The 288,358-nt window shown below is 41.1% G+C and overlaps 2 protein-coding genes across 3 annotated transcripts in view; one reads left to right on the forward strand and one right to left on the reverse strand.

The window, feature by feature from the left end:
* Positions 1-3,980, forward strand: part of TOMM7 (translocase of outer mitochondrial membrane 7) — a 9,958-nt gene extending 5,978 nt beyond the window's left edge. Inside the window, exon 3 of the mRNA XM_055272469.2 lies at positions 3,766-3,980. Within this exon, the coding sequence (XP_055128444.1) occupies positions 3,766-3,781 (16 nt within the window). The 3' untranslated portion in view covers positions 3,782-3,980. The remainder of the gene's footprint in view (positions 1-3,765) is intronic.
* Positions 3,981-95,499: 91,519 nt separating this feature from the next.
* On the reverse strand, positions 95,500-101,705 carry IL6 (interleukin 6). 2 transcript variants are annotated; one of them, XM_055272471.2, is made up of 6 exons: positions 101,251-101,670; positions 100,225-100,284; positions 99,872-100,062; positions 98,700-98,813; positions 97,841-97,987; positions 95,500-96,092 (listed from the first exon to the last, which is right to left on the reverse strand). In XM_055272471.2, exons 2-6 carry the CDS (start codon positions 100,241-100,243, stop codon positions 95,925-95,927), a joined length of 639 nt encoding a protein of 212 aa, XP_055128446.1. In that variant the 5' UTR covers positions 100,244-100,284; positions 101,251-101,670; the 3' UTR covers positions 95,500-95,924. The 2 variants fall into 2 exon arrangements, with proteins under 2 accessions (XP_055128446.1, XP_055128445.1); XM_055272470.2 differs by lacking the exon at positions 95,500-96,092 and having other exon boundaries at positions 96,102-97,987; positions 99,872-100,284; positions 101,251-101,705.
* Between the last annotated feature and the right edge of the window lie 186,653 nt (positions 101,706-288,358).

Consider the following 288,358-nt stretch of genomic DNA (forward strand, 5'->3'; position numbering starts at 1 on the left):
TCACTATCACCTACACTGCTTTAGGTACTTTTTACACAATGTGTCTAGTTGTCACTTCAGTCCTTCAGAGCAGGTTATACAGTCAGTAGGTGGTGGAATATGTTCTATTTCCAAAGCTCACATTCTTTCCACTGGGTCATGTGGCCTTCCCCAAGTAATTTTACCTCTTCCTTTACTTAGCACAATGCCATCTGATATGAATTTCCTCCACCACATCTGCCTTGCTGCTCTCTTCATTTTCAGAGGAAGGTCTTCTTTATTCTCAAAGAGTACTACAATATGTGCCTTCAAATTGTTCACTTCTGCAGTTATTCTGTTTTCCCTGATAAATTTTTTCAACAAATGATCTTCACACACTACCTTTTTCACCTCTTTCTCTTCCTTTAACTGTTTATGGCATGACTTTTAGAAACTGTTTTCAGATTCCCCACTAAGTCCATTTTTCTTAGCCCTTACTCTTTGATCTATGAATTTCCTTTTCTGTAAAATAGGGATTGAGGTAATATATCTGCTGCCTACTAGTTGAGTGGCCTTGGCCTTAGACCAGTTATTTGCTTAGAGAAACATTACCTTGGGAAACATAAGAGAGGACTACTGAGTCAAGCTGTGTGGACATTTTCCAAGTATTGGAAATTATCATCAAATACCTTCCTCCAAGAAGCCACTAACCTTTCTAAGCTGTCATCTCCCTTTTTTATCAGTTGGGGATAATAATACCTACCTAATAAGGTAGCCATGAGCATTGAATAAGAATATTATATATAAAGTATTAGCAGTACTTGTCAAGTAATATGTGATCAGTAAACTATTAATAGTAATTTTTAATCTTTCAGTGTCATCTTTTTTATCCCCATTTCCTTATGAAAACAGTGCTCTAGCTATATGATACTGCATGCTAAGTCCCAGAATAAACTATGTATATTTTTATGCCTTTGCCCCTATGCTTGTGCTCCCTCAGCCTGGAATGCTTTTTCCCCTTAGTATCCACTGGATGGAAATCTGCTTCTAGAAAAGCCCGATCTCAAATGTCGCCACTTCGTAAATCTCTTTCTTCTTTTCTCCTAGCTAAAACTACTCTGTTTTTTGTGTTTCCATAGGTTCTTTTTTTCTTTTTAATGTTTATAGAGGCAGGATCTCTCCCTGTTGCCTAGTCTGGTCTCAAACTCCTGGGATCAAGTGATCCTGCCTCAACCTCCCGAAGTGCTGGGATTATAGGCATGGGCCACTGCGCCCAGCCCCATAGTATCCTTTTGTATCTGTCATTCTCTGCCTTGTATTATGCTTGCAGCTATAATATATTTTGTCTCATAAGCACCTAAAGTAGTTGCGCAACAAGCATTGAATTAACTAATGACCCTCATCTCTTGATGGTCTTCTGTGGGTTTTTTTTATTTTACTTTAGTTTTTTTTGTAGAGACAAGGTCTCACTGTGTTGCCCAGTCTGGTCTCGAACTTCTGGGCTCAAGCAGTCCTCCCACCTGGGCCTCCCAATGTGCTAGGATTACAAGCATGAGCCACAGCACCTGGCCGTCTTGGTGGTCCTTTGGACAGGAATTGAGAAAGCATTGCATCTTGTACAAATTTTAGGCTGGACCTGCATGCTAGGAAATAACATTTTTTTGTGCCTTGGGTGATTTAGGATACAGAAGTGGGGAGAGAATGTGTCTTTCTGTTGTCCCTTTTTGGGGCTGCATTTATCCCAGCAAGATTTGAACCTTCAACAACTAGATGAAGCATCCCTGTCCTGTGGCTTTTCATTTCTTCATCTTACTGTCTTCTCAGTGCTTCTCTCCTTCCTGGTGCTAACCCTCTTGTTCTTTTCTGTCATTAAGAGCATCTTCTGGTTTCCTTCCAGAGGCATTTGTGTTTTAGGAAAGAATCGAGTGAGTGCCTGCAAAGGGTTACTCAGTTAAGGAATTTCATGTACTGTGCTCCCTGCACTGGGAAGAGTGACTAGAGAGATCTGAGCTGCCTAATCTGTACTCTGAAAGGAACAGAATTATACCTGCTATGGTTTTTATTAACATAAAATGTATTGTTTATTGATATAAAGTCTATTGTTTCTACATATATTTATTGTTTATATCATACTTATGTAAACAATACAGTTAATGATCTACTAGTTTGTTTCCCTTGCCAAGTTGTTGGGTTGTTTGCGATTAGGACCACATTCATCGTAGTGTATCCTCTTTCACCCAGGATGACTCATTGTATGTGGTCAGCAAATGTTGGTTGGCATGAATGCCTTATTCAAAAGTACTTTAATATATAAGGGGCAGTGTCTTAGTAAAACATTTAGGCAAAATGTTTTACAATTAGGCAAAATATGTGAATATCAAGGTTAAGAGAATCATTTCCATTATCTGCATAAGGCTGAGCAAGATTTCCTTTTTATGTTTTTGCTGCCCATTACCAATGAAGAAGAGACCTTCATAGATCTTTTTTTGTGTGTTTTTTTCTGTCACCCAGGCTGGAGTGCAGTGGCACAGTCACGGCTCACTGCAGCCTTGACCTCCTGAGCTCAGGTGGTCCTCCCACCTCAGCCTCCCGAGTAGCCAGGACCGCAGGCATGTGTCACCACGCCTGGCTAATTTTTTTTTTTCTTTTTTTTTTTGAGTTGGAGTCTTGCTCTGTTGCCCAGGCTGGAGTGCAATGGTGCAATCTCGGTTCACTGCAACCTCCGCCTCCCAGGTTCAAGTGATTCTCCTGCCTCAGCCTCCTGAGTAGCTGGGATTACAGGTGTGCACCACCAAGCCTGGCTAATTTTTGTGTTTTTTTTTTTTTTTTTTAAGAGACAGGGTTTCACCATGTTTCGCAGGCTGGTTTTGAACTCGTGGGCTCAGGAGATCCATCCACCTCAGCCTCCAAAGTGCTGGGATTACAGGCATGAACTATCATGCCTGGCCAATAATTTATTTTCGTATCTTAACTGTGTGCAAAAATACTTAGGGTTTAAGAGGAGATTTGAATACACATTTGAAAATTGGAAATAGATGTGTGTTTTCTTCTTAGGCACAGGGAAAATATTTTTTAAAAATAAACTTTACAAAACTGTCATTGTCATTTAATAATGCAGTTTTATTCAACTGGGCTACATTTTTAAGCAGCAGAATTTAGAAATGAAACATCTATTTTCTCCTTCTTAGACTCTATTGGAGTCAGCAAATGATTTGGGAGTTTGGGCTTCTTAGCGGCTGGAATGTTTGGGGTAAGAGTTAGTTGAGGTGGAAGTAGAGGCTAATTGCTCCCTAGGAACTTAATGGTTGTAAGAGCACTTAGGCCACATCCCACTGTACCCACTTAAATCATATATAACTATCTCAGAGCCTCAATTTGCACATTAAGATAGGCATCGTCGTTGGGAGTTGTGAACTTTCCTCAGTGTCTAATGCACAGAAACCATTCAATAAATGTGATTTTAGTATTACTGATATTATATCTAATAATGAGATAGCTTTGTTTTCTGGGTTTATCAGGCCTACCTGTTAATGGAAATCAGTAATCGTTTTCCTTTTGATTGACTTCATTTTATGTCTGCTCTCATTTTTGTTTGTGTTTCTGATAGGTAACTGTGCTCAGAAGTGTATTTTAATACAGTTCTGTATGTTTAATTTGTTTGTTCAGTGGGATTGATCCTTGTCTTTTCATAACTGAATTCTGATGAGGAAACAAACATAAATGTATAAAATTTTCAGGTCTTAGGTTATGTCTAGAAGATTTTTATTTTAGAATTTAATTTCTTTCTCCTCTTCACAAACATTTTAGCCTACTTTGGGGATAAAGGATTATTTGGTCTTCTGGATTTGGAGGCAATCAGCGGACAGCATGGAAGATGTGTGCTCTGGCTCGGATAAGAGATGGGACGTCATTCAGTCACTAGTTGGATGGCACAAGGCTCTTCACAGATGCATCTGTAGCAGAGTGGAACTTGTACTAACTTATGATAGAATGTATCAGAATAAATGTTTTTAACAATGTTATGCTTGAGTCTTTTTTGAATTGAACATGCTAGGATTATCAGGTAAAAATTAAGCCTTTTGGTATTTTTTCAAAACGGAATTTATGTATGTACCTAGGTGCTATTTACGCCTGTAAATCCCAACTTTGGGAGGCCGAGGCGGGCGGATCATGATATAAAAAAATTTTCCAAGTTAATTCCTGCCCATTGACCTAACATATGGATTACAGTTTCCCTTTGCAGTGAATTAATAACTCCTTCTAGGATATTCCGAGGTAGTAAGAATACAGATAGTTCTCAGTTTGTGACAAACCAAGCTGTTACTTCCTCCTCTGCATTAAAGTTCTGATTGCAAGAAATAAAGGTCCTGGCGGCTCTGTTGCTAGGGGATGGGAATGGCACTGGAGAGTTGTGTGATTTATTTGTAGGTTAAATGTGAGTCTAAAGTTTCCCTCAGTTATATTAGGAAACTAGAGCTGGCTGGGCAAGAGCCCGTGGAGAGCTACATGGAATAGTAGCACTATTTTCTGGTAGAAGGAAAGGCAGCTAATTAATGGAAACTAGTTTTCAGTTCTAGATACTGGTTTCCTGGGACCTTCACCTGTATTTGAATCCTACTTTTATTATTTAGTTTTTTCCATTCTTCTAACAAAATAGCGTTATTTACTATGTTTGGCCATTGTTACTAATGTAAGTAAGTAGAACCTGAAACGGACAGTTTGGAAAGAGCCTATTGGGTTGAATATTTTAAGCATGCAGTGTTCAGGCATGATCGTGACTATAATCCCTCTCAGGTGCTGGGAGCTGCCATCACCAGAAAGTTCTTATTTCTAATGTAAAACCCTCTTAGCTATTTAAGCCTATTTCCTCAAGGCTTGTTACCTTTGCCATGGAGACATAGAAGACTATTGTGGTGTCTTGTTGCATAAAGGGATTTTAAAGTGGAATTCTTGAGAGCTAACTGCAGAAAATCAGTTTTGGTAAGTAATGTAATTGCTTCAGCATCTCTGTGAATCTAGGCATGTGTAATTTTGCTGAAAACTGAGCACAGTATTAAAATTCCATAGAATTGCTTAAGTTTGTAGTTCCCCCCAGTCCTTTTTGCCAAGTGCATTGTCAGGGAATTTTTGTTTAGTAAGTATTTTGTTGATATGTTTTTCTTCTGTTTCTCACTTGGGATTTTCAGAAATTGAGAAAGCTGTGTCAGGTATCTGTTTTGATTAAGTAGTAATGTGAATGGTAAACATAACTGGTTGTGGTTTTTTTATTTTTATTTTTTTGTTTTTTTGAGATGGAGTCTCGCTCTGTCACCAGGCTGGAGTGCAATGGTGCGATTTCGGTTCACTGCAACCTCTGCCTCCCGGGTTCAAGCGATTCCCCTGCCTCAGTCTCTTGAGTAGCTGGGAGTACAGGCGCATGCCACTACACCCGGCCAATATTTTGTTTTTTTTTTTTTTTTTTTTTTTTTTTGAGACGGAGTCTCGCTCTGTCGCCCAGGCTGGAGTGCAGTGGCGCGATCTCGGCTCACTGCAAGCTCCTCCTCCCGGGTTCACGCCATTCTCTTGCCTCAGCCTCTCCGAGTAGCTGGGACTACAGGCGCCCGCCACCACGCCCGGCTAATTTTTTTGTATTTTTTTAGTAGAGATGGGGTTTCACTGTGGTCTCGATCTCCTGACCTTGTGATCCGCCCGCCTCGGCCTCCCCAAAGTGCTGGGATTACAAGCGTGAGCCACCGCGCCCGGCCCAATATTTTGTATTTTGGTAGAGATGGGGTTTCACCGTGTTGGGCAGGATGGTCTCGATCTCCTGACTTCGTGATCCGCCCGCCTCGGCCTCCCAAAGTGCTGGGATTACAGATGTGAGGCACTGCGCCTGATCTGGTTGTGTTCTTTTAAGGATGACCTTTGTGAACCCCAAATGTCTGAGACAGGTTTCAGTCAATTTAGAAAGTTTATTTTGCCAAGGTTAAGGACGTGCCTATGACACAGCCTCAGGAAGTCCTGAGGAGGTGTGCCCAAGGTGGTCGGGGTACGGAGTTTGCTTTTATACATTTTAGGGAGACATGAGACATAAATCAGTATGTCTAAGATGTACATTGGTTTGGTCTGCTAAGGCGGGACAACTCTAAGTGGGGGCTTCCAGGTTATAAGTAGGTAAGAGACAAAAGGTTGCCTTCTTTTGAGTCCTTGATCAGCCTGAATACACAATTTAGTCTGGCTCAGTGAGTCTGCATTTTTACATAAATAGTGCAGAGGAAGCAATCATATGCATTTGTGTCAGGTGAGTCTCAGAGGGATGACTTTGAGTTCTGTCTGTTCTTCGTCCACAAGAAATTTCCTGTGGGCAAATTGTGAGGGAGCTATGTAGCTTCTTTTCTTTGTGGCTGTCTTATTTACGAATAAAATGGGAGGCAGTTTGGCCTGACAGTTCCCAGCTTGACTTTTCTCTTGGCTTAGTGATTTGGGGGGTCCTGAGATTTATTTTCGTTTCACACCTTGTAGCTATCTATAAAACCTCAGAAGAGTTTAAAATAAGGCATCCAGAATTAAGTAGGAAGGAACCAGCTCCCTGATCTCAGGTCTACGGAAGCTAGGAACAGAGTTTAAGCACTTCTTCAGGGCACAACCTAAGAGCTGAGACTAGTACACAGTTTAATGTGTATGTATATATTATAAAGTTTGTGAAATGTTTAAGCTGCCACATTTTATGAGTTTTAGTTTTTAGGATAGTACAATTCAAGCATTTATTGATTTCTGTTCTGTGCTGGACTCTAGAGAGTCCTTATGACTGAGATTATTCCTGACCTTGATTAGCTTATGGAAAAACACTGAGCTGGTAGGACCTGATTTGAGTCCTGTCCCTGTAAGTTCTAGAACCTTTGGTGAAGTCACTTTTTTGTTCTTGTTGTTGTGGGGAGAACAAGGCCTCTGTGTTGCCCAGGGAGGTCTCAAACTCCTGGGCTCAAGCTATCCTCCTGCCTCTGCCTCCCAAAGTGCTGGGATTATAGGCGTCAGCCACCGTGCCTGGCTGAAGTCACTTAATCTTTAGGTTTCTTCCACAAAATAGGAACAACAATACCTGCCCCAGGATATTATTTTCTAAACTAGTGGTTTTCATAGCTGGTCCCAGACTAGCTTCACCTGGAAACTTGTTAAAATGCACATTTTCAAGTCTTACTCCAGACCTGAATCAGAAACTGGTGATGAGGCCCAGCAATGTGGGTATGTCTGTGTGTGTTTCATTTCCTCAAACATTATTTTAAGCATATTTTGAGAAAATTGTAGAGTTGTGCACAGTGTAAGAAATGATACAGAAAGATCCCTGTATTCTTTACAGTTTCCCTCAATGGTAATATCTTGTGTGAACCCCAATTATCGGAGACAGAGCTCAGTTAATTAGGAAGCTTATTTTGCCAAAGTTAAGGATGTGCACCTGTGACACAGCCTCAGGAGGTCCTGATGGCATGTGCCCAGCTTGTTGGTTGGGGCACAGCTTGTTTTCATAAATTTTAGGGAGACACAAAACTTCAATCAATATATGTAAGATAATAGTGGTTTGGTCCAGGAAGGTGGGACAACTTGGAAGTGAGGTAGGAGGCTTCCAGGTCACAGGTAGATAAGAGACAAATGATTGCATTGTTTTGAGTTTCTGATTAGCCTTTCCAAATGAGTCAATCAGATATATGTTTATCTCAGTGGACAGAAGCATGACTTTGAATAGAATGGAAGGCAGATATGTCCCAAGCAGTTCCCAGCTTGACTTTTCCCTTTAGCTTAGTGATTTTGGTGTCCCAAGATTTATTTTCCTTTCACACTTGCAAAACTGTGGTCAGCATCAGGATATTGACATCGATGAAGTCAAGAAAGAACATCTATCACCACAAGGATCCCTTGTATGGTGGGATATAGTCAACCTTTCTCCTACCCTGCCCCTACCCCTACCCCTAACCCCTGGCAACCAGGAAATCTGTTGACTACTTTTATAATTTTGTCATGTCAAGCAAGTTCTATAAATGGAATCAGACAGCTTTTGGGTTTGGCTTTTTTCAGTCAGCATAATTCTCTGTAGATTTATCAAAATAGTTTTTTCCTTTTTATTGCTGAGTAGCATTCCACGGAATGGATGTACAAGGATGACATCTGGGCTCCCAGTTTTTAGCTGTTACAAGCAAAGCTGCGATGAGCATGCGTGTACACGTTTTTGTATGATTAATCTTTGATTTAACAAATCACAGATGCTTCTGATGCAAGTCAAGTTTGAGAACTTCCCCAGACTTGCAGTAGCCTTCTTGCTCTCACCTGTGCATTACAGTGTACTCTCAATAGAACATCCAGAGTGATCCTTTTAAAAATAAGATCACATCACATCCTGATCAAAGTTTTCCAGTGATTTCCCATCTCACTGGGAATGAAATCCCAAGTACTTACTTTTTGTGACCTACAAGACCCAATGTCATCTGGCCTTCTGCACCTTTGGTCTCTTTGTTGCCTATGATTCATCACCCACATTTGCTTGCACTCTTGCTGTTTCGTTCCTATCCAGAGAAAGGCCAAGTATAGTCTCACCTTGTAGTCTGTACTACCTATTCTCTGCTGGAACTCTCTCCTCTCAGATATCTATATGGTTGGCTTCCTCTATTCTAGTCTGCCTAAATGTCATCTTGTTAGAGGGCTTCCCTAATCCTTTAAAAATCCCTAAACCTGTGTTGCGGATGCAGAATTTTTGCTCCTTAGTTAGCTAAATCCAGGTTCTTGTGTCATGACCAGGAGAAATTAGGCACGCAGACACATTGAAGGGTGAGGAGGGCTGAATTTATTGGGTGAGAAGGAAAAAAGGAAAAAAAAACTCTCAGCAAAGTGAGAGGGGGTCCTGCTAACAGAGGGAACACCCCCACCCACCTCCCAAATTGAATAGCAGGCCACCACATACATTGGCTGAAGAGACTAGGCTCCTCCCCACTGCACAGGGTGAGAACTTCCCATGGCTCCACCCCGTTCCCCCAGTGTGCATGTGGGCATTATTCAGAAAGAGTCAGTTGGGAAAGGGTGGGCAAACGGGCAGTTCTCCCTGAGGGTCAAGGGTTTCATCTGGGACCAGCAGTCCAGTCCCTCAGCCTTCGAGCTGTTTTAGGCTTGAAGGTGAGGTTTGCCAGCGACTGTTGACTGTCTCCTGTCTCTATCATGCTCTTCTCTAAAGAAGTACATCTAATTGCTGTTACATAAGGATAACGATGAGGATAAAGATCAATCTTAACTGCTTCCTTCTGGCAGGGGGTGCTGTTTTGGGAAGACAGCAGTCAGAACTCCCACAGAGGCCTATCTAAGGGTCTCTGGCAGAAGGGGTCATTGTCTGAGGCTCTGGTTGTATGACCGTTTCGAGTTTGATGTCCTGAAGGCAAGAAGAGACAAACCAGGTTATTAGAAAACATGTATCAAAACAAAACAAGGGGAGGGTAAGGCCATTTCAAAAATCCTGAGGCCTTTTATCAGTTTGCATAGGGATAGGGAAGCCAAAAGCCTGGCTGATTAAAAAAAAAAAAAATTTTACCCTTTTGCTGGCATGTGAGGCTTCTGGGTTCCCTTCCCCAAGCCCAATCCTAAGCCAACCAGTTTAAGGTTTGGGAAATTAACTTTTCCCAGTTTAGAGGTTGTATCCAAGGGAAGTGTCCCGTAGTACAGAGACACGATTAACGTATCTGTGAAGAAATAACAGACGAGGAAAAAGGAAAAAAAAGGACTCAAAGAAGTCCCAGGGGTTCAGGATGCTTTTGAAAGGGGTACAGACTGAAGATGAATGGCTACTCATTTAGAAAGGAGGGAGTGAGGCATCCCAGGTTCCCTTCTCTTCCTAGCAAATACCCACAGTACGTGAGGGAGAGAAAGTGAGGTGTTCCTCTCCTCTTCCTTTCCTCCATCCTTGTATCCCTGAGTCCCAGTGACTGTGACAGTGTGTTGCCCATGGGTGCTAAAGTGGCTTTCACCCATGTTAACAGGGGAGACTAGGGGCTGGGAATATTCACTCTTACCCATGTATGCCCTATCTCCTGTGCTGTCAGTAGCCTTTGAATTCCCTAGACGTCATTTATGCCATGGATACTAGCATGAACTTTATCCGTGAAATGGGAAGCTTGGCTTAGTTGGCAGGAATCAGTCACACTTACCTGCACTGTGTCTTTTAACTTTTGTTATTGTCTGCCTCTGGATCCCTCAGATCCAGTTTTCTTTCCTAGGACATTGACCCGAAGCTTGGAATTGAGTTTGGGACAAAAATGTGTCTTAGGGGCATTGCACGGACTCCTTATCATAAGCTGAATACTAAGGTGAAGCTGTGGAATTGGGTCCTCCTCTAACAAGGGAGAGAAAAGGATGTATTGTGATACACTCAGATAACTGGTGGCTGTAGTTATGCTTGCTAAGATTTGGGTGCATGTGGCTTGGCTTTGGTTAGCTACCTTGGTCTTTCCCCAAAAGGAAACCTCCAGGTGATGGGCAGCCTATTTATTCCCATCACCTGGCAGGGTCTGCAGGATAATTGCTCAGTGTTAAAATATTGATCCCGATTATCCATCCTATTTTGTTGCTTCTGAGCTGTAGTTGGAGATACCGGATGGTTCACAGGAATTAGCAGTGTCAGTCTAAAATGTAGGCAAAAACTTAGAAACAACTAATGAATCTAGAACTTAATGACAAATGTATGATAAGTTTTGAAACATAATTTCCCTCTTTCCTGTCCTCATTTTTGTTAAAAACAAACCATGATAGGACTGAGTTGTTTGCAGAATAGACTTTAGTCTTATACTTGGCTTGATTGTTTGCATAAAGTACAGCAAGAATAATTATTTTTACATAGGTCTTATAGATTGGCTGTGATGGAACTCTGATCCACAAGAAATCTCAGGACTTTATAAAACCGAGCCTAGCCATGAGTTTGTACCATCAAATACCTGTGAGTTGGGTGATCTTCTCCTTTTAAGGTCCTGAGATAAAGTTGGAGCTCTTGGGCCTGTCAGAAAGTGACATTCTTTACTTATCACAGGTCAGGAACCCTGTACAGGGACTGTGTAGACAAGGTGTGAGGCCAGTTTTCCCATGGGGCTTTTATTGGCTCTACAAGTTGAGCTTGACTCCTTAAAGGGAAAAGCCTTGGTAAGACAACCAGTTTCTACAATTGGGTCATGTTGCAAAAGAAAATGGATTCTTATTGTACTGATGCAAATAACTATATTGCCATAAGTTAAGAATACTCACAACTAGTTTCTAAATTCTGGAGAAGCCAGGCAGAGAGAGAGAGAGAGAGAGAGAGATACTCCAAATTTTGTTCACAGGAGTTTACCTTACTCAATTATTAAAGGCCGTAAGTAGTTCAAAATAAGCTTCCTGAGTCTGAAAAACAAAACAAGAATCAGCAGTGTTCCAAGCAAAAGTAAAAAAGATTATTTCAGTTTTCTATTAGTTCAGTCCATTCCATTAACTCTTGTTTTGCTTGATATTCATGAATATATCAGCTCTTCATGAGTCCTGTATGTTTTCCTTTATTCCAGTGTCACAGTCTTCAAAGGTACCAGAAACCTGCATTTGAGAGCACCTGTTAAAGTTCTATAGCTGATTATACACCATCTTCTGAAGAAGATAAAAACAAGACAACAATTGTCTATAAATAACAAAATGTCCAGGGTAGTTACAGTCAGAAACATGATTGACAAAGAAATTTGATTTCTGTGGTTTACAATAATTTAACCACCTTAATTGTGATTGATAGCATATACTCAGGCATTAGAATTTTAGAAATCCCATACAATTTTGGAACATATTAATATTCACTAAACCTATATTAATATAGGCTATTAATATTAATAATAATATTGATAATATTAATATTAATGTTATTGATAATATTATCGATAATATTAATATTAATATTATTGATATTATTAAGATATTAATATCAATATTGTTGACAATATTAATATCAATAATATTAATATCAATAACAATATTCACTAACCTATATCACCTATATTAATAATATAGGTTATTAATATTATAATATATAGGTTATGTATTTTATATTATATAATATTAATAACCTATAATTAATATAGGTGATCTAGGTTAGTGAATATTAATATATTAAGATTAAACAACATTTGGCAATCCCATGTACCTAGACATGTCCGGTAATTCTGTTTACCTCTCTTCTGGATGTTCCAGGGGCCCTCTATAGCATCCAAAAGCCAGGTGTCAGGAAAGACAATTTTGAAATAGAAGTTTGATTTTGGGAAGCTTGTTAAATGTTAGAAGTTTAAAACACTTGATGTTATGGAATAGAATTCCAGATTACCATAACTTATTTATTTTGCCAAAATGATGACTCAGAAATGTAAAAGCAGGCAGGTCACGGTGGCTCAAGCCTGTAATCTCAGCACTTTGGGAGGCCAAGGCAGGTGGATCCCTTGAGGTCAGGAGTTCAAGACCAGCCTGGCCAACATGATGAGACCACGTCTCTACTAAAAATACAAAAATTAGCCAGGCGTGGTGGTGGGTGCCTATAATCCCAGCTACTCAGGAGGCTGAGGCAGGAGAATCGTTTGAATGCAGGAGGCAGAGGTTGCAGTGAGCCGAGATTGTGGCACTGCACTCCAGCCTGGGTGACAGTGAGACTTCATCTCAAAAAAAAAAAAAAAGAAAGAAATTTAAAAGCAGAAACCTTTTATAACTCTTTACAAATTTTACTAAAGAGCAGATTGGTGCTGAGTACCTTGTGCTTTTATTTCAATGTTTAATTTACAGAAAAGCCTTATTTGAATTTAGCCAATAAGTTCACACACAGAATTTCTTTTGCAAGATTAATTTTTACATTCCTTTTACAACTTGTTTGAACTTTTAGCTTTATTTTATCTAATTCAAAACAATCCTTTAACCTTAGGCAAGAATTTTACATTTCCACACCTTCCTATAATCTTTTATTAAAAACACATTTTACTGTTCCTATACACCTCACATGTATTTCTCACAAATCTATTTCCAGTAGTCTTAATTACATGTTACAGTGGTAACTCCTAGCATTTTTTAACTTTAAAACCTGGTAAGTTTTTTTTTTTTTTTTTTTTTGGGACAGTCTCACTCTGTCGCCCAGGCTGGAGTGCAGTGGCAGGATCTCGGCTCACTGCAAACTCTGCCTCCTGGGTTCACGCCATTCTCCTGCCTCAGCCTCCCGAGTAGCTGGGACTACAGGTGCCTGCCACCACACCTGGCTAATTTTTTGTGTTTTTAGTAGAGACGGGGTCTCACCGTGTTAGCCAGGATGGTCTCGATCTCCTGACCTTGTGATCCGCCCGCCTCGGCCTCCCAAAGTGCTGGGATTACAGGCATGAGCCACTGTGCCCAGCAAGTTGTTTTAATTATGTACTAGGTACAGCCAAGTTTTGACTTCTAGCATAATTAAGGATGTGGTTAATTCCATATGTCCTCAGACCTTACTGGTTTTGAAGCAGGCAAGTCGAACAGTTCTCAAACACCACAAAGCAGTTTGTAGCCTTAAAGCATTTTGCAAACCTAGTATCTGATCTGCAAAATTTAGTCCACCTATTTACATTTTGATGGCATTTTATCAATAATCTTTAAGGCTGTTTTTATTTCTCAAACACTAAAGTCATGTGAACTAAAAGTTACCACAGCTTTTATCTTCCCTTTAAAAAATATTTGATCCAAGCACTTATGCTTCTTTAAGTAAATTAATTAGATCTCTTTTTAATAGACATCACACACAACATATATATAACTACACAGACAGGCAAAGAAAACCCAGTAACCATAAGACTTTTCCTTTTGCCAACCTCCTAATTGGATTATTTGCCTCTGGGTGGAGCCCTTCAAGAGCAAGGCTAGGAAAACACGCACGTTTTAGGGTCTAATAAACAGGTACAGCTGGAAGGCAAAAACAGATTTTTGAGAGGGATCCATGAGGAAAACAGAGGTCTCTCTCTTCGTGTGTATTAAGAGTGGCAAGGCAAAATGGAAAGAAATAATTCAGTCAACTGAGATAAAACCCTAAAACCCCTTTCCAGCAAAACAAGAACAAGAAGAGAAAAATATAAAGGCCTTTTGAATATACCTATAACTTGGATATCCACTTTTAATTAAGCTGAGTGCTGTTTAAGAAAATCCTTTTAAATCCCTTGTTACCCAATTTTAGCTGTGCCAGGTGGCCAATATTTCTGGCTTTCAAACTTTACTAAAGGGTTTCATGTGCATCCGTGTGACCACCAAACAGGCTTTGTGTGAGCAACATGGCTGTTTATTTCACCTGGGTGCAGGCGGGCTGAGTCCGAAAGAGAGTCAGCAAAGGGTGGTGGATTATCATTAGTTCTTACAGGTTTTGGGATAGGCGGTGAAGTTAAGAGCAATGTTTTGCGGGCAGGGGTGAATCTCACAAAGTACATTCTCAAGGGTGGGGAGAATTACAAAGAACCTTCTTAAGGGTGGGGGAGATTACAAAGTACATTGATCAGTTAGGGTGGGGCAGAAACAAATCACAATGGTGGAATGTCATCAGTTAAGGCTGTTTTTACTTCTTTTGTGGATCTTCAGTTACTTCAGGCCATCTGGATGTATACGTGCAAGTCACAGGGGATGCAATGGCTTGGCTTAGGCTCAGAGGCCTGACAAAGGTGACCCTCCCAGGTGCTCAGAGAAAGGAAAATCCAAGGTGGTTCATGGAGGGAAAGAGAATCAACAAATGATAAAGATAATGCAGATAAAGATAATGCAGAAAAGACTCATTCCCTCAGCCAGGGTTGAACCTGGGCCACCGTTGTAAAACGGCAAAACAGGTCACACTTCCAAGGATGTAAAACAAGATGGAAGCCTGCAGCAGTTTGCCACTGACCATACAGAAAGACATGCAAAGCACACCAGATTGGCTACAGCTTAAGATCAACCTCACAAATCCTTTTTCATAATTAAAACTTTACAGAGAATATAAACTGTTAGTTATGGGCTTGGCCTCGTAAAATGTCTTCTAAAAAGAAAAAAGCCTCTTGCATTAAAGTTAACTCCTGACCTGGTGGAGAAAAGAAAAAAAATAGCTTAAATGCAGGGCTCTGTTAACTGCTGACAGGGTAGAGAAAAGAAAAAAGATGTATGTAGAAGAACCTCTTATTCTTATGCAAATAGTTTCCTCCAACAGGGAGACTAACTTAATTGCTGTCTGACAGAGCTGGGCCCCCTGGCCAAGGGAGGGGAAGACACTGTGGATGTGTGGTGGCAAACGCTGGCCAGTCTGCCTCCTGACAACCTTGGGCCATGCGCCTCAGCCCCAGCGGGGAGAAGGGGGCTGGGGAGCTGCCATTTGCCCATCCATCTCATGCATGCCTGCAGCTACTGGGGGGTGGGTGGTGTGCAGTTTCCTCTACCCTCAGAAGTCCAAGGACGAAAATGCTTAGAAACGAAAGGGAAAAATATTTTTTTGTTCACATCTTACTCACCCTTCCTTGATCCCCAGATGGGCCACCAAACTGATGTAGAAGTTTTGCTCCTTAGTTTAGCTAAATCCAGGTTTTTGTGTCACGACCAGGAGATATTAGGCACGTGGACACATTGAAGGCTGAGGAGGGCTGGATTCATTGGCAAAAAGAAAAAAAAAAAAAACAAAAACTCAGCAAAGTGACAAGGCATCCTGCTAATGGGCCCCTACCTCCCAGGTTGAATACCAGGCCACCACACACAGAAGCTGAAAAGACCAGCCTCCTCCCCTGGCATAAGGCGTGAACTTCCTATGGCTCCGCCCCATTTTCTCAGTGTGCATATAGGCATTATTCAGAAAGAACCAGTCAGGAAAGGGCAGGCAAACAGGGGCAGTTCTCCCTCAGGGTTGTGGGTTTCATCTGGGACCAGCCGTCCTGTCCCTCAGCCTTCAGGCTGTTTTAGGCTTGAAGGTGGGGTTTTGCCGGCGACCCTTGGCTGTCTCCTGTCTCTATCATTGCTTCCCCATCATTCTCACTTTAATCTCACTTTTTCTTCAAAGAAGTTTTACCCACCTGATATATACATGTAAAGTTATAATTTAACATACTTATATGTGTGTATATGTATATATACATATATATATTTCTTGTCTCCTGCCTGTAGAATGTAAGCACCATAAATACGGACACTGTCTTCTGCTGTAATTTTAGAGCCTAGCACAGGTCCTGGCACATGGTAGGTGTTCAATGAAAATGAATGAATGGATTATAGAATTATACATATTAAGTATAAAATGCATTGTGAACTGGATATTGGCATAATATGAATCATAAAGGGCCAATATTTTTCACTATGTTAGTCATAATGGGTAATTGCAGTCCTGGCCAAGGACTTGACATCAAAGGATGCTGGGAGGAGGTGACATGGGAGAGAGAATGTTTACTGTGACTTGGCAGTTTATTCATTTAGTCCCCACAACAACCCTCGGCATTATTGCTATTTTGCAAATGAAACAGCCATGGGTAATTTTCCCCCAAAGCACAGGAAAAACGGATTTGGACCCAGGTCTGCTAACCAGATGCTTATGATCCTATTACTGGTATGTGCTACTTTTCAAAATAATTTATACAATGGATGAAGGCTGGGCGCAGTGGCTTGGGCCTGTAATCCCAGTGCTTTAGGAGGTCGAGGTGGGTGGATCACTTGAGCCCAGGAGTTTGAGACCAGCCTGGCCAACATGGTGAAACCCTATCTCTAAAAAAATACAAAAATTAGCCGTGTGTGGTGGCAGGTGCCTTTAATTCCAGCTACTCAGGAGGCTGAGGCAGAAGAACTGCTTGAACCTGGTAGGCGGAGGTTGCAGTGAGCCGCGATTACCTGCCCTCCAGCCTGGGTGACAGCAAGACTCTGGCTAAAAAAAAAAAATTTATACAGTGGATGAAATGGTGTACAGATGATTACAAAAACGAAATTTCAAGTTCCATAGAAAGGGCCCATGTACTTTACCCAATATTCAGTGCCTTATATTATACACATAGAATAGTCAAATTCATATCAGAAATTTAACTTCGTTCTCTCTCTCTCTCTTTTTTGGAGACAGGGTCTTATTCTGTCACCCAGGCTGGATTGCGGTGGCATGAACATGGCTCAGTGCAGCCTCGACCTCCTGGGCTCAGGTGATCTGTCCACCTAAGCATCCTGGGTATGCTACCATGTCTAGCTAATTTTTTGTATTTTTTGTAGAGACTGAGTTTCACCATGTTGCCCAGGCTGGTCTTGAACTCCTGAACTAAGTGATCTACCCGTCTTAGCCTCCCAACGTTTTGGGATTACAGGTGTGAGCCACTGTGCCTGGCCGTAAATTTAACTTCTTTGAAATTAATGTGTTAACAATAGTAAACACTAAACATTTATTTTGCTGGTCTTTCCTTAAATAGCCTACACTTTTATTGTGTCTATTACATGCAAAACAATGAACAGATCTGTTTTTGTTTTTTGAGATGGAGTCTCACTCTGTCGCCCAGGCGGGAGTGTAATGGAGTGATCTTGGCTTACTGCAACCTCTGCCTCCCAGGTTCAAGCGATTCTCCTGCCTCAGCCTCCTGAGTAGCTGGGATTACAGGTGTCCAAGACCACACCCAGCTAATTTTGTATTTTTAGTAGAGACAGGGTTTCACCATGTTGGTCAGGCTGGTCTGAAACTCCTGACCTCAGGTGATCCACCCACGTTAGCCTCCCAAAGTGCTGAGGTTACAGGCATGAGCCACTGTACCCAGCCACAATGAATAGATCTTAAATGCACATGCAATTTGTTGAATGTTGCCAATTGAGTATACCCTGTAACCACCACACCAAGATGGGGACTAGGATATTCTTGAACCTGGTATCCTTAGTGTACCATACATGGTAGATGCTCAATACATGTGTGATTTTGGTTTTTCTCTGCTGAACAGTCCAGGGGGATTTTTAAATTAAGTATTAAAAACTTTGATGTTGACATAGATAAACTAATATGGGAAATTTTAGCTGATGCTCTCCTTTCCTATCAGAAGCAAAGTTACAAGAATATCAAAAGGTGAATAATAATCTTGGAGTTTTACTCAAAACTGAAAAAAACAAAGTGCACAGCAGCATTTTCTCTTCTTTTTCCTCCTGCCTCAAGGATAGCCCAGATGAGAAAATAAAGAAAGGGGCATGGAAACAGGATGAGGAAAAACACTTTTTTTCTCAAGAAAACTTAGACTTGCACCATTAATATGGTTTGTCTGTGTCCCCACCCAAATCCCATCTTGAATTGTAACTCCCACAATTCCCATGTGTCATGGGAGGAACTTGGAGGGAGGTGGTTGAATTATGGGGGTGGCTCTTTTATGCACTCTTCTCATGATAGTGAATGAGTCTCATGAGATCTGATGGTTTTAAAAATGGGAGTTTCTCTACACAAGTTCTCTCTCTCTTTTTTTTTTTTTTTTTTTGAGACGGAGTCTCACTCTGTTGCCTAGGCTGGAGTGGCTAGGCACTCCATCTTGCATCTTGGCTCACTGCAACCTCTACCTCCCGAGGTCACGTGATTCTCCTGCTTCAGCCTCCAAGCAGCTGGTATTACGGGCATACACCACCATGCCCAGCTAATTTTTTTGTGTTTTTAGTAGAGACAGGGTTTCACCATGTTGGCCAGGCTGATTTCAAACTCCTAACCACTTCAGCCTCCCAAAGTGTTGGGATTACAGGCGTGAGCCACTGCGACGGCCCACAAGCTCTCTTTTTGCCTGCTGCAATCTATGTAAGATGTGACTTGCTGCCCTTTGCCTTCCACCATGATTGTGAGGCTTCCCCAGCCATGTGGAACTGTAAGTCCAATTAAACTTCTATCTTTTGTAAATTGCCCAGTCTCAGGTATGTCTTCATCAGTAGCATGAAAACGGACATAGGCCAGGTGTGGTGGCTCACGCCTGTAATCCCAGCACTTTGGGAGGCCGAGGCGGGCGGATCACGAGGTCAGGAGATCGAGACCATCCTGGCTAACACAGTGAAACCCTGTCTCTACTAAAAATACAAAAAATTAGCCAGGCCAGGTGGCAGGCACCTGTAGTCCCAGCTACAAGGGAGGCTGAGGCAGGAGAATGGCGTGAACCCTGGGGGGCGGAGCCTGCAGTGAGCCGAGATCGCGCCACTACACTCCAGCCTGGGTGAAAGAGTGAGACTCCGTCTCGAAAAAAAAAAAGAAAACGGACATATACAGTAAATTGGTACCAGGAGAGTGGGGCACTGCTGAAAAAATACCCAAAATGTGGAAGCGACTCTGGAACTGGGTAACAGGCAGAGGATGGAACAATTTGGAGGATTCAGAAGAAGATAGGAAGATGTGGGAAAGTTTGGAAGTTCCTAGAGACTTGTTGAATAGCTTTGGCCAAAACTCTGATAATGATATGGACAATAACGTCCAGGCTGAGGTGGTCTCAAAGGGAAATGCGAAACTTGTTGGGAACTGGAGCAAAGGTGACTCTTGTTATGTTTTAGCAAAGAGACAGGCAGTATTTTGCCCCTGCCCTAGAGATTTGTGGAACTTTGAACTTGAGAGAGATGATTTAGGGTATCTGGCAGAAGAAATCTCTAAGCAGCAAAGCATTCAAGAAGTGACTTGGGTGCTGTTAAAGGCATTCAGTTTTAAAAGGGAAACAGCATGAAACTTCAAAAAATTTGTAACCTGACAAGGCAATAGAAAAGAAAATCCCATTTTCTGGGAAGAAATTCAAGCTGGCTGCAGAAATTTGCATAAGTAACGAGGAACCAAATATTAATCACCAAGACAATGGGGAAAATGTCTCCAGGGCTTATCAGAGACCTTTCTGCAGCCCCTCCCATCACAGGCCTGGAGGCCTAGGAGAAAAAAGTGGTTTCGCGGGCTGGGCCCAGCATCCCGTGCTGTGTGTGGAGCCTAGGAACTTGGTGCCCTGTGTCCCATCTGCTCCAGCCATGGCTGAAAGGGGCCAACATAGAGCTCAGGCCATGCCTTCAGAGGGTGGAAGCCTCATGAGTTGGCAGCTTTCATGTGGTGTTGAGCCTGTGAGTGCACTTAAGTTAAGAATTGAGGTTTAAGGCTGGGCATGGTGGCTCACGCCTGTAACCTCAGCACTTTGGGAGGCTGAGGGGGGAGGATCACAAGGTCAGGAGATCGAGACTATACTGGCTAACACGATGAAACCCCATCTCTACTAAAAAATACAAAAAAATTAGCCTAGCGTGGTGGCGGGTGCCTGTAGTCCCAGCTACTCGGGAAGCTGAGGCAGGAGAATGGCATGAACCCAGGAGGCGGAGCTTGCAGTGAGCAGAGATTATGCCACTGCACTCCAGCCTGGGTGACAGAGCGAAGACACCATCTCAAAAACAAAACAAATACAAACCAAACAAACAAAAAAGAATGGAGGTTTAAGAACCTCTGCCTAGATTTCAGAAGATCTATGGAAATGCCTGGATGCCCAGGCAGAAGTTTGTTGTAGGGGTGGGGTCCTCATGGAGAACCTCTGCTAGGGCAGTGCAGAAGGGAAATGTGGGGTGGGATCCCCCGCACAGAGTCCCTACTGGGGCACCACCTAGTGGGGCTGTGAGAAGAAGGCCACCATCCTCCAGACCCCAGAATGATAGATCCACTGGCAGCTTGTACCACGTGCCTGGAAAAGCCACAGACACTCAATGCCAGTCCGTGAAAGCAACTGGGAGGGAGGTGGTATCCTGCAAAGCCACAGAGGCAGAGCTACCCAAGACCATGGGAACCTACCTCTTGCATCAGCGCGACCCAGATGTGAGACATGGAATCAAAGGAGATCATTTTGGACCTTTAAGATTTGACTGTCCCGCTGGATTTCGGACTTGTGTGGGGCCTGTAGCCCCTTTGTTTTGGCCAATGTCTCCCACTTGGAATGGCTACATTTACCCAGTGCCTGTACCCCTATATATCTCGGAAGTAACTAACTTGCTTTTGATTTTATAGGCTTATAGGCGAAAGGGACTTGCCTTGTCTCAGATGAGACTTTGGACTGTGGGCTTTTGAGTTAATGCTGAAATGAGTTAAGACTTTGGGGGACTATTGGGAAGGTGTGATTGGTTTTCAAATGTGAGTACATGAGATTTATGATGGGCCAGGGGTGGAATGACATGGTTTGGCTGTGTCTCCACCCAAATCTCATCTTGATTTGTAACTCCTACAATTCCCATGTGTTGTGGGAGGAACCTGGTGAGAGGTGATTGAACTATGGGGTCAGGTCTATCATGTACTGTTCTCATAATAGTGAATGAGTCTCATGAGATCTGATGGTTTTAAAAATGGGAGTTTCCCTATACTAGCTCTCTTTCTGCCTTCTGCCATTCATGTAAGACATGATTTGCTCCTCCTTGCCTTCCACCATGATTATGAGGCCTCCCCAGCCACGTGGTATTGTAAGTCCAATTAAACCTCTTTCTTTTGTAAATTGCCCAGTCTCGGTATGTCTTTATCAGCGGTGTGAAAACCAACTAGTACAACCACTAATAAAGAGTGAGCTATGGAAGATCTGCAGCTCGCTGATGCTCCCTAATGCCTATTTAAGATGAGGCCACAGAAGATAGTGGACAAGAAACAACCTCAGAGAGCAAAACTAGAAGCCTCAAAAGGAGTTTCCCAGAGAGCACAACTGAAGGTCCCAGGTGTACTGCCTGGGAATGAAGTCACTCTTCCTGCCCCATAAGATTTAATATTGCTGTAGATCAGTGACTATAGCAGGCTTTCCTTTCTCCCCTTTCCTGGAGGGCAGTTTCAATGTTTTAATCTTTTTTTTTTTTTTTTTTTTTTTTTCTGAGACGGAGTTTCGCTCTTGTTGCCCAGGCTGGAGTGCAATGGCGCGATCTCGGCTCACCGCAGCCTCTGCCTCCCGGGTTCAAGTGATTCTCCTGCCTCAGCCTCCTGAGTAGGTGGGATTACAGGCATGCGCCACCGCACCCAGCTCATTTTGCATTTTCAGTAGAGATGGGGTTTCTCCATGTTGGTCAGGCTGGTCTCAAACTCCTGACCTCAGGTGATTTGTCTGCCTCGGCCTCCCAAAATGCTGGAATTACAGGCATGAGCCACCACGCCTGGCCTCAATGTTTAATTTTGCTCCTACTCCACCTTTGTATGTTGGGTAAGCTGGAGGCAGTTAACTCGTTTTTAAGTTTTTTGATTGCTGGACCATGAGGTGCCGTCTGTACCAGATGGATGGTACATATTTCCCAGAGTTCCTGAACTTTGACCTGGATGCAGTATCTGGATGAAATATGAGAAATGTATCCCTGGGAGAGATTCATTGTGTTCTGTATATGAGAAGGTGTATATCAATATTTGGCAATCAAAGAAGTAGACATGGCAGAGAATGTTAATTGCCTAACAAAAATCCATGTCCATTGCTCTCTTGCAAAGTGTCACTTTTAGCTGGTTATGTGGCAACCAAGCTACAAGGTTCCCAGGCTTGCTGTTAGATATAGCTCTATGACTACTATCTGATAATTGAGATGTAAGCAGAAGTGTTGTGTGGTACTTTGAGTAAGTCTTCCTGAAAGGGAAGTATGTTTCTTGAAATGGATGTGAAATGACTGGGTGATAGCTATCTTGGATCAGGAGAGAAAGGCCAGACTCTAGGAACGGCAGAATGATGTATGTTTGGGAGTGTAGATATCTGAAAACTCTAGTGAGAACCCCTTTTGTCCATACCTTTGCTGACTCATGTGTTATCAAACTTAATCGTCTTTCCAAACTGATGAAATATGGTGTTTTATAGATTTAGTTACTATTTTTCTTTGAGTGAGATGGAGAATCTTTTCATATATTTAAGAACCATCGTGTTTCCTTTAGTGCATTTTCTGTTGGCATGTTGGCCTTTTTCTTTTTTTTTTTTTTTTTTTTTTTTTTTTTTTTTTTTTTTTTTTGAGACGGAGTCTCGCTCTGTCGTCCAGGCTGGAGTGCAGTGGCGCAGTCTTGGCTCACTGCAAGCTCCGCCTCCTGGGTTCACGCCATTCTCCCGCCTCAGCCTCTCCGAGTAGCTGGGACTACAGGCGCCCGCCACCACGCCCGGCTAATTTTTTTGTATTTTTAGTAGAGACGGGGTTTCACCGTGGTCTTGATCTCCTGACCTCGTGATCCGCCCGCCTCGGCCTCCCAAAGTGCTGGGATTACAAGCGTGAGCCACCGCGCCCGGCCTGGCCTTTTTCATATTGATTTGTAGGTCCTTTTATTTATTTACTTTTTAAATGATAGAGATGGGGTCTCGCCATGTTGCCGAGGCTGATCTTGAACTGCTGGACTCAGGCAATCCTCCCACCTCAGCCTCCCACAGTTCTGGGATTACAGGTGTGAGCCACCACACCCAGCCTGTAGATCCTTTTATATTTTACAGAAATTGTATCTGTGATATGAGTGGTAGGTATTTTTCTAATTTGTCATTTGACTTTGATTAGAGCAAATTTTTTTCCAAGCTTCTCTTGGTATATTTTGTTTTAAATTTTTATTTTATTTTATTTTTGAGACAGAGTCTTGCTCTATTGCCCAGGCTAGAATGCCCAGGCTCAAGGGATCCTCTCATTTCAGCCTCTTGAGTAACTAGGATTACAGGCACGTGCCACTTCACACAGCTAAATTTTTGTGTTTTTTGTAGAGATGGAGTTTTCCCATGTTGCCCAGGCTGGTCTTGTATTCCTGGGCTCAAGGGATCCTCCCACCTCAGCCTTCCAAAGTGTTAGGATTACAGGCGTGAGCCACTGTGCCCAACCAAGTTTTTTTTTTTTTTTTTGAGACAGAGTTTTGGTCCGGATGGGGTGCAATGGCGTGATCTTGGCTCACCACAACCTCCGCCTCCCAAGTTCAAGCGATTCTCCTGCCTCAGCCTCCCAAGTAGCTGGGATTACAGGCATGTGCCACCACGCCCAGCTAATTTTTTTGTATTTTTAGTAGAGATGGGGTTTCTCCATGTTGGTCAGGCTGGTCTCAAACTCTTGACCTCAGGTGATCCACCCACCTTGGCCTCCCAAAGTGCTGGGATTACAGGCATGAGCCACCGTGCCTGGCCATAGCCAGTATTATTTTACATCCCACTCCCACCTACTTTTTCTTATTAGAAAAAATAAGTTACCTGGGAGAAAGGAGAATAAAAAGAGGAGTGAATGAGGGGAGTATCTCCCAAATAATATATTTAAGGTGACTGTTATTTTTTCTCTCTGTGTTTCAGTTTGGATAGATTCCTTTGACCTGTCTTCAAATTAATTAATCTTGTTTTCTTTTGCACTGCGAATCCAGCTGATAAATTCTTAATTTCTGATATTGTATTTTACAAGTATTGAACGTCTACTTAATTCTCTTTAAAAAAGATTCTAATTCTCTGATTTTATACTTCATCTTTTAATTCTCATTGTCAATCTTTACCCCTCTTTTCTTTAACATAATAATTATAGTTATTTTGAAGTTTTTCTAGCTAACTTCAATATCTGGATCATCTCTACCTGCTTCCATCTCTTGGCTACTAGTCACTTAAAAAAATAAAATAAAATACATTTTTTTGTTTTTAGAGATAGGGTCTTGCTCTGTCATCCAGGCTGGAGTGCAGTGGCACAATCGTAGCTTACTGCAGCCTTGAACTCCCAGCTCAAGTGATCCTCCTGCCTCAGCCTCCTGGGTAGCTGAGACTACAGCTGTGTGCCACCATGCCTGGCTACTTTTTTTATTTTTGTTGTTTTGTAAAGGTAGGGACTTGCTTTGTTGCCCAGGCTGGTCTCAAACTCTTGTCTCCAAGCAATGCTCCCATCTCAGCCTCCCAAAGCACTGGGATTACATGTATGAGCCTCTGTGCCTGGCTGGCTATTAGTAACTTTAACCAATTTCTTGCCTGGTAAACTTTTCATGCTAGATATTATGAATTATATTTTATAGAAACTCTGGATCATATTAACTTCCTCCAAAGAATGTTGAATTTTGTTCTGGCTGGCAATTAAATTATTGATGGATAATTTTAATTCTGATGAAAATTGGATTTAGGCTTTGTTATGGTGCGTTTACATCAGTTTTGACCTTACTCCTCAGGTATAATCCTTACTCCTAGAGGGTAATTTATAGTCTTAGGACATGACCTTTTTTTCTTTGTGACTCATCTGGAAGTCTGGGAGTTCACCAATATCTCTTTACCCTGGCTGGGTTAGAACTCCACCACATTCCCAGCACTGTGTGGCCTCTGAGAGTTCCATTTAGCTCTCCAGCCTCCCAGCGGCTATTCTCTGATAGACCCTGGGTGTCTTACCCTACGGTCAGGTCATATGGCCTGGGGTCAAGGACCTGAGAAGAGTGTCTATAAACTTTCAGAATTCGATCTCCGAAGTCCTCTTCTGTGTGGTTCCCTGCTCTGCAGCATCTGGCTTCCAAATCCCAGCCACTGTGGCAGGCACAAATCCTAGTTTCTCTTTCCTCTGCCCTATACAAATGCAACTTTCCACTTGGACTCAACTTCTCAAGCAGGGGGGAACATGAAGCTCACTTTGTTTGATTTCTTTCAAACATCGTAACTGTTTTAACTGGTGTCCAATCCCTGAAAATTGTTTTATCTATTTTGGCCAGTTTATGGTAGGAAAGCTAAGTTTAAGACTTACTCTGTTGTGGCTGGAATTAGAAGTCAGAGACAACTTTCTTTTTTCTTTCTTTTTTTTTTTTTTTGAGGCAGAGTCTCGCACTGTTGTCCAGGCTGGAGGGCAGTGGTGCAATCTCGACTCATTGCAACCTCCGCTTTCTGGGTTCAAGCAATTCTCCTGCCTCAGCCTCCTGAGTAGCTGGGATTATAGGCGTGTGCCATCACACCCGGCTAATTTTTGTATTTTTAGTACAGACAGAGATTCACTGTGTTGGCTGGGCTGGTCTCCAACTCCTGACCTCGTGATCCACCCGCCTCAGCCTCCCAAAGTGTTGGGATTACAGGCGTGAGCCACCGCACCCCGCCCATTTTTTCAAATGACACAGTTGTCAATGAGAGATGGAGGTGACGTATATGCTTGGCTTGATCTTATTTTTCTTTCAATATCTTTTTTGGTTATACTTCCTTTTAAGTAAACAGAGGCTCTAATTAAAAGTGTTGATGTGGATGAGTAGATTATTAGAATTTTTAAGTGCTTTGAACTCCTATGAGTTATTTTTCATTGAAAAGCTCTCTGTAGAGCTGTTAGTTTAATTTCTATTTTTTAAAGTATAAGATTCCTCTCTGAAAGCCTGTAGCTGTAGGAAACTCAGCGTATGTCAATCCTTTTTCAGTTTTTTTTTTAAGCTCAGTTGGAAGAAAATGTGTGACTGTCGTTTTGCTTTCTGATTATATCAGAGAATGCATAGATCTAAAAATGATGGCAAACAAAATAGGCCTAATCTCAAATAAAACAACATTTTGAAATACAACATATTAGGACATATAGGGGTGAACCTAAAATTCTTTTTCATGTTCTGCACGCTACAACTACTTAAGTTTTGGATGGATGCAGTGGCTCACGCTTGTAATCCCAGTGCTTTAGGAGGCCGAGGTGGGCAGATCACTTGAGGTCAGGAGTTCAAGACCAGCCTGGCCAACATGACGAAACTCCATCTCTACTAAAAATACAAAAATTAGCTGGGTGTGGTGGTGAGTACCTGTAGTGTGAGCTACTTGGGAGGCTAAGACACAAGAATTGTTTGAACCTAGGAGTCAGAGGTTGCAGTGAGCCGAGATCACGCCATTGCACTCCAGCCTAGGCAACAGAGCAAGACTCTGTCTCAAAAAAGAAAAAAGACTACTTAAGTTTTAAATTTTTAAATAATAATAGAGGTAGGAGGCAGAGAAATTCTGGGCAGACAGGGTCGGGTTCCTGGTGAAACCCCACCTTCACCATCAAAAACAAACAAACAAACAAACAAACAAAAAAGCAGCCTGAAACTGGCAGCCCAAAGTGAGAACTTCTATTGCTGTTTGCCTGTTCTCTCCTGATTGGTTCTTTCTGAATAATGCCTTTTTTTTTTTTTTTACCAACTGAATGTTGCCTTTTTCAAAACTATCTATGGCCCAACCAACCTGCCCCCATCATGTGCCTATAAAGACCCTAGACTTGGTAGAGGGGAAATGGTCTGACTTCAGAGAAGAGACAACCTGACTTCGGGGAAGACGACCTTCCCTTCCCGTCCCCTCTCCAACTTTCCTCTTCGCTGAGAGCTGTTTTCATGGCTCAATAAAATTCTCTGCCTTCAGCATCCTGCAATCATCTGTGTGACCTCACTCTTTTTTTTTTTTTTTTTTTTTTTTGAGACGGAGTCTCGCTCTGTTGCCCAGGCTGGAGTGCAGTGGTGCGATCTCGGCTCACTGCAAGCTCCGGCTCCCGGGTTCACGCCATTCTCCTGCCTCAGCCTCCCGAGTAGCTGGGACTACAGGCGCCCGCCAACACACCCGGCTAATTTTTTGTATTTTTAGTAGAGACGGGGTTTCACCGTGTTAGCCAGGATGGTCTCGATCTCCTGACCTCGTGATCCGCCCGCCTCGGCCTCCCAAAGTGCTGGGATTACAGGCTTGAGCCACCGCGCCCGGCCTTTTTTTTTTTTTTTTTTGAGATGGAGCCCTTGCTCTCTGCCCGGGCCAGAGTGCAGTGGCACGATCTTAACTCACTGCAACCTCTGCCTCCCAGGTTCAAGTGATTCTCCTGCCTCAGCCTCCCGAGTAGCTGAGATTACAGGTGCCTGCCACCACACCTGGCTAATTTTTGTATTTTTAGTAGAGACAGGTTTCACCATGTTGGTCAGGCTGGTCTTGAACTCCTGTCCTTGTGATCTGCCTACCTTGGCCTCCCAAAGTGCTGGGATTACAGGCGTGAGCCACTGCACCTGGCCCAAACCAATGTATTTCTTAAATATATTTGATTGCTGTTTTGTGCCTCCCTAAAATATATAAAACCAAGCTGAACCCGGACCGCCTTAGGCACATGTTCTCAGGACCTCCTGAGGGCTGCGTCACGGGCTATGGTCACTCATATTTGGCTCAGAATAAATGTCTTACAATATTTTACAGAGTTTGACTCTTTTCATCAGCACTGCTATAACAAAATACTACAGACTGGGTGGCTTAAATGAGAAATGTATTTTCTCACCGTTCTGGAGGCTAGAAGTCTAAGATCAAAGCAGTCCAACCAGATCTGTTGACAGTTTTAGTTTCTCTTGAAGTGTCTTTCCTTGACTTGTAGGTGGCCATCTTCTCACTGTGTCCTTACCTGGCCTCTCCACTGGCACATGCATCCTTGGTATTCTTTTCTATTTTTTTTTTTTTTTTTTTGAGACAGCGTCTTGCTCTGTTACGTAGGCTGGAGTGCAGTGGCGTGATCCTGGCTCACTGCAGCCTCAATCTCCCAGGCTCAAGCTATCATCCCACCTCCGCCTCCCAAAGTGGGATTACAGGTATGAGCCACTGCACCCAGCCCCTTCCCCTTCTTATAAGGACACCAGTCATATTGGAGTTAGGCACACCTATACACCTTCGTTAGCCGCATTACCCTTTTTAAGACCTTATCTTCAAATACAGTCACATTCTAAGGTACTGGGGGTTAGAACTTCAACATGTAAGTTTTAGGATGATTCTGTTCAGTTTGTAACAATGATCTTGTGTAATCCCCTCCCCTTGAGTGTGGGATAGATCTAGTCACTTGCTTTTAATGAATCAAATATGGCAAAAGTGATGCTTTGAGGCTGCTTTTGATACAAAAGACTGTGACTTCTGTCTGATTCAATCTCTCTCCCTGGCTCTTTTTGCTTGTTCTGATGCCAGCAAGCTGCCACGTTGTGAATTGTCCTAAGGAGAGGGCCACATAGCAAGGAACAGAGGGTGTCCTTCAGCCAACTGCCGGCAAGGAACTGAGGCCCTCATTCTGACAGCCTACTAGGAATCCTGCCAACAGCCACGTGCATGAGCTTGGCATCAGATTCTTCTGCAGTTCAACCTTAAGATGACTGTGGCCTTGGCTGACACCTTGACTGCAGTCTGGTGACAGGCTTTGAGCCAGAGGATCCAGTTAAACTGCACTGGCATTTCTGACCCACAGAAGCCATAAGATAATAAATGTTGTTTTAAGCCACTGAGTTTTGGGGTAATTTGTTACACAGCAATAGATAGTTATTATTATTGTTTATTGCTATTATTTATATTTATTATTTTATTGTTATTTATTGTTGAGAACAAATAATAGTTACCACTTATGACTAAAGTTGGTCCTTTGTATCCATGGATTCCACATCCATGGATTCAACCAACCATGCATTGAAAACTACAACAAAAACCACCCCCAATAATAAAAAAAATACAACAATGAAAAATAATACAAAATTTTCTAGGCTCTCAGGCCTCCCTGGTAAAATTAAAAAAAAAAACCCAACAAATTAAAAAATACAGTATAACAAGTATTACATAGCATTTACATTGTATTTGGTATTACAAGTAATCTAGAGATGATTTCAAGTACATGGGAGGATAGTACATAGGTTATGTGTAAATATTTTATATAAGGGACTTCAGTGTCCATGGATTTTGGCACCTGAGGGGGTCCTAGGACTAATCCCCCATGGATACTGAGGAATGACTGTATTTATGTATAGTACAATGCTATATTTTTCCATATATTATTTCCTTAATCTTCACAACAATCTTTTAAAATCCTGTTTATAGACAAGGAAACAAGTGTAAAAGGTATTAGATGTTATGCCCTAGTTCATACATCTAAAAATGATAGATCAGGGATTTGAACCCATAGGCTGACTCCAGACCTGGCACCAGGAGAGTCTACATAATTTATGGGGCCCTGTGAAAAACAAAAATATGGGGCTCCTTGTTTGAACGTTGTTCAAGATGGTGACAGCAGAGCATTAGACTGTGGTTAGGATTATTTTGAGTACAGGGCTCTCTGTGCCTGCACAAGTTGCTTTGCCACTGAACTTGCCCTGCCAGCACTCTTGCTTGCTATGCAATATTGCCTCCCATCTATAAATAGGAAAATATTTCAGATGAGGATCCTAAAGCCAGTTGGAAAAAATGACAGGATCAGATGTCCTCATTCTAAGCCTACGATTTATTTCTGTGCATCACACTGCCACTCTAGGGCAGTAAACTCACACTCCACCTAACACCTTACCTGGGCTTGAACCTCCTGCAAGATCTTCTCACTGATGGACTATTCAGCCATGTTGCTAGGAACACCGATGCCCTTCCTGCTTGAATGGCCATATTCTAGCACATGTTCTACTGAGGGCATATTGCCTGCATAAGGAAGGGGCACACAGCACCAGGGAGCACTGCACCCAATTCCAATACCATCTGGTGAGCTCTTTGCTATCTAGGCAACTATGTCCTTGATGGCTTCCTGTCAGTAAAGGCAGGCAGGATGGCAGACGGCAGTAAAGAGTTAACGCAGCAGGCCTGGGTTGTCCAAACCCCACACATTCCAAATGTCTTTAGGACTGTACCTTGACCACCTGCTGATAAGCTCTAAGCCCTTGTAAAATCCCACCATAAGAGTTTATTTGTATACCTGAGGCCTTGGGCCATTCTGGATATTATATATTAACAATGTAATTTAAGATGAACACCTGTTTTTGTTGTTGTTTTTTGCCTGAGGGCCTAGGCCACTGCCTTATCAATTTGACCTCTGAGGGCAACTAGAGACTTAAATTGTTAAGGTTAGTCATGTGGTTGCTCCATAAAAGCCCTGGATACAAACCTTTGGGTGAGCTTTTCTAGTAGGCAACACTTCACATCTATTGTCACACATCATTGCTGGGAGAATTTAGCACTGTCTGTGCAACTCCATTGGGAGAGGACAACTGGAATCTTATACCTGGTCTGTGTCCTTTGTTAATAATGACTGAGATTTTTTTTCAGGATTAATGAAAACATCAAACCTTAGATTTAGGGAATTCCCTTGCTGATTTTAAACTCTATCCTTGCCATGTGGGCCTCTCCATAGGATAATTCACAGCATGGCAGCTTGGTTGCATCAGAACAAGGCAGCGAAAAAAACCAGAGAGAGAGAGAGGGAGAGATTTAGCAAGACAGAAGTCAGTTACAGTCTTTTGTAACCTAATATCAAAAGTGGTATATCACTTTTGCCATATTTGATTCATTAGCAGCAAGTGACTAGATCCATTCCACACTCAAGAGGGAATTACACAAGGTCATTTTCTTGTGAAGATGAGAACAATGACTTCTAAGCTCCTTAAATGTTGGACTGGAAACTGGAAGTCCCCATTACACTACTAAATTAATACACATTAACTTCTTTGTCTTGTTAAAGAAATATGGATTCTGAGTGGACTCTTCCAGCTTTCAACAATGGGAGAAATATTTGTTATGATGAGCAAAACAAAACACAAGAATGCAACATATTTGTAGTCTAATTTTTTTTTAGCCCTGAATTCAGAGCTTCAAATGTAATGTAATCTTAACATGTTTCTTTTCTTTTCTTTTTTTTTTTTTTTTATTATACTTTAGGGTTTTAGGGTACATGTGCACAATGTGCAGGTTTGTTACATATGTATCCATGTGCCATGTTGATTTCCTGCACCCATTAACTCGTCATTTAGCATTAGGTGTATCTCCTAATGCTGTCCCTCCCCCTCCCCCCACCCCACAACAGTCCCCGGAGTGTGATGTTCCCCTTCCTGTGTCCATGAGTTCTCATTGTTCAATTCCCACCTATGAGTGAGAACATGCGGTGTTTGGTTTTTTGTCCTTGCGATAGTTTACTGAGAATGATGTTTTCCAGTTTCATCCATGTCCCTACAAAGGACATGAACTCATCATTTTTTATGGCTGCATAGTATTCCATGGTGTATATGTGCCACATTTTCTTAATCCAGTCTATCGTTGTTGGACATTTGGGTTGGTTCCAACTCTTTGCTATTGTGAATAGTGCCGCAATAAACATACGTGTGCATGTGTCTTTATTGCAGCATGATTTATAGTCCTTTGGGTATATACCCAGTAATGGGATGGCTGGGTCAAATGGTATTTCTAGTTCGAGATCCCTGAGGAATCGCCACACTGACTTCCACAATGGTTGAACTAGTTTACAGTCCCACCAACAGTGTAAAAGTGCTCCTATTTCTCCACATCCTCTCCAGCACCTGTTGTTTCCTGATTTTTTAATGATGGCCATTCTAACTGGTGTGAGATGGTATCTCACTGTGGTTTTGATTTGCATTTCTCTGATGGCCTCTTTTCTTTTCTTTTTTTTTTTTTTGAGACGGAGTCTCACTCTGTCGCCCAGGCTGGAGTGCAGTGGCACGATCTTGGCTCACTGCAACCTCCACCTCCGGTTCAAGGGATTCTCCTGCCTCAGCCTCCCGAGTAGCTGGGACTACAGGTGCTTGCCACCGCGCCGGGCTAATTTTTTTTGTATTTTTAGTAGAGGCTGGGTTTCACCGTGTTAGCCAGGATGGTCTCGATCTCCTGATCTTGTGATCTGACCTCATGATCCACCCGCCTCAGCCTCCCAAAGTACTAGGATTATGGGCGTGAGCTACCGCGCCCAGCCAACATGTTTCTTTAAAAAGCACAGAAATAAAACTAGAAGGAAGTATTCCCAAAGATTAACAATGAGTAAATATTGATCTTAATCATGGTATATTGGAGGATATTAGCTCTTCTTTCTTTATTTTTTTACAAGCTTATCATACACCAGAGGATGCTCTTATTTTTGGTTTTATTTTCTACATTGAGCATATATGTCTTAAAACTTCCAAAAAATGGAAAAATATGTTTTCCCCTGAAGTTGTCATGGAATAAGGAACAAGGCATCTTAATTTGGGAGCATATGCTCAATGAAATGGCTTATTTTGTTTATTTGTTTTTAGAGACAGGATCTCACTCTGTCATCCAGGCTGGAGTGCAGTTCTGTAATCATAGCTCACAGGGCCCTTGAACTCCTGGCCTCCCGTGATCCTCTGGCCTCAGCCTCCAGAGTAGCTGGGACTATGGATACATGCCACCACACCCAGCTATTTGTTTTTATTTATTTGTTTATTTATTTAGTAGACATGGAGTCTTGCTATGTTGCCAAGGCTAGTCTTGGACACCTGGTCTCAAGTGATCCTCCTGCCTTGGCTTCCCAAAGTGTTGGAATTACAGGCATGAGCCACTGTGCCCAGCCTGGCTTATTTTAATATGTGGTAATTTTTGCTAACATGTTAGGAAGTATGCTGAAGAAACATGAGCCTTGTCCTTGTTGTTATAAATTGACCATTCCCCATTGTGTTTGTCTTTGTTATCTCTAATCAGTAGAGTGAATAGTGTGATGACGTGAAAAGGTTTGATCTGTACTGGCTGTTTTCCAATCTCCCTGGAAATACCAGCAAGATAAATTCCCCATTGTGCTGGATGATTGTGAGTGAGCTACAAGCATTGTGTTATGCTGAAACATAACACAATTTGTAAGACATTATTGAACTTCTTAGTCAAAAGCAGATATCAAAGTATATGTTGATTAAACGCATATTGCTGAGATTTTTTTCCCCTGAAATTCACCTACCCAGACGATAAGTAATTGCACCACATCTCCTACTAGTGCCTTGTTAATTCTAGAAGTCTGTAAGAGACATGCTTTGTGTTACTTCATCTTACTGCTTCTATCCTTTTGTAAATTACTAAAGATCACTATTAATTTGAGCTAATGACATCTTTCTGATATTTTCCTTTGATACATGTGGAACTGAGTGATAAATGTGGTTCTTTGTCACGCGCACTATGGTCGTAATACCTTCCATTTATATTTGTCCCTTCCTTTGATCTCTTCTTTCCCCTGTGCATGCTGAATCACTTCAGGCCCCCATCTCTCTTTGGCAATCATGATTCCTTCCTGTATTTGCCCCTGTTCTCCCCATCTTATGCCAGCCTTCACATTGTCTTTGGTAAACTTCCTCAGACATGCTGTTCACAAAGCTTAGATGGCTCCGCACTGCCTGGCTGTCACGTTCAATCTCACAGAACGCTATGGTGTCCCAACCTGTCCTCATAACCCCATTCTCCACTGTGGCACCTCATCGCAGGCTGCAGTCAAGCTGGAGTTCTTCATATCCCCAGAACCATCATTCCTCTGCATCATGGCCCTCACTCTTTCTCTGCTCATCTCTGCTGACTGAAATCTTACTTGTCTTTATGACCTGCTGCAGCGTGACACACTCATGAGGTCATCTGTGATTCTTGCTCGACCCTCTGCCTCAGTCAAATCAAATTTTCTTTTCTTTTCATTCCTATTATTCTTTTTCTTTATTACTAATATGCCAGTCAGTCTCCTATTTGAAGTACAGTTATTCTCATGCATGCTTATTTCATCCACAAATTTCCAAATCTCCACAAAGATCAAAACTACCATTGTCATCTCTGTCTCTTCAAAGTGCCAGACAGATGTTGTTGTCATTGATGAATTTAATTAGCATAGCACTTAATGATTTACAGAGTGCTTTGACAAACATCTATTCTCTCATCTGCCCCAGCCAACTCTCACAGGTAGGCTGAGCAGGTATTATTGGAATTACATAGATGAAGCCACTGGGGTGCCAAGAGCTTGGGTGCCAAGAGCTTAGTTGCCAATCGGTGTGGACAGTAACAATTGGATGCCTGCAATTTATCTCATTTAATCTTCATATCAACCATATGGGGAGGGTATTGTCATCTGTGCTTTACAGTTGGGAAAACTAAGGCCCAGGGACACTTGGAACAACTTTCCTACTACCCTAACTAGAATGTGACAGAATGGGGGCTCAGAGTCAGTCTGCCTAACAAATGGCACCTACCTTTTTCCACTGACGGGTACTCCATTTCTCTAATTTGGCATTGAAGATAATTAAATATGATTAGCAAGTGTGGCTTCTCTTTAACGTTTAGTCTACACCTCTTGGGCAAACATGGGTGTCTGATCATTTGGGGACTGTGGACTTTGGAAGCATCTCCCCAGGACCTCGGTGTCCAGCAGGGGGAGCGGGAGAGCAGCATCTGTCTGGTAAGAGGTCTGAGCTCCTGTCCTGGTGCTGGTGGCTTTGCCGTCTTAATATCTCACTTGGCTTCTGGCTGGTAGTTCAACATCAGTGGTTTGCCATTGTTTTCCCTTTGCTACGAGGATGGCCTCTGCCATTACTGTTGACCTGTCTTAGATGGCGCAGGAATTGATGTCACAGAGAAACTCTGTCTTTTGTTCCCTGTGCTTCATAGGGCAAATAGAATGAGAAGCCACATGGGTTAAGAAGCCCACCCGAGAAAACATGGTAGGACTATAGTATGTGTTGTCTTTTCTGGAACAAGGGCAAGCATAAATAAAAATAGAACATGGGAGATGGTATAAACTAGTGAGGAGACTGGGCCCCTGACAGGCAGAGTGTAGAAGGCAGATGGTGGAGGTGGGCCAGGGGAGGAGCACGGAAGGCTCAGGAGGCAAGTGGTGAGGCCACGAGGGTCCAGGCGGGTAGCGATGGGCTGAATGACTGAGCAAGTGGTATTGCATGCCTTGGCAGCTAGTGGGTTATGTTTGGCCCGCAGAGATGACATTGAAGCAGAGATGGTAGCGATACAGTTGTGGTTGAAAGCTAAGTAAGGATGCAGCAATGTACAAAGCTCAGAACTGTGGCTAGAATTGGGCTTTGAGGCAGAGAGCTGGAAGTCTGGAAAGATGAACTGGGGCCTGGCATTGAGCTTGTCAGCATGGGGTTAGGGGAATGCTTATGGCATGGAGGAGGGGATGTACTCATAACTGAGAAGGCAGGCTGATGCTGGCAAGCAGATAGCGGTGAACGCCTAAGGAGGATGGCACCAGAGGGGACCATGGCTTGGCAGAACTTGCTGCAGGAGTCCTGCACCTCTCTTTTCAAGGTGCCCATCTGCACTGCTTTCTGAATCCAGCTCCCCACATTGTCCTCTGGTGGGCCTGCAACCAGTTCTGTTCTGGAATTACTTGCTTAGTGAAATGTTGGTAGATGACACGTTGTACTTTGATGGTGGGGGTGGGGGCAATAAATTTTGGAATTAAAAATTCTTCCAGAGCCAAGGAAATACAGCTTTTTTGGCCAGTGACTGGATGGAAGGAACAGACACAAGTGCACAACAGTGTCATGTACATTACCTCACAGAGGAGGTATTTTGAGATAGTAGCCATGCTTTACGCCCCCTCAAGTATGCCTTGCTAAACATCCTGATTACTCAGAAGATTGTCATCTGAAGCCGAGGGGTCTAAGATTCCTGGTGGCCACCTTGACTTGTCTCCCAGCAAAATCTGCTTTCTTTTTAATTTCCCGGTCTTCAGCACAAATGCATTCTTCTCTTGATTTGTGACAGGCTGAGGAGAAATTATTAGGTTCCTGTTCCTTCTGTTGTTGACTGGGATTCAGATGGGCATAGGTTTGAGCTTCTCTGATGACCCAGGGAATAGTTCCAATTATTTAGTGGAAATGAAGCAACTGTTTCAACATGAGATCCACAGAACTTAAGAAGACATAGTGCCAAGAATTCATTTCCAAGTAGTTAGGGAAACCATTAAGCACTTTTGGTTACTGATGCCAAATTAAGAAACTCACTTAAGCTAAGGCTCAATGTTGGCTTATCAAAATCATAGTTTTGAAAACTCAAAGTATTGAAAAAATGTTCTTTATTAAAACCAACGAGAAGAAATATGTCTAAATGAATTTTTGTGATGCAAAATCATGATGTGTGTTTAAAAATAACATCCTCCCCCAATTTTAAAAGTGGTGAATGCTCATGGTAGAAAAAATTGGGAAATATGAAACTAAAAAATTAATTAAGAACATAGCATCTGTAATCTTCTACTTAGAAATGTCCTCTCAAGATTTTAGTGGATTCATTCTGGGCTTTAGTTTTCAGTTGTGTGAACTGGCTTTTGTCTTTTTCTCCCAATAATGCTATGTAGTGAGCATTTTCCAATGTCATTCAGAATAATTACAAACCTTTTAAATGGCTGCATAATCACTGTGTGAACGTGCCATTATTTAATTTTTTAATTTTAGAAATTTTCATCTTGAAATACTTTGTCTTACCCAAAGTTGCAAAAACAGCACAAAGATTTTTAGTATACTTTTCAGTCAGCTTTTGCAAATGTTAACATCTTGCATAATCGTGTATAATGATCAAAACCAGAAAATTAACTATGATACAATATTTTAATCTTCAGACCTTACCCACATTTCATGAATTGTTCCATTGATATCTAGGATCATGTCATGCATTCAGTTGTAGTGTCCCCTTAATTTTCTCCATTTGGGGATAGTTCCTTCATTTTTTTTTTTTTGTTTTTGAGACGGATTCTCGCTCTGTCGCCCAGGCTGGAGTGCAGTGGCGCGATCTCGGCTCACTGCAAGCTCCGCCTCCCGGGTTCACGCCATTCTCCTGTCTCAGCCTCCGGAGTAGCTGGGACTACAGGCGCCTGCCACTGCGCCCGGCTAATTTTTTGTATTTTTAGTAGAGACGGGGTTTCACCGTGGTCTCGATCTCCTGACCTCGTGATCCACCGCCTCGGCCTCCCAAAGTGCTAGGATTACAGGCGTGAGCCACCGCGCCCGGCCAGTTCCTTCATTTTTATTTGTCTTTTATTACCTCAATTTATTTTGTAGAATGTTCTTCAATTTGAGTTTGTTTGACATTTTCTTGTGATTAAATTCAGGTTATGCATTTTTGGTAAGGATATCACAGAGATGACATGCCCTTCTCTGAATCTCAGTGCATCTGTTCAGAAGGTGATGTACCATAATTTTTAAGCCATTTTTCTGGACTTAAACATTTAGATAATTTCTGATTTTTATATGTAATTCTGCATCTTTATATCTGACTCTTTTCTTTTCTTTCTTTTTTTTTTTTAATTTTTTTGATATAGAGTCTTACTCTGTCACCCAGGCTGGAGTGTGGTGGTGCAATCTCAGCCCACTGCAACCTCCGCCTCCTGGATTCAAGTGATTCTTGTGCCTCAGCCTCCTGAATAACTGGGATTACAAATGCACACCATCACACCTGGCTAATTTTTATATTTTTAGTAGAGATGGGTTTCGCCATTTTCCCCAGGCTGGTCTTGAACTCCTGACCTCAAGTGATCCGACTGCCTTGGTCTCCCAAAGTGCTGGGATTACAGAAGTGAGTCACCACACATGGCCTATATCTGATTATTTTCTAAGAAGTGATTCTTAAAAATGGAATGAGTCAAAGAATGTAACTTTTATTTTATTTTATTTTATTTTATTTTATTTTATTTTATTTTATTTTTAAAGAGACAAGATCTGGCTCTGTCACCCAGATAGGAGTGCATGTAACCTCAACCTCCTGGGCTCAAGCAATCCTCCTGCCTCAGCCTCCTGAGTAGCTGAGATTATAGGTACAAGCCACTGCATAAAAATGGTATAAACATTTTTAAGGCTTTCGCCAGCGTATTTCAAAATTTTTTTCCTGAAAAGTTTTATCCATTTACTCTTATGAATAGATGCCTCTCTCTCTGACCCTGCCATCACTGAATGTTATTAGCAACAAAATAAAATAAAAACTCTGTTAATTTGATTACTATGGAGGCCAATCAGCTTTACATGTATTTCTTTTTTCTTTTTTTTTTTTTTTTTTTTTTTTGAGACAGAGTCTCGCTCTGTTGCCCAGGCTGGAGTGCAGTGGCACAATCTCCGCTCACTGCAAGCTCCGCCTCCCAGGTTCACGCCATTCTCCTGCCTCAGCCTCTCCGAGTAGCTGGGACTACAGGTGCCCGCCACCACGCCCGGCTAATTTTTTGTATTTTTAGTAGAGACGGGGTTTCACCGTGGTCTCGATCTCCTGACCTCGTGATCCGCCCACCTCGGCCTCCCAAAGTGCTGGGATTACAAGCGTGAGCCACCGCGCCCGGCTGACATGTATTTCTTAACCATTTAATTACTCTCAAACTCTTTTGCACAGTGCTAAATGCTTTGAATATACTGTCTCATTTAATCCTTCTAACCACTCCCTGAGGATAATACAATTATTATTTATATTTCACAGATTAGAAAAACCTGGGGGGTCAGAATATTTAAATAATGTTTAATTTTAATGTTTAAATTCAGATAGCTATTAACTGATGGAGACAGAATTAGAACTCAAAACATCTGATTTAAAAGCATATGCACATAACATTTATGCTATCATCTCTTTTTTTGTTACAAAGTATTTTCTTTAACAATGACAGCTTTTATGTTTAATACTTCCAACATCTTCAAAATGGTAACAGAAAAATCTGTGCTGAGTGGTTTAATTCTTAAAATGTGAAAAGCTTTCAGAAAATGAGAACTCAGGAGGGTTTATTCTTTTCATTAAAAACCTGTGAGTTGCTGAATTTCTTAAAATTGATACTGAGCTCTTTAAAAATAATTGCAGTAAAATTGCTCCTTTAAAACTTTTTTGGTGTGTGTAAAACTCTGTTTTAAAAGTGCAAAACTCTTCTAATCTTGCCTCCTTCTGTTTTAGGAATGATATCCTCATGAAAGCAAAGAAAATATATAGCTTAGTTTTTTTTTTTAATTTAAAAGAGACAATAGTAACTCCAGACATTGGTTTCCCTCTTTCATTGTCAAAATGCTCATAGTTGAACCACCTACCCTGTGAGTAAGTGAGGGCAAATTTTTCTATCTCCTTATGGAAACAGAAGCTGAGAAAGTTTCAGTGATCTCTCTAGTCATACAGCTAGTTTGTAGCAGATTTGGTACCAAAATATAGGCTATGTATATATCAGCTCTTTCCACCATATAAAAATAACTTAGGAATGAGGTGTGAAACACTGAAATTCTAAATACTCAAACTTTTATGTCTTTTCTGAGTAAGAAAACAATATCCATTCTGGATATCTTAATTTTGGTATCTCACAAATTATCTTAAGAAACAGGGCCGGGCATGGTGGCTCACGCCTATAATCCCAGCACTTTGGGAGGCTGAGGCAGGCGGATCACAAAGTCAGGAGATCAAGGCCATCCTGGCTAACACAGTGAAACCCCGTCTCTACTAAAAATACAAAAAATCAGTCCGGCGTGGTGGCGGGCGCCTGTAGTCCCAGCTGCTCAGGAGGCTGAGGCAGGAGAATGGCGTGAACCCGGGAGGTGGAGCTTGCAGTGAGTCGAGATTGAGCCACTGCACGCCAGCCTGGGCAATAGAGTGAAGCTTCGTCTCAAAAAAAAAAAAAAAAAAAAAAAAAAAAAAAAAAAAAAAAGTCAAAATTGAAACTTACCTTCTCCCTAAATCTATTTTCTCAGAACGTCAGTGAATGCCTCCCCCATCTTTCCATGTGCTTAAGCCGGAAACTTGGGATTCATCATTAGCTCCTTTTCTCTTTCATTCAATCCTCAAGCTCTGTGGTTTTATCTCCTGAGAACACTCTTATTCCCTTCCTTAGTTTAGACTATTACAGTATGGAGTTGACCCTTCAACAAAGTGAGGGCTAGGAGTGCCATCACCCCACACAGTCTAAAAACCCTCATAAAACTTTTTACTTCCCCCAAACTTAACTACTAATAGTCTACTATTAACCGGAAGCCCTAATAATAACATAAACAGTAGATTAACACATCTTTTGTATGTTATATATATATTATATACTGTATTCTTATAATAAAGTAAGCTAGAGAAGAGATAATATTATTAAGAAAATCATAAGGAAGAGAAAGTATATTTACTATTTATTAAGTGGAAGTGGATCATCCTAAAGGCCTTCATCCTTATTGTCTTCATGCTGAGTAGGCTGAGGAGGAAATGGAGGGGTTGGTCTTGCTGTCTTGGGGGTGGCAGAGGCGGAAGAGGTAGAGGGAGCAGGAGAGGCAGGCACCCTCGGGGTGACTTTATGGAAATACATCATAATTTGTGTTCGACTTTTGTGCTTTTACATTTATTTTAAAATGTTTCTATGTGGTACCGATCCTTCTTCCACTGTTTGCTTCTGTTTTAGTGCCTGTAACGTAGCAGAATCCATGTCTTAAAAGTAGTCCAAAGCAGTCTTGAATAATCAGAACCCTTCTGCCAGATTGTCTAATGTCAATTTGTTTCCTGGCACTGCTTCTACATCTTCCTCATTCTCTGGCACTGGTTCAGAAGCACTCGTCTCCATCAAACCGTCTTCTGTTAATTTCTCTAGTGTGGTGTCTATTTGCTCTTAAATATTTCCATGATCGCTATCTTGAAGCTCTTCATCACCCACCCCCTCCACCCCACTGTTTTTGCCATATCCAGTTTCTTTCATGATTTCCTTGATTGGCTCTGTTGTTAATCCTGTGACGTCATGTACAACCTCTGGACGGTTTTCTCCAGCAGGGATGTATTGTTTTAGGCTTGATGGCTTTCATGACTATAACAATGATGGCATCTTCAATGGTGTAGTCCTTCCAGGCTTTCATAATGTTCTATCAGGGTTCGCTTTCATAATGTTGACAATTCTTTTTAGAGAGCACACCGTGTAATGAGCTTCGAGGTCTTTATGACCCCCGGTCTAGAGGCTGAATTAGAGACCTTGTGTTTGGAGGCAAGTAAACCATCTCAAGGCCTTCAATGTTGAACTCCTGGGGTTCTGGGTGGCCAGGGGCATTGTCCAATATCAAAAGAACTTTAAAAGGCAACCCCTTATTGGCAAGGTACTTCCGGACTTCAGAGACAAAGCATCAATAGAATGAATCCAGAAAAAGTGTTCTTGTTCAGGCCTTTTTGTTGTATAACCAAAACACTTATGGTTGGTATTTATATTTTCTCATCAAGTCTCGGGGTTAGCAGCTTTTCAGTTAAGAGCAATCCTGGTCACAAACCTGACTGCATTTGCACAAAATGGTAGAGTTAGCCTCTCTCTTTCTGCCTTAAATCCTGGAGCTCACTTCTCTTCTTTACTAATAAATATCCTTTGTGGCATTTCTTTTTTTTTTTTTTCGGAACAGGGCACTTTCATCTACATTAAAAATCTGTTCAGGCAGATAACCTTCCTCCTCCATGATTTTCTTAATGGCATAAGGGAACTCACCTCTTGGTCAGTAGAAGTTGCTTCTCCTGTTATCTTGACATTTTTAAAGAAAAACCTCTTTCTAAAATCATCAAACCATCCTTCGCTGACATTAAATTCTCCAGTTTTATATCCTTCATTTTCCTTTTAAGTTGTTATTTAATGACTTTACTTTTTCTCTGATTATATTCGAGCCCATAGATATGCCTTTCTTATAGCAATCCTGCCCCGCATAAAAGCTGCATTTTCTTTATTTTATTTTATTTTATTAATAAAATAAAATATCATAGCTCACTGCAGCCTTGAACTCCCCAGCTCAAGCAATCCTCCTGCCTCAGACTCTGGAGTAAGTAGGACTACAGGCGTGTACCACCAAGCCTGATACCTTTTAAATTTTTTTGTAGAGGTGGGGTCTCACTATGTTGCCCAGGCTGGTCTTATAGTAGGGACCTGAAGGAGACAAAGGAGTGAGCCTTGTAGATATGAGAGAAGAGCATTCCCAAGAGAGGAAACTGCAAATGCAAAAGCCTAGGAGAGTTGCATGTTTAAAGCGTTGCTCAGAGAGGCTCTTTCACCCAGGCTAGAGTGCAGTGGCGCGATCTCGGCTCACTGCAGGCTCCGCCCCCCAGGGTTCACGCCATTCTCCTGCCTCAGCCTCCCGCGTAGCTGGGACTACAGGCACCCGCCACCTCGCCCGGCTAATTTTTTGTATTTTTAGTAGAGACGGGGTTTCACCGTGTTAGCCAGGATGGTCTCGATCTCCTGACTTCGTGATCCGCCCACCTCGGCCTCCCAAAGTGCTGGGATTACAGGCGTGAGCCACCGCGCCCGGCCGCATTTTCTTTATTTTAAAGACAGAGTCTCGCTCTGTTGCCAGGCTGGAGTGCAGTGGTGTGATCTAGGCTTGCTGCAACTGCTGCCTCCCGGGTTCAAGCAATTCTTCTGCCTCAGCCTCCTGAGTAGGTGGGACTACAGGTGCACACCACCACACCCAGCTAATTTTTTGTATTTTTAGTAGAGACGGGGTTTCACCATATTGGCCAGGATGGTCTCGCCTGCCTTGGCCTCCTAAAGTGCTGGGATTACAGGTGTGAGCCACCATGGCTGGTAAAAGGTGCATTTTCAATATGAGACAGAAAGGTGTTTTGGAAAAAGTGCAAAATTTTTGCACCTACTGGCATAGCTGCATTGACAGCTTCACGAATTTCCTTTTCTTGTTTTACAATTGTCCTTACACTGGATTTATTTATCTTGAATTGGCAGACAACTGGAGTTGCAGATCTCAATCTGTGGTGCATATCAAGCAACTCAACTTCTTCTTGTAATGTTATGACTTTTTTTCTACTTTTTGGGAGCATTTCCAGCATTACTTATTAGTGGCACTTTGTATGGGTCCCCTGGTGTTATTTAAGGTTAATGGTGTTACACTTAAGCATGATGAACCAGAAGAGGTCACTTTTTACTGTGACACACAATTTACTGGAAAGATGAAATGTTCACTTGGAGATAATTAGTGTTACATGGTGTTAAGCACATACTTGTGACACTTGAGCTCACTGCAGTAGCAGCAGGAGGTGGCTACAAAATTATTACAATAGTATTACTACAGTTAATTTTATGTAGTTATGATTTAATACTACATCTTTATATTTGATTACATTTGTCTTGACTATGAATAAGTGTTTGCATGTGTTTTGATGAATTTTAACTTTTTATGGTAGATTTGTGTATATTTTATTGTAGTAAATGGTAAAACAGACTAATAACTACATATTCTATGCCTTCATGACATACCTTTTTCTTAATTTTTAAAATATTTCTCAACTGTGGGTTTGTGAGTTTTTTTCAAATTATTGTAAATCTCCAAAATCTTTTCTAATGCATTTGTTGAAAAAATCCACATGTAAGCAGAACTTTGCAGTTCAAACCTGTGTTATTTGAGTCAACTATGGTCTCTTTCCTGAGTTTATAGCAGTTACCTAACTGCAGTCTATCCCTCCAATCTTGTCCCCTGACCTATCCCATTCTTCCTTATGTGGCATCCAGAATGGCCTGGCTCCAGGCCAATAGCATCTGTCCACCTAGCTGGGACATGGGTAGAGGAGCTGCTCTTAATTGGCCATCCAAGGAAGATATTGTATGGATGGTTACAGGGGGCTTGGGTGTAATTGATATCCCCAACCCATTGTAATATTCTTTTAAATTATATCAAACTACACCATCATGTCTTCTCCGATCAAGGACATACTAAGGGGGTTACAAATGGATGGACACGTGACAGCTAAGGTCTGACTGTCTCAATCAGGTTTCACTAGGTCCTAGCAAGGCAATTATTCAGAGCCTTGTTAGTTTAACAGCTTTGATCTTCCTGGAAGCTGAATTTGAACAGAAGGAAAACTGCTGATTGTGATTAATGTTATACCCAAGGATTTTTTGTGGGAAAGTATATGTGCGTGCACGTGTGTGTGTGTGTGTGTGTGTGTGTGTGTGTCTTAATGCTTAGTCTGTCTAATGATAATATCTGAATCCTATCAATTTTGTGTTCTGCTGTCATGTAGAAATGATTCACTTGGGACTAAAATTGTATGGGTCCCCTGGTGTTATTTAAGGTTAATGGTGTTACACTTAAGCATGATGAACCAGAAGAGGTCACTTTTTACTGTGACACACAATTTACTGAAAAGATGAAATGTTCACTTGGAGATAATTAGTGTTACATGGTGTTAAGCACATACTTGTGACACTTGAGCTCACTGCAGTAGCAGCAGGAGGTGGCTACAAAATTATTACAATAGTATAGTATTACTACAGTTAATTTTATGTAGTTATGATTTAATACTACATCTTTATATTTGGTTACATTTGTCTTGACTATGAATAAGTGGATGGATGAATTCTTTGGAGAACTGAGGATTTACTTCTTTAAACTGGAAAACTGTGTATTCAGCATTTTGAATCAGAAATGTGTTATATACTCCCCCATCAATGTAACCAGTGTAAATTGTTGTTTTATTGATTACTCAGGACTTTAAATATAAGTGGGTACAGTGATGTTTCTAGGGTCTGTTGAGAAATAGCAAGGTATTTGCCCCATCATTAAATAGTCACAGATAGCTATTTTCAACTTTCTATAGTTTTTCTGTCTCTCCTCTAGTTGATATTTCATGTTGTTGCCAGTGAGTTTACCTGTAGCAACTCTTGTTCCTATTTCCAATTTTGTTGAATACTGGAGAAACCAAACCAAGCCTCGGAGAGTTGTATGTAACACAAGAGTAAATAGGTCCAGAATAAGAGTGTAGGGGCTTATCTAAGATCAAAGTGTATACATGTCAGAACAGAGGCTTTGTTACATCCGCTATTTGAAATTGGTCTTTAAAGACTAATAGTAAAATAAGCATCCATATATTATATCTGCCATTTGAAAGTCAAAATGGTAGATTATTGGCAGTTTCATGTGGTTAAACCTAATATATATATACCATGCTGGAGTGAGCTAGATCAGGGTTTCTCAAATTACTGTGGTTAGCTTTATTTTATTTTATTTTTTTTTGTAATTTCCACTCCATCACAGACTAATTCTTTTGCAAAAGACAATAAAAATAAATTGCTAGAAAAATTAAATGAAAAGAAAACATACAAAATAAAAGCCCATTTATTTTATTAGATTATAGGCATAAAATTATATTTTAATAAAAATAATCAGAACAACCTCATACAGGAAAAAAGAGATATAAAACTGCACATACTCAATATGTATACATATATTTGATTAATATGGAAATTGCTGTACATGCAAATTTTGTCCTTTTCCATCATAACTAAACACAGTTATAAGGAAAATAATGATTTGTGGTTTTGAACTTATGTTTTTTTTAATTCAAACACCACTTAGGTTTCAGTGTTTAGGTGGTTCCATTACTTACTTAGCTTCTACAAATAACACCTGGGGGTTTAGCACTTGACCATAACTTACAGCTACAAAATCAAACAAACCCTGCATTTGAGGGATCATATTTTGAGAAAAACAGGTACAAACTCTTTTAACCTTTTTCTCTTTGGAATCATTCCCATTGTCATCATTTAGTCAACTACTATCACTACATTCAGAAAAAGTGTGTCTTCTTTGAACAAAAACGTCCAGTGAAGCTTATTTTGCCATCTGTTTTTTAAAAGGGCTTGACCAATATTTAAATTGGTGTGAGGGGGTAGAGTGGGGGTTTTAATGGACATAAATCTCTTAATCCCTGGTCAGCGAAGACTGGAGACTCCAGAGCTTGGAGAATGTGTTTCTTAGATCAAGACATCTAAACTGCTCAAATGCTGAATTACTAAGGATCACTCTGCCAACTGTTGACTTGCGACTTATTATTTAGTTATGGTTAATTAGTGAGTCATGTGAATATATCAATATATCTTAACATCCGAAAACTGATTATTCACCTAGCTAATACTGTACACTATTGTAAATTATAAAGTGGAATTAATCTATTCCACTCATATAATGAAAACAAAATATTCATTGTAGAGATAAAATATATAAAAACAAGCAAGTTGGATTGAGTGGTTCACCAAGTCTCGGAATATTTTCATTGTGCAACTAAGGACGCTTGTCTAGAGGGTGTGATTTCCTCTTAGATTGGGGCCCCACAATCTGTGTTTAAACAAGCCCTCCAGTGATTTTGATGCATGCTAATTACTGAGAAATATTGCATGAAAGCGCACATTCTACTTATCTTCAGTTTTTCTAGGTTGTAGGGCATGAAGAGGAAGGCAGGAGTGCTGTTAACCAGCCTATGGTCAAGTTAGGCTGAATACAGATAACAATATAAGCTGGCTTATCTGGGCATTCTGTCCTCTGTTTCAAAGGCAGTAGGTGTCCAAAGGATAAACAGCTCCCCAGCACAGCTGCCTTTTGGTCACACTGCTGCAGTCTGGACTGTTGTCCTCTAAACCTGATACACTGGTATTACCCAGAAACCCCTCTCATTGTTCCACCCTGAGGTTACCTTCAATTCTCTCCTCTTTCCTCTACTCCATGTCTTCCTTTTCCTTGGCTTATTTTCTTGTTTTGGTGAAGCCCATATGCAGTACTTACTTCCAAAAGAATGCATAAGATGTACATTTTTGGAGTCCTGGAATATCTAAAAATGTGTTCATTCTATCTTCACACTTGATTAATTGTTTGGATGAATTGAGAACTGTTGACACGCCATTGCTCTATTCCTTCAAAATTTTTCCCCAATTTTCTTATTGTGATAAAATACATATCACATACATTTAGTATCTTAATGATTTTAAGCATATAGTTCAGTGTGGTATTACCTACATTCATAATGTGCAACTATCACCACTGTCCTTCTCCATAACTCTTTTAATCTTGTAAAACTGAAACTCTGTACGCATTAAACAACAACCCCTCATTCCCTTTTCTCCCCATCCCCTGGCAATCATCATTTTACTTTTCCTTTCCTTTTTCCTCTCAGTTTTCCTTTCCTTTCCTCTCCTTTCCTTTCTTTTTCTTCTTCCTGATGGGATCTTGCTCTGTCACCCAGGCAGGAGTACAGTGGTGTGATCATGGCTCACTGTAGCCTCAACCTCTCAGGCTCAAGCAATTCTCTCACCTCAGCCTCTCAAGTAGCTAGGAATAGAGGTGCATGCCACTACGCCTGTCTAATTTATTTTTATTTTTATTTTTTATAGAGATGGGATCTCTATGTTGCCCAGGCTGGTCTCAAACTCCTGGACTCAAGCAATGCTGCTGCTGCCTTGGCCTCCCAAAGTGCCAGGGTTACAGGTGTGAGCCACTGCTCCCACCCCCACCATTCTACTTTCTGTTGCTATCATTTTCCCTACTCTACCTCACAGAATTGCAATCATAGGCTGGGCACGGTAGTTCACGCCTGTAATCCCAGCACTTTGGGAGGCCGAGGCGGGCGGATCATGAGGTCAGGAGTTCGAGACCAGCCTGGCCAATACAGTGAAACCCCATCTCTACTAAAAATAGAAAAAATTAGCAGGGTGTGGTGGTGCATGCCTGTAATCCCAGCTACTTGGGAGGCTGAGGCAGGAGAAATGCTTGAACTCAGGAGGTGGAGGTTGCAGTGAGCCAAGATCACACCACTGCACTCCAGCCTGGGCAAGAGAGAGAGACTACATCTCAAAAAAAAAAAAAAATTGCAATCATATAATATTTGCCTTTTTTTTTTGCTTAATCGTCAACATTTGGCTTATTTCACTTAGCATAATGTCATCAAGTTTCATCCATGGTATAGCATAGGTCAGAATTTCCTTCCTTTTAAGGGTGAATAATTCCATTGTATGTATATGCTGCATTTTGCTTATTCGTCCCTCAGTGGACACTTGGGTTGCTTCCATGTTTTAGCTATTGTGAATAATGCTACTATGAACATGTGTGTACAAATATTCAAGACTCTGTTTTCATCCTTAAAAAACTAAAAACAGAACTGCCATATGATCTAACAATCCCAGTTCTGGGTTATATTCAAAGGAATTGAAATCAATATGTTGGAGAGATATCTCCACACACAGAAAGACAAATACCACATGATCTCACTTATATGTGAAATCTAAAAAAGTTGAATTCATAGATGTAGAGAGTAGAAACGATGATTACCAGAGGCTTGGGAGAGCATTGGGGAGCAATGGAATGGTGAGTTTTGTCAAAAAGTACAAAGTTTTGGCTGCAGAGGAAGAATAAGTTTTGAGATCTATTGCACAGCAAGGTGACTGTAGTCAATAATAACGTACATTTCAAAATAACTAAAAGAGTAAGTTTCAATTGTATCATCACAAAAAATGTTAAGTAAATGAGGTGATGGATGTGTTAATTAGCTTACTGTAATCATTCCCCATTGTATATATATGTCAAAACATCACATTATACTCCATAAATATAATACAATTATGATTTGTCAATTAAAATAATATTACTTAAACAATTTAAAAAATAAAATTGCAACCACTTCTCCACCTCCTCAAAGACCCTGTTTCAATTCTTTTTTTGGTAATGAAGTTTTCTTTCTTTTTTTTTTTTTTAACAAGTATTTATTGATTACTTTATGTTAAAAACAATTTCAGATTCTTGAGATGTACCAGTAAACAAAACCTGTGTAAAACTGAATGAAAAACATAATGCCTAATACAATTCCATTCTATTTTCCAAGACAAAAGCAAAACCTATATTGGTTCATCAGCATTGTTTATAGAAAATGTACTGATTGATGCTGTACACCTAGTGTCTTTTTTATTAACTTGGTATCTACTTTCAGCCTGGTCATGCAGCCCATTTTTCTTTCCACCTAGAATTGTATGAAAGATTCCTCTTGGGACAAGATCGGTAGTTTTCTTTGATTTATGTATCTTGCACAGCCTGCACTATTGAGAATATGAGACTGCTTCTACTGGTCCTCTCTGATGTTTGCCTGAACATTCTCCTGCTCTACTATACCCTTTACCTTTTTTAAAGCCTTATGTGAGAGTATTCTGTGAAATTTTATGAATGATTTCAGTTATCTGACCCAGTGTAATTATTACACTTTCTTAATTGTATTTGTCAATGTGGCCACCTTTGTACTAGTATATATGATCTCAATTTTCTGAAAATTATTAAAAACCTTAATATATGACAGGAAATAATGTTACAATCTGATAGAACATAATAATGTTCTATTCTTGGTAATTCGCCCATGTATACACAGTTTAAAATAAGCTTGCTAAATATTCATGTTCCAAATCTACTAGAACTTTTTTTTGTGTGTGTATGTGACTGAGTTTCTCTCTTGTTGCCCAGGCTGGAGTGCAATAGTGTGATCTTGGCTCACTGCAACCTCCACCTCCTGGGTTCAAGCGATTCTCCTGCTTCAGCCTCCTGAGTAGCTGGGATTAGAGGCACCCATCACCACACCCAGCTAATTTTTTGTATTTTTAGTAGAGACAGGGTTTCACTATGTTGTCCAGGCGGATCTCAAGCTCCTGACCTCGGGTGATCCACCTGCATCAGACTCCCAAAGTGCTGAGATTACAGGCGTGAGCCACCGTGCCTAGTAAACTCTACATTTTCAATGTGAGTATTTTAAATCTATAGGTCACTTTATTGGGATTTTGATTGTGATTGTTTTGAATTTTTAGATCACTTTGGAAAGATTTACTAGGTTTATAAATTTTTTCCTAATCCATAAATATGTCATATTTTTCTCTTTCGTTAGTCTCTTTAAGTTCTCATTAAACTTCTATTATTCTCTCCAGAAAGGTTTTAGGCAAGCTACTTTATATTTAGATCTAGTTACTACAAAATTTTGCTTTTAAAAATATTTTGATTTAAATTTTATTTTTGATTATTTCCTTTTATTCTTTTCTTTTTATTATTATTATTATACTTTAAGTTTTAGGGTACATGTGCACAATGTGCAGGTTTGTTACATATGTATCCATGTGCTATGTTGGTGTGCTGCACCCATTAACTTGTCATTCAGCATTAGGTATATCTCCTAATGCTGTCCCTCCCCCCTCCCCCCACCCCACAACAGTCCCTGGAGTGTGATGTTCCCCTTCCTGTGTCCATGAGTTCTCATTGTTCAATTCCCACCTATGAGTGAGAACATACGGTGTTTGGTTTTTTTGTCCTTGCGATAGTTTACTGAGAATGATGGTTTCCAGTTTCATCCATGTCCCTACAAAGGACATGAACTCATCATTTTTTATGGCTGCATTGTATTCCATGGTGTATATGTGCCACATTTTCTTAATCCAGTCTATCGTTGTTGGACATTTGGGTTGGTTCCAAGTCTTTGCTATTGTGAATAGTGCCACTATAAACATACGTGTGCATGTGTCTTTATAGCAGCATGATTTATAGTCCTTTGGGTATATACCCAGTAATGGGATGGCTGGGTCAAATGGTATTTCTAGTTCTAGATCCCTGAGGAATCCCCACACTGACTTCCACAATGGTTGAACTAGTTTACAGTCCCACCAACAGTGTAAAAGTGTTCCTATTTCTCCACATCCTCTCCAGCACCTGCTGTTTCCTGACTTTTTAATGATTGCCATTCTAACTGGTGTGAGATGGTATCTCATTGTGGTTTTGATTTGCATTTCTCTGATGGCCAGTGATGATGAGCATTTTTTCATGTGTTTTTTGGCTGCATAAATGTCTTCTTTTGAGAAGTGTCTGTTCATGTCCTTTGCCCACTTTTTGGTGGGGTTGTTTGTTTTTTTCTTGTAAATTTGTTTGAGTTCATTGTAGATTCTGGATATTAGCCCTTTGTCAGATGAGTAGGTTGCAAAAATTTTCTCCCATTCTGTAGGTTGCCTGTTCACTCTGATGGTAGTTTCTTTTGTTGTGCAGAAGCTCTTTAGTTTAATTAGATCCCATTTGTCAATGTTGGCTTTTGTTGCCATTGCTTTTGGTGTTTTAGACATGAAGTCCTTGCCCACGCCTATGTCCTGAATGGTATTGCCTAGGTTTTCTTCTAGGGTTTTTATGGTTTTAGGTCTAACATGTAAGTCTTTAATCCATCTTGAATTAATTTTTGTATAAGGTGTAAGGAAGGGATCCAGTTTCAGCTTTCTACATATGGCTAGCCAGTTTTCCCAGCACCATTTATTAAATTAGGGAATCCTTTCCCCATTGCTTGTTTTTGTCAGGTTTGTCAAAGATCAGATAGTTGTAGATATGCGGCATTATTTCTGAAGGCTCTGTTCTGTTCCATTGATGTATGTCTCTGTTGTGGTACCAGTACCATGCTGTTTTGGTTACTGTAGCCTTGTAGTATAGTTTGAAGTCAGGTAGTGTGATGCCTCCAGCTTTGTTCTTTTGGCTTAGGATTGACTTGGTGACGCGGGCTCTTTTTTGGTTCCATATGAACTTTAAAGTAGTTTTTTCCAATTCTGTGAAGAAAGTCATTGGTAGCTTGATGGGGATGGCATTGAATGTATAAATTACCTTGGGCAGTATGGCCATTTTCACGATATTGATTCTTCCTACCCATGAGCATGGAATGTTCTTCCATTTGTTTGTATCCTCTTTGATTTCATTGAGCAGTGGTTTGTAGTTCTCCTTGAAGAGGTCCTTCACATCCCTTGTAAGTTGGATTCCTAGGTATTTTATTCTCTTTGAAGCAATTGTGAATGGGAGTTCACTCATGATCTGGCTGTTTGTCTATGATTGGTGTACAAGAATGCTTGTGATTTTTGTACATTGATTTTGTATCCTGAGACTTTGCTGAAGTTGCTAATCAGCTTAAGGAGATTTTGGGCTGAGACAATGGGGTTTTCTAGATATACAATCATGTCATCTGTAAACAGGGACAATTTGACTTCCTCTTTTCCTAATTGAATACCCTTTATTTCCTTCTCCTGCCTGATTGCCCTGGCCAGTACTTCCAACACTATGTGGAATAGGAGTGGTGAGAGAGGGCATCCCTGTCTTGTGCCAGTTTTCAAAGGGAATGCTTCCAGTTTTTGCCCATTCAGTATGATATTGGCTGTGGGTTTGTCATAGATAGCTCTTATTATTTTGATAAACATCCCATCAATACCTAATTTATTGAGAGTTTTTATCATGAAGGGTTGTTGAATTTTGTCAAAGGCCTTTTCTGCATCTATTGAGATAATCATGTGTTTTTTGTCTTTGGTTCTGTTTATATGCTGGATTACATTTATTGATTTGCATATGTTGAATCAGGCTTGCATCCCAGGGATGAAGCCCACTTGATCATGGTGTATAAGCTTTTTGATGTGCTACTGGATTCGGTTTGCCAGTATTTTCTTGAGGATTTTTGCATCAATGTTCATCAAGGATATTGGTCTGAAATTCTCTTTTTTGGTTGTGTCTCTGCCAGGCTTTGGTATCAGGATGATGCTGGCCTCATAAAATGTGTTAGGGAGGATTCCCTCTTTTTCTATCGATTGGAATAGTTTCAGAAGGAATGGTACCAGTTCCTCCTTGTACCTCTGGTAGAATTTGGCTGTGAATCCATCAGGTCCTGGACTCTTTTTTGGTTGGTAAGCTATTGATTATTGCCAGAATTTCAGAACCTGTTATTGGTCTATTCAGAGATTCAACTTCTTCCTGGTTTAGTCTTGGGAGGCTGTATTTGTCGAGGAATTTATCCATTTCTTCTAGATTTTCTAGTTTATTTGCATAGAGGTGTTTGTAGTATTCTCTGATGGTAGATTGTATTTCTGTGGGATCAGTGGTGATATCCCCTTTATCATTTTTTATTGCGTCTATTTGATTCTTCTCTCTTTTCTTCTTTATTAGTCTTGCTAGTGGTCTATCAATTTTGTTGATCTTTTCAAAAAACCAGCTCCTGGATTCATTAATTTTTTGAAGGGTTTTTGTGTCTCTATTTCCTTCAGTTCTGCTCTGATTTTAGTTATTTCTTGCCTTCTGCTAGCTTTTGAATGTGTTTGCTCTTGCTTTTCTAGTTCTTTTAATTGTGATTTAGGGTGTCAATTTTTGATCTTTCCTGCTTTCTCTTGTGGACATTTAGTGCTATAAATTTCCCTCTACACACTGCTTTGAATGTATCCCAGAGATTCTGGTATGTTGTATCTTTGTTCTCGTTGGTTTCAAAGAACATCTTTATTTCTGCCTTCATTTCGTTATGTACCCCGTAGTCATTCAGGAGCAGGTTGTTCAGTTTCCATGTAGTTGAGCAGTTTTAGGTGAGTTTCTTAATCCTGAGTTCTAGTTTGATTGCACTGTGGTCTGAGAGACAGTTTGTTATAATTTCTGTTCTTTTACATTTGCTGAGGAGAGCTTTACTTCCAACTATGTGGTCAATTTTGGAATAGGTATGGTGTGGTGCTGAAAAAAATGTATATTCTGTTGATTTGGGATGGAGAGTTCTGTAGATGTCTATTAGGTCCGCTTGGTGCAGAGCTGGGTTCAATTTCTGGATATCCTTGTTATCTTTCTGTCTCGTTGATCTGTCTAATGTTGACAATGCAGTGTTAAAATCTCCCATTATTATTGTATGGGAGTCTAAGTCTCTTTGTAGGTCATTCAGGACTTGCTTTATGAATCTGGGTGCTCCTGTATTGGGTGCATATATATTTAGGATAGTTAGCTCTTCTTGTTGAATTGATCCCTTTACCATTATGTAATGGCCTTCTTTGTATCCTTTGATCTTTGTTGGTTTAAAGTCTATTTTATCAGAGACTAGGATTGCAACCCCTGCCTTTTTTTGTTTTCCATTTGCTTGGTAGATCTTCCTCCATCCCTTTATTTTGAGTCTATGTGTGTCTCTGCACGTAAGATGGGTTTCCTGAATACAGCACACTGATGGGTCTTGACTCCTTATCCAGTTTGCCAGTCTGTGTCTTTTCATTGGAACATTTAGCCCGTTTACATTTAAAGTTAATATTGTTATGTGTGAATTTGATCCTGTCATTATGATGTTAGCTGGTTATTTTGCTCATTAGTTGATGCAGTTTCTTCCTAGCCTCGATGGTCTTTATAATTTGGCATGTTTTTGCAGTGGCTGGTACCGGTTGTTCCTTTCCATGTTTAGTGCTTCCTTCAGGAGCTTTTTTAGGGCAGGCCTGTTGGTGACAAAATCACTCAGCGTTTGCTTGTCTGTAAAGTATTTTATTTCTCCTTCACTTATGAAGCTTAGTTTGGCTGGATATGAAATTCTGGGTTGAAAATTCTTTTCTTTAAGAATGTTGAATATTGGCCCCCATTCTCTTCTGGCTTGTAGAGTTTCTGCCAAGAGATCAGCTGTTAGTCTGATGGGCTTCCCTTTGTGGGTAACCCGACCTTTCTCTCTGGCCACACTTCACATTTTTTCCTTCATTTCAACTTTGGTGAATCTGACAATTATGTGTCTTGGGGTTGCTCTTCTCGAGGAGTATCTTTGTGGCGTTCTCTGTATTTCCTGAATCTGAATGTTGGCCTGCCTTGCTAGATTGGGGAAGTTCTCCTGGATAATACCTTGCAGAGTGTTTTCCAACTTGGTTCCATTCTCCCGGTCACTTTCAGGTACACGAATCAGACGTAGGTTTGGTCTTTTCACATAGTCCCATATTTCTTGGAGGCTTTGTTCATTTCTTTTTATTCTCTTTTCTCTAAACTTCCCTTCTCGCTTCATTTCATTCATTTCATCTTTCATCACTGATACCCTTTCTTCCAGTTTATTGCATCGGCTACTGAGGCTTCTGTGTTCTTCACGTAGTTCTCGAAACTTGGCTTTCAGCTCCATCAGATCCTTTAAGCACTTCTGTGCATTGGTCATTTTAGTTACACATTCATCTAATTTTTTTTCAAAATTTTTAACTTCTTTGCCATTGGTTTGAATTTCCTCCTGTAGCTCAGAGTAGTTTGATCGTCTGAAGCCTTCTTCTCTCAACTCGTCAAAGTCATTCTCCGTCCAGCTTTGTTCTGTTGCTGGTGAGGAGCTGCGTTCCTTTGGAGGAGGAGAGGTGCTCTGCTTTTTAGAGTTTCCAGTTTTTCTGCTCTGTTTTCTCCCCGTCTTTGTAGTTTTTTCTACTTTTGGTCTTTGATGATGGTGATGTACAGATGGGTTTTTGGTGTGGGTGTCCTTTCTGTTTGTTAGTTTTCCTTCTACCAGACAGGACCCTCAGCTGCAGGTCTGTTGGAGTTTGCTACAGGTCCACTCCAGACCCTGTTTGCCTGGGTGTTAGCAGCGGTGGCTGTAGAACAGCAGATTTTCGTGAATTGCAAATTCAGCTGTCTGATCGTTCCTCTGGAAGTTTTGTCTCAGAGGAGTACCAGGCCGAGTGAGGTGTCAGTCTGTCCCTATTGGGGGGTGCCTCCCAGTTAGGCTGCTCGGGGGTCAGGGACCCACTTGAGGAGGCAATCCGCCCTTTCTCAGATCTCCAGCTGTGTGCTGGGAGAACCACTGCTCTCTTCAAAGCTGTCAGACAGGGACATTTAAGTCTGCAGAGGTTACTGCTGACTTTTTGTTTGTCTGTGCCCTGCCCCCAGAAGTGGAGCCTACAGAGGCAGGCAGGCCTCCTTGAGCTGTGGTGGGCTCCACCCAGTTCGAGCTTCCTGGCTGCTTTGTTTACCTAAGTAAGCCTGGGCAATGGCGAACGCCCCTCCCTCAGCCTCACTGCTGCCTTGCAGTTTGATCTCAGACTGCTGTGCTAGCAATCAGTGAGACTCCGTGGGCATAGGATCCTCCGAGCCAGGTGCGGGACACAATCTCCCGGTGTGCTGTTTTCCAAGCCCGTTGGAAAAGCGCAGTATTAGGGTGGGAGTGACCCGATTTTCCAGGTGCCATCTGTCACCGCTTTCTTTGACTAGGAAAGGGAACTCCCCAACCCCTTGCGCTTCCCGAGTGAGACAATGCCTCGCCCTGCTTCGGCTCAGCTTGCACACAGTGCACTAAACCGACTGTCCTGCACCCACTGTTTGGCACTCCCTAGTGAGATGAACCTGGTATCTCAGATGGAAATGCAGAAATCACCCGTCTTCTCTGTCGCTCACGCTGGCAGCTGTAGACTGGAGCTGTTCGTATTTGGCCATCTTGGATCCACCTCCAGTTTTCTTTCTTTCAAGTAAATTTTATTGTGTATATTTGAGGTTGACAACTTGATGTTATGGGATACATATAGATAATAAAATGGTTATTATAGAGAGGCAAATTAACACACAGTTACTTTTCTGGAGCAAGAGCAGCTAAAGTCTACTTATTTAACAAAAATTCCTAATATGATTTTATTAGAGTCCTCATGTTGTACATTAGATCTCTACACTTCTTCATCTGTGATTGCCACTTTGTAGCCTTTGACTTACAGCTCCCCATTCCCCACACACCCCCTGCTCTGGTAGCTACTATTTTCTGTTTTATTCTCTTTCTCTATATGTTTGACTGTTTTTTTAAAAAAATTAGGATTCTACACATAAGTGAGATGAAGCAATATTTTTCTTTCTGTGTCTGGCTTATTTTGCTTAGCATATTGTCCTCTAGGTCCACCTCCTACTGTGGCAGATGACAGGATCTCATGTTTTAAGGCTGAATAATATCCCATTGTAAATATATCTATATAACTCTCACATTTTCTTTACTCATTCATTCACTGATGAACACTAAGTTTGATTCCATGTCTTGGCTATTATGAACAGTGCTGCAATGAACGTGGGAGTGCAGATATCTTCAGGAGGTGGTGACTTCACCTCCTTTGGGTATATACCCAGAAGAGGGATTGCTGGGCTATATGGTAGCTCTATTTTTAATTTTTAAGGACTCTCCATACTGTTTTCCATAATGGCTACACCAGTCTACATTTCCACCAGAATACTAGGGTTTCCTTTTCTACACACCCTTGCTAGCATTTATTATTTCTTGTCTTTTTTATAATCTTGTTTTTCATCCTGTATTGTTTTGTTTTCACACTGCTGTAAATATACTACCTAAGACCAGGTAATTTATAAATAAAAGAGGTTTAGTTGACTCACAGTTCAACATGGCTGGGAAAGGCCTCAGGAAACTTAAAGTTATGGCAGAAGGTGAAGGGGAGGCAAAGTATGTCTTCAATGGCAGCAATAGAGAGACAGAGAGCTCAGGAAAAACTGTCACTTTTAAAACCAACAGATCTCGTGAGAACTCACTATCATGAGAAAGGCGTGATCATGGGAAGTTGCCCCCATGATCCAATCACTTCCCACCAAGTCCCTCCCTCGATTACAATTCCAGATGAGATTTGGGTGGGGACACAGGGCCAAACCATATCACATATTTTTGACTATATACTGTGAAGTGAAATTGCTGGATCGAGGTAATTCTACTTTTAATTTTTGAGGAACTACCACACTGTCTTCCACAGCAGCTGTACCATTTTACAGTCTTGCCAATAGCACACAGGGGTTCCAGTTTCTCTACATCTTCACCAACACTTGTTTTTTGTTTGTTTGTTTGTTTGTTTTGTTTGTTTTTGAGATGAAGTCTCTCTCTCTTGCCCAGGCTGGAGTGCAGTGGCACCATCTTAGCTCACTGCAACCTCCGCCTCCTGGGTTCAAGTGATTCTCATGCCTCAGCCTCTGCAGTAGCTGGCACTACAGGCATATGCCACCATGCCCAGCTAATTTTTGTATTTTTAGTAGAGACAGGGTTTCACCGTGTTGGCCAGGCTGATCTCGAACTCCTGACCTCAAGTGATCTGCCTGCCTTGGCCTCCCAAAGTGGTGGGATTTCAGGCATGCGCCACCATGCCTGGCCTGTTTTTATTTTTTATTTAATAGTAGCCATTCTAATGGGCGTGAGGTGGAATCTCATTGTAATTTTGATTTGCATTTCCCTAGTGATTGGTGACGTTGAGCACCTTTTCATGTACTTACTAGCCATTTGTGTATCTTCTTTGGAGAAATGTCTGTTCAAATCCTTTGCCCATTTTTGAATCAGCTTGTTTTTTGTTAATGAGTTTCAGGGGTTCTCTACGTATTCTGGATATGAATACTTTATCAGATATATAATTTGCAAATATTTCCTCATATTCCATAGATTGCCATTTTTCTTTCTTGGTAGTATCTTTTTATGTGCAAAATCTTTAAATTTTCCTGAAGTTCACTTTTTCTGTTTTTTTCTTTTGCTGCCTATGTCTTTGGTATTATATTAAGGAATCACTGTCTGCTTCATTGTTTCTCATTCTTCCAGTATTCTTGCTTCTAATGCTGTTTTGAGAAGTCTAAGGCCATTTGATTCCTGTTTTTTTCTTTCCTATGTGACCTGTTTGTTTTTTCCTCTTTGAAGCATGCAGAATCATCTATTTGTCCCCAGAGTTCTGAGATTTTACAAGAATATGCTTGGTGTGGGGAGTCTTTTCATTAATTGTGCTGTGCATTCAATAGTCATTTCACTCTGGAAACTCGTATATTTCTATCCTGGAAAATTTTCTTGAATTGTTTTGTTGATTTCCATCCTTCCATTTTCTCTGTTCTATCTTTCTTTAATTCTGGTTTGTTGTTACTTTTAGATGTTGCACCATCTGGACCTGTCACCTTTAAAATTTTTTAATGTTTAACTTGCTTTTTGTTCTTGAAATATTCCCTTTTTAATAGGCTTCTGTTCTTGTTTTATGGCTACAATGTCTTCTCTTATCTCTCTAAGAATATGATAATATTTCTGAATCTAAATGACTTTGGGTTTGGTGATGACATTTTAGATAAAACATCAAAGGTGATGACATTTTAGATAAAACATCCATGAAAGAAAGAATTGATAGGCCAGATTTCATCAAAATTAAAAATTTCTGCTCTGTTAAGGACAATGTCAAGAGAATGAAAAGACAAACCACAGACTGGGAGAAAATATTTGCAAAAGACATATTAGATAAAGGACTTTATCCAAAATATACAAAGAACTCTCAAAACTTAACAATAAGAAAACAAACAACCGAGTTTAAAAATGGGCCAAAGACCTTAACAAACACCTCACCAAAGAAGATACACAGATGGCAAAAAAACATGAAAAGGTGTTTCACAGCATATGTCATCAGGGAAATGCAAATTAAAACAACAATAAGATACCACTACACTGTTAGAATGGGCAAAACCCAAAACACTGACAACACCAAATGCTGACAAGGATGTGAAGCAACAAGAACTCTCCTTCATTGTTGGTGGAAATGCAAAATGGTACAGTCACTTTGGAGGACAGTTGGTGATTTCTTACAAAACTAAACAGACTTTTACCATATGATTCAGCAATTGTGCTCCTTGGTGTTTACTCAAAGGAGCTGAAAACTTATATCCACACCAAAACCTGCACATGAATGTTTATATCGACTTTATTAATAATTGCCAAAACTTGAAATTGACCTTCAGTAGATGAATGGATAAACTGCAGTACATCCAGACAATGGAATATTATTCAGTGCTAAAAAGAAATGAGCTATCAAGTTGTGAAAAGACATGGAAAAAACTCAAATGCATATTATTAAGTGAAAGAAGCCAACCTGAAAAGGCTACATGCTCTATGGTTCCAACTAAGTGACATTCTGGAGAAGGCAAAACTATAGGGCAGTAAAAGATTATTGGTTGTCAGGAGTTAGGGGGAGGGAAGGATCAATAGGCAGACCACAGGATTTCTAGGGCAGCGAAACTACTGTTTATGATATTATAAGGGTGGAGACATGTCATTATACATTTGTCCAAACCCATAGATTGTACACCACCAAGAGTGAACCCTAATGTAAACTATAGACTATAGGTGATAATGACATATCAATGTAGGTTCATCAGCTGTAACAAATGTACCACCGTGGTGGGGGACATTGATAATAGAGGAGGTTGTGCATATGTGGGGCCACAGGATGTACATTCTGCTCAATTTTGCTGTGAACCTAAGTTTCTCGAAAAAATAAGTCTATTTAAAACAAACCCCAATAGCACAGTTAAATCTCCACATGTATTTGTGTCCAGCATCATTCAGTAGGTCTTCTGCAGCCTTAAACTGAGGTGTAGGTCCTTGAGGGCATTTGCTTTTAACAAAGATTGGTATAAAAATGAAAGAGTGACCTGATCCAGGTGTTAAGTGTTTCTTCGTTGAGTTTTTTCAATATGGGGGAAATGCCTTTGCAGTTTTTCATCTGTACTTTCACTTCCCTGAAATGGTTACGGTTGTAGAAAATGTAGGGCTTCTTGAAGTCACTAAACCAGCCAATACTTGTAGTAAAGGATTTTCAGCTTCTTTTTGCCCCCTTCAGGATTTCATATATCGTTAAGATTTTCTTTTTAATTGTGAGAAGTTTTGCCCCTGGTAGCATCAAAATGACGAGAAAAGGTCACCTAGGAGCCTACACAATTTCCCCATTATACTGGTATCATCTAATGACCAACTGTATTTGAATCTGTTTTCATTAAAGGAACATGTGTTATGTCTGAACAGACCATGCACCTCACTTCTGTGGCCCATTCCTGCCCTCAGGACTAGATGCTCTAAAGATTCCCAGGTAGCCCTCAGAACACGGACAATTCCTGCATTGTGCGGGAGCTTTGTTCCTCCCACACTTCTGACCAGACTCCCCAGGTTCTGGGCTGTGTACTTGTGGACTGGTGCTGTGGTTGGTTCCCATTTCACTGATGATGTTGTTGTGTTGCTTTTTTCCCTCAAATTTTCATCCTTATTGTTTTCAGAAAAATTTGAGGAGGGCAGGGGAGTAAAATATCATTACCCACCATCTTTATCCGGAAGCCCCCAGGAACAGTAGTCCTTGAGGAAGCTGAACTCCAGGTTAGCTCGCATTTTACAGGTTTGCTTTGGCCCCAGAGAGGAGTCAACACTGGATACCTGGAGGAAAGAGAGGCTATGAGGAGCTGGAGGGAGGGAGAGCATGGAAGAAGCCTTTCTGGAAACAACAGAGGCTATGGTTATTGATCTAATTTAATTGAGCTTGATTTTGGGTTTTGTAGTACTCCCTTTATTTCTACCTTTGGGATCATCAGAATCTCCAGCTGCATCTATGTTGCTGCAAAGGACATGATCTCAGCGTTTTTTTTTTTTTTTGTGGCTGCATAGTATTCCATGGTGTATATGTACCATATTTTCTTTAATCCAGTCTGCCATTGATGGGTATCTGGGTTGACTCCATGTCTTTGCTATTGGGAATGCTGCTGCAATAAACATACATGTGCACGTGTCTTTATGGTAGAATGATATATCCTTTGGGTATATATCCAATAATGAGATTGCTGAGTCAAATGGCAATTTTGTCTTAAGTTCTTTGACAAATTGCCACACAGCTTTCCACAATGGCTGAACTAATTTACACTCCCACCAGTACATAAGCATTCTCTTTTCTCTGTGACTTCACCAGCATCTGTTATTTTTTTGGTTTTTTAATAATAGCTATTCTGACTGGTGTGAGATGGTATCTCATTGTGGTGTTGACTTGCATTTCTCTGGTAATTAGTGATGTTAAGCATTTTTTCGTTTGCTTGCTGGCTGCATATATGTCTTGTTTTGAAAAGTGTCTGTTCATGTCCTTTGCCCGCTTTTTAAATGGAGTTGTTTGTGTTTTGCTTGTAAGTTTGTTTAAGTTACTTAATATGCTGGATATTAGACCTTTGATGGATTCATACTTTAAAAATATTTTATCCCATTATGTAGGTTGTTTACTCTGCTGATAGTTTCTTTTACTGTGTAGAAGCTCTTTAGTTTAATTAGATCTAATTTGTAAATTTTTGTTTTTGTTGCAGTTGCTTTTGGTGTCTTCATCATGAAATCTTTGCCACGTCCTAAGTCCCAACAGTATTTTCTAGGTTACCTTCCAGAGTTTTTATAGTTTTAAGTTTTACATTCAAGTCTTCAATCTATCTTGAGTTGATTTTTGTATATGGCATAAGGTAGAGGTCCAGTTTCAATCTGCAGCATAAGGCTAGCCAGTTATCCTACCTCCATTTATTGAATAGGGAGTCCTTTCCCTATTGCTTGTTTTTGTCAGCTTTGTTGAAGATCAGATAGTTGTGGGTGGTGCAGCATTATTTCTGGACTGTCCATTCTGTTGCATTGGTCTATGTGTACCAGTACCATGTTGTTTTGGTTACTGTAGCCCTGTAGTGTGGTTTGAAGTTCAGTATGTGATGCCTCCAGCTTTGTTCTTTCTGCTTAGGATTGCTTTGGCTCTTTTTTGGTTCTATGGGAATTTTAAAACAGATTTTTCTAATTCTGTGAAGAATGTCATTGGTAGTTTGATAGGAGTAATTCTGAATCTATAAATTGCTTTGGGCAGTATGGCCATTTTACTGATAATGATTCTTCCTGTCCATATACTGCTTTTGTTTTTCCAAACAATATTTGACTCTATGAATCACTCAATTTTCATTTTCCTTGTGGCTCTTTTTCAAAGGGTAGAGACCCCTAAAGGCTGAATTATCTACTGTGTATAGAACTACCTATTATAGCCCTTAGTCATTATGGCATTTCATAGTTAATTATTATGGCACTGGAATAGAACCTCACTAAGAATTTAAATGTTTGTGGATATGTTAAACAAAAGTTCAATGAATTTATTTCTCAATATATACTTAGTCTACCAAGTCTACTGAAACACCAAGACCCCTTATTTGAATAATTCTCGTCACTTGCCAACATTTACTTCATTATTTCTGTAGTGGGCATGAATCTTACACTTTCAACACAGGTATGTAAGACATATATTTTTAAAATGGAATATAATTTGTATATTAAGCCCCTGTTTCATAGAAGCTAAATGGGATTTCCCATGTCAATTCACACTCTAGCTTCCGGCATGGCCCTCACATCTTCAGGAATGAGCATCAGTCCCAGGAATGCTGAAATTTCCCAGGGTGGGGGTGAGAACATGCCCACTTGGGATCTGTCCTTACATGGTTGTCATTTGTTCCCAAGCAACGGAATGCAAATCAGGCTTCCACTCATCAGACACAACGTGACTGGCTGTTGTGTCTGCCTTGTCCTGTTCTAAGACCTCTCCAGGCTGTTCTTACTTGGATCCTCAGACACACACAAAACATGTGGCTGCCATTCTGAGAGATATTTATCAACAAGTAACACTCCTGTTTTTCTATCTTATGACTCCGTATCTCCCACAGCTAAGATAATCTGTATTTCCTCTAGGATAGCAAAATTTGAATTTTATATAATTATGCATTCTCTCCAGTCGTTTGATAATATATATGTTTTGCCATATACTCACAATATTAGGCTGTTATAACTGGAAAACAATCTGCTGTTCTGCAGAAGCATCTCTCCCTGTAGGCAGTAGATGACTCAGAGTATGGTTTGAATGGAGGAAGAATCATAGGGCAAAAAAGAAATGACTAGAAATGAAAAGAATATCTGTTTAACTATTTGCCCTGAGAATACTCGCCAGTGGCGTTTGAGGCTGCAGCATTTACCCTGAAATATCTTTGTCACTAAATATCTCGCTTTTATTATTATTTTTGCATCACTCTAGTATATTGACTTTGGAAACAAAAGACATCATTCTATTTATAGCTCTCTCTTTTTAGTAGTGGTATTTCCACTTACTAAATATAGTAATTCTCGATTGCTGTAAATGTCAAATACTAGAAAACGTAGCATTCCTATGTATGATATTAACATCGTTCTCGAACAGTTGTTGGCCAGAGATTCATTCGATGAATCCAATGTTTTGGAAATAGATGATTCTCATGATTCAGATGATTCTGATGTTAGTTCTGTTTAGAAATAAATCCAAGAACAGTTTTTATGCTTCATTTTCACATTGAAAATCAGTCAGATTTGCTTCAGCCTCAAAGAATGTGTTTATGTAAAATTAAGTGAGAGCTGGCAGTAAACTGCACTTCGTTTTTTCTAAATGAGAGAAAGGTTAATGTATGAAAATATTACCCACAGAAAATTATAATGGAACTTGAAATATATGATAGGTATCTATTGTGACTTGTGGATTCTTTTTTTTTTTTTGAGGCAGAGTCTCACTCTATCACCCAGGCTGGAGTACAGTGGCGCAGTGGTGCAATCTCGGCTCACTGCAACCTCCGCCTCCTGGGTTCAAGCAACTCCCCTGCCTCAGCCTCCCAAGTAGCTGGGATTACAAGCGCCCGCCACCACACCCAGCTAATTTTTTGTATTTTTAGTAGAGACAGGGTTTCACTGTATTAGTCAGGATGGTCTTGATCTTCTGACCTCGTGATCCACCCGCCTCAGCCTCCCAAAGTGCTGGGATTACAGGCGTGAGCCACGGTGCCCGGCCATGGATTCTTAATTTTAGTTTGATGTTTTGTTTTTCCTTTATGAATATTATTTCCATCTGTCCCTATGGGGAAATGGAAAGCCAGTGGTGGTGAGAGATGGATCATTGGCAGGGACTCCCTGTGATGAGGATGTGGCCTTGCAAATCTGATCTAGGGTTAAAAATTGGGAGTACCTGATTTAGTACACATTGCCTTAAAAGGAAGCATGTCTTCTTCCAAGAAGATGGAATATTCACATATCCCCCTATTTTTCCCACTGAGAACAACTACAATCCTGGACATAATAAATAAAACAAACCTAAAAAGGCTGAAAAGTGAAGAGGCATACCAACTGGGGACCTCAGAACCTGTGGAGTGACACAGTGGTGAGTTCCCAGGCTTTTCTTTTTGTTTCATGTATTTCAGACTTGATACTAGAGGTGACAGTATCCAAATAGTTTCTGCAGAATCCAGAAACATCAATGGATAAACAAATAAAATGTCCTAAGGAAAGCTTGATTTCTTTAGCCAAAGGACCAGAGAAGGGATGGCCTAGAAAAATAGAAAACTTGGAGATAATAACCACCAGACTCCAGCCAAATATACAGAAAAAACTATGGCCCCACTCCTTCCCCCACATGGGAGGCCAAGTGAGAAGCCCAGCCTTCCACCCCCGTGAGGCTATAAGGAGGCACCCAACACCCCACTGGGGTAGTGTCAGGGAATGCTTAGTGAAGAGCTGGGACTTTTATCTCTGCCGGGAAGCAATGAGTCCTCTTCCTTCTTTGCCACTGTGGTGCTAGGAGAGACCATGTGGAGAGCCTGGGCTTCCACTCCCTCCATCCTTAAGGAGGTGGTCGTTCCCCTCCCTAACAGGATGTCAGTTAAGGCCTAGTGGAGAGTCAGTACCTTCACCAACACTCAGCAGCAACAAGGCCACCACCCACCACCTCCCCAGCTGTGTCAGATGCATCCAGATGGGGAGCAGGCACTGCTCTCCAGGCAAGGTGGTATCAGTGGAGGCCCGGTGGGGAATCTGAATTCCCACCGCTGCCTAGTAGTGACTAGAGGCCCCTCTCACCCTGGGTGTCAACAGGGCAAGCAGAGAATCTAGACTTTCTTTTGTACCTGAAGACTAAAGACAAAGAAAAATTCTTATAAGCAGCTAAAGAAAAATAATACATTACCCATTACCCATAGAAAAAAAAAGTTTGAATGACAAGCAGATTTCTCATCAGAAACCATGGAGGCCAGAGGGAATGACACAATACTCTTCAAGTGCTGAGAGAAAAGAACTGTCAACCCAGAATTCTACATCCAGTGAAAATATCCTTCAAGAATGAAAGGGAAATAAAGACATTCTCAGATGATGGAAAACTAAAAAAAAATTGTTGCCAGCAGACATATTCTAAAAGAATGGCTAAAGGAAGTTCTCTAGACAAAAAAGAAATAGTAAAATAAGAAGTCTTGAAACAGTAGGAAGGAAGAAAGAACATGGGATGAGTAAAACAATCAGTAAAAACAAGACTTTCCTTTTCTTGAGTTTTTAAATTATGTTTGATTATTGAAGCAAAAAGTGTAACTGTCTAATGTGGCTCTCAGTTCATAGAAAGGAAATAAGACAATTATATTCCAAAAAAGAGGGAATAAAGTGATATAAAGAAACATAAGGTCTCTATACTTCATTCTAACTGGTAAAATGTTGACACCAGTGGACTCAGATAAATTAAATGTTTGTAATGTAATACTTAGAGAAACCACTAAAAGAGATCTACAAAGAAAATCACTCAAAAGCACTATAGGCATATCAAAATGGCATTTAAAAAATGTTTGAGTAATCTACTAGAAGGCAGAAAAATAAAAGCAGAGAAACAGAAATACAAAGATCAAAGGTAAAGTAAAAAATAAAATGGCATATTTAAGCCTTAACAGATCAGCAATTACATTAAACGTAAATAGTTTAAACATACTAATTAAAAGACAAATTAGCATAGTGGACTTAAAAATGACTCAACTATATGTTGTATAAGAAATTCACTTCAAATAGTTCAAATTATATATGTAGGTTAAAAATAAAGGATGGAAAATATACACCATGCAAACTTTAATCAAAAGAAAGCAGATGTGGCTCTGTTATTATCAGATAAAGTAGAGTTTAGATAAAAGAAACATATCAAAAACAGAGAAGGACGTTACACAATGATAAAAGGGTCAATTCACCAAGAAAACATAGCAATCCCTAGTGTGTGTTCACCAAGCAACAGAACTGCAAAATATATGAAGCAAAAACTGATAGAACGAAAAAGAGTTATGGATAAATCCACAGTTCTAGTTGGTGACTTCAACACTCCTCTCTCAACTAGACTAGTTATTGATAGAACAACTAGAGAGAAACAGCATCAAGGATGTAGAGAACTCAACATGACCATCAACCAACAGGATCTAATGACAATAAAACACTTCATTTAACAATAGTAGAATACATGTTTTTTTTCAAGTACCCTTGGAATACACACCAATATCGACCATATCCTGGGTCATAAAACAAATGTCAACAAAGTTAAAAATATTGAAATCATATATAGATTATGCTGTCTGACCACAATGGAATCAAACTAGAAATGAATATCAGAAAGAAAATTTAAAAATCTTCAAACACTGAGAAACTATAAGCAGCACATGTCTAATACATGTGTCAAAGGGGAAGTCTCAAAAGAATAACAAAAATGCATCAAACTAAATGAAAATGCAGCATACAAAATTTGCGGGACAAAGCTAAAGCAGTAATGAAAGGGTTATTTGTGGCATTAAATACCTCAATCAAAAGGAAGCATATAGATTGTTTAAAGTTCTTCCTGAATAATGATGCAAGCTCTTAGTATAAAAGGGGCAGTGTTGGAGCAAGAATTGAGCTTTTCAGATTCTGGGAGGCCTTATGTCATATGGATATTGTTACCATTTTAATAGGCTTGTGCCCTGATTAAAAAGACCTAGGCATAAAGGGAAGCTGTGCTCAGACATGCTGTCTGCTCCTGTCCTACATGATTATTGTACTTTCTGCATGTTTCTTATTAAGAATAAATTATAAGCTGTGTTAGTTAAAATATAGGCTAAGGTGCTGTAACAAAGATATCCTCAAATACAGTTGTTTAAATAAGATATAAATATATTTATCATCTAACAGTCCAGTGATTGTTAGTGTTCTAGGCTGGTAAGTCTATTCAGTTCCATGAGATCATTTAGTGACCAAGGTTCCATTCATCTTTTTGCTCCACTAGCCTCTAGGGCAGGGCCATCCAATAGATATTTCTGCAGTGATGGAAGTGTATTGTATCTTCACGGTTCAATATGATAGCCGCTAGCCACATGTGAAATTGGGGTTCTTAATTTTAAACTTTATTTAATTTTAACTAATTTAAATTTTAAATTAAATAATACACGAAGCTACTGTGTGCCATGTGGACATTGCAACTATGGGTATTGCTTTCTTCCGCGTGATTGTATCTGGTTTGCTGCTTCAATCATGTTCTAATCTACAGGAACGTAAAAGACTCATAATGGAGGGCAAGCAATTTCTGTTTAGGCCAGTGAAAGTAAATTTGCATCACTTCCACTCACATTTCATTGGTGAAAACTTAGGCACTGTGTAAGGGGTTCCCAAGACCCTCAGAATTGGGGATTTACTGGGAGGGCTCACATGACTCAGCATAGAGTTATACTCATGGCTATGATTTATTGCAGCAAAAGGATAAAACAGAAACTCAGCAAAAACACACGTGGGTGAATTCAGGAGGAAACCAGGCACAGGCATCCAAAAGTCCTCTTCCAGTGCAGTGACACAGGATGCACTTAAATCCTCCAGCAATGGGTTGTGAAAACATGTGTCCACCAGGGAAGTTATTAGCAACTCAGTGCCCAAGACTTTTATTGGGACACCCTCTACTTTGCATGTTTTAAAATTTCAGATTCCCAGGAGCAATGCAGATGGTTAGTATAGACCATATTGTTTGTACAAATCATTTAGGTGCTTTTATCATTTGGGGAATGTTTTATTTTGACATAGGGAACCGTTTATTATTCAAGTTCCCAGACTCAAGGCAAGGGCCAAGCTTATAAGCAGGTCTTCCTAAGGATTGCAATGTTAAGCCTTCTATGTTCTCTTTTTAGCATAGCCACACCTAATTGCAAAGGAGGATGAGAAATGTAGCCTCTAGATGGGCAGCCACATGTCTATTATTACCATAGAGGTGGTGAAGAATAAAGCTGAAAGGATAACTAGCAGTCTGCTATGGAATTTTCAAACTTTGTGACTTTGCACAAGTTGCTTAGCCTCTCTGCTCCTTTCATTAATACATGTGCCTCTGAAATAACATACATTGAACTGTGCCTGGCACACAGTCAGTGCTCAGTAACAGCTATATCATCGTTATCATTATTATTAATCTTGTTACAGCATATGGACATATTTGGACTTTGATTTATCTCTTTCTTCCCATCCTTAACCCACCAGAAACTCTGCAGTTGTTATCATAAATGGAGTCTGTACTGCTGCCTCCCTACTGGCTTTCTCAAATGCAAATTTTTGGGTCGTATTCATAGTATAACTTAAGTGTTCTCAAGGCTCTAGCATCCAAATAGAGCATTCAGCGTCTCCATCTGAAGCTGACTACAAGAATTTCACACTTTCTGGTTGTTGCCTGTCCCTTCTCACCTTGAACTCTTACCTTTGGCTTATCCTTAACCACTTTTTGAGGTCTTTGAATCTTTCTGTGATTTTAACCATCCCTCATCAATTTTACCTCCAAACATTGACATAAGCATCCCTTTATTTTTCAGAGTTGGGTTAGCACCTGGCTAACAGATATTTGCTTTGCGCTGGTGAACAAAGCGTATGGAAGTTCTGTGAGTAAGGGGGAAGATAAATTAAAATTGGCTACTAGACATCACAGTATCTGGAGTTACTAGGGAACATCTGCTACAAGGAGCTCCTTATTGTCATCTGTGTGTGTGTGTGTGTGTGTGTGTGTGTGTCTCGCCTTCTTGGTGCTGTGTGCCCTGTTGCTGGAACATGCTGCAGAAAGCTGGACCTCTTCTAGATCTTCTCCTCCCTACCTCTGGATCCCAGTCTCCTGACCCTATTCTACCAGAAGAAACTGAAAAATCCCTTAACATTAAAAATGAAAGCAGGACTGGGTGCAGTGACTCAAGACTGCAATCCTAGCACTTTCGAAGGCCAAGGCAGCGTGTACCCCTGTAGTCCTAGCTATGGAAGACTGAGTCAGAAGGATCGCTTGAGCCCAATAGTTGGAGGCTGTAGTGAGCTACTGTCATGCCACTATACTCCAGCATGGGTGACAGAGGAAGAAAGATCCTGTCTTAAATAAATAAAATATAAAATAAAATTTAAAAATAATAAAAGCAATGGCCAGGCACAGTGGCTCATGCCTGTAATCCCAGTAGTTTGGGAGACCAAAGTGGGTAGATCATTTGAGCTCAGGAGTTGAGACTAACCTGGGCAACATGATGAAACCCCCTCTCTACAAAACAAACAGAAACCCCAAAGTTGGCAGGGCTTGAAGTAGGTCCCAGCTACCTGGGAGGCTGAGATGGGAGAATCGCTTGAGCCCAAGAAGTCAAGGCTGCAGTGATCGGAGATGGCACCATTGCACTGCAGCCTGGGTGACAGAGTGAGACCCAGTCTCAAAAAAATAAAATAAAAAGAAATAAAAGTGAAAGCAAGTGAATAATTTTTTTTAAAATATCCCAATTAAAAGCTCTTTCCAAGAAAGTTGCTCTTTGTCTTTCTGTTATACGAACAATTTTATTTAATCTGTTCACTGTGCTCTTTCATGGCTACTTCAGTGTCATTTATAATACTTCCATTTTTGTAATTTAGCCATTTAGGATTTCTTCAATTCCTCCAATGTGTTCTCTCTTGCCTCGAGCCTTCGGACCTGCAGAGCTCCCCAAGTGGAGCACCTCTCCTGCCTCCAATGGCTACATCCTACACATTCTTTTGCTATAAATTTAAATGTCATTTCTGCTGGGAATCCTTTGTCAACCCTCTGCTTTACATTCGACTCTCCTCCTGTGCACTGCCTTAGTAGCTGTATTAGTTTCCTAGGGCTGCTGTGACTAATAGACGACAAGCAGGATGGCTTAAAACAGCAGGAATTTAATCTTGCACAGTTCTGGAGGCTGGAAGTTTGGAATCAAGGTGTCAGCAAGGCCATGCTCCCTCTGAAACCTATAAGGGGGGATCCTTCTTTGCCTCTCCCTACCTTCTAGTAGTTGTTGGCAACCCTTGGTATTCCTTGGCTTATAGATCCTTCTCTCCAGTATCTGCCAGTCTTCATGGGAAAATCTCTCCTGTGTCTTTCTGAGCCTCCTGTCTTCTCGTAAAGCCCACCCTAATGACCTCATCTTATCTTGATTACATTGGCAAAGATACTATTTCCAAATAAGGTCACATTCACTGAGGATTAGGATTTCAACAAAGCTTTTTGGGAGACACAATTCAACTCATAACAGTAGCATGCATACTTGCACATGGCATAGAAGTCATTTCTTTACATTTTTTTTCCTAGACTGTGAGTTCCTTGAGAGTAGGAATCTTGTCTGTCTTATTCACTATTGTATCCTCGGGGCCGAGTAGAGAAGATAGCGCATGGTAGAGACCTACAAAGAGACTTAGACTCCCACACAATAATAGTGGGAGACTTTAACACCCCACTGTCAATATTAGACAGATCAATGAGACAGAAAATTAAAAGGATATTCAGGACTTGAACTTAGCTCTGGACCAAGTGGATCTAATAGACATCTACAGAACTCTCCACCACAAATCAACAGAATATACATTTTTTTCAGCACCACATCACACTTATTCTAAAAATGACCACATAATTGGAAGTAGAACACTCTTCAGCAAATGCAAAAGAATGAAAATCATAACAAACAGTCTCTCAGACCACAGTGCAATCAAATTAGAATTCAGGATTAATAAACTCACTCAAAACCACACAACTACATGGAAACTGAACAACTTGCTCCTGAATGACTACTGGGTAATTAACAAAATTAAGGCAGAAATAAATAAGTTCTTTGAAACCAATGAGAACAAAGACACAACATACCAGAATCTCTAGGACACAGCTAAAGCAGTGTTTAGAGGGAAATTTATAGCACTAAATGCCCACAAGAGAAAGCAGGAAAGATCTAAAATTGACACCCTAATGTAACAATTAAAAAAACTAGAGAAGCAAGAGGAAACAAATTCAAAAGCTAGTAGAAGACAAGAAATAACTAAGATCAGAGCAGAATTGAAGGAGTTAGAGACACGAAAAACCCTTCAAAAAATCAATGAATCCAGGAGCTGGTTTTTTGAAAAGATTAACAGAATAGATAGACCACTAGCCAGATAATAAAGAAGAAAAGAGAGAAGAATCAAATAGACACAATAAAAAATGATAAAGGGGATATCACCACTGATCCCACAGAAATACAAACTACCATCAGAGAATACTATGCACACTTCTATGCAAATCAACTAGAAAATCTAGAAGAAATGGACAAATTCCTGAACACATACACCCACCCAAGACTAAACCAGGAAGAATTCGAATCCCTGAATAGACCAATAACAAGTTCTGAAATTGAGGCAGTAATTAATAACCTACCAACCAAAACAAGCCCAGGACAAGACGGATTCACAGCTGAATTCTACCAGAGGTACAAAGAGGAGCTAGTACCATTCCTTCTGAAACTATTCCAACCAGTAGAAAAAGAGGGACTCCTTCCTAACTTGTTTTATGAGGCCAGCATCATCCTGATACCAAAACCTGGCAGAGACACACACACAAAAAGAGAAAATTTCAGGCCAATATCCCTGATGAACATAAATGCAAACATCCTCTATAAAATACTGGCAAACCGAATCCAGCAGCACATCAAAAACTTATCCACCATGATCAAGTCAGCTTCATCCCTGGGATGCAAGGCTGGTTCAACATATGCAAATCAATAAACGTAATCCATAAACATATCCATAACGTAATCCATAAAAGTAAAACATAAACAGAACCAATGACAAAACCACATGATTATCTCAATAGATGCAGAAAAGGCCTTTGATAAAATTCAACACCCCTTCATGTTAAAAACTCTCCATAAACTAGGTGTTGATGGAACGTATCTCAAAATAATAAGACCTATTTATGAAAAACCCACAGCCCATATCATACTGAATGGGCAAAAGCTGGAAGCATTCCCTTTGAAAACTAGCACAAGACGAAGATGCCCTCTCTCACCACTCCTATTCGACATAATATTGGAAGTTCTGGCCAGGGCAATCAGGGAAGAGAAAGAAATGAAGAGTATTCAAATAGGAAGACAGGAAGTCCAATTGTCTCTGTTTGCAGATGACATGATTGTATTTTTAGAAAACCCCATCGTCTCAGCCCCAGAGCTCCTTAAGCTGATAAGCAACTTCAGCCAAGTCTCAGGATACAAAATCAATGTGCAAAAATCACAAGCATTCCTATATACGAATAATAGATAAACAGAGAGCCAAATCATGAGTGAACTCCCATTCACAATTGCTACAAAGAGAATAAAATACCTAGGAATAGAACTTACAAGGGATGTGAAGGACCTCTTCAAGGAGAACTACAAATGACTGCTCAAGGAAATAAGACAGGACACAAACAAATGGAAACACATTCCATGCTCATGAATAGGAAGAATCAATGTTGTGTAAATGGCTGTACTACCCAAAGTAATTTATAGACTGAGTGCTATCCCCATCAAGCTACCATTGACTTTCTTTACAGAATTAGAAAAAACTACTTTAAATTTCATATGGAACCAAAAAAGAGCCTGAATAGCCAACACAATCCTAAGCAAAAAGAACAAACCTGGAGGCATCATACTACCTGACTTCAAGCTATACTACAAGGCTACAATAACCAAAACAGCATGATACTGCTACCAAAACAGATATATAGACCAATGGAACAGAACAGAGGCCTCAGAAATAACACCACACATCTACAACCATCTGATCTTTGATAAACCTGACAAAAACAAGCAATGAGGAAAACATTCCCTATTTAATAAATGGTATTGGGAAAAATGGCTAGCCATATGCAGAAAACCGAAACTGGATTCCTTCCTTACACCTTATAAAAAAATAATTCTAGATGGATTAAAGACTTACACATGAGACCTAAAACCATAAAAACCCTAGAAGAAAACCTTGGCAATATCATTCAGGACATAGGCATGGGCAAAGACTTTATGACTAAAACACCAAAGCAATGGCAACAAAAGCCAAAATTGACAAATGGGGTCTAATTAAACTAAGGAGCATCTGCACAGGAAAAGAAACTATCATCAGAGTGAACAGGCAACCTACAGAATGGGAGAAAATTTTTGCAATCTATCCCTCTGACAAAGGGCTAATATACAGAATCTACAAAGAACTTAAACAAATTCACAAGGAAAACAAACAACCCCATCAAAAAGTGAGTGAAGGATATGAACACTTCTCAAAAGAAGACATTTATGCAGCCAACAAACATGAAAAAAGCTCATCATCACTAGTCATTAGAGAATGCAAATCAAAACCACAATGAGATACCATCCTATTCCAGTTAGAATGGCGATCATTAAAAAAGTCAGGAAACAACAGATGCTATTGCCCCAAATTTTGGTCCACAGCCTTCATTGGGTTACCTGGGGCAAATGAAATTTAGCCATGTAGACAGGCCCCAATTTTGTCAGAAATAATTTAGATCCAGCTACCTTTTATAGGCTAATGAGTTTTTGATGCTGTCTCATGGCTAAAGTTCTGAGGTAAAGCGAATAGATCTTTACTTGTGTGTGTGTGTGTGTGTGTATACTTGTTTAAATGTGTTTCTATATATGTGTATATACACATTATATATTGTGTGTAGCATGCTACCAAATTTGCTTATATGTAAATGAATACTCATAGATTAAGCAAGTCCAAAAGCTTTCAATTTCACATGACAAATATTTAACAAATAAGCTAGCCTTAAAATTATTGTTTAGCCAGGCATGGTGGTACATGCCTGTGGTCCCAGCTACTCAAGTGGCTGAGGCAAGAGGATCACTTGAACCCACAAGGTCAAGGCTGCGGTCAGCTGTGTTCATCATACTGTACTTCAGCCTGGGTGACGATTTTGAAGACATTGTTTTTGTCTTCAAAATTGTCAGTATACATTTTTATCTAGATTTATTAGTCAAGTGACTTCACATTTATCTCTGCTATCAATTATAAGGTGTCAAGGTTTGGCACAAAGGTTATAAAACTACAAACCCAGCCCCAATCTTTGTTCATGTAATTTTTGATAAATAAAACATTTAATATTGTTGACTTAATAAGAACAGCTAAATCCTAAATTATTGGCAAAAAAAAAAAAAGAAAAATACGCATTTATTTAACCTTAAGATTCTGACTTGGGTAAATATATGATATTCATAGGCTATTAAAATGGTTAACAGGGGAATAACTTTAAATAATGACTAGCTTTTTCTAATATCCCAGTTTTCATAAATAACCTAGGTAAACTATGAAAAATAAAATGAATAGAATAAAATGCATATAAATAAACTTGTCATATAATTTAACATCTTAAAGTTATATTAAATTACATAATACATATTCATTAAATATCTTGGACATTTCCAATTAAAATTATAGAAAAACTTTTCTATAAAAATTAATTATCAAATGATTCTTATCTATAAAATGCTAATGTAACAGACAATTCAATATTTCTTACTTCCTAGGTAGTCACAAAAATTTAACATTACTAAAAATAAAAATTCTAGTTAATACATAATTCTGCATATAAATGTGCCAAAATGAAATGTATTTTAAATAAAAAAGTTATAAGAAAGACAAAAAGTGTGTTTTTATTAAAAGGAAAATAATTTTTGTCTAATTCAAAAGTTAAAGATTTTTCATGAAACCAGTAAGTAAAGGAACCAGTAAGTGAGAGAGATGTGAAGAAAGTTATAAAGATATATTTTTAATAAAGAAAATTAAAAGGAAAATAATTTTATATGAGAAAAAATCTTAGGCTGGGTGTGGTGGCTCGCACCTATAATCCCAGCACTTTGAGAGTCCGAGTTGGGGGATCACTTGAGCTCAGGAGTTCAAGGCCAGCCTGTCCAACTTGGTGAAACCCCATCTCTACTAAAAATATAAAAATTAGCTGGGTGTGGTGGCACATGCCTGTAATTCCAGCTACTTGTGAGGCTAAGGCAGGCGAATCACTTGAACCTGGCAGGCAGAGTTGCAGTGAGCTGAGTTTGTGCCATTGCACTCCAGCCTGGCAACAGAGTGAGACTCCATCTCACACACACACACACACACACACACTCACACACACACACACACACACACTCACACACACACACACACACAAAGAGAGAGAAAAAATCTTATATGGTAAAGTTTGTCCTAAAGTAAAATGACTGGTTATTTAAGAAGGGGGCATGTTTAGGACAAAACACAAAGTCCAAGCATATCACAAATGGTCTGTGTAAATTGTCATAAAGTTTATAAAAAGAGAATGTATAAAATAAACTTTATATGTGATTAAGTTGGCTTTAATTAAAAGAAAATTTGTCTTTCTAGAGATTGGGTTTTGATATTAAAAATATACTAGTACAAAACCAAAGAACTGATGAAAACAATAAGATTTTCTTATTTATTTACTCTTAATGAAATTGCAAGAAGTTTCCTTTCTGTTATCTGTTTCTTTTCAAATTTCTCAAATTGATATCTCAGAAGTTCACCTTCTGCTGTACCCTGCTGCTTTCAGCCTCTCTCCCTTTGAAAAGGCCTGGGATGTTAACTCTCTCCTTCAACTTTTGTGGGCACCTGTAACATTTCTTCCCCCACTCTAGTTCTAAATCTGTTGTTATGGCCTGATGCTGAAATGTTTTATCTTGAAGGTTTTAAAAAGGCAATGTTTTACTCTGATACAACTTAAATCTATATTCTTGTTTTTTCTTAATATGTTTTAGGGACCAGAGGCCCTCTGAAGTTTTGCCAAAAAAATCAACTCACAAAAGATAGATTGCTGAAGAAAAAGATATACAAATTTGTTTAGGGTATATATGTGGGAGTTTTCAGAATAAAAGCCTAAGGTACAGAGGAAATTGTTCATTTTTATGCTTAGGTTCAACAAGATATGGAAGCCATATAAAAGTATAATTAAACAAAAGGGTATAATTTAATGCTAGTAGACTACCTGGCAAGGCCTGTCTGTCTAAACTCTTCCTTACCTCCCTGTGCATGCATTTCCTTCCTTCTGGCTATGTGACCTTATGACCTACAATCCAACTAGAAAGGTTAGATTATTTGTTTATGGTCACATTCTTACACAGAAAGGCAAAGAGAAGTTAGAGTAATAGTTTTTAGGTTTTATGGCTGGTTTTGAGGAAAATGAGTTCAGGTTTCTAGGACCTGCTTTAGGCAAGAGAGATTCTAGTTGCTATGGCCAGCCTTGAGGGAAAACGGGACTGAGAGATGGAATGGCAAGAGAAAGCCAAAGAAAAACTTTTACTTCTGAGGCTGCTCCTGAGGCTTCCATTTTGGGACATTATTTTTCAGAGCACCAATATATGTCTAAAATGTTCAATACAACTGGGCAATTTCCCCTGCTGTTGCTGAGTCACATGTTTCCCTGTTCAGGGTCTTTATAATATAATGTCTACTCAACCCTGGACATGCTCTTCCTGTTCCTGATTAATTCCTTCTGTATGCCTGTCTACGCACACTTTCCTTAAACATATTCTCGATTAACTCCACAACCCACCAACCATGAAAAATCATCATTGTATTCCAACTGGAAGAACCCAACATCCAAGAAACTCACCCCTTAATAAAAATCATTAACCACTCATTCATTGATGGCACCATCAAATATTTCCACATGGTGAAATTTTGGCTCACTTCTAGGTGTTTGCCTGGCCCAAAAAATCATTACAGGACTATTCCTAGCCACGCATTACACATCAGACACAATAACTGCTGTCTCCGCCATCACACACATCTGCTGAGAGGTGAATTCTGGCTGAATTATTCAGTATCTACATGCCAACAGAGCCTCAATATTCTTTATCTGTTTATTCTGACATGTAGGATGAGGCCTATACTATGGATCTGATACTCTTCTAGAAATCTGACATATTGGTATTTTCCTATTATTTGTGGTAATAGCAATAGCATTTATAGGTTACATCTTGCCATGAGGACAAATATCTTTTTGAGTTGCAACAGTAATCACCAATCTGCTGTCACTATTCCATACATTGGCACTGACCTAGTACAATGAATCTGAGGTGCGTTTTCTGTTGATAAAACTACCCTCACATTATTCTTTGCCTTCTACTTCATTTTACCCTTAATCATTGCAGCCCTAGAAGCCATCCACCTTTTATTTCTCCATGTAACAGTGTCTAATAACCCCTTGAGAATTTCATCAGATTCTGATAAAATCCCTTTTCAGCCTTATTTTACAATCAAAGACATTTTAGGCCTAATTCTACTACTGCTATTAATTATATTAGTTCTATTTTCACCTGACCTGTTAGGTGATCCTGACAACAATACCCCAGCAAACCCCCTCAACACCCCGCCCCATATTAAACCAGAGTGATTCTTTTCTTTTTTGCCTGGACAATCTTATGCTCTATTCCCAACAAACTATGGGCCTACTAGCCCTTGTTCTCTCCATTCTTATCCTAGCCATTGTCCCAATACTTCACATGTCCAAACAACAAAGTATAATATTTTGACCATTAAGTCAATGCCTATTTTGAATCCTAGTGGCAGATCTTCTCACACTCACATGAATCAGAAGCCTACCCGTTGAAAACCTCTTCATAATCACTGGTCAAACAGCATGCATTGCATACTTGTCCCTCATCCTTTATTTTTTTGTATACCACTTACTAGTCTAACTGAAAACAAGTTACTTAAATGAAGAAGTCCTTGCTGTACATTATACATTTGGGTCTTGTAAACCCAAAATGGAGGGCCTCTACCTTCCCAGGACAATTTGTGGAAAGAAGCCTCCCACTCCACTGCCAGCACCCAAAGCCGAAATTCTACTTAAATTATTCCCTGAATTCTTTACTTAAGGTGCAATAATTTTATTTTAACTGCTATGTCAGTATCAAAGAAACTCACAGAATTAATGCTGTGACAATGGTATTACTATATACATCATGCATTTCTGCTCAACCACATAAATTAATGTACCAGTACCATATACGCTTAACTGTATGTTATAAATCTATGCATTATCATACATTAAACTCCTGTCCCCCTGGATATTAACCAAGTATAACTTTATATAGCAACTTTATATTGACTTATCAGATATTCTATTAACCTCCCATGAAACAGAACTCGTGTGTATATCTATTGTCCAGTTCAATAACTCCTTAATATTGCATAGTACATTTAGTCATTTATCATACATAGTACATCCAAGTAAAGTCATTTCTTGTCAACATGCTTATCACCTCCAACCTAATTTCTTGACTACCTAACTTCAAGAAACCAGCAACCCACTTGGGAAGTACTACCCTTCTTGTTCTGGACCCATTCACGCTTGGGGGTGACTGTACTGAAATTATACCTGGCATCTGGTTCTTACTTTAGGGCCATGTTCATTGAGAATGCTCACACATTCTCCTTAAATAAGACATCTCCATGGATTAGTGACTGACCAACTCATGATAACTCATGGGAGCACTGCCATGCACTTGGTTTGTTTTTTAATTTGGGGATGCTATGATCCAGCATGGCAGGAGCCTGGACCCAGCCAACTCAGTTGTAATTGGACTTAAATTGAACGTCATGAGAGAGCATTTACAACCACAAGGTGCTAGTTCACTCATGCTTAATGGACATAATGATAATAAAAGACATGTTTATGCATGTTTATGCATGCCTACACATGCTTCCCCCAAACATATTTCTGATTAACTCCACAACCCCCCTCCTGATGGTTTTTCCCATATTTGACTTTGAGATTATCCAAATGGGTTTCCCATAAGGAAAAACAATCACTGGCAAAGGTTTTTTTTTTTTAATTTAGGTTTTAGGGTACACGTGCACAATGTGCAGGTTTGTTACATATGTATCCATGTGCCGTGTTGGTTTGCTGCACCCATTAACTCGTCATTTAGCATTAGGTATATCTCCTAATGCTGTCCCTCCCCCCTCCCCCCAACCCATAACAGTTCCTGGAGTGTGACGTTCCCCTTCCTGTGTCCATGAGTTCTCATTGTTCAATTCCCACGTATGAGTGAGAACATACGGTGTTTGGTTTTTTGTCCTTGCGATAGTTTACTGAGAATGATGGTTTCCAGTTTCATCCATGTCCCTACAAAGGACATGAACTCATCATTTTTTATGGCTGCCTAGTATTCCATGGTGTATATGTGCCACATTTTCTTAATCCAGTCTATCGTTGTTGGACATTTGGGTTGGTTCCAAGTCTTTGCTATTGTGAACAGTGCTGCAACAAACATACGTGTGCATGTGTCTTTATAGCAGCATGATTTATAGTCCTTTGGGTATATACCCAGTAATGGGATGGCTGGGTCAAATGGTATTTCTAGTTCTAGATCCCTGAGGAATCCCCACACTGACTTCCACAATGGTTGAACTAGTTTACAGTCCCACCAACAGTGTAAAAGTGTTCCTATTTCTCCACATCCTCTCCAGCACCTGCTGTTTCCTGACTTTTTAATGATTGCCATTCTAACTGGTGTGAGATGGTATCTCATTGTGGTTTTGATTTGCATTTCTCTGATGGCCAGTGATGATGAGCATTTTTTCATGTGTTTTTTGGCTGCATAAATGTCTTCTTTTGAGAAGTGTCTGTTCATGTCCTTTGCCCACTTTTTGGTGGGGTTGTTTGTTTTTTTCTTGTAAATTTGTTTGAGTTCATTGTAGATTCTGGATATTAGCCCTTTGTCAGATGAGTAGGTTGCAAATATTCTCCCATTCTGTAGGTTGCCTGTTCACTCTGATGGTAGTTTCTTTTGCTGTGCAGAAGCTCTTTAGTTTAATTAGATCCCATTTGTCAATTTTGGCTTTTGTTGCCATTGCTTTTGGTGTTTTAGACATGAAGTCCTTGCCCACACCTATGTCCTGAATGGTATTGCCTAGGCTTTCTTCTAGGGTTTTTATGGTTTTAGGTCTAACATGTAAGTCTTTAATCCATCTTGAATTAATTTTTGTATAAGGTGTAAGGAAGGGATCCAGTTTCAGCTTTCTACATATGGCTAGCCAGTTTTCCCAGCACCATTTATTAAATAGGGAATCCTTTCCCCATTGCTTGTTTTTGTCAGGTTTGTCAAAGATCAGATAGTTGTAGATATGCGGCATTATTTCTGAGAGCTCTGTTCTGTTCCATTGATCTATGTCTCTGTTGTGGTACTAGTACCATGCTGTTTTGGTTACTGTAGCCTTGTAGTATAGTTTGAAGTCAGATAGTGTGATGCTTCCAGCTTTGTTCTTTTGGCTTAGGATTGACTTGGCGATGCGGGCTCTTTTTTGGTTCCATATGAACTTTAAAGTAGTTTTTTCCAATTCTGTGAAGAAAGTCATTGGTGGCTTGATGGGGATGGCATTGAATCTATAAATTACCTTGGGCAGTATGGCCATTTTCACAATATTGATTCTTCCAACCCATGAGCATGGAATGTTCTTCCATTTGTTTGTATCCTCTTTTATTTCATTGAGCAGTGGTTTGTAGTTCTCCTTGAAGAGGTCCTTCACATCCCTTGTAAGTTGGATTCCTACGTATTTTATTCTCTTTGAAGCAGTTATGAATGGGAGTTCACTCATGATTTGGCTCTCTGTTTGTCTGTGATTGGTGTACAAGAATGCTTGTGATTTTTGTACATTGATTTTGTATCCTGAGACTTTGCTGAATTTGCTTATCAGCTTAAGGAGATTTTGGGCTGAGATGATGGGGTTTTCTAGATATACAATCATGTCATCTGCAAACAGGGACAATTTGACTTCCTCTTTTCCTAATTGAATGCCCTTTATTTCCTTCTCCTGCCTGATTGTCAAATTAACCAAAGCCTCATCTTTAGACCCAGGAAAAGGCACCAATCAAAATAAACTGCTTTCATGTGACACTAGATCAGGCCTATATGGTAATACAAAGGCATAATATCCCTTTAATATTTTTGTCTCTATCTAAATTAATATATTTATTCTATGTCTTCGTACTAGATAATTTAAATATTTAGCTACCTGTGAGTTTCCTTTCTCCTATCATTGTCAGAGCTAAGTAGTGCTTACGTCCTTTTTGTTTAAAATGTTGCTAATTTTATACCTAGTTTACAAAATTAGATAAAACAACAAAGATTCTACCTGCTATCTCCAAAATTTAAAAACATTTAGAATCCCACTGGGCCTAATCTATTTTCATTGCTAATGCCCTGCTGCTAAAACTGTGTAAACACCTTCCCTCTAGGCCCAGGGACTATTGTGGAATAGGTAGGTGTGTAAGATTATAAGGGCTGATTTTGAGTGATAAAATTAGTTTAGATTCTCCAAATCAAGGACTGGCACATAGATGCCTGAACGGCTGGAATTTTGCCTCCTGGGCCATTACATGGCCCCTTTCCATCCATTTCAACCATAAAGAATTTCCTGCTTCAGATATATATTAAATTTTTTTTTAATCAGCCACCTTAGGACAGATTACTAAAAAGACCTCAAAATGCATGGTGGTATAATAAAAGTCTCTAAATTCTTTAGCTTAAATAGTTTCAACAAAATGCTTTTTAAAATATGACTAATTAGGCCAGTTGTGGTGGCTCATGCCTGTAATCCTAGGATTTTGGGAGGCTGAGGCCAGTGGATCACCTGAGGCCAGGAGTTCAAGACCAGCCTGGTCAACAAGGTGAAACTTTGCCTCTACTAAAAATACAAAAATTAACCGGGTGTGGTGGCGCACGCCTGTGGTCTCAGCTACTCAGGAGATTGAAGCACGAGAATTACTTGAACCCAGGAGACAGAGGTTGTGGGGAGCCAATATTGCCCACTGCACTCTAGCCTGGGCAACAGAATGAGACTCTGACTCAAAACAAAACAACTATATATATATATATACACACACATATGTGTACATATATATACATCTATATGTGTGTATATATATACGTATATATATACACACATAGATGTATATATATGTATATACCTATATACGTATATATATACATATATATTTATATATAACAAAACAAAACAACTATATATATAAAATATGTATATAAAACTAATTAAGCCAAGATTACAGTAGCTCAATTCATTAAATTTATAAATAAGTCAGTTTCATAACCTTGACTTTTGGCTTTTCTATTACTTAAGAGATTTTAAGGTTAATAGATACCTGCCCATCTCCATTCCCATTTTGTCTAGAACATTTAGTTGACTATAATTCTTTTTACTGTAAGTCCCTTGGCCATTGGGGTCCCACTGAGGTACATGATGGACCTGGGGCCGGTAGCCACGCCACCACACAGTACTGTGAGACAAAGTAAAAGTTTGACCAGTAATGTTGCCTCTGGCAAATCTTGGCCAGAAGGGGGAGAATATAAACTAAAAATAAAATTCTAGTCCCCCAACAGACAAAATAGACCCCCTTATTGGCCAAAGGGATCCCAAAGAAACCTGAAAAACTAGTTCAGGCCATGGCAGGAAGTAGGGGTGGTACATGCCTCATTATATCCTCCCCACTTTAGAGTTTAGACACAAGTGACCAGCCTTAACATTAAGATACAGATCATGACTGGTGCGGTGGCTCACACCTGTAATCTCAACACTTTGGGAGGCCAAAGCGGGAGGATTGCTTCAGTCTAGGAGTTCCAGATTAGCCTGGGCAACACAGTGAGATCCCATCTCTACAAAAAATATTTTAAAAATTAGCCAGGTGTTGCCAGGCATGGTGGCTCACGCCTGTAATCCCAGCACTTTGGGAGGCCGAGGCGGGCAGATCACAGTGTCAGGAGTTCGAGACCAGCCTCATCAACATGGTGAAACCCTGTCTCTACTAAAAATATAAAAATTAGCTGGGCGTGGTGGTGCACACCTGTAATCCCAGCTACTCACAAGGCTGAGGCAGGAGACTCACTTGAACCTGGGAGGTGGAGGTTACAGGGAGCTGAGATCGCACCATTGCACTCCAGCCTGGGTGACAGAGCAAGACTCCATCTGAAAAAAAAAAAAAAAGAAAATTAGCCAGGTGTGGTGGTGAGCACCTGTGGTCCCAGCTGCTCAGAAGGCTGAGGTGGGAGGATTGCTTGAACATGGGAGATTAAGGATATGGTGAGCCATGATTGCACCACTGCACTCCAGCCTGTGCAATAGAGCAAGACTCCATCTCAAAAATAAATTTAAAAATTCTAAAATAAATAAGAAATAAAATACAGATCATAAGACTAACAAAACAAACCCTTTATAACAATAAAATACCAAGTTATAAACACGAACTAAGACCATGCCAGGCAAAGATTAAGTCACATACTCCTACACTTTAAAAGTACACTATATTCTAACTGCCACAAGGTTTTTCTTTTTCACCAGCAGCCAAAAAAACACTAGTCTCTACATAAACAGACTAACTGACCCTCAGCTCCTGTTCCACCAGCCATAGCTACAACTTTAATTAGACAAGAGATTGATTTCAGTAACTTTCTCTTGATAAAAAGACCACCAACCATGGACTAGTTCTGGACAGTTTACAGAAATTATACATGTGCATGGCTTTGTGACTTGAAAAGACCTTTTGATGTATATGACCTAATTAAAATACATTTAAATATTAAGTCTCCAACACAAAATAGACATGGACTATATGTTACATACATATTTGTTCAATATGCTTGTGTCAGGACCACCTTCATAAATATGCATAACTCCTCCTGTAGCCTATTAAATATGTATATTTAGCTAACTTGTCATCTCCCCACAGAAGCTCTGCATACAATTGACAGTGAAAAACATGCACTATAACTAAGAATAAATGCCGTATGTACATCCTCGGTAACTCTGAAAACGTATCCTTAGCATATAAGACATACACAGGAAAATTAATGCTATGTCTCATCCCACTATGCACTAAAATCAACGGCTTTCCTCATGATTTAGATCGGGCTTCTGATAAAAAAAATTACTCATAATTTTAGCCATGATTCTAGAGATAGGTTTCTTCCTCCACTGTGAACTATATTGCTATTACACACTCACCATAATTCTCCAGTAATCTCTTCTGTAAGCCCAAGGACTCACAGATACTTTCCACTCAGGGTTCAACTCCAGGTTCCATTCCATGCCCCCACAACTACACCACTTTTCAGCAAAAAGTAGCCAAAATAAATACATTACTCATTTTCCATAAAAATAAAATAAAACTTAGGTTGGAGGTGGTGGCTCACGCCTGTAATCCCAGCACTTTGGGAGGCCAAGGTGGGTGGATCACTTGAGGCCAGGAGTTGAAAACTAGCCTGGCCAACAGAGCGAAACCCTGTCTCTACTAAAAACACAAAAATTAGCCAGGTGTGGTGGTGCGTGCCTGTAATCCTAGCTACTTGGGAGTGTGAGGCACGAGAATTGCTTGAACCCGGGAAGCAGAGTTGCAATGAGCTGAGATTGTGCTACTGCACTCCATCCTGGGCAGCAAAGTGAAACTCTGTCTCTAAATAAATAAATAAATCTTAACAGAGGGGAGTTTATAACCAGGTACTTCAGTTTTAAAAATATATTTTAATCACCCACTTTTATTTATTTACTTATTTATTATTTTTAACTTTTGTGGGTTCCTAGTAGGTGTATATATTTCTGGGGAATATGAGATGTTTTGATACAGGCATGCAATGTGAAATTAGCACATCATGGAGAAGCATTTATCCATTGAGTTGCAAACGATCAAATTACACTTTTTAAGTTATTTTAAAATATACAATTATGTTATTATTACTATAGTCACCCTGTTGTGCTACCAAATAGTCATTCTTATTCATTATTTCTAATTTTTTTGTACCCATTAACCATTCTTTTCTGCCCCCCATCCCCACAATACCCTTCCCAGCCTTCAGTAACCATCCTTCTATTCTCTATGTTTATGAGTTCAATTGTTTTCATTTTTAGATCCCTCAAATAAGTGGAACATGTGATGTTTGCCTTTTTGTGCCTGGTTTATTTCACTTAACAATGATCTCCATTTCCATCCAAGTTGCTGAAATGACTGGATCTCATTCTTTTTTTATGGTTGAATAGTACTCCATTGTGTATATGTTTCACATTTTCTTTATCCATTCATGTGTTGATGGACACTCAGGTTGCTTCCAAATCTTAGCTATTGTGGATAGTGCTGCAGCAAACATAGGAATGCAGGTATCTCTTCGATATACTGATTTCCTTTCTTTTGGATATATACCCAGCAGTAGGATTGCTGGATCCTATGGTAGCTCTACTTTTAGTTATTTGAGGAACTTCCAAACTGTTTATTCTGCATAGTGGTTGTACTAATTTACATTCCCACCAACAGCATACAACAGTTCCCTTTTCTCTACATTCTCGCCAGCATTTGTTACTGCCTGTCTTTTGGATATAAGCAGTTTGACTGGGGTGAGACAATTTCTCTGATGATCAGTGATGTTGAGCACCTTTTCATATGCCTGTTTGCCATTTGTATGCCTTCTTTTGAGAAATGTCTATTCAAATCTTTTGCCCATATTTTGATCGATTTATTAGATTTTTTTTTCCTACAGGGTTGTTTGAGCTCCTTGTATATTCTTGTTACTAATCCCTTGTCAGATGGGTAGTTGGCAAATATTTTCTCCCATTCTGTGGGTTGTCTCTTCACTTTGTTGATTGTATCCTTTGCCATGCAGAAGCCTTTTAACTTGACGTGATCCCATTTGTCCATTTTTGCTTCAGTTACCTGTGCTGGTGGGGTATTGCTCAAGAAATCTTTGCCCAGACCAATATCCTGGAGTTTTCCTCCAATGTTTTCTTGTAGTAATTTCATAGTTTGAGGTCTTAGATTTAAATGTTAAGTCCATTTTGATTTTTTTTTTTTATATGGTGAGAGATAGGGGTCTAGTTCCATTCTTCTGCATATGGATGTCCAATTTTCCAAACACCACTTATTGAAGAGACTGTCTTTTCCCCCAGTGTATGTTCTTGGCACCTTTGTCAAAATTGAGTTCACTATAGGTGTGTGGGTTTGTTTCTGAGTTTTCTATTCTGTTCCATTGGTCTATGTGTCTGTTTTTATGCCAGCATGTTCTTTTGGTTACTACAGCTCTGTAGTATAATTTAAAGTCAGGTAATGTGATTTCTCCAGTTTCGTTCTTTTTACTTAGGATAGGTTTGGCTATTCTAGGTCTTTCGTGGTTCTATATAAATTTTAGGATTTTTTTTTCTATTCTACTTCTGTGAAGAATGTCATTGGTATTTTGATAAGGATTGCATTGAATCTGTAGATTGCTTTGGGTACTATGGATATTTTAACAATACTAATTTTTCCAGTCTATGAACATAGAATATTTTTCCATTTTTTGGTGTTCTCTTCAATTTCTTTCATCAGTATTTTATAATTTTCATTATAGAGATCTTTCACTTCTTTGGTTAAGTTAATTTCTAGGTATTTAATTTTATATGTGACTATCGTAAATATGATTACTTTTTTAAATTTCTTTTTCACATTGTTCCCTGTTGGAATATAGAAATGCTGCTAATTTTTGTATGTTGATTTTGTATCCTGCAACTTTACTGAATTTGTTTATTAGTTCTAATAGTTTTTTTGTATGTAGAGTCTTTAAGTTTTACCATAGATAAGATCATATCTTCTGTAAACAAGGATAATCTAAATTCTTCCTTTCCAGGAATGCCCTTCATATCTTGGATGCCCTCCATAACTTTCTTTTGTCTGATTGCTCTAGCTAGGACTTTCAGAAATATGCTGAATAACAGTGGTGGCAGTGGGCATCCTTGTCAAGTTCCAGATCTCAGAGGAAATGCATTCTGTTTCTCCCCATTCAGTATGATATTAGCTGTGGGTCTGTCATATATGGCTTTTATTATGCTCAGGTATGTTTCTTCGATCCTCAGTTTTTTAAGAGTTTTTATCCCGAAGGAATGTTGAATTTTATCAAATGCTTTTTCAGCACTAAGTGAAATGATCCTGTGGTTTTTATCCTTCATTCTGTTGATATGATGTATCATGTTGATTGATCTACATATGTTGATCCATCCTTGCATCCCAGGGATAAATCCCGTTTGGTCATGAGGAATGACCTTTCTAATGTAGTGTCGAATTAGAATGCTAGTGTTTTTGCTAGTATTTTTTGAGGATTTTTGCATCAACATTCATCAGAGATATTGGCCTGTAGTTTTCTTTTTTTGATGTGTCTTTGCCTGATTTTGGTATTAGGGTAATACTGGCTTTGTAGAATGAATTTGAAAGTATTTCTTCCTCCTGTATTTTTTGGAATAGTATGAGAAGGATTGGTATTAGTTCTTTTCTAAATGTTTCATAGAATTCAGCAGTGAAGCCATTAGCTCTTTGGCTTTTCTTTACTGGGTGACTTTTTATTACAGCTTCAATCTCATTACTTGTTATTAATCTGTTCCGGTTTTCAATTTATTACTGGTTCAATCTTGGTAGGTTGTATGTATCTCAGTATTTGTCCATTTCCTCTAGATTTTTCAATTTATTGGCTTATAGTTAGTCATAGTAGCTACTAATGATCCTTTGAATTTCTGCGTTATCAGTTGTAATGTCTCCTTTTTTATTTCCGATTTTATTTATTTGGATCTTCTCTCTTTTTCCTTAGTTTGGTTAAAGGTTTGTCAATTTTGTTTAACTTTTAAAAAAAAAACTTTTTGTTTCATTGATCTTTTTTTAAATTTTAATTTCATTTATTTCTGTTCTGATCTTTATTTCTTTTGATATAAATTTTGGGTTTGGTTTGCTCTTGCTTTTTTAGTTCTTTAAGATACATCATTAAATTATTTATTTGAAGTTTTTCCTCTTTTGTGATGTAGGCACTTATAGCTATAAAATTCCCTCTTAGTACTGCTTTTGCTGTATCCCATGGGTTTGGGTATGTTGTGTTTCCATTATCACGAAATTTTTCAATTCCCTTCTTAATGTCTTCATTGACCCACTGGTCATTCAGGAGCATATTGTTTAATTTCTATGTGTTTGTATAGTTTCCAAAATTCCTATAGTTATTACTTTCTAGTTTTATTCCATTGTGGTCAGAAACGTTGCTTGATATTATTTTAATTTTTAAAAAATATTTTAAGACTTGTTTTGTGACCTAACATATGGTCTATCCTTGAGAACGATCCATGTACTGAGGAAAATATGTGTTTTCTGCAGCTCTTGGATGAAATGTTCTGTAACTATCTGTTAGATATGTTTGGTCAATAGTGCAGATTAAATCTGATATTTCTTTATTGATTTTCTGTCTGGAAGATCTGGCCAATGCTGAAAGTGGGGTGTTGATGTTTGCAGCTATTATTGTATTAGGACCTATCTCTCTCTTTAGCTCTAATAATATTTCCTTTGTATATCTGGGTGCTCCAGTGTTGGGTGCATATATATTTAAAATTATTATATCTTTTTGTCAAATATATCATTTTATCATTAATAGTGACCTTCTTTGTCTCTTCTTATAGCTTTTGTCTTGAAGTCTATTTTGTCTGATATAAGTATAACAACTCCTGCTTTTTTTTGTTTCCATTGGCATGGAATATCTTTTTCCACTCCTTTATTTTCAGTCTATGTGTGTCTTTATAGGTGAAGTGTGTTTCTTGCAGGCAATGGATCAATGGTTTTTTTTCATCCATTCAGCCAGTCTATGTCTTTAGATTGAAGAGTTTAGTTCATTTACATTCAATGTTATTATCAGTAAGTAAGGACTTACTAGTGCCATTTTGTTATTTGTTTTCTGGTTGTTTTGTTGTCTTCTCTTCCTTCTTTCTTTCATTCCTGTCTGCCTCTAGTAAAGATAATTTTCTCTGGTGATATGACTTAGTTTCTTGCTTCTTATTTTTTGGGTATCAATTGTATGTTTTTTGGTTTGAGGTTACCATGAGGCTTGCAAATACTATCTTATAATCCATTATTTTAATGTGGTAACAACAACACTATTTGCATAAACAAACAAATAAGCAAAAAGAAAACTAATAAAAACTCTTAACTTTGTCCTCCAGCTTTTTAACTTTTTGTGGTTTCTATTTATATCTTATAGTACTATGTCTTGAAAAGTTGTACTTATTATTTTTGATTGGTTCATCATTTAGTCTCTCTACTTAGGATAAGAGTGGTTTACATATAACAGTTACAGTGTTATCACATTCTGTGTTTTTCTATTCACTTACTATTACCAGTAAAATTTTATACCTTCAGGTTATTATTTATTGCTCATTAATGTCCTTTTCTTTCTGACTGTAGTACTCCATTTAGCATTTCTTGTAGGACAGGTCTGTTATTTATGAAATCCCTCAGCTTTTGTTTGTCTGAAAAAGTCTATTTCTTCTATATGTTTGAAGGATATTTTTGCTGGATATACTATTCTAGGGTGAAAGTTTTTTGTTTTGTTTTGTTTTGTTTTGTTTTTCCAGCACTTTAAATATGTCACGCCACTCTCTCCTGGCCTGTAAGGTTTCCACAGAACAGTCTGCTGCTAGATGTACTGGAGTGTCATTGTATGCTATTTACTTGTTTTTTCTTGCTGCTTTTAGGGTCCTTTCTTTATTCTTTACCTTTGGGAGTTTGATTATGAAATGCCTTGAGGTAGGCTTTTTTTGGGTTAAATCTGCTTGGTGTTCTATAATCTTCTTGTGCTTGGATATTAATATCTTTCTCTATGTTTGAGAAGTTCTCTGTTATTTCCCTTTGGATAAGTTTTCTACCCCATCTCTTTCTCTACCTCCTCTTTAAGTCTGATAACTCTTAAACTTACCCATTTGAGGCTGTTTTCTAGATCCCATAGTTGTGCTCCATAGTTTTTTATTCTTTTTCTTTTGTCTCCTCTGACTATGTATTTTCAAATAGCTTGTCTTCAAGTTCACTAATTCTTTCTTCTGCTTGATCGATTCTGCTATTAAAGGACTCTGATGCATTCTTCAGTATGCCAGTTGCATTTTTCAGCTCCATAAATTCTGCTCGATTTCTTAAAATTATTTCAATCTCTTTGCTAAGTTTATCTGACAAAATTCTGAATTCCTTCTCTGTGTATGTTGAATTCTTTGAGTTTCCTCAAATAGCTATTTTGAATTCTCTGTCTGAAAGGTCACATATCTCTGTTTCTCTAGGATTGGTTTCTGGTGACTTATTTAATTCATTTAGTGAGGTCACGTTTTCCTGGATAGTGTTGATGCTAGTATATGTCCTTTGATGTCTGGGCATTGAAGAGTTAGGTATTTATTGTAGTCTTCATTGTCTGGGATTATTTGTAGCTATCCTTCTTGGGAAGGATTTCCAGGTATTTGAAAGGATTTGGGTGTTGAAATCTAAGCTGTTTCTTCTTTAGGGGGCACCTCCCACCCAGTAATGCTGTGGTTCTTGCAGATTCATAGAGGTACTGCCTTGGTAGCCTTAGACAGGATCTGGGAGAATTCTCTGGATTACCAGGCAGAGCCTCTTGTTCTCTTCTTTTACTTTCTCCCAAACATACAGAATCTGTCTTTCTGTTCTGAGCCACCTAAAGCTGGGGGTGAAGTGACACAAGCACCCCTGTGGCCACCACCACTATGACTGCACTGGGTCACACCTGAAGCCAGCACAGCACTGGGTCTTACCCAAGGCCTGCTGTAACCACTCTGTGGCTACTGCCTGTGTTTGCTGAAGGCCCTGAGGCACAACAATCAGCAGATGGCAAAGCCAGCCAGGCCTGTGTCCTTTCTTTCAGGGTGGTGAGGTCCCCAGGGTAGGTCCAGAAGTGCCATCTGGGAGTTAGGGACCAGAGTAAAAAACTTAGAAGTCTACCTTGTAGTCTAACTGTCTTGTGACTGAGCAGACACTCAACCCACAAGATGCAGTCCTTCTCACTCTTCCTTCCCCTTTTCAAAAGCAGAGAACCCTCACCCTGTAGCTACTGCCCACCCTGCTCCCTCAGTGGCCTTGAGGAGTGCTACCAGACCACCATGGATGTTCCCTTAAGGCCCTAGGTCTCTTAAATCAGCTTGCGGTGAATGCTACCTGGCCTGAGGCTCACCCTTCAGGGCAATAGGCCTGTCTCTGGCCCAGGGCAGGTCCAGAAATGCCACTCATGAGTCAAAGCTTGGAATCAGGGACCCCAAGATCCCACTTGGTGCTCTACCCCCTTGTGGCGGTGTTGGTACCTAAGGTGCAACAAGATACAGCCCTGTTTAATTTTCCCTCTGCTTTTCTCAAGCAGGAGTTTTGCCCCATAGCCACCATAGCTGGTAATGTGCTGAATCTCACCTGAAGCCAGCAAGTCTCAGAGGCTCACCCAAGGCCCTCGACGTAGTACCTGGATATCGCTACTGGTTATTCAGGGCCCAAGGGCTTTTCAGTTAGCATGTGATGAATGCTGCCAGGACTGGGTCCTTTCATTCAAGGCAGTGGGTTCCCTTCTAGCCTAGGATGTGTCTAGAAATGTTGTCTTGGAGCTTGGGCCTGGAATAGGGGCCTTATGACTCTGACTAGTGCCCTATCCTGCTGTAGCTGAGCTGGTATCCAAGATGTAAGGCCAAGTCCTCCCCACTCTTCTGTCTTCTCTCCTCAAGCAGAAAGAAAAAGTCTCTTCTGAAGCTACGACTTGTGCAGCCTAGGATTAGGAGAGGGGTCACCCCTCTCCTAATACTCCCTTGGCTGCCTCAGCTGGTATCTCTGTGTGTCACATGTCCCCTCAGTACACTAGGTCTCCGGGCCTTGTTCAGTCCTAGGACTTGCCTAAGAGTTGCAGTCCTTATGGCCTAGACTGCCTTTCAAGTTTGGCCCTCGGTGGTGAGGTTTGTGGCCACTCAAGTTTGGACTGTTGGGATTGACAATTCCGCTCGGGCTAGGGCTGGTTTAAATGCTCCCTCTGTGAGTGGACATCAGCTGAGTTTAGTCTGGTTTTCCTTTCTCCTCTAACAGGACAGTACTGAGTTCATTGCCCCACAATTGATGTGTTCTCCTTCTCCCAACACCCAGAGACATTCTCCGCACCACACCACTGCTGCTGCGGTTAGGGGAGGGGTAGCATCATGATTCAGGACTGTTTTTTAATTTCTTCAGTGCCTCTTTCAGTGATATGAAGTTAAAACCAGGTACTATGTGTGCTCACCTGAGTTTTGATTCTTATGAAGGTTTTTTTTTTGTTTTTTTTTTTCTGTGCAGGTAGTTGTTAACTTTGCATCCTTGCCAGGGAGACCAATGGTGGAGCTTTCTATTCTGCCATCTTTCTCTGCCTCTCACCCACTTTCTTTTTCTTCCTTTTCTTCCCTCTCACCTCTTCATTCCTTCCCTCTCTAGACACTCCCCTCTGGCGATGTATGCTTATCTAATTATACTCTTGCTTTAAAAATCCCAGAGGCTGATCTTTAATCAAACAAGGAAGGGAGCCCCCATTGCAGAATCCTCCTGGTTAGAAGGAATCATGAACAATGAATCCATCATCTAGCTGAAGTTAAGATGATGCCAAACAGACCTCTGGACAGGCGGTTACCTGAGATGGCCATCAGAACAAGACACACAGACCCTACACCACGCACCACTCCCACATATCTCCCATACCAAGTTTCTCTTTAAAAACTAGTGTGATCAATTTTAAAATTCAAGATGGTACTTTAAAATGCTAGCTCACCATCTTCTTGGTTTGCTGGCTTTCTGATGAACTGGCTTTTTCTCCCAGCAACCTTGTCTCTCATGTCTGGCTTTCGAGTGGTGAGCAGCCAAACCAGGCTTCACTCACATGATCCGTGCCTCTAGTACGGGTTCTCAGCACAGCCCACATTTCTTTTTGGAAACCTCATCACACTTACATTCTTTATTTAATGTCTATTTTCCCTTCCATAGTGTACTGCACAAGAGGGTGGGGACCATGTCTACCCTTTCACCTCTTTCTCAGGAGCTTTCCCTGACTTATCTATGATACTCAACCCATTTTTGTTTGAAGAATGAAAGCATCAGTTGACCGCAATTTCTCTTTGTTCTTTGGCTTGACCCTAGTTTTGGGAAGCCCACTTATGATGCGTGGTTTCTAGAAATCAGAGCGTGTGGCTCTTTTCTGGCTCAGCTCCTCTCGGTTTTTGACCTCTGTGGACTTTCCCTTACCCAGAAGAACTCCTCCCCTGGAGGAAGAAGTCTGTAGCGGGTAGAGTGGGGAAAAACTTTATAAGGAGACAGAACTTTTATATTGCAGGGGTTAGAAAGGGGAAATCTGCACCAAATTCCCAGTGTCGTATTGAGATGGATAAGCGAGGCCATGTTAAGTTGTCCAGATTGCCCGTCTCACTACCGCTCTAGGTGGGGGAGGGGAGAGGGCAGATGAAGATTATTGCCCGTGGCAAAGGAAATGGAGGTAGGTGTACATGCACTGGCTATTCATTGCCTTCTCTGGAAGTCCTTTGAGTGTTTCTTTCTAATTCTTGCTATCTTTCCTGAAGATGAAGATACATAAACACACAGAATTAGTGATTTCCCCTAACACTATATGCCTACAAGAATTGAGGTGTCTTCTTATCTTTCTTATCTTTGATCATCTATATATTTTTTTTTGTTCAAAAAATATTTACTGGGGCCTTCATTGGTCAGGTTTGGGGCCATGGGCACAGGATGCAAAGATTAATATAGGAAAGAGTCTTTTTTTTAAAAAAATAATTTTATTATTATTATTAGTATTTTTTGAGACAGAATCTCCCTCTGTTGCCCAGGATGGAGTGCAGCCTGAGGTGAAAGGGTAGACGTGATCCCTGCCGTCTTGTGCAGTACACTATGCAGTACACTACCTCCCGGGCTCAAGCGATTATCATGTCTCAGCTTCCTGAGTAGCTGGGATTATAGGTGCGCCACCATGTCCAGCTAATTTTTGTATTTTTAGTAGAGATGGGGTTTTGCCCTGTTGGCCAGGCTGGTCTCCTGACCTCAAGTGATCCTCCCGCCTCAGCCTCCCAAAGTGCTGGGATTATAGGCGTGAGCCACTGCGCCCGGCTCATCTTTTCTTCCCCCCTGAAATTAGTTTTAGGTCATGAAAGGAGTCTGCTTTATTGAGGCATCCACATGCTGGCTGAGAAGAAAAAAACCATTGATTTTAAGGTGTGGTACAATGTGGTAGATGCTTTGACAGGTAGATGGGTGCAGTGCTTTAGGAACCCAGAAGAGGGAGGCAGAACTTCTAGTTATTATTTGGAAGCTTGTACATTGTTATGCTTTATACAGTGGTTGTATAGTCCCAAAGACTTTGATTGTATGTTTATAGATATTCCCTATATTAACATGTTTTGGGATTTTCTACATCATCCCTCAGTTCCTGGGAGGCAGTGGGACCTACAGGTTAAGATTAGGGGACCTGTAGGTAGGTAGACTTGGATTTCAAATCTGGGTCCCTGCCTGACCTTCCAGCTGGGTGACTTAGATAAATCACTTAGTCTTCCACAACCAGAAAGGAGTGTGCAAGTGCTGGGGTTAAATGACGTGATGGATGCAACACATTTAATGATGCCTGGCATGTAGTAGGTGCATATATATATAGATTGATTATAGTTTTTTTTGGTGGTGGTGGTGGCAGTGACAAGAAACTTGTTTATATTAAGCTTCACGTAACACACACAAAGTTGCTGAATTTTTTTAAATGTGATTTATTGGTATAAAAATCATTTATACATTATATAAATACAATATAAATATTTCTTTAAAAATATGTATAAGTTAGCCATTTATTTGAGGTAAGCCTACACTTTCCAAGAAATGATCTGGCTCTGAAACAAAGGATATTCCAACTGCATAACCACTTTCCATTATTATTTCAAAACTAATACATAAAATATTTCAAGTGGTACTTCATAAAAATATAAATATCACTTACATAAATTAACTCAGCTTCACATATTTAAATATTAATAAATTAAAAATAATTAAAATAGTGTCCTAGCGCTCATACTTTTAGTTCTCCATAGAGAACAACATAAGTTCTGTGCCCGGTGGACAGGTTTCTGACCAGAAGAAGGAATGCCCATGAACAACAACAATCTGAGGTGCCCATGCTACATCTGCCGAAGAGCCCTCAGGCTGTACTGCAGGAACTCCTTAAAGCTGCGCAGGATGAGATGAGTCGTCATGTCCTGCAGCCACTGGTTCTGTGCCTGCAGCTTTGTCAGCAGGCTGGCATTTGTGGTTGGGTCAGGGGTGGTTATTGCATCTAGATTCTTTGCCTGAAGGAAAATGAAAGTAAAAAGGATTGTTTAAATGTTGAATGAATCCTTTGCAGGGAGGGATGCTCTGGGCTAGGGGATGATGTTCAAATGTGAAATGTGCGGTGAATGAGATTAACTGGGGTGCCTGCTCTGAGTAGGACCCTTCCATAGCAACAAACTTCTTCTTTTTTTTTTTTTTTTTTTTTTTTTTTGAGACAGGGTCTCGCTCTGTCACCCAGGCTGGAGTGCAGTGGTGCACAGCAACCTCCGCCTCCTGGGTTCAAGCGATTCATGTGCCTCAGCCTCCTGAGTAGCTGGGTTACAGGTGTGCGCCACCATGCCTGGCTAACTTTTTTTGTATTTTTAAGTAGAGATGGGATTTTACCATGTTGACCAGGCTGGTCTTAAACTCCTGGCCTCAAGTGATCCACCCACCTCAGCCTCCCAAAGTGCTGGGATTATATCAGCACTGTGCCTGGCTCACAGCAACCAACTTCTAATCATCCCTTTGCTGTTCTGTCTCCCATTAGACCACAAGCATCCTGAGGGAAGCACCACTATCTTTTTCTTTGTTTGGTTTTGGTTTTTTGTAGAGATGGGGTCTCACTATGTTATCCAGGCTGGTCTTGAACTCCTGGCCTTAGGAGTTCAAGGAGTTCTCACCTTAGGCCCCCAAAGTTTGGGGAATACAAGCATGAGCCACCAACCCTGACCAGCATCACTATCTTATTTGTTTGTATTCTGTCATATGAAATAATGCCTGGCACATAGTTCATATTTAATATATGAATGAAGAGCCCATACTTAAAGGCATTTTAATACGGGTTCTTCAGTGGCCTCTAAATCTAACACTTTTCTCCAGTTTCCCTCTCACCATCCCTTTAGGATCTGTTGAAAGACCACTGATCCGTGGTGTAAAGAGGACTGGGAAACACCTTTCCATAGACCCACCATATGGGATAAGTAACTTGTGGAAGGCCTTAAACCTCCAAGTGTGGTCCTGGAATTCTGCAGCATCACCAGGGATATAAGCCTGCTAGAAATATGACCCTCAAACCCACCCAAGGCCTGCCAAGTCAGACTCCACACCACAACAAGATGCCCAGGGAATTCCCATGCACATTAACATATGAGAAACCCTGGCTTAAGTAGAAATGGCAGAGGCAGGATCAGCACGAAGGGTTTCATTCTAGGCCCCTTCTTATTGAGCTTTGGCTCCTCCACATGCTAGCCAGCAAGTCTTTAGTCCCTGCTGTTTGAATAGCCAGCTACTGGTGGCCAAAGCCCTTGGTACCTCTTTCCAGCCTTGAGTCTCTGACCATTTCTCTGAACTAACTCTCTGGTAAGAGGTAGGAAAAAGAATTGAAACAACCACAATGAGAAGAATGTCACTCGGCAATAACTAAAATCTTAAAATCATTTTGTGCTCCTTGGTCTTTGTTTCTGTGGATCACTGGCTGGAGTTTGATGTTCTTTTTTCTGCCCCCCCTTTTGTTTTTAAATCTCTTGCACTATTAAAAATTGATGTTAAAATCCACCTCAGTTAATATAGTTTAAAATACAGTTATTGATGTCCTTTGCAGAAGAGAGCCAACCAAACAAAGAAAAAAAATTTAACAAAAACAATCAGAAACTATTTCTCAGACCCTTTTGTTTACATGTAGCCTTCTCTTTTGGAAGTGGCATTGCATCCCTGAGTTGTCCAGGACACTGTCTTTGAGCCTGTCTTCCCCCACACCAAGTTAAGGGAATGAGGACACACTCACCTTTTTCTGCAGGAACTGGATCAGGACTTTTGTACTCATCTGCACAGCTCTGGCTTGTTCCTCACTACTCTCCAACCTGTTCTGGAGGTACTCTAGGTATACCTCAAACTCCAAAAGACCAGTGATGATTTTCACCAGGCAAGTCTCCTAAGAGGAAAGATGGTGGGAAAATTGGTTATTGCCAGGAGATAACAATCAATTTGAGAAGTTAAAATTGCCACAGTTCGACATCTTTTCCCTCTGCCCCTCTAGAGAACTTCAAGTACCTCTTAGGCAGCATGTTTTGGGACATTGGACAGCACCATTTTAAATAACTGGACAATCAGAGGCCCCATGTAATTAGTTTTATCCAAAGCCCAACAGACGCTAGAATGTGGCAGTGGGGATCCTTCTCTGATTCTCCCCCTTGATTTTCTTCCTGCACTCTTGCCCTTGTCAATGCTGGGCTGGAACCTCCTTTTATAAAATAATCAGAAGTCAGTGCAGGTTATCTCACTGTGGAGAATGAGCTGGGTAGGGTGGGAGGGCAGACCTGGACCCTGCCAGGGGCAGCCAGAGAGGGAAAAGGCCCTGAGACTACCTTACCCAGGATGAACTAATTAAACCTGTGGGAGTGTTAAACATTTGACAGTTGTTAAAATCTCACCACAGTGGGACTATCTCTGGCCATACCTGTCCAAGAATAAACTACCTTTAAAAAAGCTTGAAGTTGGCCTCCTCATGAAATTTACATAACATTCTTTACATTTACCCACTTTTATTTTATTGCTGCCTGGATCTATATGTATACAGGCACTGCATGCAAGAGGGAGAAGTTTTGCCTAAGAAATAGTGACAAGTGAGTGCGACAAGTTGGTACCTCATTGAATCCAGATTGGAAGCATCCATCTTTTGCAGCCATCTTTGGAAGGTTCAGGTTGTTTTCTACCAGTGCCTCTTTGCTGCTTTCACACATGTTACTCCTGTTACATGTCTGGGAAAGAATACCAGAATTGTTATCACCTAAGTGCCCCTAAAACAAACACCACTAGAGGGCCTTTTCATTGTTCAACCACAGCCAGGAAAGTTTCTAAGAAAAATGAAGCTACAACTCATTGGCATCCTGGCAAGCAAATTCCAGTGGAGTGGGGGCACACTTGGGTTCAGTTCCAAGCTCACCTGTGACTTCAGGTGTGTTACTTAATCCTGAGTCTCAGTTTCCTTATCTCCAAAAACCTTCCTTGCAAATTTGTTTTGAAGATTAGACACAATATTTATTTAAAGTGCCTGGCACACAGTAGATACTTAATAACAGCAATTTTGACAATAATTAGGTGAATATAATTCAAGCCATAGAATGTTCCGGCTGGAAGGACCTATGAGATCACCTAGTCCACCCCCAATTTTACCGATGGAGTCCAGAGGTGGTAGGGAATTTACCCAAGATCACAAGGCTGGTTTGGCAGAACCAGAATTCGAGTGTGGGCTCCCAGTCTCCTCTCCTGTGTTCTTTTCTTTCTACCAAACAGGACCAAAATACCTTGCATTGAAAGTGGGGAGATGATTTAATCTACTTATGGTTTGCCACTTTGGTGGGCTCTGAGGTATGAATCTTAGCCGGAATGGCTTTGAGGAATCCTAACCATTGAGTTTACATAACCAAAAAGTACTGCAACTGCTCTGAGAAGCTGAACATGCCTTTCAGGTGGCACTTTTCTAGTCCTTCCAAAGCCCAAGGGACAAAAAGGAGCTTCACAGACCTTATTTTTTGGTAAGGGAAAAGGAAGCCCTGAAAAGCAATAACCCTCAGCTCATGCCAAGGGTGGGCATGGATTTCAGACCCATTCTGCATTTTCCAGAAAGGAAAGGAACCTCCTGAGACCAGCAAAGCATAAATACAGAAGTCAGTCTAGTCGGCCCCGTTGGCCTCCAATCTACAGTGCTCTAGAACCCAGCAAAGACCTCCTAATGCAGGCAGCCCCCCGCCACACGCAAGGGCAAGGGGAACGCATGCGCACCGGGCCCTTCAACCCCATCGCCAAGCCTACCCACCTCCTTTCTCAGGGCTGAGATGCCGTCGAGGATGTACCGAATTTGTTTGTCAATTCGTTCTGAAGAGGTGAGTGGCTGTCTGTGTGGGGCGGCTACATCTTTGGAATCTTCTCCTGGGGGTACTGGGGCAGGGAAGGCAGCAGGCAACACCAGGAGCAGCCCCAGGGAGAAGGCAACTGGACCGAAGGCGCCTGTGCCGGAGGGGAGCGAGCGCAGGGGTGAGCTGACAGCACAGCTGGGAGCCTGCCTCTGCTGCTGGCCGCCCGCCAGCCCTCCCTGGGCCACACACCCCTCCCTCACACAGGGCTCGACCGCCGCTGGCGGTTCCAGGGCTAGGGATTTCCTGCACTTACTTGTGGAGACGGAGTTCATAGCTGGGTTCCTGGAGGGCAGATAGAACTTCTCTTTCCTTCCTGGTGGGTTCGAGGGCAGAATGAGCTTCAGACATCTCCAGTCTTGTATTTATTGGGGGTTGAGACTCTAATTTTGAGACTCATGGGAAAATCCCACATTTGATAAATCTTTGTTGGAGGGTGAGGGTGGGGCCAGAGCGGGTGGGGCTGATTGGAAACCTTATTAAGATTGTGCAATGTGACGTCCTTTAGCATCGCAAGACACAACTAGGGGGAAAAGTGCAGCTTAGGTCGTCACTGAGGCTAGCGCTAAGAAGCAGAATCACTCTTCCTTTACTTTCTTTTTTTCTTTTATTAGTGACTCAGCACTTTGGCATGTCTTGACAAAGAGTAAAGCTGAAGTCATGCACGAAGTTTTACAAAGAGAAAAAAATAAGCTAAAGCTATGTTTTTTGGAAAAAAAAAAAAAAACAACTTCAGTGACCAGATTAACAGGCTATAATTTAGCATTCCAGTTAATTTGTATTTGTAAAAACCGAAGATGTCCTGAACTGAGTTTCCTCTGACGCCATCGCAGCCCCCCAGCCTGGGGTTATGAAGAAGGTAATAACTACCAGCATCTGAGTTCTTCTGTGTTCTGGCTCTCCCTGTGAGCAGCTGTTGTAGAACTGCCTGGCCACCCTCAAATTTCGTGCAGTTACTTCAAGGCGTCTCCAGGTGGAGTGTGTGACTCCTTTTTGCCACCGCGTGGCTTCTGCCACTTTCCTCTTCACCTGCTTCAACCCACTTAGAGGAGGTTGGCTGCTGCCCTGCCCTATCCCAAGTGACCCCTTGGGAATCCTCCCAGTGAGGACTTTGCTCTCTGTGCCAGAGGCTTGCCTTGTGCTGCCAGTGCTCTCCCCATTGCCACTGAGTCTCTTCACCATTGTTTCACTGGGGCACCTGCACGGGCCCCGGGTCTCCTGGAGCCCTGAAATTACTGAAGCCCACTTGGTTCAGGGCAGAAAGGGGGAGAATACTACTCACCTCTTTGCTGGGGATGTCAAAGGACAACCTTGTGGCATCTTCTAGAGCTTGTGTTTATAGCTCCCTCTCCCTGTAAAGCTTGATTTGAAATCAAAAGAAGCTGGAAGGAAACTACGGATGCAGGCATGGCTCTAGGCTCCGAATCTGCTTCCCCGTCGGCACCCAAGGATTTCTTATTGGGTCAAGCTTGTTCAGAAGCCCTCTTCCCTCAGGATGGTGTCTCCTGCAGGAGGATCCTTGGTCTCATGCAAATGGGCTCCAGACTAGGCTGTCCCTCCAGTCTCCAGAGACCCAGGCAGCTCTGAGATGGCTTCAGGCTGAAACCAGACCCTTGCACAACACCAAAACACTTATTTACCAAACATGGTGTTACCTTCACAATCGGTTTCTTTGCTTTGCTAAGAAGAGATCTCTTCAAGATCGATAAAACAGTGACCTCTGTTGGGCATTTACTTAAGTTTTGTTTCGTGCATAACATTTCAGGACCCGCCTGTTGGGGAAAGTGAGGTCATCCATTCTTCACCGATTGTCTAAACAGAGAGACAGTGGTCCTCTGCCGCGGTGGGATTTTTTGGTGTGAAAATGAAAATGGGGAAGGATGGCTGGATGGTTTCATTTTTAGTGCTCTCCTGTCTTAAGCAACGTAGACACTCCTGAACCAAGTTCTCTTTCCTGCATGAAACGAAGCCACTGCTCCCAGCTCCGCGGCCGTGCACTGTGCTCCGTCTGTGTAATGTGAGATTGCTTTTACTCAAATATATATTTTTTAGAAAATACAATTCAATAAATTTCAAGTACTTGAACTGAGTGACACAATACAACACACAGATTTATCTTTTCAATAAAAAGTGTTTTTTAAATAGGAAGTTCGTGTTCATGATAAAATGTTCAAATAGGACATCAGGGCACGCAGGGAAAAGTGTCTCCTTCCTCTCCTGGCTCCTTTTCCCAGAGGTAGCACCTAATCGCCTGTATTTTCAACCAAACTCTCTGTTATCCTAGCCTGGGAAAGGTTTTCTCGTCTTCCCAGCTGTTTGATCCTGGCTGTTACATCAAGGATCTGTGCCCTTGTTTGTTCACCTATAAAACGGGGGTAATAATAGTTCTTCCTTTCTAGGGCTGTTGTGAAAATGGAACATGACGCAGTGTAAAAAATTCCTGGTGCACAGTAATCCCACAATACATGCTAGCTCTTTGAACATTCCTTGGCTCAGTCTCAGCCTTGGAGAACTCTTCCAGCTCGGCTATATCAGTTCACCTGGTGTCTTGCCTATGAAGGAATTATGAATGAGCCAGGCCTCTGTGCCAGCAATCAGTTGGTCTCCCAATCATTTTTCCTCAAAAGAAATGAGATTCTGTGTTTTGTTGAAAATGTCTTATGGCACAAAGTGCAAAATGAAAAAGAATAATAATTGTCTTTTTTGAGAACATTAAGATCCCCAAACCAGGTCTTTTTTTTAGATAATTAGTCCAGCTTGCGTCTTGCTCCTACTAGACTTTTTCCAAGCCTTCTACTAAGTGTTTTTATGTCAGAAGTCCACAGCCTTCCCTGTGCGTGGTGATTGCCATTAATTCAAACTCCTGATAGTGGCCCTCGAGGGTGAAGGGGCCTGATGCTTCTGGGGTCAAGAAAGGGCAAACTGTGGGAAGGCATGTGTGTAGGGAACTTGGAGACACTGTCTGCCCCCTGCACGTCGCAGCGTGGTGCTTTATTAGTATCAATGCCTTGGGCTGGAATTTGCTTGTGGGAGAGATGAGCTCTCCCGTGCTCCAAAAACGTTAATGTAACTAACATGTGCAATTCCGCAATGATAGCTTCCTTCCTTTGCATCTCAATGGATCTTTCGCCTGGAGAGCTCATTCATTGTTTTTTCTTGTTTTGTTTTGTTTTTTTTCTCTTGAGAAGGAGTCTTGCTCTGTTGCCTAGGCTGGAGGGCCATGGCATGATCTTGGCTCACTTCAACTGCTGCCTCCTAGGTTCAAGCAATTCTCTTGCCTCAGCCTCCTGAGTAGCTGGGACTACAGATGCATGCCACCACGCCCAGCTACTTTTTGTATTTTTAGTAGAAACGAGGTTTTGCCATGTTGGCCAGGCGGGTCTTGAACTCCTGACCTCAGGTGATCCACCCACCTCGGCCTCCCAAAGTGCTGGGATTACAGGCGTGACCCACCGCACCCAGCCCCTTGTATTTTTTAAAGGGCAGTTTTAGGTCATAGCAAAATAGAGAGGAAGGTACAGAGATTTCCCATATATCCCTCTCCCCCATCTCTCCCCCATATTTTAGTATGAATACGTGACCAGAAAAGACTGTGCTGTCAGCATTTATTAACTAATACTTTAGTTGCTGGATTGAATCATAGCTGATTTGAAGTGAGCGCCAGCTGAGATCAAGAGAGGCCAGACAAATGGGAGTGCACAGGGAGGAAGCAGCAACATGGCTTCCTATGCCACCAGTGTAGGGCTGGCATGTCCTATCTGGGTCTCCCAGAATTACCGCCCATGACTGCTTTCCTACATGGTGGTGGAGTCCAGTTCAGAATCTAGTAATACATTTGAGACCAAGGGGGAAAAGTAGCTTCCATTTGGTACTTAAGCTCACAGCAGGAGAAGTGTTCTCCACGTCTCAGGAGTTAAGATGCAGTGTTTTGCTCTTTCTCTATGTTCTTGGGGTTGGAGATGGATGAGTCTGTGATTTAACAGGAGGGAGTACAGCAAGAAAAAACGGGAAGTCCTGGGTACTAGGGAACTTGCAGTTGCTGTCAGAATGTAGTTTCACTTGTCACCAAGTCGTAAGAAGTTTGTAAACTGAAACAGTGGGTGATTTAACAGCTTCTTCTGGGGTTGAGTCCCACTGAGCAGACACCAGGCTTGAAGGCTCTGGGAAATGTCCTGCTTTGATGGTGGTATTACTTGAAGAGAGAATATTAGGGACATGTGGTGTGTCAATTTGGAAAGAGCCAGCTGATGTGGGAGGGCAGCCAGGCCTGGTGACAAAAGCTCTTGACAGTTTCCTGCCTGGTCTGGTCTCAGTCCTGGCTTTGCAGCCTCAGCTCTGATGTCCTGTTGTAGCTCCTTGGTCTCGTGAATTCTTGGTCTGGCCTCAGCTTTTCTGAGGGGGAGGATGTGCAGGGGCTGGACCTAGCTCCTCCGAGACTAGGGAAGGGGTACATCTGCCCTGCTGTGTTTCTCATTCAAAACTCTATAGGGAGGTCATCTGTTCTGTGCCCTCATTATTTTCCTATATGACTTACCTTCCCCCTGCTGAAGTGGAAAACCCCAGGCATCTTGGGAGGGAAGTAGCCTCTCCGGGGGCAAAAATTGTAGACTCTCTTTGCCTTGGGACACCCCTGTACCCCTTTCCCTGGGTCTGTAGGCCTGGAAGAGAGTGCCCTGATTGCAAACTTCTCTGAAGCTGGTTTGCTGATGAGAAAACTTGCTTTGCTGATCCTGAAGAAGCCCCATTTGGCCCTGCCCCCATGGCTGGGGAGGTCCCTTGGACTGAGTTTCAGTGCTTTGCCTCTTCTCCATCTGTGGAGTAGGCTTTCTATGGTGGTGGCCACTGGTTCTGCTTTATAATTAGGAAACTTCAATTTGTCAGCTAGCAGTAATACGTTCATTTATTATCACGAGTCATTTGAGCCATCTTTGGTTTCTCCAAAGATCTCAGTTCTCTGAGTTCAGTGTCGTCGGCAGAAACTAAGCATGCAAAGCATTGGCTGGTTTCCTCTACTCTTTTCCCTCAAAATTAAGGTACTAAGAACGCATTTGAAATCATCACATGTAATGGCCAGACCAGGGGATTCTACTGGCCTGGTTATGACGTCTTTTACCTCCCTTCCTTGCCCTTTTGGTTAGTTATTTGCTAAAAGGAGAGTGTCTTAGTCCCTCTGAACTAAGCCTCCTTAGCAAGCTGAATCCATGAAGAGAGGCCATTCTAGTCTTCATGGTGGAATAATTTCCACGAAATGCTTTGGACTTGGTGAGGACTCTGTAATTCTGAGACATTGGGGTCCATTATTTCTGAAGATGGGTACACCTGGATTGATTTAAAATGTTATGGAAGAATTCAGATCCAGGTAAGCAAGTCAAAGAATCATAGGCAGTTTCTTTAAGCTATTGAATTCTATGTTATGTGTACCTATGTATGTATGTGGATGTCTGCAGCACACAGCAGAGCCCTTGGTCTATAGACCTACCACAGATATTGTTCCAAGGGGTGCTGCCTGCCTCATATGAGTGTGACCTTACAGGCCTGGGTACCCAGGAAGCCTGGATCGGCCATCTGCTGTCACTTTTCTCCCAGGCCTGCAGCCCTTCCTGTGCTGCTGGATCTGTACAGTGGTCTATGTCTGCGCCACATTACTGTGTCCCCCAAGGGCACTGTGGGATCCCTATATCTCTCACCCTGGAAGCCATATTTTCTATGTGCTACTTTTCTGTGGGTGAGACAGGGGTCAGGGAGAGGTGGGGACAGGAGGGGAGGCACCCATCAGCTTGGCAAGTAAGTGATCTGGATGTGTGGACATGGCTTCCTATTGCCAAAGGCTTGTTTGGGGGCTTGCTGCTTAAGCAGTTGCCACCAAGTGCCTCAGATCCTCCTATCTCCCTAGGACAACCAATAGAGAGGCTGTCATGCACCTTCTTTCTCTGTGTTAAGTTTGTTCACCATGGGCCCAGTGAAACTACTGAAGACACCAGGTATGTAGTCAGGGGCAGGTCAGGTGTCAGAGGGAAATTTGGGTCCTGGGCTGTTTCTGTCTGACACTGTGTGGGTACTCAGTTGGCCACGCTTGTCAAAGCCCTGTTGCCCTTCTTGACTTGATTTAGATTGCAGGATTCAGAAAGAAGTGGGGGTTTTATACTGCCAGCAAAAAATTTTGGCTGAATGTAGGGTTTCCCTGAATTAGGCTTGTCTTTTTACTGCATTGCCAAATCCTCGGCTTCTTGTGTTTTGGGAGTGTAGCTGTTGGCAGATGAAAGTGTTCAGATGACGATGAACTGAGGATTTGGGGCAAAGTACTCTCCCACCTTAGGGGTTTGCTGAATTCCCTCCTAGCTCCAGGATTCTGTGGTTCTGGGATTCTATGGATGTTCATTAGCCATGCTTATTAATCAAGAGCCTACCTACTCTTAATGGGACTATAGGAATAGGAGTCTCTAAATTAAGAAACACTTTTTGAAAGCCCAAAAGCCTGATGCTGTCTTCTGGTTCCCACCCAAGGACCTGTTAGTGGAAGTGCTTTGACTGGGCAGGGTGCCACCCATTTTGACATGCCCAGATCTTAATGGCTTCAGGGAGACTAAACTGATTCAGGAGATGCTAGAGGCCTGGTAAGGGCTGCTACCTGAAAGGAGGTAGCAGATTTCTTAATTATTTCTTAATTATTATACAAGCTTAATTATTATACAATTAATTATTTCTTAATTATTATACAGGCCAGCCCAGGCTTCCTGGGTACTCAGGCCTATAAGGCCACACTCATATGAGGTATTCAAATTAAGTGTTTTTAATTTAAAAACAAGTAATACATTTTCAACGTAGAAAACAGAAAAGAGAGATAAACAAAAGGAAAAAAATTATAAAATACATAATCTTAGTACCCAGTAGTAATCATTGTTATCACTATGGTGTAATCATTCTAGTCATTTTTACATTTGTTCATATGTATCTAGGTGTAATGGGAAAATGCCATCCATGGCATTTGATAACCTCCTTCCCCTATTTATACTCCTTCGTACGCGTAATGTTCTGGATAACTCTGAGTAGAGGCGAGGTAAATAATAGCTATAGGTATACCAATCAGAGTTCAGAGGGGAAACATCAAGTAAGGTTTACAGATGACTCCTGCATATGCACACAATTCACTTGTTAAGGCACGGAGAAAGAGTTCATATCTCGATGGGGATAAGATGCATTTAAAATAATCACTCAGTTTCCTGGAGGGTTAACTTACCAGTTCATGGAGCAGTGTAATCCCTAAATCAAGTTGTGCAAATTGTTTGGCATCATGAAAATGAGTTTGCAGTTCAGCTGAACTTTGCTTTTCGCTGGTTCTGGGACATAACTATGCTTTGGCTGGACCCCACAATGGGCATCAGTAGCTCATTGCTCTTCCTTGGTGGCAGGACATGTGGAGAGTTGTCATGAATGATGGCATCATCATCTCTTCTCATCTTGTGTGGCCCATTACCTCTAATACATTGACATTTCTTATCAAGGTCTGTTTTGCAAGGCAAAAAAAATGTAAACCTTGATAAGGACTTTGTAGTCTTGCAACATTTCTCTCCTTTCCATCTCCAGGTCTGGTTGTATCTCCCTCAGGTGATCTCTCACTTATTGTGATTGTGTTGCTTGTGCAAGAGAAACTGCATTTCCTGTGGGAGCAGAAGCAAGACCCACAACAAAGCACAGAGTTTCTCTTGATAATGGTCAGGGAAGGAGTTTGAGTGTTTGGCCATGGTCTTGCTTGAGGATTCTGAGATGCTAAAATGAGCTACTGTTGGGTTTTTTAGCATTTCTTTTCTCTCTAGAACTCATCAAAAATATAATAGTAAGCACCAATGTGGAATAGTTTTGAGGTACTGAGTGAAGTCCTTTGAGGATTCGTGGCCTTTGAATTCTATAACCACACCATTGTTTTCCTTCTAAGGTACTTTGAGTAATTGACATGTAGAATTAATCAGGTATTTATTGGATGCCAGGTGCTGGACTAGAGGCTTTACACACATTAATTCATTTAAACTTCACTCTATGGAGGTGACTATTTTATTCTCACTTTATGGATAAGAAACTGAAGTTCAGAGAGCTTAAATGATTTACCTGAGATGATGCAGGAATCCAGAATCATGAAAAAGTTCGTTGGTCTTTGGGAGAAGAGGTAAAATGGGGTGAGTAAATTGGGGGTAGGGTTGTCAGAAGAACAGCGATATGATGAAAGTATTTCATCTGAGTGAGCAGGAAGAAGACCCCAGGGGATTGTAGTCTGGGAGGTGGGCTCAGAGGCTGTTGCAAACATCTCAGCATGAGACCAGATGGAGGAGCCCAGGCAGGGTTGTGCAGGAGCTGGCCGGTTCAAGAGAGCCAACTGTACTGATCTCTTCCCAACTCTACATTAACTGACTCCTGATGGTAGCTTGAAATTAAGGTGGAAATATTACACCATAGAAATTGGCAAATGCTACAATCAGAGCCCTCCCTTCCCTCTGTTCCTTAGCTAGCTGTTAAATATCTTCTAGCACATAAGTGGGCCGAAGGAAATAAAAAGATATTTTGAAGGCAAAATCAATCAATTCCAGAGGTTAGTTATATTGTATGAGTACTATTTGGGGAGTGTAAGAAAAGGATGTATCAAAGGCATTAAGGATTATTTGATCTTCTCTCATTTCAAAGGCAATTGATCACAAAGCTTTTTAAGGAAAGAGATTGTTCTGGTCAAAGGATGCTGCTTCTATACCTCAGAATGAAGGCTGCCACTTTTATAAACAGATAAGCAGAGGCTGCCACCTGAATGAGGGAGAGTTAGGATGGGTGCAGGACACACCTTGTCCTACAGAATTATATGCGCTTAGATTTTCCCCAACCGCATGCTGGATCATGGCTTGATGGATCATGGCTTGATGGATCAAGGCAGAGGCTGAGCCCAGCTCTTTTGAGCCATGGGATAAGTTAGAAGCAGAAAATTAGTCACAGTGAGGGAGTTTGCTGCTGCAGAGCAGCAGCCCAGGGGCCTAGGGATTTTTGCTTTGTCACTGTCTATCCCATCCAGAGCTGATGAATGAAGAGGCTGGCTTTGGGGCCCTGAGTGGAAAGGATGAGGACAGCCCTGAAGAGTTCTTAGGGTCTCTAAAGGATTGCTGCTTCTTGGATCACAAGTTTACTCTTAACTGTAACAGAATGACAGAACCTCACTTCTCCTAATATTATTCTTGGCATAGCATCTTGTGCTGCGTCCTTCTTATGATTCATCTCCATTACAGTTCTGTTACATATTTCTACGATGTTGCATTAGAAGAACAAACAGTGTTGTTAAATCCAATTCCCTGTCCTCTTTTAACAGTACCCACTGATGACAGGAACCTGGTTGATAATTGTGTGATAACTAAATTTCAGAATATTGAGTAAAATGTAAAACTCCCTGATAGAAATTTGGTTCCATTGCATGGCACAGCTCCCAGGCAGGTCACATGAGACTCTATGCTACATTTTTTTTTTCTCTCCGAAGCATGCCAGTCTTTTTAGAACAGTGTCAGTGCAGGGTAGAATGCCCTGACGTCTCTGTGTTCTGAACTTCTGTCAAGACTCAGATCATGCCTCGATCCTCCCGGAAGCCTCTGCTGATCAATTTCCAGGAACAGTACGGGTTCTCCTCTGGGTTCTCCCGCAGGGGCATGTACTGTACTAATCTGTTTCCAGGCAGTGTTGTGATGGCACAGGCTCTGGAGCCAAACTGCCTGGGTTCAAATCCTTGTTCTGTACTTTCTAAGCTGAGGTCCGCTGGGAAGTTATTTAACATCTGGGCTTAATTGTTCTCATTTTAAAAGTGGAGGTAGCAATTGCACCTTATGTCACAGAGTTGTCAGAACCTATGTAAAGTGCTTAGCATCTGCCTGGCACATTGTAGGGGCCCAGTAAACATGAGCTATTAATACTGTTATTATTTTCTCCCCAGTTGATTGAGAGTTTCTTGAGGGCTCTATCTTTCTTGTACTAAGGAATAGCATGAATTCGAGTACTTGGTTGGTGCACAGGATGGTAAATGAGTGAAAGCTGGGATCTCCTTGGAATTTATGTGTTGGAAATAATCATCAAAGATTTTTTCTTTGTATATGTGCTTTTTAAAAGCCATATAAAATATTAAGCTTATTTGATTTACAAATTAGAAACAAAGATGGTCATACTTTATTCAAAAGTTAAGAAAAAAATACATGTACTTATTCCATATCACAGGCAGTATGGTTTACTAGAAAAAACATGGATTGCAGAGGCCAACTTGGTTTAAATCCCAGCTCCATCATTTACAGCTTGTGTGGGTTTGGGCAAGGCACTTCAATTCCCTGTGCCTGCGTTTCCTCATTTGTAAACTGTGGCAAATAATACTTAACCATCTGGGGGTGGTTGTGGGAATTAAATGAAATCCTATCCATTAAAGACAGTTATTGGTATATGCTAAATTGTTGGTAGATGCTAATTGTTGCTGTTTAGTTGTTGATGTATTAGACAGAGGTGGGGCAAGGGAAACAGAGGAGAAGGAAAAAAGAGAGAAAAGCATCAACATAGACAAAGCAAGAAGGGGAAAGACAGCTGAAAAAAAAAAAAAAGCAAAACCCAAAATGACCACCGAAAAAAAGGGCAAATAAAGTGGCTCATAGATTTTATTTGGTTTTGAAATGTTTTAAAATTGTTTTTTGTAGAGACAAGGTCTCACTATATTGCCCAGGCTGATTGTGAACTCCTGGCCTCCTAAAGCACAGGAATTACAGGCATGAGCCACCACACCCAGCCATTGTTTTAAAATGTTATATGTTAAGTTTCTAGTTTTTACATAGGTAACACATACCCATGGCACAAAATTCAAAAGATAACAAAGAGTACTTAGTAACAAAATTACAAAAAAAATTACACTTCCACCATGTGTGAGCCATTAGGGGTAACTACTGGGTTCTTGTGATTCTTTCTAGAAATACTCCATGCATGTATAAGCAAAATATTCATATTTCCTAGGATTTATTTTTATTCTTCTACATAAGTGATGGTGCATCAGTTACACTGTTCTACATTTTGCTTCTTTATTGAATGTGTTTTAGCAATCATTTCTTATCAGGAGATGCAGAATTGCTTCTTCCTTTTTAGTCTTTGTATTCCATGTATTTAACCAGTCCCCCATTAATGGAATTTTAGGTTGTTTCCAATCTTTTGTTATTACAGCTAAAGCGACAATGAATAATCTTGTCCATGTGCGATTTCATACATGTGAGTGTATTGGTGAGATAGTTTCCTAGAAATCAAATTGCTGACTCAAAGGATATGGGCAGTTTTGAGATAGAGACAGATAGAAGTTGTACAAATTTAATACTCCCTCCAGTGATGTATGGGAACAGCTGTTCCTCATATGTTTGTCAGCACATGATACTATCAGTTTTCTTGATATTTGCCAGATTGCAGAGGGAAAAACTTATCTCAGCATAGTTTTAATTTGCATCTGTCTTGTATAAGTAGGATTGAGCACCTGGTCAGGTATTCAAGAACCATTTTTTATTTTGTTTTCCATGAATTCTATGTTCATATCCGTTGTTTATCTTTCTGTTGGTTATTGATCCTTTTCCATTGATTCAAAGCCCTCCTTGATATATTCCAAGGAGCAAACGTTTGTTTTTCACGTCTTTTAAAATTTATCATTCATCTTTCTGCTTAGTTTGTAGTGTTTTTGCCACGCAGAAAGTTTTGATTTATATGAAGCAGACTATATATCCTTTCTTTTATGCTTCTAGATTTTGTGACATACTTAAAATGGCCTATTTAGTCTACTTTGATACAATAAAAATATTCTTCCAGGTTTTCTTCAAGTTTCTTTAAATAATAGGTTTTGAAATATTGGGCAAATTCAGACTATGCTTGTCACACGACAAGATGAACTATCCTTGTTACACCTGGTATAAATACACGTACACAGGAAGAAATGTAGGTATGTCTGGAAGGTAGAATGAGAAATACTTCTTTTCATCTTTGTAGTTTTCTTTGTTTTCCAGGTTTTCTGGATTGATTATGTATTACTTTAGTACTCATAAAAATGTTATTTAAATGCAAGTTTATTTTGACCATTTTAAACCTTTCTTTAAGGTCCTTGGTCCCTGGATCTCTCTGAATGCTAGTGTTGCCGCCTGTTTTGCTTTGGAAACTGTTTGGCTTCTACCCAGAATAGCTTTGACCCACTCCAAATGACCTCTTGTGGCTAATTCCAATGAAACATTCTAGTCCTAAGCTTGCCCTACCTGTAGCCCATCTGAAGATACTGACCACCCCTTCCTGCTTGGCCTGCCTCCCTCCTCTCTCCCTGCAGCTTCTCCTTCTGGTGGATATTCCCTAGGCCATTGCTCTAGCTGAACCCTGTACAGTAATAGGGAACATTTCAGAGGGTTCACTGTGAGCTCAGTGCTCTAAGTCTGTGTATATTATCTTATTTAGCCCTCATCACAATATTTCTTTTTTCTTTTCTTTTCTTTTCTTTCTTTTTTTTTTTTTTTTGAGACAGAGTCTCACTCTGTTGCCCATGCTGGAGTGCAGTGGCGAGATCTCGGCTCACTGCAACCTCTGCCTCCCTGGTAGCTGGGACTACAGGCACCCACTACTATGCCTAGCTAATTTTTGTATTTTTGGTAGAGACGGTGTTTCACCATATTGGCCAGGCTGGTCTTGAACTCCTGACTTTGTGATCTGCCCACCTCAGTTTCCCAAAGTGCTGGGATTACACGCATGAAAAATCATGCCCAGCCTCTCATCACAATATTTCTAAGGGAGCTATGGCTATCAACTGGGTTTTTCAGATGAGAAAATGGAGCATTACAAGAACTAGGTAACATGCCCAAGAGCAACCAGATAGAAACGGGTAGAGCCAAGATTTGAACCCAGGGACTCTGATCATAGCCCATGCTAAACCAGGCTCTCTTCTCTCTGTGCCTTCTGTAGGCCAACCCATCCTTGTGGGACTTTACCTACCTTTTCTCTTTTACACAGATGACTCCCAAGTTTATGTCCCCACCTCTGAGTTCTCTCTTGCATTCTGGACAGCCCAGTGGCTGATCCACTTGCATGTGCCACAGACACCTTAAATTCAGCATGTCTATATCTCCTAAGATTTTCTGGAGAGATGGGGCTGTTATTTTTCATAGTGTCCGGTAGAAGAGGCTAGAAAATGAGAATACAGGGGACTTGACTCAGGTATTCTATGAGGTTAGTGCTTTGCTTTATAATTAAGTTAGATTCAATTCATCAACCTATTACAGGCCTTAATCCCTGACCTCAAGGAGTTTTTAATGATTCATGCATATCCTTGTTTTTTTAAGACCAATATATCCTTTTGGAAGATTGGTTACCTTTTTCCCACAGCCCAAAGTAATTTGCTTATCCTGATGGGAAGGCCAATTCATTTCCTAAAAGTGAACGTTGCTTACTCTCAGAGAGCAATTAGCATTGAAATTCTGGATCCGTTTAAATCCTCTGAGATTCTGTGGTTCAATCCATTGAAATTAATAATCACAGAACACTCAAGATGGGACATTAGATTTAAAAACAATTGTGTTCCAGCAAGAAGAGGAAACTTCAACTGGGCAGGGAATCTTCTGGCTTAAAGATTGGTTTTTATGCCTTTGCAATTGAGAACAATCTCTATGAGAAAAGCACTAGCAATTCCAATTCTCTAGGATAGTGTTTTTCTTTTTAGCTTTCCTATTAATTAAAAAAAATTATAACAGTAACACATGCTAAGTGTAACAATGGCAAGACTGCCAGCCCCTTGAGTGAGCTGACCACTGTTAACAGCTTGCACCACTTTTGGCACCCTGCCATGGGCTCACACAGTAGGATATCAATAGGCATCCTAATTACATATGTAGAGTCCAGGTTGGTTTGTTTATTTTATAGTAATAAGATCATACAATGGTTATTACTCTACAAGTTTTTTTTTTTTTTTCTCACCTAGCTCTAAACCATGGATACTCCATCCAGGTCAGTTAACATAGCTTTATTCTTTTATTTTTATTTTTTTTTGAGACGGAGTCTCGCTCTGTCGCCCAGGCTGGAGTGCAGTGGCCGGATCTCAGCTCACTGCAGGCTCCGCCTCCCACGTTCACACTATTCTCCTGCCTCAGCCTCCCTAGTAGCTGGGACTACAGGCACCCGCCACCACGCCCGGCTAATTTTTTGTATTTTTAGTAGAGATAGGGTTTCACCATGTTAGCCAGGATTGTCTCAATCTCCTGACCTTGTGATCCACCCGCCTCGGCCTCCCAAAGTGCTGGGATTATAAGCGTGAGCCACCACGCCCGGCCATGCTTTATTCTTTTAAATAGCATGTAACACAGCAAGTTACATGACTTATTTAGCCAATTTTCTCTTGATGGACATCCAGGTCATTTTTTATTTTCTACCTCTGCTGGCAAAGCTGCAAGAGATATTCCTGTACACATATTTGTATATAATAAAGCACCTGCTTCTAACAAGTCCTAAAAGTAAGAATGCTGAGGTCCAGGCTTGGCTAATTTCTAAAACTACATTAATATATGAGCTGAGGAAGGGAAAAGGGAAGTCACATACTTCTGTCTGCCAGGTACTACAGTAGGTACTTTCCATAAGTTGTTTAGTTTCATCTTGGTCTCCTGTCTCTAGTTCTGCCCCAATCTCTCCTCTACATAAGCACAGATATGCAGATTGATATGCTCAAAACCCTACATAGTTCACATGATCTTTATGGGAAAGGCCAAGCTACTAATATGGCCCACAAGGCCTTCCAGAGTTTTGGTTTTGTCCACCTCTTCCCTCTGTCTCTTGTCCCTCTCCCTTTCTCTTTACATTCCAGTACAGCTGAACTGCTTGCAATTACCCACCTTACCTGGCCATTTCAGCCCTCTGGGCCTTTGCTCTGCTTCCCTCTCTGTTCTAATGGTCGTTCCCCACCTCATCCCCTGGCTCTTCTATCACTCATCCGTCAATACCCACTCAGTCTTCTGCTCTTTCAGAATGCCTTTTGCAGGTGGGCTTATGAATTCCTGAGGCTATATCATGCTGTAGTGACTTAAAATACAGAAATCTTGGTGGCTTAATAGAATTTTTTTTTTTTTTTTTTTTTTTTTTTCTTTTTGAGACGGAGTCTTTCTCTGTCCCCCAGGCTGGAGTGCGGTGGCGCGATCTCGGCTCACCGCAACCTCCACCTCCTGGGTTCACGGCATTCTCCTGCCTCAGCCTCCCGAGTAGCTGGGACCACAGGCGCCCGCCAACACGCCCGGCTGATTTTTTTGTATTTTTTAGTAGAGACAGGGTTTCACCATGTTAGCCAGGATGGTCTCGATCTCCTGACCTCGTGATCCACCCGCCTCGGCCTCCCAAAGTGCTGGGATTACAGGCTTGAGCCACCGCGCCCGGCCTGGCTTAATAGAATTTTTTGCTTGGCCAGTCAAAGTCTGCTGCAGGGCTGGGTCATTCGCTTGGGCAACTCCCTTCAGAGACTCGCCTGATGGAGCTGATGGAAGTTCCATCATTCTGTAATTGTACCATCCAGAACACTCAGCTTCCTTGGTTGCTGTGGCAGGAGAAGAGAGGGTATTGTGCTAGCAATGAAGTGTATTGGCCCAGAAGTGACCGCGTTAGTCCCATTCTCAGCCCATTGGCCAGCCCTGTTCCATAGCTCTGCCTAACTCCAAGGGGCAGAAGTGTAATCCTCTCATGAGGCTGGAAGGAAAGGAGATTGGACATAAGTGAGCACTAGAAGCCTCTACCACAGGTGAGATGCTACCACTCTCTCTATGTCTATCAGAATTGTTATATGGCACTAGAATGCTGACTTAAGTGTGTCTTCCCCACCAGAGTGGAAGCTTTGTGAGTTTAAGGTGTTTTATCTTCCTTTCTCCAGTATCTGGCACAGTGTATGGCATATCGTAAATGATGAAGAAATATCTATTGAACAAATCCATTCACACAAATCAACAATCTACATTTTATAGATGGGGACACCAAAGTTCAGAGAGGTCAATTAACTTACCTGTGATCCCACAGCTGGAAGGTAATAAAGCCGATTCACACTCAAATCTATCAGATTCCAAAACACATGCTTTTAGGAAATGTTCTAGAAGTTAATATTCCCAGGTCTGATCTGGGACATAAAGAGTTCACCCACAGGGAATGAATTCAATCTTGGAGACACAAGAATCCTACCAGCCTCTTCAGCACACCATGTCTGGAATGCCCAGGGTGCACCTGCCTGGGTCCTCTCTTTGTGTTTGGGGAACCAGTGGTGAAAAATAGGCAGATCTTTATGATTCAACATCTCCCAGGTATGGACTTTAAAACAAAACAAAAAAGTAAGAAAAACCAGTCCTAGCCAACCCAAAGTACATTCAGGTCTCTATTACAGCATCTCTCTTTCCTCACTTAATATATTTGAATTTAAATAAAACCCCTACTTTCATAACTTATGTAGCTACAGAGTGCTCTAAAATATGGGGTTTGAAATTGAGTTTGAGGTCCAACTCCCATGCCCCAGGCCTATCACTGCACCTCACTGAGTCTCCTGTTCCTTATCTTATAAAATAACACCAACTATAAGAAGACCCACTTCCCTTTAATTTGGAGTAGACCACAAAGTTCTAACTGAGCTCAAAATTCCAATAGAACTTCAGATAAATACCGAACCTTCTTCACGCATTTATAATTTGTACTGTCTGTTAATCTTCTTATGCTGGTGTTCCTCCTATGTTGCTATTTTGTCTTGTTAAAAAACCTTAAAGGAGAGAGTACTGAAAGTAGAGTCATTTTACTCTCTAAAGGTATTTTATTATATTTATTTTTCTTTAGAGATGGAGTCTCACTGTGTCACCAAGGCTGGAGTGCGGTAGCACAATCTCAGCTCACTGCAACTCCTGTACTCAAGCGATTCTCATGCTTCAACCTCCCAAATTGCTGGGACCACAGGCACGCACTACCACATCCAGCTAATTTTTGTAATTTTAGTAGAGACGGGGTTTCACCATGTTGGCCAGGCTGGTCTCGAACTCCTTACATCAAGTGATCTGCCAGCCTCGGACTCCCAAAGTGCTGGGATTACAGGTGTGAGCCACCGCAACTGGCCCTCTAAAGGCATTTTAGAGTGAAAATTAATTGTTAAGAGTCCAGGCAGGGCACGGTGGCTCACACCTGTAATCCCAGCACTTTTGGGAGGCCGAGGCGGGCGGATCACAAGGCCAGGAGCTCGAGACCATCCTGGCTAACACGGTGAAACCCTGTCTCTACCAAAAATACAAAAAATTAGCCAGGTGTGGTGGCGGGCACCTGTAGTCCCAGCTACTCAGGAGGTTGAGGCAGGAGAATGGTGTGAACCTGGGAGGTAGAGCTTGCAGTGAGCCGAGATCGGGCCACTGCACTCCAGCCTGGGCGACAGAGCGAGACTCTGTCTCAAAAATAAATTAATTAATTAATTAAGAAAAAAAAGTATTCCAATAACAATTCAGTTCAAGATAATCCTTATTCCTTTTCATTCTGTTTTCCCTTACCCTGGTTTACTTTTATCATAGCATTTACCACTAGCTAAGGTTATATTATTTATCCATTTGCATGCATGTTCATTGTCTATCTCTCTCACTAGTATAGAAGCTTCTTCAGAATAGGGACTTTGTTTTATTCACCACCGTATCCTGTCCTTATAAATGTTCCCAGTACATCACAAGCCCTCTAAAATATTTATGGAATGAATGAATGGACAGCTCCTTATGTAAGGAATCAGTTCTGATATGTGTTATGCAAGAGTTAATCTGATACTACTGTTTCAGTGAGATTTAAATGTGATAAACTTGAAACATTTGAGTCCCTTTTGGTTTGGATGTGGAACTGTTGAGTTCATCAATGATAAATAAAATAGAAGAAAACATTGGTTTCCAGCAAAGTATCATTTAGAATTTTGTGTAGAAATAGGGTATAACGAGAAGTGAGACCATTTAGTTTTGTATTATGATTGCTTCTGGTGAGGTCTATTTAAAACATTTTCACATTTTCTATTACAAAAGTAATAAGGTTTACCACCTGCACATCCACTGACCCCAGTTCCGCTTCTCAGAGGCAACCTCTCCTAAGAGCTCTGGGAGTTTTATGTAATATGTTTTTGCATAGTGGGTCACAGATTAATTCACTCCCTACACTTGGATACACAAAGGGCAGCACCTCTGTTTTGCTCTAACTGATAGGTTATCTTTCTTCTTATAAGTCCTTCCTTTTGGGCGGCAGGGAAGTCCAGCCTTGCTCGCTAACGGGAGCCCAGTCCCTTCTGCTTTACTGTCTCCTTTCGCTTTCACATAGCTCCTTTCGAGGAAATGCTGCATCTTTCAGCGCTCCGCTCCTCCACCTTCTCTTTCCAAAACTGGCACTTTGGGGAAGTTATCCGGACACTTACTGATACCTGTGGCGGAATGCAGATCACACTGTCTTGTGGTCAGCCTGGTGGCATCTGCTCTTACTGTCTTCAGCGAGTGGCTTTGAGGCCTGTACTCCGTCAGCCTGCTCTGACTGGGTCCACCTGTGATTCCCTGGGGGGCAGGCCTGGGCGCTTTCAGCAAGGTTGGGTCAATCTCACTCCCCCATGCCCTTTCCCTGGAGACCTCCTTTGTAAACTGATCAGCGAACACTACCAGACCTCTTTTGTGCCTCTCCCCAGGGAACAAAGGAACTTGTGCACACTCCCATGCCAGCAGGTAGCTTAAAGTGTCCTCAGCCCCTAAATCCAGGCCCTTTTCCTGCCTCATCACACCTCAGAGGATTTCTCCTGATGCAATGGCCGGGCACTATGAGGGGCAGTATCTTTCATGTGCGTCCGTGTGAAGAGACCACTAAACAGGCTTTGTGTGAGCAAAAAGTCTGTTTATTTCACCTGGGTGCAGGCAGGCTGAGTCCGAAAAGAGAGTCAGCGAAGGGAGATAGGGGTGGGGCCATTTTATAGGATTTGGGTAGGTAAAGGAAAATTACAGTCAAAGGGGGGTTGTTCTCTGGCAGGTAGGAGTGGGGGTCAGGAGGTGCCCAGTAGGGGAGCTTTTGAGCCAGGATGAGCCAGGAGAAGGAATTTCACAAGATAAGGTCATCAGTTAAGGCAGGAACAGGCATTTTCACTTCTTTTGTGGTGGAATGTCATCAGTAAAGGCAGGAACCGGCCATGTGGATGTGTATGTGCAGGTCACAGGGGATATGAAGGCTTAGCTTGGGCTTAGAGGCCTGACATTCCTGTCTTCTTATATTAATAAGGAAAAGAAAACGAAATAGTGGTAAAGTGTTAGGGTGGTGAAAATTTTGGGGGGTGATATGGAGAGATAATGGGCGATGTTTCTCAGGGCTGCTTCGAGCAGGATTAGGGGCGGCGTGGGAACCTAGAGTGGGAGAGATTAAGCTGAAGGAAGATTTTATGGTAAGGGGTGATATTATGGGACTGTTAGAAGAAACATTTGTCATTTAGAATTATTGGTGATGGCCTGGATACGGTTTTGTATGAATTGAAAAACTAAACAATAAGAGAAGGAGAAAAACAGGTATTAAAGGTCTAAGAATTGGAAGGACCTAGGACATTTAATTAGAGAGTGCCTAAGGAGACTCAGCATAGTCCTGCCAGCAAAGATTATTTATTTACTTTAAGAGTTAAGAGTGGCAGTTTGGGGATAGCACCAGGAGATATCAGCTGTGATGGCTTGGAGAAATAGTGTAAACCGGCAGTGTAAACAAGAGCAGGGCATGTATGAGTAGTTGAGAACGGTGAATAGGAGTATGACTAGACAGAAGACAGTAGGGATGACAAGTTTTTCTGGGGCACAGTCTAAGTTGGTCTGGTGTCTGGAATGAGACTGGGGCCTAATAAAAAGGAGCATCTATACAGGAGCTCAAATGGGCTGTACTCTGTAGCATTCCGAGGACAGGCCTGAATTCTGAGAAGGGAAACTGGTGAAAGTATTGTCCAGTCCTTTTTAAGTTGGTGGCTGAGCTTGGTGAGGTGTGTTTTTAAAAGACCTTTAGTCCGTTCTACTTTTCCTGAAGACTGAGGACCGTAAGGGATATAAAGGTTTCACTGAATACCAAGAGCCTGAAAAACTGCTTGGCTGATTTGACTAATAAAGGCTGGTCTGTTATCAGACTGTATAGGGGTGGGAAGGCTAAACTGAGGAATTATGTCTGACAGAAGGGAAGAAATGACTGCCGTGGCCTTCTCAGACCCTGTAGGAAAGGCCTTTACCTATCCAGTGAAAAAGTGTCTACCTAGACTAAGAGGTATTTTAGTTTTCTGACTTGGGGCATGTTGAGTAAAGCCAATTTGCCAGTCCTGGGCAGGGACAAATCCCCGAGCTTGATGTATAGGGAAGGGAGGGGGCCTGAATAATCTTTGAGGAGTAGTAGAATAGCAGATGGAACGCTGAGAAGTTATTTCCTTGAGGATAGATTTCTAGGATGGAAAGGAAATGAGAGGTTCTAAGGGGTGGGCTAGTGGCTTGTACTATAGCATAGGCTGCCTTTGCTGGTGAGTGGTGATTAGGCCTGGTGGAACTGCCATCAATAAATCAAGCGTGATCAGGGTGAGGAACTGGAAAGAAGGAAATATGGGGAAATGGGGTGAATGTCAGGTGGATCAGAGAGATACAGTCATGGGGGTCAGGTGTGGTATCAGGAATAATGTGGGAGGCCGGATTGAAGCCCGGGCCAGGAACAATGGTAATTGTGGGAGACTTAACAAAGAGTGAATACAGCTGAAGGAGCTGGGGAGCAGAAAGTATTTGTGTCAGGTGTAAGGGAGAAAATAGATTTTGGAAGTTATGAGAACTGTAGAGAGTGAGTTGAGCATAGTTTGTGATTTTAAGGGCCTCTAAAGCATTAGAGCGGCAGCAGCCACTGCACGGAGACATGATGACCAGTCTAAAACAGTAAGGTCAAGTTGTTTGGACAAAAAGGCTACAGGATGCGATCCTGGTCCTCGTGTAAGAATTCAGACTGCACAGCCCTGCACTTCAGCTGTGTGTAATGAAAAGGATTGGGATGAGTCAGGGAGAGCTAGGGTGGGGGCAGTCTTTAAAGCTGTCTTCAAGGAACGGAAAGAGGAGTGGGGAAAGGATTTAGGATCTATGGGGTCAGCTAGGTTTCCTTTTGTGAGTTTATATAATGGTTTTGTTAGGATGGCAAAACCAGGTATCCAAAGGCAAAAGTATCCAACCATGCCCAGGAAGGAAAGGAGTTGTTGTTTTATAGAAGAGGTTGGGGTTTGAGAGATAAGTCGGACATGATCGGCAGGGAGAGAACGTGTGTTTTTATGAAGAATTATGCCACGGTAGGTAATGGATGGAGAAGAAATTTGAGCTTTGGAGGGGGATACCCGATATCCTTTGGAGAATAAATGCTGAAGGAGCAGAAGTGTGTCTTGTTGAGAAGATTCAAAGGAGGGGCTACAAAGAAGAAGATCATCAATATATTGAATAAGGTGAGAAGCGGAGGGGTGGAAAGAAAGTAAATCATGAGAAAGAGCTTGGCTGAAGTAATGAGGGCTGTCCCTGAAACCTTGCGGCAACACAGCCCAGGTAAGCTGCTGGGACTGATGGGTGTCAGGGTCAGTCCAGATGAAAGCAAATAGAGGCTGGGACGAGGGGTGCAGGAGAATAGTGAAAAAAGCATCTTTAAGATCAAGAATGGAATAGTGAGTTGTGGAGGAAGGTATTACGGACAAAAGAGTGTACGGGTTGGGCACCACAGGGTGGATAGGCAAAACAATTTGGTTGATAAGGTGCAGATCCTGAACTGATCTGTAAGACTTGTCTGGTTTTTGGACAGGTAAAATGGGGGAATTGTAAGGAGAGTTTATAGGTTTTAGAAGCCTATGCTATAGCAGGTGAGTGATAACAGGCTTTAATCCTTTTAAAGCATGCTGTGGGATGGGATATTGGCATTGAGCAGGGTAAGGGTGATTAGGTTTTAATGGGATGGTAATGGGCATGTGATCGGTTGCCAGGGAAGGAGTAGAGATGTCCTATACTTGTGGGTTAAGGTGGGGGGATATGAGAGGAAGACACAAAGGAAGCTTTGGGTTGGGGAGAAGGGAGGCAATGAGATGTGGCTGTCGTCCAGGAATAGTCAGGGAAGCAGATAATTTGGTTAAAATATCTCAGCCTAATAAGGGAACTGGGCAGGTGGGGATAACTAAAAAAGAATGCATAAAAGAGTGTTGTCCAAGTTGGCACCAGAGTGGGGGAGTTTTCAGGGGTTTTGAAGCTTGGCCGTCAATACCCACAACAGTTATGGAGGCAAGGGAAACAGGCCCTTGAAAAGAAGGTCATGTGGAGTAGTGGGTAACCTCCGTATTGATTAAGAAGGGGACGGATTTACCCTTCACTGTGAGAGTTACCTAGAGCATCTGTGTTGGTCCTGTAGGCTTCTGAGGCGATCAGGCAGTGTCAGTCTTCACCTGCTAAGCCAAGAAGATCTGGGAAGGAGTCAGTCAGAGAGCCTTGGGCCAGAGTTCCAGGGGCTCTGGAAGTGGCTGCCAGGTGAGTTGAATAGTCTGATTTTCATGGGGTCACACACAGATGGGACACAGCTTAGGAGGAATCCTGGGCTGTGGGCATTCCTTGGCCCAGTGGCCAGATTTCCAGCACTTGTAGCAAGCTCCCAGGGGAGGAGGTTCTGGAGGAATGCCTGGCTGCTGCGCTTCAGGTGTTTGGAAGTTCTTGTGTGCTGGAGATGTGGCTGGGGTTTGTCTCACAGTGGAGGCAAGGAATTGCAACTTTTTTCTGTTATTGTACACCTTGAAGGCAAGGTTAGTTAAGTCCTGTTGTGGGGTTTGAGGGCTGGAATTTAATTTTTGGAGCTTTATTTAAAGTCGGGAGTGGATTGGGTAATAAAATGTATATTGAGAATAAGACAGCCTTTTGACCTTTTAGGGTCGTTTGGTTGCTGCCAAACGAGCCATGAACTGGGATGGGTTTTTCATATTTGATGAAAAAGAGCTTAAACTCTCTCTGATTTGGGATAAAGAAAAGGAGATTAACCTTGACTATGCCTTTAGCTCCAGCCACCTTTTTAAGAGGAAACTGCTGGGCAGGTGGGGGAGGGCTAGTCACGGAACGAAACTGTAAGCCCGACTGGGTGTGAGGAGGGGAGGTGATAAAAGGATTATAGGGTGGAGGAGTGGAGGCTGAGGAAGAATTGGGACCTAGCTCGGCCTGGCGTGGAGGGGAGAGGTCAGATGGGTCTGTAGAAAAGGAAGATTAGAAAGACTCGGTGACACTTGGGGTTGGGACTGAGGGGATAGGCGGGAGAGAAAGAGGGAAGATTTGGGATGAGTTGCACTGGGAACAGAGACTAGGGATGCACTGATGTGTAAAAGAATGCCTGGACATCAGGCACCTCAGACCATTTGCCCATTTTACGACAAGAATTATTTAGATCTCATAGGATGGAAGAAATGAAAGTGCCATTTTCTGGCTGTTTGGAACCACTGTTGAGTTTGTATTGGGGTCAAGCGGCATTGTAGAAGAAAATAAGGCATTTAGGTTTTAGGTCAGGTGTGAGTGGAAGAGGTTTTAGGTTTTTAAGAACACAGGCTAAGGGAAAAGAAGGGGGAATGGAGGGTGGCAGGCTGCCCATAGTGAAGGAGGCAAGCCTAGAGAAAAGAGAGAGTAGAGATACGGAGGGAAGGGGTTCAGGGGTTCTTACCCTCCACAAAAGTGGGAAAGGGGTTGGAGTGCGGAAATAAGGGGTTGGGGCACAGAGATAAGAGGTCGGGGCGTGGAAATAAGGGATTGGAGCACAGAGATAAGGGGTCAGGGTGTGGAGATAAGGGGTCAGGGTGCGGAAATAAGGGATCAGGGGGTTCTTGCCCCGTAGAAAAGTGGTACTTGCCACTCAGGGTGAAGGAGAAGTGGTTGGGGGGGTTCTTGCCCCCTAGAAAAGTGAAGAAGGGGTAGAGACATGGAGGGAAGGGGTTGAGGGGTTCTTGGCCCCCAGAAAAGCGGTACTTGCTGCTAAGGGTGAAGGACCAAGGCAGGCGTCCCTGCGTGGTCAGACACCTCCGAAACGTAGGTGAATAATCAGGCAGGCATCCTCATGTGATTAAACATCAAGGGAAGACTGTCTTCCCAAGTCCGTGACTGGCACCAGAGTTTTGGGTCCACAGATAAAATGCATCTCCTGTCTCTACCAGAAAAGGAAAGGAACTGAAATTAAGAGAAGGGAGAGATTGAAGGGTGGTGCCAAGATTGAAAGGAGAAAGTGCTTGAGGGATAGTGAGAGAGGTTGGAGAAGAGAATAAGAAGAGGCTGCTTACCCGATTTAAAATTGGTGAGATGTTCCTTGGGCTGGTGGGTCTGAGGACCTGAGTTCGTAGGTGGATCTTTTTCACGGAGCAAAGAGCAGGAGGACAGGGGATTGATCTCCCAAGGGAGGTCCCCCAATCCGAGTCACGGCACCAAATTTCACTCATGTCCGTGTGAAGAGACCACCAAACAGGCTTTGTGTGAGCAACAAGGCTGTTTATTTCACCTGGGTGCAGGCGGGCTGAGTCCAAAAAGAGAGTCAGCAAAGGGAGATAGGGAGTGGGGCCATTTTATAGGATTTGGGTAGGTAAAGGAAAATTACAGTCAAAGGGGTTGTTCTCTGGCAGGCAGGAGTGGGGGTCACAAGGTACTCAGTAGGGGAGCTTTTGAGCCAGGATGAGCCAGGAGAAGGAATTTCACAAGATAATGTCATCAGTTAAGGCAGGAACTGGCCATCTGGATGTGTATGTGCAGGTCACAGGGGATATGATGGCTTAGCTTGGGCTCAGAGGCCTGACAGTATCTTCCTGGCCAGTGAAATGAAAGGAGCAAGAGCCCCGCTGCTTTCAACTTTCCCTTCAACCTCACACCTCCCCTCTGGAATTTTGACTTGGGAGGCAGGATTTCCATAACCCACATATCTGACCCTCTGCAAGCGCTCTGGGTTTCCTCTTCTCTCCAGAGCCCGTCCAGCCTGAAGGTTAGGCTTTTATTTCATTTCTCCTTCCTCTCTGCTAGAGACTTCTCCAGGGCTTATCTTTTGTCCCAACTCTAGTGCAATGTCTTAGTCTAAATGCTAAGTAAAAGTTCAGGGAGAGAAATAACCTTGCTGATACAGAAACAAAAATTGAGAAATACTTCAAAAATGACCTACAGTGATCTATTATTTATTAGTTTACCAATCAAAAGTGAGATCATATTACATATAATGCTGTTACTTCTGCTTCCATTTAATATTTCTTGAAGATTTTTCTATATTCATACACACATATCTACCTTATTCTTTTTTTTTAAGAGCAGCATAGAATTCCATACAAAGTAATTTACTTAGTGGGTCTCCTACTGACGGACATTTAGGTCATATCCAGTTTTCTATACGAACAATGCTCTAGTGAACATTACTAAATACAGCTTTGTGGTGTTTTGCATATTTGTGTGAGTATATCCTTTGGCTCTATCTCTAGCAATGAGATTGCTCGACCAAGTGGTATGTGCATTTAAGATTGACTAAAAAGGGCCACGCGTGGTGGCTCACACCTGTAATCCCAGCACTTTGGGAGGCCGAGGCAGGAGGATCATCTGAGGTCAGGAGTTCCAGATCAGCCTGGTCGATATGGTGAAACCCCATCTCTACTAAAGAAATACAAAAATTTGTTGGGTGTGGTAGCATGAACCTGTAATCCCCAGCTACTCAGTCGGCCGAGGCAGGAAATCACTTGAACCCGGGAGGCAGAGGTTGCAGTGAGCAGAGATTATGCCACTGCACACCAACCTGGGCGACAGAGGGAGACTCTGTCTCAAAAAAACAAAAACAAAAAGATTGGCTAAAAAGGTTTTAGCACTTTATCTCATCTACTGATATGAAGTTATGCTTTTCCCTTAAGAGAATGGGTTTTTATTGTTGTTTTAAAAATTTTAAATTTTCTGTGGGACAAGGTCTCACTATGTTTCCCAAGCTGGTCCGGAACTCCTGGCCTCAAGCAGTCCTTCCGTCTCAGCCTCCCAAACTGTTGAGATGACAGGCGTGAGCCACTGTGCCCAGAAGGGGAATGGTTTTTATAACTATGCCAATGATTAATAGAACATGAGAATACATTTGGAAGAAAGAGGGGAAGAAATAGGAAGGAAGGAGAAATAGGAATGATTACCAATGCATTGTGACAGATAAGATTCATGGGTGTTGAGAATCCTATAGACTGGGTGGGAATTCTAACTCTGCCATTTATTAGCTGTGTGACCTCAGTTTTCCCACTTATATGGGCTGCTGTGAAGATAAATCACTTAATGCATATAATGTATTTAGAATCCCATAACTGCTTGCTCTTAGTACTTTTATTATGCACCTAGTACTGTGCGAAATAATTTAACATGTCCTTGGCACTGATGGGAATGAAAAACGGAGTACTAGACTTTATTCTAGACTAGTTGGGAAAACACAGCAAGCCCATGAGAAACTATCAGAAAACAAGAAAGACCCAAAGCTCTAAGCGCTCTACAAATCCAGGTCTACTTTGGATTATTTTTGTGTGGCTAATTTATGTGGATTATTTAGGCAGATAATTTTTTTAAAAATCAGTTCCAACAAAATAACTTCTTATTTTTTCTTTTTTTGAGGCAGTCTCGCTGTGTCACCCAGGCTGGAGGGCAGTGGTGTGATCTCGGCTTACTGCAACCTCCGCCTCCTGGGTTTCCGTGATTCTCCTGCCTCAGTCACCCAAGTAGCTGGGATTGCAGGCACACGCCACCATGTCCGGCTAATTTTTTGTATTTTTAGTGTAGACAGGGTTTCACAATTTTGGCCAAGCTGGTCTATAATGCCTGACCTCAAGTGATTTGCCCTTTGCGGCCTCCCAAAGTGCTGGGATTGCAGGTGTGAGCCACCGCACCCAGCCCGAAATAACTTCTTTTTGTGTGTTTGATGTCTTGAAGAGTTCTCTTTAATTTTGCATGGGTTTCTTGAAAGCATTTCATAGGTCATATGACAGGTTGATATGTCAACCTTATTTTTTAAAAACTCAATTATATGTTACGGTTTCTAGAGAGTCAACATCCTGAAATTCTTTTTAAAATGTTATTAGTATATGTGTTAAAAACAGCTTTAGAGTAAAGTTGAGGTAGATTTGGTTCTCCCATTTGGCTTCAAAGGGAAATTTTAGGCTTGTCTGTAGGATTTTTTTGTTTGGTAAAATGTGAGAGTCCTGTGTGTGTCCCTGGTTGAGGATGTGGTGGTGCCTGCCCTGGGTCAGTAGAGGAAATGATGAAATAATGAAACTTATCTGTAGCACTTTCCAACTAGGAGATAAGGGGACAGCTACAGCTTTTTCCCAAGCCTGGCTCGCTTACGTGCTGAAGTATCACTGGCAATGCTATGGAAATTCTGTTTGGGACCTTCTCCATTCACTCCTCTTACTCGTAACTTACAGTTTTAGAGTGAGTCAGACCTGGATTGGAGCCCTTATTTTGGCTCTATCTGTACCATCTTAGGCAACTCTTTTAAATCTATGCCTTTTCATTATCCAGTGAAGACAATTGTCCACATACGTGCATATTCACAAGCACTTCAGGAGATTCTGATATGGGAGGAAGGTGTGAGGGACCTTTCGGGGAACCGAAATCCGCAGAGGTGAACTGACTTGCCTAACACCACAGAGCTCATCAGTTTCCAGGTGCAGGTCGATCCAGAGTTTTCCAACTTTCTCTGTTGACCCTCTAGTGTTGTCTCCTACTATAAGAGTTCAAAAGTTCTTCAGCAAGAAACACCCTAGACAGACCCATCATTCAGCTCAAAGGTGCACCAGCTCACCTGCCTGTCCTCCTTCTCAGTTTTTGCTAGTGCTACTCTCTTCTTCCTCAAGCCCCAGTAAAAACCTGGCAGTCATGGATTCCATGGATTCCTTCTCCTGTACCCCATATGTAATCTTCTGGAAGCCCTGTTGGTTTTTTTTTTTTTTTTTTTTTTTTTTTTTTGAGATGGAATCTCGCTCTGTCGCACAGGCTGGAGTGCAATGGCGCGATCTTGGCTCACTGCAACCTCTACCTCCCAGGTTCCAGTGATACTCCTGCCTCAGCCTCATGAGTAGCTGGGATTACAGGCGCCCACCACCTCGCCCAGCTAATTTTTGTATTTTAAGTAGAGACGGTGTTCCACTGTGTTGGCCAGATACGCAGCTAATTTTTTTTGTGTGTGTATTTTTAGTAGAGACAGGGTTTCACCATGTTGGTCAGGCTGGTCTCGAACTCCTAACCTTGTGATCCGCCTGCCTTGGCATCCCAAAGTGTTGGGATTACAGGTGTGAGCCACTGCACCTGGTGTCCTGTTGGTTTTAAACTTGTAAATAACTTTCAGATTTATCTACTTCTCTCTGATTCCACCACCAAGTCTCCATCACCTCCCACATGGACGATAATTTTCTATCTGGTCTCAGGGCAAACTTTTCAGAATGTGAATCTGTTCTCTCTCCGTCACCTGTTTTAAAACCGTCAGGCTGGGTGTGGTGGTTCACACCTGTAATCCCAGCACTTTGGGAGGCCAAGGTGGGTGGATTACCTGAGGTCAGGCTGGCCAATATGATGAAACCCTGTCTCTACTAAAAATACAAAAATTAGCTGGGCATGGAGGTGGGTGCCTGTAATTCCAGCTACTTGGGAGGCTGAGGCAGGAAAACCGTTTGAACCCAGGAGGCGGAGGTTGCAGTGAGCCGAGATCTCACCATTGCACTCCAGCCTGGGTGATAAGAGCAAAACTCTGTCTCAAAAAAATAATAAATAAAAACCTTCAGTGGTTCCCTATAGCTGTTAGTTTGGAAATACAACATGACATAGCCTCCCATGTCCTGCAAGGTCCTGTCCTTCAGTCTTAACCTCATCCCATTCTCCATTATTCTCCCCTCTGTGCCTCTTCTTCCAGCTCTCTGAATGTGTCAGCTCCTCCCTGCCACAGGGCCTCTGCGCATGACACCCGCCTGCTGGAATACTTCTTTCTCTCTTCCTCCTCCTTTGCCCAGTCAGCTCCAACTCATCCTTCAGTTCTTACCTCAAGGCTCCCTTTCTTAAGAAACCTTTTTTAACTGCTTCCAGTTTGTTGGGTTCCCGTTACAGGCACTCCTAGGCGCCCTCCCCCACTTTTTCTATATGCATGCTCATCACAGTCTGTAATTAATACACTCATTTGTGTAACTACTTGATTAATTTCGGTTTTTCCCATCATATTATATATTCTACAAAAGCAAATAATGGGACTGATTTTGCCCAGTCCCTGGTGTACGAGTCACTGTTGTTCCCCTAGTGTCTAGAACAGTGCCTGGCACATAGTAGATCTTCAGTAAAAAAATTGTTTAATGAATGAATGATGTCCAACTCTTCCCTAAATCTCCCTTGATGTATCCTATCTGGCCCCCGTCACCCAAGGCTCATCTTTCATACATTTACACTTAGTTGAGCCATGTTAATATGTATATATCTTTTATGTTCTCTTTATTGTAAGGTAACTTCTATTTAATATATTCCTTCTTGGCCATCTTTATTGATACTTTCTAATCTGAGTGTCTCGGATAGGAAATAGCAGGGACCTCGTGACTGTGAGGAAGGGAAGTACTTAGTAAATTACCCTTCCTCTCTCTCTTTTACTGAACTGCTGGGGAAATCCCTTTGATCATTAAAACCAGAAACAGAGTCAGGCTGGAGGCCACAGACTGTCACGATTTGCATCAAAGCTTGAGCCCTAGATAATGAGGAAAAGAAAATGGAAATCTATAGCTCTTCATAATCCACTGAATTCCTTTGCCTGTGAGAATCATAGCACCAGGGTGCTCTCTGAGACCTTTGGATTGATCATGTCACGAATTTCATACTGTTGTAAATCATAATTGCAAATTGCTTTAGGCTATAATCTATGCCTAGCCAGACCTAAAATTAGTAGATGATTAAATCAGCCCAAACAAACTATTGGCCTGAGGGAGAGATGGGGTGGGGAGGCTCTGAGATCTTCCCTGGGGCAGCTGGGAGTGTCCCAGAGAACCAGAAAGTTGGCATTGTGATATTAGGGACTATCCGAGATAAGGTATGTGGTGCCTTTGCACTTCATGCTTAGAATGTGCCGACAATTCTAGAGAGCAAATAGGCACTTCTGTGTTAGTTTGGGAAAGAAATAATCTGCATAGCTCTCCTTTTCTCCAAAGCATAGGCAAATTGGAATCTGTCTACTTGTTTATTAACATATTCCAAAGGTCTGTCACACCTTTAGAAAAGGGGACATTTATTTTATTTTCTTTCTTTTTTTTTTTTTTTAGACAAGGGTCTCACTATGTTGCCCAGGCTGGTCTTGAGCTCCTCAGCTCAAGTGATCCACCAGCCTCGGCCTCCCAAGGTGCTGGGATTACAGGCATGAGCCACTGCACCTGGCCAAGGGACATTTCTTTAAAAATGCAATCCTGAGTAGAAGATTCTATAACATGCACTCACTGTTGGCAAAGAGAGGGAGGTTTTTCTGAGTACCTTTTGTTGCAAAACCATTGAATTCCTGCCTGTTGAACTCTAACAAGTTTGTGACATGAGAAAAGACACAAAATCGATTGAACCCACCAACTCTTGTTGGCTGCTGCTTCTGTTTAAGTTACTTCAGTACTAGAGCTGGGAAATCATGATCCAGAATTTAAATATAAGCACATTCCCTATTGTAACCTTCATTATACTTTTACTCTTCCTTTATGGACCTCATTACAATGTGTAGTCATTTGTTATTTGTGTCTTTTTGTTTGCTAGTTTGTATTAAGAGAACTGAATTGTCCTTTTTCTACTAGACCTTAAATTCCACGGGAGCAGGAATCTCTATTTTGATGACTTCTGTATCTGTTTGACCTAGAACCATCTTTGTATAGGGAGATGCTCAGTAAGCATTCACAAGTGTCAACCACTGAGTCCCTGCTGCAGCCTGAGGGCAGTCATCATGATCATCTCCATTTTATAAATGAGGAAGCTGAACACAGAGAGGTTAAGTAATTTGCTAGTCACTAGTGGAGCCAGGATTTGAACCTAATAGTTTGGATGGATAATCATTACACTCTTCTGCCACAAATAAACATTTGTTAAAAGAATGAAGGCTCCATGGGGGCAGATTTGGAGTAGCCCTGGCTATGTGATGTATGAGTCACTCAGGCAGACATTTTTCAGTGAGCTGGGAAGTCCTGATTATGGTGTGCCTGAGCTAGCAGGTATTAGGTGGGGAACTGGGGAGGGTATGGTAAGTGGAGCAGGCAAGTCTTGTCAGAGGTACTTCAGAAGCCAAGGAGGTCTGGCCTAGTCTATTTTATACTACTCCTTTTTTCTGGATCAGGAGTTAAATTCAGGCTGTTTTTATTCCTGGAAGCAGAACGGCCTAAGTGGGAGAAACCTTGAATGTATTTTCAAGGTTCCTGAAGCCAGACATAAGAACTTGTGTGCTTTCCAACTGTGTAAGTGGTTCTAACCCTCTCTGATACCATTGACAATCTAGAGTAGATTCAGGGAGATTCACGCTGACTTGTGACATGCTCTCTTTCTTAAATATGATTTTATTTTTTTAACTAGGTCTTTAAGATTTTTTTTTTAAAACAACTAGGTCTTTACAATTATTCATGCTCATAGCTTTTGTAAAAGAAACCAACCAGTACAGAAGGATACAAAGTGAAAGAAAAAAAAAACTCATTTATTTTTCCAGATGTCTTTTTTGTACATATCAGTACATATCAACCACCATATAGTCTCACATTGTTTTCACATAAATGGGAACACATTATGTCATCTGTTCTGAATTTTTTTCTTTTTTAAAAATTTGAGGAGACTGCTGGGTTATGGTAGCTTGAACACATAATTTTGTTGTATTCCAAAAACTCCACTAAAACTACAGAATGGAGGCTGGGTGCAGTGGCTCATGCCTGCAATTCCACCACTTTGGGAGGCTGAGGCGGGTGGATCACTTGAGCCCATGAGTTCAAGACCAGCCTGGGCAACATATCAAAATCCTGTTTCTGCAAAAAATACAAAATTTAGCCGGGCATGATGGCGCATGTCTGTAGTCTCAGCTACTTAGAAGACTGAGGCTGGAGGATTGCTCAAGCAGAAACACATAAAGGTACGGACCCTGTGCCACCCAGAACAGTGTATGGTGAAGGTCAAAATCAGTGAGCACCATCCTCAAGCTTAAAGCTTCCAATAAACATAGACAACCAGCTATGTAAGGACAGCATCTAACACAGGAAAGTTCAAAATAAACAGAAAAGCAATTTGTGCAGGTAGAAGAAACATGATATTAATATCCTCAGGGAAAATATTTCTTCATGCACAAGACTACACTCTAGAAAATCTGACCTGTGCTAGCAGAAAGCTTCAACAATTCAATAATAAATTCCCAGAAAGAAAGAGAGAACAGAGAACATGGAGGAGATAACATTTTTCAGAACTGATGGGCATGGATTTTGAGATTAAAGGGTCCCAATGATTTTCAGTGCAATGGATGAAAAAATACCTCCAGCATAATGTGAAATTTTATCACATTAGGAATAAGGAAGATTCTATAAGCTCCCAGAGAGACGATAAAAACAACAACAACAACAACAAAAAACAGGTCATGCACAAGAGATCAGCAACTTCTTACCAGCAGCACTGAAAGCCAAAAAAAAACGGACAATGCTTTCAAACATGTGAAGGACATTTATTTCCAACCTAGATTTCTATTGCAAGCCAAACTATGGATCAAGTGAGAAGAGAAAACAAAACAACACGAAACAAAAAGATAATTTCAGGCAGGCAGCTGTAAAAAAAAATTTTAAGTCTTCTTTCTCAGGAAGCTCCTGGAGGATACGTTTCATATAGATGAGTAAATAAGCCAAGAAAGAGGAAGGCATGGAATACAGAAAGCAGAAGATCCATCGCTGTGGAGAAGGGAAAGGGAATCTCCTGGAGGGTGGTGAAGGGAGATCCCAGGATGATGATTACACATTAACTGAAGAGGGCAGTCAGTACAGATTGGAACATCGTGACTCAGGAGGTGGCTTGAGTACTGTCATTGCCAAACCTTCTGCCATTATACTTGTCTTTTTAAAAACTGGTAGGAAGTACATAACATAAAATTTAATATCCCCCAAATTTTAAATTGTACTGTTCAGTAGTGGTAAATATATATTCACATTGTTGTGGAACAGATCTTTAGAACTTTTTTATCTTGCAAAACTGAAAGTCTATACCCATTGAACGATAACCTCCTAGTCCCCCTCCCTTTAGCCTGGTAACCACAATTCTACTTTCTGTTTCCACGAATTTGACTATTTTAGATACCTCATGTTAGTGGATCCTGACAGCATTTGCTTTTGGTGACTGACTTGTTTCACTTAGCATAAAGTCCTCAAGGTTAATCCATTTTGCAGCATGTGACAGATTTTCTTCCATGTGAAGGCTGAATAATATTCTATTGTATGTACATACCATATTTTGATTATCTCTTTATTCACTGATGGACATTTAGGTTGCTTCCACCTCTTGGCTATTGTGAATACTCTTGCTATGAATATGGATATGCAGATATCATTTTGAGATTCTGCTTCCAATTATTTTGAATCTATACTCTGAAGTGGGATTGCTGGATCATATGGTTCTACTATTTTTAATTTTGTGAGAAACCACCACACTGTTTTCCTTAATGGTCGCACCATTTATAATCCCAGCAACAGTGTACAAGGGTTCTAATTTCTCCACATTTTCGGCTACACTTGTTTATTTTTTTATAGTAGCCATTCTAATCGGTGTGAAGTGATATCACATTGTGGTTCTGATCTCCATTCCTCTGCTGATTAGTGATGTTGAACACCATGACTGTTGGCCATTTGTATGCCATCTTTGATAAATGTCTGTTTGAATTCTTTGGTCATTTTAAAAATTGAGTTATTTGATTTTTTTGATGTTGAGTTGTAAGAGTTCTTTATACATTCTAGATATTAATCCCTTATCAGATATATGATTTGCAAATATTTTCTTTCATTTTGTAGGCTACCTTTCCATGATATTGATTGTGTCCATTGATGCACAAAGTTGTAAAGTTTGTTGTAGTCCCATTTGCCTATTTTTGCTTTTGTTGCTTGTGCTTTTGGTGTTACATTCAATAAATCATCGCCAAATCCAGTGTCAGGAAGCTTTTTTCCAAATTTTCTCTTCCTGTTGTTTCTTTTCTTTCTTTTAATTTTGTGGGTTTTTAAAATTTGTTTTCCGTATCCTTTCTTCTAGGAGTTTTATTGTTTTGGGTCTTATTTTTAATCTTTAATCCATTTTGAGTTAATTTTTGTAGACAGTGTAAGATACTGATCCAACTTCATTCTTTTGCAGGCAGATATCTTGTTTCCACAGCACCATTTGTTGAAGAGACTATCCTTTTCCATTGATTGGTCTTGGTACCCTTGTCAAAGATCATTTGAGCATATATGTGAGAGTTTATTTCTGGGGTCTCTATTCTATTCCATTGTTCTGTATATCTGTCTTTATGTCAGTACCATACCATTTTGATTATTGTTGATTTGTAATATGTTTTAAAATCAGGAGTTGTGAGTCCTGCAAATTTGTTCTTTTTTTTTTTTTTCAAAATTGTTTTTGCTATTTGGGGGTCTCTTGAGGTTTTATATGATTTTTAGGATGTGTTTTTCTAATTCTGCCAAAAATTCAATAGGAATTTTGATAGGATGCATTGAATCTGTGGATCACTTTGGGTAGTACAAATATATACTACTAGAAGATTAGTTTGATTGGAATGAGGTTACAGGCCAGGTGCAGTGGCTCACGGCTGTAATCCCAGCACTTTGGAGGCTGAGGCCAGTGGATCCGATCACTTGAAGTCAGGAGTTTGAGATCAGCCTGGCCAACATGGTGAAGCCCCGTCTGTACTAAAAATACAAGAAATAGCCAGCTGTGGTGGCACACACCTGTAATCCCAGCTGCTCAGGAGACTGAGGCAGGAGAATCGTCTGAACCTGGGAGGCAGAGATTGCAGTGAGCTGAGATTGCGCCACTGCACTCCAGCCTGGGCAACAGAGTGAGACTCTGTAAAAAAAAAAAAAAAAAAAAAAAAAAAAAAAAGAGAGCATAAAACAAGCAAGTAGAAGAGGGGAGACCACTGGAAATTGATAAATTGATGGGACTGACTAGTGGAACACTGCACCAAAAGGCCATTTGCTGGTGTGGAAGAGTTAGTATAATAGGTATAAATATTCTCAAGATAAGCTTAAAAAACAGGGCAATTATTAAATTCAGGGAAAACAAACCAGAATAAACATTTTCATAGCACACTACAATGTTTGCTGTGATTAATATTTGCATGGGAATATAATGCAAATACTGAATATTTAGTTAATCAAAAAATATAATGTATTATAAAGTCATAAGGAGAAAGTACAGTCCTAGGAGAGCTAGACCTTAATTTACCCATTGTAGGAAGTCAATAATGAATCAAAAGACAGCAGAACTCTCTGTTTAGAGCTGTGCTATCCAATATGATTTTCACTAGCTTCAATAGCCATATGTGACTATTGAGCACTAGAAATGTGGCTGGTCCAAATTGAGATATGTTGTTCATGTGTACTACTCTCTGAATTTTGAAGATTTAGTAAAGAAGAAAAAAAAAAGAACATAAAATATCTCATTAAGAATTTTTACCTGGGCACAGTGGCTCATGCCTGTAATCCCAGCACTTTGGGAGGCTGAGGCAGAAGGATTGCTTAAGTCCGAGATTTCGAGACCATCCTGGGCAACAAAGTGAGATCCTGTATCTACAAAAAGTAAAAAAAAAATAGCAGGGCCTGGTGGCATGCGCCTGTAGTCTCAGCTGCGTGGGAGGCTGAGGCTGGAGGATTGCTTGAGCCCAGGAGGCTGCAGTGAGACATGTTCATGCCACTGCACTCCAGCCTGAGCAGCAAAGTGAAACCTTGTCTCAAAAAAAAAAAAAAGAATATTTATATTGATTACGTGTTGCAATGATATATTTTGAATGTATTAGATTGAATAAAAGATATTATTAAAGTTCATTTTACCTATTTCTTTTTTCTTTTTTTTTAGACAGAGACTCACTCTGTCATCCAGGCTGGAGTACAGTGGCACAATCTTGGCTCACTGTAACCTCTGCCTCCTGGATTGAAACTATTCTTGTGCCTCAGCCACCTGAGTAGCTGGGATTATAGGCGTGCACCACCACGCTTGGCTAATTTTTGTATTTTCTGTAGAGACGGGGTTTCGCCATGATGGCCAGGCTGGTCTCAAACTCCTGACCTCAATTGATCTGCTGGGCTCTGCCTCTCAACGTTCTGGGATTACAGACATGAGCCACCGTTCCCGGACCTATTTCTTTTAATTATGTTAAATGTGGCTACTAGAAAATTTAAAATTACATATGTGGGTTGCATTATACTTCTATATTTTGTATTTGCCAAAAAATTCATTTAAATAAATAAAATTACATGTGTCCCAGAAACAACAGTCCTTGTTTAGAAATAAGGTGATGAGTAAATGCCAGAAGATATCACAGCTAAGATAGTGAGACGCGAGTGTTTCTGGGGAAGGAACCAGGGAACTGGGGAGGAGAACAGGGAATTATGATATTTCATTTTAAGAATCTTAATGTCGTTTGACTTTTAAAATAAGTTCCCATATATGACTATGAAATACAATTTAAATAAAATGTATTTATGACTGGTTTCCTGATCTTTTTAAGGAACTACATAATACTTTATGATGTGAAGTTACCATAATTGCTATAATTAGTCTCTCTTTTTGATGGATACTTAAATTGTTTCCAGATTTTTTTGCTATTTCAAATATTGCTTTAATGAATATCTCTGAATATGGATCTATGCCATATTAAATCTGCAAGATAAATATCCAGAAGTGAGCTTTCTGGGACAAAGGGTAGGTGCATTTACAGTTTTGATAGGTCTATCAAATTTCTCTTCTGAGAAATTGCACTGGTTTATACTCCCACAAACAATAGAAGCTTCTCCACACTTTGATCAACATTGAATATTATTCTTTTTTGAGTCCTCACTCTTTTGCTGTTATTCGTGGATATTGAGCATCACGTGTATAGTGTCCCCTACATGTTGATGTCCTTTGTTTTTCTTTGGCCTGCTGTCTTTCTAAATGATTTGTAAGAGTGGATAGATAATTTCTTAGTGAATCCTGAGGGCTGTTGTAAATGTCAAAAAATGTTTGTTCTCCTAAAGAAAGACAAATCCAGGAGTGTCTGAGAATGCTAATGTTGGCCACATTTCACATTTGGCAAAAAAAAAGTCATTTAAATACATAGGACTACATGTGTCCCAGAAATAAAAACAACCAACCAATCCTGCTAAAACCCCAGCAAATTATTAGGGTGATAAAAATTGTTTTGAGGGAGAAAGTAATTTTGTGGCAAGAAGCAAATTGATTTTTAGTTTTTAGATCTGTTACCTCTTTCCTGACCCACTGTTTAATTTCATTCTGAGTTTCCATAATTTGTCTTCAACCCTAACCTTATAAAAGTGCTGTCTCTTCTAGTTTGATATTTACACACATGCATCCCCATTTTTATAAAAACTAAGAAATGGTTTTCCCACTCCACGTTATTCTTTCCCTTTACTCCCTATCAGTCTTTAGGAGCAGCAGCTGCTTCCAAGACAGGGTCTGGGCAGTTGAAGATATTCCTGGTCCGCTGAGGATGCATGCAGGTGTTAGTAGTCCTTAGCATTCTGTCAAGAGAAAGAGTGGTTTCTGATATAGCAGTAGCTGGGGATAACTTACTTAGATAACTTCTCTTTCCCCTACATTAGTAGTAAGATAACTTCGTAAAAGTAAAGAAGAAAAATGTGCCATAGGGTGGAGAGATATGTGATGAATGTTTGTAACTTACACCTATCAACACAGATAGGTAATAACTAAGAATCCAAAAATAAACCTCTCTCCATTGTTTGTAGAAACACAGGACCAGAAAGCCACATATAATGTCATAGAGTACATATCTTTGTCACTAGGGAGGTTTCCCCTCCACTACCCCAGACAGTGGGTTGGGCATCCTCCTGCTGTTAAATATCTCTAGGGGAGGAAGAGCTCCATCATCATTTTCAGAAAACCACTTGGGTGCCAAACTCTCCTGCAAGTCGGAAGGTTCTTGTTTCATTTAGTCGAGATTATTTGCTCTTGTATCCTATTGTGAACATGGAAAAAGACCCGACCACTATCCATAACCTAATAGTCTTCCAGTGGCTTCTTTTATCACTTCTATGCTGTTTCTTCAAACTAAAATAATCGTCTTCTGTGATGCATTTTTTCCCCTCTACATTCGTGAATAATGTCAAAGCTCTGTTTGACTTATCTCTCCCTATGACACCCAAATTATTCTTCTTTGGTGTTGAAATTAGCAATGGAACATTCAATTATTTTAACATAATTGGTGGTAGAAATGGACGGTGATGATGTTGTTCTGTCATAACTACAAAACTTTATTTTTTGTCTCTCCTGCTTCTAACCTCCAATCTTCAGCTCCAGCCATTAGGACAAAAGTACCACCTGTTTAAAGGCCTTACAGTATAAATTCAACAGAATTTATGGGTGGGGGCCAGGTGCAGTGTCTCACACTTGTAATCCCAGCACTTTGGGAGGCCAAGGCAGGCAGATCACTTGAGGTCAAGAGTTCAAGACCAGCCTGGCCAACATGGTGAAACCCTGTCTCTACTGAAAATACAAAAATTAGCCCGGTGTGGTGGCAGGTGTCTGTAATCCCAGCTACTCGGGAGGCTGAGACAGGAGAATTGCTGGAATCTGGAAAGCAGAGGTTGTGGTGAGCCAGAATCGCACCATTGCACTCCAGCCTTGGTGACAGAGTGAGACACCATCTCAAAAACAAAACACAAAATTTATGAGTGAGTGCTGACATTGTGCCAGAATCTTTTTTCTTATAGAACCCTCAGAGATAGAAAATTCCATTTTTTTTTTTTTTTTTTTTTTGAGACAGAGTCTTGCTCTGTCCCCCAGGCTGGAGTGCAGTGGCTTAATCTCGGCTCACTGCAAGCTCTGCCGCCTGGGTTCAGGCCATTCTCCTGCCTCAGCCTCCCAAGTAGCTGGGACTACAGGCACCTGCTGCCACGCCTAGCTAATTTTTCGTATTTTTAGTAGAGACGGGGTTTCACTGTGTTAGCCAGGATGGTCTCGATCTCCTGACCTCGTGATCCACCCTCCTCGGCCTCCCAAAGTGCTGGGATTACAGGCATGAGCCACTGCACCCGGCCAGAACATTTCATTGGTAAAACAGCATTCTGTGAAGATCTGTGAATCCAGCCACCAGAATGTTGATGTGATGTCAGGTAGAACTCATCCAGACTTGCAGAGGAGCTACTATCCCTGACCTCTGAAGGCAACATGAAAGATCATGGGGGATTGAAGAAGCACATGCCATGGAATTGGAGCTTGATATAATTTACTCTGCAGTTAACTTCCACATAATTATCTATAATACATTATTAATAATTTGCAGCAGGGTACTGATACCAAGTTCCTATTCTTCCTTGACTATGGCACTGGTGAACCAAATTCTTGCTCAAAGATACTTATGAGAATTGCCTTCTTTTCCTCCTGGCTCAAATCTCTTCTTGCATTTCTGTGTTTATGCTGCCCTGTTCTTGTGCTGTGCTAGTCAGGGTTGGGGCAGCCAGGTTCTTGAATGAAGAATCTCATTCTCACCCTTTCGAAGTTTTTTTAGAGTTTTTGCCAACTGCATTGCTAAAGAGATAGCCTCTCATCAAAGGAGTGTGCAGTAAGCCAAATGTTTGTCTCTTGTTACTGAGAAAGGACTCCTCCTTCTCTCTTTATTTACATGCTTGTTTTGTTCTGTTCTCTTTCCCTCCAGCAATCTGATGCTGTGTTTTGTCTATTCCTTGGCTGGAAAAATGCTTCCTGGTTTTTTCCCCCCTTTTTCTTAAGAACGAATGTTGGCCCCCCATTTATAGAAAATGCTCAACAGAAAAAATTTGGAAAACACCAAAAAGCACAAGGGAAAAACTATTCATAATCTTAGTACCTGGAAGTCACCACTATTATTATTTTAGCATGTCTATATTTATCCATTCATTTATCTATCTAATCTTTCTAGGCATTTTTAAATTTATTTTATGAAAGAGCTATAATACCATGCTTCCTGTTCTATACATTTTTTTTTTTTTTTTTTGAGACGGTGTCTCACTCTGTTGCCCAGCCTGGATTGCAGTGGTGCAATCTCAGCTCACTGCAACCTCCGCTTCGGGGGTTCAAATGATTCTCTGGCCTCAGCCTCCCAGGTAGCTGGGATTGCAGGTGTGTGCCACCATGCCCAGCTAATTTTTGTATATTTTAGTAGAGATGAGGTTTCACCATGTTGGCCAGGCTGGTCTTGAACTCCTGACCTCAGGTGATGCACCGACCTTGGCCTCCCAAAGTGCTGGAATTACAGGCGTGAGCCACTGCACCCAGCATGTTCTATACATTTTTAAATTTGGCAATATGTTAAATTCATCTCTCCATATTTTGATGTCAAGAACATTTTCTGCAACACTATTTTATTAAGCTTAATAGATTTTATTAGCTCAATTTTATAAATGTAGATTACTTTTATTTTTCTATCATGTAATATTGCAGTGAGTATGATTGTCCAGACACCGTTGCACTCATTTGACATTTTCTTCAGTATAAATTCCTAGAAGTGAAATCGTAGGGTCAAAGGGTATGCACATTTTAAGACTTTGGATGACATTGCCATAATGCCCTTCTAGAAGGTGATACCAGATTGCTTTCCCATCAGCAATCAACAGTCCATTTCTCAGTATTATGGCCAAGACAGGGCACTTAACTTTTAAAAATTTTTGTCAACTTGATAGGTATTAAGTAGTATCTCAGTGTTTAAATATGACCTTTCTTTGCTTACGAGTCTGAATATATTTACATGTGTTTCATGGTCAGATATACTTTTTGGTGATTTGCTTCTTTAAGTTGTTGTGCTTTATCTATTTTGTTTGTCTTTTTCTTATTTTGTTGTGTTGGTAGATAAACTCCACTAACTCCCTGGCAACATGGCAGAAGTGATTATCAGCCTGAAGCCATGCTGCCTGGGCCCAAATCCTACTATACCCTTAAGAGCTGTGACCCTGGGTAAGTTACTTAGCCTCTATCAGTGCATAAAACACAAGAAAAAAATCAGTAAAATTAGGTCAAATGTTACTGCTGTCATGTGGCAGTTGTGTTACTGGGGATTAAGCGAATTGTCTATTATTCTGAATTTGGCTTCCTCTTTTGAAAATAAGGATTACAATATCTACTGAAGTTACAAATTTCATTACTCTATGAAATCCAAGAGGAATATGAAGACTATATACATATATAGTCTTAACTCAGTAGCTCTCAAATTTTAATGTTCACAAGAATCACCTAGAGTGCTTTTAAAAATACAGATTCTTGGGTCCTACTTTCAGAAATTCCTATTCAAAGAGGGTGAAATGGGGTCCAGAGATTTATAGTTTAGAAAGAAGAGAACCACAAATAAATAGTGGTTGTTACATCAGTCAACCATATCTCATAACTATTTGGAATATAGAAATTCTGCTCAGAGCTAATACAACAAGGCACTCCTGTTAGTTGTCCTAAGGTACTATTCTTACGCAGAACAGTTCTCCTAGGTTAATCACCAAGCCTATTTAGTTTGTTTAAATTGAGGAAGAAGAAACTGGTGTTCTGGCTGAGTTGGAAAAGCAAATCTTTTATTGAATAAGATATTGCTGTCAGCATCTATGATGTTGAAGGAATAAATTTTTTTAGTCTTTTGCTAGGACCCACATTTTATTCAAAAGTAATTAAGAGTTTCTCCAATGTTTTGTTCTTTGTTTATTGCTGCTTCAACTAAGTTCTTATCTGAAATTCTCTCTTTTCCACATGGTTTAAGCCTACAAACTTGGGTAGTTTTAAAGGAAATTAAGTATTTCTTATTATCAGGTTATATTATAAAGTATATAAATCACTACATCTTCAGTTTAGTTGAGAAGACACGCTTTGAATTTATATCTAGGACATATTTATTCTAGTGGCATTAAGTACATGAACTGAGTGCATGTGAAAATGATTGACTACTTGATTTTAATTAATTATGTGGTCTTACCTATGTGCTATATTAGACTAAAATTTTCCTATTAGAGAACTGATCTTCTCACATATGGTAGGTTGGGTTTATCTTCCCTATACATGTCCCATATTTTCAAACATCAAATAAAAGTTATCACCATTTCTAAGATTATGGATTTTATTGTAGTTTTTGGAAAGCAGCCCCAAGTACATGCTGGCAGTAGAAGTTTTTCGCCCTGGTGGGGCCTCGTGAAAGGGAATTTTCATTTACTTCAAAAGACATCTTTAAAAAATCTCCAAATAAAATATACCTTAATTCATACAAGTTGGAAAGCAGGATGTAGAAGAAGCTGTGAAATCAACCACTAGCATAGTGCCTAGGTGTAGAAGGACTGGAACAACTGAGACTGATACTGATGAATTGAATCAGATACTATAGCAAGTAGATGCCTAGATGGTGGAATTCCAGGTTCCCAAATAATTCTCAGGTCAAGTGTCTTAGAGCCTAAAATTTACCCTTAGAGAAGACTTTTCCTCATTACATGGACCTGTTTCACAATTCCAAGAGATGGTTTAATTAGTCTCTAATTCCTTGGTTTATCAGAAGGATTTCTGCCCAGATAAGACCAACAAGGAGAAAGGTGGTGAAAGATGAAGAGCTGAAGAGAAGAAACAGCCCCCTGAAAGTATGAGAAGACCATGTGGGGCTTGACAAGTTTCTCCCAGCCAGACTTTTAGGAGTTTCTGTCTCCTCCTCTTGTGTCACTTGACTCTGCTATTCTGTGACCCCTGAACCAGATGGTCATTTACGAAAGGTTTTCTGAATTCCTAGAAGAATTTTTCACAGATTGATTAAGCTTCTGCTTCCTCTCTGGGCATGTGCAGGTTCTCGTTTTCATCTGGGTCACTTGGAAACTGAGGAACATTCTGTGCAGGAAAGCAGGTGTGATGATGATGATGATGGTGATGATGATGCTTTTTGAATCACACTCTGATACGGTAAAACTTGGGGACACTCCACCCACGATGACATGACATTGAATATAATGCCATGGTCAATTGGTCCCCACCCTCATTTCAACTCTACTTCTTTCGTAGGGGCTGGGAAGTGACTTCTTTCTGATCATTTGACACTTGGTCAGTTCATTTGCAAGTTAGTTGCCTAAACATCTAGTAAGTACAAAAGTTTTAAAATTTAAAATATTATTTTTCAACAGCCTTACAGTATTATACTTCTGCACTTTACAGCATTAAAATATTTGGACTCCATGTACCCTACTACAGTATAGTTTAATTATAAGTTTGCCCTGAGACCAGATAGAAAGTTATCGTCCACATGGGAGGTGATGGAGACTTGGTGGTGGAGTCAGAGAGAAGTAGATAAATCTGAAAGTTATTTACAAGTTTAAAACCAACAGGACGCGAGGTGCAGTGGCTCATGCCTGTAATCCCAGCACCTTGGGAGGCCCAGGCAGGTGATTGCTTGAGCCCAGGAGTTTAAGACCAACTTGGGCCAATGGCGAAACCCGGTCTCTGCAAAAAAAATACAAAACTTAGCTGGGTGTGGTGGTGCGCACCTGTAGTCCCAGCTACTTGGCAGGCTGAGGTGGGAGGATGGCTTGAGCCCAGGAGGCAGAGGTTGCAGTGAGCCGAGATTGCACCACTGCACTCCAGCCTGGGGGACAGAGCCAGACTCTGTAAAAAAAATTGTAATCTGATGTTTTCCTTAGAATTTAAACCCTTCCCTGGCATTTTCCTTCCTTTCTTCATTCCTTTCTTCCTCTCATTTCCTAGCACTCACTGCACCACAGGCACTTTCCTTAAGAAACTCCTAGTTGCGGTGGGCGTGTTGGGAGGGAGTCTAACTGGTTTATGATGATTGATTGAATAGCATAGAGGGCTGTTCAAGCAAAGCAGAGGTGACACAACACCAACAATTCTCTCTTCCCTCTCAAGAGTGTAACACTAACCTTTAACTTGTTATTTTCACCTAAAAGCCCCATTTCTCAAACACTATCATACCCTACACCAGGTGCTTCATTCTCCCCTTCACTCTCATCAAAAAATCTTCATGAATCGCTTGAGTGGTTTGTTACTATCTCAATCTGCCATTTCATTTCCTTGGCCACTTCCCCAGATGCTTTGGGGTCTTCTCCTGCTTCTCCTGCTCTCAAGGAGCTTTAGTGACCACGCAGCAGAGACTTCTATTATTCCATTCCCCAGGAGACCTCTTCAGTTCTAATGATCCTCCTTTTCATTGCTGCCTCTCACACCAACAGCCCCACCTTGGACTTCGCCATCTAACAGGGGTGCTTCACCCTGCTGACTCCACCCTGATCACAGCTTCGTTACTCCCTTTTTCATTACATCACTCTTGGATCTCCCTGGGCTCTCCAGTTCCTTCCACTTCCCTGGATTTCAAATGGATTAATCCTCTTTTAATTTCATTTTCTTTCCTGGGCATACATAGACCTTATTTTGTAGCCATCTGGGGCGTGTGTGTGTGTGTGTGTGTGTGTGTGTGTATGTGTGTAGGAATGTGTGCTACATTTAATTTGTTTTATATTACTTATTTTTATTGATAAGGAATGTATACACCTTAAAATGCACAAGTCTTAGATGTACAGCCAGAAGAAGTTTTACGTATTTATCACCTATGTAACCACTACCCAAATCAAGATCTAGAACATTTCCATTACTCCATGCAACTCTGTCTAGCTCATTTCCAGTCAATAACTGCCCTCCACATGTAATCACTGTCATAATTTCTAATAGTAGATATTAGATTTTGCCTATTCTTGAGTTTCCTAAGAATTGAGAAACCTCTGCTCCATAGAAACCAAGATGTGAAGAAATTGCATGTTACTGCTCTTCACGTGGTGGGAACTGGGCTTCGAAATGTGTTTATTAGCTACACTTGCACACCCATTCATGGCTATTATAATAAAGGAGAGGAAATCCCTTTCCCCATGTCACTGAGATATTTGTCCTTTTCTCCGAGTTGTGAGTCCCTGGAGCCTCACCTCTATGCCTCTTGATATCTTGTGCCATTTAGCTCAATGTCTTGATGCTTATATCCTTCTTGCCTCCCCTCGCACCCACCCCCACCCCCACCCCCACCTCCTTGCCATGCAGCTCCAGAAAAGGGAAATAGTCCTTCTGTGTCTTTCTCTGACTCTACCCTTACTCACAGAGTAATGTATCTGGGCCCAAGAAAAGACAACTATGCAAACAGCCACTGTGAAAACAATACCACATGGCTGTAGGGCAAGCATGCTCTACCTTGATTTGAGCATAGAAGGAAGCATAGTTTGCTGTAAGTTTTTACTTTGCATACTCCTTTAAGCCTTCCAGTACAATACTGTACAAGGTATTATTGGTCTAGTTTGTTCACACCTATGTTGTATGAAAGAGAAGAAACAATGTCAGGATCCAAAGGCGGAGCCAACCACATTTGTTGTTTGTTTCAAACAGTTTGTAGTTTCCAGATGACTTGCTTTTGTGTTCCCAGAAATCCATCCTGGGTCCTCTCTTCTCCTCCCTCCCCTCACTCTCCCTGGGGAATTGCATCATCATCTGCTGTGGTTTCAGCCATTACTTTGTATTCTCCATGGGTGTGACTCCCAAATATGTTTATCTCAACCCAACCTTGGACTGAGCCCTTGACCCTAGTCCATCCTTCCTTGATCTCCCCACTTGCATGTCCTATAGGCATCTCCAAGTCAACAGGTCCCAAACTGGACTCAGACTCTGCTCACCCTCTGTAGTCTGTGTATTGATGAGGCAATGTCTCTCCTCAGCCTTGCCAGTGAGTTCTGCCTAATTCTTCTTGATCTGTTCCTTTCCCGCCACTTGCATGGTCACTGCCCTAGTTTACACCCTCATAGCCTGCCAGATCTTGCCTTAAATCCTTTCTGTTTGTCCCCCTCCATCTGTTCTGCTCCCCTTGCTGGCGGTGGGGGTGGGGGTAAGAAGGGAGATCTTTCTGACACAAGATCTGTTCATGTCAGTCTCTAAGTCATAATACTTCAGTGGGGTTGAGGGATAGGGAAGACGTTGGTCAAAGGCTACAAAATTTCAGTTACGAGGAACAAGTTCAAGAAATCTCTTGTACAACATGGTGGCTATAGTCATTAACGTAGATTCTTAAAAATCTCTAAGAGAGTCGATTTTAAGTGTTCTCCCCACAACAATATGTGAGTTAATGCATATGTTAATTAGCTCAATTTAGCCATTCCACATTGTATACATATTTCAAAGCATCATGTTATACATAATAAATATATACAATTTTTATCAATTAAGAAGAAATTAATTGAACAAAACAAAACAAAAACCTCAAATTACTTCAGTGGCTCCCCATTTGAAGCTGTTAATCTGGCATGCAATCCTTTCATTATCTGGCCTCTGCCTACTTGATCAGACTTACCACCTGGCCACTGTGTCTTGAAACTTTGAGTGTTAGTAATGCTGAACTATCAGACATTCGTATGTCTGATACTAACACGTTGTATGCTATGCCCTGGTGCTACTGTTTACTTTTCCTGAAATGCCCTCTTCCTATCCACCTGGGAAGAGTGGAACAGCATCAGTGCTACCTCCTTTGTGAGTCTTCCCTGACTCCGTCTCCCTTAAGCATAGGCTCCTCAGTCCTACAGATACAAGGTAATGAATTCTGCAAACAACATGAGTGAGTTTAAAAGCAACTCCACGGAGCAAGTGTCTTCCTGTATTGTAATTGCCTGCGTTCACTGTTTCTTTCTCAGCTATAAGTTCCCAGAGGTCAGAGTCTCTCATTTAGCTTTGAACAGAGAGATGCTCAGTATCCATTTGTTAAATGGATGAATGAATAAATAGAATGTAGGATTGTGCTGGGCACTTCTCAAAAGTAGGACACCATTTTTACCCTCTTTAGACTTATCTGTGGAAAGAATGATGAAAGCCAGCAAGGTAAGAGACCAGCAGTAAACAGCTGCTCTTTGGGAATACTTACCTCCATTGAATGTGTGGTAGAGTATGATTCCAGGAAACTGCCTTCTCTTTCTGATTAATTGGTGGAGCTATGACAACTGGTGGGGCTGGGGCTTCAGGTACTGGGGCCAGGGTGTTAGTGAGGAAGACTGTTAATAGGGTGGGGATGGTTTTTCCAGGAATTTGGGTGTGTTTTTGGAAGACTCCTGTGCATGAGTAGAATGTTGCTAGGAAGGCGCTTATGGCAGATTTGCCCACGCAGTGACAAGTTGTCAGGAGAGGAGTGAGATAAGCAGTGCGATGGTGAGATAATTTAGGGCTCACTGACTGAGAGGCACAGTCCACCTTGCTTGGGCTGAGTTCCCTTCAAGCGTGCTCAGATATTCCACCCTCGGGGATCACATCTCATTCATCTGTCTTATCTTAAGCGCCGACCTATCGTAGTTGTCAAATAACTGATTTCTTTTCCCAGCACCACTGAGATAGAAATTAAGTTAGGGGAAGCTGAATGTGTGTACACACATACACAGACACACACACTCACACACACACGATCATTCACAGCTCATGGTGTTTCAACTGAGAAGAAATGTAGGTCACAGTTTTTGAGACCATATTGGGAGAGGTCATTTGATATCATCTGTAAGGTTTTCATTATTCTCTTCTGGGGTAGAGGCAGATTAATGTGTAAGTGCACACACATCTTCAAACATACATTGCTCAGCTATATAAAACACAAAGTTTGCAAATTTGTTGATGGCATTATTAGCTCCTTATAAAAGAAGTAATTGAGGGCCAGGAGCGGTGGCTCGCACCTGTAATCTCAGCACTTTGGGAGGCCGAGGCAGGCAGATCACTTGAGGTCAGTAGTTCGAGACCAGTCTGGCCAACATGGGAAAACGCCGTCTGTACTAAAAATACAAAAAATTAGCCAGACATCGTGGTGTGCGCCATGATGTAATCCCAGCTACTTGGGAGGCTGAGGCAGGAGAATCACTTCAACTCAGAAGCCGGAGGTTGCAGTGAGCTGAGATTGTGCCACTGCACTCCAGCCTGGGCAACAGAGTGAAACTCCATCTAAAAAAAAAAAAAAGTAACTGAGGACTAGAGGGGTCAAATAACTTGCCTTTGATCACAGAATAATTTTGGACAAGTTACCTAGACTTTATGAGCCTTCAACCAACTGCAGATTGAAAATAATTTGGAAAAAAAGCAATGGTTTCACCTTTACTGAACATATACAGACCTTTTAATCTTGTTATTATTCCCTAAAAATATAGTATAATGACTATTTACATAGCATTTACATTGTATTAGCTATTATAAGTAATATAGAGATGATTTAAAGTATATGGGAGGATACGTATAGGCTATATGCAAATCCTATACCATTTTATATACGGAGCTTGAGCATCCATGGATTTTGGCATCCGAAAGGGTCCAGGAATCAAGCTCCCACAGATACCAGGGGACAACTGTACTGTAATTTATTTATTCATGTTCCTGCTGATAGACACAGACTATTTCCTGTTTGTTTCTTCAAGTATTGATGTACTTCATTTATTATGTATTTATATATTATGTATTTATGTTTAGTGAATATTTCTTCATCCACTTTTATGAATATATCTTCAGAATAATTTTTAGCAGTAAAATTACCGGACTAAAAGTTATTTGCATTTAAAATTTTGATAGAATGATCAGTTTTCTCACAAAGAGTTTACACCAATATGAAGAAATTTTCTTTTATAGCTGCCCACAAATGGAATGGGGGAGATTTAGGGTAAAGGTGGCAGATTGAACACACCTTTCTAGTTCTTTCGCTCTCCCCAAACCACTCAAACTAAAATAAAGATTGTTTTTAAGAGGCATAGACCCACAAGGATAGGAGAATGAGACAGGAGGTCAAGCAAAAATATTTTGAAGGTAGCAAGTGATGGACAAATGGTAACCAACTTAACACATCTGGGCAAGGTGAATGTTAAGCTGGTAGCGGGAAACGTTGTGAAATCCTTGGTTTTAACTTTGAATCTCTCAAAAACTTTGGAATTGGTGGCACCAGCTACCTATCTATGGAAACAGTAAAGAGAAGTTGAGAAGTAGTTGGAGTGCTGGGCCTCTCCTTCCAACAATTCAGTGATGCTAGATCATTGCTCCATCCCCACTTCAACCTTAGCAGAAGCCTGGAGGTTTTTTTCTCTAGAAATGATAAAACACAGTCTTTGGACTGTGGATTCAAGCATAGGTGAAGGCAGTGGCCGAGGTATTATCTCAAAACACCCTGAGCTCTTAGACTCTGTCCTGCAGGACTCCAGTTTCCAAACAGAACAGAAGAGCATACCCTTCCATATCTGACCAGCCCAAGAAGAAATACTTGATGTTTCTGAGGTTGGAGGTTCCCCCAACAAACAGCTCAGCTAGATTACCCTTCCGTGAAGCCAAAATTGGACAGCCATATTCAAAGATCAGAGCTTCCAATCAGCTTTTTAATCCCTCTATTAAAGAGTAGACAATCAAGGAATAGCAGACCACTGAGAATAGCCTCAAATGAAAGATAAAGACCAAAACATTCAAATAAACAATGGGAGAAAGCTAACTCAGAGTGGGGAAAAAGGATTATGCAAGCAGAAGAAACCTTCAAGGAAAAAAATTCTTAATATTTTTATAGGTAGAAAATAAAATATTTTAACTGCAAAATGAAAATAGGATGCTAGAAAACATAATTAACAAAACAAAAATAAGCTCTTGGAAATTAATAATGACATCAAAAATGAATATTTCAATAGAATGGCTGGAAGGTAATGTTGAGGAAACATCTCAGAAATTAGAAGAGAAAGAAAAGAGACAGAAAACAGGGGAAAATAAGTAAGACAAAATAATTAGAGGATCAGTACAGGAAGTACAGTATTTGAATACGAGTATTCAAAAGAGGAAACAGAGAAAACTGAAAGGAGGAAATCATCAACAAAGTAATTCAAGCACATTTCCCAGAACTGGAAGACATGAGTTTCCTGACTGAAATTGGAAACTGAATGTGGTGCTGAATGCCGACCACAATGCAAGAAAATAGACCCACACCCAAGATAGCATTGTGAAATTTCAGGACACTCAGGAAGATATTAAAACCTTCAAGGAGGCCGGGCGCGGTGGCTCATGCTTGTAGTCCCAGCACTTTGGGAGGCCGAGGTGGGCGGATCATCTGAGGTCAGGAGTTCGAGACCAGCCTGACCAATATGATTAAACCCCGTCCCTACTAAAAATACAAAAATTAGCCAGGCGTGATGGTGGGCGTCTGTAATCCCAGCTACTAGAGAGACTGAGACAGGAGAATCACTTGAACCTGGGAGGCGGAGTTTGCAGTGAGCTGAGATCGTACCATTACACTCCAGCCTGGGCAACAAGTGAAACTAGGTCTCAAAAAAAAAAAAGCTTCAAGGAAGACAAGACAGGTCATATACAAAGAACCAGCTACCAGAATGACTCTAGACTTCTCAATAGCAACAAGAGAAGCTGGAATACAATTTTGAATCAAGTTATCGGTAGAATAAAGATATATCTAGCCTTGAAAAGATTCAAAAAGTTTACCTCCCACACAGCCTTTCTCAGGAAGCTACTCTAGCACCACTAAAACAATGGAGAAAACCAAAGGAGAAAAAGACTGGAGATACAGAAAGTGGGAGAAGGGTAAAGGGAATCTCCAGAAATGGTAAAGGAAAATTCCCAGATGGTAACTCTGCACCAGGCTTGGAGGTAATCAGTTCACATTAGAATAGGCCCAGAGGCTCTGAGAGAGGCTTCTTCAAAGAGGTGAAATGGCTTGAATATCTGATGTGTCTGAATGTCTTGAGAGGAAATTCAGACATGTGGCAGAAAATTGAGGGTTTGAATTACTGATAAATACATAAAAAACTAAGTGAAGACAAAAAGTACATTTCTTCGATTAATTTCAGGGAAACACAAGAGTTGTATAGAAGAGGAGAAATAATTATGATTTACCCCATGACTCAGCTCTGAATAGTGTTTATGTAGTTATAATAATGTGAACACTAAATACTGATCTAACCCAAATCAGTACGTAAACTATGTTGGAATAACAAGAACATGGAGAGGGTGTGTGTATTGTGTATGGGGAATGAAAGAATGAAATTTTCATCCAACATTGTGGGTGGTTAGTGGAGAATACCTAACACTGAAAAATAAAGAAATAGCAATACAAGCATGTTATTTAGAAATATAGAGGTAAATCTTTCTAAAAGAATTACCAAAGAAAACTGAAAGTGGGTGCCTCTAGGGAAGGACTTCTGCTTTTCTTAATGGATCTTATAGATTCAACTCAGCTATCTGCACAGGTAACTCTGATTGAAAAAGAAAAGAGTGTACCACCTCTGGTGTGTTCTTTGTCCCTGGGATGTTTGAGAAGACCTTTTAGGAGTGTGCTGTAAAGGTGATCCAAGCATCCTGAGGGTGACTGGATGAAATTGCTTAGTTTCTTCCAAGCCTGGAGTTTGATGAGCTTATGATTTTCAGTAATGAAACTATTTCCAAAGCAATCGATGTCCTATGGAACTGTGGAAAATTTCTTCCTTAAACCAAAATATAGCCCCAACTAATCTCTACTGTTGATTCTGGTTTTACTACTTGGGACATAAAAAACAAATCCAATCGCTGTTCTTTATCAGCCTTCTTCAAGCATGGTTAGACTGTCTTCATCTAAAAACCATTCCTCACACCCACGGTTATGGTTTTTGATCTCCTCACATCCTGTTCAACTTCCTGTGATTACATTCCACTTCTGAAGTGTGTGTGTGTGTGTGTGTGTGTGTATGTGTGTGTGTGTGTTCAAAAGAGAACATAATATTCCAGTTGTAGCCTGACCACAGTCAGGTTATAAAGCTCATCAGTCAAGAGTAGAGACTTCAGAGTCAGCCAGCCTGGGTTTAGGCCTAGCTGTTTTTTGTGTTTTTTGTTTGTTTGTTTTTTTTTGGTGAGATGGAGTCTCGCTCTGTTGCCCAGGCTGGAGTGCAGTGGCATGTTCTCGGCTCACTGCAACCTCCACCTCCTGGGTTCAAGCAATTCTCCTGCCTCAGCCTCCTGAGTAGCTGGGATTACAGGCACCTACCACCACGCCCGGCTAATTTAGTAGAGATGAGGCATCACCATATTGCCCAGGCTGGTCTCAAACTCCTGAGCTCAGGCAATCCACCCACCTTGGCCTCCCAAAGTGCTGGGATTACAAGCATGAGCCACCGCGCCTGGCCTAGACCCAGCTTTGATACTTCCTGGCTGTGTGACTTGGAATGAGTTATACAACCTCATTGTCCTTCAGTTTCTTTGTTGATAAAACAGGAACAATGTCAGTATCTTCCTCATGAGATTGTTGTGAGGATTCAGCAATATGATAAATGCCGAGCACTTAGAACAGAGGATGTCAAATAGTAGGTGTTTAAAGAGTGTTAGCTATTAATTTTTTTCCTAGAATTTTCTATCAGTGTAGCTCAAGAAACCTATGAATATTTTTGACTGCTTGTTTCAATTAATCAATAAAGCAATCAATTAAACAGCAAACACTTGTTGAGTGCCTCTCTGTGCCAGATGCTGAGAAGGAGAATAAGACCCCTTATCTGGAGGAGTTGATGAGTTAGTTAAGAACTAACATCCTTTATATTTGTTTTATTGTCTCATTTTGAAAAAAAAAAACATTTTAATCAAAGGTATACATGCACATCATTTAAAAAGGCATGGTGCTTCATGTTTGTTATTCCAGTGACTCTGGAGGCTAAGGTGGGAGGATTGCTTGAGGCCAGGAGTTTGTGACCAACCTGGGCAACATAGTGAGATCTCATCCCTAAAAATAAAAAATATATTAGCTGGGCTTGGTGGCTCATGCCTGCAGTCCTAGCTACTTGGGAGCCTGAGGCAAAAGGATTCCTTGAGCCCAGGAGTTCAAGGCTGCAGTGAGCTGTGATCACACCACTGTACTTCAGCCTGGGCAACAGAGTGATACTTTGTATCTAACATTTTTTTTTTTTTTAATTTTAGTTTTTGAGAAAGTTAAGCCAGGCATAGTGGCTCATGCCTGTAACCCCAACACTTTGGGAGGCTGAGGCAGGAGACTTGTTTGAGCCCAGGAGTTTGAGACCAGCCTGGGCAAGATGGCAAGACTCTGTTTCTATAAAAATAATAAATAAATAAATAAATAAATAAATTGTTAAACAGTATTAAAGAAATTACAATGGTTCCCTGTATCACTCTTCACACTCTTTCGTTGCTTCTTCCTAGAGGCAACTACTTTTGATTATTTTAGCCATTTTCTTCTTGCATATACATCTCAGTACTTCTAAATAATATGCCTAGATATACTGTTTGTGTGACTTTTAGACATAATCATCTATTATGATAGATGAACATCCAACTCTTATACTATCCTTCCTTTTTGTTCCCATGCCCCACCCTCCCAAGATAATACAATTTTTGATTAAATAAACTTCTGTATTTACCTAACTTTTTATGCAAATACAATTTCCAGTTGAGCACTGTGAACTATGGTTGCCTTTTCTAGTTTTTCCTGAAATTGTTGCCTTTTTTCCTATTTGCCTAATTTTCTTTGTACCTCTTCTAGCAGACACACCTTCTAATAGACACCAACATTGGATGGTTTATCACTTTCTTTTTTTCTCTTAGGAGAGCCCACTCCCCATCCCACCCCCTATCCCTTTCCTCTTCCGAGTTGAATACTCTCCAGGCTGTTGCAGAGCTGTCATCTATCTTGAGTCTTTCCTTCACTGTGGACCTTGGAATTCTCTAGATTTTTCTCCCAAGTTGGATTCCTCATCTCTTCTTTTTTGGTTTACTCTCTTATTTTGGGGGAGAACATCCTCCAGTAATCAGGATAAAAAGGATCTTCCCTTAGTCCCCAGTGTTGTGAAATTTCACAATAATCTGCCTGGATTATTCTGGGCCTTCAGTGGCCCCTTCAGGAAATCTGGAAACTTATGTCTTTCACTTCTGAGAAATTTGCTTGAATAATTTTACTGACGATTTCTTCTCATTGGCTTTCTTTTCCCTTGTTTTGAAACTCTTGTTAATCAGATATTCAAACCCCTGGATTGGTTCTCTAGTATCTTCATTTTCTTGTTTTTGTTTTCCCCTCTGTCATTTTACTCACCTTTCTAGAATGCCTCAATTCTATTTTCTGGTCCTATGTTCCTTTTTATAGTTTCCTACTCTTCTTTCAAAGATATGTCATTGTCTCTTATTTCCCTGAGGGTATTCACGATACTTTTAAAGTTTTAGTCGCTGTGTATTTTATTTCCTCCAAGTTGCTTGTATCTATTTGTTTTGTTCTCCAGTTTTCTTGCCCTGGGCTTTCCTTAGACATCTGGCACCCTTGGATGTTTGTTCAGGATTAGAGGACTAAAAAGTGGATTGGATGCTCTCAACTTGCAGGCAAGGCTTGTTGACTTTTAGCTTCACTGTAGGGTGAGCTGGAAGCAGTTTGTTTTTGGAAACTTTTGTTTTAGTATTTTCTGACCTTTTTTCGTGCACTGGTCAGATTCCTCAGAAAGAAATCTTTCTAATCTCCTGCCAAGGTTACAAGTATGCTGTCACTGTTTTGGTGGCCAATTAGGGAAACAGCTGGGGAAGAAGGGCTGTGGGTCTCACCATTTTATGGTCACTAAAACCCTAGTTTGTGTTACTGTTCTCACATCAACCACTGTGCCAATTGACCTCCGGTCAGGAGGGATTCCTTCAAAGAATAAGCCTGCCATCTTGTATGGGGGAGGGGAAGAGGACATACTCAGTGATGTGGAGCAGAGAGGGGAATGAAGGCTTTGATTGCTTCTCACACAGCCTTTACCCAGCCCATCCTAGATTGGTTTCTTTGATCATAACCTTCAGTTTCAGAAGCACTATCTAAAACTGCCAGTTTCTGAGCCTTTTGAGGACTCTGCATTGTAAATTTTGTTGGTTTTCTGTTTTTGCCACTGTTGGCTGAGACCTCGACATTCTATGATGTGCTAAATTATGTCAGCCCTGACTGCATGTGAGCTGCATTGTGTATCAGGATTGTATTTCTCTCTCTTTCTCTCATTCTGTTTTCTTTATTCTCTCCTTCTGGGTATTGGCCTTCCTGGATGGATCCTGTTTTTTAAAAAATCTTCTTTCCCTTTTCAATCTCTTTGTCTCTATCTTATACTTCCTGTGAGATTTCCTCAAGTTTATTATTTAACCCTTTCATTGAGCTTTTAATCTCTGCTATCACATTTAGAATTCCCAAGAGCTCTCTTTTTAAAAATAATGTCTTGTTTCATGAATATATCTTCTATCTCTCTGAGGACATTAATATTACCTGAAAACATTTTTTTGTCTCCTTGTTTATTTCTTCTGAATTTCTTATTTCTGTTAGTTTCCTTCAAGAGAGTTGCTTTTCGCAAATATCTTGACCACTTATTTATTTTTGTTTTTTAGTTATTTTTTAGAGATGGGAGTCTCACTATGTTGCCCAGGCTGGACTCAAACTCCTGGGCTCAAGGAATGTTCCGACCTCAGCCTCCCTAGTAGCTGGGATTACCAGCTTGTGCCAACCCACCCAGCACTGGTCACTTATTTTTAAGGGAGAGGCACTAAAATGTTGACTGGAAGCCTTATTTCAGGGGATTTCGTTAGCTGCTGGGCTTCTCTAAAGGGTGATCTGGCAGGTCTCCCATTTTTTTCCATTGGAAGAACTTTAAATATGCAAGGGGTAGGGGCAGGTTTCCCTCTGATATTTAGTTTCCCCTGAGGGGAGTTGTCTAATCTCTTGCCTAAAGGACATAAACTTGCCTTCCAAGCATTCTGAAGCTGAGCCTCCAAAAGGTTGACAACATGGGCAATATTGGTGTGGATGTGTGTGGACATGTTTCCTCATTCCAGTTTGACCCTATCCCCTAATCCTGTTTTTTGCTTGTATTGTACTCTGCCCACTCTGGTGGCTGGAGTCCTACAGGCAGACTGCCTTGGCTGCTTAGTGTTATTTTTTTCTTAAAATTTGTTTTTGTAATATCCTTTAAGTAGGTTTGGAGGAAATAAACACACATCTTTAACTCTTCAAGTAAAACTGGAAGTCTTGCCTTTATAATGATTCATATCTGCTTGGCCAAATCATGCCTTTCTGAACTTGTGTAATTGTTGACATGGAGCTTTACTTCCCTGCCTCTTTTTCATCAGACAAAGCATACTGGAATTTTGATTCTCTCATTTAATATACAAATAAGAGTATTTTGCTGCTGGCTTTCAAGAAGTTGGGCTAGGCTTCCTCAGGATTCTGGAATGTGGGTCAATATATCAACTTCTGCAGGACAGCTGTGGGCAAGAGAAAGAAGGCTGATACATGGAGCCAGTGCACTTGCTGTGTGTGTGAGGGTGAGAGAGGGACATGGATGTGATGTGACCCGAACTGACTTGTATGCCGAAATAACAGCATGCACTCATCCTCAACATGGCACCCCTGCACTGCTTGGGCACTTCTGGGAAGCTGCACTGATGCCCTTGAGTCACACTTTGCTCTGCATTTGCATATTCAGATTGCCAGGTCCTCTCCTCCCAAGCAGAGCTTCTTGAGAAAGCCCAGGTGGTGCAGCATGGCCTTTTTGAAGGCTTGCCTGCAACTCCTGCTCCAACGAGAGGTCATAGCCTAATTAAGATAGTGTGGCCAGTGGTAAATCTCAATTCTAACTGGCAAGAACCGTTGTTATTATGTTTCAGTGGGAATATAATTTTATTAAAAAGCTTAAAAACAAACAAAACTCAAAGAATGAATGATTTCCAAGTTGTATTTAGAAAACTTAGAACTTAATGAATGGTTGCCTTGAAAGTCTTTCTTACCTAGCCACTAAGTGAGAAATACCCATAAAATAGTACTTTGCCAGCTTATCCTAAATTACATCATGATTTTGAAAGTAATAAAAATACTTTTAAAAACTTCTATAAATTACTTAAAGTATAAAGGGGGCTGCTTCCCCAAAGGTTTGGGCAGGGCAGCTCGTCTGCAGATGGGCCCAGGGGTGTAGCAGCACTTTTTATGGAAAAAGAAAAAGAAAGTATAAAGTGGGTTTTCATGAATTCAGACTGGCTGTCATCCTATTAGTTCAAAATGACCCATATTTTCAAGCAGATTCTAAGGTTTTCTTTTGAATTATCTAAGGACACTTTAATGGAACATGACGAATTTGCTTGCTGTTCTAATCTGGAGCCCAGGAAGCTCGTTTGATGTCAGGGCCAAGCTGTGGAGTGGGGTGGAATAGTGCTGTGGTTAAGGTTGGCATTCAGTCTTCAGCTGTCTGCCCCATCCATGTGTTTGCCAGTCTCCATCTACAGGGCAGGAGGGAAGGGGAAGCCAACTTGTTCTGGCCTTGGGTGTATTAGAAAACATCTGCTAAGAGAAGGGTTTTTAATTAGGAGTAGAATACCCCTGCTAACCAGAAGTGGTGTAGATGGAATGTGGATTTTTTATAACAATTCTTAAGAAGTTCTTAAGCTAATATACTTCACCTTCATGATTATTTGTAAGCACACTATGAATTATTATTAACTTTGTAAATGTTCAATGGATTTTTTATTTGTGACAATGACATTTATAGAATTCATTTTCCATGCCTTATATGTATTGTGATTTAGACTTAAGGTAGTTATAAAATCCTTAATTGTATTGCAAAATTTAACTATGACATCATCATTTGCTAATTTATGTTTCCTAGACGTAGGAATGAAATTTTCTCCCAATAATACTATTGCAATTTTTTAATGTCCTTAGAACCTTAACCTTTTTAAATAAAGGGTAAAAATAACACCAGAATGCCTGTTAATATGTAATTTTCTTCTTGGACGCAAACTTTAATAGAACCTTTAATTTCTATCATGGTGAGAACAGAGTTCCTTTATGGAAGTATTGGTAAAATGTAAGATGTAAAACATTGAGCCCTGCTTCTAAGCAACTGAAATGAAATGAGTTGGGATTCCGGTGGCAACATCCAGGATTCCAGGTGTTAAGGCATAACACAGCTGGAAGCTCATCTTTCAGAGGTTGCTAGTTGTGGAGTCTTAGTGGAGCCAAAGAAGGGAAGTAAAGCAGCAAGGATCCTGTGGCATGTGAAATGCTGTGTTACTTATCTTTCTTTTTGTAACCATTTATCATGGAAAATTTCAAGCATGAAATTACACAAAAGTAGAGAGATTCATATAATGAACCACCGTTGTAAAAACTTATTTTTAACCTAACACCTTCAACGTGGTATGGGAAAAAAACAAAGTTCCAAGTATAAGTCCTTTTAAACATGGTGGTACTTAAACACCACAGCCAGGTCATATTTCTTTGCTGCTTTGTCCACTCCTCCTCCAACAAATACCAGCATAATACAAATGTGATTTTTTTTTTTTAAACAATAAAGAGCTTTCTAAATTTTGACAGCAATCTATTTCTTTGGAGACACATTGATTTGATAGGGCTCAGGGCAAGCTCATGGGAATGAACCTGGGCATCTGAGCTGAGAGGTCCGCTGTCTTAAGTCAGGTGTGGATGGAGTTCATGACAGAAGAAGCAGGTGCTAAAAAGGCACAGTCACATGTCCACAGTGGCCTGGGGAAACCTAGCAGACAAGGGACACACTTGACTCATAGGTTTAAAAGATGCCAATGCTCTATGGTCCCTGAGAGCTGGTGGAGGTGAAGATGGAAGCTTTGTGCGCTGGGCCCCATCAACTCCGCTGGCCTTTTGGGCCCTTAATGACAGCTGTTGCAGGTGAGCACTCCAGGGAGCAAGGCTGCACATTCCTTTTCAGAGGAATGTTACTATTTAATCTACTGCATGGAAAGCCCTAAAACCCCCTAGGGCCTTCCAAAAATAGATGGAGTTAGTCACTAGTGACATTTACAGGGGTTTTTGTTTTTGTTTTTCCCTCCTTCTCCCCTTCTCAGGAATAGCAAAAGTTTTTCTTCTTTCCACATAGTTAACTTATCTCCCTTGAATATTTTTTACCCTGAAAGACACAGTTGAAGTCTATATGGTATTTACTGGATTTTATTGCCAAAAAAAAAAAAACACACAAAAAAACGAAAACCACCACACATACACACACCCAGAACCCAAAACCAAACCCAAAAAATGAAAATTATATAGCCCATATGAGATGTTTCAATGATGTTGACAATGGAGAGGGCTGCAACGGAAGCTATTAACTAGAAAAAATGGGGGTGAATTAGTGAAAAGCTGAAAGGAATGGCTCCTCTGAAGTAGTAAAAGTCTGAGATTTCTCCGCCCTTCATTTGGATAATGAGTGCTTTCCAACCAGTAGGAACCCGGGAAATGTTTAAGTGCTGCAGAAGTCTCTTCTCATCACAGTGGTAGGTGTCCAGGACTCATAACTGCTTTATAGGATTGAATGTAATCACATGTGCCTGGCAATAGGATGTGCTATTGAGAAAGAAAGAAAGAAACCCAATGAGGGTAGCGTGCCAGTAACCAAGGGGGAGGCCGGACCGCTTATTCATTGGTCTGTCCTTTCCTTTGTTCAATCATTCATTTCTTCATTCATTCATTCATTCATCCATCCATTCATTGCTTCCTTCTTTCCCACTGCAGGGCTTTGGACTGGCTTTCTTGATGGCTCCCCTTCTTCCTTCAGGTCTCACTTCCTCAGGGAAGCCTCCCCTACACCCTCCACCTCCACTTAACAGGTGGATCACCTCCTTAGAGAACTGTAAGCCATGGTAAATAATAGACACACTCAGTAAATATTTGTTGAAGGAGTGATCAAGCTAATCCATTCAGACATGCATTTTTCCTTTGTCTCTTCACTAAGCAAGAATTTACTAACAATAGTTCTAGGCAGGTAGGCCAGGGCTGGCCGGAGAACAGCCCTTTGCAACTGAGAACTCAAAACAACTCAGGCCCCACCTTCTTCAAAACCCAAGGTTGCTGAGGGTGAGGTGGATTTCAGCCTGTGTCTAGTGGTGGAAGTTCATGGAACTAACCAGAAAAGGATAGAGAGATAGGAAACAGTGGAAACTCTGTTTACATTTCTGCCAAGCTCATGTGACTCTTAGAATTTGAGGTATATCGTTTTCCTTGTAAGGAAGCTGCAGCCAAGAGAGATTAGGTGACTTATTTTGAAGTCACAGAACTGATGAACTTGGTTCCCTGAGATTTCTTAGAACTGATTAAAAGTAGTTGCAGCCTGAACTGTAGGAACTTGCACTATGTTTTGGTGCTTTGAATTTGAAGGGGACAATTTATTTCCAGAGATATGAAAGGACCCAGAGTGTGGATCCCAGAGGAAACATCTGGAAGAGAAAGAAAGGGAACCCCTCAGAGTCACAGGGCTTTTCTACCCTACCGCAGTTGCGGAAGAGGAAGTGCCAGCAACCCCATCAAGAAAATATTCTGAGGGGTCGGCGCGGTGGCTCATACCTCTAATCCCAGCATGCTGGGAGGGCAAGGCAGGAGGATCTCTTGAGGTCGGGAGTTCGAGACCAGCATGGCCAACATGGTGAAACCCGTCTCTATTAAAAATACAAAAATTAGCCAGATGTGGTGGCATGTGGCTGTAATCTTGGCTACTCGGGAGGCTGAAGCAGAAGAATCACTTGAACCTGGGAGGCAGAGGTTGCGGTCAGCTGAGAACATGCCACTGCACTCCAGCCTGGGTGACAGAGCAAGACTCTGTCTCAAAAAAAGAGAAAACATTCTGGGAAGGGGCTCTTCCTTTAGCAGTTGATTTAACCACTGCTGAGCTTTAACAAAAAAATCAAGCTTTTCTCGTGGCACTGTAGAAACTTCCATATGGTTGTCAATGTTCCATTTAACTCACCTGTTCTATTTATAGGCCATCAATTGTGTATTTTCAAAATAAGTGTACCTCAAATTTTCAGGCTTTTAGTGGGTACAAAGCCCTTTCATACACATGGGGCTTACTTGGCCCCATGTGAAGAAATTGAAGCTTAGAGACATTGGCAGTTTGCCCAAGAATCAACCCACAGGCTAGTGGCGGAGCAGAGGCTTGGGCCCTTGTCCCTGACTCAGCTTCTATACTTTGTCCTGTGTGCCACAGGGGAAAGGAAATGTTTCTCCTGCAGGATGGAGATTAAGGTTTTGAAAACTCTCAAATTTCATTCTTTCCAGTTTTATCGAGGTAAATTGACAAATAAAAATTTGATAAATCAAAGTGATGACTTTATATCTTTATATGCATACACACACACATATATATACACATACACAGAGTAACGATTACCACAATCAAGTTAACACATCCATCATATCACATAACTACCATTGTGTGTATGTGAACACTTAAGATCTACTCTCTTAGGAAATTTCAAGTAAACAATACAGTATTATTATTTATAGTCACTATGCTATATGTTAGACTCCCAGAACTTACTCATTTTATTACTGAAAATTTTTACCCTTTGACCAACATGGAATTCCATTTTTCTACTCAATCCACGTGTCATCCTTCTCAGAGGCAAGCCTTACTTCCCTGAAACTTCTCACCACAGACTGGAGCAAAAGGTGACAGAGGTGAGCGGCAATCTATAAGGATGAGAGTGAGCCATTCTCCAGCATCCAGTCTGTGGCAGACACCAAGTGCTTCATATACGTGAGTTCATTTCATCTCACCATGAATCTGTGACATGGGTACTATAATTATTCCCATTCCCATTTTACACATGTGGAAACTGAGGCACAGAGAGGTAAAGACACTTGATTAAGATCTCACAGTGGGTTTAGTATCTGAGATCTACCACCACAAACTGAGTTTTTAACCTATGTGACTCATTCACCACCACCACCACGACACCACACCAAACTGACTTTTAACCTGTGTGATTCGTTTCAGTGAAGCCTTTTGAGTACAAAGGGAAGGCGAGCATCAGTATGGCATTGTGCAAAATATTCTGAAAACTCTGGGGCTCAAAAAAACTTTTCTTTTGCAATTAATTTTCCAAACAAAGTACACTTCGGGAATAAGCAATCCACACGCAACAGTACAACACTCACAACTACTGAAGAGTGTGAAACTGTCAGTCCCCCTCCACCCTGTCCCCAGATGCTCCAGGCGGCGCTTGCTGTTCAGTTTCTGGTGTGGAAAAGCCATTTGGAGAGCTACTTTCTCGGCTGTGCTTCCAGGAGAAAGAAACGACGCGGGGGGCGGGGGGGCGGCGAACGGAGGCGGTTTGAGAGAGAGAGGGAGGTCGGGTGTCCTCGGAGATTCTTCAGGCGAGGACCTGGGCGCATCTGGGCTACCGGGGGTAGCGGTGCCGAGGGCGGGAAGCGCGAGGTCCCGGCGAGGATCCAGGCGCATCCGGGCGCAAGCTCGCCGGCCCCCAGGCAGAGGGGAGGGTGGCGAGGAGCGCGCGGCAGCGCCCCGGGGAGAGGAGCTTGGCCCCACCACAAAGCCCAGGGCTCGGCCGGAGGGCGGGGGATTCTGAGGTAGCCTTGGTGACTTTCAAGACTCCCCAGGCCAAGCACACGCAGCCCCCTCACACCCAGGCATTTCTGCGTCTTCTGGTTTGGAGGGAACCCAGGGCGCTGAGGTGAAGCAAGCCAGGACTGTTTCTCTGACTCTTCTGGAAGACGACCTGCTGCTCGGGCCGCCTCATCACTGCGGGCCATGAAGGGGGTAAAGCTCCTTCCCAAGCTCACCTCGGACCACCAGGCCGGGTGGCCACCTCCAGGTTTCCCGGGGGTGGGGGGCGGAGGGATCCCTGGAGGCTGCAGCGCCCGGAGGCGGGGAGGTGGGCGAGCAGTAGGCGTCAGGCAGTGCTTCACAGGCTGTAGGCGCCCAAGGAGCCAACCAGAGAAGAACAAAATGGCAGCCATGACGCCACACCTGGCGGCCGCACACAAACACACGCGGGGCAAACGTTTGCTGATGGCGGCACAGGGCATTCTCTTGTTCGTCCTGATTCTTTGTTGATGCTGCTGTCTTTGCCCGGATTGGCTACCTTTTTCCCCTTTTCCTGTCCAGTTTCCTGTTTATCCTTTAAGACTTGATCAGAGAACTCCTTCCCTGAGCCCCCACTTCCCCCTCAACTCCTGCCCCTCTGTCTGTCTTTCCCTGACTGGTGTAAAATGACCTGCTAGGAAGTCAGCCTAGGACCAGGAACTTCTTATGTTTCGGGGTGGTTTTGCTCAACTTTGTCCTTCCAGTGCCTGGCTTTCAATCACTACATTGAGGCGGTGTAGAGTTCCTGTGGGATGCTCTGAACTACACCGGGGGTACCACTTGTCCATGTGAAAGATCCCTCCATGACAGTTTTGGTCGTCTAATGATCTGCTTTATTTTTATTTTTTAAAATTGCTAGTGTTCTCTGTTTTGTGGCAATTTTAGTATACGTGATGCTGAAGCGAGCACATGATCTACCTTTTGGAAGCTTGGGAGACCTAGTGAAATAATGATAGAGATGGACCTATGAAAATCTGCCTTTTGCTTGAGAATAGGGCTAAAATGTCCACTACACTCTGTAATTTTGAGTTGAGTGAGCATATCTGGAACAGGGTGTACTGGAAAATATCTTTTTTTTTTTTTTTGAGACGGAGTCTTGCTCTGTCACCCAGGCTAGAGTGCAATGGCACGATCTCGGTACACTGCAAACTCTGCCTCCCAGGTTCGCGCCATTCTCCTGCCTCAGCCTCCCAGGTAGCTGGCACTGCAGGCGTGCCCCACCGCGCCTGGCTATTTTTTTTTTGTATTTTTAGTAGAGATGGAGTTTCACCGTGCTGGCCATGCTGGTCTCGAACCCCTGACCTTAAGTGATCCACCCGCCTCGGCCTCCCAAAGTGCTGGGATTACAGACGTGAGCCACCGCGCCTGTCCAATGACCTATATTAATACGTCACCTTAATCATTTAATTATCTTAGATATCCATTAAAGTACTGCCTGTATTACTCAAGTTTGGACCTTTAAAAGAGATACCCAGTTGAGAAATCTTATCTTGTTCCTGTGAAGGAAATGGGAAGTATGTTGAGATGGCCTGAAGAAATACTCCATATGATTGTTATTTCCTCCATCTTGCTATTTTTCTTTTTTCCCCAGTGCCTTTCTTCATTCCAGACATGGTGCTTCGAACAATTTGACTTGGAGGCAAGATTGCAACATAGAAAATGGGCCACTGTGGGGGAGATAAGTAAGTGCTTTGTTGCTTGTAAGTGACAGGGGAAATTGATCATGATTGGTACACTTCTGACATGTAACTTTCTATATCTTTAGAAGATCGTCAGGGAAATAGAAAAAAAATCTGAAATCTCCAAGTAGGTTCTACTTTGTGTGGTTCCAACTAAATGAACTAAATTGGTGTTTAAAGATTGTGAGTCTACATGTAATGGTGAAAGCTGAAGGTTTTACACTGCACAAAAATAGTGATTTCCCCCTGTGGAGGGCAAGGAGACCGGAATAGGAGGGGTGGGTGGGGGAATCAATGTGTAGGCCAAACATTTGAAATTTCAGTGCAATCTTCTTAGTCATCACTTTCATTTCTGTCTTCTAGGGAAATCTGACACAGCTAGAAAGCAATGGAAAACACTAAGAGTTGCATCAGATGTTGAAGAGGAACTGATATTATGGGATAAAAAATGATTCTTTAAGGGAGATAACTGGTCATTTAAAGGTAGCAGCCTTTTTGGGAAAAGCTAACAAGGGTTCCCAAGGCCAGCCTGTCTCTTGTTAGCAATATTGGCCCTGTGTTAGAAGGAAGAGTGGATGTGTTTTGATGCTAGTCCTTTTCCACTCAGCATAAATTTGCAAGCATGGACTACAAATGAATTTTCATGTCTTTTCAGGATATTTCCCTATAGAGCAGTTTCTAGATTGGCTCTGTGGAACAGTCTACAATAGATTTAATATGGTTAAGATTTTGCCTAATTCTGATTGGTGAGTGGTTTTCTTTTATTCATTCTTAATTCTGCATCTAATATTAGCTTACAGTGTTACTGTCACTGTGTGTGACCCAGGGAGAGAAAGGAAGTAAAAGATGTGACCTCAGAGAGCTCAGAGGGGAGAAACAACACAATAATGATAACTCACAGTCATATAGAACTTTAAAATTTAAAGGTTACTTTTTACTGCTTTACCTGATTCGTCCTCTCTGCAAGCACATTGGGTAGGCTTTACTATTGCCATTTTACAACTGAAGACAGTGAAGCTTGGAGAAGTTAAGGAACTTCCCCCAGATCACATTCCTGTAAGTGGCAGTGTCTGAACTTAGTATTCTGACTCTGAAAGGGCATCAGGTTCCATTCAAAGGTGGTGAGTACTGTACGAGAACATGCTAATGAGGCTTTGTGAATAGTCAGAGTGAAACGGGGCTCTTCAGGGATGGTATCTTGGGGAAGCACACAGTGTATGCAGATTATTGAAGAGAGTTAAAGGAGATCCTGCTGTGGGGAGAAGGCTGGAAAGTGCCATGGGAAGAGAACAAGGACAGAAATGAGGTTGACATGTGGGGCAGGGGAGGGAGGCAGACCTTCATAAGCAGAGGAACCATGATTGGGAGTAATGGGGGCTAAGTGTAGGAGACACTGGGGGCTGTGTATGTAAGAGGTTGGGGAACAGTAACACCTGGAATTTTCAAGAAACCCACAGTGGAGGGGCTGTGAGTGCTCCTAAGAACATGTTCTGCACTGGTGCCTCAATGGGTAGAAAAGGGGGTTGCCAACTGAGTTATATATAGAACTTGTGCAAGGGAAGTTCTTATGCAAAATGACTAAACACACTCCATTGCTCTGCCTGGTTATTTATAAATATTGTTTATGTGCAGAAGTTGATGGGAATCCAGACATTGTCTAAGAGATGGCTCAGAGAAATAACAAAAAGTGGTTGTGAAAGACAAAGGGTTTCTAGGTTACCTGCAGCAGTTGATGACAGTCTGTCCTTCTGTCACAGTAGAGACAGTTTAAGGCACATTCCCAACAAGCATTCCGTATATCTAGCACTAACACATTGGAACTTGGGGGGAGACTATGTGACGTAGCTTTGCTCTAGGGAGGGACAGACAATCTGGGGGTGGAGAGGGAAGTGAGACCCCATACAAACCTGGGTGATCTCTACACTTATGTAACTGTCCAGCCACAAATCACTTATTAAACAACTGGATTCAGAAGACCAAGATCTGCATTTGGGTCACGTCAGTTATCTTGAGATCTGGGACCCAGGTGGCTGGGGTGGCAGCTGATCATGTCAGGAGAACTCCTCTGCACAGCATCACAAGCACAGGAGAGAATGCTAAACTTGATTGGGAGCTCACAGAAGACCCCTGGAACCCAGAGCAATAAGGTGAGGAGGCTTAAAGAGCCTGGAGAGAGGAGTTGGGTTGTAGAAGTTATCTCTTACCTTCCTTTGAAATTTCCGGGTAGGTCCCAGGGAACACATGATGAAAAGAAACATCTGGCGAGTTAGTGTTCAGCTGGCTGTACCTAGAACGTCTCATCCAGGGAAATATTTGCCTAATTCTAGCACAGGGATTACAGTTTGCTGATTCAGGTTGGTTAAGAGCATAGACTCTAAAATCAGGGGAGTTTGCAAGTTTACTGAAGCTCTTGGAGCTTGAATTTCCTCTGTAAAATAGGAATAATAGTAGTACTGATCTTGTGGTGAGGATCAAATGAGACAATGCATGCATTGCAGGTTGGGTTCCTTGGGACACAGATTATGAGATGGAGATTTGCATGTAGGAACGTTACTGAGGAGTCCTTTTGAGATTGGTACTTTTGGGAAAGTGAGGATAGCATTACTGGGCACAGGGAGAAGGAGAATTCTGATGCAGTTGTAAGAAAACTTCACTAATCCCACCAGTGGCTGTGTAGCTGCAATAACCCTTGAAGGTTATTTTGAATTGAGGTTGGTCTTATAGCCCTACATCAGTTAATCATTGGATATCAGATGTCCCTGGGATGGGGATATGATCTTGGGCAAAGAAACTGTTCAGCAAAGGGCAATGCCTGAAGAGCAAGAGCTGATAGCTGTTAGCCACCAACATTCCCTGCAGGTGGGGAAATGAGTGCTTGAGTCCTGAAGGGGGCGATAAACCTGGGTGATACACTGAAGGTTCACCGCAGTCCACTCTTTGCACTTCAGTCACTTGCTTCCTATCACAAGTTCTGACAGCAGCTCTTCTAGATTCTGGTGGTCTTCTTTTCCTGGGGAAACATACAAGAGGAAGATGAATGGAATGACCTAGTGCTCTCACCACAGCCGCTGCTCTGGTGGCTACAACTGATGCTCATTGTCTTCCTCCTTTACTACCTAGTTTCCCCTTCCCATCTGGTCCAGGTGGTTTACCTGGCAGGTATAAAACTAGGCTGTGACAGCTGTATTTACCTATTTTCCATTAAGAGGTACCCAAGCAGGATACCTGGGTGCCAAACATAGTCTTGCTCCCAAAGCAGCCCTCTCACTCCCTGGGGATCAGAATCAATTACTCATGCCAGGAGGCTGACTCCTTTTCTTGTCTACTGTTCTCTTGGTATGAGGAATGTGAAGCAACTGGGTGGCAGCCACACTTTGTCATTTAATGGGGAACTTATTGTGTCCTCTGGTGAAAGGAAGCAACCAACAATGGTGCAAGCCACTGAATCTTTGTAGAGTATATCTCCCATCATCTGAAGGGCATGTGACCTATTAAGGCCCCCAACATACTTGCTACTTCTTTCTCCCTGGGTCCCAATAACATGTCATAAGTAGTATGGACTGATAGGATGTTTTGCAGGATAGCAGGTGACCCAGCTTTCTTTTGACTGTATTTTCATGGAGGGTGAGGAGTTAACACAGCCCAGGAGCAAGACTGTAAGACAATGTATACTATTGTCTGTCCCAAGTGAAGGAGAACTGTTTACGATCTATCTTTCTGATTGAGGTGGAAAAGAATGCATTTGTCAGATCCATGGCTGCAAACTGTGTACTAGAGGCAACACTAATCTGCTATAGTCAAGATATCATATCTGGCAAAGCATTTGCGGTTGTGGATAGTGCTTAGTTGAGTTTGCTGGTCCATGGTCATCTCCCAGGATCCACATGGCTTTGGTAAAGGTCAGACTCGTGAATGAAGTAGGAATGTGAAGGGGATCACCACCCTGCATCCTTAGATCTGTTGTTCCCCTCGGGATATGATACTGTTTTTGATTTATTATACTATCATGGCTGGGTGGGAAAGGCAATTTCAGTGGCTTCTACTTAGCTTTCCCACTATGATATGTGGAGGCTCTGCCAACAACCAAGTATGTTGATTCTAGTTATGAATACAGGAACAGGAAAAATGACTAAGTGAGTCCAGGGAACCAGTGTACCCACTGTGAGCCAGAGTTGAGCCAGAACTCCATGTATTAATTGGCCCTCTTAAGCCTCCACTCAAATAGTGGGGGTGGGTGTGGAGCATGATGTTACTTTAGATCCCTGGGTTTCAGTGCAAACTTGTGTTCTGTGTCCAGCCATTCTCAAAATGCTTGGGATTTCCCCCTTTCCAAGTGTACAATTACTTGAGTAAAGGACCATAGATTCTTTTAGGGAAAGATTGAGATAATAATTACTATATATACTTACCATGGTGTTACAGGATCCTCCCTCCTAGAGAACTTGCCCCTCCTTTAGTCAGTAGATTCTGGGTCAGAACACTGGCTCAGATCCAGAAACTGGGCCAGGGACTTTTCATTGGGCTGCCCTTAGTCTCTTAATCACCAATCCTTGATTTTTTTGGGGGGGTGGGGGGAGGTGGGGGGTCTATAGATTGAACATTACTCTTACTGACTTGCCCTAGAAATCCTGTATCAACTATCTCCATGGATTATGACAGTTGTGACCACCTTGCTTCTAGTGGTTAAAGGTGGCTGCCTGGCCTCTTTTTAGGATCCTTTTTAGGATCCACTATTGCTATCCATGAGTTCAGCTCTGTAATAACAACTACTACCATCAGCCTGGTTCTATGGCCACTGAGAATTCTACTGAGAATTTCAGTAGGGGATGTTTTCTACTGAAATTCTCAGTGACATTGGTGGCCTTCTCACCAGGGCATTCCTTGTCACTTTGATAATCAGAATATCTTTTCGCCCCTATCATGGAACAAAGCCATCTGGTGTATTTTCTCATCTTGTTTAGTGTGGCTGCTCTAGCATGCCTACTTTTCTGAGCCTTTTGATCTTCCACTGTTTGCTGTGGCAGTTATGGCATTTCTTCTTTACTGTTTCCTCCATACTTACCTGATCCATCCTACGTGTGTCTTAGCACTTTCTTCTGGGGCATTAAATCCTGTCCAAACATATTATTCTAGTTCCTGCTGGCATATGCTAGCTAAGTACTGCAGTTTATTTGGGAATATGATTTTTTTTTTCCTTAGAAGACCCAGAACTTCCTTAATTGGTTTATGTTGTGATTTAATTCTAGTTAGTGGTCTGATGGCCAAGATGGGAGGTAGGAGTAGATTCTGAGAGGGTGTATTATTTTATCTATTGCTGTGTAACAAATTACCCCCAAAATCTAGCAACTTAAAATAACAAAATTTATTATCTCAGGATTTCTGGCTCAATGTCTGCCATGGGATTTCAGTCAAAATGTTGGCTAGGGCTGTGGCCATTTGAAGGCTTGACTGGGGATGGAGGATCTACTTCCAAGATGGTTCATAACATGGCTGTTGGCGTGAAGTCTCAGTTACTCACTGGCTATTGGCAGGAACCCTTGGTTTGTTGACACATGGATCGTTCCATCATGCTGCTTGAGTACGCTCATAACATAGGAGGTAGCTTCCCCCAGAGTGGATAATCCAAAAATGGCAAGAAGGAAGCCACAATTCCTTTTGTGGCCTAGCTTCAGAAGTCACACTCTGTTATTTCTGAAATACCCTATTGGTTGCAAAAGTCATCTCTATTCAAAGTAGAAGAGGACTACTTAAGAATGGGACTGTCAGAAGGCAGGGACCATTGGGGCTATTTTAAAGACTGCCCAGCACAGGCAAGTGTTTTTTTGGAAGAGGCCTTACCTGTCTTCAGGTAAGAGGTAGTAAATTTATTAGAAAGGAGTGAGCCAATTCTTTAGGCTCAGAAGATTTGGGGGTAGGGTGGAGAATCTGTAGATTTGAGATTTATGAGTGTATCAACATAAATTTCCCCATTCCAAGTCTCAGGGTCTCACCCCTTCATAATTAGAGACCGGACTCTGATGTGGGTTACCTTCTGGGTTGAGAATTCAATTTCCTCTGTGGTTCTGCTATTTTTATAATGAAGTCCTGGGTCTGATACTCAGGGTTTTCTGCCCTCTGGCTGCAGGATGTGAGAGTTTCTCTATGTGTTTCCAATAAGGCCTCTGGTAGTCACATTTAGTTTTAAATAGTGATTGATCACACTCAGTCTTTCACTGTTTTTACTCAGCGCATCTCTCTCCCTGACAACAGCCATCAAATCCCATAGCCCTTATAATTATTATCCAACCCATAGCTCAACTACTTAATACATTGCACCTGACAGTACATTCCCTTCTACTGTTTCCCACCCTAGGTCATCCTAGTGCAAATTTAAAAAAATTCACTATGATTACAAATCAGTGTATCTCAGTGCTTCATCTTATCACTGGGGCTGAGGTCCTCATTGTAGCCCATTTTAATGTTGCTTATTTAGACCAATCCTGCACCAACTTTTGCTAGACATACTCACTAAGAAATGGGCTCTGAGATGGAGATTTGCATGCTGAAAGGTAACTAGGGACTGCTTTTGTGAGTGAGGAAAATAAGATGGGTCAGAAGGAGATGAACTGCAGTGAAGTTACATGAAAGCCCTGAGCCAATACTGTGGGCTACTCTGAGTATGGGATGACATCTCAGAGTTTACCCGAGTTGATGCAAAAGTGCTGGAACTTCATACTTCTACACTCAACAGTTAATGGATAAGGGCTGCCCACAGGAAGGGGATGAGCCTGGGCAAGGCAGTTATCTTCTGCTGAAAGAAATCCCCTGTGAGGGACTCAGCTGACAGTGCTCAGCCCCACACTCCCAACACTGGAAAATGAGTACTTTGATTCTGGATGTTGTGGTAGATCTGGGTGACACATTGCAGCATTGGGGCTGAGACTAGGGGGAAGCAAGAGGGACCCTAGGGTGTGACATTTAAGGAGGCATCCACTCTCAGGTGCCAACATGCACATGAACAACCCTGAGAGCACGTATCTTTAAATTTTGCACCTCACTTGCCTCACCCTGCACAGCATCCCTTCTAGTGTGTAAGGCACTTAACCCAGGGCCTGGCATATGGCGAGTGCTCAGTAATTTTTGTTATTGTTTCATTATTGCTTTTATTATTGCTATACAGTTAGGCACAGTTGAGTTTCCCACATAGCTGGAACAGGACAGCTGGCAGTGTGAAAGCAGCTTTTTAATCCTGGTTCTATCTTTGATAAGATAGTTATCTTTGGGCTGGGTGCGGTGGCTCACGCCTGTAATCCCAGCACTTTGGGAGGCCAAGGCAGGTGGATCACGAGGTCAGGAGTTCAAGACCATAGTGAAACCCCATCATCTATTTGGATGTAGTGGTGTGTGCCTGTAATCCCAGCTACTAGGGAGGCTGAGACAGGAGAATCGTGTGAACCAGGGAGGCGGAGGTTGCAGTGAGCCAAGATCACACTATTGCACTCCAGCCTGGGTGACAGTGCGAGACTCTGTCTCCAAAAAAAAAGATAGGCATCTTCATTTTAGTGCCAGAAAAGTCTTCCTAGAAGTGGAAGCTGTGGAAGACACCATTGGTTGCCTACTTATAGCCCTTACTAATAGAACTCCAAAATTTTGGGTATCAGATAGATGCTTTAGGCAAGACTGGCCCCTCCTCATCCCTGGTGAATTCTCATTGGCCTAAGCCAAACATAGTGGTCCTGTTCCTCTTGCCAATGATTGGTTTAAGAATGGACATGTGATGGAATTCTGGCCAATGAGAGAAGGGGAAGTCTGTTGGAGACTTCTGGGAAATATTTTCCTCATTCATTAAAAACAAATTTTTCAGAGGAATCATCCTTTCTACTCTTGGCATCTAGGACTATGGCAGCCATCCTGGGGTCATGAGGGGAGCCAGATAACAGGTTTAACTAATACACTGAGGATGGCAGAAGGGAAAGAAGAAAAGATTCTGGTCCTCAATGATATTTTTCAGCTACTAAATCCTAGACCACCATACCTTCACCTTTTGTTATTTGATAAAATGACTTTTCACTTAAGCTAGTTTAGGTTGTTTTCTGTTATCTGCAGCCAAAAGCACCCTAGTGTAACTGACTCAATATGCTGATTGATAGGGCTGTTAAAGCATAGTGTGTGAGGTGATGACTTGCCAATATCATTTATTACCTACAGTCAGCATATAATTTGCATAAATTAGCAGATGTATTGTATGACGGCTTTATCAACACATCAGAATTGGTCCAGAACATGATCCACATTCACTTCAGGCCTCAACTTTCTAGAGCTACAATGAAACTTGTATTTTAACATTCAGCCCTTAGTTGAATAATCCCATGTTTGTTCATTCTTTAGAAAATAAGCCCGAAGAAGGGACCATAATGGGAAAATTGAAGACTGACTAGAGGCTTCTCGTTCCTGACTCTGGTCTGGATATATTTGTTCTAGAAGATGAGTATCTGCACTATAAGAGTAGTAGCCCCAGTGGAGCGGGTGGAACAAAGTGAGTTTCAGGAGAAGAAGGCACTAAAATGATAAAACAAACAAATGAACAACCAGATATAGAATATCTAACAGACTTAAAAGGTGAAGGAAGGTGAGTTTGAGAAGATTCCAACATTTTAGCCTTGAGTAACTATTCCCTCTAAACTTTTATGAAATGCTGCTCTTCTGCCTACACACAACTCTGACAGTGAGGTTCCAGCCGGGCCCCTGGCTCAGGCAGATAGTCCTGGATTTGGTGCTGCTGCTGGCTGATGCTCATGTTTGTCACTGCATCTCTTTGTTCTCAGGTGGACACCTATTGGTTTATCTGCCCAGGTCACAAGTCAACAAATATTCTATTTGAAGACCTCTCCTCTATATGGTCCACAGACATGGACTTCTAGCAGTCAGGCATTACCGACAGATCTTGGCTACTGCTGATTGGTGCAGGGACAGACACCTGACAAGTCATTTCCTGTATTGGGAACTCGGAGTTATGACTGTAAGAGATAGTTCTTCTCCATAGTCCCAGCTATAAGGTGTAAGCTTAGGAGCTGTAGAGTGGCCATCTTCTGCCTGCCATGAAAATGGATAAGTAAAAAAGGCCAGTCTTCAGAGAGAGAAGAAGGACAATTCTCCCCTTGCCTCTAGTCTGGTCATCTTCTTTGAGAATCTGTGTGCTTATCATGTTTGTTCCTCATGTGGTTACTTTGCCACATCAGAGCTTGTATTGATATAACTGTCTTGTACATGTATTGCTTTTCTTCTCAATTATATTTACTCCAAAGGCTTTTGTTTCTGTGAGTTCAGACTTGATCTTATTTACAGTCAGCAGCTTATTAGAATCATCATCCAGAATGTTACAAATACTGTTTGTTGCATGAACACATAAAGACAGCACTAGAGCAGAGGACAGAGGAGCTGTGACACATGGGGTTTGATAAATAATGTCATTATATCAATGGGGGCCTGATTGTTCCCACATTCACAGGTTTTATGTTTCCCTGTGCATATGTTCATCTTCTCTGCCTTTGTTCTGTTGCAGTCTTTGTGTGTGTCCTCACTCTTGCACTTCCTCTGGAAGCTCTGTTGCCAAGAAACAAGGAAAGGCCAAGGCTCTTGATTTGAAATTCAGTGTTGATAAGAGAAGGGAGAAGGAAAGTTGGCAGACATCAGGTGTGCTTCGGGTTTGCTTAATTCCACACCAGAAATCATTTTTTGACAACATGAAGATCAAGGAAATTGGGAAAGGTGCAACAATTGCTAGGGTAGTAAAGTTATTCTGTGCCAGGAATTTTGCAATAAAGAGAACGGAATTGGTACTCCGTCCTTTGCTTTGACACAAAACCAGAGTCAGTTGTGCATCATGGTTTTGATTTAAGCAAAAGCTTTGGACAGCAATGGAGAATTATTTGAGAGTTTTGGAAACTGACAAATGCACTTGATACCAGGATGATGGGTGTTTGGATTTTTATTTTTATCATGTTATTACAATATTTAAATCTAAAATTATTTTGATGTAGAAATTGACTATCATATCCACATGTATCAGTGGATCAGTGGTATCCAACTAAATAACTTAATTTGCCATTCTAAAATTTTTAAAGTGTTAAAACAAGTTCTATTGGTATTATTTTTCTGGTAGTATAACCTTTTCAGTGCCTATCATTTTGTTTTACACAGTGTATGTTGAGTAAATACTTGCATGAATGAATACCTAAATGGTGATTTAGAAAAGTGCTTCTCAAATTTTAATGTGTGTTAGAATCAACTGAGCATCTTGTTAAAATGCAGATTCTGATTCTTTCAGTAGGTCTGGGTGAGGCCTGAGATTCTGCATTTTCAATAAGCATCTAGATAGTGCCTACTGTTTATGGACTACACTTTGAATAACAAGGACTTAGAAGATGAAAAAGAAAGAGCTTCAGATAGATCAGCAACACCCTTTGGTGTTCTTCCTCCTGTGTTCAAGTCAGTGGTAAGGTGAACTGAGCAGTGAATGCAGTTGGAGATCTGGAGACCTGGGTTCTAGTCCCAACTATGTCACTAAATTATCCCCATGACTTTGTGTAGATTACTTTATCCTTTTTGGACCTCAGTTTCCAGTCCTGCCAAGTAAGGGACTAGGGCTGGATCATGTTTCAAGCTGTCCTGAAGAGAACTCTAACTCTGCAGAGAAGCCTCAGGACCCCACCCCCTCACCCCAAGAAATGTGTGAGGCTAGTGAGAGGAGGAAGAGGAGCAGAGAAGGCAATGGAGAAGGAACTATTCTTTAGAAAGGTAGGAGGACAACCAGAAACATGTCCTGTTACTAAGAAGATGGCTTGAAGAATGATGCAGTGGGCTGGGCACTGTGGCTCATGCCTTTAATCCCAGCACTTTGGGAGGTCAAGGTGAGTAGATCACCTGAGGTCAGGAGTTGATGAAACCCTGTCTCTACTAAAAATACAAAAATTAGCTGGGCATGGTGGCATGAGCCTGTAATCCCAGCTACTCAGGAGGCTGAGACAGGAGAATCACTTGAACCCGGGAGGCGGAGGTTGCAGTGAGCCAAGATCATGCCATTGCACTCCAGCCTGGGCAACAAGAGTGAAACTCCATCTCAAAAAAAAAAAAAAAAAAGAATGATGCAATGGTGGATTGTGTCAATGTGTCAAATACTTTCATTCAATTGTCATTCAACACAGTATTTAAGGCCATTATGTTTCCCACTCCTGGAATGTTACACACTTGTTCTTCTGAAGAAGTTTGAAAATTAATTCTAGACCTGACCCCTCTCACTAGAATACTTGAGGTCCATCCCTTAGGTGTATTAGTGTGCATATTCTCTGAATGTCTCCAGGAGGCAGGTAAATGGTGAGGGGATGGGATGAGGCATGGAATACACATGTGATCTGGATGGGTCACTTCATTACTCTGCAATGTCCTCATAACCAGCATCACTACTAACAGGATTCTTGGATGAGGTGAGGACTTAGACCTCTCACAGGTCTGATGTTCTAGGATTTGACTATTGTTACGGCAAAGGAAGAGGAAAAGGGAAATGCCAGCTAAATGAGTCAGCAGTTATAGCAAAACTATCCCACTGTTCGTGGGGTCTGATCTACTCACCCTCCTTCCCGCTTATTTCCCCGGTGGGTTCCCAAGGTTCCACTGGCTCCTTGAGAACAGGGAAATAACTGACTCATCCAGCTGCCACTCTTGGGCAGAGCTCAAGAGGAGCTAATGGCCAAAGTCTGACCAATGGGGAGGTATACATGCTGAGATGACTTTTATGTCCTCTCATTATTTCCAGGAAAGAAAGAGGGGGAAGAAGAAAGGAACATTTTTCCAGTGACACATTTTTAGTTTGAAACCAGCTGTACATGAAAAATCACCTGTAGTACTTTAAGAAAATACTAATGTCCAAGGCCCACCCCCAGAGGTTCTGACTTAATTGGCATGGGGTGGGAATCAGGCAGTGTTTGTTTGTTTTTCAAGTTTCCCAGGTGATTCTAATGTGCAGCCAGAGACAAGAGTTATTTTAGTGCTTAGGATCATCATTTCCCTTCTCTTTTCAGTCTGACTGTAGGCAATTTGACCAGAGTCCTGAACTGCTTAGTAAGAAGCCTGTGGTGGATATGGATTATATAAAGTTCATCTTGATCTGAACAGAACTGTTAGGATAACTTTCTCTTCAAAACTGATGTGTTTGGCTCTTGTAATCTTTCAGCCTTTGTAGCCTGAGATGGCTCTGGTGGGCGACTCCAATCCAGAACAATGCTTCTTAGGTAGTAGGGGCTAGGAAATTGGTGTTCCTAACTTCAGCATACATGGAATATTTTAGCTAAGCATAAGCTCCCTGGATGACAGGGATTGTGTCTGTCTCAATTTGTCAGACAATGGGCAAATGTAGTGGAATCTTGTTTCTGTATTTTTTACATGAAAGTGGAATTCAGAGCCAGATCTCATAGATCTAAGATTAGGCTCCACAGTGGAGCTTAAGCATTGCGTATAATGACCTCGTTCAACTGGCAGTGTTTACTTTCTTTCTGCTACCTCATTTCTCCTCAAGGTTTCAACGGTGACCTGCCAACAGCTCCCAAATCTACAGGTTTCACCCAATTTTTGACTCATGACCTGTTGACAACCTCCATCTGGATATGTCATGGGTTTCCTCAAAACCCAACATTTACAAAACTGAACATCCTCAAAACATCTTCCCTTTCTCATCATTGCTCTCAGTTAACAGCAGCTCCATATACTCCATCACTTGGGTGGAACGTATCAGAGTCCACTTAGCTTTCTTTACAAGCCATTAATGGAGGAAACATTTATTGAGTATCTGCCATGTGCCACCCACTGTGCCAACCACTGTCCATATGATGGTGAATAACCAAGACAAGGGCTTGCTCTCATGGTGCTTGCAGTCTTCTGGAGAGAAAGATAATAGAAAGTAAAGACATACTTTACTTTCAGGTAGTGAGTAGTGCTGAAAATAAAGCAGTGGCAGAGAGAGTGATAGTGGAAGCTACTTTAGAAAATGTAGCCAGAGAGGGCCTCTCAGAGAGACCACTTGAATGATGAGAAGGACCATGAAAAGAAGGGGGATGATAAAGGAAACTGTAATTACCTGAGCCCTGAGACAGTTAAAAAAAAAAAAACATCTGAAAGACCAGTGTCTGGAGTGTGGGCTGAGCAGAGATGAACTTGGCCAAACCATGTTGGACTTGTACAACGTGGTAAAAATGATGGATTTAACTACACTTTATCTTAGTGTATCTTTTTTATCCACACCTTCCTTTCCATGCTCCCAGCCACATTGTTTATCAAGAGCGTATTACATTTCACTGGACTATTTACCTTCTCAACTTTTCCAACTCCTCTTCCTCAGGCTCCTTTGCTGGCTATTCTCTTTCTCTCTTTACTGCCTATCTCTCAGTGGCCTCAGACTTCTCTCCTGTCTCTCCCAAGAGTGCTACCCTAGACTAGCCTGCCTCAGATTCTGTTACGGCCTAGAAGGACCAAACATCTGGTTAGTCATCTTCCTTGGGTTTTAGCACATTATCACACACACATTAGGTCTTAGCACATTATTAGAACTTGCAAATCCCTTATTTGATAGAAGAACTGATTTCCTTTTTAACCCTAATTCCTCTCCCCTACCCCCATTTGAATGTGTATCTTTTCATTTGGATGTGTTCTGTGGAATGTCCATTTTATCTGTATGCACTTATTTTAAATTCTGTAAATGATATTATAGTATCCCTTCTAGCCTCTTTCCTACTTTTTCATTAAGCACTATGGTTTTAAGATCTATCCATGAGGCTATATATATTTCTAATCTGTTGCTCCTAACAAATGATAGTATTTCATGGTGTGCACATTAATCAAGGTAGCCCAGGCTACACCGAAGTAAAAACCCCCAAATCATAGTGGATTAATATATAAATTTTTTTTTTTTGAGACGTAGTCTTGCTCTGTCACCCAGGATAGAGGGCAGTGGTGCAATCTTGGCTCACTGCAATGTCCACCTCCTGGGTTCAAGCAATTCTTCTGCCTCGGCCTCCTCAGTAGCTGAGACTACAGGTATGCATCACCATGCCTGGCTAATTTTTGTATTTTAGTAGAGATGGGGTTTCATCATGCTGGCCAGGCTGGTTTTGAACTCCTGAGGTGATCTGCCCTCCTTGGCCTCCCAAAGTCCTGGGATTACAGACATGAGTCACCATGCCCAGCCCTATTGATTGTTTTTTCATGTAGAATCCTCTGTAAGTCTGGCTGTTCCCTCCATAGGTCACGGAAGCTCTATTTTTTTGTTTGTTTCTTTGTTTTTGAGACAGGGTCTTGCTCTGTCACCCAGATTGGAGTGCAGTGGTGTGATCTCGGCTCACTGCAACCTCCACCTCTCAAGTTCAAGTGATCCACCCACCTCAGCTGGGACTATAGGCATGAGCCATCACACCCAGCTAATTTTTGTATTTTATGTAGAGATAGGGTTTCTTCACATTGCCCAGGCTGGTTTTGAACTCCTGGGCTCAAGCAATCTGCCCACCTAGGCCTCCCAAAGTGCTAGGATTACAGGTGTGAGCCACCATACCTGGCCAGGGAAACTCTTTTTTAAGCCACAACTCAGAGAGCCCTTCTACTTCCATTTCATAGCTATGTCACTGGGAAATTATGACTTTCAGGGTTGCTAAAGGAGAGAAGAAAAAAATGTAGCGAATCCATATCCATTCTTACATTCTTCAGACTTGAAGTAACACATATCACTGCTATTCACAGCACATTGACCAAAACTGTTGAATGGCCCCGACCAACTGTGGGAGGGGCTAGGAAATGTGAGAAGTGCGTTGGCAGCCAGTGAGCCATAAATGTCTCTGATATAGTGAGTATCCACCATATTTTATCTACATACTGTCCAAGTGGTAGACATACAACCCCCCACCGACACAAAAAATGCTGCAGTGAGTATCTTTGGCCTAGAATCTCATGAACCTAAGTGAGAATCTTTTTGGGAAGTTGTAGTAGGTAAAATGGTTCTCAGAAAGATAGATTCACATCCCAACCCCTAGAACCTGTGAATGTGACCTTACCGGGAGAAAGCATCTTTGAAAATGTAATTAAGGATCTTGAAAAGAGATCACCCTGGGTTATCCAGGTAGGTCTCAAATCTAATGACACATGTCCTTCTAAGAGACAGAAGAGAAAACACAAAGAGAAGGCAGAGGCAGAAAGTGAAGTGGTGCAGTCATAGTCAGGGAGCACCTGGAGCTGCCACAAGCCAGAGGAGATAAGGAAGAATTCTCCCGTAGGGCCTTTAGAGGGAATGCAAATTTTATTTCAGATTTCTGGCCTCCAACACTGTGAGATAATAAATTTCTATTTTTTAAGACACCAATTTTGTGGCACTTTATTCAGGTAGCTGTAGGAAATGAATACATAGTTTGGTGACTAGAAGTGAGGTGCTACTGTAACAAATACCTAAAACTGTGGAAGTGACTGTGGAATTAGGTAATGTGCAATTACCCAAGGCTGGAAGAATTTTGAGGCAGAGGATAGAAAACTTCTGGATTCTGGTAAGGGCTCAGAAGGAAGTAGGGTACATGGTAGAGAAAGCTTCTGTTGTCTAAGAGAATACAAATATTGCTGTAGACAGAATGTTGCTAGAAGGAAATGAAAAATGTGTTACTGAAAGCTGAAGGAAAGGTCGTCTTTTATAGACAGGCAGAAAAGTTGGCTGAATCATGTTTTCTTTGTTGAATGGAAAGCCTAATTTGTAAGCAATAGCTTGAATATTTCTGAGTAGAAATAAAAGTAGACTTCTGAGAAAAGTATTAAAGATGCAGGCTGGTTTTTCCTTGCTGCCTATAGTCAAATAAATACAAGCAAAAAGATAAGATAAGAAAGGAACTGTTAGATAAAAATGAACAAGCACTTTTATTTTGGAAGTTATCAGTCTGCCCGGATTGCAAAGGATGCTAAAGTTAGGAAATTCTGTTAGGAAGTGTGCTCTAGAGAGAAGACCAAGGATGTGGCTGGACAACCTTTTGCTGAAGAGATAAAGCATGACTCATGGATACACTCAACCATCTCACCAGAAGCTAAAAATAGAAATGAGTTACTCATGGAAAATCTGTGGAGAACCCTTTTGTCTAATGGCATGAATCCCTGGACCCCCACAGGAGAACCACAAGGGTTTTGAGAATGTTGTATCTGCAGACTGCCAGCTTGAACTTTTAAAAGGATAGAAGCAGGATGAAATGTGAGAACGCTATCAGACTTCCAAACTTCTACAGACAGAAAGTGGGCCAGTAGAGCTAGTCAGCTGTAAATATTTGCTACCACTTAAGAAAATGTAAGAATGATCCTGAGGCCCACCATAGGTCCAAAGGATAGACGACTGTGGGCTCAGAGGATAGGGCCACCACAAACCCAAAAGACAGAACTGCCATTGGCCCCAAGGGTGTGTTGAGTGACAGAGCATTATTCTCAAGGCTTGAAACCTAATGAAATTTGCCCTGCTCAGTTTTGACTCCTTTGGGATTGGTGACCTCTTTATTGCTTCCATTTAATATTTTTTGGAATGGAAATGTCTATCTTATGCCTAGCCTACCTTTGTATTTTAGATACTCATATTTAGATAACTTGTTTCCTAGTTTCATAGGTCCAGAGATGGAGAGGATTTTTGCCCAGGATAGACCACACAGATTTCAGCAACACCTAATTTAGATGATGCAGTTTGTAACTTTTTGAGTTGGTGATGTTTAGATGAGATTTGGAAATTAAAGTTGATGCTGGAATGGGTTAAAACTTTTGGAAATATTGGCCTGGGGTGATGCTGCTGCTGTGCCCTGCCTTCTGTGGCCCAAGCCACCACTGCACTTCATCCTCTCACCAGAGCCCATGCCACTGGGGAACACCCCAGAGTTCTGCTGCTGCTCTGAATACTTGTACCCTAGAACCCAGTGCTGCTGCAACTGCCTGCAGGCCATACCAGACCTGGCACCAAGAAAGATCTCCTTGGTTAGGACTTCCCTCTGTAGGGGAAAAAGAGAACAGGGAGATCCCAGAAGTCTTTGCCATCAAGGATCCCAACAGCCTTTGCTGCTGCTGCCATAACTTCTGATATCTGTAGCCTTGGCTGTCTAGGACTCCTAGAGTTGTCCCCAGTGCTGACCTCAATGATAGAGCTGCATGAAGAGTACACCACAGCACACTTTCTGAAACCAGAGCTGCTGTACCCCACCCAATTGGCATTCCCACACCTTTCTGCAGGTGAAAGTATTTGCCCCACTGAGGCTAATTTGTAATGTCTGGAATAGGTGACTGCTCCCTCAAGTGTGCAGATATCAATGCAAAGCCACAAGAAATACAAAAAGTCAAGGAAACATGACACTACCAAAGGAGCATAATTTTGGTAGTGTAATTGGTAGAATAATTTGGTAGAATAATTTTCTAGTAACTGACCCCAAATAAATGGAGGTCTATGAATTGCTTGAAAATGAATTCAATATAATTATTTTTAAAAAGCTCAGTGGGATACAAGAGAACACAGATAGATAACTCCACAAAATCAGGAACATAATGCATGAACAAAACTAGAAATTCAACAAAGAGATAGAAATCATGAAAAGAACCAAAAAGAAATCTTGGAGCTGAAGAATACAATGAATGAAACGAAAAATGCAGTAGAGGGCTTCAACAGCAGAGTCAATCAAGCTGAAGAAAGAATCTGTGAACTTAAAGACAAGCCTTTTGAAATTATCTAGTTGGTGGAGAAAAAAGAAAGAAAAAGTAAAAAAAAAAAAGCTATGGGACTTATAAGACACCATTAAGTGTCACAATATATGCATTACAGGGGCCTCAGAAATAGAAGAGAGAGAAAAGGGAAGAAAGCTTATTTAAGAAAGAAGGCTGAAAACTTACTAAACCTTGGGAGTTATGGACATTCAGATTCATGAAGCTCAAAAGTTCCCATTCTCAACCCAAGTAAGTCATGACAGAGACATATATATATATAATTGAATTGTCAAAAGTAAAAAAAAAAAAGAATTTCAAAAGCAGCAAGACAAAAGTGACACACCAGACACAAGAGAATCTTCATAAGGCTGTCAGTAGATTTCTCAGCAGAAACTTTACAGACTAAGAAAGAATAGGATAATATATTCAAAAGGCTGAAAGAAAAAAACTGTCAATCAACAATACTTTCTCCAGAAAAGCTGACCTTCAGAAATGAAGGAGAGATAAAGACTTTCCCACATAAACAAAAGCTGAGGGAGTTTATCACCACTAGACCTGTCTTGCAAGAAATGCTAAATGGAGTTCTTCAAGCTGCAATAAAAGGACACAGTTACTAACATGAAAATATATGAAAGCATAAAATTTGCATGTAAAGGTAAATATATAATATACTATAATATTTACAGTATTTATAGTATTATAGTATAATATTTGATATTTGATGTTTGATAAATATAGCAAATTCATGATATTCTCATGTAATGGTGGTATGTAAGTCACTTTTAACTCTATAAAGGTTAAAAGATAAAAGTATTAAAAGTATAACTACACTATTTCATTAGTGGATATGTAATATAAAAGATGTAAATTGTGACAAAAAAACATAAAATGTGGGGTCAGAGAGAGGCAAAATATAGTATTTGTATGCAACTGAAGTGAAGCTGTTATCAGCTTAAAACAGACTGCTACAACTATAAGATATTTTATGTATGCCTTGTGGTAACCACTAAGCAAAAATCTATAGTGTATACAAAATGATAAAGAGAACAGAATCAAACATACCACTGCAAAAAAAAAAAAAAAAAATCAAACCACAAAGGAAGACTGCAAGAGTGGATGAAAGGTACAAGAAAACTACTACATAGTCAGAAACAATTAACAAAATGGCAGGCTGGCACAGTGGCTCATGTCTATAATCCCAGCACTTTGGATGGCTGAGGCAGGAGGATCACTTGAGGCCAGGAGTTCGAGACTACCCTGAGCAACATAGCAAGACTCTGTCTCTACAAAAAATTTTAAAGAATTAGCTAGGCATGGAAGTACCCACCTGTAGCCCTTGCTACTCTGGAGGCTGAGGTGGGAGGATCACTTGAGCCCAGGAATTTCAGGAGTTCAAGGTTACAGTGAGCTATGATTGTGTGATTGTGCCACTGCACTCTAGCCTCAGTGACATAGCAAGACTCTGTCTTTAAAAAATAAAATAAAAAAAGGTAAGTCTTTACCATCAAAAGTGACTTTAAATGGATTAAATTCTCCCATTAAAAAATAGAGTGGTTGAATGAATTAAAAAGAAGACAATTATGTGCTTCCTGTGAGAGATTCATTTTAGCTTTGAGGATACACATAGGCTGAAAGCAGAGGGTGGAAAGAGATATTTCATGAAAATGGTAACCAGAAGAGAAGCAGGAGTGGTTATACTTATAACAGAAAAAATAGACTTTAAGTAAAAAACTGTTACAATAAAAGAAAGAAGATAATTGTTTAATGATAAAAGAATCACTTCATCAAGAAGATATAGCAATAGTAAAGATTTATTCACCCAACATTGGAGCAACTAAATACATAAAACAAACATTAACAGAACTGATAATATTAACATAAACTGATAATACCAATACACTGTCATTAGTACAACATTAACTGGTAATATTAGTATAAAATATTAACAGAACTGGTAAGGAGAAATAATATAATAATAGTAGAGGACTTTAATACTCAACTGTCAACAATGGATAGATCATCCAGACAGAAAATCAATACAGAAATAGTAGGTTTAAACAATCCTATAAACCAAATGGAACCAACAGACATATACAGGACATTCCATACAACAGTAGCAGAATATACATTCTTCTCAAGTGTGCATGGAACATTCTCCAGGACGGATCATATATTATGTCATTAAACAAGTCTTAATAAGTTCAAGAATATTGAAATCATATCAAGTATCTTTTCCAACCATGATGGTATAAAACTAGAAGTAAACAATAAGAGGAAAACTGGAAAACTCACAAATATGTGGAAATTAAACAATATACTTTTGAGCAATCAATGGGTCAAAAGAGAAACCAAAGGGAAATTAAAAACATTGAGACAAATTAAAATGGAACCTCAACATACCTAAACTTATGGGATGCTGCAAAAGTAGTTCTGAGAAAGATGCTTGTAACAGTAAACACCTATTTTAGGAAAAGAGAAAGATCTCAGAAAACAACCTAACACTATACCTCAAGGAAGTAGAAAAAGAGCAAACTAAGCTCACAGTTAGCAGAAGGAAGGAAATAACAAAGATCAGAGCAAAAAATCAATAAAATAGAGATTAGAAGAATAATAGGAAAGATCAACAAAACTAAAGTTTTTTAAAAGACAAGATCGACAAACCTACACTGACAAAAATTGACAAAATTGACAAACTTAACAATTTTAGTTTGACAGCCAAAATCAACAGTTAGACTGAGAAAAAGAGAATACTCAAATGAAATCAGAAATAAAAGAAGAGACATTAAAACTGATCCCACATATATACAAAGAATCATAAGAGAATAGGATGAATAGCCAACAAATTGGGTAACCTAAAAGAAATGAATAAATCCTAAGAAACTATATCCTACTGAGACTAAGTCATGAAGAAACAGAAAATCTGAGCAGACCAATAATGGGTAATGAGATTGAACCAACAACAAAGATCTCCCAACAATGAAAAGCCTAGAAACAAATAGATTCATTGGTGAATTCTATCAAACATTTAAAGAAGAATTAGTATGAATTCTTCTCGACCTTTTCTAAAATATTGAAGAAGAGGGAACACTTCCAAATTCCTTTTATGAGGCCAGTGTTACCCTGATATCAAAGCTAGACAAGGACACTAAAAGAAAAAAAACCATATATCAGTATTCCTGATGAACATAGATGCAAAAATCCTAAAAAAAAAATACTACCAAATGGAATTCAACAGCACATTAAAAAGATCATTCACCCCAATCAAGTGGATTTATCCTTGGGATGCAAGGATGGTTCAGCTTATGCAAATCAGTAAATGTGGTACACCACATTTAAGAATGAAGGATAAAAATTATATGATCATCTCAATAGATACAGAAATATTCTATAAAATTAGCCTCGTTTCATGGTAAAAATTCTCATCAAAAAGGGTATAAAAGGAAAATACCTCAACATAATAAAGGCCATATAAGACAACCCCACAGCTACTATCATACTCAATGGTGAAAAGTTAAAAGCTTTTCTTCCAAAATCAGAAGCAAGACAAGGATGTCCATTCTCATCATTTCTATTCAACATAGTGCTAGAAGTTCTAGCCATAGTAATTAGGCAAGAAAAATAGATAAAAAGATCCAAACTAGGAAAGAAATTAAATAGTTTCTGTTTGTAGATAACATGATCTTGTACATAGAAAACCCTAAAGATTCCACCAAAAATCTGGTAGAACTAATAAAGGAATTTAGTAAAGATGCAGGATACAAATTTAACGTATAAAAATCACTTGTGCCTCTGACACTAACAATAGAATATATGAAAAATTAATTTATTAAGAAATTAGGAAAACAATTGCATTTATTGTAGAATCAAAAAGAAGAAAATACCTAGGAATAAATTTAAGTAGGTGAAAGATCTGTGCACTGAAAATTATACAAGATTAATGAAAGAAATTAAGGAAGACTGAAATAAATAAAAAGATATCCTGGGTCCATGGATTAGAAGAAATAGTATTTGTTAAAGTGTCTATACTACTCAAAGCAATCTTCAGATTCAATGCAATCCCTATAAAAATTACAGTGACATATTTTACAGAAATAGAAAAAAATTTTTTTTAATTTGTATGGCACCACAAAACCCTGAATAGCCAAAGGAATCCTAAGAAATAAGAACGAAGCTAGAGGAATCACACTATCTGATTTCAAATTCTCTTATAAAACTATAGTAATCAAAACAGTATGGTACTGGCATAAAAACAGTCACAGACCAGTGGAACAGAATAGAGAGCCCAGAACTAGGCAAATATGGTCAACTAATCTTGTACAAAGTATCCAAGAAGACACAATGGGGGAAAGCATAGTGTCTTTTATGAGTGGTATTAGGAAAATGGAATATTCATATGCAAAAGAATGAAATTGGGCCCTTTTATCATACAAAGAAACAAACTAAAAATGGATTAAACACATAAGACCTGAAACCAAAAGTTCTAGAAGAAGACATAGGGGAAAAGCACCTTGACATTGGTCTTCACAATGATTTAGTAAATATAACACCAAAAACATGTCAACAAAAGCACAAATAAACAAGGGGAGCTACATCAAACTAAAAATATTTTGTGCCACAAAAGAAACAACAAAATTAAAAGGCAACCTATGGAAGAAAATATTTGCAAACTATATATTTGATGAAAGGTTAATGACCAAAATATATAGGGAAGTCATATAACCTCAACCTCAATAGCAGAAAACAAAATAAAACAAAACAAAAAACAATTTAAAAATGAGCAAAAGACCTGAATGTCTATTTTTTCAAAGACAACATACAAATGACAAACAGGCACATGGAAAAGTGCTCAACATCACAAATCATCAGGGAAATGCAAATCAAAATCACAATGAGATATCACTTCATGCCTGTTAGGATTGCTATTTTCAAAAAGTAAAAGATAATAAGTGTTGGTGAGGATTTGGAGAAAAGGGAACTCCAGTACACTGTTGGTGAGATTATAAATTTGTGCAGCCAATTATGGAAAGCAGTTTGGAGGTTTCTCAAAAAATTATGGCCCATCAATCCCTTTTCTCAATATGTACCCAAAAGAAATAAAATCAGTATCTCAAAGAAATATCTGTACTCCCATGTTCATTGAAACATCATTCACCATAGGCAAGATTTGGAAACATCTTAAGTGTCCTTTAACAGATAAATGGATAAAGACAATGTGATTTATATATTTATTATATTTATATATATTTGCAATGAAATATTATTCAATGTTTAAAAAAAGAAGGAAATCTTATCATTTGTGACAACGTGGATGAACCTGAGGACTTTATGCTAAGTGAAATAAGCTAGACATGGAAAGATAGGTATTGAATCATTTCACTTATGTGTAGAATCTAAGCAAGTTGAACTCATAGAAACTGAGAGTAAAACGGTGGTTGCCGGTAGTTGGGTGGAGGGGGAGAATGGGGGATTTTGGTCAAAGGGTAGAAACTTTCAGTTATAAAATGAATAAGTTCTGGAGATGTACTGTACAGCATGGTGACTGTAGTTAACAATAAGGTATTGTATCCTTGAAATATGCTAAGAGTAGATCTTAAGCGTTCTCATCACCAAAACCAAAAAGCGGCAATAGCAACAAAAAAACCAGGTAACTATGTGAGGTGGTAACTATGTTAATTAGTGTGATTGTGGTAATCACTTCATAATGTTTATATATAACAAAATGTCATGTTTACAACTTAAATGTATAAAATCTTTATTTGCCGATTGTACCTCAACAAAGCTGGAGGGGGAAAAACTGAGACCTAAACAAAAGTTAGGGAGAAGGCATTTTAGATAAGGGGACTGGCTCAAGCGAAGAACTAAGGCAGGAGATAGTATGGCACATTTACAAGCAGGAAATCTATAGCTGGCATAGTGGTGGTACTCAAGTGAGCAATGGAAGATGAATTTGTAGGAATGAAAATATTAGACTAAGAATTTTGAACTATTTTCTCTAGACAACATGAAGCTATAGAAGATTTTTAAAGGGGTGGAAACTTGTGGCATTTAAGGAAAATTAATCTGTCCGTAGTATAATATGTAAATACATAAGGTATGGAAAACTTCGGGAGAATAGATAATGTACCTGTCTTATCCATCATTGTCTCCAAAGCACCTAATTCAGTGCCTGGCATGAGGTCCGAGTCAAAGGAGATAATTCGTGAAACAACAAATGAAAGAAGTATTGGCAAAGTTCAGTTAGAAGACTATTGCACGAAACACCCAGTGTTACGAGCTGAGGCTAGGGTAATAAAGGAAAGGAATGGCTACATGCAGGAAACTTCACATGGGAGAATCTATTGTGTATAGTGACTAATCACATATCCAGGGAGAGGGAGAAAGTGAAGTCCAGCATGACATGAGTGCTTGGGAGGGAAAGGTCCAGAAGAGGAGTTGTTTGGATAAAATGATAATGAATTTGGCATTATTCATACATTTATTCATTCGCTCATTTATTTATTCAGTTAAATGACAGCATTTTAGGCAGAGGGAAAACATAAAGGAAGTAAAGCAGGAAAGAGCTTAGTTACTTCAAGGCATTGAAAATATGACAGGGAAGTGGAGCTTGGTGTGCAAGGAGGAGAGTGTTGCCGCATGAGATTATAGAGTATGTAGGTGCTGAGCTGCAGGGAGTGGGAAACAGAGGCCTAGAACTCTGGTGAGACGTTAGATTGGGAGATACTTTATTACTAGTGGAGATTCTAGACAGTTTTTCAATGGTCTTCAGAGATTGCTTGGCTCTGTGGGAAACCTGGTGAAATGCTTTTCAGATACCCATGTCAAAAGTTAATTTAGCATATTGTTCCAGGACAACGAAGCAGAGACTGCTGCGTGGGTGGCAGTTTGATAATCGCTCGCTATAGTGACTTGGTGGTCATAGGCCTTAAACACCATAATTTTTTTTTTTTTTTTGAGACGGAGTCTCACTCTGTCGCCCAGGCTTGAGTGTAGTGGTGTGATCTTGGCTCACTGCAAGCTCCGCCTCCTGGGTTTGTGCCATTCCCCTGCCTCAGCCTCCCGAGTAGCTGGGACTACAGGCACCCGCCACCATGCCCAGCTAATATATATATATTTTTTGTATTTTTAGTAGAGATGGGCTTTCACTGTGTTAGCCAGGATGGTCTCGATCTCTTGACCTTGTGATCTGCCTGCCTCGGCCTCCCAAAGTGCTGGGATTACAGGTGTGAGCCACCACGCCCGGCCCAAACACCATAATTTTGTATTTATGTATCAAAATATTTAAACCAACCATCTTTTATACATAGGGGAGGCCATATGGTATTATGGTTGTAAACTCTAAAGTCAGACTGCCTGAGTTTAAATCCTTGCCCTGCTACTTCCTACCTGTGTGATCTTGGGAAAGTTTCTTAACCTCTCTGTGTTTCATACTCTTCATTTCGAAAATGGTGGGAATAGTAGTGCCTCCTTAATGGCTTTATATGGAGTATTGGATGAAATGGTTTATATCAAGTGTTAAGAACAGTGTCTGGTTTATAAAAATGTTTAATAAATGTTAGTACTGTTATCATTAGTGAAACCACTTACAAAATATAAGTTGGAGTATGTTTAAAAATAAAAAATAAAATAAATAACCCAATTTAAAAATGGGCAAGGGACCTGAATAAGCATTTCTCAAAAGAAGATATACAAATGGCCAACAGATATAAGAAAAAATGCTCAACATTGATAATCATTAGGGAAATGCAAATTAAATCCACAATGAAATATCGCTTAACACCTGTCAGAATGGCTATTATTAAAAAGATGAAAGATAAGTCTTGGCAAGGATATGGAGAAAAGGGAATCCTTATAAACTGTTGATAGAAATGTAAATTAGTCCAACCATTGTGGAAAACTGTATGGAGGTTCCTCAAAAAAATAAAAATAGAATTACCATATGATCCAGCAATTTCATTTCTGGGCATTTACCCAAGAGACTTGAAATTATCTTGTACTCCCATGTTCACTGCAGCACCATATGCAATAGTCAAGTTATGAATCAACCTATGTGTCCATCAACAGACAAATGGATAAAGAAAATATGGAATTGAATACTACTCAGCCTTTAAAAACTGGGTGCAGTGGCTCACGTCTGTAATCCCAACACTTTCAGAGGTCAAGGTGGGAGGATCTCTCGAGGCCAGGAGTTTGAGACCAGCCTGGGCAACATAGCAAGGCACCATCTCTACAAAATTTTTCTCTAAAAATTAGACATGGTGGGGCACACATGTAGTCCCAGCTACTTGGGAGGCTGAGGTGGGAGGTCCCCTTGAGCCCAGGAGTTTGAGGCTGCAGTGAGCTATGATTGCATCACTCCAGCCTGGGTGACAGAGTGAGACCCTGTCTCAAGAAACAAAAACAGGCAGGGAGTGTTGGCTCACACCTTTAATCCAGCACTTCAGGAGACTGAGGCAGGCTGATCACTTGAGGCCAGGGGATTGAGATCAGCCTGGCCAACATGGCAAAACCCTGTCTGTACTAAAAATAGAAAAATTAGCCTGGCATGGTGGCACACAGTTGTAATTCCAGCACTTTGGGAGGTCGAGGTGGGCAGATCACTTGAGGCCAGGAGTTTGAGACCAGCCTGGCCAACATGGGGAAACCCTGTCTCTACTAAAAATACAAAAATTGCTTGGACTCAGGAGGCGGAGGTTGCAGTGACCATGCCACTGCACTCAAGCCTGGGTGACAGAGTGAGACTCTATCTCAAAAAACAAAAAACAAAAAAAACCCATGAAATTCTGTCATTTGCAGCAACATAGATGGAATTGGAGAACATGCTGAGTAAAATGAGCCAGGCACAGAAAGACAATTACCTCATGTTTTCACATATATGTGGATTCTAAAACACTGGAATTCATAGAGCAAAGGATAGAGTGGTGGTTACCAAGGCTGAGTGGGGGCAGGAAATGGAGACATGATGGTCAAAGGGCATGAAGTCTCCGTTAGACAGGAGGAATAAGTGTTTTTTCATTGAGCTTTATTGCATAGTGTGGTGAATATATTTAATAATAGTGTACTGTGTATTTCAAAATGGCTAAGGGAATAAATTTCAAATGTTCTGACCACAAAAAGTGATAAAAGTATTTGATATGAATCAAAGTGTTTGAGGTAATGAATATGTTAATTAGCTTGATTTAATTATTTCATATTGTATTCATAAATCATAGCATCACTTTGTACTCCATAAATATAGTTATAAATTTTTAATTTATAATAAAATAAAAAAATAAACTTAAAAAGGAAATCAATACAGGTATTCACTCAACAAAGGTGATAGATATGAATAGATTTTGTTAAAGTAAGTATCTGCCAGATTGGTCTCCACATTGGTTGTACCAGTTTATAGTCCCACCAACAGTGCACATAAGTTCCAGCATTTCTGCCAACACTTCCCATTACATAGCTTTCTAATTTTCTACTAGTCTAACAGGTATAAATCAAAATCTCACCATTTCTTTAATTTTCCATTTTACTGATTAATCTTTTACTTTGAGTATTTGATGGTATACTTGATAATTTTTTTGGTTTTCTTTTTTGGAAGTTGTCCACTTATAGCCTTTGCTGATTTTCCTGTTGGGACTGCTTTCTTTTTTTGACCTTCAGGAATTCCATATATATTCATTCTACTTGCCATCTCTCATTGGTTTTAGACATTACAAATATCTTTCTCTGTTTAAAAAAATTTTTTTTTTTGAGATGTAGTCTTGCTTTGTCACCCAGGCTGGAGTGCAGTGGCGCGATCTTGGCTCACTGCAACCTCCGCTTCCTAGGTTCAAGTGATTCTCCTGCCTTGGTCTCCCAAGTAGCTGGGACTACAGGTGCGCACCAGCTAAATTTTGTATTTTTTGTAGAGATGGGGTTTCACCATATTGGTCAGGCTGGTCTCAAACTCCTGACCTCCGGTTACTACCCACCTTGGCCTCCCAAAGTGCTGGGATTACAGGAGTGAGCCACTGTGCCCGGCCTTCTTTCTCTATTTTCCAGCTGTCCTTTAATCTTGTTGATAGTGTCCTTAATTGAAAAGAAGTCCTTAATTTATTTATTTGATTGCCCTCATCCATGTCAAATTATACTAACACCTTTTACTGTCTTTGTTGGAATTTACTAAATGATATGTATTTTTTTTTTTTTTTTTTTTTTGAGACGGAGTCTTGCTCTGTCGCCCAGGCTGGAGTGCAGTGGCGCGATCTCGGCTCACTGCAAGCTCCGCCTCCCGGGTTCACGCCATTCTCCTGCCTCAGCCTCTCCAAGTAGCTGGGACTACAGGCGCCCGCCACCACGCCCGGCTAATTTTTTGTATTTTTAGTAGAGACGGGGTTTCACCGTGGTCTCGATCTCCTGACCTTGTGATCCGCCCGCCTCGGCCTCCCAAAGTGCTAGGATTACAAGCGTGAGCCACCGCGCCCGGCCTGGAATTTACTAAATGATATGACAATGTCATGTTAGATGCTTTGTTCTTGTTTCACTTACCCTTCAGCTGTTGTACATTATTTTTTTTCTGAACCCAGTAAACCGTACAATCTTGGGTTTAGTAAAAGGAAATGGCAGGCCTTATTCAATAACAGAAAACGCTGCAACTAATCAGGAACATTTGGTACTCCAGCACATTTCCTTGCAGTCAGGCTGCTCACATGTGGATTTGATGTCCTGTGGTTGGGCCAGAAATTACAGCCTCCCCTCAAGGGCCCCTTAGGGTACCTGCTGAGACACATTAGGGCAAGCAGCAAACAGCTCTTTGGCCATTAGTGCAAGTGACAGCAGGTGTAAACAGAACAAGCAACAGCTGGAAAGGAGCTCGGGCGTCATGCAGTTCGACCCCCATTTTGCAGATGCAGGAAGTGGGGCCAAGGGAAATGAGCTTGTCCAAGTCACGCCGCCGTCAGTGAATTGCTAGGACTAGAACCCAGATCTCATGACTCCCAATTAGCGCATTTTCAGTTTTTCTGCCTTCCCCAAGAGGATGTCAGAAATCATTTTTTGAAGGGCTGTCAATCAGATCTTGGACTTAATCCAGGAGGTCAGCAGCCTCCAGAATTTGGACCCATTTAACCTCTCCAACCTTATCTTTGGCCATTCTGAGTTAGTCCCTGCCTCATTCCTCTAAAGCTCCATGCTCTACTCTTACCTTTAAGCCTTTACATATGCTGTGGTCATGCAAGTTCATGCCAGGCATCCCCTTCCTCCTTCTCCCTGCTAATCTCACCCGTCAAGTGCTCATCTTTGGAGGTGTAGTACTACCTCTTTCATGCCACTGCTAACTAGCATTATTCTCTCCCTTCTTTAGATTTTCATAGCATCTGTGGTCTACACAAATGCAATTTAGGCTAGATTATATGCTACCTTTGTTTTCTGGAATATTTCTGTTGTACAACTGAGCAAATCACTTAATATCTCTGTGCCTCACTCAATGTATTCACTAATAAAAAAGGAAGAGTTCGTAGATCATTTCTAAAGATGCTTCTCTATAACAATCTATGTCTCCATAAGATTTTACACTCCTCAAGGAAAGGGACTCTTTCTTCTATTTCTGTTGAAATTCCCTTAGTCTACTTGTTCTCAACTGGGGACAAATTTGCTCCCTAGGGACATTTAACAATGTTTGGAGATATTCTTGGTTGTCACAGCTGGGGAGGGAGGTGCTTCTGAAATCTAGTGAATAGAGGCCAGGGATGATGCTAAACATTCTACAACGCACAAGATGGCCTCCTACAAAAAGGGGATTTTCCTGCTCAAAGTGTCAATAATGGCAAACTTGAGAGATTCTGCCTTAGTCTCTAAGCCAACACCATGAACATATAGTAGACACTGAACAAATACTTTTGTCTTTCAGTCAAAGAGAATTATCCTCATAGAAGGGATGCTGTCGGATATGGAGCTGTCAGGGGAATGAAGAAAAGCAAGTGAGCACTCATGCAAAACAAATGCTAAGCCAGAGACGAGAATCTAATTTTCCTTAGTCAAGAGGGAGAGTAGGGAGTACTGTAAAGAAGAAAATGTTGGATGGATGAAAGCTGAGAGCTGAGAAGTCATTTACTTTGTAGGAGGTGTTTACTTAAATAGCTCATCTTTTAGATATCTCTAGGGGAATAGCTCGTGATTGTGGTAAACAGTGGTAATAACATTGGAATACATGAAGGAAAGTTCTGGGAACTATAATTTATGTTGTCAAGAAGACTTGTGTTTATAAGATCCTTATTCTTACCTTCATTTGAAATAAAGTCTGGGCGATAAAAAGTGTCTTTAATTTACAAATGAGGCAAGGAAATTGGTTCAAAGGGCTCTGAACACTGATCCCCCAAAAAGACTCTTTTCTGGTTCCCTGGTCAGGATTTTTGGGGATGGGGATGATGGATGACTAATTGCTTTCAGTGACTCCTCCCAGCCTCTGCCTTGGCTGTGCTTCCAATGTTCTTCCTCATCATGCCATGTCTGTCTTTCTCCTTAAGTTATAACATGCAAGAAAACCAATTAAATATTTCTTTGTCCCCCATCCCCTCTCCTCTTCATCATTTAATAAATATAATAAGAAATATCCTGGGCATAAAAAATAGAAAGCTCCTGAAAATGTTGGGATTGGAGGGAAAATCCATGACCTACAAATTTTCTTGAGATGGATATCATTATTCTCAACCTCTCGGAACACTTGGCAGAAGATTCCATTATTAGTTCTCCTTGCTACCAGAGGTATTTGGCAAGGTTTTTGTTTAGATTTCTTTTGGGGAAGACATGCTTAAATTAAACATTGAAATTCATGAGAATATTTCGGTTCCTTGTAAACTTTTCTAATCACTCTTCAAGCGAGGTATTATTTGTGGCTTCTCAATGAGGAAAAGTTCTCCTGAGGGGGACTTCCAACAGTTCATTTCAGCAGATCTCTGAGTCGATGGTCAAATGCCGTGCGTCATATAACAAGCTGAAATAGGTATATAAGTATTACTCAAAACCATTTTTAATGGCTTAGATTCTTCTCTGTTGCATAGGATTATAGACTGGATCATAGAAAAATGAGTTCTTCTCAGCCAGTGATACCTGGATTCCTTTTTCAGTTTTTCCAGTAACAGAAAAGTAAAAGAATTGAAGCATCTCTTTTTTTTGTTTAACTTTCCTGTAAAGGTTTTTTGGGAAAATATTCTGGGGCAAGGACTGACTGACTGTGGTAGAACCAGTGTACAGATCAATGTATAATAGAAATTTGATGAATAAGTGTGGCTTATTTGCTGCCACTGTATTTTTTGGCAGATGAATGCATGACATCTCTTGGTAAAATGGCCCAGAAGAAACACAGGAAGGAGTTATGAAAAGATAACACCCGTAAGTGTGACTACACATTTTGTGGTCCGGTCATCATTTCTGTAAGTCTGGAATTTTGTTTTTGCACGCTTAAGGTTGCCTTTTCCACCTTCCATCCTGTTTCCTTAAAAACACCAAATAACAATCTACAAGGAACTGAGTGTAAGAAACTTGAATTACTACTATAAAACCTCTCTATTGGTGGGCCTCTGCTTGGGATTTTTTTTCTTCTTCCCCCTTTTGTGATCACTTAAAAATACAATCCCAAAAGAGATAAGGCAGCTCTTTGGTCTCTGGTGTTGCTTTCATAGGTCTTTTATGTCTGTGTGGCTGGGTGCAACTGAGGCTGGTTTTACAAGAAGCTACCAATAAATCTCAGAATGGGAAGAGATGAGTAAACTCTTACTCTGAAGGCAGAGTTTGTATAAGGGAAGAAAGGGAGATCCCTTTTACATTTTATGAGAATGCATTATTTAGCGAGGCTTTATTTGATAGTTCTCCTGATTCCTTATGTGGGAAGGTATGGCTCAGTCCTTCTTATACTCATTAGGAAAATGGGTTTGCTCAGTCATTGATTTTTGAGCATTTCACTTTAATTCTGTTATTTTCTTGAATATAGAGGGTAAAACCTTTTGCAAATAACTTGAAGAAGAATGTGGTAGGCAGAATTCTAAGAGGGCCCCAAGATTCTGGACCCTCCTCCATGTACACATCTCCTGCATAATGGATATGATGCAGGACCATGAGTGTAATGGAGTTTACTCCTGTGATTAGGTCATGTTATATGGCACAGTTTACTTAAGAAAGGGGGATGATCTGGTGGCCTGACTGAATAACATAAGCCCTTTAAAATCAGAGCGTTTTCTCCAGCTAGTGGCTGACAAGAAAGGCAGAAATTTGACACAGGAGGATTTGACATATTTTTATTGGCCTAACAATAGAAAGGGCCACGTGGTAAGGAATGTAGATGACCTCTAAGGGCTGAAAGTGGTTCCCAGCTGGTAGAGTTCAGTCCTACAACTGCAAGGAAATGAATTCTGCCAACAGCCGGAGAGCATGGAAAAGACCCCAAACCCTAGAGGAGAATGCAGCCCCACCTTGATTTCAGTCAGGGAAGACCCCGAGGAGGGAATTCACCTACACTATATCCAGACTTCTGTGCTGTGAAAATTATGAGATAATAAATTTGTGTTTTAAGTCACTAAGTTTGTGGTAATTTGTGACATAGTGATGGAAAACCAATATGAAGCAGGAGAAAGCTTTTGGGAGAAGAAAGCTATGTAAAAACAATATTCTCGTGTTTGGTTCTAAAACAAAGTCATTGTGATGGTCAATTTTGTGTGTCAACTTGGCTAGGCTGTGGTGCCCAGTCATTTGGTCAAACCCTAGTCTAGATATTGCTATGAAGGTATTTTATAGATGTCATCAACATCTCCAATCAATTCACTTTAAGCAGGGGTGATTACCCTCCATAATGTGGGTGGGCTTCACCAATCAGTGCCGGTTTTAAGAGCCAAAACTGAAGTTGCCCAGAGAAGAAGGAATTCTGAGAGACTGTAACATCAAAATCCTGCTAGAGTTACCAGCATGCCAGCCTGCCCTGTGGATTTTGGACATGCCAGCCCCCACAATCCTGTGAGCCAATTCCTTAAAACAAATGCTTTCATGGATAGCCTGTTGATCCAGTTTTTGTGGAGAACCTGGACTGATACAGTTATAAACTCAATTTCCCTTGGGGACTACACAAATGGATGAGGTGTGTTGGCAGTTGATTTGACACAATAAGGAATAGCACTTGACACTCAGCTACAACATGGTGCCCTCTCAAAGGCAGCAGCTCATACACTGGGCCACAAATTATAACCAGCCAGGAATACACACCAGGCACTGCCAGGTCTTTTGATTTTTTTTAAGTTTTTAAAGCCAGAAATCCAGAATTTTACACAAAATTGCCTGAATTCTAAATGTAGGCTATTTATTCAAAAACATATATATGTTTAAAGCATCATGTGTACCACAAGGAAACAATCAGACGTGTGCAGAATATGAGCTGTCTTATAAGACACACACTGCCCTGGTCTCTTCAATAAGTCAAAGCCATTAAAAAACAAGAACAACAAGAAACAGACCAGGGCTGGGAGACTGTTGTAGATTAGAAAGATTAAAAGAAACTAAGGTGTGAAGTGTTGAAGTGTGATAATGTCTGTAATTTATTTCAGAATTCCTCTGTAATCTATTTCAGAATTCCTTTCTCTCCCTTACTCTTTCTCTCTCCACAAAAACACACACAGTAAAATGTTAACAATGATTGAATCTAGATACCAGGTACATATGTGTTTATTGTACTATTTCTTGTATTTTTTTGTATGTTTGAAGCATTTTATAAGTAATTTGTTAAGCCACTTAGCAGAGTAGACCACACATATATGCCAGAGGATTCCAGTTTACAATTGTTAGCAAGCTTTACCACATTCTGTGTGGCGAAACGAGGGAATTTCTGCAAGAACCAGTCAAGGAGAACAGGAGGCTTGACCGGTAGCACCCTGCGCACTTGGGCTGGGAGCAGCTTCTGTGGACTCCACACACAGCTGAGCCTGGGACACCAGGATCGGGTCACCTAGAGACCTGTGTGACTTCAGCCGCAGGAGGGATGAACATGTGATGGCAGGAGCAGCAGAGATCTGTTGCCCTTGATTCCCACACTCTGGAGCAGCCTGACTCAGAGACAGTATGCAGGTCGGTGAGCGCCTCCTTCCTTACTCAAAGCCTCAGGCACCTGCCATTCTGTTCTCGCCTGATAGCCCTGGGTCCTGTCTGAGCCAGGGGTGATAGTATTTGGCCTCAATGAGTGTTCAATGACTGCCAGAAAGAAGAGCTCAGTTCTCCACCAGCCCGCCCCCGTGGATCCCCAGCAGGCCACCTCACCAGGCAATGGGACACAGACTAATTGTGTTTGTCTCCCACTCAGACAACTGTTCAGGCCCATTTTGAAATCATGCATTACATATTTCTAGAGACGTTTGTAAGTGCAGCAAATACATTTGAATGTTTTGTTGTTGGCTAGTTAAAAAAGAGAAAAAAAATTAAAAATGAGCATAGGGACCAGGATCTCCACCAAGCTCTTTACTGGAGTTGGTCTTCACCTTGAAACCTTCATTGCAGAGTCACTGGTATCCAACGGTGACCTTCATGCCCTTACCTTGGGTCTTTTCTACTGCAAATGTGGTCTCTTGTACCCATCAGTTCTTCTCCAACTCTAGGCTGCTAGCCCTGTGCATTTACCTGTCCAGAATGCTGTTCCACAAAGCTCTTCACATAGAGAGATGTGACACCCATATGGAGGTCTCTTGTTCAAATGAGTGCAAATGTATTCATTTCACAGATGGCTTGGGCTACACTAATATATTAGTATCATATTGCCACTGTAACAAATTGGTACAAATTTAGCAGCATTAACAAAACACAGATGTATTGTCTTATGGTTCTGGAGGTCAAAAGTCCAAAATCAGTTTCACTGGGCTAAAGTCAAGGTGTTGGCAGGGCTGTATTCCCTCTGGAGGCTCCAGGGGAGAATCCATTTCCTTGCTTTCTGGCTTCTAGAGACCACTTGCATTCCTTGGCTCAAAGCCCCTCCCTCTATTTTCTAAGCCAGTAATGTAACACCTTCAAATCTCTCTGACTCTCTGCTTCTAGCATCACATCTCTCACTTGGACCCTTTTGCCTCCTTCTTAGAAGGACCCTTCTAATTACATTTGGCCTGCCTAGATAATACAGATAATATTATAATTTACTATCAATTGTAATCTCACCATCTCAAGATCCTCAATCACATCTGCAAAGTCCCTTCTGCCACATAAAGTAATATATTCACAAGTTCCAGCAAGTAGGAACTGAACATTATCTTTGGAGGCTGTTATTCTGCCCATCGCAACTAATGTTTGGACTAGATAGTAACTGTAAAATAAGGGTTTTTATTATTTTGCTTGGAATCTATTTTTAAATGGTGACAAGTCCAGCTAGTTTTAAAAGCTATAGCCTAAACAATCATTTTCACTCAGCCTCACAATCTTCCTGTCACAGTTGCTTGGTAACTTAAATGTCTTTTGCTTTTGCTTGTTTTAATAGAACTGTTCTTTCCAGTTTCTAAGCTATAACCCTCTCCTCTGCTGCCCCTATTATAAACTGAACTGTTTTCCTATATTTTTCTTTTTTACAAATTTTGGGGACAAAATTCATTAAGAATTTAACTACTTGGATGAAATAAGAGTGAGAATTTAAAAAAATAGTTATATGCTACATAATGATGTTTTGGTCAATGATAGGCTGCATATATGACAGTAGCCCCATAAGTTTATAATACCATATTTTTACTGTACCTTTTCTATGTTTTGATACATAAATACTTACCATGGTGTTATAATTGCCTGTAGTATTCAGTACAGTCACTTGCTGAATGGGTTCGTAGCCTAGGAGCAATAGGCTATACCACATAACCTAGGTGTGTAGTAGGCTATATACCCTTTAGGTTTGTGTAAGTACACTCTATGATGTTTGCACAATGACAAAATCATCTAACAATGCATTTCCCAGAATGTATCCCCATTGTTGTTAAGTGATGCATGACTGTATAATCATTGGTGAAAGACCACTGCTTAATAAAATCTATCAAAGTATGTATATTTGCCAATATGTTTTGATGTAGCCATTTTTTATCACGAGTAAAGTAATATAGGAACTTAAATTTTTTCATTATGATGAAGGATGCAATAATATCCTTACAAAGATAAAAGCTAACTTGATACTTTAACATTTTTCAAATAAATTAGAATTTTATAATTTTCAGCCCAACCTGTAACTCTAGATCAGCTTCAACAAAGTTAAGTGACACATCCATCTTTTTTACAAAAATTTTATTTTGTAGTGGTGGGGTTCTATTATGTTGTCCGGGCTGATCTCAAACTCCTGGGCTCAAGTGATCCTCCTGCCTCGGCCTCCCAAAGTGCTGGGATTATAGGCATGAGCCTCTGTACTGGGCCATCCATTTTTTAACTCCATAAAGAAATAATCTCTATATGATAAAATATAAATACCTGTTTTAATAAGTAAAAGGGATTATTTGAAGTGAGACATATCCTTTTATAGAGTATCTTACCTACTTTTAGAAGTGAGATGCAAGGTGTTCCATTTACTGTAAATAGTGATGTCCCCATGAAAAGCCTGGCTATTTGTATACTGGGGGAGAGAAGGGAAATTCCTACAAGAGTTGCTTTTCCAAAATTGAGTAGTGACATAAAATTATCTTCAGTTTGTAAATTACTGTTGATTATGTTTTTAGTTTAAATATCTCTTTTTCCTTGTCATAAATCACTTTGGTGTTTTCCTTGGAATTTGAATTAATCTAAGCTGAAGTGTTATTGGAACATTTGGCAGAAATTCAGGAAATGGCCCTTGAGCATTTTGGTATGTGTAAATCCAAGAGGGTTATGGTGAGATAGAATATTTGGGGCATGTGGGCAGAATAGTTTTGTGATTTTTCAGCTGTCTTAAAACAGTGTCTGGAATCTTTGCAGAAATTTTAATGTGTCAATTTTAAGCAGATATAATCTTCATATGGCTTGCCTTCTTTTTTGTCACTTTCACTCCTACAAATACACCCATACTCCGTAGACTGTCATATGAAGACAGCAAGGAATGAATGAGATGCTACTTTATTTCTTCCAGAGTACATTGCCAAAGATCATATCATTGGTCTGGCATTTAGGATGGAAAGAGAGTTGTTCCTTAAGAAAATTATGATAAGACCTTAGTCAGTGCACATTTGAGAAAGTATCTACACATCTCAGAGAAGCTATTTTTCCAATTATGTTATTTTGCTAACTAATTATTATATAGACTCAGGGAAGATATGACAAAATAAGGAGGGAGGTGTAACCTCTGCAGAACAGGAATTCAGTTCCTTCCCTTTGTCCTGGATCTGAAGCAGTAGTGAAAAACAGTAGGAGCCCATTCAACTAATTGCCAGTACTATTTTTCACTCTTTCATTCATTCAGCTATTCAGATTGGAGAATGGAGGTATAAGAGGTCTTTTAAACTATTTGGAAAGAAAAAAGTTAGATCTTTATATTCAGGCTCTATCTAGATGAATAAATGATTTGCAAAAAGATGACAACAAAACTCCAGAAGAATGAGTATTTTTTTTTTTTTTTTTTTTTTTTGAGACGGAGTCTCGCTCTGTCGCCCAGGCTGGAGTGCAGTGGCGCGATCTCGGCTCACTGCAAGCTCCGCCTCCCGGGTTCACGCCATTCTCCTGCCTCAGCCTCTCCAAGTAGCTGGGACTACAGGCGCCTGCCACCACGCCCGGCTCATTTTTTGTATTTTTAGTAGAGACGGGGTTTCACCGTGGTCTCGATCTCCTGACCTCGTGATCCGCCCACCTCGGCCTCCCAAAGTGCTGGGATTACAAGTGTGAGCCACCGCGCCCGGCCAAGAATGAGTATTTTTATCATCGTGAGATAGGAAAGGCCTTTCTAAGCATAATGTAAAACGAAGAAATCCTAAAAGACCAACATATTTGACCACATGAAAATTTAAAATATTTACATGACAGAATATACTCTGAACAAAGTTAAAGAACAATTGAGAAAGATGGGGAAAAATTTGCAACATACATAGCAGATCAAAGGCTTATACAGAAAAAAAGAAGGAAAAAGAAAAACTCAAAGAAGAAACACTAATTAGCAATAAACCTGCTAATATCAATAATACAAATTAGGCCGGGTGCGGTGGCTCATGCCTGTAATCCCAGCACTTTGGGAGCCCTAGGCCGGCAGATTACTTGAGGTCAGGAGTTTGAGACCAGCCTGGTCAATGTGGTGAAAGCTGTATCTACAAAAATACGAAAATTACCTGGGTGTGGTGGTGTGCATCTGTAATCCCAGCTTCTTGGGAGGCTGAGGCAGGAGAATCACTTGAACCCAGGAGGCTGAGGTTGCAGTGAGCCGAGATGGCACAGTGGCACTCCAGCCTGTGCGACGGAGTAAGACTCCATCTCAAAAAATAAAATAAAATAAAATAAAATAAAATAAAATAAAATAAAATAAAATAAAATACCTACTCTATATGAATATAGATATGCATATATGCAGATATACTATTTGGTAAATCAGATTTGACAAAACTAAATAATCTGATAATGTTGAATGTCTGGTGTTAGTGAGAATAGGAGACAACGTAAAACCTAATTGAAGGGAGTATAACTTGTTATAACCTTTTCGGGGTGTGATTTCTTAGTGCCTATAAAGGTAATAATGTGCTTTTCTTCTACCCAGCAATTCTACTTCTACCAATAGATGAGAATTTGACAAGGATGCTGCAGAGGAATTCTCACATCAGGCAAGGAGTCCAACCTGCTCATGTTTATTGTCCTGTAGTGCTGAGAATCTCTAAGGCTAGTATGGAGAGTAACGTCTATTTTCTGGTTGCAAGGCAGATCCCTTCTCCTGTAATACTTGGTTTGGTTCTGTACAACTGACGTGAATTTTTAGTGACAAGCCCATCAACAGTGAACTTGCTCAGAGGCTCACTGTCTACTTTAGTCCTCAGTTGTCAGGATCCCATGTGGATATGGAATAGGATGCAACTTGCAGTGGAAAAATCATGTCTCCAGTATGCTAGGATTGAGGCAGCACCTCTCTCCCTCTGCTGACAGGGGAGAGACCGAAGGAAGCTTAGCAATTCCCAGGGAAGTGATGTTATCTTGTCTGTGTGGTTTGGTTCATGCCGAGATGCCTTTGGATAACTTTATAAATAGCAGATTATACTGAATACTAAATGCAGTGAGAGCTAGGAGAGGAAAGTACCTGCCTTTAGGTCTACCTTTATTCTATAATAAACAAGGTAATTTACCTCAGGGCTTTGTGTTACTTTCTTATGGATTAGAATTTTTTGACCAGGTGCAGTGGCTCACACCTGTAATAGTACTTCGGAAGGCTGAGGTGGGAGGATCACGTGAGGCCAGGAGTTCAAGACCAGCCTGGACAACATAATGGGACACCATCTCTACAAAAAAATTAAAAAAAATAAAAATTAGCTGGGCATGATGGCTTGTGCCTGTAGTCCCAGCTACGTGGGAGGCTGAGGTGGAAAGATCACTAGAGCCTGGGAAGTCAAGGATGCAATGAGCTGTGTCACTGCATTCCAGCCTGGGCAAAAGAGTGAGACCCTGACTCAAAAAAAAAAAAAAAAAAAGAAGTTTTTAATATTCTTGGTTTATTTAAGAGAGTAGTTTGTTTTGTGTTATATCAAGAAGAAGCCAACATGTAGCTAAGGGTTTTTGAGAAACTTAATAACCATAATCAATCTCTCTCTCTTTTGCCTTACTTGCTCACTCTCACTCACTCTCTCACCAGTCCAGGTACAGTTGATAGTTTAAACCAAAGTAATTTACCATAACTACACAATCAGAAGCTTCCTTCCTAGAATTTATATTTATTTCTGAGTATTAACCTAAGGGAGATGCAAACAGCCATTACCTCCAGCATTCATAGACATACGTAGTTTCTTAGCTACCCCTGATCCAGATCTTTTGGATGACTTCAGAGGGTCAAATGTTCCAGGCAAGGAAAAGGGTGGGAGGTGTACTCAGATCACATTGCTAACCCCATGGGCAGGGTCTGGAATCCTGTTAGTGCAAAGAAGTATAGAGGCATTTCTGTAACATAGTTGAATATTTAAAACAATGAACCAATGATAAATAATTCAAAATGAGAGAAAGTAATTTTAGATGAGTTATCTTCTCCATTTGAATTTAATTGGCTCAACTAACTTTTTAATCCAGTTCAAATTCTGTTCATTCTTCCTTGTTTGAGTCTATCTTTGCTTATCCCTTCTCGCCAACCCCAATCAGTGTGCCTCCTGGATTTTCTGTATTAGGTCACATCATCCTTTTGGGCAAAGATAAATCTCATACTACTATTACAGTACTCTCTCTTCTACCACAGAGCCATTATCATTCTGTTTGGACGAGTGATTCCTCCTGTGTTTCTGTAGCTTCTTTCCAGGGCCTCTGCTAAGCCATGAGACACCTTTTTGAGAATGAAATAAAACAGGTTCCCCTTAAGGACTATGCAGCCCCAAGCTGGGGACCTAAAACAAACAGTACTTTATATTTTATTTACCATTCACCTCCTCAGCCAGGTGCCTGTGCAGTTAACAACTGTTGTAATGGCACGTGGTCTCCCTGCCCCTTCCTACTTCTGCTCTAGAGTATAAGAAAGATAAATGGTTAGGAAGAAGGATGCTGGAAGGAATAATTTATGAAAGTCAAATGCAATATCAGGCCAACTCTGGCCACAGCAGTGACACTGACTGTTTATGCACTCACCCTCTTTTTATGCATTTCTGTCGAATATTAAAATGAGATTCATCTGCTCTCAGAGTTTTGGCAGGTACCCTAAGTTTGAGAACCAACTATTCCACTATTCCAAAGGGAGATATTGAACCATCTAGGCAGGATATGCTTAGAGACAGTGACATCTGTGTTGCTGGCATTAGTCCATTGGCCAGGTCCAGGTGACATAATAGAGAGGATCAGAGATGCCAGGGTGGAGAGCATCTTTGGAGAGAGTTGTCAGTGTGTGGGGGCGTTGGGGAGGGAGGGGAGGGAATGCGTCTGCCATTTCAAACCAACTAAGGAGAGCTGGAAGATAAACTCTCAGAGAAGTTGACATGTGTCCCCCGGAGTATGAAGGAAAACATGAGAAGTCTGAAGAGGGGAGACTGTCTCTAGCTTGCTGCTCTGGAGCCATGGAATAGAGAGTTTCATTGGTCATAAGTTGTACTTCCAGGGTTTGGTGGGGCAAAGGTGTTTCCCCTCAGTCAGATGAGAACCCCATGGAAGGGACTAGATTGGGTCATTTTGTGGTAGACACCGAGAGGACCTTGAGAGAAGGTGACCTCAACAGATGGAAATGAACTGTCAGAAACCATGGGGCAGGGGTCCAGCTGATCTCTTTGGGAGATTCTTATCTATTGGAAGTCTTTGAAGAATCTGTAAAAATGCTTCAGAAGAGAGAAAATTAGTATTTAAATTTTGCATCCTGAAAGGGCATCTATGCTGAATTATAACACACCAACTGAATAAGGCCTTTCTTTTACCTTTCTTACCTACTGGATTCCAACCATGGAACTGCCAAAAAAAACAAAACAAAACAAAACAAAAACAAACCAGCAGGTCAGACTGACTGTGGATGAGGTGAAGCAAGCAGGAAAGGAGAAGCAACTTCTCCTACCCTTCCCTCACTGGTGATTTCCTGGTGTGGCAAAGGCCAGAGCTAGAGGAGAGGAGAAACTTAAAATTAAATTTTGGAGTGTTGATAATACACAGGGTGCTAAACATGACTAATGGATTTTTTGTTGTTGTTGTTATCTGAGAGTAATTGAAAAAGCCGTGAGATGTTCTGGAGCATTTGTCCAGGAGCAGGAAAGTACAAGTTGAGAAAGGTAGTTCTGTGGCATGGTGGTGGGAAAGAACACTGGCTTTCTGTTTCTACTTTTTCAAGTTTCAGTTTATTTACTGAGTCAGTGCTGTATTAGACACAAAGGGTCCTGTTTGCAGAGAAGCATGTGTATGTTGTGAATCCGGCCCTTCTCACCTTCTCAACGGTGTCAATCCTGAAGTTGTCTCCTTCCTCTTGTGTACCAGCACCACTGACTTCTCCTTCACTACTGGATCTTTCCTACTAGCATATATTATAAAAATGACTTAGCATCATCTCTCTCAAAAAAAGTGATCCCATGCTCCCTTTAACTATTGTGCAGTTCCCTGTTTCCTTTTACTGAAAAATTTCTGGAGGGAGTCATACAACCTCAAGGTCTATGTTTCCTCATCATTCATTCTCATCCTCAGCCCACTCCAATGGGCTTTCATCTCTGCCACACCACTGAATGGGCATTTATCAGTAACAGCAGTTCTCTACCCACATCATCTTTGATTTCTCAGCTGCACACAGTAGGAATGGTCGGTTCCCCCTTCTTGAGACATGTTCTTCTCTAGGCTTCTGTGCTACACGTTTATCTGGACTCGTTCAACTCTACTGGCCATTTCTCATCTGCTAGCTCTTCCTCCTTCATCAGACCCCCATCCTTGGCCTCTTCTCTTCTTGGTCAACATTCTCTTTCTAGACACTTTTACCCAGTCCAGGGACTTCATTGGACAGTGCAGATGTAAAACATTTCCATCCCTGCAGAAAGTTTGATTGTTCAGTGCTGGTGTAAAAAAAGAAAACAAAATGCCCTATCTATTAAGTGAAGCATACTTGAATCAGAATCAATAAAAATAAAGAAAAACCAGGGACATCTGTGTGTGTGTGTATATGTGTGTATGTTTGTGTATGTGTGTGTATGTCTATGTGTATGTGTGTACGTATGTATGTGCATGTGTCTATGTGTACATGTGTATGTGTGTCCATATGTGTCTGTGTGTACCTGTGTGTGTGTGTGTGTGTGTGTGTGTGTTCATTAAGGAAAACACTTCTTCTGGTTGTGACAGAAAATTCAGCCCAAATTCTCGTAAAAGAAAAGAATGTATTGGCTGATAGATGCTGAAAAGTTGAAAGATCCAGGGGAGCTTCAGGCACAACTTAAATGAGGGTACAACTTAAATTCAGGCACAACTTAAATGAGGGCTTAAATGTCCCCAAGATCCCTCTCTCTGCTCCCCATCCTCTGAGCAGCTCCACTTTTAGCTCTATTGACTCCTCATATATAAAATATGTAAATATGTTTATATACGTATAAATATATACATTTATGCAATCTATATATATGTATATATGTGTGTATATATACATATATAAAGAGATTTATTATAAAGAATTGGCTCCCATGATTATGGAAGCTGACAAATGTCAAGATTACAGAGTGAGTCAGAAATCTAAAGACCCAGGAAAGCTGATTGTGCAAGTCCAAAGTCCAAGTCTGAAGGCCAGAGAACTGATGGTGTAGTTCCAGTCCAAAGGACCCAGGAAGAGCCACTGTTTCAGTTTGAAGGTACTCAGACAGGAGGAATTCCATCTTAATTGGGAGAGGGTCAACCATTTTGTTCTAGTCAGGACTTCAACTGAAGGGTGAGGCCCACCCACATGAGGGGGACAATCTGCTTTACTCAGCCTACTGATTCAAATGACAATCTCATCCAAAAACATTGTCACAGAAACACTCAGAATAATGTTTGACCATCCCGTGGCCCAGTCAAATTGATATATAAAATTAACCATCATGGTTTCACTGGACCTCATTGGTCCATGGTGCTTTTTGACCTCTAAAGCCCAAACATAGGGTCATCTATATATGGGTTGTGAATAGAGGTAAGATAGTCCCTATACAGGAAAATTTGAGGACTATTGCCCAAGAAGATAAGTGGTAGCTAGGGGCAATAAACAAATGTCTACTACAAACTGCAGATTTGAAAGTTACAGTGAGAACGGAACCAAAAAAACGTTGAGTGACTGCTATAAACTAGGCACTGTCCTAAGCACTTTGTATTACCACTGAGCTGATGGACTTATTGAAAAAGTTTGCTTGTAGCTTTTTCTTCCCCTGTGGATTTACAATGTAAAAATTCACATCCATTATCCCCAACCCACAATAAGAAAAACTAGGATTATGTTTCTAGGGGTGTGAACTCTCCTTGCCCCCTTGGGGAGTAAACTTTTTAAAAAATGTAGTGTTTCTGGTCAAGAAAGCAAATTTGCTGGGAGGTTGTAGGCCACTTTGGAGACAACTCTAAGAACACTTTTCTTTTTTTTTCCCCTTTTTAGGCTAAATTCCTGATTTACCTACCCAAAGATTAAAAAACATAGTAAAGTGAAGAGGAAGAGTTTGTGTAAGATTGATATTATTTATTTCTTAAATATGTGTAAAGATTCACCATTGAAGCCCTGGTGAAAAGAGTTTTAATTTCTTTCAATTCCTTTAATAGATATAAACTATTCAACTTCATAGACATAGAACAATTCAATATGTAGATTCAATTTCTTTAATAGATATAGAACTGTTGAGATTTTCTATTTCTTCTTGTGTCCATTTTGGAGTTTATTTTTAAACAATATTTTTAAAATTAAGTGACACATGATTGTTTATATTTATTAAATGTCTGTAGTGATAATTTTCCTTTTATTCCTGATATTGATAATTTGTGTTTTCTCTCCCTCTTTTTCTTGATCAGCATTAATAAGGACTTATCAATTGTATTACTATTTTCAAAGAACGAACTTTTGGCTTTGCTTTCCCTATAATATGTTTTTTAACCTATTAATTCTGCTCATTAATATTTTTTCTTCTATTTTCCTTGGATTAAATTTGTCTGAATTAGGCTTATTGATTTTCAGTCTTTCTTTTTTCTCTCATCTTAAATATTCGTTTGCATTTGGAACTGTAAATTTCCTTTTTGGCATCACTGCTTAATATGTCACTTTTATTATTATTTTGCTCATATTTTCTAATTTTATTGGATTTTTTGATCCGAGTTATTTAGAAGTATGTTGCATAATTTCCAAATATTTGGGGGATTTTCTAATTATCTTTCTCTGATTTATTTATATTTTAATTCTATTGTAGTCAGAGAACATATTACATATAATTTGAATCCTTTGAAAAAAAAGTTAAGACTTCCTCTTAGGCTAACATACAGTGTATTTGGGAATGTCTGCTGTTAGTACAATGACATCAGCTCTCCTTTGGTTAGTGTCAAGGTGATATATCATTTACCATCTTTTCATTCTCACCCTTTCTGTGTCTCTCTATATATAGAAATTATTGTCTATAGCATATAGTCAAGTTTTAAAAATTTAACCTAACAATCTTTAAAAAAATGTTATTGTTTGGCTCATTCATATGGAATGGAATTAATGATATAGTTGGGTTTCAGTCCACTATCTTGCTATTTATTTTTTATCAGTTCATCTGTTCTTTGCTCATTTATTCTTCTTTTCTAGTCTTCTTTTGGATTAATCAGGCGTATTTTATTATTTCATTTATCTACTTACTATATGGTTAGTAATAAATTATGTTATTATTTTATGATTTATCTGGAGACCATAATATGCATTCTTGACATAATACTCTTCCTCTGGCCTTTGTGCTATTGTCACATATTTTGTTTATATGTTATAATTTCAACAAGACATTATTATTCTTGTTACATGAAACAATCAACAATATTTTATTTTTACCCACATATTTACACTTTCTGAAGCTCTTTATTTCTTCTTTCAGTTTCATGCCTTTATATGATTGCTTTAAATTTTTTCTTTAATTGATTTTGTGGTGAAGATCTGCTGGTTAAAAATTCATTTTCATTTGGATGAAGATTTCTTTACTTTTCCTTCATTTTTGAATGATATTTTAAATAAGCATAAAATTCTAAATTGACAATCTTTTATTTCAGCACTCTGAGATATTATCCCATTATCTCCTGGCTTTCATAATTTATGTTGAAAAGTCAGCCATTCATTTTATTGTTGCTCCTTTGAAGTTAATGTATTTTTTCCCTCTGGGTACTTTTAAGACTTCTTTTAATTCTTGATTATTAGAAGTTTGACAAAAATATGTCTAACTGTTGTTTTCCTTTTATTTATCTTGCTTAGAATTTGTTGAGCTTCTTGAATCTGTTGAATAATGTCTTATCAACTTTGGAAACATTTTGGCTGTTGTTTCCACAAATATTGCTTCTGCTCCCATTTATTTCTCCTTTTATTCTGGAATTTTAAATAAATATGGTATACCTTTTAACTATCTCGTATGCTCGGTTTTCTTTTTAAATGTTCTTTTCATCTGTGCTTGGATTTGTATATTTTCTATAATCCTATCTTAAAGTCTAATAATTTTATCTACTTCTCTGTCCAGGCTGCTGTTAAACACACCTAATGTGTTTTTAAACTCAGATGTTATATTTGTCAGTTAAGGGAATGTCCATTTGATTCTTTTACAAAGATTTAAATCTTTTTATATTCATTATCATTGCATCCATTTCCCCCATTTTCTTCTGTTTCATGTAGTATATTAACGAGTTTTTTAATAAACTTCTCATCTGCCAGCTTCAATATTTGGATTATCTGTGGGTCTGCTTCTATTGTTTATCTTTTCTCTTGATTATAATGATCGGTCACATTTTTCTGCTTCTCTGCATGTCTAGTAATTTTTTAATTATAAAACAGACATTATAAGTAAAAGCACTGCAGAGGCTCCAGTTGATGCCCTATACTAGAAAGGGCTTCCACATTCCTCTTTGGAAACACTCTTAGGATGAAGGTTTTATCTTTGAGCTGAATTGGGGCTAAGTTGCAGCTTTAGTAAGACTTAGTCCACTTCTGGTTTTTCTCTGTTCCTCAAACATAGCTATTCTGGACTTTTGATTACAGCCTGCAGGAATTCTGTCTTCTCAGTTCTGAAAGATTGTGGGGAATTTAGTGCTGTACGTTAGAGGTTTTGAACTTGGCTCTTTAGCCTTGCACCCATTGCCCCATTACAGCTTCAAAATCTGGAAGATGTCCTAAACAGGGTGGCTGGCTGTGTGTTTGAATGGGAAGACTTCTTCCTTTAATTAGACTTTTTCCCCTTAGCACCATGAAACTAGAGGAGATTTTATTATGACTTTTTGAAGTCTTTAAACAAATGCCCCAGCCTTCTTTGCATAGCCCCTGAACCCAGAAGATGTCCCGGGGGAAAACCAGCTATGTGTTTAGCACTTACCAAGTTTCTGGTTTCTCCCACCAGCCCCACGTGACTGCCAAAAACCTCACTGGTTTCTCTTTCCCCAAGCAGATTCCTTCTTTATAAGTCAAGCCAAATTCTCAGTCCATGCCCAGAATTTTAAAATGTCCCCAAGGAAGAAAACAATTGGTAATTTATGTAGCCTTCATTGCTTCCTCATTTTCTGAGATTCTTAAAAATGTGACTTTCTTAATTTATCTGGCTCTTTATAATTGTTGCAATGGGAATTCTAGTCTGCTACGATCTTTCTACATTTTATTCAGGAACAGAAGTCACCTGATCCTTATGTTTTAAGAGTAAAAGCCCACTAATATGGGTACAACTTCAAAGATTGAAAAGGGCTATGGCCTGCCTTCAGTACTTGGATTCCTGGAGGAGTGAAGTTACATTGGTGGTCCAGACTTGGGCCCTTAATTGCAGAGGCTCTGAGAAAATAAGTCATATGGCTTCAGGAGATATTGCTAGACTTGATGCAGGGAGGAAAGCTGTCAAAGTGAATGGGAGGTTTTGAATGAACCATGTACCCTTGCAGTAACAATTATAGTTAGTGGCAATCAAAACTGATAAAATGACTGAGTCCCTCCATTTTCCTAGATATAAATTCAAATATGATTGAAAGATAAGAAAGGTGTCCTTCCATCTTTTTATGGGTGGTGTTTAAATTAAATTAAATTTGATTCTGAAAATTGAATAAATTTTTACTCTATGTTTCAGAATACTTGTTGTACTGTTATTCTTACAGGTATGACCGGGCAACTGAGTACAAAATTGATTCAGTGGTATGGTACTTTGAATATGAAGCTTTATGAGTACCTTAAGTTTATTTTGCTTATATTGTCCTTTTTTTCCTATATACACACACACATACACATGTATGTATATACATATAAATGTATATATTAAATATGTATGTGTGTGTGTATATATATATTTTGCTCTACTTTCTATTTTCAGTCATTGCTAATATAATATGGAGATTTATTAGTTTTATTAAATTATGTTTTTTCATTATATATGTATGTGTGTGTGTATATGTATATATATAATTTTTTCAATATTAATATATGCATTTTGAACCAGAACCACACATTTTATACCATAACTTTACTAGTTTTTGTTTCTTTGTTTTATCTCATGTTTTAGTCAGTTGAAGAGTATCTTCAAGTCATTTCTCCTAGAGGATATATTAGTAGTTCGTAAGTACTTGAATGCTTGTTGTCTTCATAAATTAAAAATAACCTAGAAATCCTTAGATTACAGAAGTTTGCCCCCAAAACTCTAGAGCCCTGACCGCACATTGGAATCTCCTGGGGAGGTTTAAAAGTTACTGATGCCTCTGTTCCATCCCTAGCAATTCTATTTTAAGTTGTCTGAGATGTGGCATGGATATAAAAATTAAAAACAAACAACATCAACAAAAAATGCTCTAAGGCCCTACTGTAGGTCAATTAAACCAGAGTTTCTGGGTGAGGGCCTTGGGGATCAATACACTCTTTCTGTTTTGTGTGAAAAATTCCCAAGTTTGCCAGCCATACTGTCAGTTTCCTAGTGTCAATACTGGTTTTCATTGCCATCAATGTGGATTAAAATTTTGCTTTTACATTTTTAGATTCTTTGTAATTCTTTCTTTACTGTCATCTCCTCTTTCCTCTTATCTTGGTTTTTTCATGCCACCTGATTCTCTTCTTTTAGCTTTTCCCTGCTTTCTCTATGGAGGTGAGTCATTTAACATTTTATAGAACAGTTTTCTGAGATTTGTCATCTGTATTTTGCAGGAGATAGTTTTGGGGGCTTTGCTTTTCTTCTGTATCTCCAGAATGATGCTCTCCTTTTTTCATGGTGTTTGTTTTTTGTTAGACTTCTGTTTTTATTGCTGCTATTATGGTTGGGTTTGTATGTGTCTTCTTCTTTTTACTCATCTCAAATAAGGCAAAGCTAATCTCACTGGCCCCAATCTCAGGCGATGTGGAGATAGGTGATTAGTTTTCTCAAATCTCTTTCTGTAGTACAGTTATAAACATTCCCATCTCCCACCCAAATTCCAAAAGTCATGAAGGCTTTTTCTTCATGTTGTTTCCTGTCATGAGGAATCATTTTCTACCTCTACTTGCCTGTCCCTGTGATTCTCCTACTGGGTTCACTGGGTTCATCGAGTTCATTGGGTTCATACGTATGAAAGCCTTTCTCCAGCATTTGCTCTTACCACATGTTCTTCCCCATGATCCACCCACAGTGCTTTTCTTGTGGGGACCTTTCTTCTCAGGAAGCAACTCACTAAAGCCAGGACACGTCTCCCACCTTGCTTCCTGTCCAGTTGTTTTCTGGGGTTTTCCACGTTTGCCAGCTGGTGACATGGGCTGAGGAACAACAGCACTTCAGAGAGTGGCATCAGTGAGCTAGGGAGTAGCTGATTTGCCTCTTTGAGGATGCAAGAATGACTCTCTGAGTCAGTGGTCTATCAAAGGGGCAGACTTGAAGTCCCTTCCTATCCTCATTCGAATAAATAAAATAAGTTATGGTGAAAACTGAGTAGGCTATTCTCAATCTATCTGTGCCTGGTTTATAGTTAGTGTAAATCTACAAAGCTCCACAGGTGATTCCAAGGCATATAAGGTAGGAAACCACTGTTTTGGTCAGCAATTGGAAAAGTTGCAGGAGGAACTCAGGGGTACCATTTCCAACTGAAATTCAGGCTGAATTTGAGAGGATAACTCCATGTGCAGGTGAGATTACAAGGGAAGCCAATAAAACAAGTGAACAAGTGTTGCAGTCATCCATGTGGTGGTGTTACCCAGGACAGTGACCCTAGAAGGGAAGGTGAGGACAGATGTGAGAAGCATTACTCAACACTTGCTGACAGGATTTGGATCCTGAATAGAAGAAGCAGGAAGAAAGTGGAAGAGCTGGCAACAATGCTAAAGACTCCACTCCCCTCTACCCACCCTACCCCTCAGTGTTCCTAGGCCAGAATAAAGAAGTACCCATCTGGTCTTTTTAGAAGTGGCAATTAAGGTTGAACAATAACTTAGTTTTATCCATTTACTAACAAGGATTTATTGAATACCTACTGTGTACCAGACATTTTGCTAGATCCTGGGAACACTTGATTTAAGAGAAAAGTACACAGTTCTTGCCCTCACAGAGCCTTTAGTCCAGCGGTGAGACAGTGTCAATCGAATAACTCCCACCAGTGAAGGAAATGAAACCCTCCACCCATCCCTAAGACATGTAATAAAGGAAGCTGGGGAAGGTAGGGATGGGTGTCTGGAACATAACATTCCAGGCTGAGGACAGGTGACAAATTACCAGAGGACCACAGTTCAGCTTGAGGAGATGGAAGAGCCCCATTGTGGCAGGAACTCTGTGAGATGAGACCAAGTTCAAGAGGGGACTGGGCAGGTGAACAGAACCTTGCAGGGAAGAAGACACCTTCTGTCGTTCTGTAAATGATGCAGTACTAAAGCCTGCTTTGCTCATTTCTACTGTATATCAGTCAGCCTTGTAAGCTGTTGCTGATCTATTCTGCCTAAGTAAGCAAGTAGGATTTTCTTATTGTATGACCTATGAAATTCTAAAATATATGATGAGTAATAAAATAAAAATATTTTCTTTGCATTAAAGCTGCTATGAATATTTAATCTGGTTTGGAAGGTCCAAAGTGGCCCAATAAATCTATTTTACAAACTTGAGCGAAGCCATCTGTTACTGTAAATCCAGTAGATTTTTCCAGTGAGGAAATCACTAGAGCAGACATCATCTCTGTATGCAAATGAACAAATGAGTACTTCTGTGCCATCTGTGCCTCGTGAAATCTCAGGATTTACACTCTGTCATCTTAGTTGCCAAAAATATTTATTGTAATCTGTGGTCACAGCAGTGATTCCTCCTCACCTGTGTGTTTTGTTGCTGTTGTTGTTTTGCAGATTTTTCACCAAGTCTCGTCATAAACTAGATTATGTGGAAAGTGGAAAAAATATTAAAAATCAGAAAAAAATAAATACCAACCCCTCAGGAAGTACATTCCAGTCCTTAATTCCTCCAGTGTGGTTGATAGCTCTGTCAGAATAACTGCAGGCTAATTTTTCCCTTAATTTTTAAAGTGATTTTTTTCTACTAAATGATTTCTTTCATCTATTTTTTGTTTCTTGAGCCTGACTTATTCCCTAGTTTGGGCCTTTATGTAACTTTAGCTCCAGCAGAACTTCATTTTTCAGTCCATACCCTTGCTAGGTATCCCCAAATCCCAGTACCTTTCTCTTATTCTTTCTAATCATCTGATCTCCTCTCTCTTTCTCTCCAAATCCTTCTCCTCCTCCTCTCTCTCTCTCTCTCTCTTTCTCTTTCTCTCTCTGTTTCTCTCCTCCCCCATTTTTCACTGTTCACACATGCACAGAGGTACCATGTCTATATTTGCAATTGTGGAGCTCTTTGAGTTGCTAATAACAGAAACCAACTCTGACTGGTTGCAAAAAAGAAGGGGAAATTTATTTGAAGGCTACAGAGACATCTCACAGAACCAAAAGTTGAGCAATCATGAGAAGTGTCTCTGGAGTCCACTGCTATTACCTGAATTTAATGCCAGGAATTCCTAATCTAATCTCCTTTTTTTCATTCCTGGTTTCAAATCCCTGGGAGAGAGAATCTGACCAACTCAAATCTATTCCTGGATCACCAGTATGAATAGAGGTGCAGGATTGTGTTGGGAGACAAGACTACTTTTGGTCTGCCCATATCTAGTGGGCTGTTCCCAGTATTCAGAAACTAGGCAGCAATCCAAATGGTTGTGCACCGAAATGTCAATCCACCCCTGGTCATACCATAGATCTACTTAGATGAACCATAGTAATGACTGCAGTTTTCATCTTCCTTCTAATATCCACTGCTTTTCAGTGGGATTCACTGTTACTAAGATGATAGTCTTGCCTGGTGCTCCAGCCTGGCTGTTATCACCAGTCCCTCACCATCCTCATCCCACACTGTACAAGTAAACAGTCACACAAGCCCAAATCTGTGTGTGAGAAAAGAGAGAACCGAGCTAGTCAGAAAAAAGCTCAGGGGATAATTACAAATAATTTACAAAGATTTTTCAACTGTAACTTGTCTTGAATCACAGTAAATAGAACAATATACTTAATAATATGAATTGCTATTTATTTATTTATCCATTTAAAACATTTTCTGAGTCCTGACTTTGCGCTGGTTTCTACTCAGGGCCATGGGAACAATGATGAGCAACATTAGGCAAGTCCCTGATCTTGGATCTTCTGGTCTAGCAGGGATGATCAGAAACTAAGAGTCTCATGGAACTGTGTGTAACTTACAACTGTTTTAAGTGCTCCAGGGAGAGGTATGAGGGTCTATGAGCACATTTAATGGTAAGTCCGGGGAGTCTTCCCTGAGGAACTGATGCTTGGTCTGAGATGAGAAGGCTGGGAGTGGGGGTGTCAGGGAGGAGAAATCGGGAGGAGCCTTTCAGGCAGAGAGAGCAGGGTGTGCGTGGGCTCTGGAGCCCACAGGAGCCCTGTACATTTGAGGAACTGGGAATCCGGTGTGCAATTAGAAAGTAGAGTTGAGAGGAGCAGGGTGAGAGGCAGAGGACACAGCAGAAAGGGCCAGCCTTTGAGAGCAGGTTACAGTTTTGGCTGAGAAGCCACAGAGAGGCTTTTAAGCTGCAGCATAAGGGGATCAAATGCAAGCTCTGAAATGATCATTCTGGCTGTTGTATAGAGAATAAATTGAAAGGGATTGAGAGAGGATATAGGTAGAGTTGGAGATACATTGAGTGAAATCTGGAAACAACTATTGTGAAATGTCCGTATATTCATAGAGTTAGCAGAAAGTCAAAAATTTTCTGATAATTTTACGGCTGTTTTCATTTTTGAACCTGCCAACCATTATAATTCGAGATTATGTGAATAAAATAGCAATAACGTCAAGACAGAAATGTTAAGTGACTAAGATCTGCCCCAGATGGTGAAACAATGATGTCAAGCATAAGTCCAGGATAATTCCTAGGTTTCTGGTTTGAGCTATTGGGTAAATGTTTGTTGTGACTGCCTAGGCTTTCTCCTTTATTTCTCTTTAAGAGTAGGTTAGCCACTGGGAAGCAGCCATCTTGGTTATGCCTTTTCTTCAGCTGGTCAAGTTCCTAACTCAGCCTACATATATAATAGATTCCCCTTGTCATCCACCAAATTGGAGACTGCACATTTTTGTGCTTGCGTTTTTTTTCTAAAGGCCTGTAAATATTATTTTGGGGACTGCAGGAAATACCAAATTTAGGTACTTAAGTCATTATGAAAAATATCCTTCAAAACTCTGGTAGTTTATGACTCACACTAACAGAATTTTATTAAAAACATCTTTAGACATTTCAAAAGTAGCATTTTAAACATTGGCTATTGCTTATTATGATGGGAGAGTTTGAGGCAATCTGAGTGTTCAGTATCAAGTGGGAAGACTTTGTGGTGGACACAGAAGCTAGAAGGAATAGGTTAGATGTCCACATAGTGACAAGGATGGGTCTTATTAACACAGACCTGTGTTCATTACACAATTATTTCAATGAGAAAGATGGAGTTCAGGTTTGCATATTTCAGACCCACAGTACAATTTAATTTCTGTATAAGATTTTAATAATTTATTCCTTCCTCCTTTCCTCCCTTCTTCTCTTCAACCATTTAGTTAGTATTTTTTGATTGCCAGGCACTATGCTGGGCTCCAAGGATTCTATAAAGAATGGCATAGGTGTTGTTACTGCTCTCATGGAGCAGCAGGACAGGCAATAACAGATAATTATATAAATAAATACATAGTTACACGTGATGATGAATTCCTTGAAGGAAAATTACAAATTGCTAAATTACAGAGAGGTGGACAATGGTAGGCCTCTTTAAGGAAGTGACAGTTGAGCTGAGACCTAAAGAATGGGATTTCCCCAGAAGAAGGAGGAGAAGAACGTGTCACTCAGCAGGAATAGCACAACAGACTTCAAAGGAAAAGGGCCCAGTGTCCATGAGAAACTGAAAGGAAGCTGATATAGGTGCGCATATGAGGGAATGGGGCTGGGATGCAAGATTGTGCTGGAGAAACATGCAGAGAAGCCCTCTAAGTCTTGTAACTAATCTAAGATGTTAACCAAAAAACAATTGGTATCTGTTGAAGTGTTTTGAGCTGGGGAATAAAATGATTTGACAATATAAGATTATGTCTTTGCCATAAGGAGAAAAGGATTGGAATAGGAACAAAAATGGATGCAGGAAAAACCATTAGGAGGTTTCCCAGGAGTTCAGGAGAGAAGCGGCTGGGCAAGGTGGATGGTAGTGGAGATGGAGAGAAGTTGGATGGATTTGAGAGATATTCCAGTGACAGAATAAACAGAACTTTGTGTTATATTGGATGTGATGGTGAGAGTGGTGGAATCAAGGCTAACTCCTAGATTTCTGGCTTGAGCAATTAGGTAAATATTGGTATGATTTACTGAGTGGGACAGGCTGGAGGAAGACCACATTTTCAAGAAAGGATATAGAGTTCCATTTTGGACATGTTAAGATTCTTGTATAGTTGTGTGCAGTTAGGTCTAGAGCTGAAAGAGCAATCAAGGTTATATAAATAAATGTGGGAGTGATGTATATAAAGAATGGAAAACATATTTAAAGTCATTAGAATACATGAGTTAGCTAAGAAGGAGAGTATATAGTGGGAAGAGAAGGGGCCCCAGGGTGGAGCCCTGAGGGGATCCAGTGTTGGGAAAGGAAAAGCCAGGGCCAGATGCCGTGGCTCATGCCTGTGATCCCAACATTTAGGAGACTGAGGTGGGAAGATTACTTGAGCCAAGGAATTTGAGGCCAGCTTGGGCAAGATGGCAAGACCTTATCTCTACAAAACAATAAAAAATTAGCCAATCACAGTGGTGCATTCTTGTAGTCCCAGCTACTCGGGAGGCTGAGGCTAGAGGATTGCTTGAACCCCAGAGGTCAAGGCTGCAGTGAGCAGCCTTGCAAAGTGAGACCCCATCTCTAAAAAAAAGAAAGAAAAGAAAAGGAAGAGCCAGGAAAGGACAGCACAAAGGAGAGTACAGGAGAAAACCTAGAAGTGTGGTGCCATGAAAGTCAAGAGAAAAGAGTATTTTGTGAAGAAAGTGATTGCTGTGTTGAATGGTGCTGAGATATTGAGTAAACTAAGACTGGAGAAGGTTCAATGGAATTGGCAAGATGGAGATCATTAGTGACCTTGAGAAGAAGTTTGGGAGATAGTAGATGTGGGAGAAGTTAGCTTACATTTGGATTAGTTGTGAATAGGAGATGAAAAGTGGAGGTAGCCTCTGTACACAAGTCTTTCAGCAAGTGTGACTGTGAAGGAATATAAGGAAATAAGTTAGCATATGGAGGGGACTGTATTGGACACCTCTTGTATGTTACTTTAAATCCTGTTGGCTCTCCTCTTAGCCTAGCCACTGCCTTGCTAAGTTCTGAGCTCCTACAGGCTTAACTTGGCCATGCCTTGCTTTGAGCCCTTGCCTCTCCCATCCTACTCTAGGGCTTCTTTGTTTTGTGGCTGGGAACATCTGAGGGAACCTTTTCGGCATTCATGCTTGTGCAACCCAGAAACCAGGGGAGTTGACAACCAAGGGACGACCCTTGACTAGAGGGTAATAAAAGCTGATAGATAAATGCTGTCCTCTTTTCTCTCTTTGGTGGAGAATTTTTAAGACCCATTGCATAAGTTTGCTCAGAAGGTCCCATGGGATTGGTGCCTTTAAAGGTGATTTAAAAAAATGCGTCTGTGTATTGGCTTCACTTCATTCTTTACTTTGCCCCCTTTTTTCCCACCTTGGGATCACTTCTAGATAAACCACTTATGTGCATTCACGTGTTTGACTCATACTAGAGCATGATAGAAAGGATCCAGTAGAAAAGGAAAAGATGGAAACACAAAAGAGGTAAAGGATAACTAATGGAGCAAGACCTTTGGGAAGGTGAGAGTAAATGGGATCCAGAGTCCTGTGGACAGGAGAGCAGATGAAGATGAATTTGGGGCAGGTCTGTTTGTTTGTAGTTTGGGGGTTGTATAGATGAGAGAGTTTCTGTATTAGAATTTAACCGGAGAAGCAATTGAATATATATCTCCTACTGAATATCTGTATTCTATATATAGGGAGAGATTTATTGCAAGGAATTGGCTTGTGTGATTGTGGGAAACCTCCAAAATTCACAGGGCAGGCTGTGAGGAAGAGCAGGCTGTGAGGAAGAGCAGGCTGGAACTCTCGGGCATAAAATGAAATGTCCACAGGCAGAATTTCTTCTTCATCAGAAACACCTCTGTTCTGTTATTAAGGCCTTCCATCCAGTTGATGGGATCTGGCCCACCTGAATAATCTAGGATAATCTTCCTTACTACAGGTCAACTGATTATGCATTTTAATCACACCTACTAAATCACACCTTCACTGCAACACCTAGATTATTGTTTGATTGAATAACTGGGGACTGTAACCTAGTCAAGTTGACACATCAAAAAACAATCACACTATTTTCACTCCTAGAGCTGGAATATCTAATAAAAAATTTTGTAATAATAGAAATGCTTTATATCTGCATTGTCCAGTACAACAGCCACATGTGGCTATTGAACATGGTCAGTGGTTGGTGCAACTGAGGGACTGAAGTTTGGATTTTATTCAATTTAAATTAATTTAAATGTAAATTGCCATGTGTATCTAGTGGCTACCACATTGGGCAGCGCAGTTCTAGAGTATAAGGCAGGGTCATCAGGTGAGAATATTATTGCTAGTTAAAAAGAATACGTTGAAAAAAATAAATTGATTTATCAAAACTAATGAAAAAGAACATAATATGTTCTCATTTGTTTTTCAACTTGCACAGCAGGAATCTCTTAGTCACAGCTAACATCTTTGATGCTGATCCTGCAATTTGCCTGTGTCATAGTTTACAAACATGAACAGTAATCATGAGATTGTGATTCTAGCTGAGCAGGCTACACCACGCAACCGTAGGTGTGTATTCCAGCACGAAGCAAGCAATGGTCTGTTTCCCAGAGGCACAGGCCCTCTTCCAGATGGCAACCCATTATAAACAGCAGCTCATGTACTGCATCACGTACTCCAATTAATAGCCTGCATTACATCTCATCAGCACTATGAAAACACATGTGATAGGAAACTTGTCCTTTCTATGACAAAGAAAAACTCAGTGATTTCTTAAAAATAGAAAACATATGAGGCATGTTCCCTCAACACACTGCAATGAGACTTAAATTAGCAATGACAATAAAACTACTCATAACACTTGGAAGTGTAAAAACATTATTCCAAATAATTCTTGGGTCAAAAGGAACTGAGAACTGAAATTAAGATTTATTTAGGTAAATTGATGGTAAGACTACTATATATTAAAAAGGGGGTACAGACAAAGGCATGTTAAAATACTTCCCTCAGATAACTTTAAAATACCTTTTTAGAAAACAGAATAAAATAAACATAATTACATATTCAACTCCAGAAGCTAGAAGAAGAGGATCAAAATTAGGCTGGCTGTGGTGGCTTATGCCTGTAATCCCAGCACTTTGGGAGGCTGAGGCAGGCAGATCACTTGAAGTCAAGAGTTCAAGACCAGCCAGGCCAACATGGTGAAACCCTGTCTCAACTAAAAACACAAAAATTAGTCGGACATGATGGCACATGCCTGTAATCCCAGCTACTTGGGAGGCTGAGGCAGGAGAATCACTTGCACCTGGGAGGTTGAGGTTGCAGTGAGCGGAGATTGTGCCACTGCACTCCAGCCTGGGTGACAGAGCAAGACTCTGTCTCCAAAAAAACAAACAAAAAGATAAAATTAACTCATAGAACATGCTAATAAAGACAGAAAGAAAACTAAAGTGTAGAATTGATAAAAGCTAGAGTAAAAGCTAGTGTTTATCCTTTATAAAATATACATGTCTGGGAATTTGTACATTAAAAAAAGTGTAATACATTTTAGGAGTGAGGAAGTATAAATAAGGAAATATAAAAATATTTCTATGATTGTACATAAGAGCCAGTATTTACTGAGAGCCTTCTATGTTTTGGGTACTACTGTTAGATGAATGTGTGGCTAAATAAACTATCCATGCAGTAGAACACGGTGCAAACATCAAATGGAAAGAGGTAAATCTACACAAACAACACTGAAAGTTGTCCATGACATACGAGCAAGTGAGACAGGCAAGTTACAAAATTGAATGCACATATGATCTCGTTTTAAAAAAATATCTATTTGTATTTCTATAAATATCTACATTTTAAAAATCTAGAATAGTCTAGGGATTGGGACTGAGTCAGAGAACTTTTTTACTTTATCCACTTCTGCATTGTTTAATCTTTTTTACAATGTGCATGAATTACTTTTAATGAATGCATGATATTTCAAAGTAGCTACGACTTGAAATGTTCCCAACACAGAGATGATAAACACTCAAGGGACGGACACCCCCAAAACTCTGATTTGATCCATGTAACAAAATATCACATGTACCCCATAAATATGTAAAATATTATATGTCAGTTTTTTAAAAGGCAAAAAATAAGTACATGGATGATAGTTTTAATGCCACTAAGTATGTTAAACATAGTTATCAGTTTCCAGGAGACTACTGTTTGGAGAACATTATTTCACTTAGGGAGTGCTCAAAGCAAGGTCACTCTGACAGTTTTGCTTCTGTTCCATACACTTCTCACTCATTCTTAAAGAGGACATGCATTGTCCTGTGCGTGGTATATTTTGTGGTGTGCTCTTCAAGCACGGTCACGAACTAATGAATCTTGATAATGGCACGCGTCACAAGGAATGGAAACCAGGTGAATTTCAGAATGCTTGAAGGGGTAAAGTTGAAATATGCAAGGGCTGCAGGCTCTTGAGGGCTGTATTGGTGAAGTCTCAGTTGATCAAGACCTTTTGGTATCTGTAACAAAAGAGGGACTGAGGCTGTGGCTGTCTTTGTCCAGCAGGGCACAGGCACTGGAAGAGGCAGCTTCAGAGCTACTCCATTGCAAAGCATCAGCCAGCCTGGCTTGGCACCCAGACCAGTTTTATAACTTAGCATGTTTTTATTTTTCTTTATACTTTCTTCATGTCTGACTATCTCTTGCTTCTGGCACAGCCATTGTATTCAATACATTTCTATGGAGAATTTTTAAAGGTGTTCTGATAATGACTTGCAATTCAAAGCGGCTGGTAGTGGCAACTTTTGAAGTTACCAGCGAGCTGTTCTTCCAAGGTTGGGAACGAAGTTTGTTGTTTACTTTCTCTCTCACTGACTGACTAAAGGACAGAATAATTTTGAGCTTAAGAGGAACCATCAAGATTAAACCATTTAACAAAACTTACTGAGATCCCGTTATGCTCTGGATCTTATTTTCAATGCTTTGGAGCTTACCTTCTTGGTGGAGAGCTTAATGTCAGTGTGAGCCAGGACTAGCTGGAGAACTTGTAAGCCACAGATTGCTGGGCGCTACTGGAGTTTCTGACTCAGTAGGTCTGAGCTGGGGCCCGAGGGTTTGCATTTCTAACAAGTGCTCTAGAGAGCTGCTCTAGAGCAGCACTGTGCAATAGAAATATAAGGTGTGCCACAAATGCAAACCGTGTATCTAATTTTAAGTTTTCTAGAAACCATACTAAGAAAGTAAGAAGAGGTGAAATCCATTTTAATGGCATGTTATTTGACCTAATACAAAATATTATTTCAACATGTAGTCAATGTTACAAAAGTTATTAATGACTTATTTTACACCCTTTTTTGGAGGAGTAAGGCTTTGAAACCTGATATGAATTTTATACTCATAGCATCTCTCAGTTGGGACTAGCTAAATTTCAAGTGATCTATAGCCTCATGTGGCCAGTAGCCACTGTGTTGAGCAGTGCAGTTCTGGAGTATCATAGAATCTAGTATGTCTTAACCATTTTTCTTCCCCAACATACCTGAGGGATAGGATATATTTCCAACCATAACAATGACTCATTAAGACTACATTTTCTAGAAAATATATAGGCAGTCCAGTCCCTCATTTACTTGTATTAGGGGCTGACGAAGGCCATGTGTGAAGACAGAGCAGGTATAACATACTTGACTCAGTAAGAATGCTGCATTTTGGGCAGGAGGGTCAATTCCAAGTAAAGCACAATGGTCTGTTCACATTTACCTAACACTGGAATCCCATGGCTCCATAGGAGATGGGGTTTGGGGGAATAAGCAGAAAGAACTGTTTCACAGTACCTCAAAGATCATTAGAGCATCAACAACATTCTTTTAAGACCTCCCTGATAGAATGGACTCTGACTCCTCAGTGAGGAGGAGTTGCAGGTTCATTCTGCAACTTACTCCAGAACATTGTAAACCTTGACATGGTAGGAGCTCCCTAGCTGTGTCAGGAGCAGTGGTACCCAGCAGATGCTTGGGGGAAGATGGCAGAGCAATGGCAAGACCTGAAATAAGTGTCCTTATTCAGGGAGTACATGTGAGGCTCCCTGGGAACTTCTAGAGACACTTCTACAGTGGAACTTAGACAGGGGCTGAAGGTCATATTGATGTGTGGGACAGAGCTGGCAGCACCTGGTTGATTGTTGTTATGGTGACCTCATTATGGGGATAAGTTCTATAGGGGTTCAGAAGAAGGGTTAGGTAGAGATATCAGGAAAGGCTGCATAGAACAGGCTAAGCTTGAGGTAGCCCTAGTGGTTTTAGATGTGCAGAGATGGAGGAATTGGGGTGAGTGAAATTTAGGCAGAGGAAACAGCTGGAGAAAAGACCCAGGTGGGTAAGAGGCATTTTGACAGGAACAGTGCATGTCTGAAGAAAACCAGAGCATGCCCGGGCTGCAAAAGATGAACAGAACCATACTGTCTTGGCTCTGGAACATTAGGCTTATGACTTGGTTTTTACTCCATAGGAAATGTAAACCCTTAAAAGTTTTTGAGCAGGGCTGTGTTATGAATAGATTGCTGTTGTAGGGGAAATAACTTGGCAGCTGCATGTAGGATAAAATATTTTGAAAAGAGATTACAGCCCAGAAGCAGCCTTGTCCAGAGGGTGGGGTAAGGAACTACCTGGACCTGGAACTAGGGTTGAGGACAGAGGTAGGGGGAAGAATGGAGTAGAACTGATAGCACTTTACACAGGATGGTGGCAGGGATAGGAATAAAGACGGGAAAGGGAAAGGTCAAAGGACAGATGTTAAAAAGGTAGTGGTCAGGGAAGCAAGGAAGGAAAGGAGTTAGAGATTGGAGAGAAAGAAGAGAAAAGTGTGAATGAGAGGGGAAGAGGAGGGAAGGAAGACACAAATGATACCAAAGATTTGAAGCCGTGGAACTGTTACCTCTTTAGGACATTGCATTGGTACTGAAGGTGAATGGCTAAATTCATTCTGACTGTGACCCTTTCCTGGTAGTTACTGGGAGAAGTGTGGGCAGCAGAATGAGTGTCCCTTATAGCAGGGGTCCCCAACCCCCAGGCTACAGATTGGTACTTCTAGGTGGTACTGGTCTGTGGCCTGTTAGGAACTGGGCTTTACAGCAGAAGGTGAGTGGCGGGCAAGTGAGTGAAGCTTCACCTGTATTTACAGCCACTCCTCATTGCTCACATTACTGCCTGAGCTCCACCTCCACCTTCCACCTCCTGTCAGATCAGCAGCAGCATAAGATTCTCAAAAGAGCGTGAACCCTACTGTAAACTGCACATGTGAGGGATCTAGGTTGTGCACTTATGAGAATCTAATGCCTAATCATCTGTCACTGTCTCCCATCCACCCCCCAGATAGAACCATCTAGTTGCAGGAAAACAAGCTCAGGGCTTCCACTGATTCTACATTATGGTGAGTTGTATAATTATTTCATTATATATCACAATGTAATAATAATAGAAATAAAGTACACAATAAATGTAATGCGCATGAGTCATCCTGAAACCATCCCCCCGTCTGTGGAGAAATCGTCTTCCATGAAACCGGTCTCTGGTGCCAAAAAGGTTGGAGACTGCTGCTTTATAAAACAGTCCTACCATAAGATAGTAACACATCTCTGTTGCTAGGAGACACATTCCACAGTCTTCTGCTGAGAAGGGGAGAGACAACTAGTTCCTAATCAAGTCAGCTAATATTCAGAAAAGATTCTAAATTTGATCCAAGGCAGATTCTGCCCAGATTTTAGGTTAAGACAGTAGTTCTCTAGCTCCCTTCCCAGCCCCTCAGGGCAGTGACCCCACCTTTTCTTGCCAACAGCCGTCCCAGGGGGTCTTTGCAGTGTTGCTCGGGCACCACTAGAATGTGTCAAGGATGCAGCTGTGGCAGGAGCTGGGCCATTTGTTTGATGCTCTCAGCCTCACTTAACACCACCATGGGACAGGCAACTGTATCACTCTCAAATGACAGATTTGAAGCTCAGACTTAGAGAAATGGCTAGAAATGATTGCAAAACCATCTGCAGGACAAAATCCAAGCCCTTACTTTACATTGTTCAACCAAGAAAGAGGAGAAAATGTACCCTGGAGAAAAATTTAGGGGGGAAAACCATTTGTCCTTCATTTTGTCTACAGATCATATTTTGACTATATTGTAATTTTTTTTTTTGGTATGCTTTGTGGAAGGGAGACATTAAGGAGTTTGAAAAACTTATTTAAAACCCTTGTGTTTGGTAAGAAATTTACCCTTTCATTTCCCCTGGAAGAAATCTAACAACTCTGGACTGTTGACAAACATTCCCTTTTGGTGTCCCAACTCTGTCTGAAGACAAAATGAGATAATCAAAATTTTCTAAGCAAATATGTAATCACTGTAATTTGCATATTATTTGCATAACCAGAGATGCAGGGATTTTCTCCTCCTTCTGTGGGAGAAACCCAATCACAGAACTTTCTTAGATTTCATTTTGTATCTAATTTCCTGCCTTAGACATATGAACGTATTATAATCTGACCCATCCTCCCTCCCCATCTTTCAGCGTTTTTTAAATAAGTAAATTAAATTACTGTACGCAAACCCTCATCCTGCACAACAGCAGGAAATCCATTCTCTTCCAGACTCTTCCAGAGGACTCTAGAGAGAGTGATTTCCTACTACCTAGTAACAGCTCCTGAAGGCTTCTGCCTCTTTTCAGGCTATGCTACAAGAATAAATACAGTTCCTCCTTCATTCTCTAAGGCGTTGCTAATACAACCTAAATTATAGTGGTTAATCAGTTTCCTAAAAGATGAGGATGGCAAAGGGAAATTACAAAGCACAAAGTAAAGCCCTCAGATATAAAGGTCCTCTTCAGCAATTCCATTTCAGTGAGTCCTTTCCTCTTTTCTCCTCATGTTCAAACTGCTGGCTGGGACCCCGTGCCTCACTCAACCCCAGGCATTCTTTGCTTTTCTCTCAAACTCCCAGGTCCCAAATTCGGTGGAGCAAAATGAAAATACATTAGTTGAAGCAAACTAGCAAAAACATCTCTTCCTCAGAAACCCAATCCACGACTCTCTGCTTAAGGAAGACCCCTTTTTACTTTATTAAGATGACATTTACCTCCTTTTCTAACAACTTTCCCCATTTCAATGTAGCCTAGGCCTTATCTCAGACAGTCAAAAAGGCTTTTAAAGCCTTTCTAACAAAAGAGGTGTTTTGCTCTAAAGATTGATCCACTATCCACCTAGCAAACCACAATCTGTAAGTAGATTTTTGTTCCCACAACAATATCATTCTGAAATATTTACTTTTCTGCTGCTTTGTCCTTACTTATATCCAATGGTACAGTTAAAAATAAAAATGTTTTCTGGGATTAAAGAATCTGTGAAGAAGACAAGAGCCAACAAGGAAATGCCCTATAAATATTTAGCAAGCTTGAAGATATTCAAACTCTTTAAAACCATGTGAAGAAAAATGGTGTCATAGAAAATCCACATTTGGGGTTCAGGAAGTTGACAGACCTGCATTCAAATCCAAGTCCATCTAACCATTTTATTCTGTGTTATTGGGCAAATCACTAATTTCTATAAAGCAGGAATAAACATACCTGCCTCACAGATTGTTGTAAAAAATGAGCAAACTTACATAATGCCCTTGGTATCTAGCAGGTGGCTCAATAAATACTTCTTCTCTTCCCACTCCTCAGGCTAGTGAACTGCTATTGTTAGCCCATATAAACTGGTGCCTTAATACTTTAGGGTAACCAAAGGAATAAGAAAATTGTTCATTAGGTGGGTTAGAAGCCACACCCATTGAATCACCTTTTGTTTTGTATTCTTGTCCCCATTAGCATCTCCCCACCCAACGTCTGTCTTTTCTACTCCCCACTCCCTCTCTCCTCACTGTCATTTATTCCTTGCTATAAAATGGGAAACTGGCCATTGGATGGAGCCAAAATGTAACTAGTGCTTGTTCTAATTAATGAATAATATTTTATCTTCCTTCTTTTTCTTCATCCAAATAATAATTTAAAAGTTGTCTTTCTACAAAACAAAGAAAATGAATAAACAGGCTTTAAGTGTATTGATCTCAGTTGATTTGGGGAGGCGGGGATGGAGATCTGTTGGTTCTTGACAAGAAAGAGATTCCTTAGTTTGCTTTAAGTCACTTTGTGTCTTCTTTTGATTTATTATTATTTACTATTTATTATTATTTATTATTATTACATTCACACATCTTCAGACTGCAGAATGAACAAACAAGCAGTGAAAACCACAGGCATTCTGCAATTATCACCCCAGGTGTCCAAAACCTAGGAGCCATCCTTGATGCCTCTTCTTTCTTCATATCCCACAGCAATCTTTCAGCAAGTACTTTTGGGACTCCCTCCAAAATACATTCTGCATCCACCCACTTTCCAGATCTCCACAGTACTCAGAATAGTGTTGCTAGACTTAGCAAATAAAAATACAGTACACCTAGTTAATAATGAAGTTTGGATAAACAATGGGTAATGTTTGGTATATAAAATATTATTAAAAATGTTTTTTTATTCTCCTTACATTATTCATTGTTTATCTGACAAATTTAACTGGACATCCTGTATTTTATCTGGCAAGTCTAAACTAGAGTAATCTCTTTAAAAATATAGATCAGGGCTGAGGTGGGATAATCACTTGAGCCCGGGAAGTTGAGGCTGCAGTGAGCCATGATTGTGGCACTGCACTCCAGCCTGGGCAACAGAGCCAGACCCTATCTCAAAAAAATGTATATCAGATCCCGTCAATCCACCAATGACTTCCGATTGCCTTCTAAATAAAAGCCAAACTCCCTGCTCTGGCCTTTCAAGTCTTCCATGGACTGACCCTCATCTTGCTATCTGGCTTGAGCCTTACCACTCTCTTTTTCCTTGCCTCCCTCTTCACATTAGCCATCTTCTTGTTTGTAGGCCAGTCAAGTCTGTTGGATGTGCCGTTTTTTCAGCCTGCAATTTTCTTCCCCACAGCTTTACCTGGCTGGCTGTGTAACCAAACTCAGGTCCAGGCCACTCGTCACTTGAAAGCCAAAAACTTAAGAGAAGAGTTTCGATGAGAGGAAAGTTAGCTTTATTCGAGAAGCCAGCAACCTGGGGGAGGCAGTGAACTAGCGTTCAAAGACCACCTCACCGAGTTGCATCTCCAGATAAGGGGTTTTTAAGGGAAATTAGGGGAAATGATGATCAAAACATTCTTGTGAAATGTGTGCTGTCTCAGGCAGACTGTTCGTCATTGCTTTCCTGGTCAATGTGCTGCGGCTTCTGCAGATCCGTCACCTATTCTGATCAGGCTTGGCAGCCCGTTTCTAGAGTTGTTTGTTGCACACACTTCCTTTTATCTCTGTTGAAGGTCTTGTTTTCCTGAAGCTGTTTTTAGTAAATAATCTATAAATTCAAGCAAAGTAGTAATTATGTTTAAGTGAGCAAGCATTTCTCTAGCATGGAGTCAGTGCTGTTACAGCTTCTTTCTGTCGATCTGGTCTGAGCCCATTTGTCTCCTCCTTAGTGCAGATTGGTCAGCAGAGAAGGTCCCACTAAGGTCCCTCAACCATCTTTGTGACATCACTTTGTTATTTTCTGTATAACACACATCCTGGGCTGAGATTCTCCTGTCTATTGCCTCCTTAACTGAGCTCCATAAGATCAGGAAATGTGTGGGACCTTTATCTTGTTACAGTCCTTGTATTTTAGAATAGAGTGGCATATAATAGGTCCTCAGTAAGTACTTTTGAATAAAGACTGTAGTTGAGCAAAGAGGTGGCTTTTAACACTGCTTTGTGAATGCACGTCACCACTTCAACTAGTGTCTTTATCAGAACAGGCAGACACATCAGCCCAGAGGGGATGACAGAAACCACATTATTGATTGTTGAATTGTATTTCGTACTTTTCTGACTCAATTTTCTGTACTGACAGGCTAAAAATAAAATTTACATGATCCACTATTATGTGAAAACAATTACAAAATGGTATATGTCATATGACCCTTGTAATACTCATAACACAATAAATATTTGTTGAATGAATCATGTTTTTCTAAAAATGCCTATATACAGATGTCTGGAAAATGGCCTGGAAAATAAACACAAAAATGCAAAAAAGTAGATATTCTTGGGAATGAGATTATAAATAATACTTAAAAATTTTTTCATTTAATTATTTTTACTATGAGCATGTAATCATAATCACTTTTAGAATCAGAAAAATACAGGCCACCATGCCTGGCTAATTTTTACTTGAATTTTTTAAAGAAAAAGATTTACCCATAAAAACTTTATATTTTAAGTGAAGTGTATCAAAGTATATAAACTGATGGTTCACAGAGAACTACAAATGGCTTTTAAACATATGAAAATAAGCCCATTCTCAGAGAAATACAAATTAAAACTACTCTGAAATACTGTTTTCACCCATTAAATGAAAAATCCAAAAGCTCAATGATACACTTTATTGGCAAGGCTTAGAGGAAAATAGCAACTTATATATTGCTGTTGGAAGTATGAAGTGATACAACCTATATAAAAGTCAATTTGGTAATACTTATCAAAATTTCTATCGCATAAACCAGAGGTTGGCAAACTATAGCCTGTGGGCTGTCTGTCCTTGTATAGCCCATGAGGTAAGAATGGCTTGTGCATTTTTAAATGGTTGCAGCAAAAATCAAGAAATGAATACTATTTCATAACACATGAAAATGATATGAAATTCAAATTTTAGTCTCCATAAATAAAGTTTTATTGGAACACAGCGATTCTCATTCCTTTACATGTTGTCTGTGGCTGCTTTTGCACTACTGTGGCAGAGTCGAGAGTTGAGACAGGGACCATATGGCCCACGAAACTAAAATATTTACTATCTGGACCTTTACAGAAAACATTTGCCAATCTACTTTTAGCAGAAATTGTTTGACCAGTAACTACACTTTGAGCAATTCGTTTTATGTACTTGGACAGGTGCAAAATGAAATACTCAGCATTATTTATAAAGCATATAATTATAATAAACAAAATGTCCATTGTAGGAAATTTAATAAATTATGGTATATCCATAGTAGTTGCTGTAAAAAAGGATAAAGATGTGTTTTAGGTACTGATATAGAAAGATATCCAAGACTTATTGTTATGTGAAAAAACTGCACATATTGTCAAATTCTTCCATGTTAAACAACTTTAGGGTCACCGTTTCCATTGTATTCTATGCACATGGCACCCCTGGAATTGTGCAACAGCAGCTGCCCTCATAATATGCCATTGCTGTGTAAATAGGAGGGGGAACACGTATTCATATATGCTGATATGTGTATACACAACCTTTCCTGTGTGAATGTTACATGAGATGCTACTAATAAAGCTTGCCTATTGGAGACGTGGGAGCTGGACTAAATAGAGACAGAAGTAGAAGGGAGGCTTTTGACTATATCTCTTTTTAGTAGTCTTTTGATATTTCAACCATAGAATGACTGAATGTCCTAATTTTTTTTTGGAGACAGTCTCACTCTGTCTCCCAGGCTGGAGTGCGTTGGCACATTCTTGGCTCATTGCAACCTCAGCTTCCTAGGTTCAAGCGATTCTCCTGCCTCAGCCTCCCGAATAACTGGGACTACAGGCTCCTGCCACCATGCCTGGCTAAGTTTTTTATTTATAGTAGAGATGGGGTTTCACCATGTTGCCCAGGGTGGTCTTGAACTCCTGAGCTCAGGCAATCTGCCTGCCTCAGCCTCCCAAAGTGCTAGGATTACAGGTGTGAGCCACTGTGCCTGGCCAAAAATTAAATACTCTTTTAAGGAATGAAAAATATATATCTAATTCTTAGGAGAGTCTTGTCTGTTTATCTTGTTCAGTGAAGGCAGTTGTCAGCCCACCAGTGCCATCCTGTCAGCTGCTCCTTCCTCTTTGCAACCTGCATTCTGATTCTCTGCTTTTTCATAAGCAGTTCACTCCCCAACTTCGTGCACACCTCTCTACCCTGTCCTTCTCACCACCTGCTATGTGCCTTGTGCTCTGTGAAACTCCTGCTTTGTAGGGACGAGCTCACCTTAACGCCAACCTGTGCTTGTCCCTTACCTGCCTCTCTTGGCCCTATGGCTCTCAGTGTCCCTAAAGGCCCTGGGCCTCCTGCAGAATTTCCAGGCAGTCTTCACCTCCTCTCAGGCCCCCTCTTCTCCTCAGCAGTGAAGGGGGTTGGGCACCCTGCTGGGCCATTTCTAGGCCATTTCCCAAGACACAGGTGTCTTCCGTTCTCATTCATCTTTTGGACTCTGTGTCATCTATCCATGCTGTCCTCTTCAAATCAGTGATACTATAGCCTGTGTCTGCTCATGGCCACCTCCACATCGTCGTGGCATTCTTTCTTCTCCCCATGCAGGTTATCCTCCATCACTCCACATCTTTCTCCTTCTCCTCTACAATGCCCCTTAGGGGGATCTCCCACTTCTGGATTTCATACCTCAGGCTTTTCTCTGTCAGATCACAGCTCTCAGCTGTCTGCTCTCCCCTTTGCTCAAGTCCATTCTCCCCACTCTGATTACCATAGTAACATGCCCAATGTCTCAATCACCTCTGTCTGACCTACCACAAAGCCTGCCACACCAACCAGCAGCCTGTGTGGCATGTCTTCACCATCACCCCTCTATGCTGCTCATGGTGGAAGCTACAGAACAAACCTATTCTGGGGTCCTGCTGTCTGATTTCAACCTCTAACATGCTGTTAATTTTTTTTTTTTTTTGAGACAGGGTCTATGGTATGGTTTGGCTGGGTCCCCACCAAGATCTCACCTTGAATTGTAATCACCCCACATGTCAAGGTCAAGGCCAGGTGGAGATAATTGAATCATGGGGGCAGTTTCCCCCATACTGTTCTCGTGGTAGTGAATAAATCTCAAAAGATCTGATGGTTTTATAAATGGGAGTTCCCCTGCACAAGTTCTCTTGCCTGCTGCCATGTAAGACGTGACTTTCCTCCTGATTCTTCTTCAGCCATGATTGTAAGGCCTCCCCAGTCATGTGGAACTGTGAGTCAATTAAACCTCTTTCCTTTATAAATTACCCAGTCTCGGGTATGTCTTTATTAGCAGCATGAGAACACACTAATTCAGTCTTGCTCTGTCATCCAGGCTGGAGTGCAGTGGCACAAACATAGCTCACTGCAGCTTCCACCTCCCAGGCTCAAGTGATCCTTCTGCCTCAAACTTCCAAGTATTGAGGATCACAGGCATGCAACACCATGCCCAGCTATTTTTTAAAAAATTATTATAGAGATGGGATCTGGCCACGTCACCATCACCCAAATAGTCATTTTATCCCTACTTTCTCCTTTAACTCTAATGAAGTGGTTCTCAAACTTTGCCCTTTGGAATCACCTGGGGAGCTTTTAAAAATCCCAATGCACAGGTTGTACCCCTTACCAACTAAATCAGAATGTTCAAGGATGGGAACCAAACATCAGTATTTTGTGAAGCTCTTCAGCAAAGTTTATAACCAGCACTGTAGTGTTTCTCGTTCATGCTTATCCTTAGGGAGGACCTCAGTGTTGAGAATTGAGACCACCTGCATCAGTGAACAGAGCTTACCTCTCAGAACTAAGCACTATGACCATCTCTGTCAACATGACAACTATTCTTTCCAGGACATTATGTCTGTAAATCAGTAGTAACTTCCGTATTTGTTTTTGGCTGGGCAAATAGTTTGCTCACCTGGGAAAACAGCTGTCTTCTCTGGACAATAGATTGTTTACCTTGGCAAACAGTTCGCTTGTCAAACCACTGTTTGCTTATCCAAAACTTGATTTTTCACCTTGCCCTGTCCACCAAGACTAAATAATCATGTCATGAATTTTGTTGATTCCCAATCAGATCCCCATTTAAAATATTCACCTTGAGAAATCCAAATCAAAACCACAATGAGATACCATCTCATACCAGTCAGAATGGCAATTATTAAAAAGTCAGGAAACAACAGATGCTGGCGAGGCTGTGGAGACATAGGAACACTTTTACATTGTTGATGGAAATGTAAATTAGTTCAACTATTGTGGAAGACAGTGTGGCAATCCCTCAAGGATCTAGAACCAGAAATACCATTTGACCCAGCAATCCCATTACTGGGTATATAGCCAAAGGAATATAAATCATTCTGTTATAAAGATACATGCACATACATGTTTATTGCAGCACTATTCACAATAACAAAGACATGGAACCAATCCAAATACCCATAATGATAGACTGGATAAAGAAAATGTGGTACATATACACCTTGGAATACTATGCAGCTGCAAAAAGAAATGTGGTATCGTCCTTTGCAGGGACATGGATGAGACTGGAAGCCATCATCCTAAGCAAACTAACACAGGAACAGAAAACCAAACACCACATGTTCTCACTCATAAGTGGGAGTCGAAGAATGAGAACACATGGACACAGGGAATGGAATAACACTACTGGGACCTGTCAGGGGGTGAGTGAGGGGAGGGAGAGCATCAGGACAAGTGGCTAATGCATGTGGGGCTTAAAACCTAGGAGACAGGTTGATAGGTGCAGCAAACCACCATGGCACACGTATGTAACAAACCAGCATATTCTGCACATGTATTCCAGAACTTAAAGTAAAAAAATAAAAAATAAAAATATTTACAAGACATAGGAAAAAAAAGATTTGCCTTAAACCACTTGAACCCAGACCCACAAATCCCTGTAAATATCTACCCCTTAGTTTTGCTTGGGTCTAAGGGTTTTCTGTGGTCATTTGGGGAGCTGGTGTTTGACAGTGTAATTTCAGTGACCTCATTTCACAACTTTAGGCTAGGATTCTGACCTCAGTCATATGAATCCCATCCTTTCCTAAAAATCTGTATCCCCCAGCCACTCTTCCCTTTGAAACATCCTCTCTCTTCTGATTCTTTTTCTCCTATCATCCTGTGTACTGAGATTTGCCCACATTGACATGATCTTCATTTGAACCTGGTGGCTCTTTTCACTACAGGGTAACATTATTTCCTATCCAAATACTTGACTACATCAGGCACCACCACTGCCTCACCTTCCTGGGCAGCCACATCTCTCCTGGCTTTTTTCTCACTCATGTCTAAACCTTTTCTCCTACATCTTTCTAATGACCTCTTTATTGCCACATTTAATAGACTTTCATCAGAGTTTGATGACTCTATCAGGATATGGCACTGTTATTTCATCTCTCTCTCTTTTTTTTGTTTTTGTCTTCCATGACATGTCACTTTCCTAGTGTCACTACCTCACATCCTCTCACTTTCTCTTTCTCCTTCCTACCTTTTCTCATTCCTCTTCCCTGCCCTACTTACCAACTGCGAGTACCCTCCAATACTGCAGTCTACTCACATACCCTCCTTGAAGGCATTTATTTTCATGGCTTCAATCCACACCTCAAGAACAACATCCACATCAGTAAATCAAGCAGGAGATAGCAGACACTTCACAGACAAACACTCCTGGATTCATTCATCACGTAGCTGATGAGGATGAGCACATCATTTCCAGGGAATGTCTCATAGGACTAGATAGAATTGCCAGTGGAATCTGCATCTGGATGTGAGAAGGGTAGGACTGCCCAACAGTGGCTCCATAACCTAGAGCAGGGCCTGCCCCCATGATACCTGGTACATTGCCATGACTGTCAATCCATCCCAGCAGTACTGCCTGCAGGACACCAACCTCAGATCTTTGGCTGACACTCAACATAACTGGAATAGAGTTTATAAAAAGAAATGGGAAATGCCCTCTTTTTATTTTTTTGAGATGGAGTCTTGCTCAGTCACCCAGGCTGGAGCACGGTGGCACAATCTCAGCTCACTGCAACCTCTGCCTCCCAGGTTCAAGCGATTCTCCCTGCCTCAGCCTCCCGAGTAGCTGGGATTACAGGCGCCTACCACCACACCTGGCTAATTTTTGTATTTTTTAGTAGAGACAGGGTTTCACCATGTTGACCAGGCTGGTCTTGAACTCCTGATCTCAAGTGATCCACCCACCTTGGCCTCCCAAAGTGCTGGAATTACAGGTGTGAGCCACTGCACCTGGCCAAAATGCCCTCTTTTAAATTTTTTTAAAAAAATTTTTGTGGGTACATAGTGGATATATATATATTTATGGGATACATTAGATGTTTTGATACAGGCATGCAGTGTGTAAAATCACATCATGGAAAGGAAATGCCCTCTTGAGAAGAGAGAGGGCAACATGAGTGTTCGGGAAACATGAGTGATCTTTTGTTGTAGCAGGAACACAGTGACTTTCTTGCTCTGAGGTAGTCATATCATAGGAACTGAGTTGGAGATGGAAGAAGAATCCTCAGAGGACATGTTCATGAATTACCTCTGAAATAGTTTTGGAGACATTCATAACTGCCCTTGGGCAAGTCATATTGATGTTTCATCCACCCATCCAGTAATCATTGTTTAACAAATATGTTGACAGTAACTTTTTAGCAGGCACTGTACTAAATGTTGGTGATACAACATCAATAAGTGTGTCCCCTGCCTCCCAAGAGCTTGCACTCTGGCACTCACACAACCACATGTTAGACAAAGCAGAACCTAGAGTTAGACAGACCGGAGAGAGATAGAATCAGATGGATTTCCTGGCTAGAATCAGCATCCGGATGTGAGCAGTGTAGAACTGCCCAACAGTGGATCCATAACCTGGAGTGGAGACTGTTCCATGATACCTGGTACAAAAAGGTATCGTTAGTTATCATAGCATTTAATGCTTCACAAAGTGTTTTCACATTCATTCTCTCATTTAACATTCATAACAGCCTAATAAGGCAGTCAGATAAAATAGTGTTGACTCAATTTTACAGAAGAGGGTATCAAGGCATAAAGAAGTCATGTGCAAAATCATGTGTCCAGCATATGGCTTAGAACTGAGCAGGAACCCAGGTGACCAGGTGGAATGTTCTGCTTTTTCTATTACCTCAAGCTGACTTCCAACCTCAGGTTCCTCATCTGTATAAGGAAGGTGCTAGGCTGGTGGTTTTTCCTTTCTTTTCTTTTTTTTTTTTTTTTTCCAATAGTTCCTTTAACTATAAAAATCTGACTCTATAACAAGTTCCCTTCTCCAGGGACTGTGGAGGGACAGATAAACCAAAAACTAACAACATTGTTCCCCTGCCTACCACACAGGATTGTTGTAAAGATTACATTATACAATCCACTAATCCATTGAAAACACTTTGAGATTCAATAAACTAGATGCAATCTTAGGACTTTGTGTGCATCACTTTATTAAAGGCATTTCTCCAGGTTCTCATTAGTTTTCCAAGTACCTGCCTCCCCCAGGAGACTACAAGGGCAGAACATGTTATACCTCATCATTAACAATCGTATTATCCACATGAATTGTTGAGAAAACAGTGAACAAAATGAGGCTTAGAAAGGGAGGTCACTAGATCCCCGTGCTGTGTTCTTTTTACTTCAATGCACATTTTTGTGTTTCTCAAAGTACCTAGCTCAGTATGTTGGTGGAAATTCATGGTGGAAGTTCAACAACTATTTATAAGATAGGGGTGATGGTGGAGGAGAGGGAGAATGAGGAGGCAGGTGGAGGAAGAAAGAGAAAAAAAGAAGGAAAAGCATCAAAATTCATAAAAATGCTTTTATCTCCATAGATGTGAGTGCCAAGACTTCATTTGTCTTGGCATCCTCATATTTTCTCAGTATCCCAAATAAGCATGCCAGTAGAGCAGGTCTGCCATGGGAGAGGGTGCCTAGGAGTTCTCATGACGACATCGTATTCCAGAAAATCACAGCAGCAGCAGCAGCAGCAGCAGCAGCGACAGCAATAGCTGCCCCCACATTCCTCTGGAAAGGCTGGAGCTTTGCTTTGTGTTGTTTTAGGCTTCCTGCCCCAGGAAGCATTATTGGAAGGAAACACTCCACCCCGACCCTCCCAGCTCCCAGTGCTGGCTTGTGGTCAGTAAAGTAAATGTAATTTGTGCCTCTTAAGAAATGTGGGACAAGAGACTGCATGGAGCACTGCCAACGTGACAGTGGAGGTGCGTCAGTGGGCTCAGTGACAGGTGGCAGAGGCCAGGGGTCTGGGGAGTCACTTACAGTCACGGAGGCTTTCTCTCCCAGCCATTGTCCATTGATGGGAATGAGGTAGTGGGCAGCCAAGCCACACAACGGGAGCCTGGAGAAAGAAGTCTAGGGCAATTTGCACATGAATTTCCTTCTTTAAATAGCTACGCAATAAGTCAATATTCCTAGGAATAATTTGCTTATTGGCTGCCTTATTCTTTTTTTTTTTTTTTTTTTTTTAAGCGAGTCTCTTAAAGACACTTATTTTGGCCTTACATGCACTTAATCAGGCTTGTCTTATTCTTTTAATTCTGAAGTTCTACTGTTCAACAGTTAGGAAGGAACTGGCTTTGAATCTGGAAACAAGAGCAGGCACAAAGACAATGAGATAGATGGTGGGCTTGTTTTATAAACGTGCATTAGAGAGAGAGCACCACTCATGCATAGAAAAGAGGTTTGAAAGATTGGACATACAAAGTGGAGTCTAGGCCAGGCATGGTGGCTCACACCTGTAATCCCAGCTACTCTGGAAGCTGAGGCAAAAGGATTGCTTGAACCCGGGAGGCAGAGGTTGTAGTGAGCTGGGATTGCGCCACTGCACTCCAGCCTGGGCAACAGAGCAAGACTCCGTCTCACGAAGAAAAGAATGATCCCAGCACTTTGGGAGGCTGAGCAGATGGATCACCTGAGTCAGGAGTTGAAGACCAGCCTGGCCAACATGGTGAAACATCTCTATTAAAAATACAAAAATTAGCTGGGTGTGGTGGTGCGTGCCTGTAATCCCAGCTACTCGGGAGACTGAGGCAGGAAAATTGCTTGAACCGGGAGATGGAGGTTGCAGTGAGCTGAGATCATGCCACTGTACTCCAGCCTGGGCAACAGAGCAAGACTCTGTCTAAAAAAAAAGAAAGAAAGAGAGAGAGAGAGAGAGAAAGAAATGAAGGAAAGAAAGAGAGAAAGAAGAAAGAAAAAAGAAAATGAAGAGGTCTAGCTGGCAGCACCAGGGCCATCAGCTAACAGTGGGATTGGGGATGGCTACTACTGGAAAAAACTGCACACTGGGATTGCCTCTTGTCCAATATATGACATCTGCATTGATTCTAAATCCTCCCTACATGGAATTAGGCAATGGTGTGCTGGTAAGCTTGCTCTTTGAAAAGAAAGAGAGGAAGGAAAAAAGATCCTGGTCTGTAATATTAGCCAATATTTCAGTGTAAATATTCTGACTGTGGCCAACTTCCAGCTACCAAGGTTGACCTGCTCAAAAGATTCCTGAATATTTAACAACTAGCTCTCTGGGGCTGGTATCCACAGCTCCAGCATACCACGGGCTAAGATACAGATTGCTACTCACCACTTCCAGCTTTGGCTTTGCCACTATTAGATGTATGTTCCATAGCAAGCTCTTAATTTCCTCAAACTGCAGTTCTCTTTTGAAAAATGGGAGCGGAGATGATGCAGTAACGCTGCTCAGAGTCTCTGCTGAGCCTACACCACTCTTCTCTGAGAACCGCATCTTTCCTGGTGCTCCCTACTGGTGCCATATTCTGCCTGATTTTTCAACTTCATTTTGGAGTCTGGCTTCCAATAAATGCCCAACTGCTTCCAATAAATGCCCTTCTGCACTCAGGCCAGTCTGAGTGGGATTTTGTAAGTTGCAACCAATAGCGCTCTAAGTAAGGCAGAAATTATTTCCAAGGCCTTTGTGAGTTCTGATATTGCACCAGTTGTTCTCAGAGTGTGGTCTGCCGACCAGCAGCATCAACTTCACCTGGGGACATGTTGGAAATGTCAGTTCTCAGGGAACCACCGCAGACCTATTAAATCAGAAACTCTAGGAATGGGACGCAGCAACGTGTGTTTTTACAAGCTTTCCAGGTGATTCCCATGTGTACTCAAGCTTGAGAACTGCTGCATCACTGTTCTAAGGATGGTATGACTTATTTGAGAAAGGCATTTTCAGACTGATCCAATTTTCTTTTCTGATTGACGAAGGCCAAGAGTTAATGTTTTACAGGTAAAAAAAATTGAGTTTTATAAACGAAACATATTACTATTGCGACTTGAAAGACATTAATTTCCTTTTCTCCTTTTTTCCTATTTTAGTTTCAATGGACAGAGACTGACTTTCAAAGACTAGCCTAAAAGAATATAAGGAAAAGAAAAGTGTAGAGAATGAAAATACTGCCAATAAATAAGCAGAAGTAAAAAATATGCACCAGATAATTTCAAGATAGTGAAGGCCAGAAAGAAATACAGAACAGGAAGCCCAGATGCTGTGTGGTTTTTGCATTGGAAAATACTTCACAAAATGTGCCATTAACACATTGAAGTGACAAATCATTTCTGGCATTAGGAAACCATTTAAGAGTCCACTAATAATTGATTTACATAGGTACAGTAAAAAGTGAAACAGGAAACTTTGACTTAACTTCATCCTGACGTATATCAAATGCATAGTTTTCACTGTAAGATTTGGAGAGATGTGGCTAGATAGCAATTTTCACTATAAAATAATCTTGAACAGACCATTCGAATGGATAGAGCTTGTTGGTAAGCTGGTTGTTTGAAACTAACACTTTTTTTCTATGGAAAATCGTGCCTTTGGAGAGCAGACTGCAGACTGGACGATGGAATCCTTAATGGAAGTAAACTGGAGGGCTGGTAATTGGTAATCGTGCAGGTGATTGGGAGGAGAGGGGCCCAGGAGAGGAGCTGCACTGGGTAGAGAGGGTAGATAGATAGAGAGAGAGAGAGAGACAGAGAGACAGAGAGAGACAGAGAGAGAGAGTGGAGAAAGGGGAATCGGGGAAGGACAGAGTCCTCTAGTGGGAGGAATGCAGTCTGAAAGGGGCTCCCTTTCCAGAAATGTCAACAGTATGGGTTCTGAGGGTAGAGGAAGGTTCTGCAGCTGAGTGACTGAGAAAAACAAACTGTTTTTTCACCATGCTTACATTCACACTTCACTTATGGCTGCCAAATGTATAGGGGTTACTCTGTGTGGGAATAATTCTCCAGTTCTCTGCAGACACCAACTGGATGTCCAGCTCTAGGCTGCACTGATGAATACAGAGCACAGACCCCACAAGACTGCCCCTACTCCAGTGCCAGTAGCAAGTCCCAGCTTGTGATCTGTACTCTGTGTCAAGGGTTCCCATGACCCCCTTCTCAGGTTCAGTCATTTACTAGAACAGCTCACAGGGCTCAGGGAAACACTTAATGTTTACTGGTTTATTACAAAGGCTACAGATAAACAGTCAGATTAAGAGATACACAGGGTGAGGTCCGGAATGGTGCAGGGCACGGGAACTTCTGTCCCTGTGGAGCTGGAGTGTGTCAGCCTCCCAGCACATGGACAGATTCTTGTTCACAAACCCAGAAGCTCTTTGAGCCCTGTCCTATTGGGTTTTTATGGAGATTTCACTATGTAGGGCATGATTGATTTAAATCATTGGCCGTGGTGATTAACTCAACTTTCAGCCCCTCCCTGAAGGTGAGAGGCTGGTGCTGAAAGTTCCAACCCTCTAACTACGTACTTGTTTTCCCTGGCAGCTAGCCTCCCTCCAAGTCTCTCCAGGAGGCCCCAGCCATTAGTCATCTCACCTTAGAATACAAAAGATACCCTTCTGAGATTATATTAAGATTACATTATAATATTTCTTATTCTAAATCACAATATCTCAATGACCAAATATGTATGTTATTAGTATGTTGGATGAACAAGTTGGGAACTGCCCTACTTGCAAACCGCTGCTGTGCCCACACTCCACTGTGGTATAGACCTCTGAAGCAAGTTTGAATAGCACAGTGGTTATGACTATTGGCTTTGCTGTCAGATGGATGTTGGTTGGAATCCCAATTCCTCCAGTTACCTGCTGCGAGACTTTGGGCTAGTTACTAAAACATACTGTGTCTTAGTTTCCTCATCTATAAAATGGTGTTGATAAGGTAACAGTAAAAAATATATATGGCCCGTGCCACCAAATATGTATATAACTGTGCCACCACCACAGAGTTCCTAAACTTGTAATTTCCTGAATGATAGAGGTGCTAGGTACATTATTGTTCTAATATTTAGTCTGTGATCCTGATTCCTGACACAAAGCTTATAATTCTTTGGAATTTTCTGGGTAATAGGAGCTTCTTTTGTTCGAATAAGGCAACTCTTGCTAGACTTCTAGAAGGGGGCTGGTCATCAGAAATATTAAGCCATGATTAGAAGGTTGGAATTTTCAGCCCCATTTTCTATCCTCCAGGGAGGAAAGAGGGGCTGGAGATTGAGTTACTAATTGGTCATTCCTATATAAAAATCCCTCAACTATGAGTTTCAGGGAGCTTCCAGGTTGGGAAGCATACACAGAAGCTGGGAGCATGGTGCATTTCAATTCCACGAGGACAGAAGCTCCTGCACCCGGCCCCTTTTGGACCTCACCCTCTGTATTTCTTCATTTGGCTGTTCATCTATATCCTTTATCCTATTTTTTTTTAACACAATAAACTGGTAATGGTAAGTTAGTGTTCCTCTGTGTTCTGTGACCCTTCCTAGCAAATGATCAAACCTGAGGAGGGTGTTGTGAGGACTCTGATTAATAGCCAGTCCATCAGAAGTACAGGTGACACCTAGAACTTGTGATTGGCATCTGAAATGGGGAACAGTCTTGTGGGATTAAGTCATTAACTGGTGAGGTCTATGCCAACTCTGGTTAAAATCAGAATTGAATGGAATTGTAGGACATCCAATTGATGTCCACAGGAGAATTGAATGTGTGGGGAAAAAACCCACATACCTGGTCACAGAAGTGAGTTGAATGTGAACATACAAAAAAAGTTTATTTTTTCTATACAATAAAAATAATAGAGTTTACCTGACAAAGTTGTTTTGAGAATTCAGTGATATATTGCATGTAAAACACTCATCACACTGAGCATTTAATGTATGTTAGATATTGTCATTTGTAATTAATCATTGAGATACCTTAGATGATTCTCATTCTTTCTGAAAAAGGTAGTGATAGATCAGAGTTTAGTTAGAGAGTTCAATTAGCTAACACATGTATGAAGTATAAAGAGGACTTAGTTAATGGTTGTAAGAAATTGCATCTACTTCTTATGTTAACTGGTGGCCCACATCTCTGAATCTTCACAGAAGATCCTACCAATAAAAATTCATATTAGGAGCATGATTTATAGGCACTTTTATTTTTTATTCCTATTATTTATAGGAATTACAAAGAAAATAAACATAGGAAAAACTTCCATAATAACTTATGATGCAGAAAGAGGTATTTATTATTACAGTGCTTATTTCCTTCAATATGACTGCTGTTTGAAGGAAATAGGAATTGAAAACAAACCCTGCTAGTAATGTAGGGAAACTGCCTGGATATATTTAGCCAAGGGCCTAGCTTTTCTGACAGCCCCATATGCTAAAAATATTCATGAGTGTGGTTTTTGCCTTCACTGTGCTGGGTAAATATACATATACACTGCCCTTTAGGGTTTTTGAAATGCTTTGAAATACCTACAGAGTTACAGCTCTTTGACTCCAACACAGAGTCTTTGTGATATGAGGGCAAAGCAATCTCGGTTAGCATGTGAAGCTAACCAAGGGATATGCATTTGAAGCACATCGTTGTGTGGAGCCTCTGGCTTCCATTAGAGACTTGGGGACAGGTTCTGTTGGTGCATCCATGTTTACTGCAAACAACTTCATCCCTGTAACACACCCTTAAAGTCCAAGTATGTGCAGAGCAAAGGACCAACTTCAAAGGAACATGAATCCTTGTACCAGATGGAGTTTGAGAGCTCTCCCATTCATTTCTCTGGGTCTGTCCTGGTTAGTTGTACATCCTCAGTCACTGCATGAGTTCCCAGGAGGGCCAAGATGGTGGGGTCACACAAGGAGTAATACATGGAGAAATTCGGGATATGACTGGGAGATTGGGCAAACAGAATTTGCTAATGGAGTGGATGTGACATTTAAGTAAAAGAAAAGATAAAGGATGACTCCAAGATTTTTGACCTGATCAAGTTGAAGTTTTTTCCTAAGGTGGCATACACAGAGTGAGGAGCAAGTTTTGTGACGGGAAGTGAAGGACTTGGTGTGGCCACTCTTATAGTGTCCTATTGCTACCTAAAAAACCACCCCAACAGTGAGTGACTTAAAGCTGCAATTTATTATCTTTCATCTTTCTGTAGGTTGACTGGGCTTAGCTGGGTGATTCTGTTTTTCTCTTGCAGTTACAGTGAGACATCTGGGGCTCACTTATATGGCTCATGTTACTACTAGCTCTCTGCTGGGAGCTAAGCAAGGGCCATCCACGGCAGTGCCAACATATGTTGCTTGGCCTTCTTACAGAGGAGTGGCTGAGTTCCAAGAGGGAGTGTCCCAAGCAGTTGCATTCCAAGAAAGTCAGGTGGAAGTTCCAAACATTCCTATGACCTAGCCTAACAAGTGCACAAAGCGACTTCTGCTGTGTTTTATTGGTCAAGCAAGTCACTACGGCCAGACCCTATTCAAAGGAAGGGGAGAAAGGTTTCACTGCGTGATGCGAGAAGCAGGGAGGGAAAGAGTTGTTGACAACCATCTTTGGACAACCTCTATCACTGATGTTGTAAATTTGAAATATGTCTTGATATTCAAGTCTGGAACTCAAGGAGAGATTGGGTCTGGGAAATGGGCAGGACATTTTGTAATTGTGGGACCAGCCCAAACTGAGCCTACTTTGTTGATAACAAAAGTGTCAAGTTACCTTGTAGGTATAACAGAGCCAAAAAACTGCAAGTCATATAACCTGAGCATGTGCTAAAGAAAAAGCTTTGACCTCTAACAACACCCAGAACCAATGATTCCTCCCTCAGAACCAAGAGGAACGGACCATGACCGGAGCATGAACACCAGAATGCTTTCAAGGAGGGGTCCGTTGGCCTGGAAGATCTGGGGCTAAAGTCTACCTCAACATACCTTACCATAAATGGCCAAATCTGAAGCCCTCCAATCAGACCAAACCAACATTCCCAAATCCTTTCCCTCGCCCTTCAGGCCCATGAACTTGCCCCAGACCCCAAATCAAGGAGATAGATTTGAACCCAACCTCTGTCTTTTTGCTGGCAAGTTTTGCAATAAAGCCTTTCTTTTCTCAAAAGCCAGTGCCATAGTTATTGGCGTCTGCACTCAGCAACCCCATTTGCTCCACAAAGAATTCCTCCTCAGAGATTTCTGTTTGGAGCGTTAGATCTAATGTTGTTAAATTAGAAACAAATTGCCTTCCTGTGTGTGTGTGTGTGTTTTTTTAAGTGATTGAGTTGGAATTACGTTATTCTGTTGGATGTGTCTGTGGTAGCTGATAAATGAACTACATATTTTAATCATACATAATATTTATCAATTGCTTAACACAATGCCTCATGTTAAGCAGCTACTGTAGACAAGTGCTGATTATTGTTATTAGCTATATATATATGTTTTATATGTTATTAGCTATATATATGTTTTATATGTTATCAGCTATATATATATATATATATGTTTTACATTTCCTTATTCATGTTCTTTCTAAACCAGATCGATGTCCCATGCTGGGGCTCCATGATGCACTAATCTGGCTGTACTCACATTGGGTTGATTGTTCTTGAGGTTGTACATCAGTTCAGATGACCTGAATATTAACATGTGCACCACTTCTCAACCTGGAGCCTTCTGGCATATCCCCAGAGCCCATTAAATCTATAAAAATTTAAAATGTGTTTTCCTATTTATAATACTATTAAAGTAATAAAAATACATTCTAGAATCCCTGCATTCGAGGAGCCTCTGATTACTAGACTTTTAGTTTAACAAAATGTGACTAGAGTGACCCCATCTTAAAGCTTGCAGCTAGGCATTCACAAAGCACCTATAAAGTGAATGCTTATGGTCTGCAAATAGCCACATTGTAAGCTGACTGCTCTTATAATTGCAGAATATTATGGCCACAGAGAACATCTCCCACCAGGCCTACAGAATGTCCAGATGTCCTAAGAGTACAGCCCACTTTTCTTAAATATAATGTTAATGGGCAGGCTTAGGTTGAAGAATTAATGGTCATTGATAGCACCAATAACCCCTTCCTTCAGTGAGCACATCTGTACATTCTAAGTTTAATTATAGCTCTATAGTTTCTTATAAATAGAGACACTAACAAAGGACGGCATGTTTTTCGTCCTGCTTTCTGAGGATGCGCTACTCAATAACAGAGTAGTTTCTAATGAACTTGCTTCTTTCATTGTGGTCTGAGATTCACCCTGAATTCTTTTCTGTGCAAGATCCAAGAACCCTCTCCTGGCATCTAGATGGGGACCCCTTTTTCTGGCAACATCTTGACCACCTCCTTTTACTGAAGTCCCCCATACAGTTTTAGAGGGGCATTTGCATTGAACATATGGTCATGTTAATACCAAGGAAACCCACATTCTATTACAATACATATGCTGAGGTTTTGTGGTCATCACACAGAGAAAGGCAGTGGGAGAATGAATGGCTAGAAACATCTCTACATGAAGCCGGAAAGACTGCAGAGCTGGCTGGAGGTACAAATTCAGTCAGTGGTTTGTTATGAAATCCTGTCTTCATATACACAAATTAGCAATGATCAATTAGCAGTAAATGCTATAGTGAAAAACAAAGAATTTTCTTTTGTTAAACAGCATTTTTAAATTTCAATATTGTATTTTGTAGTGTGCTAATTGGCCTTTCAAGATAATGGATCTATTGCTTTAAAAAAGCTTTGTTTTTTAAAAAGAAAAACAATAATTACAGTAACAATAATGGTTCCAGGGCCGGGTGTGGTAGCTCACACCTGTAATCCCAGCACTTTGGGAGGCCGAGGTGGGAAAATTGCTCGAGCCCAGCAGTTCAAAACCAGCCTGGGCAACAGAGTCAGACTCTGTCTCTATAAAAAATAAAAAAATTAGCCCAGCGTGGTGGCATGTCCCTGTGGTCCCAGCTACTCAGGAGGCTGAGATGGGAGAATCTCTTGAGCCGAGGAGATAGAGACTTCATTGAGCCCTGATTGTGCCACTGCACCCAGCCTGGGTGAAAGAGAGAGACCCTGTCTCAAAATAATAATAATAATAGTTCCAATGGCCAACATTTTAACAAGTAAAACTAAATACATCAGTTTATTTTCTACTATTAAACCAAACATCAACCATTACTCTGAATTAATATTGATAATTTTCATTTTGTTAGTTTTGTAGTTTAGTTTGTATTTAATTCATACATTTGATTTACTCTTAGATTTGCATAAGAGCTGTGCATATACAGCATTTATACTTCATTTATCTTAAAGAAACATAATTAAAATGATTTGTCCGCACTAATGGTTTATAATACTTTTCCATTTAAAGGGTTACTTCATTACTCACGTTTAAGAAACAGTGACTTAATGAATAAGCTCCTGTACGCCCAAGAAACATTCTCAACAACTGGCTAGTAAGAGGGTTTAGAAAACCCACTATAGGGCCCGTTTTTTCTTCCCAAAGATGTTGATAGACTTGGAAAATTCTGGATCTAGTTGGTTTTTGTTGTGGTTGTCTTGCTTTGCAGATATTTAAACAGATGTTTAATGGAGGAATTTGCTCATTGCGCTCCAATGAAACCAATCTACTTTCAATTCTAAGAATGTGCCAAGCTGTTTCCCATCTCAGCAACTTTGTACTTACTGTGTCGTCTGCCTGGTCTAGAGCACTGATATGGTTTGGCTATATGTCCCCACCCAAATCTCATCTGGAATTGTACTCTCATAATTCCCACACGTTGTGGAAGGGACCCAGTGGGGGATAATTGAATAATGAGGGCGGTTTCCTCCATACTGTTCTCGTGGTAGTGAATAAATCTCACGAGATCTGATGATTATTATCAGGGCTGTCTGCTTTTATGTCTTCCTCATTCTCTCTTTGCATGCTGCCATCTATGTAAGACGGCACTTGCTCCTCCTTGCCTTCTACCATGATTGTGAGGCTTCCCCAGCCACGTGGAATTGTAAGTCCAATTAAACCTCTTTCTTTTGTACATCACCCAGTCTCAGGTATGTCTTTATCAGCAGCGTGAAAACGGACTAATACAAGCACCTTCCTCTGCTTTTTGTGTGGCTGATTCTTTTTAATCCCTAGGTCTCTGCTTCAACATCCTTTCTTCACATGCCCTTCAGTAACCACCCCTGTCTAAAGGAGGTAGTTTATTATTATCCCTCATCACCTTCTTTATTTCCCCCCAGACACTCGCAGGATCTCTTATTCTTTAAAATGTTCATTTTACTGATTCATTGCTTGCTTCTCTCATCAGGCTTTTCCTCATGGTTTGATGAGGGGATGGGGGAGAAATAATGGTTCCTTAGGGCTCTGTTCTACTAGACAGTAGGCCAGATCATCAGCACCTTAGTCAGGATAAGATCTATGTAAGTTGATATTCAATTAATAGACTCAGTGATCAAAACAGTGACTTATTTTTACACCTCAGATTTTTATCCATTCATTTTTAAATTCTATTGAGTTAGTGAATAATTACCATTTTTATTAATTCTAACATGCATATTTCCTCCATCGTTTAGTGTCTCTGAAATTGATCTTAACAATTGATATCATGTCCCATTTTATTTGGTGGCTTTCTTTTAAAACAGTGCATAAAACTGTGTGCATCTTACACACAGTGTGGATGGCATTTGGGAGTCCACCAAATAAGATAACTCTATTTCTTTAAGGCAATTGGCTAATATTAATTTGTCCAGTGAAGGAACTTAGAAACACCTTGCTAGGAGTCAGCCACTGTAGTAGCTTTTCTGCAAAAAATGGCCACCAACAAACCCTGTGTACCATGCAGCTCTTTCATCCAAGAAGTGGAGTCTTTCTTCTCTGCAAGATTCTAGGTTGATCCTGAGATTTACTTTGGTCAGGTCAGTAGAATGTGGGAGAAGTGACACTGATTTCTGATCCTTGAGAGCATTTCCAGTTCCTTTGGTGAGCCAGCTACCTCAATGTAAATATGACTACTGAATGATGACAGACCACAGAGACAGAATGAGAGCAAGAGTGAAGGGTGGGGTGGAGGAGTGGGGGGAAAGAGAGAGAGAGAAAAGAGAGAGGTCCTTGGAAGAGAAGTGAGCTACCTCCGCCATCAGCCAGCACCAGTGCCTAAGCTTGTGAGTGAGGTCATCTTGGATCTTCCGGTCCCAGGCAACACAATGTGGAGCAGAGGTGAACCATCCCCACTGAGCCCTGTCTGAATTCCTGACCCATGGAATCATGAACAATGACATGGTTTTTGTTTTAAGCCACTAAATTTTAGGGTAGTTTGTTACACAGTAATAAATAACTGAGACATCAACAGAGTTAGAATTTAAGTCCTACTAAATGTTCTCTTGTTTTTCTCCAATTTGGAAAAAGCTCTCTCCCTCAAATAAAGAAATAAACTTTAATGATGTAAGCCTTAGAAAAATTGCCAATGTTTCTCCCAGATCAGATTTCCTGGCACTAACAAAACAATCATGAAATGCTATAAGACGTCACAGTTCAAAACCAGATTCCACTGGGGAATTATCACTTCCTCGAATCACCTTCCTACTTGCAATTATTTCTGTTCAATGTGATGGTGCCTCATTGAGTATCTGGGGCTCCTAAAAGATATTTTGCTGCATAACTTAATGTAAAACCATATAATCACCATGAAAGCACATCTAAAAGTGTCCAATGTTTCTAAATAAGAAATGATTGCCTAGCCATGGCAATTCCATAAGAGAGCAACCTTTGAATGACAAATGTTGGTTCAAGACCATTGTTAGTAGAATGATCTGGATCTGATAAGCGTCAGAACTACTACGGCACAGGAGTGCCCCCCAAAGCAACACTCTGGAGAAATACTGAAGACATCTCCCCTGAGAGTTGCCACTTAGAATAGCCAGGCTGCTGACCAAGCAGGATATCCTCAGTGTGTGTGGTAGTTTCTCAATCGGAAGTATGAAAATCAGGAACATTGCGAAAGGGAGGGCAAGAGCTCTGAACGATTAATATCCGGTGAAGTGTGAGAGGGACACTTGAGCTCCTTACTTTGCAGTAACAACCTTGGAATGGAAAGCTATTTCGGTAGCCAAGTGTGGAAAGTGAACATTAACCAAATAAAACCGTGAGGTCATAAAGCTAGGAATGTGCAGGAATTCATGAGTCTGGTTTTCCTCAGCATTTTTGCTCTTTCAGAAGAAATTTTCCTCTATTGCTCCATGAAATATGAGTGTGTGTTTACATTTTAAAATAAACCACATTATATCATGAGGTCCTGTTATTCCTAATCCACAGCTCAATCCATGTATGTAATCCAATAATTATAATAACTTTAACATTTCTTTAAAAGTAAACACAGGACCTTTTCCTCTGTGTTTGCCCAATCTTCTTTATGGGACACTAAAATTGAGAACGGAATATCTTCTTTAGCCTTTGACTGACACATGAGGCCTTCTCTGGAGATAAGCTGGGGTTATAAAACCTTCCATGAGTGAGAGGCTGAATCCATCAGTCATCTTAGAAAAGCTCACGGCCAGTTCTACTCCATATGAAATCTGTCGGGGCATCAATCTACTGATGGATGCAATGAAGACGTGGATCAACACTATTCTTACTGTGATTCAGTGGAGTTTCATACTCGGCATTGGACGGTTGCATAACATCCAGGAGAGACATAAACATAAGAAGAAAACTTAGGAATAGAATCATTATCAAGAAAAAAACAAACCACAAAGGAAAGGTGAGTGTGTATTGGAAAAGTTCAGCCTGACAGATACTGCCCTAGATTCAGTGATTTGCCAGGAGGCAGAAAGAAATGTATCCTTTCCTATCAAGTGTTAAAAGCACAATATCATTTTGTCATTGTTGCAAAAACACATTGACACTCAGCAGGAAACCCCTTTGTGAAGCTCCTGGGCTTTTCCCTGGACCCTGTCAGCAGCCCTGGAGGAAACAGTGCCAGATATTATAGGCCATGCTTTACAAATTCTCACTTGAAGCTTGGAGATCACTATTAGTTTTTCTTCAAATACATCTAGAAAAAGTAGGTTTCTTTCAAGCAAAGAAAGTAGGGAAATTCATGCCAAATCAAAGACCCAGAGTTGAGTTTTCTGGGGCATGACCCTTCTGTGTTTTTTTTTTGTTTTTTTTTTTTTTGATGGAGTCTTGCTCTGTCTTCCAGGCTGCAGTGCAGTGGCACGATCTCGGCTCACTGCAACCTCTATCTCCTGGGTTCAAGTGATTCTCCTGCCTCAGCTTCCCGAGTAGCTGGGATTACAGGCACCTGCCACCATGCCTGGCTAATTTTTTGTATTTTTAGTAGAGACGGGGTTTCACCATGTTGGCCAGGCTGGTCTCAAACTTCGGACCTCAGGTGATCCACCCGCCTCGGCCTCCCAAAGTGCCAGGATTACAGGTGTGAGCCACCGCACTCAGCCAACCTTCTGTCTTGACAGGAATAGGTTAAGCTAGCTTTGGGGGTAGGAGTGAGAGGTGTCCTTGTGATCTCTCAACAGTCCCCAACATTTCCCCTCATAGTACCTGAGTGTTTTCCCTTCTCTTTGTGACACTCCACTGAAGGACCACCAATGAAGCCTACTACTAAAGATGCAAATATCCCTGGAAAAGGAGATGGAGCGACAGGAACACTGATCCTACACCAGGGCTGAGCACAGAGGATAGAGACAAAGCAGGACCCAGGAAATGTGTATTGCAAGTTTGAAGGTTGAGCCTCTATAGAACAATGATCTTGCTGGAACACTCAGGTGAGGAATGAGAGTGGATAGCGAGGCTGAGAAGGACAGCTGAGATGGGGTGGGGAGAGGGTGGGGAATGTCATCAGGGGAATCATAGACGTGAGTGAGATAGGACAAGCACAGGGAAAAGCAGCAGGCGTTCAAGGAGAGGACCTTTATAGGTTGCAAAAGGTGCCCAAGGTTGTTGGAAGGGGAGCTTACAAAGGTGAATGTGGTGAATCTCTACCTGCAGGAGGAGATGAAGGGGTGCTTCTCTGTTCCCACGGTCTGAGATTAGGCTGGAACCACTGGCCAGAAACTTAGTTTCATAGCAGGCTCCTTCAGCCTTTCTGGCATCTGCGGACTAGTCGCACCAAACTCAGTCACCCTATTCACTGTCTTAGGTAGTACGTCATATCCTGCAAACCACTAGATTATAAACACAATTTGTGGTCTGCTTTTAGGGTGAGACTGTCTCTATCTCAGGTAAGATTTTTAAGGGTCAGTCTTATGGCTACACCTAGAGCTTTGTCAGAGTCAAGCCCTCTGGGTTAGTTTAGGGAGCCACAGTTTGGTACCCAGAATTGGGCTTGAAACAGTTGAGCAACAAGTCACTTTTCTTTATCTTCCTATGCATTTTCAGCAGTCATCATGATTCATATGACATAGTTCCTCGAAAGACCAAGAAAAAGTCACACAATACTTCCTATTTCCTATGGTGCAGGGATACATATTTTCTTTTTTTTTTTTCCTTTTTGAAAAAGGCTGTTGCTGTGTCGACCAAGCTGGAATGCAGTGGTGCAATTACAGCTCACTTCAGTCTTGACCTCCTGGGCTCAAGGGATCCTCCCACCTCAGCCTCCTGAGTAGCTGGGACTACAGACACATTGCCACCACACTTGACTAATTTATTTACTGTAGAGATGAGGCAGGGAGGGGTCTCACTATGTTGCCCAGGCTGGTCTCGAACTCCTTGGCTCAAGCAATCTGCCTGTCATGGCCTCCTAAAGTGCTGGGATTACTGGCGTGAGCCACTGTGCTCCAGCCTTCATATTATTTATAACTACAGTACATAGTTAAGAATGTCTGGGACTTTGGAGTTGGAAGCATTAAGAAATATTTCTGTGATTAAATATAGATACTGGGTAATAGTGTCTGTTTCTAATTTACTTTTTAAACTATTTTTTTTCACCACAAACAAACTAAAAGATAGTGACTTTTAGGCCTGGTGCAATGGCTCATGCCCGCAATCCCAGCACTTTGGGAGGCTGAGGCAGGCAGATCACTTGAGGCCAGGAGTTCGAGACCAGCCTGGCCAACATGGCGAAACCCTGTCTCTACTCAAAATACAAATATTAGCCAGGTGTGGTGGTGCGTGCCTATAATCCCAGCTACTCGGATGGCTGACGCACAAGAATCGCTTGAACCCGGGAGGCAGAGGTTGCAGTGAGCCAAAGTCATGCCACTGTACTTTAGCCTGGGCTACAGAGCAAGTCTCTGTCTAAAAAAAAAAAAAAAAAAAGATAGTGACTGTTATAATAAAACTGACTTCTTAAACGTGGAGGTAGAAAGAGTTAAGACTTTGCATGTATGTACATGACACTAATCCATATCTAAAATTTCATATTATGGACTAAAATTCTGAAATTTGAGTTTCTGTTTAATGGTATAGTTAGAAAGAGAAATCCAATCAATTGGATATAACAAGATTATAAAACCACTATTAGTCCAACAATTCTCAAAATATGGCCAGGGGACTGCTGGGGGTCCCTAGGTTCTTTCTGAGAGATTGCAAATCCTGCCTTTTCCAACTATATACCTATCTAAGACTTGACTTTACTGTGTAAGACTGGAGTTTCTTTTTATACTTCAGCCAAAGCAACATACGTAACAGATTGAATACAGAAGTAGATATGAGATTTTAGCCATCTTCTCTAAGACCAGACATTAAATAAATTTCTAAAAATATAACACAATGCCAATCTTATCATTACATTTTGTGGGGGTTGGGAGAAATATAGTTACTTTTCATGAAAACCATTATTAATGTTAAAAAATAAAGAGTTTGTTATAGTTATTTTAAATGAATGAACACATATTACAACCATTTCTTACTTTTAATTTCTAATATAGTAAATATTAATACATATAAATCACACAAACAAAAGCTCTTTAAGGTCCTCACGAAGTAAGTTTTAAGAGGGTAAAGGGGTTCTGATATTGAGATGTTTGAAAACTCTTGTGTGAATCCTGGTTCATTTTCCTCAAGCTAATTCTCTGGACTTTGTACCCGTCCAAATCCCATTTCCTTAGCTTGAGTTTGTTACCACCTCCACCCTCTTCCTTTTCCCTGCCAACAGTATGCTTATGTGCAAGGGGAATGTAAAAATATTTAGCACGTTATATGGCATGGAAACCCACCAATGCAAACATTTGTACAACCGTAAGCACAGATTCTGACTGAAAGCAAAAAGTTCAGTCCCCCTGTCTCTGAACTTCTAGGTCTTTCCACTTGTAAATTACATCTGCCTGTGGATATATAAGAATTCCCTCTGTCATCCAAAAGACTGTCCTGCTTACAGGTGAATCCTGGGGGGCTGCACATAGTACCTAGCGCGTCGGAGGGACTCAGCTGGAATCTGTGCATGAGTCCATATTTCTCTATCCTGAGTGCAAACTCTGCCTCACTTAGTAGTGTCCCTCACACCAGTGTGGAGGAACACAACATAGGGTTCCATTATGGCGATGAGACTGAGAACAGTCACCAGCCACTTTCGTCACCATCATCATCATTGCCCCAAGGAGATGGAGCTTCAAATGGTCTAATATTGTGCAATGTCTTAAACACCTGGATGAGATTTGTTTAGGCTTAAGGAATGGGTGAAATGCCTCAGAGATCTATGTTAACCAAACCAGTTAAACCACCCTAGTTAAGACGTAGTTAGCACATTGCTTAGCATGCACCAGAATGAGCTTGTCCCCAGAAATGCATGGAATGTATTGAGATGCCGTATTTTGGTGAAATGAGATTACGAGACAGCTCAGAGATCTATGTTAACCAAACCAGTTAAACCACCCTAGTTAAGACGTAGTTAGCACATTGCTTAGCATGCACCAGAATGAGCTTGTCCCCAGAAATGCATGGAATGTATTGAGATGCCGTATTTTGGTGAAATGAGATTACGAGAACTGGGAAAACTAGATTCAGGGGATTTCCGAAGGCCTGAGGCTAGGCTATGACCACCCACCAGCCCTGCACACTTGGAACTCTCCCTGAGAGAGCGTGTGATTCCTTGGGCACTTATTACTTCCTTCTTAATGTTATGGAATGAATTGTGCATCCACCCACCCTGAATTCAGATATTGAGGTCCTAGCCCTCAGTACCCAGAATGTGATCTTATTTGGAGGAAGGGTCTTTACAGAGGTAATCAAGTTAAAGTGAGGGGCGGGGTGCTAACCCAATAGGACTGATTTCCTTATTTTAAAATAGGGAAATTTGGACCCAGAGACACATTCAGAGAGAAGATGATGTGAAGGCACAGGAAGGATGCCCTGTGAACATCGGGACCAAGGCCTGCAAACCTAGGAGAGAGGTCTACAACAGATCCTTCCCTTGCAGCCCTCAGATCGAACTAACCCTGCAAGTACCTTGATTTGGGACTTCTGGCTTCCAGAATTGAGCAACAATAACTTTCTATTGAAGCCATCCAGTCTTGAAGCCACCCAGTCTGTGGTGCTTGGTTACTGCAGCCCTAGCAAACCTGCCTGAGGCTTTCCGAATCACAGCCCCGTTTTGTCACAGGGGAAGAATTCTAAGAAGTTCTTCATTTGGCCAAGTGAGGGATAGAAGAATAAAGAGCATTTCCCTCATCACAGCTCTGACAACTGTCTCAGCTACACACGGCTTAGGAGATTGGCCACTTCCTCCGCCTTCAGCTTGCAGGGGGCTTCAGTGATAAATGTGTGGAAGTGTTTGGTCTTCTCAATGCTGGGAATCCAGGGAGTATGGACTGGCATACATGGAAGCCAGTCCCCTAAAGACCTCATTGACACAGGCCTCATTTGGGGGTCTCCTTCTCAGGCACTTCCCCCTTGGCTCCTGAGGCCAGAACCCGACCCTGCTGTGTCTCTCTTCCATGCATCTTTTTGCCATCTCTGCTGTCTGGAATCTGCAACAACATGAGGGTGCTCAGGACTTTGATGTTGCTGCTGACCTCAGCATGCCCCAGTCCAAACCTACCCTTTTCATTCTGGGCCCACATCCGCTTCTGCTCCCCACTTCCCCAATGTCTTCATTCTTTTCATCACGTGCTGACCAAAGAGTCATCTTTAGGCACTCTCTGTGTCCCTTCTGCTACATCCACTCTGTTGCCACATCTCCTGAATTCTTCCGTCTGATTTCTTCTCACTCTTCCTTTTCACCCTGGGTCAGTCCATTGGGGCCCCATGTCAGGACACCGGATGACACTGTTTGGACACCTGGAAGGATCGGGTAAAGGATACAGACAAGTCTAAGGAGGGATAGGGTGAGTCTGGGATGGGCTGTGGATTAGGCATCAGGTAAAGCTAATTGGAGGGTGGGTGAGGAATGGGGTGAGGGTATCTATTGCATATATTTTATGGTAATAAAAGGAAGTTGAAAGTTCAGTTGCTTGTTTTGGGGAATTAAAAATGAGCATGAATGTCAAAATGTGAGCAACTTTGCACAGAATGGCAATATCAGAGTGGCATGGATCATCGTAGAAGCCTTCTCCTTGTTGCCTGCATTTTCTTCCTCTAATATTGTACACACTACCACCATATTTAAATATGCAATTCTGGTTAAATGCACCATTTCATTTATTCATATAGTCAACAAACATTTGCTGAGCACACTTCTCATTATTGAAATTTAGTGGAAAATGAGACTGAGTGAATCCCTGTTTTTTTCCCACCATTCCCTCCAAGAGCTCCCACTCCAAATCATTCTTTTAGGCTGACTCTTAGTCTTAGTCACCATATATGTGAGTGTGTGTGTGTGTGTGTGTGTGTGTGTGTGCATGTGGTGTGAACATATGGCAAATATATAACTAGGGCCCCAGATACAGATTTGTAACTCATTTATGATAATCAAAATGAAGATACTAAAGGGTACAGATGCTCAGTGGTTACTGTGGTGATGAGCACTCTGCGAATAACCCTATTCCCCTTTGATGGCATTTTCATTCATACGATGAAATGGAGAAAACATGAGAACATTTCCAAAAGTGCAGGAATTATCCCATTTGTCATGCCATGCATTTGTTTTCTTTTTATATTTTATGTATTTATTAGCTATGCCCATCTTAAACAGGTTTATTTGTTCTTTTTACACATACCAAACCCTTAATATTAGCTGTTGTCCCCAGGTCCGAATGTTTTTTTCTTTTTTTTATTTTTTATTTTTTTATTATACTTTAGGTTTTAGGGTACATGTGCACAATGTGCAGGTTTGTTACATATGTATCCATGTGCCACGTTGATTTCCTGCACCCATTAACTCGTCATTTAGCATTAGGTATATCTCCTAATGCTGTCCCTCCCCCCTCCCCCAACCCCACAACAGTCCCCGGAGTGTGATGTTCCCCTTCCTGTGTCCATGAGTTCTCATTGTTCAATTCCCACCTATGAGTGAGAACATGCGGTGTTTGGTTTTTTCTCCTTGTGATAGTTTACTGAGAATGATGTTTTCCAGTTTCATCCATGTCCCTACAAAGGACACGAACTCATCATTTTTTATGGCTGCATAGTATTCCATGGTGTAGATGTGCCACATTTTCTTAATCCAGTCTATCGTTGTTGGACATTTGGGTTGGTTCCAAGTCTTTGCTATTGTGAATAGTGTCACAATAAACATACGTGTGCATGTGTCTTTATAGCAGCATGATTTATAGTCCTTTGGGTATATACCCAGTAATGGGATGGCTGGGTCAAATGGTATTTCTAGTTCTAGATCCCTGAGGAATCGCCACACTGACTTCCACAATGGTTGAACTAGTTTACAGTCCCACCAACAGTGTAAAAGTGTTCCTATTTCTCCACATCCTCTCCAGCACCTGTTGTTTCCTGATTTTTTAATGATGGCCATTCTAACTGGTGTGAGATGGTATCTCACTGTGGTTTTGATTTGCATTCCTCTGATGGCCCGTGATGATGAGCATTTCTTCATGTGTTTTTTGGCTGCATAAATGTCTTCTTTTGAGAAGTGTCTGTTCATGTCCTTTGCCCACTTTTTGATGGGGTTGTTTGTTTTTTTCTTGTAAATATGTTTGAGTTCATTGTAGATTCTGGATATTAGCCCTTTGTCAGATGAGTAGGTTGCAAAAATTTTCTCCCATTCTGTAGGTTGCCTGTTCACTCTGATGGTAGTTTCTTTTGCTGTGCAGAAGCTCTTTAGTTTAATTAGATCCCATTTGTCAATTTTGGCTTTTGTTGCCATTGCTTTTGGTGTTTTAGACATGAAGTCCTTGCCCACGCCTATGTCCTGAATGGTATTGCCTAGGTTTTCTTGTAGGATTTTAATGGTTTTAGGTCTAACATTTAAGTCTTTAATCCATCTTGAATTAATTTTTGTATAAGGTGTAAGGAAGGGATCCAGTTGCAGCTTTCTACATATGGCTAGCCAGTTTTCCCAGCACCATTTATTAAAGAGGGAATCCTTTCCCCATTTCTTGTTTTTGTCAGGTTTGTCAAAGATCAGATAGTTGTAGCTATGCGGCATCATTTCTGAGGGCTCTGTTCTGTTCCATTGATCTATGTCTCTGTTGTGGTACCAGTACCATGCTGTTTTGGTTACTGTAGCCTTGTAGTATAGTTTGAAGTCAGGTAGGGTGATGCCTCCAGCTTTGTTCATTTGGGTTAGGATCATGCATTTGTTTTCATTTTTCAAATTTTAAGCTTGAGAACTTTTAAGCTGGCTTTTTAAAGTTTATGCAACGAGAACAAACTTCGTTGCTTGGTTTACTGCTCTTCTAATTCCTTAGATTTGTAATATAAAGCAGCATCCCATTTTAATTTTGAAAGGCAAAGAGCTACGCTGTTGCCTCCATCCTTCTCCCAATTCCCCTTGTTTGATACTCCCCAGTACCAGAGATGCAGGCTGTTCCGCTCTTCTCTCATCCAAGTGCAGGGAAACTTTCTCTCAAGTTTTCTCTCTCAACTAATAACCATAAGTTTTTAGAGAAGTCAGTGAGTTCAAAATGTATGACATTTTAGGCCAGGTGTGGTGGCTCACACCTGTAATCCCAGCACTTTGGGAGGCTGAGGTGGGCAGATCACTTGAGGCCAGGAGTTCGAGACCAGGCTGGCCAAGATGGCAAAACCCTGTCTCTACTAAAAATACAAAAATTAGCCAGACGTGGTGGTGGGTGCCTGTAATCCCAGCTACTTGGGAGACTGAGGCATAAGAGTGGCTTGGACTTGAAGGGGCGGAGGTTGCAGTGAGCTGAGATCATACCACTGGACTCCAGTCTGGGTGACATCAATATTTTGTCTCAAAAAAAGATATAAAAAAGATTAATCATACAGACCTCATAGAATGGTCAGAGATAAGTTATAAACTGCAGGGTATTTTCTGGATTTAAACCAACTAAGGCAAAAGTTTGGTTTATATTGAGCAAGCATAAAGATGAATATAATCTGTGACTGAGTGCTCGATTCATCATGCTCTGAGTCTCCTTTCCAAGACACTGTCGGCTGCGTAGACTTGGAGAGGGTCCAAGGGAGGAAGCTGGGGGCAAGGCAATCAGTGGGAAATGCCCAGTTTCATTCTAAAGTCTGCTGAAGGGGTACGACTGGTCTGTACTTCTTTGAAAGGTTTTGGAGAAATACCTTGCACATGGCAATTACAGAAGTTCTGGTTATAGTAGCAGGAACTTATTTAGATTGTCCCTGGATCATGGGTAAGAGGGCACAAGAAAGAGAAGCCTCTGGTTAAGATATTTAGAAAGATGGGGTAGAAAGATGGGCTCCTGGGTAGTTGGCTATTGTCCCATAAATCAAGGCCCCTCACCTTCTGGTCAAGCCCTGCAGCCTGATGGGCAGAGGGGCATGTGTCAGCTGTACTTGACACATGGTTTTAAAGCCAACACTTACTGAATGAACAGTTAACAGATGCCAGGCCTAGAACTGTGCACTTTGCAAGCATTGTCTGGTTTAGCCCTCTTAGGATCCAGAGACTCATCTTAGCCTCATTTGATAGAGGAGAACATAGAAACCCAGAAAAGTTAAAAATTGTTCCCAAAGTCACATCTTGGTCTCTCCACCTCCCAGAGTTTCTTAGGCACCACCGCTACCCCTTCAATACTATCACTAATTTTTTTTTTTTTTAATGTTTCTCCAAAGCTTTCTTTACTGTACAAGATAAATGCAGAAACTTTCCTGTGTGCCATTGATTCAAAATTCAACACGCATTTTTAAAGAATTATTAGGGACTAGGTGTGTACTAAACAGAGATGAAGACATACAGCCCCTGCATTGAAACCGCTCATCCTCATTTATTTATTTATTCATCCATCCAGCAAACTTTTCCTGAGCACTTTCTATATCCCAGGTACTGTACAAGGTGCTGCGAATAAAAATCCAAATCAGACACTGTGTTTAACATTAATATTAACATTAATAGTAATGATAATAACAATACTACTAATAATAGCTAACACTTACTGAGCACTTACTGTATGCCCTCCACTATTTTAAGCACTTTGTACTATCAACTCAATCAATCTTCACCACAAGCCTGTGAGCTGGGTACTATTATCACAATCTTGATTTTACAGATGAAGAAACTGAGGCACAGAGAGATTAAGAGATTTGTGATGGGCCAGGAGCGGTGGCTCATGCCTGTAATCCCAGTACTTTGGGAGGTCAAGGCGGGTGGATGGCTTGAGCTCTAGAGTTCAAGACCAGCTGGGGAAACACAGCAAGACCCCTTTTCTATCAAAAACAAAAACGAAAGCAATTTGCTGAGTGTGGTGGCATACCTGTAGTCCCAGCTCCTTGGGGAGGTGAGATGGGAGGATACCTGAGCTGGGGGAGGTCAATCCTGCAGTGAGCCGTGATCACACCACTGCACTTCAGTATGGGCAACAGAATGAGACTCTGTCTCAAAAAAAGATTCAAACTATCCGTTTGAATACTGTATGCACACCAGTGTGGGAGGTAGATGCAACAACAACAAAATGTTTGCAAGGCAGTGAAATTGGACAGAATTGAGGTCAGTCCATGGTCATGAGGGCCAAGGAGAATCAGTGACCAAATATGCCTATCTCCAGGGTTCCGGTAGGGTCTCTTGTCCTCAAAGTGGGCGTGTGGCTCTTGGCAAGCTAGGTTAGGAGAGTTGCCTAAGTGTGATAAGCTGGATATTCAAGCTGGCAGAAATGAATTTCTTATACCCTTTTTCAGCTTCATTTCAAATATATGGGGCTGTTTCTACAACAATTGAACTCATGGACACATAGACGAGATGGCTTTTGTTGTGTGTGAAAAAGGGTCAGCAGCAAAGGGGCCAAGAACATATATTGGTGAAGGACAGCCTCTTAAATAAATGGTGCTGGAAAAACTGATATCCACATGCAGAAGAATGAAACTAGACCCCTGTCTCTCACCATATACACAAATCAAATCAAAGTGGATTAAAGACTTAAACTGAAGACCTGAAACTATGAAACTACTAGAAGAAAACATTGGAAAAACTCTCCAAGACATTGGTCTGGGCACAGATTTCTTGAATAAGACTCAAATGCACAGGCAACTAAAGCAAGAAATGGACAAATGGATTACAGCAAGCTAAAAACCTTCTGCAAAGCAAGGGAAACAATCAATGGAGTCAAGATAAAACCTACAGAACATAAGAAAATATTTGCAAACTATTCAATTGACAAGGGATTAATAACTAGAATATCTAAGGAGCTCAAACAACTCAATAACAACAAAAAATCCAATTTACAAATAGGCAAAAGATCTGAACAGACATATCTCAAAAGAAGACATGCAAATGGCCAAGAAGTATGTGGAAAAATCCTTAACATCACTAATCATCAGGGAAATGCAAATCAAAACCTCAGTGAGATATCATCTTACACCAATTAAAGTAGCTGTTATCAAAAAGACAGAAAGTAGCAGATGCTGATGAGGATGAAGAGAAAGGGAACCCTCGTATACTGTTGGTGGGAATGGAAATTAGTACAACCACTATGAAGAACAGTATGGAGGTTTCTCAAAAAACTAAAAACAGAGTTACTATATGATCCAGGAATCCCATTGCTGGGTATATACCCAAAAGAAGGGAAGTCATTATATCAAAGAGATACTTGCATTCGCATGTTTATTGCAGCACTGTTCACAATAGCCAAGATATGGAATCAAACTACAAGTTCATCAATGGATGAATAGGCAAAGAAAATGTGGCAGATATATATAATGGAATATTATTCAGCCATAAAAAATGAAATCCTGTCATTTGGAGCAATGTCAATGAAATTGGAGGACACTGTTAAGTGAAATAAGCCAGGCGCAGTGAGACAATTATCACATTATCGCTTATATTGTGGGAGCTAAAAATCTTGATCTTATGGAGGTAGAGAGTAGAATGATGGTTATCAGGGGCTGGGAATGGTAGTGGGGAGGGGAGATAAGGAGAGATTAGTTAATGGGTACAAAAATATAGTTAGATGGAAGGAACAAGACCTGGTGTTTGGTGTCACAATAGGGTGACTATAGTCATATAGTTAACAATAATTTATTGTATATTTCAAAATAACGAGAAGAGTGGCATTGGCATGCTCTTAAGACAAGCAAGTGATAAATGCTTGAGGTGCTGGATACCTCAGCCATACACTGTATGGTTGTATCAAAGTATCACATGTACCTCGGAAATCTGTACAACTATTTTGTTTTCATGAAAATAAAAATTAAATTACTTCAAAAAAAAAAAAGGTCGGCTGGATGCTAGTGGCCTCCCCTAGGAGGAATCCTGGGATGGTGTTTTCCCTTATTAAGATTCCACAGGGATAGGCACACCCCGAGTGAAAGCCACATCTGTGCCTTTCTCAGGGTCCAGGTGTCAGTCAGACGAAACAGCAAGGTGTTTGTGTAGTGTTCATTCATTCAGTAAATATTTATCAGCTGCCTACTGTGTGCCTAGAAACTGTTCTAGTCCTTTGGGATACATAGTGAACAAAATGGAAAAAAAAAACCACCCTTTCTCTCATGGAGTTTACATTCTTGCGAGTGAGACAGGCAATAAATAATAATCATTATAAATAAGTAAATTACCAAGTATGTTAGAAGGTGATAACCTTCTATGTAGAGTTATGAGTTCATATAGAAGGCAAGGAATTGAGAGTACAAGCTTGGGGATCTAGGGCTTCCTCACTCTGGGGTCTGATTCCTGGAGGTGACTAGGCAGGGCTCACCGGGCAGGTGATATTTGACCAAAGTCCTGAGGAGGTGGGAATAGCCAGTGCCAAGGTCCTAAGGTCAGGGGAGGTGCCTGGTGTGTCTGGGGAACAGCCAGGTGGCCAGCGTGACTGGAGCAGTTAGAAGGAGGAGAGGAGTAGGAGGTGAGGTCAGAGGGAAAGTGCCTGGTAGTGCCTTCTAGACCATTGTGGAGACTTTGGCTGTTACTTTGAGTGAAATGAGGAGAGCAATAGTAATGGAGGGATTGAGAAAGAGTCTGGTTCTGGATATATTTTGAAGCCAACAGATGTCCCAATAGATGATAGGCTGGGTATTAGAGGAGGGGTACCAAGGTCAAAGACTACTCCATGGTGTTTGGCTGGAGCACCTGGGAGGATGGGGATGCTGTTCCCTGCATCTGAGACAGAATACTGAGACAGAAAGGTTCCTGTGGAAACGTTGGGGGAAGACCCAGCCCTTCACATTAGACCTAGGAAGTTAGGGGAGGCTGTTGGACACGAAGATGGAGAGGACGCGTCCGGGCTTGGAAATGGGGGTAGGGGTAAAGAAGAGAGGTCTGGGCAGGGTTCCCCGGAGGCAGGCGCTATTGAAAGCCAAGAGACTGAATGAAGTCACCAAGGGAGGAAGAGAAAGAAGAGGGTGGCGGACTGCACACTGGCCCTTCAGTGTGAAGATGCTGGGAAAGGGCAGCCGTGGAGACTGGGAAGCAGCAGCCACTGCTAGAGGAGGAGAGAGCAGGGTGTGAGCAAGTGGAGAACAGGTGTAGACAGGCAGAGGAGAAACAGCTTGGTCTGTCTGCTGCCCACAGTCACAAGCACAGGCACACCCCAGGGGAAAGTTGCCTCTGTGCCTTACTCAGGCCAGATAAAACAGTTTTAAGGAAGAGAAACAGCTTCTTTTTTCCTGCCATGAGGAGAGGGGGAAAAAAAAAAAAAAAGACTTTAAGCAATTTGCATAATTGGGCCTTGTGAGAAAGACCCCTGTGAGTCCAGTACTGAAGGGAGTTGATTTTAGCCATAGCAATTAGTCCTTCTCCCACTTCATGAGCTGTCTCTGTGTGGTTTTTAAACAGGCAGCATTTGTTTAACAAAATAATCAGCATCTCCATTTCCTCCGAATCATCCTTGAATCTAAAGATCATTTGAAAAAATGCTAGGCCATGCTATGGTGCGCTCCTAGGGGTGTCTTATTTCCATTTTCCTAATTTCAGAAGGAAAAAAATAGGTAGAGCCTTGATGCACAAATTTGAAAATAAAACCAACATTCACCTGTATGCACTGGCCCCTTCCTGTGCACCCTCCAGCCCTGTGGTCCTTAGAGCTGCTTCCTACAGTATTCACGACTTAGAACAGCCCATTCTTTAAGCCGGTCCAACGTTCTTCCATGGGCCTGTCCACACTCTCTGGTTTGCGCTGCATCCCCAAGGAAATGGGTTTGGCTGCCTCAGGCTGTGGTCTAGAGACAAAGGAAAACCAAAGTCTGAGTTCTGCGTAGATGTTATCAAGAGACAGGAAACCACTCATGGCTTAATTCCAGGAGCCTGCAAGGTCAGGCAGTGGGTGAGTGCCTGTGAGCAGAGCCTGGAGAGATCTCTGAGGTAGCAGTGCCCTGGGGGTCTGAGCCTTGGAGGTGCTGAGTCTTTGGATGAGAGGGAACTGATAGAAGCTCCGGTCCATTCAGTCATTCAATATTCATTCACCCAATGACTCCCATGGCTCATGTCCTTTGCTTCTTCATGAATTAATAATGTTTATTTTATGATGTCGCAGAAACCAGACATAGCCTAAGCCTGAGAAGTCTGGGAATAGTAGATGGTATAGTGTCGGGGAAACCGCACTCGCTGTTGAGTCAGGCTGGCTTGGGTTCAAATCCTGGCCTGGCCAATTTTACCTTAAAGGGTAGCTTAGCCTCCTTGGGTCCCTGTAGTTCCCTCCAAAGGGGCCATTATGATGTGTTCCTTGAGCAGCTGTTGTGAAGATCACAATGATACGTGGAAAACACCTGATACAGTGCTTCTCACATAGTAAGGACTCCATATATTGTAATGGTTATCATTTTTTGTTTGTCGTAGCAAGGTGTGGGTGAACTAAGGAGCCTAAATGAGCCTTCCCATGCAGAGGCTGAGAAAATGAAGGGTTACTGCTCTAGAAGAGCGGTGGGGAGGGTGGCACTGGCAGGCTACTGTTCGCCCTATTTTGCCTCGGGCAGACATTGATGCCCCGTCCCCACACTCCTTTCACTCCCGCTGGGAGATGGCTTCTAAGGTGTGGCTCCAGGCCAAGGCCAATTACTGGGGTTTGCCTGTGGGCTGTAACCTCTTTACCACAGTCACCCTGAGCAGAAAGTCAAGCGAGTAATTTCGGAGAGCTTGTGTGTTGACACCCTTTTTGATGAGGTGAAAGGATCTGACTCAAAGCTAGCCCTCAACAGTGAAAATTAAGAAGTGTTTCTAAGCCTGAGAGGCAGCTTTGAGCTGTGTCCTCAGTCAGGAAAGCATTTGAAAAGAAGTTTGAAAGGCTCTGAACTCTTCTAGATGGTCCTGAATAGACACTTCCCACGGTCCACGTCTCAGGAAGGGGTAGACATAGCTATGCGCAGCCTAGCTTGCCGAAGCAGCAGGGCTTCCGTGCCTGTGCACCTCTGTCATGCCTGGAATGTCTCCGGAAGAGGGAACTTGCCTGCTCAGCCCCCTCCAGGGAAGTTACCTGCTTCTCTGTCTCCTGCCATCACCCGAAGCCCAGCTCTGCCCTGGCTTAGGAGACAGGAAGGGAGCCCAGTCCTCAGCTTCCTTCTCCAACTGCAGTTCAGCCTGTCAGAGCTGGCAGTGAGAACCCGGGAAGTGTATTTTCTGCCTGTTCCAAAGGGGAAGCCCATGGTTTTAGTGCTCAGCAGAGATCCCCATAGGCTAAAAAGTCTTAGCACCAATGATGTTCACCCCCCAGGTGCAGGATACTGAAAATAGATAATTAATAATAAACAAGTACTCTACCTGACAGCAAGTGGGTAAGGGGTGACAGGCAGCGGAGCCTTGGTTTCTGATTCTTTCCTAACGTGGTCGCTGCTGGGCGGCTCTGTTGCTTGTTAGACAATCAGGGTTGCTGCTCTGTTAGTGTACGGTGGGGGGTGGGGAGCACAGCCATGGCGTGTATTTGCTGATAACTCAGCCCAGCTCAGGTCCTTTTTAAATGACACTTCCTGATGCACAATCTTTTTCCCTGCAACACCTCTCCTTCAAAGACCCAGAAAACAAACACTGAGAATGAAGCCAGCCTGCTGCTTCCTGACCCTGGATGGATCCTTCCATATTCCAATATCACAGTCACGTCTGCAAACATCCATTCTATTAAAGCAGTATGCAGGGCCGGGCGCGGTGGCTCACGCCTGTAATCCCAGCACTTTGGGAGGCCGAGGCGGGCGGATCACGAGGTCAGGAGATCGGACCATCCTGGCTAACACGGTGAAACCCCGTCTCTACTCAAAATACAAAAAAGTAGCCGGGCGCGGTGGCGGACGCCTGTAGTCCCAGCTACTCGGGAGGCTGAGGCAGGAGAATGGCGTGAACCCGGGAGGCGGAGCTTGCAGTGAGCCAAGATAGCGCCATTGCACCGCGGCCTGGGCGAAAGAGCGAGACTCCATCTCAAAAAAAATAAAAAAATAAAAAAAAATAAAGCAGTATGCAGATGTAGGTCAGAATACAGAGCAGCAGATGTATAGAACAAAGAAGTCTAGGGATCTAATATACAATATGAAGACTAAAAGAAAAAAAAAGCAGTTTCCATTTTGTGAGACATACTTAGAAAAGCAGCAAACCCGGGAAATGAAGTACGAGGCACACTGGTTTCACTTGATCAAATCAGCTTCTGAATCTGTATTGTGAGGGGACAGGGAAGGTTGGAACCCTCAAGCGTTATTTGGGGGAGTTCACAGGTTTTAAATAATTCTATAAGACTGATAACCCTTTAATGAGTCCCTAACCAAGAATGAGATTAGATAAAATTGTTGTGGATTCACTGAATAATCATGGAAAATAGGTAATTTCTGTGAAAAAAAGTGAGCATGCCATGGGAGTAGGTAAGGTAACGATGGACACAGCGATACCGTGTAAAGGCTCAGGTTTTTTCTCCTAGCATTTTGGATGCCTCACCTACATGTAACTGAGAATAATCTGCTTCTTTGTACCAAGAACCACATGCAGCCTCTTCCATACATTAGCTCATTGATTCCCAGTAACGATCATACACAGGATGTATTATTCTCCCCTTCTTCAGATGGCAGAACAGGATCAGAGAAGTTTAGAAACTGCCCTCAGTCACCCAGTAGGGAATGGAGCTCAACTGGGAACCCTGGAACTCCTGACTCCGAAATCTGCCCTTTTTGACTGGCTGACCACACAGCTTCCCAATGACAGCAGACGAGAGAGAGGAGGGAGGGAGGGAGGGAGAAAGAGACAGAGAGAGAGAGAAAGGAGAAGAAGGAGGAGGAGGAGGAGGAAGAGGAGGAGAAAGGGGAGGAAGAGGAGGAAGAAGGGGAAAAGAGAACAGAAGAGAAGAGGGAAGAAAGAAACAGAGAGAACGAATGTGCCCAAGCTGGAGCCAACAACTCTCCATACCCGCGGGTCTCCCTTCACAGGGCCTCCTCTTTCTCTGGCTCTGTGGTTCTCTATCTTAGGATGCATTCTCACAATCACCTGGAGGGCTGGTCACAGTCCAGATTGCTGAACTCCACCCCTAGATAGAGTTTCTGATCTCTTAAGTCTGGACTGGAGCCTGAGAATTCGAATTTCTTAGCTGTTCCCAGATATTGCAGGTCTGGGGACTGTACTGAGGACCACAGCTAAGTATAAACCTGCCTGTCTTGGAGCACAGTACTAGTATCGCAGAGAAGCTATTTTAACACACTCATTCTTATATATAAATTAACTACAAACAAACAAATACGGTTTTGTTTAGCAATGAACCGTTAAGCTTTCCTTTGTGGTAAAAGTAGAGATTTCACCTAATGCACAGGTTCAGTAAGCCCTGGGGCGGGGGGGGTGGGGGGGGGGCACTGCACATACCAGCAACCATCTGCAGGAACCATGTTTTTTTCCTATGTGAAATGCCCTCTCAGAGCCGGCAAGTGACTAACATCCAGTCTGTCTCAGAACTCAACCTATCCGGAGAGTGGGTGTTCGCAGCCAGCATGTGCTCAAATTGGAACTCTCCCATGGATAAACTGTTATTAAAGCACTGCAGTGGCTGCAGGCTGAAGGATGTTTCTCTTCCAGGCCTGGCTGCCAGGATGTGAGGCCCGGGTGGAGGAATGCGGTTAGAATTCCGTGCGGTCGAGACTTCTTCCCTTGAGCCCTGTTAGGCTCTGCTTCTCCGATTTCCACTTTCCCCTCCATTCTTGCCAAAGCTGTTTGTATCCTCTAACCAATGCTGTCTAATAGAAATATATTGTAAGCCACATATATAATTTAATATTTTTAGTAGTCACACTAAAAACATGAAAAGAAGCAGGTGAAATTAATTTTAAGAATATCTTTTATTTAACCTAATATATTTAAAAAATCATTTCAACATGTAATTAGAATAAAAAGCTAGGAACAAAATATTTTACATTATTTTTCCCTTATGGAGTCTGCGGAATCTGGTGTTATTTAACACTGACAGCACATCTCAGTGCAGAACAGCAATATTTCAATGCCCACTAGCCACATGTGGCTGGCAGCTACCATATGGGAAAGTGTAGCTCTTTCTGCATTTTTCAGAACCTAGAAAGAACCACTATGTGAAAGGCAAAGACAGCCAAATATTCATAGCTAAGGAGACCGGTTTTATGTTTATTAAACATACAGATGCAGGTAGCCAAAACAGGGCTGTGCCTCAGAATCAACTGGAACACCTGTTAAGAAGATAACTGCAGCCAGTGTGGTGGCTTATGTCTGTAATCCCAGCACTTTGGGAGATCAAGTTGGGCAGATCACTTGAGATCAGGTTGGGCAGATCACTTGAGATCAGGAGTTCGAGACCAGCTGGCCAACATGGTGAAACCTCGTCTCTACTAAAAATGCAAAAATTAGCTGGGCGGGGTGGTGCGAGCCTGTAATCCCAGCTACTCAGGAGGCTGAAGCAAGAGAATCGCTTGAACTTGAGAGATGGAGGTTGCAGTGAGCTGAGATTGCACCACTGCACTCCAGCCTGGATGACAGAGCGTGATTCTGTCTCAAAAAAAAAAGAAGAAGAAGATAGATAACTGCTGTACCTAATCCTATATCTACTTAATCAGAATGGGCTATGAGAGAGGGAATCTGCATTTTTAATAAGCACCTCTGGTAATTTTGCTGCGTCCAGCCTAGAACTTTCCACAGAAGAACATTTCTGAATCACCAGACAGAGAAGTATGAAATCCCATCCGGGGTGCCAGGCTAAAGGAGAGAGGCCACGCAGCATCCAGCTCTTCTTCCCGTCTGCCATGCAGTCTAGTTTTACTCATACTTGAAACCTGATTTGCATGGATATGTGTTCTTAACAGAGAAACATTTTGATCATTTGTCAGGGTTAGGTTACCATCCAATTTATAGAATAAATGCAGTTCACGTGGCTTTCCCATCTTTCTTTTGTAATCGAATTTAAAATTTATGGGCCCCCTGTTTATATAGAGATTCGTATGCCGGTGCTGCCACCTTGTGCTGGAAGAGACTGTTGACCCAGGTTGGAATAAATGTGGACTTGCCCTCTGCTGGTAAAGAGGTTAGAAACCCTATGAACTCAAACAAATTTACAAGAAAAAAACAAACAACCCCATCAAAAAGTGGGCAGAGGACATGAACAGACACTTCTCAAAAGAAGACATTTATGCAGCCAAAAAACACATGAAGAAATGCTCCTCATCACTGGCCATCAGAGAAATGCAAATCAAAACCACAGTGAGATACCATCTCACACCAGTTAGAATGGCCATCATTAAAAAATCAGGAAACAACAGGTGCTGGAGAGGATGTGGAGAAATAGGAACACTTTTACACTGTTGGTGGGACTGTAAACTAGTTCAACCATTGTGGAAGTCAGTGTGGCGATTCCTCAGGGATCTAGAACTAGAAATACCATTTGACCCAGCCATCCCATTACTGGGTATATACCCAAAGGACTATAAATCATGCTGCTATAAAGACACATGCACACGTATGTTTATTGCGGCACTATTCACAATAGCAAAGAGTTGGAACCAACCCAAATGTCCAACAACGATAGACTGGATTAAGAAAATGTGGCACATATACACCATGGAATACTATGCAGCCATAAAAAATGATGAGTTCGTGTCCTTTGTAGGGACATGGATGAAACTGGAAAACATCATTCTCAGTAAACTATCGCAAGGACAAAAAACCAAACACCGCATGTTCTCACTCATAGGTGGGAATTGAACAATGAGAACTCATGGACACAGGAAGGGGAACATCACGCTCCGGGGACTGTTGTGGGGTGGGGGGAGGTGGGAGGGACAGCATTAGGAGATACATCTAATGCTAAATGACGAGTTAATGGGTGCAGGAAATCAACATGGCACATGGATACATATGTAACAAACCTGCACATTGTGCACATGTACCCTAAAACCCTAAAGTATAATAAAATATTTTCTTTGTTTCTGGAAAAAAAAAAAAAAAAAAAAAGAAAAGAGGTTAGAAACCCAGTGTATCCCCAGGGTTCTGCCCTATGTGGGCCTGCACTGATCATAGCCATGGCTGACACTTTTTTTTTTTTTTTGAAGCAGGGTCTCGCTCTATCATGCAGGCTGGAGTGCAGTAGCGCGATCTCAGCCAACGGCAACCTCCTCCTCCCGGGTTCAAGCGATCCTCCTACTTCAGCCTCACAAGTAACTGGGATTGTAAGCATGCATCACCACACTCAGCTAATTTTTATATTTTTAGTAGAGACAAGGGTTTCACCATGTTGGCCAGGCTGGTCTTGAACTCCTGACCTCAAGAGATGCACTTGTCTTGACCTCCCAAAGTACTGGGATTACAGGCATGAGCCACTATGCCCAGCCATGGCTGACATTCTAAAGCAGTGGTTCTCCAACTATCTTCCCTGGGGCAGCAGCAACAGCATCCCCTGGCAACTCATTAGAAATGCAGATTCTTAAGCTCTTCTCCAGGCCTACTGAAATAGAAATCCTGAGGGCAGGTTCAGGATCTGTGTATTAACAAGTCCTCCAGATGATTCTAATACATGATAAAGTTTGAGAACCAGTGCCGCAAACTGAAACAATGATTTTTGCTCTTTTCAGAGGCACAGATGCAATGAACCCCATGGACAGTTGCCCTAAAACAAAGGTAAAAGCCCACGACATGCCCAGACTTTTGTGACCACTTTTGGAGAGCTTATAGACTACATGAGGTTGGACCCCTGCTCCCAATCCTGCTTTAATGGAGCTGGAGGGAAGGGGACGGGATGGGGGTAAAGAACAGGACATCCCCACGTATATGCCATCAAGACAGCCTGGTTTAAGGCTCTTCGTGGTTACAAGAGCCACTGGTAGTGTGTAAAATGGCTTTGTCCAGATTAGAAAAAGGTGCCTTTGAGTAAAGTTACCTTGAAACATCACATTTTAAAACACTAATATAATCGCTAAAAATTATCCTTGTAATACTTAATGGAAAATTCTCAATTATTTTTCAATGATTCATCTTACTATGTATAGTATAGTATAGTATAGTATAGTATAGTATAGTATAGTATAGTATAGAAAGTACTATAGACGTAAGCTGAAAGCCTAATAATACCATCTAGGTAAAGTAACTAGTATCAGGTGACATAAATTGTAAGATGGAGAGTAAATTTAGCAGTGTTCTAATACAAAGGGGATGGACATTTTTTTAATATGCTCACCAATCATGAATATCAGTCAACTGCTCCGTATTTGGAAGCACAAGTAAACTAAAGCACAATAAAAATAATATGTTTTTTTTATTATACTTTAGGTTTTAGGGTACATGTGCACAATGTGCAGGTTTGTTACATATGTATCCATGTGCCATGTTGTTTTGCTGCACCCGTTAACTCGTCATTTAGCATTAGGAATATCTCCTAATGCTGTCCCTCCCCCCTCCCCCCACCCCACAACAGTCCCCGGAGTGTGATGTTCCCCTTCCTGTGTCCATGGGGTCTCATTGTTCAATTCCCACCTATGAGTGAGAACATGCGGTGTTTGGTTTTTTGTCCTTGCGATAGTTTACTGAGAATGATGGTTTCCAGTTTCATCCATGTCCCTACAAAGGACATGAACTCATCATTTTTTATGGCTGCATAGTATTCCATGGTGTAAAAAATAATATGATGTTAATGTACCATGCTGCTAATCATTTGTAAGTTGAATAACAATCTGAACCTACCCCATCAGAAAGACACTTTACACTCATCTATCACAATATAGTAATTTTGTTAAAGCAAGATATCTTATTGCTATCTGTTTAAAAATTATTATAATAAACATACAGACTGCCCACCTTTGGAGACAACACAGAAGAACATATTTCAAAGCAGCGAAGATGTCTATGATGTGAGCAGCACTCCCTTTGAACAGCACCTTTGTGCAGTGCACAACTGAACAACTGTACTTGGTGGCCCTGGTGCTTTTCAGGCTACAGGTCTGTTGATTGTGTCCTCACCAGAGATGAGCTTGTTGTTCTAGATTTCCCCTCATCATTAAGCCTAATAGGAAATTCAAATGAAGATAGTGAAATATGCAAGTTGAAGATTTTGTAATCCCTGTGACTCTCCTTATAGATATATTCTGAGTGTCAGCAAAGTCTCTAGAGACTTGATGCCTTGCAAATAATACGGTATCAGAAAAAGAATCCATTAGTGGAGTGAATGTGTGTGACAGGGAGATCAAGCGTCCTTTTTATTTTATAAAATATGACTGTGAAGAAAACCTTTCATTAAGCCAAGATAGATCTAAAAGTATTTATTTCTAAATCTTGAAAGCACAGCGACAAAGTGAGAAAGTGGTGAGGAAGGGAGTCAAGGGTCCAGTTAGAGCTCAGTGCTGGTATCTATTGTGTGTTTATGTCAGGGCTTCTTTTTCAGGCATCCCAAAACAGTTTCCCAATGCTAGCCTGAATCTGCCTTTGATTGTAGGTGATTTAATCACCATCCCCAGACCCCAGCAATAGGCTGACCAAACAGGGAACTCACAGAGCCAGGATGCAGGAGAGCTAGGCCAAGCTTCCTCCTCCCCTAATGGTTCCCTAGGTACATTCTTCCGGACTTAATATATTTTTTCTCCTTACATATTATGCAATAAAAAGCAACTTCTTCTAAAAGAGTAAGCTTTGTCCCTTGTGGGCTGAGGTCCCCGTAGTATGCAGAGCTGGAGTTATCATCTGGGGAGTGGTTAGCCTTCCTTTGCTTCTGAATCCAAGAAAGCCACTGCTGCATAACTGGCCTGCCCAGAACTGTGAACTTAAGAGGAAAGGGCAACATTGACTCTGTGTTTTGTGGAAGCTGCCCCTCAAGAAAGGCCCACAATTTTCCAAAGTCCTGCAGTTGCCTCAGCCTCCCTGCCCCATGATGATATTTCCTAAATCCCGTGTGGCCTAGTAGGTGGTGGTGTCTGCAGCCTGCCTGGTCTTTGTGAGACATCGATTCCCTCCTGAGCGGCACTCACTTTCTGGGCACCATTGCTTTACCTCCAGACCACTCAGCAAGGTCCTTCCAGCAAGGCTGGCGCAGTCCCTGCTGTTTTACTCAGTGGTCTGGGCATTTTCAGATCCTCCAGGGCACTCTAAATATCCCCTGCCTGGTCTTATCAGAGACACCAATCATCTGCAAAGACCAACTCAAGTTCCGTGATTTTCTCTTCTCTCATCTCTCCTCCTTCCAACTCTTCAGTGTCACCTCGTACACCCTGCTCAGCAGTGTCAGGGGGCTCCTCTGGGGAGGTACATGTCTGTCTCATTTTGTTTTCTGAGGGGCAGAAGAAATGACTTAGTTGCATCTTTACCTCTGAGAATCTCAAGGGAACACATCTTCCTCAGAAAGCACAGGGCACAAGGACACCTTTCTTTGGATCTCTTTTGTGATGGGCTCAATTGTGTGTCCCCACATTCATATGCTGAAGGCCTAGCCCCCAGTACCTCAGAATGTGATGGTTTTTGGAGACAGGGTCTTTACAGAGGTAATTAAGTTAAAATGAGGTTTGGGATGAGCCCCAGTCCACTGTGAGTGGTGTCCATATAAGAGGAGATTGGGACACAGACAGGCAGACAGAGGGGATGCTGTGTGAACATGAAGATGGCCATTGGCAAGCCAAGGAGAAAGGCTGCAGCAGAAACAAACTAACCAATACTTTGATTTGAATGTCAGCCTCCAGAATTGTGAGAAAACAAATTTCTATTGCCTAAGCCACTGAGTCTGGGATACTTGGTGGCAGCCTTCGCAAATGAATACACCTTTATCCCTAGGATGAGCCTTGTTTTGACCTGTGCAGCCAGAGATCACTACTAATAAGAGGCTCCCATATGTGAAAAAGAAGACACAGCAAAATAGTAATTGTAGACTGTAGGTAGTTAATGCATGAGTATGTCCTTCAGAGTCCAGTCAGGAGACAGGAACCACACAGCTACCTAAACTGGGAAAGTTTTATTTTATTTTTAATTTTTTTATTTTTATATTTTCTTGAGACAGAGTCTCGCTCTCTCGCCCAGGCTGGAGTGCAATGGCGTGATCTCAGCTCACGGCAACCTCTGCCTCGCAGGTTCAAGTGATTATCCTACCTCAGCCTCCCCAACAGCTGGGATTACAGGCGCCCGCCACCGCGCCCAGCTATTTTTTTTTTTTTTTTTGGTATTTTTAGTAGAGACGGGGTTTCGCTATGTTGGCCAGGTTGGTCTGGAACTCCTGACCTCAGGTGATCCACCCGCCTTGGCCTCCCAAAGTGCTGGGATTACAGGTGTGAGCCACCACGGCCAGCTGGGAAAGTTTAATATAGGGAATGATGACGAGTAACAAGGGACTAGGTACTAACGGGTAGAGACTAAAGAACAGCAAATGCAGGGAGCAGCCTCCACCTACAGGGCTGAGACAGAGCACCAGGGAAGGAACAGACTTGGAAGGGAATCTCCATGGTGGGAGGGCAGATGTGGCCCACTGGGTGGTAGAGACGTTTGCTGAAGTGCTGCCAGCTAGTGCTGGTAAGCAGGCAGCTGTGTACTAGGATGCTGGTGGAACTCAGTGGGAAGCTACCCACAGGCTGCTGCTGCAAACTGCTGGGTGGACACCACTAGGTGTCCCTCGCGCTCCTGGCCAACACGTGTCCCAGGAGCAAATCTGGGAGAGCATCACAGGACCAGGCACAGAAGCCCCTTGCTCCTCCAGTGTCCTCCAACAGCCTCTGTTGACCAAGCTTAGCATCGTGCCATCTGGCAAGGACACATGTTCACAGGGGACAGCTCCAGGATTACCAAATGTGGCCAAAGGGGGTGAATTTGGAGCTGAGAGACAATACATGGTTAACTGGCACGAGGGGTGTTTGATGGACACATGCCTGACATAGTCAGCTCTGGCGAATGCTTTTTAAATTTCTCTGAGGAGGGGGAAGGAGGGAAAAAGATCAGGGCTTTATAGAAAGATATGCTGCCACCACATCCTTTTGTCATTTCAGGCTAGACAGTTTCAGCTTCAGATACAACCATCTTGAGCATTCTCTGGGTTTCTCAGGAGGACTTTAGCCTTCATCACTAGAGTATTTGAAGGGCCCTTGCTGCACAATGAGAAAAGCTTGCCAGAATATTCCCTTGCCCCTCAAGGCCCCTAGGAATGGTGAGGTCTACTAAGAGTGAGGGTCGGGGGGGCATGAGATGTAGATGGGATGGGATAGTCCAGTCCCACCTTTTCCTGATGTGAGGTCAAAGGTTGGAGCTGTCCTAGGCTCCTTGCTCATGACAGATGGACTCATGGTACCCCGGAGCCCAAGGAGGGCGGGACACAGAGTCCCAGACTCCCAGAATGGCAGGGCTGAGAGAGCCCACAGGAGTAAGCATCTTCCTTTACACACACCCAGGGAGGCCAGTGAGGGACTAGAGGGACATATGATCTGAAGATTTCCTTGGAGTTTCTCATAATTAATTTAAGTTTTTGATGATGAGTCAAATATTGTTAGGGTTATGAAGAAATCAAAAGAAAAGGAGTGCTTCTGAAAATATCTTTAAATTTTCTCTTCCTGAGCAAAGCCAGTCTGCATCCAGCCTTATCTGATGGCTCCCCATCCAGCTGATCCAATTCTGATGTTGTCTCCAGCTTCCTAAAGGTGTGACGCAGGTCGTGCTAGTACAGCCCAGGGGCCATAAGGCACTTCCTCTCACTCCCCCTGGCTTCAAACGAGACTTCTCCTACCATTCCAGTCTTCAGTTCTTTGCCTTCACCACTATGAGACTTTCTAAATGTCCTAGATAATAACTAAAAGCAGGGGATTTTCCCACTCAATTTGATCCAGTGAGCCTAATTCCATGGCTGCGTAGTTGACCAAATAGTTGGCTGTGACCTCTCACTCACTGATATGGTTTGGCTGTTTGTTCCCACCCAAATCCCATCTCATATTGTAATCCCGATGTGTCAGGGAGGGACCTGGTGGGAGGTGATTGGATCATGGGAGCAGTTTCCCCCATGCTGTTCTCCTGATAGTGAAGGGAGTTCTCATGAGATCTGATGGTTTATAAGCGGCAGTTTCCCCTGTGCCCGCTCCTCTCTCCTGTCACCTAGTAAAGAAGGTACTTGCTTCTCCTTCTCCTTCTGCCATGATTGTAAGTTTCCTAGGCTTCTCCTGCCGTGTGGAACTGTGTGTCAGTTAAACCTCCTTTCTTTATATATTACCCAGTCTCCAGTATGTCTTTATAGCAGTGTGAAAACAGACTAATACACCTACCTTCTAAGCCAATTCTCAATCCACCTCATCTGCCTATGGCTTGGGAACCTTATCTCCCTCAGAACCCAGAGCTCAGGTGCAGGGGGCCCATCAGCTGGGAGCTTAGCCATGTAGGTTGAGGTCATCTTAACCCATCCTGAGTCTAAGGAAATCTAAGACCTGGGACTGGTAGTGAAGATCAGATGCTCTCAGGAGGTCATCCTGCCTGTCTCGTTTTCCCCCTTCTCTGTGCTTTTCAGAGACATGGGGCTGAGGCTGGGTAGCTCCATCACCCCTCGGACTCAAACTTTGGTTCTCAAATTTTGGTGAACCTAAGAAACACAGTGGGAGCTTTGCAGCAATGCAGATTCCTGCACTTTTGGTGCTGCGATTTCCATGCCACACATCTGGGATGCGGCCTGGGAATATGTCTATTTCAAAACTGATTTGTCCAACAAACATAAACTGAATATGTACTCTATGCCAAGCAATGGTCTAGCCCTAAGCATATATCCAAGAACAAAACAAAAATTCTTCACCCTCATGAAGCTCCCATTCTAGTGTCAGGGAAGGGCAGGTAATAAACAGAATAAGGATATCAGGTTAAAAGGTGAAAAATGTTACGGGAAAAACTGAGCACAGTGATGGGGATTGGGAGCAGGTGCAATTTTCAGTGAGGCCATGACAGTAGGCCTGACTGAGAAGGTGATCTTGAAACAAGGTCTCAATGGAGCGGAGAGCAAGCCTCACGGATACCTGGGTAGAGGCTCTGCGGTAGGGAGGGGGATAGCTCGTTCTAGGATCAGTGAGGACACCAGAGTGACTGATTAGAGTGACCCAGGGAAAAGCTGTAGGAGACGTGGCCAGAGAGGAAACACTGGGCCATTTCCAAGTCTGGTGGCCTTGTTGGCACTCTGGCGTTAACTCTGAATGATTCAGAGCAGCTTTACCTGAGTTTGCCACCCTGAATCCAGTGCATCAGTGTCCTAGGGAGGGATATGTGTGAACCACATGTTTTAGCCTTCCCGTGAGTAGCTTAACCCGGTCCCCATCCTGACACAATTTCTATTATGTTCAAGAGAATCACCAAGGCTACTGTGTTGAGGATAAACTATAATGGATCAAGGATGGCAATGAGGGGAACTTTAGGGGGCCATGGCGGTCACTCAGGGAGACAAATGGGAACACTGGAGTGGTGGTGAAAGGAGATGAGGAAGACTGAGAATCTGCAGGCGGTTCTCCAGGGGATTCCAAATTGCTGCACCTGTACACTGGCTTAGAACTCGTGGAAGCAAACTTTTAGGGGTGAGTGCTGCTGCCAGCCTTGCCTAAGTTTCCCCTGCTGCATCCAGGGTGTCCTGGGGCAGAGTGGGGAGTGCGGGGATGAAGCAGCATATTTAGCCCTAGCAGAACCCAGGAGCTTACCCCATGCCCAGGCCACCCACATGCTTACAGCAGAGTATTGCTGGCAATTCCTGGTCATGCTGGTGCATTTCCTCTTGGAGCCAGAGATGTGGGTTCTCTGATGATTCTCTGAGTCCAGGATTTACCCAGACCAATGGGTACCTCGTTAGCACCCATGTTCTTTTTGGGAAAAGGTAAAGTCAGGAACTGATTTAAAGATAACCAGACCCTCTGTTACAGGTTGAATTGGGTCTCCCCCAAATTCCCAATACCTCAGAATGTCACCTTATTTGGAATAGTCTTTGCAGATTTAATTAGTTAAGATGAGGTCACACTGGAGTAGGGAGGGTCCCTACTCTGATATGACTGGTGTGTTCATATAAAGGGGAAATTTGGAGACAGCCATGCTCACAGGGAGAACGCCATGCAAAACAGATAGGGCTGATGCATCTACACCAAGGAACACCAAAGATTGCTAGCAAACTGTGAGAAGCCAAGACAGAGGCTTGGAACAGATTCTCCCTCACAGCCCTCAAGGAAACAAACCTGCAGAGACTTTGATCTGAAACCCCTAACCTCTAGAACTGTGGGACCATAAATTTCTATTGGTTAAACCACCTGGTCTGTGGTACTTTGTTGCTAGGCAGCCCTAGCAAACTAATACGCTCTCATTATCTGAGACCAGAAACTCCCCGCACCCCCCACCATCTCCCTGCACTGGTTCCAGATCTGCTGGCTCTTGCAGATGGCAGCCTACCCATCTGAATGAGAGCAGGATGTGGTAGAAGGCTCCAGACTCTGCATCGCTGCTTCAGTGAGAAGGCTGTTCTCTGTTACTTAGAGTAGGACTGCTGTGCTCTGGTATTTTATCAACAGCATCTTTCAGGACCCTCTGGAGAACTCTGTGCTTACGCCCCCACTTTGATGTTTTTAGAGATGTGTTTAGCCTATCATTCGTGCTTGGGTGGTTGGCTTTCTTCTTTCACTACGTACATATGATGAGCTATAAAAGTATGCATTTGGCGTGATGAAAGTAATTTGAGGTTTATCCATTTAAAGATATTTCCAGATGGGTCTCTGCAAGGCTGAAGCCACAATTAACTGACAACTGTCCGCTAGCTGTAAAAATATCCAATGCATTCAGAAGCTTTTGAGGGCATTGCTGGTATTCATTCTCACTTCTCTCTCAATAAGAACACTCCCTCTCATCTGTGTATTATAACTTTGTTCTATAGTAGCAGCTGCTCAGCATCCTTGGGAGGCCTGAAAGGAAGGTTGCAGCCACAGAACCTTCTGAGACTCGCCGACTGCTCAGCACCCTTCGTGCTTTTGAAGCAGTGTGGCGGGAGCATTCTGCAATGGGGGTTTCTCTAGACCCTGGACCTGATGGGGTAAAATCAAAAGTGATAGTCAGACATGTCCACTAGAGCAGCTAAGGTTAAAAAGACTGGAGATAGCAAGTGATGCAGAGAAACTGGAACTCTTCTACATTACTTGTGGGAATGTAAAAGGGTTAGCCCTTTTGGAAAACAGTCTGGCAGTACCTCATGAAGTTAACCAGACATTTACCACATGCCCCAGCATTCCCACTCCTTAGGTATTTACCAAAGAGAAATAAAAACCTGTGTGCACAAAAATGTATAAAATTGTTCATAGCAACTTTATATGTAAAATTCAAAAACTGGAAACAACCCAAATGTCCACCAATTTGTGAATGGATAAACAACTTGTGGTATCTCCATACCCTGGAACAAGATAGGAAGACACACAACAACGTGGCTGAATTTCAAAACATTACACTAAGTGAATGCCAGACTTAAAAAGACTGATTCCATTTGGAAAACTTTCTGGAAAAGGGAAACCTAATAACAGAAAGCAGCCGAGGAGTTGCCTGGGGCTGTGTGGTCACGTGAAGAACAATGAGGTAGAAGGGAACTTTTAGGATGACAGAACTGTTCCATGTTGTTTATGATGGCGGTTAAATGATTCGATACAATTACCAAAATTTCTCAAACTGTACACTTAACCTTGGTAAATTTTATTCTATGTCAATGATCCTATCAACAAAAAAGAGAGGGGTGGAGGATAAGGTGACAGCCATCAAAAATAGCGACCAAAATCAAGCTATCAAACCAAGACCCCACTACAGTCCAGGACTTGAATTCCAAGTGGCAGCAGCCCAGTCTCTTCCAGCCTGTCCCGCTGCTGAAAGTGGGGGTTCAGCCCACATGCCCCGCTTTTGCGAACCCAGCAGTGCAGATGCGCCTTCCTCTGGCCAAAGCTGCTACCTGCAAATGTGCTGGCGGGGGCCTGGCGCTCTGAAGGTGGCTGCCACCTGTGTCACTGCCATTTCCCTGGGGCTGCAGCACTGGGCCGCATCGCCCACTTCTGCCGGATTTGCACTGGGGTCGAGTTTTAGGGGGTTGGGGTGGAGATTTCCTTCTCCTATGTCCCATCCAGGTGCCTTGCTGAGTGTTGTACCTACGCTCAGGTACCAAGCACCGCTGCCCATCGCACAGGTGCCTCTCTGATGCGCTCCCTCCTCGCCCTGCTGGAAGGCCAGGGACTAAAGTAGACGGGGGGGGGGGAGGGGGGGGCAACCAGAAGCTTCTCAGGCTTTCGCTCGGGCTCTGTTTGCCACCTACCCCCGCCATCACCACCACTACCTTCTTCCCGACACTAGCCTTGCCCGCCCCTAGCCCTTGTAACGTCCTGCAGCTGCAGCGCCGTCGCCCCACTCCGAGGCCAACACAGTTTATTTTCCTTCCCTTGCCAAGGGAAGGATCAGCCGCTGTTCTGTCCCTTCTCCCAGGCTGGCTTGCGGATTCCAGCCCCCACGGCAGCAGGCGAGTCCGCTCCTTCGCCCCCCCCCCGTTTTGCTCGCTTTCTCCCACTTCCCACCGCTGACGCCTCCTCTGGAACACCCCCGCTATCCCAGGATGAGAAATGGACGGGCTACAGCCGTGCGTATTTTCCTGCAGGAAAATACATTTTCCTCACCCCACAGCCACCACGGCACCACCTGGGAAAGGGGCCTGACCGTCGAGATAGTTTGAGGCTCTGCTTGGTCCCAGGCTCCACAAGGGGGGGCATTCGGTAGACATATTTGGGCAGTGCCAGATTCAACCATCTCTTTTACGAATTTTGAATTTTAGACATCATTATTTTATTCTTTTAAGACAAACATAGGCAGGTGGTAAACTGAAGCAGTTTAAACGGGTATTCAACATAGCCCAGTCTCACTCCTTGCCCACTGCCCAGAAAAATCATTCTCAACCTCGCATTTCCTTCCAGCCATTTCCCAAGCATGAGTAAGTTTGTCTAACATAAGCAAATGAGACCAACCTATCAGTCTTCTCTTGTTCCTTTAAGGTACTGTGTCTTGGGAAATCTTTCTACATCAATACAGAGAGGGTTACCGCATGCCTTTAGAGCAAAGGCTCTCTAAGTGTGGTGGCCAGGCCAACTACACCAGCATCTCCAGGGAACTTGTTGGGGATATGCATTCTTAAGCCCCATTCCAGACCACATGAATCAGAAACTGGTGTGAGGCTTGTTGGTGGGTGTCTTAACAAGCACTCTATGCTCAGATATGGGGTGGGGTGAGGAAAAGATTTGTTCCATTTCTTATTCCATTGTTTTGATGTGCCGTAATTTAGCTCCTTTTTTCTTTCTTTCTTTTCTTTTTTTTTTTTTGAGACGGAGTCTTGCTCTGTCGCCCAGGCTGGAGTGCAGTGGCACGATCTCAGCTCACTGCAAGCTCCGCCTCCCGGGTTCACGCCATTCTTCTGCCTCAGCCTCCGGAGTAGCTGGGACTACAGGCGCCCGCCACCATGCCCAGCTAATTTTTTATATTTTTAGTAGAGACGGGGTTTCACTGTTTTAGCCAGGATGGTCTCGATCTCCCGACCTCGTGATCCGCCCTCCTCGGCCTCCCAAAATGCTGGGATTACCGGCATGAGCCACCGCGCCCAGCCTATTTAGCTTTTTAAAAAAGACAGTTTTGAATTGTGTTTTAAGTAATGAATCTGACAGTCACACTATTTAAAGATTATTTTATTTACATAAACCAATAAAAGGAGAAAGTCAAAATGAAGAACCATTTTTAACTCCAAGAAAAATTTCACAGGTTTCATGTGGACTTGTTTGTTATTACAAGACACATGAGGTCATATTTAGTGATTAAGTGTATGCAGGTTGATGAGCCATTAAATCTCTTATGCAAACACAGTTTTCAAGAGAACAAATGAGATCCTTTAAAATAGGCATATGTGCAGTTTGCAATAACAAACATACATTGTCTCAAAGTTATAGGTCAACAGTCCCATTAGATAATTGTGAAAACAAACCTTTATGTATTAAGAAAGCTTTTGGCTCTTTTTAGTAAACTGATTTTGACAGAAAATTAGCTTCATCTGCACAAGATACAGAAAAAAGTATAGACTTATTTTAATGTTGCAATAATTGGTTGGTAAATATTCTCTAACTTTTCCCTTTAATCTTTTTAAACAATGAATCATGGCTAACCAGAAGCCCTACTTACCAAAAGCACTTGTATCCACAACTTTTTCATTCAAAGCTGTCATAATACCATGGAAACTTGTGGTCCATAGTTTCAAACTGTAATTTTAACCGAGAATGAATCAAAGTATTCTGGCTTACACTTTTCTACTTCACTCAGTCCTCTAAATAATGGGCACTTAGACTACTTGCAGTTTTTTGCCTAACGAAGTCATTGCTTCAGTGGTCTCTTTCTACACACGTACAATTATTGTGGAGGATAGGTTCTTAGAAGCGAACTATTATGTCAAAGGTTATGTGCATTTTACATTTGATGAGTACTGCCAAATTTTTAAAAAGAGGTTGTTGCAATTTACATGGTATATTTTAATGTATATTTTCCACATCCTTGCTAACATCTTGTGTTTTTTTAATTTTAAAAACTTTAAAATATTTTGCTTAAGTGCAAGGCAAAGGAGAGTGGTTTCCTATTGCCATCATTTCGTTTCTTTAATTATGAGCCATATGGGTGTCTTTTCCCATTTATGCTTCTTTCCCAATCTTCTATGGAACAGCAGGTTTGTTTGTTTGTTTGTTTTTTACTAATTTGCAAGTGCTCTTTATATGTTAAGTAAATGAGTCCTCTGACATCTGTGTTGCAAATGACTTTTTTCTTAGTTGTTTTATCTTTTCACTTTTTTTATCCAAAAAACTTTAACTTTTATATAGTCAAAATGGTCAATCTTTGTCTTCATGGCTTCTAGTTCTTGATGATATTTTGAAAACATGTCCTTTCTCTAAGATATAGAAAAATTCACTCATATTTTCTCCTGGAATTGGGAGGCTATATGACATAGTGATTAAGTTTATGGGCTTTGGAGTTAGGCTGCCTGTGTTTAAATCACACGTGCTGTGTGATCTTGGCTAACTTACTTAACTTCTCTGGACTCAGATGCATCATTTGTACCTATCATACAGGGATATTGCGAGGTAATGCCTGACATAGGGTAGTGCTCAATTAATGTTATTGTTATTTTTAATCCAGTGCCCCTATGACTTTACTTAAGTTTTTATTCATTAAGAGTTAGTTTTCCTGCAAAGAGTAAGCCAGGGATCTAGCAATTGTTTCCCAAATTAAACAGTGAAAAAGAAGAGGCAACATTATCATTATTTGTAGATGTCATTGTACTCCAAATGAAAAAACTAAAAAATGAAAACTAAAAAAAAAAAAAAAAGAGATGGTAACAACGTGGCTTATTACAATAATTAATAAATTTTCTACTACAAAAAGTAGACAGAAAACTAATGGAAGAAGTGTCTTCCCAATGTCATTTGTTGATTAATCTCTTTTCTCACCGATTTGGAATGCTACTTTTATCAGACACTAAATTCACATTTGTATTTGAGCCTGTTTATTAACTTTATTTTTTTATTGGCTTAACAATTTCTTATTAAACACTGAACTGTTCAATTATTTAGCTTTATAATTCATTTTAATATGTAGTAGGGTTAGTTCTTTGCATTATTCTTTTGTTTCATGATTTCCTGTCTATTATTACATGTATATTTTTCCATATGAACTTAGAATTTTAGTTAAATTATAAACTAATAGGGAAGAATTGACATCTTTACATTATTTGTTCCTTATCTAAGAACAAGATATTTTCCTTAGACCAGTCTTCTTTTATATTGCAGAGAAAACTTAACTTTTTCTTTATTAAAGGTCTGCACATTTCATGTTCGTTTTTGTTCTTGTGGCTCTTGTCTATTGGTTCTTTTCTTTCATTAGTTTTCTGTCTGCTTTTTGTATGTAGGAAAATGATTAATTATTGTAATTTAGCCACTTTGCTTAATTCTCTTAAATGTTGGTAGTTGATTCTTTTGAAGTTCAATGATATCTACAAATAATAATAATGCTGCTTCCTCCTTTCCAGTGTTTAAACCTTATTTTGTTTCTTTTGTCTAACTGTACCAATAGAGCCTCCAGAATAATGTTAAATCATGGTAGTGATGGGGGCATTCCATATGGGCTTCTGAATTTATACATCTAGGGTTTTGCCATTCAATATGGTGCTGGATTTGGTTTGAGAGATTTCTTTAAATTGTGGGCATTCTCTGGTGGCCTTTCAAGTCTCGATTTCCCTTTTCTGTTGCCAAAAGTCCCCAAATCATGCTTTGGGAGTGACTATCATTTCTTATTCTCAGTCCTGTGGTTCTGGTAAGAGGGGCCCCACTTGTACCTGTGGAGAAATAAGTCTCCCCTAGATTCCTCAGTGCTCCTATCTAGAAGCTGTAGCCTCCGGAGACACAGAAATGTGTATAATATAAAGATAATGTTTGCCTTCTCCTAGCGATGTTTTACTTTTCATATACTGTGAGGATTAGGTCTGTAGTCATTTGTCTGATTAATTGCTCTGATCAAAAGGGATAATAAAACTTTTCTTATCTCCCTAGGAAGGGCAAATGGTTACAGTCCAGACTATTCCCCTAGGTTAGCCACAAAGAGCAGAGTACTAGCCCCCTAGGGATGCGCTGTTGCTTTTGATTTACAATTTTGGCAAAGAAGTCAGTTCCAGAAGAGTTCATTTGCCCTTCCAGTTATAATAGCCCTTATTCCATGGGTCAGGAAACCAGTGTGGACATTCTGCCAGTTGCAAAGTTTATTCTTTCTACACACCCTGAAATTGAGGGTATAATCGCAGTGAGGGTCCATGTTGGACCCAATATAAGAGGGACTTGGGCAAGGACGATTCAGCACTTGATCTGCAGGAGCTTCCATACTGCAAGGTGGTCTCTGAAGACTCATGTAAATTAAGAGGTGGTATCTAATAACTCCTGGGAGATTTGTATATTCCCCTCTCCCACATCACAGTTATCAGGGTAAATGGCTACTGTTTGCTCTGGGAAAACTTTGGGAGAAAATTCGTATCATACGCTGTGACTGCTTTGCAGGGTCTTCATTCTAGGGCTCCAGGTCTGTGAAAGAGGTAATGCATCCCCCTAGGATGACTTGGTTTAGACTTCTGCCCATGAATTATTTTTTTTCTCCAATACATGTCAAGCAGCCAGCTGTTTGGTAGGCTACCTGCTTATTCCCTTTCTAAGGACACCATAATCAGTCATAACCACAAATTCCTGCAGCACCATTCTGTTCTTGAGGCTTAGTGTGGTAATTATGGCCACCATGTCGCTATTGGGGAAGTGGTGCCACCTGGGCTCTACCACACCAGAATTGTGTTATTCTCCTTAAGATCAGGGAACCTGTTCCATCCAGAGCTTTCCAAAGAACTCTGTGTAATTGGCCCATCTCCAATATGTTTTTCAAAGCTTTTGTGTGGGGAGATTACTCCAGGATCCTCCAGTGGGGTCAGTTGAATGGGGATGGTTGGGGAGGAGGCTGAGCAGGCTACACATAATAGATTCATTCTACTGTTCCTATTTCTCTAAGCCTTTGCACGAGGTTCTGGGAACGCACTCTAGCTGTAGGCTACTGTGGTAGGCAGAATAGGAGCTGATGGAATTAAGACTGCTAATCAGTGGGGTTATCCAGGTGGTCCCAATATAACCACAAGACTCCTTAAATGAAGAAGCAGGAGGCAGGAGAGCTAGAATCAAAGAGCTGTCATCAGGAGAAAGACTCAACTGGCCATTGCTGACCCTGAAGATGAAGAAAGGGGACTCAAGCCAAGGAATGTGGGCAATGTCTAGATGCTGGAAGAAGTAAGAAAACAGGTATTTCTCTAGAGCCTCCAGAAAGGAATGCAGTCCTGCCGGCACCTTCATTCTAGCTAAGTGAGACCCACTTTGGACTTCTGACCTCCAGAACTGTAAGATAATAAGTATATGTTGTTTTAAGCCATTTAGTTTGTGGTAACTTGTCACAGCGGCGATAGAAAACCAATACAGCCATCGAGCCCAGGTTTCAAATTAAACATCACTCCCAGGTTTGAGAGCCAATGTTAGATCCTGAATCTCAGACGATAAACTCATGAAAATAAATTTAGCCTTATCAAGCCTTATAGTCAGGGCTATGCTGGTGTTTAACAAGCAGCTCTCCAGGGGTAAAAAAAAAAAAAAAGAATAAAGCCTTGGCTTACAGTACTTTCTTTTTTGTTGTTGTTCATTTTATTTTTAAAATTTTAAAGTTTGTATTTTATTTCAGTAGGTTTTTGGGGGGAACAGGTGGTGTTTGGTTACATGGATAAGTTCTTTAGTGGTAATTTCTGAGATTTTGATGCACCCATCACTGAAGCAGTGTACACTGTACCCAGTGTGCAGTCTTTTATCCCTCGCCACACCCCACCTTTTCCCCTGAGTCCCCAAAGTCCAATGTATCATTCTTATGCCTTTCTGTCTCATAGCTTAGCTCCCACTTATGAGTGAGTTACTTCACTTAGAATAATAGTCTCCAATTCCATCCAGGTTGCCTGACTTACAGCATTTTCTGACTTCAGTTTGCAAATGCTCTCACCACGGCTCACTTCGAGCTGTAGACGTCTAGCTGAACATGAGTTGAGACCAGAGGCACAGTAGCTACCACTGCGTAGGATTTCCACTGTATAGATCCAAGAGGTACATAGCCTCAAAAATAGAATAGTAAAAGTAGTGATAATAACTAACAGTGAGTTTGGAGTATTTATTACCTTTATTTTCAGTGTACCTACTTACAAGTGTATGCGACTTAAGTTTTAATAAGGGCTATTTTTAACAACTATCTTGCAACATTTCTAAATATTTAATAATCGGCTGTCATGAGCCGATATCTCAT

This window comes from Symphalangus syndactylus, chromosome 3, assembly GCF_028878055.3.
Source record: "Symphalangus syndactylus isolate Jambi chromosome 3, NHGRI_mSymSyn1-v2.1_pri, whole genome shotgun sequence".
In the NCBI taxonomy this organism is placed as follows: Eukaryota; Metazoa; Chordata; class Mammalia; order Primates; family Hylobatidae; genus Symphalangus; species Symphalangus syndactylus.

Excerpts from the sequence above, each read along its gene's own strand:
- IL6 (XM_055272470.2), bottom strand. The coding sequence starts at position 100,243 with ATGAACTCCGTCTCCACAAGTAAGTGCAGGAAATCCCTAGCCCTGGAA. Across the intron at positions 98,814-99,871 it reads TCTCAGCCCTGAGAAAGGAG|ACATGTAACAGGAGTAACAT; the intron begins GTGGGTAGGCTT and ends ATTCTTTCCCAG. Across the intron at positions 97,988-98,699 it reads TCCAATCTGGATTCAATGAG|GAGACTTGCCTGGTGAAAAT; the intron begins GTACCAACTTGT and ends CTTTCCTCTTAG.